The sequence below is a fragment of the Gopherus evgoodei genome, chromosome 3 (assembly GCF_007399415.2).
Source record: "Gopherus evgoodei ecotype Sinaloan lineage chromosome 3, rGopEvg1_v1.p, whole genome shotgun sequence".
Lineage (NCBI taxonomy): Eukaryota > Metazoa > Chordata > Testudines > Testudinidae > Gopherus > Gopherus evgoodei.
In genome coordinates, this window is record NC_044324.1 from 90,438,687 (window position 1) to 90,727,044 (window position 288,358).

Here is a 288,358-nt window from a genome sequence, read left to right on the forward strand (position 1 = left end):
AGGTAATCAATTTTTTTTTTGTCAAGGTCCAGATTTCTTGGTCAAGATATAGTCAAGGTCCAAACTCAAATAATAATGATAATATGTAAATAAAAAGATTTCACAGTCCATTCAAAAGGGTCTGGCAGTCCAGGTTTGGCCCATGGTCCACCTATTGACTACCCCGAACTAGAGTTTGAGCTATGCACATTTTAAACATTAAGTGTGGGGAGCCTCAGTTGTGATTTCCAGTGATATAATATTATAGTGGCCAGCTGTGAGGACTGAGGCCCAATTCTGCAAATTAAAATATACAGTCAAACTGCTGTGCCCACATGGAGTCCTGGTGAAAGTGGGTGCAGCAATCTACCTATGCATTTTAAATTGCAGAATTGGGACCTATTGCAACAACTTTCAGATCCACTTTCCATGGCTTCTCTCTCCATGTTTTTAGATATGAGCTCCAAATTTGTCAGGGAAGAAGACACATGCTTCCTCATTAATTCGTTCTCCTAATACTTGAAAAATAGAGCATCAGAATGATTAGCTCCAACAGCAGCCCTACCTTACATAGATCCGAAACGCTGTGGTCTACTCTTTTCAGGGAAAAACTTACCTATCTAGTAGGATAATATTAAGTCTATTAACCTAAAATTTTAATGATAGAGGCCTTTACAGCACCTTTCTGAACACCTGCCTTTTAGGTGTTGTGAACACAACTTTCAGGTAATTTTTTTTTAAAAGTTTCAGCTATATTTTTGCAGTGTTTCCATTTCTGGACTCAATCCTGAGCTCCCTCTGAAGCCAATAGCACAACATAAACAGGAGGAAGATAGGCTTGGAAGGATTAGATTTTTATTATCAGTACACATTGATTTCACCATACACATACAATCCAACAAAAATATTTCCAACAATAATAGAAATTTACTGCTAGGCAAGATGGGAAAAATGCTGCTTGAGAACTTATTAGATAGCTTGATTTAAGGATGTTTACTTTGTATATTGTGACATATGATGTGGACAATTTGTGTTTTACCAGTTGTAAAGCTTTAACTTTTTGAATCTCTACATCTGTTGTCGTTAAATAATTGTTGTCTGACTCCACCCACATAATTTCTCACAACTGAGAAAATGTAAATAGATAAACATTTTAAAAATGCTTAAAAATAAACATCAATATTATCCCTCAAATTATAAAAAAAATACAAAATCGAATTCAGCCAAGCTTACTTTTGTGCCTGGAAGATTAAAGAGTTGACTTCAGTGGGACTTCTCAATCCTTAGAATGAAGAAGATATTTAAATGTTTTGTGCTGGAATAGGTCTGAAGTGAGTCTATTGTGTTTATTGTTTTGCAGACACAAACTGAATTCAATGGGATGTCTCACATGCTTTAAGTTAAGCACGTGATTAAATGCTTTGCTGGTTCTGGGCCTACGCTTCCTTAACAAAATGTACACTGAAGTAAAGCATCTGGGATCTTGACTGGAAAGCAGTTACCAGGCTCTATATTTGTCACTGTATGGTACAGCTAATCCCTCCATTCTCCACTTCACTCTAAGGATATGTCTATGCTACAGCTGTGCAACAATGCTGCTGTAGCGCTATAGCGTAGACTCTTTCTACAGTGATGGAAAAGGTTTTTCTGTTGATGTAGATAATCCCCGCCTCTCTGAGAGGTGGTTGCTAGGTCTACGGAAGAAGCCTTCTGTTGACCTAGTCATATTTACATGGGGAGTTAGGTCCACTTAATTGCGTTGCTCAGGGCACACCATTTTTCACATTGCTGATCAATATAGCTAGGTCAAGTTATAGGTATAGACCAGGCTTAAAGCAGCTTGGGTGAAATCCTGGCCCCGCAGAAGTCAGTGGTAAAGTTCCCATTGAATTCAGTTGAGCTAGGATTTCCCACAGACAGGGCAGTGCCAATGTACCTCGGATGGATGACCTGTGCGACGTGGCGGTGATGACCCACGCCTTCTGCCTCCTGACGTGCCCGGACCCAACAGTGAGGAGCATTGCACGGGAGTCCGTACGGGGTGTGGTCAGGAAACGCATCGCCAGGGCCCCCTCCAAGCGGGCTGTTGCCACTTACCTCAGCGGCTCCCTGGAGGCTGAGTTTGAGAGAGAAGGGAGAGACCTATCCTCTCTCTGGACCCGCGCCCGCAACACCTCAAGACGCCTGAGTAAGAGGATCGGCTGCTGCTGGAAGTGGTGCGAGGAATGCCGGGAGCTGGGAATACTGGTGCCACGCATAAAGACCCTGGACCACACCATCGTCACCCCGACCGCCAGAGCCATGCTAGAAAGGTCCCTGAAAGACACCATCCGCTACCACTATGCCAAGAACCTCAGGCGGAAGCCTGACCAGGGCAAGGTGTTTGAGGTGTTCAGAAAGTGGGACGCCAGTAACCACTTCCTCCCTGGGGGCAGCTTTACCAGGTTCGCAGACTGGCGGTTCATCCACAGGGCCCGACTCAACTGCGTTCCCCTCAACGGAGCCATCCGCCAGGACAGCCGGGACAAGCGCTGCAGGAAGTGCGGCTAAATGAACGAGACCCTGCTGCACGTCCTGTGTGGATGCAAGCAGCACTCTGTAGCCTGACGGCACCACCACAATGCCATCCAGAACCGACTAGTGAAAGTCATCCCACCTTCCCTGGGGAAGATCACCGTAGACTCCGCCATCCCCGGGACAGACAGCCGACTGCGACCCGACATCGTCGTGACGGATGCAGAAAAGAAGAAGGTCCTCCTGGTAGACATCACGGTGCCTTTCAAAAACCGATCATCTGCCTTCCACGAGGCCCGAGCACATAAGGAGTCGAAGTATGCCTCGCTGGCTGAGACCCTGAGAGCCCAGGGCTATGAAGTCCAGGTACACGCCCTGATCGTGGGAGCCCTGGGCTCATGGGACCCCCGCAACAAGCTGGTTCTGAGAGCATGTGGGGTCGGTCGATGCTACGCCCAGCTCATGAGACAGCTCATGGTGTCCAACGCCATCAGGTGGTCTAGAGACATTTATATCCAACACATCACCGGACACCGCCAATACCAAACTGAGTAATTGAGACAGCTGACCAGGGAAATAACCCACTTCCTTCCCTGAGGGACCAAGGGATGCACCCCACCCATGTACCTATCCGCTCCACCGATATTGACTTGGACCCCTTATTCATTCCATGGGGGGCAAACCCGAGCCCACTTATTCACTGACACTTTAAAAAACCCTTGCACCCCAATCTGGGTATATGCGGGTTATGCGATATGTATGTATCTTTTCATCCTTGCAAATGGTATCTGTAACCCCCCATAACCCAAGCCTAACCCCAGATGTACAGTACCTTCTCTCTCAACCTGTGTATATTTCATTTCAAGCATTTACTTTAATAAAATTTTTAAATCTGACATACTCCCAGCCGCCCCTCTTTTCCTAGAAGTGGCACAAAATTCTAACATTTAATAAAAAAGTACTCCTTTCTGAGAGTGTGAAGTAGTATTCACTAGTTTTTTCTCAAACCTGATTTGTATATTAGGTCATGAAAATTCTTAATTCTAGCAACACCACTTATTTGAGATTTCTACACTACTAAATCAGTGATTATGTAGGCTTACAGTTCCCATGATTATTCATATTTTTCCTTGCATTGTTGTGATCTTTGTCTCACGTATACAAAGTTCAGATATAAGGATAGAGTTGAAGGTTTCTGATCATTGGTTCACATTCATTCCCAGTTGCTTTAAGGATGTTCCTGATCCATTAGGTTTATTTTTCATTGGGCTAATAACAGATGGGATAGAGATGAAGAGAAGAGAACTTCTGAAGTTTCTATTTTTGTCTAATTAAAGTATCTACAAAGATCCAATCATTCATATAAATCAGTATAACTGATGTGAGGAATTGATTTGGGAAATTAGATTAATTAATATATTGGTTGATGAATTCTTACTGGTGATTCTTAATGATTAATGGTTTACTCATTAATTAAAAATGTTCTTCATTATTGGAGAAAGGAGACATTCTAATGCTTTTTGGTAACTTATCTGTGAGGTACTTTTCTAATTGTTCTTGATCTCAAGCAATGACCAAGAAACCTAAATTCTTCCACAGCATGGATCATCCAGGCACAGTTAATGTACCATAATGCTGCCTATTTTAATCCACTCAGATCTATATCACATATTTTCTAGCCATTGACATTTGGGACTGAGTTTACAAATATCCTTCTAAATTTAGTCTCAGTGCAGTACACTGGGATGCATGTGCTGGTGCAATAAACTGCATAAAAAGTGCAAATTGGGTGGAATTAGTGTGGAAAAGGGCAATAGCTAGTACTGATTTACTAACAAAACCATTACTGCTTTCAAATAGTTTATCAGGGCATCACAAAATAGGTAGAGAAGAGAGGAGATCTAGATAAAGATTTTCAAAAGAGACCTGTCATTCTGTGAGCCTTAATTTTTGAGTCCCAAACTGAGACACCTGGTTTTCATAATGCGTTGGGCATTTATTCACTGAAACTCAGGCCCTTATGAGATGTCCCAAGCTCAAAACCTGAAGACTTAAAAATCACATTTGAAAATCTTCTTCTTAGATCCCATCTTCCTGTAGGACAATTTCTCTCATGACTGATGCATATTACAAATACGAGTACATACAAGATGAGTGGGAAAATAACAGAATGGATATAAAATTGCATAATGAGGATATACTTACCTTGTCTATCATGCTTTGAATCAGCCAGCTGAGTAATTAGTCTTTCAAAAGTCTTGTATTTTTTATCTGCCTAAAATGATTCATTCTGAGATCAAATGAAATAAATACAAAAGCAAATTACAATAGGCGTTGTCCCATGCAACAGTCATGCAAAATAAAAAGTACACATTTTTAACGGTAAAAATTTCATGCACTTATAAAAAAGTGTACAAAGGAAAGTCAGATGAATGACATCAAGGGTCTAATTGTTGGTTCCAAACTGCTGCCTTTGCACAGTTCTGGCAACATAAAGCAGCAGTAATGCATTGCTGACAACCATCTGCCCAGGAATTCCCACAGTGTAGGAGGATTCATTAGCTGGCATAGAGCCAGTGCAGCAGCTATATTTTATCCTCCCCCTTCCCAACTGCTGGTGTAGTGGCGTGACCTTGTGCTTTGGCTATTCCCAGCTGCAGGAACAACTCCTTGGCAGCCAAGAGTAAGTTGGAACTCCGTGGTATCAAAGACTTTTGTTAGAGCTAACGGAATCATCATGGACATATGAAAGTGAGGATTAGTATCAACTCATGAGACAAAACCCATCTAGGACAGCGAAGGCATAAGGCTACATAAGAGAAGTAGAGACTCACCACCATGACTCATCTTACCAGGATCATGGAAATCTGATTACTCCATAAAATACCAAGGTTGTCTTGCTATCTCCTTCTCAACAGCCCTGCCTCCAAACTAAAAAGCAGTAATTAGGTGACATCATTATGGTCAAGAGATGGTTTCTTGAGCAAGAACCTAAACATTGCTCATTTAAGGGATACTGACATCCTATATTCCCTTGGAGAAGAATTAGTTATTTCCTCATGATGGGGTCAATAACATAATATTTGATTTAATTTTTTAGAAGGTAGTACCCCTGAGTTCCTCAGATTTATATCCACTAACTGGTTTCTTATAACTCTATTTCTCTTCCTTTACCATTGTCAAATCACTCCATTTCCTGTATCTCTGACATAATTTAGTGAGACATTATATTTTATTTTCTTAGAATATCTTGGATGTTCACTAAATCTTCAGTGCACATGCTTTTTTTCTTTTCTGCATTCTTTTGTCTTCTCTGTCAGTAAAGATAACTTAAAAAGCAAGAGAGACAGCTATGGTAACATAATAAAATATTTCTTTATAGGCTATAGATTTCCCTCCGCTCCCTCTAATACTTCATTTTTTCAGGTCATCTGAAGAGGCCAATATGGAGGGAATATTAGTCACTTCGAACCCAAGTCTTTATAAATTTTTGAAAAGCCATATCAGAAGACTGACTTTTCCTAAAGAAAAAGCCAAAATTATTTAGCATTCAGTATAATTCAAGACAGAGGATTTAGAACTCCACTTGTGTCAACTAAATTCTACTTTTTACTACAGACTAATAAAAGCAAGAAATAAAAAAATAAAATAAAAAAAAAACCAGGTCATATCTCAACATAATACAGTTCTGTTGTTCATATATTCCACTACCAAAGAAACCAAAATTCAAATTATGGAGCAGTATTCATTCTCTGTTCCAGATATAACAGGTTTAATTTATGCAAAAGTTTCATATGTCACTTAAAATGTTAAAGCTTAAAGTTCATTAATTGTTTTTCTCTTTTCTCCTGCAGGGACTTTCAGATGACCATTGTAGTATTTGTGTACTTTACAGGATTCTTAGCTGAAAATAAGTTGTAAAGTGTTAGACGATATTCTAGATAGGCTTTAACATTTAAAAGTGCCAGGGGTAGTGTCAAACCTTAGTCCCAGATTTGGACCTTAGCGTCCAAAATATGGGGGTTAGCATGAAAACCTCCAAGCTTAGTTACCAGCTTGGACCTGGTACTTGCTGCCACCACCCAAAAAATTAGAGTGTTTTGGGGCACTCTGGTCCCCCCAAAACCCTTCCCTGGGGACCCCAAGACCCAAACCCTTGAGTCTCACAACAAAGGGAAATAAATCTTTTCCCTTCCCCCCTCCAGGTGCTCCTGGAGAGATACACAGACACAAGCTCTGTGAATCTAAACAGAGGGAGTCCACCCTCTGTAATTCCAATCCTGGAAACAAAAGCACTTTCCTGTTCACCCAGAGGGAATGCAAAATCAGACTAGGAAATCTAACACACACAGATTTCCCTCTGACTTCTTCCTCCCACCAATTCCTTGGTGAGTACAGACTCAATTTCCCTGAAGTTTTCCAGTAAAGAAAAAACTCCAACAGGTCTCAAAAAGAAAGCTTTATATATATATAAAAAAAATACATACAAATGGTCTCTATGTATTAAGGTGACAAATACAGGGTCAATTGCTTAAAAGAATATTGAATAAACAGCCTTATTAAAAAAGAATACAATTCAAAGCACTCCAGCAACTATAAACATGTAAATACCAAAGAAAAGAAACCACATAATTCACTATTTGATCTCTTTGTCCTTACACTTGGAAACAGAAGATTAGAAAACAGAAATCACTTCTCAAAGCTGAGAGAAAAGCAGGCAGACAGAAAACAAAGACTCAGACACAAACTTCCCTCCACCCAGAGTTGAAAAAATCCGGTTTCCTGATTGGTCCTCTGGTCAGGTGCTTCAGGTGAAAGAGACATTAACCCTTAGCTATCTGTTTATGACAGGCAGTACTTAGCCTCTGTCCAGGTGTAGTTCCAGATACAAGGTGCAGCAACTTGCTGGAGATGTAGGCCTTAAATTTGGCTTGACTTAATTCTTCCTTCTTGGACTTTTCTCAGCTACTAGGTCCCAGACCCACAAAAAGATGTAGGTGCCTAATTTCTACTTTTGAAAATCTCTTCTCAGCTGCCTAACTTTGGAGGCACCTAAAGCCCTTAGCACCTAAATGTTCACTGTGGAAGTCCCTTAGGCGCCTAAATTTCTGCCACTGGGCATGTGCACAATGCATCAGTGTAGCTACTTGAGTGCCTATCTTACACCCAAGCCTGAATGGAATCCTCAAACCAGAAGATAGTCATTGCCCACCTAATGTGTCTGCAGAGGCTGATCTGGTAGGTGTTCTCAAGGCATGCCCAACTCCACACAAAACAGCTAGGGGAGATGGCTTCTCTTACAATCTTTAGCCCACTGGTTAGGGCACTCACCTAGGATGTGGGAGATCTCAGTTCAATCCCTCTCTCTGCCTGATAGAGAGAAGACATTTGGACATGGATTTCCTACCTCCTGGCTGAGCACAATAACCACTAGACTGTGGGGTGTGCTGATGAGTTGTCTCTCTCTATCTTGCCTGTTGCAGCTCTTCCATGTGTATAAATATACAATGGGCGAGTGAGAGAATGACTCTACCGTGCTAGGTTTATCATATCCCTAGAGAAATTAAAGAAATGCATTCCAATAACTTTCTTTTAATGTTCACAAGGCATCCTCTGCAAAGCCAAGTCTTGTCATCCTGTATTATCTGTCCTGACTCTGATACTATTCAATATTTTCACTAATGACCTGGACAATGGACTGTAGAGTACACTTATACAATTTGCAGATGACACCAAGTTGGGTGGGGTTGCAAGCACTTCAGAAGACAGGATTAGAATTCAAATCAACTTCAAGAAATTGGAGAATTGGTCTGAAATTAACAGGATAAGATTCAATAAAGACAAGTGCAAAATATTACAATTAGAAAGGAAAAATCACATGAATGAGTACAAAATGGGGAATAACTGACTAAGTAGTAGTTCTCCAGAAAAGGATCTGGGGGTGATAGTGGATCACAAATTGAATATGAGCCAACAATATGATGCAGTTGCAAAAAAAGCTAATATTCTCAAGTGAATTGACAGGAGTGTCTTACATAAGATATGGGAGGTCATTGTCCTGCTTTACTTGGCACAGTGAGGTCTCAGCTAATACCAATTCTGAGCACCACACTTTAGGAAAGATGTGAACAAACAGAGGAGAGCCCAGAGGAGAGCATCAAAAATGATAAAGGTTTAGAAAAGACAACAAGGGGGGACCTGATAGCTGTCTTCAAATAGGTTAAGGGCTGTTACAAAGAGGACAGGGATCAATCGTTCTCCATGTCCACTGAAGGTAGGACAATAAGTAATAGGTTTAATCTGCAGCAAGAGAGATTTAGATTAGATATTAGGAAAAACTTTCTAACTGTAAAGATAGTTAAGCTCTGGACTAGACTTCCAAGGGAGTTTGTAGAACCCCAATATGGAACATGCTAGAGCATCCCTGAGAAGTGTTTGTCCAGGTTTAGTTGGTGCTGCCACAGCACAGGGGGCTGCACTAGTGGACCTTTCCAGGTCCAGATTCCAGGTAGAGAGACCGGCACTGTTTGGGACAGAGCCACCACTCTGCCCTGTCTTTGTCACCTCAGAGTGACCACTCAGGCTCCAACTCTGGTTCAGAGCAAGGTTCCCTGATGCTGGGGCAAGCCCCAGTATCAGAGATGCCAGCTACATCATCAGTATCAAAACTGGCTTTGTGACCTCAGGCTCAATGTCTGGTGCTATGGTACCCATGTAACCCGTGGGGCTTCACCCAGCCCTCCCAAGTCACCCACTTGGTGTCTGGAGCCTCAGAGAGACCAGCTGCCTCTCTTTCCCACCGTCCTGGTGTACAAAGCCTCAGAGACAAGGATCCTGAAGGTCCATGGGGAAGTAGGGAGCAAGCTACTGGGCCATTGATGGTCACGGAGGACCCTATGGCACCAGCATCTTCCTTGTCATTACCAGATGAGGCCATAATGGGGTTTCCTCCCCCGTTTCCTCAGGATGATGCTAAGGCACACCAGGAACTATTGAAGAGGGTTGCCACCAACCTGAGTCTTCAGGCAGAGGAGTTAGAGGAGCCCTCGGAGACTCTCTTCGATTCCCTCTGCTCCATAGCACCTGCCAGGGTGGCTCTGCCCCTTCATGAAATGGTCTCAAAGATCACCAAGGCCCTGTGGCAAACTCCTCCCTCCTTGCCCCCCATCTTCAAGAGGGCTGAGCGCAAGTACTTTGTGCCATCCAAGGGCCATGAGTTTCTGTACACCCACCCTGCCCCAAATTTCCTAGTGGTAGAGGTGGTTAACTACAGGGAGCGACAGGGTCAACCCAGACCTACCCCTAAGAATAAAGATTCCAAGAGACTAGACTTGTTTGGGCATAACGTTTATTCATCCTCTAGTCTCCAGTTGATGGTAGCCAAGCATCAGGCCATCCTGGGATGCTATGACTAACATGTGGCAAGCCATGGCCAAGTTCGAGGGATCCCTTCCTGAGGCTTCTGGGAAGGAGTTCTGGGTGATCATGGAGGAGGGCAGGAGTGCGGCCAGGGCAACACTCCAGGCATCATTGGATGCAGCAGACACTGCCGCCCAAACCACGGCCTCAGCTGTCGCTTTGCGTAGGACTTCCTGGCTGCTCCTCTCCGGTTTGTCCACGGAAGCTCTGCAGTCAATGCAAGACCTCCCCTTCGATGGGCAAGCCTTGTTCGCAGAACAGACGGACAATAAGCTCCGTGGCCTCAAGGACTCCTGCACGACCCTGAAAATGTTGGGCCTGTATGTTCCCAGCCCTGTCAGCAAATGGTTTAAGCCTCAGCAGCCTCAGGGTCAGGAGAGTCACTCTCGCCAGGAGCCTCCTCATAAGAAACCCAGAGGCTACAAGTGGCGTCCTAGCCACTGGCCTTCATAGGCTTCTCAGTCCAGCTCAACCCACAATAAGCAGGTGGGCAAGCATCCATTTTGAGGGTACCTGGTCTTTTATAAGGACAGCTTCCAAAGGTGGTGTCTACTTTCCATGTGAGCCAGGACATCATCTTTCTTCCGGTTTTCTACCCTAAGCCCCATGAGACTTAGGAAGAGAGGTGCCGCCACGCTTTGGACATAAGAAGGGCCCTAGCTTTCTACATAGATCTGACAAAACCTTTCCATTGACTCAGCTTTTCATTTCTACAGCTGGTAGGATGAACGGCCTCCCAGTGTCCATGCAGCGGATTTCTAACTGGATCACATCTTGCATTCGAACCTGCTATGAGTTAGCAGGAGTCCTTCTGCTGCCGATCGTCAGAGCCCTCTCCACCAGAACACAGGCATCTTCGGCAGCCTTCCTGGCACACTTCCCGATCCAGGACATCCGTTGAGCCATGACGTGGTCCTCCGTGCACACATTCACTGCCCAATATGCCATCACTCAGCAGGCCAGGGATGATGCTGGGTTTGGCCGAGTTGTGTTGCAGTCTACACATCCATGAACTCCTACCCACCTCCAAGGGGTACAGCTTGGGAGTCACCTAATATGGAATGGAAATGAGCAAGCACTCAAAGAAGAAAAGACAGTTACCTTTTTCCATAATTGGTGTTCTTCGAGTGGTGTTGGTCAAGTCCATTCCACAACCCGCCCTCCTACCCCACTATCAGCATTTCCGGCGAGAAGGAACTGAGGGTGGGGGGAGCCAGCGGCCCCCTATATACAGCAGCATGTGTGCGCGACTCCAGGGAGTGCCAAAGCTAGATACTGCTGAGGGAAAAAATTCTGGCACCGGTGCATGTGGCGAGCACACACACCTAAGTTGAATAGACATGAGCAACACATCTCAAAGAACACCAGTTAGGGGAAAAGGTAACTGTCTTTTCAGTATTCACAAACATTCAGTTATCAGTCTCTTTGAGTTGCAGTGTTGGATTGAGTGTGTCAGATTCCTGGCTTGATTGGTAGTTATGAGTACAACAAGGTCTCCTGTCAATACAAGGCTCCCTGTTGCATTAATTGCATCCACCATGATTGCTGCCCTTACCATTTACTGCAGAGACTCCCAGTGTTTCCAGCACAGCTGCAGGTAGCTGGGGCATTGTTATATTTAATTCAGAGGTATAAAAATAGAAATGCAACCATTTGAGTGTCTTCACTTTATTATGCTGCTAATGAATTATATAAAGAGTATATCAAAATAAATATTCTTGAAACTACTTCCTAATGAATCACTTAGACAGTGTTCCTATTCAGTTGCGTCGTTCATTAATCATATTTTTTGCTTCCTTTCTGGAATACAAATGCTTTTTATTAAAGTAATGCAAAGACAGTAAGAAAGACAGACTCATTGTTATGATCTTTCATTCAGCTGTGATTTGATAGAGCTGGGGTTGACAACCTTTCAGAAGTGCTGTGCCGAGTCTTCATTTATTCACTCTGATTTAAGGTTTCGCGTGCCAGTAATACTTTTTCACATTTTTAGAAGGTCTCTTTCTAGAAGTCTATAATATATAACTAAACTATTGTTGTATGTAAAGTAAATAAGGTTTTTAAAATGTTCAAGAAGCTTCATTTAAAATTAAATTAAATTGCAGAGCCCCTCAGACCGGTGGCCAGGACCCAGACAGTGTGAGTGCCACTGAAAATTAGTTCACGTACTGCCTTTGGCACTCGTGCTATAGGTTGCCTACCCCTGTGATAGAGTATCCCTTTCAGCATTTCTGGAGTATATTTGAATGGCTGCAAGTGGCTATGATACAAATGAAAGTTGATGTTACCCTAAGTACAACTAGATGGAAGATATTCTGTTATCCAGTTTCAGATTTATCAGAGCACAGTCATTAAATACTAATATTGTCTGTAGCACTATGATAAATGCACAGCAAGCCATGCCAGCCACAGGCAGTATCACAGGGGATCCTTTTTACTAGATTCTGGTGCAGGTAGGTGAATTATTCCAGAATATTAAACATGTCATGAGTTCTGAGCTTTAAGATATAGCTTTAAAAGTGGTCAGCATCACATTAAAAAAAAATTGCCAGTTTCAGTGGTTACAATTTAGTGATTATGAAGTTCAGTGACTGCCACTGTTACGAGGCATCATCATCTGCAATCTTTCTATAGATGACACCATTTTTTGCAAGTCTCAATGACAATCATTTATTTGCACAATGAGATTCAGAGCATTCTTGGAGAGGCAGCAGAGGTGATGAAAGGCCATAAGCAAGGAGAATGCTATTGGCCAGGATTTTTAAAAGTGGCCAATAATTTTAGGTGCCTCAAGTTTCAGGGGTCCAAACTGAGACACCTTAGAGGGGCCTGATTTTCAGAAAGCGCTGAGCATCAACTCATTTTCTGGCAGCAAGAAAAGCAGTTTGGGGCCTAAGTTAATGCAAGTATTTAAAGTTCAATATTTAAAGTTTCATGGTCCCCGTTGTTTTGTTGATTTTAGAGTGTCCCTCAGATTCAAAGAAAGGATCATCTTCAGAGCAAATGACCATTGTTACCAGGTGGCTCCTAAAACCCTTTTAAATTTTTCAAAAGTTGTTCCTTACCTCCTGAGAAACAAATGAGGAACCATATATTATACAATATGGAATCATTATCCACAGTGCTCGCCCTTAAAAACTTTTGCCATAGAATAATAGGGATGCTTACTTCAATATTTGCAGTACCCCTTATGCTACTGTAGGAAATACAGTTATTTCTTTAGTAATAACCTTATTTAGTGATATAATGCAACTGGTAAGCTTTTAAGAGCGACCACTGAATAACTGATCTAAAGGAGCAGAAAAATTTGATTTCTGGTATTTAGTCATGGTTGTAAAAAGGGTATCGTAATAATGATCAGTGAATCTCAAAAGGTTCAGTGTTTGGGGGGGTCAAGTAATCCAAGGGCTAGATTCTCAGTTGGTATAAATTGGCACAGCTCATTGACCTCAATGGAGGTGCAATGATTTACACCTTGAACACTCTGAAATAAATAATACTGATTAGTTTAGTATATTCCAGTTCGTAAAACCATGTAGAGGATCAGTTTAAAGCAACAGAAAAAGATGAGACGTTATAGGAGAGTAGAGAGATCTGTGACATTCCAGCTATCTTAATGCCACCTCCTTAAAGAGTGTAGAGTTTAGTGAAAGTGGATGCAGTATGGTTTAAAAGAAAAAAAAATGTACACGATAGCACTAGTTTCCACCATGAAGCACAGCACCAATCTCTTTTATATACTTCCTTTATTAAAAAAGTATATTATAATGAATGTTCAGTAAAAACGAATATAAAGAGGCATCCTGTCTGAAGAGTGAGATATGGCAAAAACAATAACAAAAATATCATAATGATTGTTTCATGAGCATTAACATCTATGCCTGTTTTAGCAAACACCTGAAAGAAGATACAAAATTTCCCCCTGAAGTCAATGAGAGTTTTGGATGACAAAAAAATTCACAGAGGGCTTGATCCAAAGACCACTGAAATCAATGGGAGTCTTTTTCCCTTGAACTTTGGCTTTTGCCTAGGGAGTGGGAAGGGCAAGGAATGTTTATAGACAAGGACATTTCTTTCACCTAGAATTGTGGTCCTCTTTCTGAGCCATATCCAACCACCTTCACAGAGGTGCATCTTCTCCTGAACTTAATCAGTAATGCACCTCTATGTGGCCCAATTCAAAGCCCATGAAAATCAATGGACAGACTCCCTTTGACTTTGGATTAGGCCCTACTTGAGAGGAGAATGAAGGTTTCCGTTACCAGTACTAGCACCTGAAAATATATTTGTCTACGAACTTTTCTCCTCATGGTTCACTTCTTATTTTGTAGACAAGGTAGGTGGGGTAATTTGTCTCAACATGCAAAGGAATCCTTTACACACAAGGTTATAACAGTGACTAATCTTCAGTTCATATTTGATTTGTGAATGAATGCTGGCAATTTGCTGGCACTCGCATTCAAGTAAGTACAGAATACAAAAGTTATTCTTTGTTCTAAGCTAGTGAACTTTGTGTTTGGTGTGGGGTTGCAATGGCTGCTATTTTACCTCTGAAATGCCTCTTTGTGGCTTCCCTAGAAATTAGGCATCAGAGTGCACCTCATTTCTGAAAATGTCAGAAGGGATTCTCTCCAGCTTCCAAATGCCCTCTAGTCTACTTCCTCCTGCCACCTAACACTTTCTGCCCCTACTTGGTACTTGGATTCACTAACTTGCTGATTTATACTTCATTTTGCTATTCATTATTGCAAATACCTCTGATGAACAAATGTCTCAGAACAGCATGTACATAAGCAGCTTCTCTAGTACTAATAAAATAGCCAATTAATAATTGGGGTGGGAGGGAAAAATAATCAATAGAATAAACTATAAAGATATTTATATAAAGAATCAGCTGACCAGAATAACAGATTCTTGATGTTCCAGATAACTTAGGTTTGTTGTGATAATTGGGGCTACCAATTTACCCTGTTTGTGAATTCAACTGTAAAAAGTGTGTGTAAGTTCATAAGACATCACAGTAACCTGTAACAGGGATCGGCAACCTTTGTCATGCGGCTTTCCAGGGTAAGCACGAGGCTACCGTGTCTGCAGGTTTGGCTGATCGCAGCCCCCACTGGCCGCGGTTCACCGTCCCAGGTCAATGGGAGCTGCAGGAAGCAGTGTGGGCCAAGGGATGTGCTGGCTGCCGCTCCTGCCGCCCCCATAGGCCTGGGACAGTGAACCACGGCCAGTGGAAGCCATGATAGGCCAAACCTGCGGACGCGGTAGGTAAACAAATCGGCCCGGCCTGCCAGGGTACTTACCCTGGTGGGCTGCGTGCCAAAGGTTGCCAATCCCTGACCTATAACAACAAATGTTGATGGGAAAAGGACTGAAAGGGACACAGTGACTGAATTAGTGCAAGCAAAAAGGCCTGCTGATTTAACTCAAGAGCTGTGGTAAGATCATGCCTGGTAAACAAGAAAAGCATGGAACCAGAAATCAGTGAACTAAAATTGGTGTGTCAGAAATTAAGTCCAATTGGTGGACAAAATAATGAGATGGGCTATTGCATCCATTATTCCCTTTGTGGGCCTTTAAAGAAAGACTCTGGAGAGAAATATGGACTAGGTGAGGGAGCTTCACCATCCTGGCTGCCACCCCCCACCATCTCCTGGGATGCAAGGTCTTCACTGTCCTGATTCTGAGACATGTCGTGACCAGAATGGGCCAGACAGAAGGATCTAGATGACACTGTCACCTCCACTGGCCCCAGCTAAATCATCACCACCTTCGATGAAACAGGATTGGACTTAAACAACAGCAGCAGCAACAAGAGCTTTAGCCCATCTTAACTAACTTAACTGTCCTTTTGGAGAAAGAGAATCTTTGATGTCATCTACAGCTGTCGCAAAGGAGGTTTTCCTTCCAAAAATTCCCTGCAGCTAAATGGAAAGGAACAAGAGATGTTGTTAAAATGCAGGCCTTATTTATTACCTGGCATTTCAAATGCTTTAACTGTTTTTCGTTCCTTCCTTTATCTTTTAAAAAAAAGGTTACAGTGGATTTGTAAAGATGTGTTTACCATGGTTCTAAGCAGGCTGAGGTCTCTGTATACTGAACCCTGACTTTGTTTAACACTGTTTAATTTTGGACACTGCGTCATGTTAACACCTTTGCCCCATTTATTCCATCTTAGTTAATACAACAGGTTATACATACACACACCAATGTTTAGAGAGAGATGAACGATAAACTATACCAAAGATTACTGGGACATCAAGAATATCAGTTATCCTGCCTGGTTCATTCTTTTTGACAAGTTAATTCATGTTAACATTCTCTTTTCCTTTGTTATGGGATTGACAAGGAGATTATCTTTCAGCAGAGCTGATTTCCTCCACACACATTTAGTTGTTTACTTAAGAAAAAAAAAAAGCTGAAATACTACTTTTAGGAACATTTTTCTGAGTTTGCTGCATTGATTTATAGACTCAAAGATGTTTTTTATCGCTAGTCTTTTCTGATATGAACAGCATCATTTATGGCATGCATTTTTGCTAAAACCATTCATAGACAAAATATCAGTGGCCAGATTCCAATGTCAGTTACGTAGATTTACGTAATTGGCCGAACCTGCGGACGCAGCAGGTAAACAAACCGGCCGGCCGCCAGGGTCCGCATACCAAACGTTGCCAATGCCTGCTTTAAAGGGATAAGACAAGTACTCTCTTTTCCATCAGACAGTTGGGCAACAAAAACTTTATGATTAACAGCTGTTGTCAGCTCTGTTAACAATAAATCTTTTATGGATCTGAGTGATTAATGTATTTTAAGCATAATTTATTACCTGTGGTGCCCTGTTCACCTCCCTCATCAAAATTAAAATTTGCTCTTCCTTCACAACATGCTGTAGCTGGAAGTGAATTTGCCCCACATAATTCTAGTCAGATTTTAATATACTTTAAGAGGAAGGTCATCTTGGGTTTTACTTACTCTGTCCTCCACATCCACCCCTCCAAAAACACCAAAACACATCTGTCACATGGAAGAAGAAGTATACTCCATTTCACTACAGTTTCTCTAAGAGAATGTTAACTATTTCTTGCTGGCTCTTTCATTTTGTGTTTTGTAAAACAAAGGCACACGCTGACTTTCATGCTGTTTCAGAGTTTATCAAAAATACCATAGACAATGTAAAAAGAATTCTTTTGACCAATTGGTTAAACATAAGAAATTTCAGCAGAAGCCCTACCTTATAAATAGATTGATCCTTCCTAAATTTACATAAATTGGATGATATTCATTCAGTATATAGCTCTGCTTCTGTGACATGCCGGAGCTGCCCTGTGCCTGCTATACAGGGGAGCTGCCGGAGCTACCCTGTGCCCGCTATCCGGAGGAGCTGCTGGACGTGCCGACCAACCCCTGCCCCGATGAACCCATGCTCCTGGACCCCCAAGAGGCCAACGCCAGGACCGAGGTAGGGCCCAAGGGGTAGTATGGAAGTAGTCTGGGGGCAGCCGACCCCAGTCTGGCTGCAGCACGACCAGAGCCTATGTCAATGTGTTGCGACCAGGATCCCCACTGACTAAGCAGCGGATCGTCAGCCGCTGTTAGGGCCCCGGGCTGGGACGCAGTGGAGTAGGAGGGCCTATGCCTCCCCCTTCCACCCAACTCCTGGGTGGCAGACTCCCCCTCTCCCTGGCCTGAGGAGGCCGGAGCCTATTATTACTGCTCAGCCCTGGCTGAGGGCCTGAGCACCCTCACTCAGCATTTGTTGCCCTGCCCTGACCTAGGGCTGGGGCTTAGAACTGTCGTTATGGCCCAGCCCTACCTGAGGGCCTGAGCCTCCTGCCTCAGTGGCTGTTGCCTGCCCTGACCTAGGGCCGGGCTTATGACTGTTGTTACAGCTCAGCCCTGCCTGAGGGCCTGGGCCCCCTGACTCAGCGGTTGTTGCCTCACCTGAGCCAGGGTCAGATCAACCACATTTTCAGCCAGCTACCACAAGGGCTACCGAGGGAGACCTCTAGGCCGGACTAATTCCCCAGACCCATCGGCGTGTAGTGAGCCGGCGTGGCTCCCCTCTGCCCCGGAGAAGGTCGAGCCCCGGTGAACTCTTGTACACTTGGGCTCATGTTTCCTCTTGGTCAACAGGGGTTTCCAAACAGCATTACTGGTTGTCTGATGAGGGGACCTAACAAAGATGTCAATGGCTGGGAATAGTCTGGGGCAGATATTAGCAAAATATAGATTAAAAATTTAGGAACAGCTCTTCAAGGCACAGTTCTTCAAAGGTATTTAGGTACCCAACTCCTAACAATAGGAGTTAGGCATCTAAATACTTTGAGGATCTGGGTCCAAGTTGATTGCTGAAATTTGGCCAGCTCTAGTCATCCATTTTAGAGGAAAGGCTAGTCAGTCTCTTGCTAGATTCCTGCTAGGACTGCCTACCTTGCAAATTCCTTTTGCTGGTTGGAAGGTACACAATACATTCACCTGATTATGAATTAATTTCTGTCATTTGAAGGGCATGGGAGAAGAAGCGATATACTACAGAGCAAGCTGTTCATCACAGGAAATACACTTGCCCTTTTGATAAGTTTTGGTTGTCTTTCACAGAAAGAGAAAGAGCTACAGTTCTTCCTTCAGGCGGGACAGAAATAAAGGATCTGAGTCAATAGTGTAAATAGGGGTAAATCCACTAAAGTCAATGGAGTAAAACTGACATGGGAGAATAATATGGCCCAAAGAGACAAGAACAGATTATGAAACTTTTGGGTTAACACAGACCACATTTTAATACAGAACTTGTCTCTAGATCAGGTCTACTCCCTATTGGTGACTGCAGAACATCATTATGGAAACTATAGCGATTGCTTACAAGGAAAAGTAGTATTAAGAAAATTTTCGTATAGTAGCTGACTTTTAATGCAGCTGAGCATCTGGAAGTAAGAGAGAGTGAGTGCCGTGAGATCTGCCAGCTCTTCATGGACCACCAAAGGTCCATCAACCAGAGTGTGACAATGTTTGGTCTATAAGAAATGTTTCAGTGTAATGTTCTTTAGCTAGGTACCTACCACCCATGGATTCAGAGTAATTACAGATGGAAAAGAATTGTTAAGTAATTTAGGTCTGGCCTACACTACAGGTAGGTCGACATAAGACAGCTTATGTTGACCTAACTCTGTAAGCGTCTACCCTGCAACATTGCTTCTGCCATGTAAATCACTCATTACACGACATCATACCACCACCTCCATGAGAGGTGCAGTGCTTAGGTCAACGTAGTTAGGCGGATGAAGTGTTCGAGTAGACACTGTTACTTACATCGCCTGTTGGCTGTCAGCTCTGCTCAGGACTCACAGCTGGAGCCTTGCCACTGGAGCCCTGAGCTGGTAGCCTCGTGTGGGGTTCATAGCTCAGGCTGCCAGTCTCCCACCATCCCCACTGCCCCACGTAAGTCAGTGCAAGCGCTCCTAGCAAGGAGGCGCACCACCGGCAGAGGGAGGGTAGTGTGGGCATGAAAAACAGCAGCCATTACTGCAGTGGCTGTACATCAGTCCAATTTAGGTCAACTTAATTTTACAATGTAGACAAGGTCTTAGTCCTCACCTTTCCAGTGAAATATTGTAAAGATGCAAATTGGAAGTCCAAAGGCATAAAGGCATGGCCTGAGAATGCACTGGTATCAATGTTAGCATTGACAGTGCAGTTAATTAAGTTGAGAGAAAAAATTCTAAGGCAGTTAGGCTAATTAGGTGGCAATTACCAAATGGGCCTGTATCAATAATAAGTGCCAGTAGAGCAAAGGATCTGCAAAGGTTCAAGCTATGTCTACACTGTAGACCTTACAGCGGCACAGTATACCACTGCAGCTGAACCACTGTAAGGTGTCCTGTATGGCCGTTCTATGCTGGTGGGAGAGAGCTCTCCTGCCAGCAAAATTAAACCACTCCCAATGAGCAATGGTAGCTATGTTGGTAGAAGCATCTCCTAGAGACATAGTGCTGTCCTCACTGGCACTTTTGTTGGTGAAACTTATGTTGCTCGGAGGTGTGGTTTTTTCACACCCCTCACAGACAAAAGTTATACTGACAAAAGTACTAGTGTAGACATAGCCTTATATACTTGCAGTAACAAATGTTGGCATCAAAAGCTTCTCTCTGAACAAAAAAGAACTGGAAGAACTCAGGAGAATCCTTGATGGAGCCATACATCACCACCACCATAATACTTAGCACTTACATAGCTTTTTATACTCCAAGATCACAAAGCTCTTTACAAAAGAGGGTAAGTTTTATCTGTAATTTACAGTTAGCTTGTTAACTGTTTCCAACTTCTTGGAATAATCCATATTAGAGATTCAAAATGAATCTAAATGCTGGTTTTTTAACTACCCCAGTGACTATACACATATATATTGATCCTATATAAGAGAGAGAAACTGAAGCATTGGGTGGTTACAGTGATGAAAAACTCATCAAGGGTGGAATATAATGTTTAAGGCAAAACTGGAGATACCTTCTGAAATATATATTTACCTAAATGTAGATGGCATCAGTTATCCTTTGCTGTGGCTTAAATTCGGCTCAAAATGCAGCATCAGCAGTAAGAGGGACAGGCAACTTGAATAACTAAGTGAAAATATTTCCTCTGTTTTTACATTGTTTCTCACATTTGAGTTCCCCCCCACACACTCTGAATATTCTTGGCCACCCCTTCAGAGCTCAAAGCTCAGTTCTACTCTGAAAAGTAACTATCAGTGCAAAAGATCTGCTCCCTCTTTGCATTTAGAGATGATTCTGATTAAAGTAGTATAGACCTACCCTTAGCCCCAGCACAGCCAACCACACCCTTAAGAGGGCAGTCTGAATTCTATCCCTTCTTTTGCATCATCAATAGAGCTGGTTTCTAAATTCTAGTTATTATACTGCAGCAAGAAAATTGAAACCTTTGAATGTTTTAATTAACCATGCAAATGTCCTATCAATTTTTAAAAAAACAGGCCAAGCACTCAGCCTCAACATCTTGTGATAATGAGATCCACACTTAATTATGTGTTGTATTAAACTAATTCCCTTTATCTATTTTAAAATTCTTGCCTTTTAACTTCATTGGGTGCCCCCTTCTTGTATTATGAGACAGCACAGATATTAGTACCTGATTTACCTCCTCTAGACCATTCATCGTCACATGCTCCCATCCATCTCTTCCCTCTGAATACAGTATTCCTAATCTTAGCTCTCTCCTCTCATCTGAAAATCTTTTCATTCATCCAATCATCTTTGTTACCAGTCTTTAGAGCTTTCCATTTCTGTTATAGATTTTTTTTGATATTTGATGTACAGAACTGGTGACAGTATTCTGGAGGACCGTTTATTACAGATTTATATAAGGACAAAATATTTTCAGAATTCTCTCTCAATCCTTATATATCCCTACATTTTGTTTGCTTTTTTCACCACCACTATGAATTGAGGAGATGTTTTACTTAGCTGCCCACAAATAACGCTGCGGTCTTTCCACCCTCCGAATGGTGATGGCTAACCGAGAATCCAACATTTCATTCGCTAATACTCAGTTTCATGTGCTACATTGCATAGATTTGCTATATGTTTTGAAGTTTTCTCTAGTCTTGAAGAAACTAGATAATATCCCCTGTATCTTTGTATCTTCTGAAAACTGTCACCTCACTGTTCACTCCTTTTTCAGATAATTAATGACTATATTTAGTACCCAGCATTCTGGAAGTCATCCCACTGTGCTATATTGAAAACTGTCCATTTATTCCTGCTCTTAGCCAGCTGTCTCTTAGCCAGTTTATAATCCATGACAGACCACTTCCTCTCATCACTGCTTAGTTTCCTTAACAGCTTCTTGATATGGACTTTGTCAGAGAGTTTTTGAAAGCTGAGGCATGCTGGTTCAGTGATTCTCCCTTTGTCAACAAAATAGTAGCTAGATCAAAGAATGCTAGTAGATTGGAGAGGCAAAATTTTCCTTTACAGAAGCTAAATAAATTTATCTGCACATATTCATCTAGCTGTTTTAAAATTCCCTCTTTATCAACAAGTTTGTTTGGAATGATAATTAATGAACTAAGGCTCACTGGTCCATGCTTCTCAGGATCTTCTATGGCTTGTATAAAGATCGATATGAAAGAGCAACAGAAGAGCTGTTGCATTATGTAAAAATCTCAAGTAGAGGGTCCTTTAGCCCTATACATTCTGCAGCATCAGAAGGACTCTGCTGAAGTTTCTCTGTTAAGATCTGTCACAGGGTTTACTACTCACTGTTGTAGCACCTCCTTACGGCCATATCTAGGGGTTGGCTCTCAACCAGTCTGACTCTAACTCCTTTGTTTGCACACCACTGGGGGTGTGTCTTTCTATCTCTGGACTCAGTTGCTCCTTCTTTGTGGCTTGGCCCTCTGGACAGATCACTACAATTTTCTCCTTTCCAGGGTATCAAAGTCCCACTAAACAATCTGTTTCTGGCAGTCCTCTGCTCCACTACCTGGACTGTGCCACTTCCCCAGTGGCTGGTAGGGGAACCCAGGCCCACCCACTACTCTGGGTTCCAGCCCAGGGACCCTATGACTAGGAACCATGGTCTAAACAATCTCAGATTCTGTTGCTGTTTCTCAGCCTCCTTCCTACTTTTCCTATCTTCTGGCCCCCTAGGTTGCCACTAAAGCTTCCTCTGCTCCCCACGACTTCTTCACTCCATCTCAGGTTTTTGCAAGAGTCTGTAGTCCAAGGCAGGATCCCAGGGCTTACTCCCTGCTTGGATTCCTCCTTGTCTCTTGCCAACTCCCCTTCTCTCTCAGGAGTGACTTCAAAGATCATCCTACAGCCCCTCTTGTTCTCTACTTCCTGATTTTATACTAGCTCAGCCTGCCCCTGCCCAGCTGGGCTTCATCATCAGAGCTTATCAGGCCTGACCCATCTCCAGGTGCAGCCTGTTGCAGGGTTAACTGGCCATTTTTACATCCTCAGGTCTTGTGAGCGGGTAGACACCCAATCATAAGGTCTGATCCATAGCTCACTGAAGATACCTATTGACTTCATTTAAGGCGATTTTATAGAGACAGTCCTGATATTCAAGGCTTTGTCTTATATAGGCACCTATTACCCCCCATCCGCTGTCCCAGTTTTTCACACTTGCTGTCTGGTCACCCTAACTTCAATAGACTTTGGATCAAGTACACAGCGGGTCAAGTTATCCTGTTTCAACAGTTACCTGTTAATCAGCTTCCAACATCCAAAATTACTGGCTTGCTAGCACAGTACAACATTTTTAGGGCACAGGACTCCATCAGTCAATTTGACTATTAAACCTTATTAGCTATATACACTTTAAATGGGAAAAGGGAAATGTAAAAGGCCAATTAATTCTCTTTGCAGCTACAAAGAATGCGATAATGAAAACTACACAAAGCTTGTAGGAGGAGGATAGCAAAGCAGTCTCTAGAGCTTTTACATTTGAAACAATTATAATGACAAGTAACAGTTGTAGAGGCTAAATCTCTATTAGTTCCAAACTCTATTAGCCCTATATCCTTTAAGCATGCAAAGGAAAAGGTAAAGTTATGTGAAGTGATTTTGCTTGCAGCTCCAATTAATATGATAATGAAGGAGTATACACAGGATGGGAGCGTAAAGTAGTCTGTAGGGATGACCTACACTGATGAAATAATGACAAAAATCCCATAGAAATGCAAGTTAAATCAGATCGTTCCAATTAGAGGAGTTAATCAAGCAGGCCAGGATGACATTCATAGAAGAAAAATGTGAGTGTCTGGTATGGAAAATGTCAGCATGGAATACCAGCTGGACATCTAAAGGGGAGACCCATCAAAACTTGTGAGACTCTGTAGTTGGGAAAGTCTTCCATTAAGATGATGACTGGTAGAGTTAACATCAAAGAGCTGAAAATACAATGCAAGTAAGGATAAGAACAGATGGAAAAACAGGAACTGTCACACTGGTACCAAGCATTCTCAATGAAAGAAATTAATCTCTGTTGTGATGTACAATGTCTGGGCATCACTTACAACTCAGAAATAGGACTCAAGAGGAGCATATTCCTTCATCCACAGTGAGCTGCTGTCCTTGAAGTGATTGCTATTAGCGATACATGGAGTGCTAAGTTGTGGTCTGCAACAGAGCAGAGAGAGAATTGTGCAAAATACAGGTTTCCTTGCATTTGGGGTTGTATAAAAATCCTGCAGACCAAAGCTCCAGATCATGCAAGGTATAGTCAAGGTAAAAACAGCAGGAGAACCAAAGGATGTAAAATGATCAGAGGTAATGTTATTAGTACAACTGAGGAGTAGTAAATGAGGGCTATTTGTGGAGCTAAAAGTAGCTAAAGAAAATGGGATGCAGTTGTCACATTTAATACAAGGAGAAAACTGCACTGCAGAGAGAGCAATGGGATAAGGCTCATGAGACACAATCTCAGCTGAGGGCAGGAAAACACACATGACCTGACAGCATAGATGAAGGAACATGGTTGTAAACAGAGCTTTTGGGAAGGAAAGTCCCTAGAAAGGAGCTATACAAATGGAGACAGAGACTGAATCTTCTGACTTGTTCCAGGGTGCACATTGCAGGGCACTGTGATAAGGACACATCTTTGAAGGTGGCCCATCTTCCTTCCCTTCCTTTCATGCCCTCATTCTTTGAGAAATACCATGGCCAACAAAAAGAAAATTTAACTCTTGACCTGATCAGTGCTGCACAGAATAGCATTTCAGGGTATTTTCTGCAGATATGGTAGTAAGATTCCCCCCCACCCCCACTGACTCTTTGTTTCTGTCATAGTGAAAGAGCTTTTCATGAATGCAAACAGCATTTACAACACATTGCCTGCTAGAAATACAGGAGACATGATCTCACAAAAGGCTTGTACAGACTTCAAAGACTTGAATAATTACATTTGAACATAAGATGTCAGATTTTACTCAGACAACTCTTTTTTGATATCTTCTTGTGGGGTAGGTGCACCTCATCATGGGGTGTTGGATTCTGAGGGTTATCCAAGTGGGTATTTGATAGCCCAGGTGGCCAGGGTCTATGTAGTGGCCCTGCAGCCCAGGGTAGTATGTCCCAATGGCCAGAGTCAGTAAACTGTTCTTCTATGGCAAAGTCAGGGCAGGTGCAAGGATGCGCCCCCCGAGCCCTGTGGCAATTCTCCACCCCCCCTGCCCTAAGGTACTCCCCCCGGCAGCTCCCCATTTCCCTGAGCCCCCCCCCCCCAGCAAGTCCCCCCAGCCCAGGGAGCCATGCAGCAGCTCCCCGCCCCAGCTCAGTTCTGCTCTGCCTCCTCCCCAAGCACGCCATTGCTGCTCCACTTCTCTCACCTCCCAGACTTGAGGTGCCAATCAGCTGTTTGGCACCACAAGCCTGGGAGGGAGAGAAGCAGAGCAGGGCGGCATGCTCAGGGGAGGAGGCGGAGCAGAAGTGAGCTGGGGAGGGTAGTTCCCCTGTGTGCCATCCCCTGCCACTTGCTGCAGGCGACCCTCCCCGCGGCCCCCTGACCCAGCTACCTCCGCCTAAATGCCAACAACGATCGGGGTGGCTGAAGATTCAGCCGCGGCAGTAGGACCCAAAATGCTGCCCCCCAAATGCTAGTGCCCTAGGTGACCACCTAAGTTGCCTAATGGGTTGCACCAGCCCTGGGCAAAGTTCACCTCTTCAGGTGTTAACTGCCTCTGGCGGCAGGACAGCTGAGGTAGGGGGACCTGGGTCCACCCTTCTCCATTGGGTCCTGACGCAGGGCCCTAGGGAACCGGTAATTCTATGATCAGTTTCAGTCACCCATAACTACAGTCCCACTCCCTGGGCTGCTTCCTTCTTTCCAATGCTGGTAGTCTAGTGGCATCTGCTGTCTCTCCTTCATTAGAATCAGCGGTTGGTCTGCTGGAGTCTCAGCCCAGGGAGTTTCTGTAGCCCAGAGCTCCAGTAGCTTCTCAGCAGAAACCTGTAACACGTCTGCTCTCATTGGTGGCCAGCCCGACTGAGCTGAGCTACACTCTTTTATCCTCTGGTTCTAGTTGGAGCATGCCCAGCAGGGATGACGAGGAGTGGCTTCCTCTGCCACCAAATGCAGTTAACCCCTGCTGAACCGGTGTGGGTAGGTAAATCCCATCAGACATTTCATGTCATTTTGCATAGAGGGGAAAACTCAGAAAAACTGACAAACACAGCAATAACTCTGAACAGAAAATAGACTTTAATGGGTATGTTTGCAAACATCAGACTTAAGGGTATTACATATGTGTTTAAATGTTTGCAGTGTTGTTGTAGCTGTGTTGTTCTCAGGATATTAGAGAGATAAGGTGGTCTGGGTAACATCTTTTATTGGCCCAATTTCTGTTGGTGAAAGAGACAAGCTTTTGAGCTTACACAGGGCTCTTCTTCAGGTCTGGGAAAGGTACCCAGAGTGTCACAGATAAATACAAGATGGAACAGATTGTTAAACAAAGAAGTTTTCACATGTTGAAAGACACGTTTGAGGTGAAGTGGACAGCTAACACCTAACCATCATAGAACACAGGAGGGTTAGTGGGTTACAGATTGTTGCAATGTAGCCACAAATCCAGTGTCTTTACTGAGACCATGATTTTTATTGTGTAGCAAAGTTCTGAATTTATGCTCCCAGGCTCATCTTTTGAAGATCTGTACAGGTTTCCTTTGAGGATGAGGGCTGATCAGATATGGAATGACCTTTATGTGAAAGGTATTCACTCATGGGTGATATGCTTTTATCATTTTTCTTCGTGAATTTGTTTGAGAGCACAGTGACTAGTTTAATCCACATAGTTGTATTTGATGCACTGGATTAGATTCACTACATGTTGTGATAGGCATGAGTTGGACCCACAGATCATGAAAGGTATATTGAGGGGCTATTGATCGTTGTAGCAGTGGAGGTATGTCTGCAGGTTTTGCATCTGTTGTTCTGGCAGGCAGCAATGCCATCATGGAAAAAGGAGAGAGATCACTATAGTAATTTGACAAGATACAGGCCTTCAGTTGAGGAAAGACAATTGGGAGCATAGTTCTTAAGGTGAAAATATTGTCCTGGATGCAAAGAACCCCATTTCCATCAACAGCAAAGAGCTATGTCAAGCTATGTGCTCTGGCATTTGTACAGAAAGCAAGTACCCTTCTATGAGCTGGTGCATTAGTCACTATAAAAGCTGGGACAATGACTGAGGTACTAACTATACTAGTTTTATGCCTGCCAGCAGCGAGTGGGTATCTAGACTTGGCAACTGAGGCTGCAATGCCAAAAGCTCTTTTCTTTTGGACTCTACAGTAGGATTGAGAATATACTTTTTTGCCAACTGTATCAACACATCCCAAAGTTTTGAGTTTCATGGAACAAGCACACCTGGCATGTGCACCATACACCACACAACAATTTTCATTATACATGTGTCCTCCAGGCTACTTTCAGTTGTTTTTCCTTCTACCCATGTTTGATTAAATGAGATGCATGCAGGGTCATGTTAGGGTTATGTTAGAAAATCTCAGTTAACCTTCCCAGATGGGTTAGCTGAGACAAAAAACCTCTTGGCCAAAATCTGCTGTCAGTTACACCCCAACAACCCGACTGTAGCCATTAACTGTGGGCATAATTTGGCACTTTGAATTTAAAGCCTCAGATAAATTCTGTCTGAATAATATCCTAGCAGGGGACCTTTTAAATGATTCACTTCTGTGTTTTATGTTTTATCCCAAGCTGTGTTTTATCCCAAGCTCCCAAACCAACAGCAAAGCAACATACAGATACAGAGCATTCTAAGTTATGAGGGTTCAAATCCAATAGTTAACCACCAAAGCTAGTACAATGGTTGGTTTGGGCACTTGGGATCAGCTACAGTTGACTGGCTACAATAGAACAGCTTATATAACAGTAGCCTCTGACAGCTAGGGGACAGCTCTTAGTTTCATGGTCTGCGTTTCTGGTCACAGAGACACAAATCTCTAATTCTATTACCCCTTTATCCCCATCCTTGATCTTATATGCTTATGTTTGGCCAGTGATTACATTTTATGTATGTATATGGCTATGTACTGTTGCAAACAGATGCCTCGTTCAGGTACCAAATGTTCATTTTGTGGATCAAATAGGATTATGCTTCTCTCTTCAGTCAAATTTATGGCACAAGCTCCCTTGAAATGATCTAATCTAACTTGATAAATAAGGCAAAAGTAAATGTATTTTGGTATTAAAAACAAGTTTATTTAAAATGTGGTGGTTTTTTTTTTCTGAATCTCTCTAAATGTGATGTGAACCATGTAACAATGGAATAATTCCCGTGTTCTCTCTCTACCCCAGCCGAGCTGTGACTAGCATGCAAAAGAACAGGCTGCCTAAATCCTAAGGAAAGGAACAAGTATAAAAATTAACAAATACTACCAGAAAAGTCGAATGAACTAGTTTCATCTCAACGGAATTTCTGATTCATTGGTTAGAAACAACTTTGCTAACTTTGAAACAGAAAATTCTTATTCTTACTAAGAAAACCTTCCCCCAATCTATTTTCTTTAGCAAATGCTAGAAGGACTCAGGAAGGCTGGAAAGCTCTACCATGCAGGAAGAATGGGCAGCAGGCCTAGGGCAGCAAACTGTTTAATGGCTGGGTAGTTGTGTGAATGACTGTCATCTGTGAGAGGAGTATGTTTTCCAGTCTGTCCTTGGTTGCCACAGCTCTAGAAGTCAGTTCTGCAGGATAATCACACAGCAAATAAAAACCAATTCTCAAAAGTTGTCTTCAGGTATTTTAAGAGATGGACCAAAACATGAAGTTAAGGTATAGATCTGAACTTCAATGCTCAAGATTTGAGCCTCTTTAATTATTAACCCCCTATTTTAATTCCCCCTAGAAGCAAGCAGGGTGTTTGTCAAGGTTCCTTCCCCACTCTGAACTTTAGGGTACAGATGTGAGGACCTGCATGGACACTTCTAAGCTTAATTACTAGCTTAGATCTGGTACACTGCTACCACCCAGAATTCCGGTGTCTGGAGCATTCTCTGTCCCCCCAAAACTTTCCCCTCCCTGGGTTGCCTTTAGGGACTTCACCAATTACCTAGTGAACACAGATCCAAATCCCTTGGATCTTAAAACAAGGAGAAATTAACCATCCCCCCATCAATCCCTGGTGAGTCCAGATCCAATCCCCTTGGATCTTAAAACAAGGAAAAATCAATCAGATTCTTAAAAAAAAAAGCTTTTAATTAAAGAAAGAAAATTAAAAATCATCTCTGTAAAATCAGGATGGAAAATACATTATAGGGTAATCAGATTCATATAGCCCAGAGGAACCCCCTCTAGCCTTAGGTTCAAAGTTACGGCAAACAGAGGTAAAATCCTCTCAGCAACATAGGAACATTTACAAGTTGAGAAAACAAAAATAAGACTAACATGCCTTGCCTGGCTGTTACTTACAAGTTTGAAACATGAGAGACTCATTCAGAAAGATTTGGAGGGCCTGGATTGACATCTGGTCCCTCTTAGGCCACGGCTACACTGGTGCTTTACAGCGCTGCAACTTTCTCGCTCAGGGGTGTGGAAAAAACACCCCCTTGAGTGCTGCAAGATACAGCGCTGTAAAGCTCAATGTAAACAGTGCTGCAGCGCTGGGAGCACAGCTCCCAGCACTGCAAGCTTATACTCATGAGGAGGTGGAGTACGTGCAGCGCTGGGAGAGCTCTCTCCCACCGCTGGCGCTGCGACTACATTCACACTTCAAAGCTCTGCCGTGGCAGCGCTTCCATGGCAGCACATTGAAGTTTCGAGTGTAGCCAAGCCCTCAGTCCCAAGAGCGAACAACCCCCAAAACAAAGAGCACAAACAAAAGACTTCCCCCCACCAAGATTTGAAAGTATCTTGTCCCCTTATTGGTCCTCTGGTCAGGTGTCAGACAGGTTTACTGAGCTTCTTAACCCTTTACAGGTAAAAGAGACATTAACCCTTAACTATTTGTTTATGACAGTGTTTATACATGTATGAAGTAAAAGACGGTTACTCACCTTTGTAACTGTTGTTCTTCGAGATGTGTTGCTCATATCCATTCCAGTTAGGTGTACGCGCCGCGTGTGCACATTCGTCGGAAAACTTTTACCCTAGCAACTCAGTGGGCCGGCAGGTCGCCCCCTAGAGTGGCGCCACCATGGCGCTCCATATATACTCCTGCCGGCCCACCCGCTCCTCAGTTCCTTCTTGCCGGCTACTCCGACAGTGGAGAAGGAGGGCGGGTGCGGAATGGATATGAGCAACACATCTCGAAGAACAACAGTTACAAAGGTGAGTAACCGTCTTTTCTTCTTCGAGTGATTGCTCATATCCATTCCAGTTAGGTGAATCCCAAGCCTTACAAAGGCGGTGGGGTCGGAGTGAAATGTGGCAGAATAAAACTGCTGAGCCAGAGGCTACAGCCTCTCTTGACTGCTGAACCAGGGCATACTGCGAAGCAAAGGTAAGGACCGAGGACCAATGGAGCTTCGCGACAGATCTCGTGGGTAGAAACACGAGTCAGCAAGGCGGCAGATGAAGCCTGAGCCCTGGTAGAATGCACGGTGATGTGGCTTGGGGAAATATGAGCCAAATCATAACAAGTGGGGATGTCCGCCATCACCCAAGATGAGATCCTCTGAGAGGAAAACAAGCAAGCCCTCCCTTTGGCCCGCTACCGGGGCAGAGCTGGGGCCCCTTAGGAAATGATTCTGTCAGCACAATATAATGCGAGCACTCCACAGATGTCCAAGGAGTGCAACGGTTATGCCCATTGCGTTGAGCTGTGGGTAACATGAAAGGCCAAAACACCTTAGGGAGGAAAGCCGGGTGCGGTCATAACTGCACCCTGTCTTTGCGGAACCTTCGTAAGAGTTCTGATCTCAGAGACCCGTCTGGCCAAGACTAGGTTGAGGTCCCAGGGCGGGGCTGGGCGGCGTACCCGAGGGTGCAAACGCTCCAAGCCCTTGAGGGACCTCGAACCCATAGAGCGTGGGACACTGAACGTCCATCTTAGCCTGCTGGAAGGTAGGGATGGCTGCTGAGAGTATCCTCAGCGATGATACCGCCAGATCCTGCCGCTGAAGGCCAGAGGCAGGCCAAATAGAGGGGATCGAGACCTCAGCAGGAGCAAGATCGAGCGTACTGCAGCTGTAAAGGAAACGCTTCCACCTGGCCTGGTACGTTGACCAGGTGGAAGGCTGCCTGTCACCCCGACTCAGGTACGCAGGAGCCACCGTGAGGCGAAGAGGCTGCAGGTCCGAGTGACGAAGCCTGTCATTGCCCTGAGAGATGAGGTCTGGGCTGACAGGCCGAGCAACGTGGTATGTCAGTGCTGCCTGGACCACTCTGGAGTGATCATGATGATGCGCGCTCTGCCCCTGCGGAGTTTGAGCAGGACCTAACGAACCAGTGGGAACAGTGGGAAGGCATAATGCAGTTGGCCGTTCCACGGCATCAGGAATGCGTCCAAGATCGATTCCGAGGAGAGACCTTGGAAGGAGCAGAACACCTGGCATTTCCTGCTCTCGCGGTGAGCGAACAGGTCTGTGTGAGGAACCACCTCCACTTCCGGAAAGCGGGACGCCTCACATGGGGCAGAGTGATCACTCGTAAGACAGGAAAGACCTGCTGAGTCAAAGAGTTAAGACGTTCCGAACGCCTGGGAGAAAGGACGTCGCCAGCTCCATCGAGTGGGCCATGCAAAAGACCCGGAAATGGATGGCCTCCTGACAAAAAAGGGGGGAGGACTATGTCCCCCCTGAATACTTATGAAGCACCTGGCCATTGTGTTGGCTGTAAACAACGAGATACAACGGCCTCGCAGCTGCCGCTGGAACCCCTGGCATGCCAGGCGGACTACTCTCATTTTTGGGGCATTAATGAGGAATGCCAGCTCCCTAGAAGACCGAAGGCCTTAAGCTCGGAGGTGACCATGAGCACTCGAGCAGAGAGATGATGCGTCCGCCGTCAGGGGCAGTGAGGGCTGGGGCGGATGAAACCGCATCCCTGCCCACACCAAGGAGGGAGTTAGCCACCACTCTAGGGAGCTTAAGGCGTTCGAGGGAACGGTGACTACCATGACCATTGGCTCCCTGTCCAAGCGGTACGCCGAGGTGGGCCGGACTTGGAAAGGACGGAGGCGGAGCTTGGCGTGTTTGGTTACAAACTTGCGGGCAACCATGGACCCAGGAGACTGAGACAAGAACGAGCTGAGGTCGTTGGGAAAGCCTTCAGACCTCAGATGATTGTTGCCATCGCCTAAAATCGCAGTTGCGATAAGCAGGCTCCGGCTAGGTAGGAGACCAGGATAGCCCCTAGGGAGCCCAACCTCTGCGTGGGGACCAGAGTGGATTGCTCTATAATAAACAGCAGGCCTTGACCTGTGAATAAGACCGTGGCGATGCCCACGCGCTGAGTGGTTTGTGTCTCAGAGTCTCCTCGGATAAGCGAATCGTCCAAATACGGAAAAACGCATATCCGACATCAGCGACGGTAGGCGGCGACTATGGCCGTAAACCGGGAGTATTCACCGCTGGCTATAAAACGGAGGCATCTCCCGTGCGGAGGGAAGATGGCATTGCGAAAGTACGCGTCCTTCATATCCAGGGCGGGATAGTAGCCCCCAGGAGGCAAGGATGGAACAATGGTTCCCAGGGATACCATGCAGAACTTCAACCTTATCCCAAACCGGTTGAGTCCATGCAGGACCAGGGAGGTCTGAGACCTGTGTTCGAGTGGGGGACTAGGGCATAACGGGAGTAAAACCCTTTGCCCCTTTTCGTCCGCTGAAGGGGGACAGGGCTGGAGCAATTTAAAGGTGGTACCTATGCTCCATCGTGCGCAGGACCCAGCGATCTAAAAGTAACTGGGGCCATGTCAGGAGAAAGCGGGATCGGGATCCCGTCCTGCGACTAGTACACCGCCCTCCGGCGAACCTTGGAAGGTCCGTCTTTGGTCCCAGTGGTAATTGCGAGGGACCTTGACTTTGGCTTTTTAGGGGGCCTGACGTTTGTCTGCGACCACCTTGGCCTTGCCGTTTTCCAGAGTTCTGCCTCTGGCTAGGCACAGAGTATGGCGGCTGGGGCCATAAAGGCCTGCGTTTGGTCGCTGGCGTATACATGCTGAGACGCATTAGGACCCTATTGTCCAGCAGGCTTCGCAGTCTGGGGCTGTCTCTGCCGCGAAGATGCCTTTACCAACAAAGGGTAAATTCTTTCCCCCGTCCTCCAAGACGGCAGCGAACTCCAGGTGGGAGTTTTGAGGGAGAAACTCCTTCACCCAGGTGCTAATTATTATCGCAGCTAAGCAAGGCTTGTTGCTTTGCTACCCAGAGCTGCAGGGCCCCTGCAGAGTACACCTTGCATTCGCCAAGGCTCTTTCTGCTTCGGGGCTGGCGCCCGCTGGCCATCATATCAGGATCGTGGTCCTGAGCATAAAATCTGCGCATATGGGATGACACGGATGCGTGTCCGGACGGCCATGGAGGTACTAAAAGAAGGCACGGGCCGAGTCTCTGACTCACTCGGACCTTGCCCAACTCGGCACCGGGGACCGGCATCGGGAGGCGTATCGGTACCTGGAACGAGATCCAGACCCGCAACCAGAACGGTGTCGGGAGGTCGACCGAGATCTCGAGGCTCGGAGAAGAGCTACAGGAGTCAAGGTACCTGCCCCGGTGCCAGATGTCGGAACGGTGCCGATAGCGGGTCGGCGAACGGGATACCGACCGGTGCAGCGAGTGTGACCAGTACCGAGGAAAACAGCACCGGGACTGCCAGTGGTGTCCGGCGTGCCGACAGGACTTGGAGTGTCTGCGGGACCGTGATCATGAACGGTGCCGCTCTGCTGTACTGACAGGGGACAGTCCCCTGAAGAGACCGTATTACCCGTACCGGCGGTGCCCGGGTCAGGCAGCACTGACTCTGTCATGGCACTGAGAGCCCTCGCCGTTGGTAACATCTCCGGCGTGAAGGGAACAGCAGGCTCAACCACAGTGCGTACTGGGGAGCTGTCAGGCACCAGATTCGACGGCCCTCGTGGGACCGGGATCCACGGTACCGAGGTCATCAGAGCTTCGGTAGGTGCCGGTGCCGGGCGAATCGAGTTAGATAAGCTGTCTGGCTGCGGTGCCGTCAGCACTGAAGCAGCGGGAGTAATACGCTCAACCACGGCGCGTGCCGGGGAGCCGTCGGGCACCGGATTCGATAGCCCTTGTGGGACTGGAATCGACGGTGCCGATGTTGTCGGTGCCTCAGAGGCTTCGGTGCCGGGCAATCCGACATAGACTAGCCCTCTGGCTGCGGTGCCGTTGGCATGGAAGCAGCCGGAGCAGGAGCTCAACCACGGCGCGTGCCGGGGAGCCGTCAGGCACCGGATTCTACGGCCCTTGCGGGACCGGGATCGACGGTGCCGACGTCATCGGTGCCGCAGCAGGTGTCGGTGCCGGGCGCTCCGACTTAGACTAGCCCTCTGGCTGCGGTGCCGTTGGCACGGAAGCAGCCGGAGCCTTAGCTCGACCACGGCGCGTGCCGGGGAGCCGCCAGGCACCGGATCCTACGGCCCTTGCGGGACCGGGGATCGACGGTGCCGACGTCATCGGTGCCGCAACAGGTGTCGGTGCTGGGCGATCCGACGTAGACGAGCTCTCTGGCTGCGGTGCCGTTGGCACGGAAGCAGCAGGAGCAGTAGCTCAACCACGGCGCGCGCCGGGGAGCCGTCAGGCACCGGATTCTACGGCCCTTGTGGGACCGGAATCGACGGAGCCGACGTCATTGGTGCCGCCGCAGGTGCCGGTGCCGGGCGATCCGACTTAGACGAGCCCTCTGGCTGCGGTGCCGCTGGCACGGAAGCAGCAGGAGCAATACGCTCAACCACGGCGCGTGCCGGGGAGCCGTCAGGCACCGGATTCTACGGCCCTTGTGGGACCGGGATCGATGGTGACGACATCATCGGTGCCGTAGCAGGTGTCGGCGCCGGGCGATCCGACTTAGACGAGCTCTCTGGCTGCGGTGCCGCTGGCACGGAAGCAGCAGGAGCAGTAGCTCAACCACGGCGCGCGCCGGGGAGCCATCAGGCACCGGATTCTACGGCCCTCATGGGACCGGGATCGACGGTGCCGACGTCGTCGGTGCCGGGCGAGCCATCTTAGACGAGCTGTCTAGCTGTGGTGCAGCTGGCACCGAAGCAGCAGGGGCAGTAAGCTCTACCACGGCGCGAGCCGGGGAGCTGCCAGGCACCGGATTCCATGGTTCTGGGGGACTGGAATCGACGGAGCCGAAGTCATCGGTGCCTCTGCAGGTGACGGTGCCGGATAACGCAACTTAGGCGAGCTCTCTGTCTGCGATGCAGGTGGCACGGAAGTAGCGGGAGCAGGGGGCTCAACCACGGCGCGTGCCGGGGAGCCGCCAGGCACCAGCAGGAATCGTAGACTCTCTCGACCTCGGAAGAAGGGAGCGGTGCCGAGTCGACATCGGTGCCGGCGACGGTCGGTGCCGAAAGGCCTTGGTGGTACCGGCGGGGTCCGGTGCCGAGGAGGCGCTTCTGCCCGCCGCTTGAACATCGCTCGGCGCCCAAGGTGGAGGGGTAAGTGAAAGTCCCGCACCTTTTTGTTCTCGGCTTAAAAGCCTTGCAAATGGGGCACTTATCTGTCAAGTGTGACTTCAAACAGGAGTCATGTAGATCTCTCTTCGGCCGCGGCTTCTGGCAAGCCGGGCCCCTTTTAAAACCCGGTGAGCCATGCATGGCTCCGGCACTGGGCTCATGGAAGGGGCTACTTCCTGAACCCCGCTAACTAAACTAACCATGTTAGCAAAGAAACACGTATAACATACAAATATATATATAAAAGTGTTATAACTGCATAATTATATACGAGAAAACGAGTAGCTAGGGAAGTGGAGGTCAGCTAAGCCGCGCTCCACTGTTCCAACGACCGACACGGGCGGTAAGAAGGAACTGAGGAGCGGGTGGGCCGGCAGGAGTATATATGGAGCGCCATGGTGGCGCCACTCTAGGGGGCGACCTGCCGGCCCACTGAGTTGCTAGGGTAAAAGTTTTCCGACGAATGTGCACGCGCGGCGCGTACACCTAACTGGAATGGATATGAGCAATCACTCAAAGAAGAACAATATATTTCCCAGATACCACACTGATTGCAAATGCTTATTTTCTCTTTCTTGTACTAAAGGTAAGGTTCTGCAGACTACCAGGTCAAGCTGGAGAGAGACTTTCTGTTAAATACAATGGACAAGAAAGACACTGATTTACACCAGCTGAGGTTGTGGCTCATATCAGCAGCTACAATTTCATGCCCATTGCATTTTCATGGTTCTAGATTGTTGCCTTCTCTATAGAGAAGAATCCAACCACAACAATATTTTCTGTAGGATATACATTTTTTAAAAAATTGCAAGGCGAATTTCATTTTTCAATATAACACAGAAAAATTATAAATATCAACATTCAATGTGTAAGTTATGTTGGCCACGCTGTAGGCACATCTGGTGCTTTAACATTAACAGCCAATCTGGACTTCATTTCTGATCATATGTAAACTTTAATGCAGTCAATCCCAGAGCAGATTTTTCTCTTTGAGGATGTAGTTCTTTGCCCTATGCCAGTACTTTGTAAGCATTATCACATTTTTGAGGTAACTGCACCTCTGGTCACCCCTGGTCTGCTCGAAAAATGTCCTCTCAGGTCATGCCTCTAGCCATCCCTTTTCTCTCAGAAGGGACATGTGCCCATGCAGCTGTCTGCAGTCGCACTATGATTATCTAAGGAAGGTCTCACTAAAGATCAGTCCCTGCACTTTGTTCTCTCTCCAAAGGCCAGGATCAAGGAATGTCAGCAGTTCTGAGGGACCACACAGCTCTTCCAAAGCAGAGAACATTTATTTAAAGACAAAATTATACAGAGAAAACAAACAATAACATGATCTAAATGTTTCACCAATAGTTCCATTAGTCCTACAGAGACATGGGCAAGTTCCAGTCTTTCCAGCTCTTCTGCAGGTTTGGATCCTTCCTTGGACAAAAAGTCACACTCATTTGTGGAACTGGTCAGTTCAAGCAGGTCCTTTAGACCCGATGTTCTTGTTTTATCTCCCGCCTCTCTCGGAAACCTAGCTTGAAGGAGTATATGCAAACAGTCCCAGGTTTACAGATCCTGGGATTGCAGTAATTACTCCCCACTGTTTATAGTTCCTGGAGGGACTGTGGTAACCCTCCCTCATGGTGCAGAATACAATCCTTTCCCACAAAAACAATACAGATAAACCATAAAATTAATACAATTGTCCCCAAAAGTATTGCACCTGGTTGCACTATCTGTCACAAGAATCAGATTCTGGTAAGAGAATTGTACTATTTAGATTGAAAGAAGCAGGAGACATTCTCTCTTCTTGTCACAACTCCAAGGGATTCTAAATAGTAAATAATTGAACTTTTTATTCAACTTTACCGGGAAGGAAAAAGAAAGCCAGCCCACACCACTGCACTTTGTCATTTGCTGTCAAAATGACAGGTTGCTGCCTCATGCAAGGAAGTAGCCTAAAAACTTAATGAAGCAGAGAAATTCTTCATCTGTTAAGTATTCCCATCAGAATTTCTGAAAAATTGCATCAATTTGTGTTAAACTAAGGCATAAATTGCTAAGTTATTTTATATATACGCTGTTGGTCCATGACTACTGGGTGCCAAAGCTAGCAATATTTCTGGATACTTGCTGCAGTGATGTGACACTTTCGGATTCCCACAGGGCTAGTGTTAGTGTCAGATGTTACAGAAAGTAGCATGGCATCGTTTAAATGCAGTATATCTTGATAAAGCCATTTGTCTGAGGAGATTTTATAGGTTAGGCATAGGCATAGTCCTTCGCAGAGAAAAGAAAGCAGCTTTATGTGTGCATGAGAAAGATCATGTCACTAAATAAAAGAAACAATCACCTCTAATCCTTTTTGCCTTTGTGTTGGAGTGAGAAGATATTTCATTCAGCTCAGTGTGCGGAATTTGTAGCATTGCTGTATTTCCCATTTTATAAGTGTTATAAGTATTTCCCCCATGGTTTCTTTTGGGCGAGATGAGGCTGAATAGGATGTTCATTTTAGGGTCCTTATGACTGTGCACCCTAAAATATTGAAGAGGTTAGATAATACATGTGAATGATAGGGGTTAAACACAGTTCTGAAATTGTTTCTTTTCATTGCTATCCTTTTAATAATTTTGCCTTCGTATATTTGGAAAACAATGCTGAGATATAATGCAGTCCAGTTTCAGATGATATTTTCGCTTCCAAACCACTGACATGGTCTTGTTAAGGTTACGCAGTGATTGCAGAGTTTGGTACTTCAGGCAGCACTGTCTGCAGGCTACAGAATTATAGGATTACAGAATTAAAGGATCCTTTTCTTTGTATGCATGATTTCAAAAAAAGCAAAAAAACAACAGTTCAGCGTGGTAAGGACAAAGCCCTACCACTTCCTTGGGCACAGAAGGCCCAAAAAGCAGTGAAAGTGGTGCATTTGGGATCAGGTGGGATGAGTAGAACACATGCAGGGTGTCCACAGACCCTAGGTGCTTCCAAGCAGTACTTTACATGGCTTCCTGCTACGGGGGGGCCATTGGGTCTGCAGCTATATGGACCTATTAGCTAAACTTCTCAAGGGTGCAGCAACTGTGGAAGTTACAATAACCCTCAAAGCTATAATAGTGGCCTTGTGGTGGCTCTGTTGCCAATAAGTAGCTTCAGAATTGTCCTTACTTTACAGATGAAGAGACTGAAAAAGAGCAAGACCATGAAGCAAGTTCTGTGTCGTTAAGAGGCTTTATACTGCTCACAGCAGTGTAGAGGGGTTATGGAAGAGGGGAGAATCCACCTGGTAAGTTCCCTCTCACCTTTTGGCTGAGCTGAACACAATTTTTAAACTTCAGCGTTACAGTTTACCCTTAACTTTCATGTGGACAGCAAGGAAGAATGGGAAATAGGGCTTTAAGAACTAACTCATTTATCTGACTAGCACTCCTCTGGTATTTGTCTGATTGTGAGTAATTAGCCATAGTTCTACTATGGGACTTCAACCCAATATACCTTCTGTTTCAGATGCAAGAGTAACTCACTCAATATCAATACTCCCCAGAGGTAGACCCATTGTGGGTTGTCAACAAAAACAGGAGACTGGAAAAATATCCAACAGTAACAGAGGCAAAACAAGAACCTCTCTCTCCCAACCACAGAAACCAAGCACCCATCTCCAAAACAACAGGAAAAAGTATTTTGAGGAAAAAGTAGAGAGATGAAGACACTGGGAAGGACTGCTAAGAAAGCAGTGGCCTAGCCTAGCATACTTATGGCATATCTAAATAATAATAATGGTTGGCTGTGTAGTAAGAGGAGGCCCTGAGATATAAATCTTGGTATTAGAGGCCTGGTATGAGGCCTGAACTAAAGTAATGGTCAAGACTTTGCTAACATAAAGCAAAGTTAAGCTGTGAGCCAGAGGCAGGCCCTGCTCACAGAAGCTGGCAAGGAAAGGGCTGATGTTACAAGAAGATACGTAACTAAAAGGTACTGAACACTAGATATCAGAACATTCACATACTTGCACGTTCCACACAGATAACAAGGAACAGACTGACCCATCCCAATGACAGGGGCAAAAGGGTAATATGATGGATAGAGTTGTTTTATAGAAACCAACATGTACAAGGTGAGAGGCGGCACCTTACTACGTTGAGGAGTTGTACCTTGCTACGTAGAAGGGTTGCACCTCAATACGTCAGGAGTGATGTGTAACTTGTTTGTACCTGTGTATAAGAATGCATCCTTGGGGCGGTGTCTTTGTCCGACCGAGGGGGCAGTGGAAAGTCCCGCCACTGACTGAGCCGAGTCCATTGACCGTGGGTATTTGTAGCATGCCCTGAATTAGGCTAAGAAACCTACAGGGAACTACTATTGTGTCCAATATGGCAATAAACCTGGCCGACGTGCCTTCGTACCTTACTAGACTCTGTGGTCATTGGGGGTTCCTTTCGGGTCTGCTGTGTCAGCCATCTTCGAAGAGCTGGGACAGCACACAGAGGGAACACACGCACGCAGCTGAGTGATACCAACATTGGAGAGAGCAGAGCACCACACAGGTGGCATCTGACAACACTTCTGACAACAGGCTGAATGAAGAGACTGTGCGTAAGTATCAGAAGCTGTGTCTATTAAACAATTTCAGAGCAGAAGAGCTTGGTAAGAGATGGGGCAGTTGCTTATCAGGATGGTTTCCAGCTGCAAATAGAAAATCCTACTCAAACAACTCAGAAAGCCCTCTGAAAGCAGAGGTTGTCAAAAAGAGTCCACAATCAGGCTCTTCTGAAGTCAGCAGGTGCACTTGTGCCTAAAAATAAATAAATGAGCTCAAGAAACAGATGTTTTAAAGCTGTGGAGAGCTTTAAAAGCAGAGTCATCCTTGCATAGCTTTCCTGCAGGAAAAACAGAAGCTGGATTCAGTCAAGGGCCATGTTAAAGGAAATCCTGGTGCTGCAGGATAAATTCCAGTTGTCAGTAATACACCTGCTCCAGATCCTACTTGTATTTAGAATTTCTTTCATCTTCTCATACCCACAAGCCAACTCCCGCACTCCCTCAATTTGCTATACCTGTGTATTTGTGTTGTTGGGGAGCAAAGGGCACCTGTAAGTTGATATTTATACTGTGTAATGAAAAATTTAAATTAACTCCATTTAAAAAACAACTTAAAACCACTGAGATGCTATTTTAACTGCTTTATGTCATTTATTTTATCTTCCTGCCTTCAAAAAAACCCAACCCTTTTGACTTTTCTCACACAGAAACCAATTCTATCAATAACACGTTCTCACTGGAAAAGTGTCTAATTTATTATATCTATCCATTAGTTGTGAAGATTGTTAAAAGGACAGAAATGCAGAAAGACACATTTTAACTTAAAAAAAAGATTGAAGTTGCACATGGTTAATAAAAATACAAACAAAGCAATATTTTCAGTCTATGCAAATAAAACTTTACTTTAGTTGTTGCAAAGAACAGATTCCCTTTTTTAAAAGTAGCTTTTTGGTACAGATCAGGTTAACTTCCTCACTGCAGAAGAATTTATTTCATCCTCCAGAATCAGTAGGCACAAGCCAACCAGAAGTGCATATAAAGTTTGCCCATACAGAAATGAGCACTTCCCCTTTAAAAACCAACCAACCTACCCACAGAGGGCCTGAGATCTTGTTTTAGTTTTATGTTGTTAGGGACGACTTGGTTCCAGGTCTACTTAAGCCAAATCATCAACACTCAGGTTTAAATACCATACTATGATGAGAGCGTAACTAGTACCTGACAAATCACAGAGGTTATCTCAATGTCTATGATTACTTCAAGAGAACAGAAGCAGCATCTTTACAATAAGCTGAATCTAAAGCAGCACTTCTAATCCACATATGGGTCCACAAAAGAACATCCACATTTTGTTCTATACTGCTATATGGAGTCTATTCAGTCTACATAGCAAATGAAACTCTCAAATTCAGCCACTTCCAAAAGGCTGCAATACCAGTGTATTTCTAAAGATATGGCACTTCTTCCATATAGAGTTGAGTGATTCACTAAGGGTTAATCTTACTGACCAAGGTTCTCTACAAGGGGCTGGAAAAGGGGAGACTGAAAAATTCTGAGCAGAAGAACATAAAATAACCCCCATTCCCTCCACCGCCCTCCCTCCCCCGAAAAAACCCAACCCAACCCAATCTGAGTGGTGACAGTGGGATATATAAACTTGGAGACACACACACAGATACGCAGGAAGCTTTGGGCAGGAGAGAACAGCATGCTTTTGTACACGGGGGTGTTCTGTTTAACAGTGGGACCTGCCAAAGACAAAGGAAGCCAGCTGCAGGAGAAAGGGTAATGCCATGATTCTTAGAAGCCACATGCAGCAGGCTACACCTGGACTACACAGAGAACTCTGCTCAAGCCCTAAGAACTCCTCAGAGTGTCAAGAAAACTGAGTCAGGGAAAATGCATAACAAGTGTGTTCATTATTTTGTCTAGATTTGTGTATTTCTCATGCTACTTAAGTAAACAGTCTTACTCCTGAGGACATTCTGCACCAAAACATTAAAAGTTCTATGCCAAAAAGAAAAATTCTGTGCACAGTATTTTGAAATTCTGCAAATTTTGTCAAATAAATGTGGAGGCGCCACCATGGCATTGGGGAGCACAGGCCACTGGCTTCACAGAGGTGGGAGATCAGTGTGCAGCAGTACCCCCCCCCCCCCACCCAACACGGACTCAGCAGTGAGGCTGCACCCACGCTGACATAATTCAAGGATAGGGTCTGCCCCAGGAACACCCCAGGGCCCTGTCCCTCCATGCCAGATGCATCAGGTATGTGCAGGCAGGCTCAGCAAGGCAGGATCCAAGAGTGGAGGGGCTTAGTGTGTGGGGGGAATTCAGGTGTGGGTTGAGAGGGGTCTGTGTGAGGCAATCTGGGTGTGGGCGGCTCAGTAAGGGATCCAGGTGCAGGGGCTTGTTGGAGGGTTCTGGGTGCAAAGGTAGTGAGACTTTGCAGAGGGGTCCAGGCGACGGTGGTTGGGGATCAGCAGGGAGGGGTTTGGGAGTGCAGGGATTAGAGCATGGCAGGGGGTTCTGGGTATGGGGAGCTGAGTGAGGGGTAAAGATGCTGGGGGGAGTGGGGCTCAGTGTGGTGAGGATCAAGCTGCAGTTGGCTGGGGTTTGGTAGGGTGGGGATCTGGGTGCAGATGGCTCACTGGGGTGGTTGAGGTACAGGGGCTTGTTGGTGTGGGGGTTCTGGGTGTGTAGGGGGGTGAGGATCGGCTGGAGGATCTGGGTGTTAGGGAGTCTGGATGCATGGGGGTTGGGTGGAAAGGGGAGCAGCTCTCCATACAGTGATCCCTCCCCCTGCAGCTGTGGAGTGACGGGTTGCAGGAAGCGCAATGGGGGTGAGGGGTTGGGCAGAGGAGTTTGCACAGTTTCCTACAGACGGAGACGGGGAGAAATCTGGGGGTGGATCTGACATGGCCCTGGGTGCCATGCAGTGATTTACTTCTCTACTGGCTACCCTTGGCACTTAAAACTGCGGGGGAGGGTCGCATAACTGCTCTTGTGGCTTCCTTTTGCTTCCCCATCAGAAAGTCCTTTTCCGCAGGTAAGCACAGAAATCTGCAAGGGACATAAATTCTGCACATGCATGGTGGTCCAGAATTCCCCCAAGAGTAATGCTATTTTAGAATCCTATGCAAAGTTAATGGGTCTGTTTGCTTTCACCATTGAATGACCATATGGAGCTAAACTGTAAACCCTGAATGCTCACATGGCTGGAGCTCTGGGAGAGTATGTATTTAAGCTACAGATGAGCCTGAGGCGTCAGCACTAGTCTGAAGGGCTGGGCAGTTGGACTGCAGGGTCTCATCTCTCATGAGGGAATGCCAGACAAGAGGACCTTCACCCTGAGTATGCATAAGTACTATACGCCAGTAGTAGTACCTGGATTCTGTTCAGACTCAGGAGGCTTAAAGACCACACAGTATCCAGTGAGGTGGGCCCCAAGCACAACAGCCTGGTGAGTGTCCAGTTTTGGGGGAGCTCTGTCAGGGCTCTGTGTGCAACACTGGTGATAGCTGGTCTGTTGTTCAGAAGTAGTTAAAGATGCAGGGAGCAATGAGACAACATTGTCAAGACTATGTGTGCAACTTGAAAAGAAAAGAGCAAAATTCTAGAGATGATCCAAGTTCTCCAGGTTGAGTTTCTATTATATGTGGAAATAAATTACCTGATACTACGCTGGTGAAGTATTGGACAGCTAAAACAAACTGATTAAATTAAGCAACAGAAGTATGGTGGACTGTAATACATTGTTATGAACAACCTGAAGCGTAAGCTTTTTAACAGCAATATTTGACTTCAAATGACCCAACGTATTTGTACTTCAGCATTTTAATTGAAAAGATTTTGTAATAACCATAACATTCTTAAATAACAGATATTATTCTCCAAGTGTTTGTACAGGAACAGTACTTACATTTAATTACAGGTGAATTGGTTATGTTTATAGGTGCAAAATACATTAAAATTGATTGATATGAAATAAGCTCAACTACCACCAACTCGGGAATCTAAATCTTCACAACAGCAGTGCCAGCAATTCAGCTACCTATTCAAAGGTGCTATTTAAAACATATACCTGAACCTAGTAGAAAAGAAACCCCAGTAAATATTAAAAAGAAGGAAGCTTAAAAGACCAGAACTCCACAGCAAATTGGATCAATAAAATATTAAACTGCAGTTCTTAAATGTAAGTACTACACCAACTGGTTGGTTGTTTTCAAATAGTGTAAAAGCCCTTGATTTCTAATTGAGACAGTAATATGTACGCTACCTATTCAATCCAATCAAGATTTAGGCATCGTGCTATAAAGGCAAACATATCAGACACTTCTTCTATAACTTTAGCTGTTGGTTTTCCTGCTCCATGCCCAGACTTGGTATCAACATGAATGAAAAGTGGGTTGGTTTGTTTACGGCTTCGGCCCACCACGTACTGCAGGGTAGCAATGAATTTCAGTGAGTGCAAAGGGACCACGCGATCATCATGGTCTGCCGTGAGAAGTAACGTGGAGGGATACTGGATTCCGTCCTCTTCTGGTATTTTGATATTATGAAGTGGAGAGTACCTGAAAAGAGGACACAAGGCTATTTAATATTCAAGCCATCAGAGTGGTGTCTGACAGCACTCAGAAAGTCAGTCCCCCATTTGTATGAAATCAATTTTATGTGATGTAGGTAGTGATTCTCTATCACTTGTGTGCTATTAAAGTAGAACAACGACCACTTATCTCTCTATTTGAATATTCTGGCTCTCAGCCCTGTAGAAGCCCTTAGTAATCTCCGTCCATTTTGGAAGTAAACATGCAAACATTTTAGACAGACATCAGACTCATCAGCAACTGCAATAGTACTCGTGAAACAGGGAAACGAAATAGGCTGGAGCATCCACACCACATCCATTCCAGGTGCTTTGCTGCTAGGAATCAGCCAAGTACTGTGCAGAAGCAACTGACCTGTCCATAGGGATGGCTCCTGGCCTTTATGGATCTGGGAATGGTTATCTCCAGGGAACATGAGGTTAAAAGGCTGGGCCCCTCCAATCTTTGGACCCCTTTTCAGCCTCCATTTGCCTTCAGGGGACACTGTGCAGGAAACGGAGGGGAATGTGATGGAGTTTTCCTGCCTCTTTAACCAACCCCTTCGTGGGTAATTCTCTGAGCAAGGGATGGCCTGGCTTCCAATAATTTGTTTCACTCCCAGTGGGCACCATATAGCCCTAAACACTAACATACCATAAACTCTCTCCAGACTCCTTTTATATTAGAAATTAACATCACAGCAATACTAAAACACAGGGGATTATAATATAAGAACATAAGAACAGCCATACTGGATCAGACCTATGGTCCATCTAGCTCAGTATCCTGTCTTCCAACAGTGGCTGGTGCCAGAGGCTTCAGAGGGAGTGAACACAACAGGGCACTTTATTGAGTGATCCCTGTCATCCAGTCACAGCTTCTAACAGTCAGATGTTTAGGGAGAGACACAGCATGGGGTTAACAGACGTTTTGGAGCATGAGCTTTCGTGGGTGAATACCCACTTCCTCAGATGCACGTCTTTATTTCTACCTTTCCTATCTTTCAACCAGCTATTGATCCATGAGAGGACGTTCCCTCTTAGCCCATGACAGCTTACTTTGCTTTAAGAGCCTTCGGTGAGAGACCTTGTCAAAGGCTTTCGTGGTATTCACCCACGAAAGCTCATGCTCCAAAACGTCTGTTAGTCTATAAGGTGCCACAGGATTCTTTGCTGCTTTTACAGATCCAGACTAACACGGCTACCCTCTGATACTTGACAGCATGGGGTTGTGTCCCTGACCATCTTGCCTAACAGCCACTGATGGACCTATTCTCCATGAACTTATCTAATTCTTTTATACTTTTGGCCTTCTCACAACATTCCATGGCAATGAGTTTCACAGGTTGACTGCACATTGTATGAAGTACGTCCTTATGTTTGTTTTAAACCTGCTGCCTACTAATTGGGTGAACTCTTGTGTGTCATGAGAAGGGGTAGACAACACTGCCTTATTTACTTTCTCCACACCATTCATGATTTTATAGACCTCTATCACATCTCCCCTTAGTCATCTCTTTTTCAAACTGAACAGTCCCAGTATTTTTAATTTCTCCTCATAGGAAAGCTGTTCCATATCCATAATAATTTTTGTTGCCGTTCCCTGTACTTTTTCCAATTCTAATAAAACTTTTTTGAGACGAGGCAACCAGAACGGCATTCAGTATTCAAGGTGTGAGCATACCAGGGATTTCTATAGTGGCATTATGATATTTTATGTCTTATCAACTATCCCTTTCCTAATGGTTCCTAACATTGTTAGGACTACCCCTGAACACTGAGCAGATTTTTTCAGAGAACTATTCACAATGACTTCAAGTTCTTTTTCTTATGTAGTAACAGCTAATTTAGACCCCATCATTTTATATGTATAGTTGGGGGAATGTTTTCCAATGTGTATTATTGTGCATTTATCAACATTGAATTTTATTTGTCATTTTGTTGCCTCTGGTGGGTGAGGTAATATCTTTTATTGGTCCAACGTCTGTTGGTGAGAGAGACAAGCTTACGAGCTCTGTGAAAGCTTGTCTCTCTCACCAACAGAAGTTGGTTCAATAAAAGATATTGCCTCACCCACCCCCTCTCTCTAATATCCTGGGACCAACACGGCTACAACTACACATTTTGTTACCTAGTGACTCAGTTTTGTGAGATCACAGTCTGCTTTGGACCTATCTGGCATAATTTTGTATTGTTTGCCAACTATGCCGTGTCATTGCTTACCCCTTTTTACAGATCATTTACAAATATGTCAAACAGCCCTGGTCCTAGTACAGATCCTGTGGGACCCTGTTGTTTACCTCTTTCCACTGTGAAAAATGACACTTTATTTCTACCTTTCCTATCTTTCAACCAGCTATTGATCCATGAGAGGACGTTCCCTCTTAGCCCATGACAGCTTACTTTGCTTTAAGAGCCTTCGGTGAGAGACCTTGTCAAAGGCTTTCTGAAAGTTCAAGGACATTGTCTACGTTTATTGAGCCCCCGCCCCCAAAGAATTCTAATAGATTAGTGAGGCATGATTTTCCTTTACAAAAGCCATGTTGACTTTTCCCCAATATATCAGGTTCATCTATGTGTCTGATCATTCTGTTCTTTACTATAGTTTCAACCAGTTTGCATGATACTGAAGTTAGGCTTACTGGCCTGTAATATGGACCTCCCCTTTGTAACACATACTTTGTTTAGAGAGAAGAAAACTTTTAGAAGAGTTAGCTTCCTTATTTCAAAATGGTATTTTTATTTTTTCCTGTTTTTACTGATAACAAATACAGAGGCCAACTGAGCTCATTTGGTATTTGTGCTTTAATTTTGTTTTAATTTCACATTAGTTAAACAAGCTTCAGATTACTCCTTCAGTAAGTAAGTAAAAGAGGCATACAAGTTATCTGAAATTTCCTTTATTTTTGTCTGGGTTTAGCAACGCCTAACACAGCTTACTAGAAGGAATTTTTTTTCATAGAGTCACAGAACTAGATTTTGTATTGAGAAGTTAAATATTGGACAATAAAGAGCATTATATTTGTTTTAAGGTATTTCTAGGATGCCCATGATGGTAGTTTCTAAGCACAATTACACAAAACTATCAAATATCTTGCTTTTTTTGGTAAGAGATTACCAGTTGTTTGACAGTTGATTAGCCAAAGGGAAGCACTCATTGCTCTGGATATAATATGATGGTACAGCAGATTAAGCTAGTTTGTCTTTCTTAAAAAATACTAACTTTTCAGATTAACATCAGATAAAAAGGTTTCTAAAACACCTGTTTTGATTTTGAGAGGCCTACAATGGACATATGTACAACAGACTACACAGGAACCTTCTTACTATGTGTATTTTGCCCCCCTTGCCCCCGAGCAACTTTAACATTCTCATTCTCCTTCTCTATACTTCAAATTTCATCATATCTGAATTCACAGTATATAAACAAGTTTTATTGCACACAAACATATCTACAGTAGATGCATTTTATGGGAAAAACCCTCTGACAAAATTCAAAATATGAACTTGGCAATTAACAAATTTTATCGTGCACTGTAATACTGTAAAAATGCCTTGCCATTAATATCACCATATGAAAATTTATACTGTCTTGATAAAATGGAAATCAAGGGGCAAATGATTTACATTAGGCCTAACAGATCATTAAGTGTTTTCACTTTGCATTACTTTTCTTTTGAACTCTATGATATTTTAAATAAATGCTTTAGCTCACACATGAGAGTTAGATTGTCTAAGTTACATCTAAAGGGGCTATTATTTCAGTATCTAGACATTACATCTAAAGGGACTATTATTTTAGTATCTAATACCTAGATTTAGTATTAAATCTTACATAGTAGTTTAACATTTGTGAGAAATCCTCATTCTTAGTCTTCACTGTTAAAGAAATGAAAATTCAGCATTAGGAGAGCAAGTATTACAGAAGTACTTTTAAAATTATGTTACATATTGTAACAGACTTGTTATTATCCATTATCAATTTGCAGCACATTAAAAAAAAACAAAAACAAAAATAAAACTGGTCTGTGAAAATACAGAATCTTTTCAGGCTTCTGAGCAAGAAGTTAAAACCTGAATTAGTTTCCTTTTGTGACCCACTCACAATCAATTTACACAAATAAACCCTATCTACATTCAAAATATAACTTAGAAAAGCAATCTGCTCTCCCATATAATTAAAAACACTCTTTGTTTAGCTGTTGGGCTGAGTGCCCTGTTCGGACAGCCTACCAGAAAAAGTAGTCATTACTTAAAAAAGCCAACCTTGCATGGTATGTAACCTTTGAAAATATGTCCCATTAGCTTCACAGAATTTTTCCAAAAAGCAGAAAGGTACAAATACACTTTTTTATAAAAGTGACTTAAAAGTTAATTTTGAACTTTCAGTGTCCAGTATATTTATCAACTTCCTGGACATCACTATCAGTTTCAGCAAGGGATTATATACAAGAAACTCACGGATCCCCACACTGACCTCCACAGCCACACTCACCTCCACAGATCTAGCAACCACCCTGGACACACCAAGAAAGCTGTTATCTACAGCCAGGCACTCAGATACCAGAATTTTCTCTGAAAAGAAAGTCTGGGCTACACATCTTAACACAGCCTTCACTAAACAAGGACACTCCACCAGAGAAGTAGATCCGTTCCCTGACATGACCACCCAAATACCCCAGGAGAACCTGCTTCAATACAGAATCCCGGCCCCTGCCCCACTGACTGCACACCCGTCACCTACCACTCTACACTAGAACCCACATGGGGAAACATCAAACAATTACAATCCACATTTGATGGGGACCAAATACCGAAAGAAATCTTTCACAAATCCCCTCTTCTGGTCTTCAAACACCCCCCTAACCTTGCCCAGCTCATCATCAGAATGAAGCTCCCCAAAGACCAGGACACACCCACTCAAAGCAGCACCGGACCCTGCCAGAACAACAGATGCAAAACCTACAGATTTATCTCCACTACTATGATGATCAACACCCCCCACAACACACCTTTCAAGATCCCTGGGTCCTACACATGTCTATTACAATATGTGGTGTTACCTCACCCAGTGCACTAAATGCACCAATAACAACTATGTGGGTAAAACCAGACAATCACTAAGCTCTGGAATGAACTCATACAGAAAAAATGATGAAAGACAAAAACATCCTATCACCCATGGGTGAACACTTTTCACAAAGCAATCATTCCATATCTGATCTCTCAGTCCTCGTCCTCAAAGGAAATAGGCAAAACACCCTCAAAAAGTCAAGCATGGGAACTTAGCGTATTCCCCTACATTAGAATAAAAAACCCACGGCTAGCGTGGGTCAGCCCACTTGGGCTCACAGTGCCTGGACTCCGGGGTTGAAAAACTACTGCGTAGACATTTGGACTTGGGCAGAAGCCCAAGCTCTAAGATCCTGTGAGGGTGGCGGGTCCCAGAGTTAGGGCTCCAAGCCCGAACATCTACACAGCAATTTTTAGCCCTGCAGCCTGAGCCCAAGTCAGCTGACTCAGGCCAGCCATGGCCATGACATAGGGTTTTTATCCCTGTGTGGACATATTCTTAGGGTAAGTCTACACTGCAATATAAGCCCAAGGTTAGTAGAACATTAGATAGCAGACCTGGGTTTGTTAACCTAAGGCTTGAGCATCTATACTCATTTGAAATACCAAGTTAGAAATTTTTGAACTGTGGCTCCCAACCAGGGACTGCAGTGTCTGCACTGCATTATGTGGGGCCAAGTCCAACCATCCATATCCCAGACTTCCTAGCACTCTCCCAAAATGTGGCTGGCTCTAGCGTTTTGTTCATGGTGCAGTGTGGGAAAACTTGATTGTCCACCAAACTTGATTGTCCAGAGGACATAGAAAGTCAGCCTGTGGGATTGTGGTCTACTTTGGTGGACTCCCAGAACACAAATCCAGTGGGACTACATCTACATTGGAAAGCAACAGGGTTTGAACCCTTGGTCCCAGTTTGACTTACACTCAGACTCTCCACCCTTATGGGGTCTGGGGATCCTAGGTTCAAGCCCTGGGTTAGTGCGATTTGTACACAGGCAGAGGGGGGGTGGTAGGTTTGAGTGCGAGTTCAAACCCTGTGGACATACCCTCAAATTCATAACTTTGCTGGACACTAAAAATCAAGGACTTAACAGACACAGTGGTTTTACGGCTCATTACCACAATTTGTAACACATCCTACTGCTTGCTAACCCTCTGTTGTCGTACAACTAAGTGTTAACTGCCTACTTCATTTTAAGTGATCTCTTATAGCATGTGTGAACTCCTTATGCTTAACAGTCTGTTCCACCTTGTATTTAGTTTGGATACTCTGGGTACTGTCCCCAGATCTGAAGGAGAACTCTGTGAAGCTCAAACGCTTCTCCCTTCCACCAATAGAAGTTGGCCAATAAAACGTATTATCTCACCTACTTTGTCTCTTTCATTTAATAAACTCATTTTGATCCATAGCATTACTCAGTTCACATGGGTGAGGGAGAAATTAATTTGTACAATACTTAGTTATTGTTGACTGCCAACTGCCATTTAAAATAGTCAGATTTCACTCAGTAATTACCAGTCAGCTACAGCACAATATAACATTCACACCAGTCAGTTCATTAAAAACACCAAAAGACACTTACTTGATGAGCCATTTAAATTGTTCTTTATAATCAGAGCAGCCATAATCAGTTGTCCAGGCGTGACCAATGGTGTATTTGTGGAACTTAAGCATGTCCATTACTCCAACTTGAGCAATCACACAACCAAACAGGTCAGGGCGTTGATTAGCACAAGCAGCTTAAAAACAGCAAGACAATTCTATTAACACTGAAGTCTAAAGGAGAATTCAAGGGCAGTAATAAAAGGTACGGTCAACATAAATTTAACTCAATGTTAAATTTTGTAGTGTCAGCTTTTGTAAAACTTAAGGATGGGAATTTTACACATTTGGGAAAAATCCAGTTAAAACAATTGTTTTAAAAAATAAATACCCCCATGCAGTGCTTGAAACACAACCACTGACTAAAAATGCCTGACAATAGCCACTGAAGGGAAGACTTCCACTGGCTTCAACGGGTTTTGGTTTAGGTGCAAAGAATGTCAAGGGAAACTGCCTTAAAAACACATGTGTAAGTGAATTCACTAATTCTCATTGTTCAAACTGAGGCAAATGAACAGTGTAAACAAAGAATGGGGTTTTAAAAACTGTCTAAGGGAGTTAGGTGCCCACACACCACTGAAATAGAGTTGGTCACCTGTAAAGTTGCTCTTTTGTAAATTCCAGCCCAAGAGTGTAATTACTGACAAACAAACTGGATTCAAACAAGAAATTCACTTGAAACAATCAACAGTGTAATCAGTAACATAAGTAAAGATCTTGGTTTGATGAATTACAGCTTGGCACTCTCCAGTGTTCTGATATCACTATCAGGAAAAAGAAACTGAAAGCACACATCTGTGTTTATTGCTCTCCATGGGTGAAACGGCACCATAAAGCTCCTTTATTGCAACATGAACACAGAAGTTCCTTCATTTTTCAGCTATATGCAAGCCAAAGAACTCTGATAAATAATCATTTCTGACTTACACCTGGTCTATACTTGAACTTTAGGCTGATATAGCTATAGCGCTCAGATGTGTGAAAAATCCACATCCCTGAGTGTTGTAGCTATGCCGACCTAACCCCTCATGGAGATGCACCTAGGCCGATGGACAAATGCTTCTGTTGACCTAGCTACTATCACTTGGGGAGGTGGCATTCCCACAGCAGTAGGAAAAAAAACCTTCCCTTGCCTTAGGCTGCACTTGCCTACAGCAGGGGTAGGCAACCTATGGTACACGAGCTGATTTTCAGTGGCACTCACACTGCCCAGGTCCTGGCCACCAGTCCGGGGGGCTCTGCATTTTAATGTAATTTTAAATGAAGCTTCTTAAACATTTAAAAAACCTTATTTACTTTACATACAATAGTTTAATTATATATTATAGATTTACAGAAAGAGACCTTCTAAAAAGGTTAAAGTGTATTACTGGCACACAAAACCTTAAATTTGAGTGACTAAATGAAGACTCGGCACACCACTTCTGAAAGGCTGCCGACCCCTGAACAACAGGGTTATGCTGGCACTGTAGCTATGATGCAATTGTCCCCAGAGTGCAAAGATGGCCTCAGTTGTAATCACAGAGGGAGGAGCTCATTTTTTATAGAATGTTTGCATTTTGTTTCCTTATGCTTCCAATCTGCCTGTTACTATAGGGCATTTTTAAAGAATAACGGCTGCCCCACTTTAAGGAATGCACATGACTAATCACTACAGCTAAAGCACACTGGTTTCTGACACTACAGCTTTCTCGACAGGCTTTTCCCTTTCCGCAAAACCTTAAGAGTGTTTCGCTAACAAATTCCTGAATTGCAAGTACAGATGCCAAAGACCACAAAATCCCGTAACTGTTTATTAAAGCTAGTACAAGAGGTCAAACAGTACAGTACAGGGATCCTCCTTGTCTGAAGAGGTCTTTTTAGTCCACAGCTGTGCTGCCAATTAAGCCTTTGCCTCACACTATGATTCCATCGTGCAGGACAAGGAAATCTTGTTTTGCAGTTGAATGAGCCAGAAGCTAAGGCTTCAGCCTATTCAGAGTCACCTCTTAGTAATTAGACTAAAAGAGAACACACTATTCTGGAGGGACGCCAACAATTTTTTCTTCAGTGAAAGCAAACTGAGGAAATATGGCATTGGGCCCTTGCATCTGAGCTATTAGTAGCACACGATAGCTGTTGTACAAGGACATGAATAGCTATTTTGAAATCCTTTGGGTAACAAGAGAAAAAATTCAGTTCTCCTTTGAAGAAAGAGCACAGGTAAGAATTTTAAAGTAAAGGAGCAACAAAAACATAGCAGTTTGATTCTGCTGAAGGAGAGGAAAAACCCTTCTTGTTCCTTATGCATCAAAGAAATCAAACTGGAGAACTCTGATTATAGGCCTTTAAAGCTCTATTTTGGTAGAATATAGTTTAAATGCTCATTAAGGTTCAGTCAGGCATGAAACAAAGTAATATTTTCATAAGCAGTTAAACCACCAAATTCAAATAAAAACCAGAAAAGGTGGATGGCCAGTTACATGTTAAACTGAGCTCTCAATTAGGAGCTCAATGCACCTGTAAAATGGACTTTTTTGTGCTTGAACTGCAGAGAGATCAATGCCCAACAGCTCTTTGCCATGAATATCCCTTTCTATTTATGCTCTCATTTGCAATACTTTCTTTTTGCTAGAAGATATTGTGTAAGTTGAACGTAAAAGTCTAATTTTACTGTTGCTGAAACCTAAACATTAATTCTGTTAAAAAAAAAAATCTTTAAATCATTGTGTGTTTTTATTTCAGTAGCCTTAGGCTGTCAAACTGCAACATGCTACTTCCAAAGTTATCCTCTCTCTCCCCTGCCCCAACTATTCCTTTGTCATTGTATTCCCATTTAAGGTGAGGGTAAAAAGTCCTTTCCCTTTGTTTCCTCTGATACCGAGGATGAGTGCAGAGTAGGGATTTATTTAGGGACAAATTGGCTATGTGAGAATTTTTTCTTTGAGATGGACTTTCTATATTTAAGATCAAATTGTTCTGAGTAAAGATGAGTTAGAGAATTATACACTAATAAGGTGTACTTATAAACGGTGTGTTAGATTTAGAATCAAAATTTGCCCACTATTTATACTTAATTTTTCTTTTATGTATTTTTGTCAGAGACATTTGTTTTTTGTCATCTTTTCAACTCATTACAAGGAATATAGGGTCAAATGTTGCAGTTATTCATCTGTGCACAAAGTAATTAAATGCAGCCATGATATGTGTGTGTGTACAACAGACCACAGAAAGGCAGAGGAAACTTTGCAGTAATTGTCTCCATGGGCTTGCAGAATGTGGGTTTAGGTGCATGGCTAACTATGAGGATTTGGGGTAAACTATGCAGATCCAGTGGTGAACTGACCCATCTGTGGCTACTACCACGGAGAACTGCTAGTGAATCTGAATGAAGTTTCCCAAATTTATTTTTAATTAAAAAGGTCATTAACAACTAGACTTAAAAAAAAGAAGAAAAAATAAAAAAAGAATATTTGTTTGTGAACATCTCCCCTGGTTTCTCCACTAGCTTAGTTTGTGTTGCACATTCTGTGCAGGGCAGGTTCCAACACACATGAAGAACATGCATTTGACTATGGGCAGCAATTGAACACGTGGCTTTTAACAGTGGGCATTTTCCAAAGGATACAGAATGCCAACGTCCCATGGCACCAGAGACTGAAGTGGAATTGAATTACTTTATCTGTATTAACACAGTGACATGCCACCAATTTTTACACCCAAGGGCTCTTATAAGTTTTTCCCTGTGCTTAGCTTATGAAAAACCATTCGCGTGCTAGCATCCACATAACAGTAAATACATAAATAGTTCTTACCCACTAAGAGACCCCCATTTGAACCTCCATTAGTAGTCAGCTTCTTTGGAGATGTATATCCCTCTTTGATAAGATATTCCGCTGCACACTGGAAGTCATCAAAGCAATTTTGTTTGTTCGCTAAGATACCACCTACCACACAAGGAAAACAAAACAGTTAGTTCTATAAAATGCATTTGACAGCACCTATTCAGAAAGAGGTGTATGCGGAAATGCTTAGGATGAATTCCAGCTTCATGAATATTTTAATAACTGATGCAGCTGAGAAAGACCAAGGAAAACGAAAAACTCTTCCAACACAAAAATTAAAAGATGGTTCTGCCAATGACTCTAATACTCTCAAAAATCTTGAATAATACATATCTATGCTGAGGATCAAACAGGTAATGCTCCTGACTACTGAGATTCCAGCTAAAAGCTTTGCATTGCCAATTTTACACAAAATGACCACACACAGTTCCACTTGAGGTATGTCTTAATGGAACTTAACAGAATTAAGCTCACTTATGATCTTTTAAGAAGATAAAACTTCAAACTTACTGCTGTAAAAAATAAGCTATCACTAATGTTTGCTGGACATCAGATACATAACTGGTAATTTACTAGGTTTCATTATTATTATTTGTTTTCAAATCTGATGGCATACAGCTATGATAGAAATGTGACTTCAGAGTCAGATTTTAATTTAGCATTTCATTACAGCTCAAATTTTGAAAAGCTACTGTCCTCTTATTAATCTACTATAGTGAAGCTACTGTAGTCTTTTTAGACAAAATTTTAAGAAGGCTCATAATAAGGGGAAATAAATGTACAATTTTTTAAAAATTGGGGAACATAGAATTTTGTATGCAAGATATATTCTAATTCTAATATCAAAACCCATATGGGAGGCAGTCTTGCTCTGCAACCTTTTTATATAAAATAAATAATTGCCAAACTATGATATTCACAGAAGGATTCACAACTGACCAAAACTCCAATTTACATTTTCCCATTTAAGAAGCTCATCTGATATGAGGCTATAAATGGCTCCTGATCAAAGGCTGCATAAAGCTTTGCAAATGCATACCACCCCTACCTGACCTGGACGGTCCTGTCTTGGATAATTAAATACTAATTAGGAATTGTAATTAGGTGGGAATTGAGAGTTAAGTGCTGGTACCCTTATACCAAAGGCTATGTTCAATCTTGTAAAGGGATTCTCATGGGCAGACTTTACAGCTGTACAGATCCCTCTGCAGAACTGTGTAACTTCTTAAAATGAAAAACTTCTTAAAAATGCAGAAAACACAATTCATTCAACACAAAGACCACACAAGAGGTGTTCTGGGAACATTGGATACTTTTATATTAATTAACTCCCAAAACTGCAACAGTGGAGGAGAAATAGAAGTTTAAGAGACATCCTGTGCTTTACTCAGAATACTGAATAATTCTGGTCTGGTCTAAGGTCAGGACCCTATTCATGAAGTTAAAGCTACTCAAATAGACATCTGTACTAGCTGTCTCTGAAATTAACAAAGAACAGATACAGACCTAATTATGCAATTGAGATAACAGACTTGAGCTGAAATTAAATTAAATAGGAAATAGAGGGACTAAAGAAGTATTTTCATAGCAAGATAAAACCTCATTAAAAACCAATGGCCAAATTCAAATTACTGAAGGATACTTTGTCTTTAGCAATGACATTATGCATGCCTGAGCATATGCTATTTCTTTTTATGAAACCATTACATCTTTAAGTCAATTACATGGAAATGTCCCGGACAGGTGTTACAGCAGAAAGAGATGAAAGAGCAATACTGATCAAAATCACCTTACCATAGGTTAACAACAGAAATAGTATGCAAATATTGGTACAGTTGGATACATTTGGAAAGGAGATTCGAGATAAAAAGTAGTATTCACAAATATTTGCATTGAATCCAGAAAGTTGATCTTGTTTTGTAAAAATGCTAATAATTTCCTCAGAAAACTTACACAGTGTGTTGTAAAATAAATTTTTACACTATGTTGTAAAATATTTTTAACTGGGATGCAACAAGCAAAACAATCTAACTGCAAAGATCAAATAGTATAAGGGAGCTACAGGTGCAATAAATAAGTTTGACGACAATTCTGACTTTCATAACTATCTGGGTACATAAAAAGAGTGAGAGAAGAAAGGCAGACAATTTTTGGGTATGTCCACTATGCATAGTTAATCTGGGCTCTTATCAGAGTTTTAGCCTCAAGCTTGCTCCCATCCATACAGAAAAGCCTGTGACCTAGGTTTGGAAGTGCTTTAAGCCCATGCTAGCTTATCCAGACGGCAATGTGGGTTAGAACATGGGCTCTCCAAGCTGCTCACTTTGTAGTGAGGACAGGCTCATCACTCAAGTGCCCTCCCACATTCTCCCTTGAAGGGCAGACAAGTTCTCTCACAACTTGACACAATCGACTGGAAAAGAATCCTAGAGCATCCTTGCACAAAGAACCAAGGGATATGACCCCAGGCACACGTGGACAGGTGCACAGACTTTGAGGACATAGTAACACAAGAATGGCTTTGCTATAGGGACACTCACACCCAGATGAGGCTAAACCGAGGAGCCAATAAGATGGGTTAACTGTGCAATGTAGACACAGCCTTTGCCAGTATCACTGCTAAAACCACTATTTGTTCTTGTACTTAGAACGCTTTACCTTTGTGCCAGGTCTCTCCATATTCACCACCTCCTCTGATGTTAGCCACAGCTAGAACACCGCCCAGATGTCTCACAAAAATAAGTCTTGATACACTGAAGGAGAAAAACAGAAAGGTAGATTACTTTGGATTTCCTGCCCCCCAATGTCTACCTCTTCTCCCTCCTCACCCCAATCCTGTGTGTATGTTAGATGCAGGAGAGAGTCTGGCATAATGTATGTGACAACATAAAGGGTTAAATCCTCCCTCTGTTCCAAGCCCGAGTTGCCAAACTTGTCTCAGTAGTGTTCCATGGGGATACTACTATAAGTCTATCTAAAGAAAGCAAAGCTACTCCAATCTTCGTCCTATAGCCCTCCTCAAGGGCAGTGGCCAGCAGATCTATGTAACCATAGATCCACTGGTGATGCCTCTGTTCCTTGACAGTCTCCCAACATTTCCTCCACTGTGTCTAGAGCCATCTGCAACTTCAGAGAAGCAACTTATTTGTTAACAAATGAACAAGAGCTAAAAGTTAAGGCCACCATTTGGCCTGGCTTTGTTTAGGAATTGTAGAAGTCGTTGAATAGGCATTAAATTTGTATTTAATATCATTTGCCTCTGACATTTACAAGGCTATATTTGCAAAAGAGATCATGTTCTTACATCAAATATTTGTACCAGTAGTTATACATTTGAGTTCTTGACAAAACAAAACTGTTTTGTTTACTTACATAGTTCAGTATAAAAGAACTTTCAAATCTAAATTTCAGCAGCTGACCTCACTGGTAATTTTCTGATGTTGGATAAAAGCTAATGTAATACAAAAATATCTCAATATTAAATTACTAAGATATTAGTGTCATTAATATCTTTTAAAAAGAGATTTAATTAAAAGTCACTTAAATCATATTTGACAATCAAAAAGGAAGCAGGAAGGGAAGCACGCCTCCCTTCAATTGAGGCAAAAGCTTAATGTAGCCAGAGCTCTTGGTGGCAAACCAAGATCACCAAGGACAATAGTAAAACATGGGAATTAACCCCAACCAGATTTCCCCCACAGGCAACTCCATACCTATATGAATCAGTCTTATTAACTCACATAAGAAAAAATTGGGTCTTTATGTCTTTAAGCCCTGATGTCACTTATGAGACTCATTCAGATATATTTCTGAAAAGTCATTTCCCATGCACTTGCTGTCAAATGCTTCCTAAAGAAGCACAATTATTCTTGTGAACTCGCCTACCAAGTTGTTTTGTTAATCACAGAAAAGACTATAATGTTACAGTGTGTCCATAAGTCTGTAGTTACAAAAAGAGTAATATTTTCATAGCTCTAAAAACAATTAACACCTGCTGGTGACTTCTCTTGCATAGTACGTACAGGGGTAAACTTTTCAGAGGAAAAAAAAAAAACTTGTAGAAGGGGAATTGAGAAGAGGCTCCTGCAGTTTCATCATCCACCCAAAGGATAAATCCTCCAGAATACGCTTATTATCTACAGCCATCAGCTCACCTAGGGCAATGAGAATTCTCTCTGGTTTCAAAACAAATTTCAAGGCTTAGGTCTCTGTGATGTCCTGGTTAGAGACTAGATTTATATTCCAGACATATACTGTGTAAAGGGTCACAGTGCACTGTTTTGCCAAACTGCAGAGTGACTAATTTCTAGAAGTTGAGATAGTTAATGTCGAATAGCCTGACACTAGACTGCTCCAAGAGATTGTGGTTTTGCAATCAATTTTTGGTGGATTATAGTCACAGAAAGAAGAACTCCCAGATTTTATTGTACTTCTTTTCATTCCTTGTATCCCAAACAAAATCAAAAGGGATGTCTTTATGTCCAAACCTACCTGATTGGTCACTTTGCATGCAAAAGCAACCTATCACAGGATATAGCTGATTGAGCATGGCATCACTAACTCAATATACATTATTCAGAGCTATTTAAAAACTAAAACCAAAAAATGTCTAGGAAGGAGTATGGCAGAAAGAGATCTAGGGGTCATAGTGGACCACAAGCTATATATGAGTCAACAGTGTGGTGCTGTTGCAAAAAAAGCAAACGTGATTCTGGGATGCATTAACAGGTGTGTTGTAAACAAGACACGAGAAGTCATTCTTCCGCTCTACTCTGCGCTGGTTAGGCCTCAACTGGAGTATTGTGTCCAGTTCTGGGCACCGCATTTCAAGAAAGATGTGGAGAAATTGGAGAGGGTCCAGAGAAGAGCAACAAGAATGATTAAAGGTCTTGAGAACATGACCTATGAAGGAAGGCTGAAAGAATTGGGTTTATTTAGTTTGGAAAAGAGAAGACATGATAGCAGTTTTCAGGTATCTAAAAGGGTGTCATCAGGAGGAGGGAGAAAACTTGTTCACCTTAGCCTCTAATGATAGAACAAGAAGCAATGGGCTTAAACTGCAGCAAGGGAGATTTAGGCTGGACATTAGGAAAAAGTTCCTAACTGTCAGGGTAGTTAAACACTGGAATAAATTGCCTAGGGAGGTTGTGGAATCTGCATCTCTGGAGATATTTAAGAGTAGGTTAGATAAATGTCTATCAGGGATGGTCTAGACAGTATTTGGTCCTGCCATGAGGGCAGGGGACTGGACTCGATGACCTCTCGAGGTCCCTTCCAGTCCTAGAGTCTATGAATCTATGAATCTATAAAATGCCAGGGGGCTAAAGAGAGACCGATTGGAAGCTGTCTGTTGAAGGAAGCAAGCCTGCAAGAGTTGAGTGTGTGACTGAAGGGAAGCACAGAGACAGAGATTCTTGGGCACAGTCTGCTAGAGTGACCTGCTGACGTTGGTTTCTCCTGTGATCAGGAAAAAGGAAATTCAGGTAAACCCAGCCTGTTTGTCTGCATGTCAGGACACGACAGGTGGGTAAGACAGACTGTAAACTCTCCTTTGTTATTGTCTGGATAACCCCTACTATAACAGGGCTCTGGTCCTTGACTGATGTTCTTAAGCACTACCACAATGGAAATAATAAATAATCTTGTGAGGTCTTGTGAATTGGATTCTCTGTGAATAATTAAAAGCAATATGATGTGTTTATCAATTTACTCTATAGGAAACACATACTCTGCATAACAAGCTGAAGTCAGTGATATATTCTTAATGGCGGAGGAAAGAGATATTTTCAGGGTGATCATCACCTAACACAATGACCTATTCATCTCCATCATCTATCAATAACTCCCTGTTCGTATACAGTCTGTAAGTGGTTTGGAACATAAAACTGTTTTCTCTGCTTGATATGTGGCTACAGTTGTGGTCAGCAGAGGCATCTAAACTGAATCTCCTCCATCAGTCTGACAAAGTGAATGGCTGGCATTCTCCATGGCCTTTGGAATTCACTACCTCCCCAACTCTGTAACAGCCAGACTTTTTTAATTTTCAGGGTGCACTATAAGGTAACTCCTTTCCGCCTCTGCCCATGAGGACCTAGGTATTGGAAAGGGTTGGCAAGTAGTAATATAAGGTTCTAGTGTGGGACTGTGTGTGGGTTAGTTAATTTCTATTATATTAACATTGTCACTGGGCATTTTATATGATCTGGGGGAACTGATGGATCTATTTAATTAGTGTATTCTTAAAAGATTGTCAAAAATGCCTAGAGCATATTACAGTGCATCACATCCTACTACTACTGGAGACTCTCATTAATAACCAAACTTCCATACAAACGGACTTCACTAAAATAAGACAGGAGATCTACATTACTCACTTCACCTCCTCTCTACCAAGGAAAAAGGACTGTAAGCTGTCTAAACTCCTACCTGCCTCATAGGGTCACAACTGTGGTACTCCCAACCCACCCAGCAATATCGTCAATCTATCTAACTACACACTCAGCCCAGAAGAAAAGTCTGTCCTATCTCAGGGAGTCTCTTTCTGCCCTGCCACCCCCACCAACATGATACAGTTCTGCGGCGATCTGGAAGCCTACTTTCGTCATCTCCGACCCAAAGAATACTTTCAGGACAACACTGAACAGATCACTGATACACAGATACCCTCCCACCAACAGCACAAGAAGAAGAACTCCACATGGACTCCTCCTGAGGGTCGAAATGACAGTCTGGACCTATACATTGAATGCTTCTGCCGACGTGCACAGGCAGAAATTGTGGAAAAACAACATCGCTTACCTCATAACCTGAGTCGTGCAGAACGCAATGCCATCCACAGCCTCAGAAACCACCCTGACATTATCATCAAAGAGGCTGATAAAGGAGGTGCTGTTGTCATCATGAACAGGTCTGACTACCAAAAGGAGGCTGCCAGACAACTCTCCAATACCAAATTCTACAGGCCACTTCCCTCAGATCCCACTGAGGAATACATTAAGAAACTGCACCATCTACTCAGGACACTCCCTACACTAACACCGGAACAAATCAACATACCCTTAGAGCCCCGACCAGGGTTATTCTACCTACTACCCAAGATCCACAAACCCGGAAATCCTGGACGCCCCATCATCTCGGGCATTGGCACTCTCACTAAAGGACTGTCTGGATATGTGGACTCTCTATTCAGACCCTATGCAACCAGCACTCCCAGCTATCTCCGTGACACTACTGATTTCCTGAGGAATCTACAGTGCATTGGTGACCTTCCAGAAAACACCATACTAGCCACCATGGATGTAGAGGCTCTCTAAACAAACATCCCACACACAGATGGATTACAAGCTGTCAGGAACAGTATCCCTGATGATGCCACAGCACAACTGGCTGCTGAGCTCTGTGCCTTTATCCTCACACAACTATTTCAAATTTGATGACAATATATATCTCCAGATCAGTGGCCCCGCTATGGGCACCCGCATGGCCCCACAATATGCCAATATTTTTATGGCCGACCTGGAACAACGCTTCCTCAGCTCTCGTCCACTCACGCCCCTTCTCTATCTACGCTACACTGATGACATCTTCATCATCTGGACCCATGGGAAGGAGTCTCTGGAAAAATTCCACCACGATTTCAACAGCTTCCACCCCACCATCAACCTCAGCCTGGACCAATCTACACAGGAGGTCCACTTCCTAGACACCACGGTGCAAATAAGTGATGGTCACATTAACACCACCCTATACCGAAAATCTACCGACTGCTATGCCTACCTTCATGCCTCCAGCTTCCATCCTGGGCACATCACATGATCCATTGTCTAGTCAAGCACTGAGGTACAATCACATCTGCTCTAAACCCTCAGACAGAGACCAACACCTACAAAATCTCCACCAAGCATTCTCAAAACTACAATACCTGCACAAGGAAAAAAGGAAACAGATCAATAGAGCCAGACGTGTACCCAGAAGCCTCCTACTGCAAGACAAACCCAAGAAAGAAACCAACAGGACTCCACTGGCCATCACATACAGTCCCCAGCTAAAACCCCTCCAACGCATCATCAGGGATCTACAACCCATGCTGGACAATGATCTCACACTTTCACAGGCCTTGGGTGGCAGACCAGTCCTTGCCCACAGACAACCTGCCAACCTGAAACATATTCTCACTAGTAACTGCACACTGCACCATAGTAACTCTAGCTCAGGAACCAATCCATGCAACAAACCTTGATGCCAACTCTGCCCACATATCTACACCAGCGACACCATCACAGGACCTAACTAGATCAGCCACACCATCACCGGTTCATTCACCTGCACGTCCACCAATGTAATATAAGCCATCATATGCCAGCAATGCCCCTCTGCTATGTACATCGGCCAAACTGGACAGTCGCTACGGAAAAGGATAAATGGACACAAATCAGATATTAGGAATGGCAATATACAGAAACCTGTAGAACACTTCAACCTCCCTGGACACACTATAGCAGACCTTAAGGTGGCCATCCTGCAGCAAAAAAACTTCAGGACCAGACTTCAAAGAGAAACTGCTGAGCTTCAGTTCATCTGCAAATTTGACAGCATCAGCTCAGGATTAAACAAAGACTGTGAATGGCTTGCCAACTACAAAACCAGTTTCTCCTCCCTTGGTTTTCACACCTCAACTGCTAGAACAGGGCCTCATCCTCCCTGATTGAACTAACCTCATTATCTCTAGCTTGCTTGCATATATATATACCTGCCCCTGGAAATTTCCACTACATGCATCTGACGAAGTAGGTATTCACCTACGGAAGTTCATGCTCCAAAATGTCTGTTAGTCTATAAGGTACCACAGGATTCTTTGCTGCTTTTACACATCCTACTAGGAACTAATACATCACTGGTCGAACCTTCTTTACATAAATATTTTTTAAAAAAACTATTTACTGTATTTAATTCTGTTTTACACAAACCACCAGAAATTAAAAATGTAGCTTCTGGAAGACAGCTGAAAAGAGCATTCAGATAATTTCATGATACATCGTAAGAGTATGGCCCATTGTTACACAATGTATTTGATACGAAGGACCAGAAAATTATAAATGCTATCTGAAAATATATAGTCACAATAACTATGAAAGAATGAGGGACGGAGGGAGAGAGGCAGGGATAGCTCAGGGGTTTGAACATTGGCCTGCTAAACCCAGGGTCGTGGGTTCAATCCTTGAGGGGGCCACTTAGGGATCTGGGGCAAAAATCAGTACTTAGTCCTGCTAGTGAAGGCAGGGGGCTGGACTCGATGATCTTTCAAGGTCCCTTCCAGTTCTAGGAGATTAATAATTGGAGATATACTAATTATTTCATGAGACTTGCCAATTTTAATGCAATAAATATAGCACGTAGCAAACTGCTGTAGCTCTTAATACTGCATGTAAATTTAACAGGACAGATTAATAATAGATTATTTTTGTGACAAGATGCAAACCTACTGTCTGAAGTATCTTCCTTTATCCTGTACTTGCCATTTATTTATTTTTTCTAAGAAATTGTGTCTAGCAGAATTTGCTTTGTACTGAAGGCTGTAAAATAATCCCACTGTCATATCTTGGCAAGCCTACAAAAAGAGTTCACTTGCTGGTGAAGTAAACATTGCTTCCCTTTTAAAAGATTCTTAATGGGTCAAGCAGGCTGCTGTTTGTGACTCATGAACTACAGAATGGACTGGAAATCTTGTTTTAAACTTACCACCTTTGATCTCTGATGCATTGATTTGCATGAAAATAAACCCTCCTACACACTCCCTTTTATTCTCTGTTCTCCACACGTTGATATTTGTATTACTGAGCAGAAAAAATATGTTCTAAGGTACCAGGTCAGCAAAATGCTTAAACACATACTTTATTTTAAGCCCATAAGCAAGCCTATTGAGTGCAATGAGAAAAACACTGAGGAAGTGAGTCCATACTCTAATGGTTAGGGTGCTAGCGTGGGACACAGGAGATTTGGGGTTTGACTCCCTGTTCTGCCACAGACTTCATGTGTGATCTCGAGCAAGTCACTTGTTTCCCTCTGCAAAATGGGAACAACAGCACTTCCCTGTCTCATAGGGGTGTGGAAAGAATAAATACATTGAAGATTGCAAGGTATGCTTAATAATACTGGGTTCCTAGCTGGGCCTCTTGCTCTCTTTTTTAAAATAAGACAGTTCATGCTAGGTTGAGATTTTCTTTATTAATTCATTTATAACATATTCAAGTGAACAGCATTTCCTGCATGTTTTTAAAGATTCCAGAAATTAGCTAGAGTCTCAGCCAAAAATAGTGTACCAGAATTGTTTAAGGAAGCTATAGACAGTATTAGTGAAGGAGAATTTGTACCGGTAGCTTGTGCTGGCAGTTCTTGCCTTCCTACACAGAGAAGATATTGCCATATTTTATTAAAAGGCTAGTATGTACTTTTATTATGTTACAGTGATCATATTTTATTTTTTGAATGAGAAGGAATGTTCCCATTGGCAAGCTTCTGGGACCATGTGCATCCACTTATGGCCTTAGCATTGGGAAAAGCTTTTTCAGTAGCTGGTACATCATTAGTTTAAAAGGAAGTGAAGAGCAGCAAATGTTTTTAAGAAAAATACAGACTGGACACATCCTGTAATTCCCCCTCCTACCCTGCCCCCCTGATGATGAGCTAATTTGTTCTGTTTACAAAGGCATAAAAGAAAACATAGAACTGCCATACTGAATCAGACCCAAAGTCCATCTAGCTCAGAAACCTGTTTTTAACAGTGGCCAGCACCAGATACTTTAGAGGAAGGTGCTGGAACAGTAGCTGTCAAAAATGTCTTGCTTACCTGTAGCTTGGAGTAATAGATATGTTGAAACCCCCATAGCCATACAAGAAAGCAGGATGAGATCCATCCAATTTAATTCCCTTTTTGTGGACAATAAACATTGGGATCTTGGTACCATCTTTGCTGGGGTAGAAAACCTAGGATAACACAGAGGAAAGATGTTTGAAGTACTGTTAGTGCTGCGAACTATTTGAGAACTCACAAGTAGTTATTTCTATGTTTTTATTTTATATGGATAGAAGTCTGGGAACTGTTGAACTGTAGCCTTTCCCCTGCAATTTAATAGTTTGTTACTGAAAAAAGAGAGGAAGGCCATTACTATCACCATCCATAAGGTTTGTCCCTAACTTGACTGACAGTTTTAAAAAATATGTACCAAAATAAGACCAAACACCTTACTAAGAGTATGATTCTGTTACTTTTACTCACCCTGAATAGTACTTACTCAAATGACTAATGGTCATAGAAAACTTTATGAAAGGAATATACTAAGCTACACAAAGAATAATAAGAAAGAAATTACAAATTAAGATAAAATATATATTTTTAAAATACTAGAACTAGACATTCACACAAGGAGGAAAGCAGGGTAACAGAGATAGGAGAAGGAAGCTTCAGCAGTTCCCCAAAAGATTGAGTAGGCAATTAGAGCTATCAGAAGCTGACAAATAATTCTTTTAAGAATTACATCTCAAAATTCCAGATAATGTTGCTGCACTAGTCACAGGAGAAACTGATAAGCTTATGGTAAAAATTTAGTGATAGCCCACTTAGGACTAGGTCAATACTAGATAACTGGAGATTTCATGATACCATAGGAATATTTAAACAAGGATCATAAAATAAAATAAAATAAAAATCCTGTATGGGATTGATCCTAGATTACTGAAGTCAACTAGAGTTTGGGACCTAAAAGCACAATTTTAACCATGAGAGGCAGACTGCAGCATTTTAAAAATCCATGGTAACATATCTAGGAACATTTATGTTTTATTTATTTTTATCGTGGATATTCTTGGTTTGGCCCATGGCTGTTCCATCATTAGCCACAACAGCATTATTACATTTGTATTAACAGCATTCTTCACCAATCAGAAGAAGTGTCACTTTCACACATCATATTTTAGGCAAGAGAGTGATCTTTGACTGGTGTAAGAGTTTCTTCGTACTAACGCTAAACACTTTTACAGTAATGAAATCACTGAGATGGAAAGAGACTACTGAACATTTTTTAAATGTATAATCTAGTAAGGGGGACACACACGCACAGATTTCAAAAAAAGCATTTACACTTGACCTTAGAACTGGCTGACTTGCAAGGTTAAAAAAAAAATAGGAAACTATTATAACAAATTCAGATTGGTTTGGGAATACAAACCAGAGAGTATTATTAAAGAAGCACAAATGTCTAGACAGTGGTGGGTGAAAGGGCTGAAGTGGTGAAATAGGTGGGAAGTGACAAAATGGCCAGCATGCAGCCCATTGTTTGCTTTGCACTGTACATACCTAACTATGAATAATAGAATGATGTTGTGTAGCCTGGTGGGAAAGAACGCAGCAGAAAATACAGCATAGAGGAACAAAACAAATCTAAAGTAATTTGACTAAGTAAGGCTAATGGACTAAAAATGGCTTATGCTATTCAGTGGAGTAAGAAAGAACAGGAGGATATTAAATAATCGTGGATGCGACAATCTCACAAAATTTTAAATACAGAAGACAAACCAAGAAGAATTCTTAAGATGAATGAATAATGCACTGAAACTAAGGACAAGACATTTAGCAGAAATATAAAAATATAATAGCAATAGAAATAGCAATCTACATCCAGAAATGAAAGCCTCATCTCCAAAGGACTTATCTACACTTACGGTAGTGCAGCAGCACCACTGGAGCACTTAGTAAAAATGTTACCTGTGCTGATGGGAACTTGTCTCACTGGCACTCCACCTCCTCAAGAGGCAGTAGCTTTGTTGACGGGACAGGCCCTCCTTTGACATAGCACTGTTTATGCCACTGGTAAGGTCAGATTTTCCACATCACTGAGTGACGTAGTTATACCGACAAAGTTTGTAGCGTAGACCAGGGCTACGAAAGCTCCTGGGACTACACTGGGTCCAGGACTGAAGCCAGGTGCCCAGAGTCAGTTTATCCAATCCCGTCTGGCTCATTTTATTCCGGGGGTGGGAGTGGGAGAAAGAGGAGCTGAGTCAATCCTGCCTGAACTGCGCAGTCGGGTGGAACTGTATTCTGCTCACAGAGCCAGCCAAGCTCTCCAAGACGACACTCAATAAAGGCTTGATGCAGGAGACACAGACTCTTCCTTTTGCCCCTGGGTTTTCTCAGCCTAACTTTTTCCCTTAAGCCTGCAGGGGCACCAGCTGCTGCAAACACCTCAAAAGGAAGCACAGCTGGGGGGACAATCATCCCTAAAATCTATGCAGCCCCGGGACAGAGCTGGGGATCAGACAAACACATTAAAAAGCTGTTAGTCAGAAACTGGAAATTGTTTGGAATTTCCCTCAGTAAAGCTCTACAGCAGGGAGGCCTCGCTAAGCCGCCAGCTGTTGTGGAGGCAGAAAAATCCTGGAGGGAAATTCAGGAGATGGGGTATTTCACTGCTATCATTGATTGTCACATCCAAATCTTCCCCAAAGCTGCAAACAGGCTGAAATACCATTGTATTGGAGTTTTGGACAAGGATTTTGTGGCTACCACTATCCTGCTAAATCTGGGGGAAAGCTGATCCTTAAACTGATGGTGCTGATTCAACTCATGAGAGCACAGAAATTCCAAGGCAGTGGCTTTGTATTAAGCCATTCACTTCAGTGTGAATGAGTATTACAGCACATACCATATGGTTGCACTTTATTCTGAAATCCACCAAATAGTGTACCTTATTTTATGTTGTTAATGGCAAGCAGAGCCCTGTGTTTTTATTGCAAATGTGAAATAACATGAAATAAAACAAAAAACAATAATTAAAACAACATATGATGAAAAATTCACTCTGCAGCAGCAGCAGCAGCTCCTGCCCCTCCAGGCTGGTCCTGGATCCCTGCTCTGGGCATTGCAACTTCATGCATGGAATTACAGTGCTATTCAAGTCTGGCCTTACCACCCCTCTGTCATGATGATGGGAGGGTGGCCATGCCAAATTTGAACAAGTGGCATTGTGACCTGACACATGGGGTTGCAGTGTCACTCAGGACCTGCCCCCTCCCATCCTGGAGGTCAGGCCCCGACCTGCCGGTGGGGGGGAGTTTGGAAAAATGATATAACAAGAAATTAACAAAATATAAAATGCAAAATTATAAAAAAATAAAAATAATTTCATACGTTTCTAGTAATAAATTGTACCAATCCCTTCCCTCCAGCTCCCCCTAGCTTAGGGATTCAGAGGTTCTAAGCTGCTGTGTATCATAAACATTATGAGCTTTCCCAGCTTCTTCAAACTGGCTTTGAGCATATCTTTGTATCAGTTTGGTTTACTTACCTTTCAGATGTCAACTGTCTCCACAGACTAAGGAATAAGATCAAGCCCTCCACTATAACTTTGTGCTATTCATAATTGACAAGTTCTGAGCAGCTCCACATGTGACATTTTATGAAATCACTTAATGAGCTGAAGGGCAAACAATCATAAATTTCAACTTACGAAGAACACACCTGCCCTAAGCATTGGTCATGGGTAGGGCACGGAGCTGCAGCACACTTGGCAAGTATAGTTGCAGTTGTGGTGTTGGTGTGCTGGTGTTTCTGGGCTCTGTCTGAAAGCTTCTGAGATTGCTGGGGTGAATGGGTGGCTAATATGCTGGGGTGCTGTATGGGAGGTAGGTGGGGTTGTCTAGGGAGTAGCTGGGGGAGTTGACATGGCATTCTGGAGTGGACAATGGGGGCCAGTCTTGAGCACTCTCATCTTCTATCCTCACTAGTTGTGTGGCCTCTGCTGCTGCACCTGCTCTCAACTACTGTGGCAGCCTGCTGCTCCCATCTGTTCTTTCCCTGCTGTATTCCAGTATGGGGAACAGCATGAGGGAAACTCAAATACCTGCCCCATGTGATGTAGAAGAAAGGCAGAACCTCTGGCAAATGCTTGCTGCCTTCCCACAGCTCAGCCACATACACGGGCATTCTGCTAAGATATGGGAATGCATGACAGGGCAACCAAATATGGGAATGTCATGCAAAATTTGTCACATTTGGCAGCCTTGGCTATTGTACTCCCCACGAGGGTAGAAGCTGACCATTGGGTGCCATCCCTGACTTCGGAATTTTCTGACCAAAAAAAAAATCAGGTTAAACTTATTGGAAAAAATGATCATGAGAAGTTGGATGAGCCAGGACATTGGTAACAGGAGACAGAATCTTTTAAGCTTTTGGTGGCTGCTTCAAATCAAGTCTCAGCTTTGAAGAGATCACATGTTGCTTCCATTCAATTGCTGCTCAGTAGACTATCAGGGGTTCTCAGTTTTTCACAGTATGTACCAAATTTTAACAGATTTTCTTGAGGACCACTTCCCTTTCAATTGCATAGACTGTCTCTCCTTCCATTTCTGATTGCATATTATAGTGGCAACTACATACATCGCTGATTTGTAAAAATAATATCAGGTAAGTATTTAATGTATTTCAGCTGTCTTTTAATGAAATTTAGCATCTAGAAACAAGGTGTATCAATACAGAGAACCAGCTGGCTCTCTGAAGATCACCCATAACAGCTCTGACATACAAGCTGAAAATCACTGATCTTTAAGAACTGAGTGTAAGGATGTCTGCTCCCAAGCAGACAAGTATCCATATCACAAAAACTACCTTTCTGAGACTGCCAAAGGATAGTATGAATCTGAACGCTGAACTCCATGCATTCTCTCTCACTCCTGTGGTTTGTCTACGCACTAACATATGCTAAGATAACATAGTTGGGTTTTAATTAACACCTTTTGTTATTTCAGTGCAAGCCTGCCTGTGGACACTCTTACTTAGCATTAAGTCTGTCCTATTTTGATTTAAATAAAAACCAAATTAAGCCAAATTGATGTAAAACATTCTTAATCCGAAACAAGAGCATCCACACAAAGACTTGCACCAAAACAACAAAAGGTGTGAACTAAAACTAATTATTTTGGTGTATTTTAGCTCCCAGAAGTGCCCCACTAGATTAGATTTGAGCCACGTTGGTGTGGTAGTTTGCACTGTTTCCACCTATGCTGTATTTGTTCTATAAATGAATAGAAGATTTAAATCACCAGGAATGCAGTCAGGTTTGTCCTAACAAGCACACAGTGTTTTTAAAAGGATTTTTAATTTCCATTTTATTCATGATGATTCTTGTAATTAATCCACATTTCATTTAAACAGATTTGGATTAAAAAACCTTCTTCTGAGTGCATCACCAGTTAGTAACTGCTTGTCCTAAACCTTTCAGTTAATGACGATTTAACTTAAGAAGTTATTCTTCATGCTGAGCTTTTTAGCATCATTATTTACAGCTTCTATTCTAATTAAAACTAAAAAGAAACAAAACCAAAATGACATTTGTTACACAGCTGCCTGTTTTCAAAGGAAAGTGAGACACCCTCATGTCTATGACACCATACTGAACACTAAACAGGAGTTATTTTTATAGCTATCCGACAAGCCCCAACAGAAATATGATCTTTTCCAACACATGGTATTTAATAAGTATCTTTATCATGAGCACTAGCTGTAAAGTGAAATACAAAGCCTTCATGGCATCTCACTTAACCCCTCCCCACCAATTTTTGTTTCCCGAGGGGCTAAGCAAATACAAGTAATTTCACAAATGAAACAAACAAATAAAGCATACCTCCAGGAACTTTACCTCTGGGGAGTTTACAAAAGTTTTCTTTACTTTACTATTCTAGTTTATATCATATACCATTTTGTGAAATGTAGGGACAAAGCTTTACATCATTTTTGCCCACCTTAAAATGATTTCTAGCTATTGGCATGACCACAGGCGTCACCCATGAAACATGCACCAGCAATCACTAAAAAGTTATAAAGCTATCAAAAGGGTTTTGTTTTTTTTTTGTTCATTTGGGGTGTGTGTGTGTGTATTTTTTTGTTTTGTTAACATGCTTATTTTAAAAACTTCTAGGTGTTAAAGTATTTCAGTGGAGATAAAAGTGCTTGGGCAGAGACCAGTACGAGAGGTTCAGAGAAAACACTTCCTAAAAACTTCATCGATTGACTCCAGTGGAGCTACACCAATTTCTACCAGCTGAGGATCTGGCCCTCCAAATCCTTCCACCAAATGACTGCTGTTGGTAGATCAGTTACTTTCCCTTGACTACAGGCTGCCAGTAATTTCCCTTCCTCCACTCTAAACTTGAGCTTTTCTAACAACTGTCTGAAGACCGGCTTAAGAGGGTTTTTTTTTTTTATCATTATCAACAGTGAAGATTTAATATTTAAATGAAAAGACAACAAAGAAAAACAGCACGTCAAGGTGACACTGCTGTTCAGAATTTAAAAGTGTTTCACTCCAACTATCTTTGTTGAAATAATGATTATTCCCCTGTAGCTCCCCCCAAGATGAATGAACAGGGGGTAGGGAATCAATTCAGGAGACACTGAGATATGTGAAGCTATTTACGCTGCTTTAAATAGATGATTTTCAAATGATTCAATCTCACCTTAAATTTGAGGCTCTCTCTGAAATAACTGTCAGTTTATTCATAGGACCAATAACGGGAAGTGCTTCTATCTGAGAGATTAAGGTAAACTGGAAAGGGCAAGCCCTACAGAGGGAAGAATGTCTAGGGATGGTATTTCATGTCTAATTTTAGACTCTGACAGCTTTTACTGGAGAATGTTTATAAAAGGGTACTACTGGTTTCTGTTTTATCAGAGCTAGGAGAGATCCACTTGTGCTAGTTACGGTGTATTAGTAAAGTATATTAGCAATGGTTAATAATAGAGTGTAAGTCTGTTGCAGCTATAGTATACCAAAAAGGCAAATAAATAAATAACTTCTGAATAAAACACTGACAAGGCTTCAATCAAATCTCCTTACATTATGAGATAAACTCACGTATGGCTAATTTATGGGATGGAGGTAAGACTAAAAACAACCACTCTCAAAATTATAGCCCTGTAGCAAACAGTGCTATAGTGTGGAGAAAGCACTCCTATTATATACACTTTGTGCTGCTCTGGCAGTGTAAAGAAGCCTTCGAGTGGTTGTAGATGCATCTTCTATTGACCTTAAAGACCCTTTATGCAGTTGGAGAAGTGCAAAGCGGTTTTAGTGCAAATGAGAGTCAAGACCCCTAACACTTAAGAAAAGCATAAGAAATAAGCACGAAAGACTTCAAACCAAACACTAAATATTTTAAGAAAGTCTTCTGCGCCATTTCTGAGTTATCCAAGTGTTAAAGAAACTCCAAATATTCATTTTTAAAGAAACCTGCATTCCAGAGATGGCTTTGTTTTAAAACTTAAAATCTTGCATAGTCATCAGCCGCAATGAAAAAGGTGACTTGGCTAAGTCTGTTTTTTGATAATTTTTTCACTCTCCACTCTGGCTTCTCTAGAACTCCCATTATTCACACATCACTTTGTACCTCTTCTTACACTGTCCCTTATAGGGGGACTAGACAGCAAGTGTGAAAAATTGGGAAGGGGTGAGGGGTAATAGGAGCCTCTATAAATTAACTCTCTGTTTGAAGACCACAGAGGTGTACAGTTTGAAATTTGTGGTATAATATTATATCCCAAATTACCATGATCAGGCACCAACAGAACCTTTAATAAAAGCATGCACAGTTTTTAAAAAACCCGAACAAATATATTTGGAGGAATACAGTTATAGAAATTGAACACTTGGAGAAAATTTTCACACCATGGTGGCAACAGCTACGGACCCAAATCTATACTTGGATATTTAAAGAAAAGTGACTTATTTTCAGAGGTGCTGAGCTCAGACAGCTCCCAGTGACTTTAATGGGAAGTGCCAGTACACTAAGAACCTCTGAAAAGCATACCACAAGAGCCTAATTTTAAGTAGCCAAGTTTGAAATTTTGGCTTTCATCTTTTAACACATGGAGTGAAATCCTGGCCCCACTGAAGTCGGTGGTAAAACTCTCATTGACTTCCAAGGAGCCAAAATTTCAGCTCTGGTTTGCAAGTTTTTAAAACCAAGCGTTAACATTGAGAAAACCACTCCACACTCTATTCTAGTCTAGTTCTTATGTGGCCCTCATCACTGCGGTATCATGAATGCCTAAATTCTGGGCTGTGGCTGAGGAGTGCTTAGCACATCACAGGATGTCTCAACTAATATTGGGGCAATTCTGGCAGCAGTCCAGTCCTCAGGATAAATGTGTGTCAGGAGCCGGTGGACCAAGTGGCCATTCTCACAGCCAGAAACGGACAGAGTACATGAGACCTGCTCTCTCTCTCTATTCATACATAAGTACCAGGCGGTAGGAGGAACAGTGGAGGAGAGTTGTTATAGTAGCTCCATGCTATTTGAGATTTCCTGCTATGCAGGAGGAATCCTACAGTGGCCTCTTACACTGGCTTTAAGACAACTTTGTGCTGGCAGATGGATGCAAAGCTGCCCTAACACAGGGCAGGACCTGAGCCAAAGTAACTTGGGCATAGTAAAAAGTTCATATAGGTAAAAGCCTCAAAGACCACCTCTTACAGATAATTGCAAAATCACTACAGAAATAATCAAGAAGCTCTTTAGAAGAGATCATTTTACCACCCACCCATTGGGACTTGAAGCAGTCGCATGCTGATGGAGGCTAAGTGCCAGAAGATAGTCATTTAGAAAAATCCCTTGTTAGTGAGCCCAGCAATCTAGAGCAAATGGCTGCTGGGAAGCAGCTCACTAGGTGGTAGAAGGAATGGGGAGAAAGTGAGAAAAAAAATAAATCAAAGTTCAGAAATCCTGCAGGGAAGGCATAGAAAAAAATTTTTTTGAATCATTCATTTACTTGGTTAAATGAAAGGTTTTGTTCCCTTTGCATAAATATCAAGTGTCAAAGGTATAAGTGGCAAAATACACCAAATCAGTCCCTTTAAAGAGCCACTAGATAAAGGATACTTTTAACAATCTGACAGAAAATTAAACCATTCTATAAAGGTTCTTCTACTGCCCTCATCATGGTGGTATCTGAGACCCTTCCAGTAATGCAACTAACACTTGTCATGTGTGGTTTGTTCTCTATCATTGTTTCCCCAGAGGGAAAATTGTGTGTGCAGTGTAGTGTTTTGTTGTCTTATTTTTGTTTCTGTTATAAATTAAAATGTACCCTCTGCTATGTGTTGATATTAGTGAAGGCAAGGTCAAAGAAGTAAGCCTTGCATTTAGAACAAAAAGGGGCAAGTTATTTGAAGTTTCTAGCCCAAATGGAGATCACTGTGTCTTTCTTACATGATTTCTGTGTGTGTGTGCATGCATATATATATTATATATATACATACACACACACACACAAAGTGTAACACAATATGAGCAAGTTACTATGAACAAACAAAATTGTAATTAACAGCTGGTAGCCCAATTCCCTTAATTAAAACAAGGTCAGGATAGATAAAAATCAATGATTTAAAAAAATGGATTTTTAAAATTTAAATCAGATTTTTTTTTTTATTAAAATGCTTTTTGAGGAAAAAACTATCTAAAGCGCCCACCACTGGCCGCAGTCCACTGTTCCAGGCCAATGGGTGCTGAGGGATGTGCTGACCACTGCTTCCCGCAACCCCCATTGCCCTGGAACGGCGAACCATGGTCAGTGGGAGCTGCGATTGGCCTAACCTGCGGACGCTGCAGGTAAACAAACGGGCCTGTCCTGCCAGCGGATTACCCTGACAGGCTGTGTGCCAAAGATTGCCGATCCCTGGTCTAGAAGATACCATTGGAGATACTTAGTTTTGCAGTTCTCAAACTGTGGATTTGTGTCTCCAGAGATAACATGCTTGTTAACAGCAAAAATGTTCTTAAATAAATAAATAAATATATAGAAAAGGGAAAAAACAGACCTCAACTCTATTGTCCCTCTGCAAATTTGTGTACACAGAGTCAATCACTCACCTCTCTCTAAAAGTGAAAAGTGCAAAGTTTCAAAAAGTTAAATGAATAGAAGATTGTTGGGGGTGGAATAGATCTGGACAAGGAGAAGAAATCTGGAGATAAATGTGAGATGGGAGGGACATATGCTTGCTTTGTTAAAATATTTTATGTCTGCTGTTGAAGAAAAAAATCCAGAATACTTAACGTTGTTGTTTTAGTTAAATAAAATAATTTAAATGTCTATCTGGTGATGTTCTCCTCCTAATACAGCATGGCAAGAAAATCCACCAAATATTAATGATTAACCTGTTTAATTGGATAGTTCACCTCCCAATGACTTCATAAATATCTGCTTCAGTCATCTTTGGTAAATGAAATAACCAATCATTCATTTTCTGATATAGCTGTAAAACTAATCTGAAACGTTTTCAAAATAAATCAGTTTAAAAATGCGTTTACCTTCTAAAAATGAAACCTACATCTATCTCTGAGTTGTGAAGAATACGTATTAAGGTTATAACAACCAACAAGAATGCATTTTTATGTAGAAAACTATGAATACATTGAGTCTTCCTGACTAGTGATTTAAATCAAATCCACCCTGAACAAGGTTTTACTTCAATGAGGCGATTGCTCCAAGAGATTTACTATAATACTATACTGACAGATAAAAAGCCAAAAACACAATCACAATCACCTTCATGTAGAAAATGAGCTCAACTTATAATGATGTAGACAAGAATTCATCTTAGACAACACTGGTAACTCCTTTTTCACCTTCCCTGTCCTCCTCTCAACACTCTCCAAGTGAGGTGATACAGCTAAACAACTGGCAACAGTAATGGATAGCATAATGAATGATGTGACAGGCTCTTTAAAAAATATTGAAACAAAGGAGAGGAGGTGGCTACAAGCCATCTGTAACCAAGCTAAAGACATGTTCCCACAAGACTCTGTACAAACTGGTGGCAAGGCTTGACTGGATTTTACTGCTCCTTTTGGCAAAGTGTACCACAGCCACCACCTTTACACTGTAGTCTTTGTGGCCGCCTCCTGTGTGCTTGGAAGTTGTCTAGAAATTTTTTTGGGTTCGTTATTTAACCAAACACTTACTTTTCTGGTTTTGAAGCAGACACTCAAATCTGGCAAACCCCTATTTCTTCCTTAATAAAGGAAGAGATTACAGGACTTTAATATATACAATATTATTGTTGTTTATTTATAAGGCAGATTGTGGTAGTGGTCATGTCCAGGCTTCACACTTTTAAAAAATCTTGGCAACGGGCACTACCATTTCTAAGTAATAATTATGAGGTTCTTTGTCCTTACCTCTTTATAAGAAATGTGCAGCGATTTGCTATATTTGCCAGTACATGGTTCAAAACCAGTTCCACAGATTTTACCGCAGTGCATGCAAATGCTTATACCAAAGATTTTGCTGATTTAAAAGCCTGTGATGCCCCTTCCATTTGAGGTTTCTCAATCAGGAACAACATTATGTCTTAGACTTGGGTTTGAGTTTAGGTCTGTTTCCCCCAATCTACATAAGCTAAAATGGAAAAACTTAATTATCCCTGCTAATGGGTTAGAGAAATTAAATCCCCCTCCCAAGTAACCCACAGGGTGTTAGATTAGAAAAGGACTAAGGAGCAGGTACTTTGATTTCAACAGCATCTCCTGGTGAGCACCTGCTGTGTTAGAATGTTGCAGAGATGACACTTCATTGTTTATAAATCTGAAAACCTTGGATGAACCTGAAGAAAAGTAACCCAACGAACAGCAGAAAGCAGAAAAGAATACTAAGAATGACTTCCTGTAACACTGCTGTAGCAATATTTAGGGAAAAAATGGCACTGGAGATACTCATAAAATAATACATCCTGGTAGCAATATCAGTTTATGGTCTGATTCACAGAAGGACAACATATTGGGACTTCTGGCTCTTTGATCTGATAATATTAACGTCAAAAAGTACAGTGACCCAGAGCTGTAACACTTCTGGGGCTAGGGGAGAAACAAAAATAAAAAAAGAATGATAAAAAATTTAAAGTATGTCATGATGTTGTGGATATAATGGGTAGTCTACAGTGACCTCTTCGTGGGCCATCTGCAAACAACGTTTCAAAAAAATCCCATCTTTTTCTAATTCCCAAAACTGTTAAATCACCAGAGAAAAAAATGATGGTAACTCAGCAAATTTCTGGGTAGTTTAGCTTCCAGAACTACGAGTTCTAATGGCGTTCAACAAACACTAAAGTGTAGAAGAGAAACCTGGGGAATTTTAAAGTGAAGCATTCCTTGATTTCAGAGGTCCTGGCCTTTTAGGGTATGTGTAGATATGGGGCAGGCAACCTATGCCACGCGAGCTGATTTTCAGTGGCACTCACACTGCCTGGGTCCTGGCCATGGTCCAGGGGGCTCTGCATTTTATTTTAAAATGAAGCTTCTTAAACATTTTAAAAACCTTATTTACTTTACATACAACAATAGTTTAGTTATATATTATAGACTTATAGAAAGAGACCTTCTAAAAAGTGTATTACTGGCAAGTGAAACCTTAAATTAGAGTGAATAAATGAAGACTCGACACAGCACGTCTGAAAGGTTGCCGACCCCTGGTGTAGACTGTACTCAAAACCCTGCAGCTCGCCCATGTGAGCTGACTCAGGCTCCCAGCTCCCAGGCTAAGGGCCTGTTTAAATGCAGTGCAGCTGTGCAGATACTGCCATTAAACAGCCTCTCAGCCCAAGCCCCACAAACCCAAGTCAGCTGACACGGGCCAGCTATGGGTTTTTAATTGCAGTCTAGACATAACCTTACGTTTGAAACTCCTTTATACTTAGAAATCTTCTCACATAAGCAATGACTCTTAATGAGGAATACCACTTTACATCAGTCTTTCCTACTGTCTAGCTAACACTGTTTACCACACACTGTCATCTTTGATGCTAGTTCATACATTAGCTGAAAAACAAACACATATTTTCTCCTATCTGTGAGAACAGAAGTCCAGGACTATGGAGACCTTCTATTTCTTGCTATCATTCATCTTAGCAGTTCAAACACTGCTTGTTATGAATGTTAATGATACTTTCAACAGGCTTCCCCTACCCCATAAATTTCCATGAAAAGCCTCAAGGACAGAACAGAAATAATTAATCTAAGTAAAGATAATATACTCTAAATACCTATGGGTAATGTATTTATATGTTGACAGAATTAAGTCAACTCCTAAATGAAGATGCTAACGAATATATGTTTAATAAGATTGCCCACTGATGAATTTGTTTTGTGTGGAAGACAGCTAACTAACAAGCAAGGAAAAAAATTAAAAACAACAACAAATCAAACCCAAACTCTTGTAACTAGCGATTGAACTGGATTTGGGGGGTGAATGGGAAGAGATAACTGTGCTCTTTGATCATTTTTTGAAACAAACCATTTTTACAAAGGTGCAGACATACTCAGATACTATTTTTTTTAAAAAAAAAGCTGATTTTTTTTTGCTATGGCATGATATAGAAGTGATAAAATCTAATGAGAAGAAAGCCTATTCGCACAAGATTTCCAGCACAGTTTTTCCCCCAAGTCAAGTAATTTGGATTCACTTGAATTTTTGGATGTTTATCCAAATGCAAAGTCCAAACTTTCTGAGGTTCACCTGTTGTGTCTTTTGACCAGTGAATGAGAACATGTAACTCAGTTCTAGTCTTTTCATGAGAAAAGGCTAGCCTGGATAACTTGCTAGTGAATTAAATTGGCTTAACTCATCCTTTGCTGTTGTCATAAATTTGCTAACAAACTACCATTGTACTCATGTTAAACAGTGGTTATTTTGTTTATTGCATCAAGAACTTCAACAGGCTGTTGAGAAAAGGGCTTTGAACACTGTTTCATTTTCATATATGCTACCAAATCCCATCCCCCCAAAACACTGAGGCTCTGAGAGGTTCCTCGAAATATGCCCATTTCCACTTTCAAGACTGTTTTACCACAGTATGAATTAATCATGTTAATTTGTTATACATCATATTATTTCATATGCATCTTTTTCTTAGCTCATATTAGTATAAATAGCTAAGGATTAACCGCAACTACATCTTATGTAATAATATGCAATCATCCCCCCATTAATTCCTTTCCTTTGACTCATATTGCCCATTTGAATGTACAGTTATGGAGTCTCAGTAAACTTCTTGGGGCCTCCATAATTGGGTTTGTATTATTAGCCATACTTGTTATTTTCAGTGCTTCTGTGTTAGGTTTTGGCAACATTGTGATCTGCAACTTCCCAGTAAGGTACCATTGATCAGCCCCCAATTTCCTGCCATCCACCATGATGATGAATTATTACAAAATAATAAATGGCTTGCCCATCAAAAAAAAAAATGTTTCTGGGCTTGAGTAAGTGGGTAAGTAGAACTTTTCCAGGATGACTAAATATAAATAAAGTTTAGTTGCATTTCACAGAAATATTTACAAGTGCACAAGTTATAAACGTCACTAATTATCCTATGGTTTTGACTCATTTACTGTAATCACTGTACAATTACATTATTGCTAAAGCCACCAACTGAATTTCAGGGCTCTTGTACACGTTGGACCCCTACACAATTGTGACTTACTCTTTCATGGCCATCATACATTTTTCCTATTTAGGAGACTATGACTAAGGATATGATTTGATCATGGATGTCACGGATTCTGAGACTAACAGCTCTCTGTGACTTTCAGCCCCGCCTCGCAGCAGGGCACCAGCCCCCGGTGTGATCATATCCTGATTTTGTACATTTTTACCATGACTGCCTCATGAATTTTGCCTAATTTTACTGTGACAAAATCGCATCCATACCTATGATTGATTCAGGCACTGGAATTATTCCAATTTTATCCTCTCTCAGCTGCTGTAGTTATAACTACCTTAAACATCATTTTATCAGCTGCATGTCAGACCCCAATCATTTACTGATTACTACTGAAGTGTGTGTTTAGAGGCCTTTAGAAGGTTTGTAGCTCTGCACCTGAAGCAAATTAATAAACCAAACCAACCACCTTTGAGCAATGTTTGTTCTGAAGGCTCTGGTAGGCTGCTCAAATATCCTGCTATATCAGAAATTCTGTACACTACCATAGTGGTTTAAATTGGGTACAGTACTGTGGAGATGCTTGCTATCCCTTCTGCCCATAATTATTAACAGATGTCCTAGAGTGGGTGATTCAGAGTCAAATATGGCAATGACATCAGCAACAGACAACTGCTAGAATACTGTGTCCAGTTCTGGTGTCCGACTGTTCTAGAAGGATGTTAATAAACTGGAGAGGGTTCAGAGAAGAGCCATGAGAATAATAAAAAGATTAGAAAGCCTGCCTCACAATGACAGACTCAAAGAGCTCAATCTGTTTAGCTTAACAAAGAGAAGGTGACCAGGCTGTAAGTACCAACATGGGGAACAAGTATTTAATGATGGCTGGCTATTCAATCTAGCAGAAAAAGTAACACCACAATCCAATGGCTGGAAGCTGAAGCTAGACAAATTCAGACTGGGAATAAGGTGTACATTTTTAACAGAGAGAGTAATTAACTTTTGGAACAATTTACCAAGGATTGTGGTGGATTCTCGGTCACTGATAAATTTTTAAATCAAGAGCGGATGTTTTTCTAACAGATCTGCTCTAGGAATTATTTTGGGGAAGTTTTATGGCCTGTGCATGACAGAAGGTCAGAGTAGATGATCATAATGGTCCCTTGTGGCCTTGGAATCTATGAACAGCATTTTGATGCTGTCCTGAAGCAGTAAAGAAAGGGGAGAAATCTCAAACTTTTTGGAAGGGTCAGGAAAGAGAACAAGTGTTCCCCTCCTTTCCTCTTCTTCTATTCTCACCAAAACCACCATCTGTTAAAGAGAGAAGACACCTAGACATAGTTTTTATGCATTGGGATAAAACTGCCAGAAATTGAGATATATGAAAGAAATCCAATGTGCAGTGAGAGAAAAAGATTGCGAAAGGAAACGAAAAGTGCTTTCACTGGATTGGCAACCAAAGAAACCCTGAAATACTTATTTCTCCCTTAAAATTCTGGAATACACATTGGTCCCTTCTAACATCAACCAGGTTTAGAAACTGTTTACATTGAGTATTATTCAGCATTCAAGAGAGACTTCCATATAAATTACACAATAAATAGCATATGCCCATTAATGCAGGGAACTCATCATATTATGCAAGCTTGGGAAAAAAAACAAGAAATGTGAGATTCATTGCCAAACACAATTGCTGGTGCTCTCCAAATCAGATGTAATTTCAGAACCATAAGCTTTCTGAGTCTATTGCTGTAAGAGACATAATAGACTTTTCTGTGTATATTACTCTTCACTGATTCTTTGGGGACCTAACATTACTTAATACTATTTAGTAGATTTGTACAAAACCGTTAATGTAGCACTAAAAAAAGTCAATAAACAGCATCAGCCTTCCAAAGAGGCTGGATGGGTCAAGAGATTGGTAATACAGTGCCTTTCCCTTCTACAGCAGTGGTTTGAATTTGGCTCATGTCAATGATAACTGACAGCTGGAGCCATCTAAAGACCTTTTGCCAGCTGTGCAAAATAAGGCTGGAGATCTCAGTCCTACACAGGGATGTCACAAAATTGTTGTAGCAATTTAACACCACTGTTGGTAGGCTCAGAAGAGAAATGAATTGGCAGGGGGACTGACCAGTTCTCACATTCGTAAAAGTAATCCCTTCCTGAACAAATCTGGTATGCAAGCACAGGGAAGTTTTATATTTTGATTTGATTCATTGACCCAAATAAAATACAGAAAAATACAGACAGAAGAAACAGTAACATATTTTGCCAGTTATCATTTATCTCTTTTGTTGCAAGAAATACTGACAGCAGTCCTGACCTTTCAGTCCTTACTTTAGTAAAACTCTCTGATTTCAATGGCAGTACAGAAGGACTGAAGAATCATCATAAGAACGGCTATACTGGGTCATATCAAAGATCCATCTAGCCCAGTATCCTGTCTTCCGACAGTGGCCAACGCCAGGTGCTTCAGAAGGAATGAACTGAACAGGTAAACATCAAGTGATCAGCTCAGGAAAAACTGAAATGTTATTCTGTGTGTTTGTTTTGATGGAACTGCTTATGTGCCTGATCATGCCCCACAGAAGACAATGGGAGCTCTATCATTAACTTCAGTGGGCAAAGGATTGAGCTCTATATTTGTGAAATGTTACTGTTCATCTAAATTATGTAAAGCACATCCAGATACTATTGTGATTGAATGTTAATGTTTTATATTAGAGATAATTGTTTTTATATTGGTACTCAAATGTTATGCTATGCTGATTGTAGAACAGACTTTATAATAATTGGTTAGATTGAATTTTACTTTTAAACACATTTTGAAGACTCATTTTGCTAAATTAATACACAGGGAAGCAGCATAATCTTGTAGTCAAAACAGTGAACTGGAGGTCAGGAGACCACGGCTCAATTCCTAGTTCAGCCACTGATCGCTGTGATGTGTCACACAATTGATCAATGCCTTTGTTTCTCTATCTGTAAAATTAAGTTAATCATACTTCTCTACCTTTGGGAAGTACTTTGGGATCATCAGACAAAAGAATGAAAGTTGGGAGAAAATACCACTGAGAGAAGATGAAATTATTCCCTGTTTTGTGACCAAGGAAATTAAGTCAATTAGTAATGTGTTAATGGTTAAGTACAGGACAGAAAAAAAAAATCAAACTTAGAGATGAGTGTTTATGAGAAGGAAGGAAAAAGTCTTCAGTAATTGCTTTAGAAAGTTGACAAGAAGGAAACTCTTATTTTTGTAATGAAGATGTTTCTCATTTTAATCTGTCTCTATCCATAACCAACTCTTCCTGAGAGCAAAATTGTATTCACCCATTTATTGTAAAACTATTTTTTTTGCCAGTAGTTATGCAGTTGTTTAAGATATTTGAGGATGTAAAAGCAATCCTTTAAACTCTTATTAGAATTGATTTAAGCGCTAGTTCCTAGTATATGATTCACTATGCTAGGATCAATAGTTATGAATTAGAACAGATCAATATTATTTTAGCTCTCTGTTTCGGGAGGTTCTAAGCGAAACAAAGGCCCTTAAATTGGGATCGAATACACTACCTCAATATTCCTCTTCATTAGCACTGGGAATAAAAAGTAAAGAGTAGTGTTAAGCAAAAAGTTTTAAAAGTGAAGGTAAAAAAGGAGAATGTATTTCTCCTGGTCTTAGCTAGACTACTAAGCAGCTCTGTATCACCACCTCTTTGGACTGAAAAAAATGAATATTTATTATAAGACCTTGTGTCTGAAGATTCTCCCGACCCACTCTATAGTCGCCTCATTTCCCTGCATCTTCAACAGAAAGGAAACACTATAATTACGAGGCTGGGATTGGTGAACCCCATAGGCTATGTGGTAGTCCAGGTGACTGGGAGATTAGTATTTTAATACTAGTTTCAGATGTAGGCATGGTGTGGTGCTGTGCAAACTCTCACTTATAGTTGTGTTATGCACACCTCAGTCCTGACCCACAGCATTACCACTATTCCATTTCCTATTGAGCAAACGCTGCCAATCATTTGTTTTCTGACACACACAGAGGTTAGGATGACAGACTACCATAACCACCTTAATTTGGGACCTCAACCTGCATTTGAACTCTAGAGGTGAAAACTAGTGCAATAACCCACTGTGCCATACACCAAACAAGAACAAGGTGATCTACCTACTAGTCCAGATATTTAGAAAGTGCCCACATCAACTAGGATTTCTACTGTTAATTATTCAAAGCATGTTACATGGAGCTGCTCTAACCCTTGACAATTATTACAAGGACATGCAGCTACCTCTCATCTAATTAGGTGTCTGGGATCCAAAGCCCAACAAAAGTGTGAGACCACTAAGCAAAATCCTCCATTTAGTTTTATGGATGCTTTTCTAGAAGTTTCTTTCTAGTTTTACAATTCTTCATATTGAGGGAACCCCTCTTAAAAGGAGATCAGAGTGGCTACATTTTCACTTTTTAAAACACTTCTCTAGAGCTTAAAAAAATACAGGATTCTAAAATTGGAACAATGCATTTTGAGTTGCACTTCTCCATTGAGCTGTAATTAGAGAAAGCGATGGCAGATTAAAGTGGCATTTGCCATATTCCCATGTTAGCAGAGTAAGAAGTTACTACTCATACTGAATTCAGAAGGCATGTAGCCAATAGTGCCAGAGTTGTCAAAATGAATTTGTTAATGTCCTCCAGAACAGGACTGTTTGTTATCTTGGTGCCAACAACACAGTCACTGCCAAACTACAAGAAGAGATCAGAGCTGAACCCTTCTGTGCTCTTCTTGGAATTCTAATGGAAACTGAAGCAACTAAAATAGCAACATTCCTTATGCATGCAACTGGATGAGGGCATGATGCTGCCATACTGTGGCAGGCATTAAATACCTATCAATTTTTACACAAAACAAGGTTGGCTAAATGTTTTATCTTTCTGAACTGGAAGCCAGGAGGAACTAAAAATAGTAAAACTGAAGGAGACAAGAACAACTGACTTGTTTTGCCCTTTCTAATATTAAAATGTATGCCTTTACAATGAGATCGTGAGGAATCAAACACTCCAAGCATCCACAGAACCAATATGGTATAATAATATGGTATAATTCTTCAAAATTCATCATTCTTTACCCAGGCCTTTAAAAGCTCCAGCTTTAAAAGAGCTTTCATGTTAAGGAGAAGGGGGTGGGGGAAGAGGATGGAAAATAGTACAGAGTAATTTATTTACTGAAGAAAGAAAGAGGAGAATGTTCTTTAATTTTGCTTCCTAACATGACACTCATCTGAAGAATGTGCCTTTGTCTGTTATACTGAGGGTGTTACATCTTAGCTGAGATGACAGAGCCATTGAAAGTTCTCTCTAAACACCAGGGAACCATTCATCTGTGCTAAGGAAAAGACAAGAAATAACAATAAGTCCTTCTTCACATCCACTTTAAAAAATTATAACTGAAGATCATATTTTGCTAGGCAGATCTAAAAAGATAAGAACATCCACAGGACACCAACCAAGGTGGCCAGGGGCATAGGCAGGAATACAAATATGACTGCTTTTGGAGGGGCACTTTCTGTGCCCCTGCCACGGCCCCAGGGCCAGAAGAGCTCACTCGGTCTCCCCAACCGTGTCCCTGGAGCTGGAGGAGTTCTGTGCCCACACTCATTACTGGGGCCCCCTTCTGCATACCCCTGAATAAGGGTGTTTTTACAAATTTTAATGAGTAAATTTAATGTTAATAAATTAATGTACTAATAGTAATGGCAAGATCCAGGAATAGTGTTGGCAGGTGTTGTGCACAAGTTACTCCGACAACTCTGCCAATCAATCTCGATTCTGATTCATCTTCTTAGTTTTAAACTTCCCTGACGCACCGACACTGATTATGCCAACCTGTATGGTGTAGATAAATCTCTGTGAAGAACTGGAATGACAGTAAACTCATTCTCATTTGTTAACTACCCATAATTTGAACCCAGGTCTCCTCAGGTAGCACTATGAATTATTTCATTGTTCAGCTACTCAGTTCCTCAGTTCCTGATACAATGTAAAAAATGGCAGCTGCTTTTAAATGAAACGAGGTTATATCATGAATTTCAGAGCTCTTTTACAAGACAGTAGCTAAACAAAGTACAACCCTTGCTAAGCACATATACTCTTTTGCAATCCTGAATTATTTAAAACACATTGGAAGATATTAAAAGAATGGCAAAGGGATCCAAACAACTTGTTTCGTGCTTACAATTTCAACACCTGCAATCTTGCATGCCAGCATAAAAGTAGGTTAATTCAGAGACAGGACAGCAGCCTGTTTATCAATGATTAAGTGTCACCATGAGGTGTAACAAGCAGCACATAAGAACTCAGTTGGCAAGTTCATAAAGATAAAATTCATGACCTTTAGTTCAAGGAGCATTTGAGTTACGATAAATTTTACTTATAAGTTGCTCAGTTAAACAAAATTGTGCCCTCTGGAGCCATGACACTCATGCGCAGGTATAAGGAGCACTGCCAGCCACGCACCCTCTAAGGTCCTTCTTGCTGGACAACTCCGACAGAGAGGCAGGAAAGTGGGTCGTGGAAAGGATTTGAGCAACACATCTTGAAGAACAATAGCTATGGAAGGTTAGTAACCACTTCTTCGAGTGCTTGCTCATGTCCACGTTTGGTGATTCACGAGCAGTACCTCAGGAGGCGGGCTCAGAGTTCATGAACATGCTGACTGCAACACTGCTCTTCCGAATCTGGCGTCGTCTTGAGCCTGTTGGGTGATGGCATAGTGGGATGCAAAGGTATGCACCGATAGCCAAACTGCAGCCCTGCAGATGTCTTGGATGGGCACTTGCACGAGGAACATTGATGAACAGGCCTGAGCTCTCATTGAGTGAGTGGTTAGGATGGCTAGCGGCGGGACATTTGCCTGCTCATAGCAAGCTCAAATACAGGCGGTTATCCAGGACAAGGTACTTTGGGCTGACACTGGGAGCCCTTTAATCCTTTTTGCTATTGTTACAAAGAGTTGTGTGGATTTGCAAAAGGGTTTAGTTCTCTCAATATAGAAGGTGAGAGCACATCTAACATCTAATGAGTGAAGCCACTGCTCTTCAGAGTTCCTGTGAAGCTTCGGAAAGAAGACTGAGAGGAAAATAGCCCGGTGGCTATGGAATTGAGACACCACTTTGACAGGAAGGCTGGGTGGCGGTACAGCTGGACCTTGTACCGTGGTTCTGATGTAAGAACCCTGATTCAGAGACCTTTCTGGCTGAGGCGATGGCCACCAGAAAAGTGATCTTCCAAGAGAGAGACAGTAGCAGGCATGGTGCTAGCGATTTGAATGAAGGACCCATGAGATTGACAAAACCAGGTTTAAATACCATGCAGGGATTGGCTCACAGACCTGAGGGTAGAGTTTCTCCATATCCTTGAGAAATCAGACTGTCATCTCATAGGAGAATACTGACCCATCATTCACTGGGTGGAGGGTTGAGATTGCTGCTAAGTGCACTTTGACAGATGCAAAGGCCAGACCTTGCTGCTTCAGATGGAGCAAGTAGTCTAAGATAGCTTACAGGGAAGAACAAACCAGAGAGAGACCTTGTTGAGATGCCCATATCGAGAAGCATTTCCATTTAGCCAGGCAGGTAGTCCTAGTGCAGTTTCCTACTATCTAGAAAGACCCGATGAACTTGCTCTGACCAGGCCTGCTCCTCCAGGTTCAGCCATCTAACATCAATGCTGTTAGGTGAAGGGAGGCGAGGTCTGGGTGGAGCAGCCAGCTGTGGTCTTGTGAAATCAGGTCTGAATGGAGTGGGAATGGAAGAGGGAATGCTACTGAAAGACCCAGTAGCATGCTAAATCAGCACTGGTGTGGCCACACCGGGGCTATGAGAATAACTCTCGCTTTGTCCCGCTTGATTTTCAGGAGGACCTTGTGAATAAGAGGACCAGGAGAAAAGTGTAGAGCAGAGGTCCTGACCAGGGGAGCAGAAAGGTGTCAGACAGGGAGCCCACAAAGCGAGCAAAACTGATGGCACTTCCTGTTCTGCTTGGTTGTGAACAGGTCTACCTGGGGAGACCTCCACCTTTGAGGAATGAACCTGGCAATTTCCAGGTGAAGGGACCACCTCCGGGTGAAGGGAAAAGGATCTGCTGAGGTGATCTGCCAGTTCATTCTGGGCTCCTGGGAGATTTGTTGCCTCCAGGTGGACGGAGTGTTTCATGCAGAATTTCCACAGACAGATGTCCTCCTGACACAGGTTAGAGGATTGAGCACTTCCCTGCTCGTTGATACAGAACATGGCCGTGGTATTGTCTGTGAGAACTTGCACCACCTTGCCTGAGATCTGAGGGAGGAACACTTGGCAAGCTAAACATACAACCCTGAATTCCCTGACCAATAGGCCCTGAGTCCTGAGACAGTCGAGGTGGGCTCCCCAATCTACATCTGATGCATCTGAGACTAGGAAGACTGATGGCTGAGAGGCAACAAAGGGTACCTCCATCATTACTGATCCCAGGTCCTTCCACCAGTCCAGAGAGGTGAGGACCAGGGTAGGAATAGTGAGCAGAGTCCAAGCAGTGTCTGTTTAGGGAGTAAAATGACAATTGCCACAGATTCAAGGGCCTGAGACGCAGCCTTGCATACCGAGCCACGTAAGTACATGTGGCCATGTGCTTCAGCAGCTTCAGGCAAACTCAGGCAGTCACAATTGGGTGTACCATAACCATGGATATCAGGTCTGACATAGTCTGAAACTGGGCCTCCGGAAGGAAGGCTCTAGCCTCGGTCAAGCTGAGCACTACCCCAATAAATTCTATTCTCTGAACTGGAACAACAGCCAACTTTTCCTCATTTATCAACAGGCCCAATGCCTGGACGGTGTCTAGATCATGCTGATGCTGTTGCACACATAAGTCTCTAATTGACCTTGGATCAGCAAGTCGTTGAGGTACAGGTAGACCTGGACGCCTTGCTGTCTGAGGAAGGGCTCCTACTACCGCCATACACTTCGTGAAAACCCAAGAGGCTGCAGAGAGGCTGAAGGGAAGAGTTATGAAAAGACGGTTACTCACCTTTGTAACTGTTGTTCTTCGAGATGTGTTGCTCACATCCATTCCAGTTAGGTGTGCGCGCCGTGCGTGCACATTCATCGGAAACTTTTTTACCCTAGCAACTCCAGTGGGCCGGCAGGTCGCCCCCTGGAGTGGCGCCGCCATGGCGCCCAATATATATCCCTGCCGGCCCGCCCGCTCCTCAGTTCCTTCTTGCCGGCTACTCCGACAGTGGGGAAGGAGGGCGGGTGTGGAATGGATGTGAGCAACACATCTCGAAGAACAACAGTTACAAAGGTGAGTAACCGTCTTTTCTTCTTCGAGTGATTGCTCACATCCATTCCAGTTAGGTGACTCCCAAGCCATACCTAGGCGGTGGGGTCGGAGTGAGAAGTCGCGGCACGGAGCACTGCAGTTCCGAAGGCCGCATCCTCCCTTGACTGCTGGACCAGGGCGTAGTGGGAAGCAAAGGTGTGGACCGATGACCAGGTCGCTGCCCGACAGATTTCCTGGATGGGCACACGGGCGAGGAAAGCCAGCGACGACGCCTGCGCCCTGGTAGAATGCGCAGTCACACGGCCCGTAGGGACATGGGCCAAGTCATAACAGGTCCTGATACAGGACGTAACCCAAGAGGATACCCTCTGGGAGGAGATAGGAAGCCCTTTCATACGGTCCGCTACCGCCACGAAAAGCTGGGGGGATTTTCGGAAGGGTTTGGTCCTCTCTATGTAGAACGCGAGAGCCCTACGGACATCCAGCGAGTGGAGCTGCTGCTCCCTGCCTGAGGAGTGAGGTTTTGGGAAAAAAACCGGGAGGAAAATCTCTTGGTTGACGTGGAAGGCTGAGACCACCTTGGGCAGAAATGCAGGGTGTGGTCTCAGCTGCACCTTGTCTTTGTGGAAGACCGTATATGGGGGGTCTACCACAAGAGCTCGGAGTTCCGACACCCATCTAGCTGAGGTGATAGCTACTAGAAAGGCAGTCTTCCAAGAGAGGTAGAGCAGGGAGCAAGTAGCTAACGGCTCAAAGGGGGGCCCCATGAGCCGGGACAACACCAGGTTAAGATCCCAGGTCGGAGCAGGGGGACGGACGTTAGGGAATAAACGTTCCAGCCCTTTAAGGAATCTCGACACCGTCGGGTGAGAAAAAACGGAGCGACCGTCCGCACCCGGGTGAAAGGTGGAGATAGCTGCTAGGTGGACTCGCAACGACGATAAGGCCAGACCTTGCCCTTTGAGGGACCAAACATAGTCTAAGATTTCGGTCACCGAAACTTCCATAGGGCGGAGATTTCTCTCTACGCACCAACAGGAGAAGCGTTTCCATTTTGCTGAATATGTGGCTCTTGTGGACGGTTTCCTGCTGCTCAAGAGCACCTCCCTCACAGGCGTGGAGCAGCGCAGCTCGGAACCAGTCAGCCACGCAGGAGCCACGCCGCCAGGTGCAGCGACTGCAGGTCTGGGTGACAGAGGGTCCCGTGGTCCTGGGTAATCAGGTCCGGATGAAGGGGCAGGGGAACTGGGTCGGCTATGGCCAAGTCCAGCAGCATGGTGTACCAGTGCTGCCTGGGCCATGCCGGGGCCACCATGATCACGAGAGCCCTGTCCCTGCGCACCTTCAGGAGGACCTTGTGGACCAGAGGGAACGGGGGAAACGCATAGTACAGGTGGGTCGACCACTGGATGAGGAAGGCATCCGCTATCGACCCCGGCTCCCTGCCCTGAAAGGAGCAGAACGCTTGGCACTTCCTGTTCCCCTTGGACACGAAGAGGTCCACCCGGGGATAACCCCACCTCCGGAAAATGGAGAGAGCGACGTCCGGGCGAAGGGACCACTCGTGTGACAGGAAGGATCTGCTCAATCGATCCGCCAGCGTGTTCCGTACTCCAGGGAGGAAAGAAGCCCTGAGGTGAATGGAGTGGGCTACGCAAAAGTCCCAGAGTCGTATCGCCTCGAGGCACAGGGAGGAGGACCTGGTGCCGCCCTGCTTGTTGATATAGTACATGGTCGTCGTGTTGTCCGTGAACACGGCGACACAACGACCCTGAAGCTGATGACAGAACGCTTGACAAGCAAGGCGGACCGCTCTCAACTCCCGCATGTTGATGTGTAGCCCCACCTCCTCCTGAGACCACAGGCCCTGTGTCCGCAGGGTCCCTAGGTGGGCCCCCCAGCCTAGATCTGAGGCATCCGTCGTCAGGGATACCGAGGGCTGAGAGGGGTGGAAGGGAAGACCCGCACATAATACGGACTGGTCTAGCCACCAGCCGAGAGAATCTAAGACCTTCTGGGGGATTGTGACTAACATGTCTAACGGTTGCCTTGCCGGCCTGTAATGACTGATAAGCCACAGCTGGAGAGGCCTCATGCGGAGCCGAGCGTAATCGGTCACAAAGGTGCAAGCCGCCACGTGGCCTAACAGGGTTAGACATGTCCTCACTGACGTCAATGGGGCTGACCGCAAACGTTGAACGATCGCCGCCATGGTCTGGAACCGTTGCAGAGGCAGCAAGGCCCTGCCCACAGTGGCGTCCAGGACGGCCCCGATAAATTCCACCTTCTGAGTGGGCCTCAGGGTGGACTTGTCTGTGTTTATCAAGAGGCCCAGACTTGCAAACATGCCGGTGATCACGCGGACATGGCTGTTGACTTGCTGTTCCGACGTGCCCCGAATCAACCAATCGTCCAGATAAGGGAACACGTGGACACGGTTGCGTCGAAGATGCGCCACGACAACTGCCATGCATTTTGTAAACACCCTCGGGGCCGTGGACAGGCCAAATGGGAGGACTGCAAATTGATAATGAAGAGCCCCCACCACGAAGCGGAGGAAGCGTCTGTGGCGCGGCCAAATGGCAATGTGGAAATACGCGTCCTGCATGTCGAGGGCGGCGTACCAGTCTCCCGGATCCAGGGATGGAATAATGGTCCCCAGGGATACCATGCGGAACTTCAACTTCAGCAGGTATTTGTTGAGCTCTCGCAGGTCGAGGATAGGCCTGAGGCCCCCCTTGGCCTTGGGGATCAAAAAGTAGCGGGAATAAAACCCCTTGCCTTTCTCGCTTTCCAGAACCGCCTCTATAGCTCCTTTGCTGAGGAGCGACTGCACCTCCTGCCGAAGGAATTGCTCGTGAGAGGGGTCCCTGAAGAGGGACGAGGAAGGAGGGCGGGAAGGAGGAAATGAAACAAACTGCAGGCGGTATCCCGTCTGCACCGTGCTTAAGACCCAGCGGTCCGATGTTATTTGGGACCACGCCGGGAGGAAAAACGAAAGGCGGTTGGAAAACGGGGGGGAAGGATCCATAGGGGAAACTGTTACTGCGCCCTCGGGCGCACCTTCAAAATGAAGGCTTAGGTCCAGGCGGGGGTTTTGAGGAGCCTTGGTTCTGCCCCCCTTGGTTCCCCGAATGCCTGCGCCTTCCGTTCCTGCCGCGGCGCCTGTTAAGGTCCTGCCGCTGGCGGAACTGGGAAAACGGCCTGCGCTGTTGTTGTTGCTGCAACCTGAAGGGTCTACGCTGCGTCACGGGGGTGTGCATCCCGAGGGACCGCATAATGACCCGGTTGTCTTTCAGACTCTTGAGTCTGGGGTCTGTCTTGTCAGAGAACAAGCCCTGGCCTTCGAAAGGAAGGTCCTGTATAGTATGCTGGAGCTCCGGCGGAAGGCCGGAAACCTGCAGCCAGGAGATGCGACGCATCGTAACTCCTGACGCGAGGGTACGGGCAGCCGAGTCCGCAGCGTCCAAGGAGGCTTGCAAGGACGTGCGTGCGACCTTCTTGCCTTCGTCCAAGATGGCCGCAAACTCTTGGCGAGCATCTTGTGGCAGCAGCTCCTTAAATTTGTCCACTGCCACCCAGGAATTAAAGGCATATCTGCTCAGCAGGGCTTGCTGGTTGGAGACCCTCAGCTGCAGCGCCCCAGCCGAATACACCTTACGGCCAAGGAGGTCCATCCGCCTGGCTTCTCTGGATTTGGGGGCTGGAGCCTCCTGGCCATGACGCTCCCTATCGTTCACTGATTGCACCACCAGTGAACACGGAGTCGGGTGTACATGGAGATATTCGTATCCCCTAGAAGGGGCCATGTACTTCCTCTCGACGCCTTTCGCTGTCGGAGGGATGGAGGCCGGAGACTGCCAGATGGTGTTGGCGTTGGCCTGGATGGTCCGTATGAAGGGCAGGGCGACCCTGGTGGGAGCATCAGAAGAGAGGATGGTTACAATTGGATCCTCTATCTCCGAGACCTCCTCTGCCTGCAGACTCAGATTTTGAGCCAATCGCCTGAGGAGGTCTTGGTGCGCCCTGAGATCCAGCGGGGGGGGACTGTTGGAGGAGGTACCCGCCACCGCCTCATCCGGGGAGGAGGATGAGGAGACCCCAGGCACGAGAGTGTCTAACTGAGGGTCTTCCTCAGCCCTCGCCTCTGCCTCAGGAGCCACAGCGGAGTCTTGCTGCTTGGACCCTTCCTCCCCTTCCGGGGAGGGAGGGGGGCGAGACAACGAGGCTTCAGGAGCCCTACGCTCCGCAGTCGCCGGCCTAGCAGGGAGCTGCTGGGGGCCCTGGGCCTGATGGTATGCCCAGGGTGTCCAGAATCCCCACTGTTGTGGGCCTTGGTCCTGCGACGGTGGATCACCGAACAGCGCCGCCTGCCGGTCGGTGCCCAGCGCATACCCGCTGTCCGTTTGGGAGGATATGGACGGCTGTCTAGAGGGCCATGGTGGGGCCGACCCTGGATGGTAAGGGTCTGCGCGGGTCGGCACGGAGGATCGTCTCGGTGCCGGGGACCGGTGCCGGGAGTCATATCGGTGCCGGGATCGGGATCGGGACCGGGTTCTGTCACGGTACCGGGATCCTGATCGGTACCGGGCGCCGCTTCGGTGCCGGGAGGTCGACCGGGACCTACCACCAGCTCGGTGCCGGGAGGTCGACCGAGACCGGGACCTGCCACCAGCTCGGTGCCGGGAGGTCGACCGGTGCGGCGAGTAGCGTCGGGACCTGCTCCTGGAATCGCGGTGCCGGTCTCTGCGACTGGAACCTGACCACGATCGTCTCGATGTCGACCGGTGCCGCGAGTGCGACCGGTACCGCTGAGGGGAGCGGTGCCGGGACTGCGAGCGGCGGCGGGACCTGAAGCGCCCAAGACGTCGGGACCTGGATCGTGAACGAGAGTTTCTGGGCGGTGCCGACATCATGGGCTTGCCTCTGGACACAACCCGCACCGGAGGTACCGGGGGTGGCAGCCGAGTGGGCTCAGTCAGGGCTATGAGGTCCCGAGCCGAGGCGAAGGTCTCCGGTGTGGATGGGACCATTATCTCAACCCCAGATCTCATGGGGGAGCTCGGCGGTACCGGACTCGACGGACCCGCCGGGCCCGGAGTCGACGGTGCCGGCGGCGCCGCGGCCGATGTCGAGGCCGGGCGCTCTAGCCGGGTCTGCCTGGCCGGAGTATTGGACTTCGACGGCCTTGGTTCTGACTCCGGTGCCGGAGAGGGTCGGTGCCGGGGAGTCTTCTCTGTGCCGGTGCGATCCGGTGCCGGCGCCGAGATCACGGCCTGCGAAGCCGTCGGGTCAAGTGCCGCCTCCATGAGGAGAGTCCGGAGCCTTTGATCCCTCTCCTTCTTTGTCCTTGGCTTAAAAGCCTTACAGATGCGGCACTTGTCGGATCTGTGCGATTCCCCGAGGCACTTCAGGCACGCTTCGTGGGGATCGCTGGTAGGCATGGGCTTCTTGCAGGCCGCACACTGTTTGAAGCCCGGCGAAACAGGCATGAGCCTGGCGCCGGGTGCCGGGAAGGGCTAAGCCCCCGGCGAAGAACTACTTAACAACTATTTAACTTAACTATCTACTTAACCAACTAATTAACAACTATAATGGACTAGAGATGAACGATAGATAAACGATAGATAACTAGGAGAGCTAGGGACGTGGAGGACAGCTATGCCGCGCTCCACAGTTCCAACGACCGACACGGCGGTAAGAAGGAACTGAGGAGCGGGCGGGCCGGCAGGGATATATATTGGGCGCCATGGCGGCGCCACTCCAGGGGGCGACCTGCCGGCCCACTGGAGTTGCTAGGGTAAAAAAGTTTCCGACGAACGTGCACGCGCGGCGCGCACACCTAACTGGAATGGATGTGAGCAATCACTCGAAGAAGAACTGGTAATTGCATTGATTCACAATAATTCTGGGAAATCTTCTGTAGTCACAGAAGACAGAAATGTGAAAGTATGCGTCCTTTAAGTCAAGGGTGGCGTACCAGTCCCCTGAAGCCAAGGAGGGAATGATGGAGGCTAGGGAGACCACGCAGAACCTCAGTTCCTTGAGATATCTGTTGAGGCAATGTAGATCCAGAATAGGGCAGAGGTCTCCCTTGGCCTTCAGGATTAGGAAATATCGAGAGTAGAACCCCTTCCCTCTCAAGTCTTGAGGAACCTCCACCACAGTCCCGATGCATAGGAGAGATTGCTCCTCCAGGGCAAGGAGTTGCTCGTGAGAAGGGTCCCTAAAGAGGGACAGGGGTGGGGTATGTGAGGGATGGATGGATAAAAACTGAAGGATACAGACAATTGTCATTGTACTTAGCACCCAATGGCCCCATATTATGCAGGACCATGCCTGGCTGAAATGGGACAGATGGTCCAAAAAATAAAGAGGAGGCAGTGGATCTAAAGTGAGAACTAGTATAGCACCTTTGGGTGTACCTTTAAAAGGCCTGCTTTGGCCCGCCAGAGTATCTATCAGACTCTGGCTAGGAGGTTGAGGTGAATGGGAGCAGCTGATGCCATTTATAACTTCTGCCTTCCCTTTTGTAGGACTCCTGTCGCGGAGAGGGCGCTGAGAAATGAGGTGACTGTTGGGGCCCAAAGTGCTTCCTGGAAGCAGACAGAGCATAGAGGCCCAATGGCCTGAGGGTGGCTCTAGAGTTCTTCAGGCTGTGAAGTCTCCTGTCTTTCTGTTCCAAAAATAGTGAGGAGCCTTCAAAGGGGAGGTCCTGGATGGACTGTTGGACCTCGTGAGGAAGTCCTGAGGACTGGAGCCAAGAACATCACCTCATGGTGACAGCAGAGGCCACTGTCCTTGCTGCTGCGTCGGCTGCATTGAGAGTTACCTGGAGAGAGGTCCTGGCCACATTCTTACCCTCCTCCAAGAGGGCAGAAAATTCCTGCCTCGACTCTTGAAGCAGAGAGTCTTTGAAATTTGAGAGTCTCACAGATTGTAATTGCATCTCCCCAGCAAAGCTTGCTGGTTGGAGATACATAGTTGAAGGCTACCCGGTGAATAAACCTGGTAAGAGAAACAACGAGGAGTCCGATGGCACCTTAAAGACTAACAGATTTATTTGGGCATAAGCTTTTGTGGGTAAAAAACCCACTTCTTCAGATGCATAAATTACAGAAACAGACATAAATATACTGGCACATGGAGAGAAGGGAGTTACCTTACAAGTGGAGAACCAGTGTTGACAAGGCCAATTCAGTTAGGGTGGATGTGATCCACTCCCAATAATTGATGAGGAGAAGGAATATCAAGAGAGGGAAAATTGCTTTTGTAGTGAGCCAGCCACTCCCAGTCCCTATTCAAGTCCAAATTAATGGTGTAAAGTTTGCAAATGAATTGTACTTCTGCAGTTTCTCTTTGAAGTCTGTTTTTGGAGATTTTTTGTTGAAGGATGGTTACCTTTACATCTGTTATGGAATGTCCAGGGAGACTGAAGTTTTCTCCTATTGGCTTTTGTAGGTTATCATTCCTGACATCTGATTTGTGTCCATTTATTCTTTTACATATAGACTGTCCAGTTTGGCCAATGTACATGGCAGAGGGGAATTGCTGGCACATGATGGCATATATCACATTAGTAGATATGCAGGTGAATGAGCCCCTGATGGAGTGGCTGATGTGGTTGGGTCCAATGATGTTATTGCTAGAGTAGATATGGGGACAGAGTAGGCAACAGGGTTTGTTACAGGGATTAGTTCCTGGGGAAGCGTTTCTGCGGTGTGGTGTGGAGTTGCTGGTGAGTATTTGCTTCAGGTTGTGGGGCTGTCTGTAAGTGAGGATTGGCCTGCCACCCAAGGTCTATGAGAATGAGGGATCATTTTCCAGGATAGGTTGTAGATTGTTGATGATGTGCTGGAGAGGTTTTAGCTGGGGCTGTACGTGATGGCCAGTGGTGTTCTGTTATTTTCCTTGTTGGGCCTGTCCAGTAGTAGGTGACTTCTGGATACCCGTCTCACTCTGTGAATCTGTTTCCTCATTTTCCTAGGTCCCTCAGCAAAGGCTCTTAAGCAAAGTAAGCAGTCACAGGACAAGAGGGAAGGTCTTCTCATGGATCAGTAACTTGTTAAAAGATGGGAAACAAAGGGTGGGAACAAATGGCCAGTTTTCACAGTGGAAAGGGGTAAATAGTGGATTCCACTAAGGATCTGTACTGAGACATGTAGTATTCAACATATTAATAAATGATCTGGAAAAGGAGATGAACAGTGACGCTGAAAAGTTTGCAGATGATACTAAATTATTTAAAATTGTTAAGTTCAAAGCTGACTGACAAGAGTTATAAAGGAATCTCACAAAACTTGGTGAATGAGCAATAAAATGGCAGATGAAATTTAATTTTCATAAGTGAAAAGTAACGCACATTAGAAAAAATAATCCCGACTATATATAGAAAACAATGGGATCTAAATTAGCTGTTACCACTCCAGAAAGAGAACTTGGAGACATTGCAGATAGTTCTCTAAAAACATCTGCTCAATTTGTGGCAGCAGTCAAAAAAGCTAACAAAATGTTACAAATGATTAAGAAAAAGAGGTAATAAGACAGAAAAGATAATACTTGTGTATAAATCCATGGTACGCTCACATCTTTAATACTGCATGCAGTTCTGGTCACCCCATCTCAGGAAAGATATATTAGTATGGAAAAAGGACAGAGAAGAGCAACAAAACTGATTAGGGGTATGGAACAGCTTCCACATGAGGAAAGATTAAAAAGAGTTGGACTGGTCAGGTTAAAAAAGAGATAACTAATGTAGGGTGGTGGCGGGAGAGACGATAGAGATCTACAGAATTATGAATGGTATGGGAATGCAAGTAAGGAAATGTTTTTTATCCCTTCACGTAACACAAGAACTAGAATCACCTGATGAAATTAATAGGCAGCAGGTTAAAAAACAAACATAAGGAAGCACTTCTTCACACAACACACAGTCAACCTATGGAACTTATTGGCAGGCGATGTTGTGAAGGCCAAAAGAATAACCAGGTTCAAAAAAAGAACGAGGTAAGTTAATGGAAGATGGATTCATCAATAGCTTTTAGCCAAGATGGTCAGGGATGCAACCCCATACTCTGGGTGTCCCTAAACCTCTGACTGCCAGAAGCTGGGACTGGACAACAGGGGATGGATCACTCGATAATTGCTCTGTTCTGTTCAGTCACTCTGAAGCATCTGGCACTGGCCACAGACAGAGACAGGTTATTGATCTTGATGGACCATTGGTCTAACTTGGAATGGCCATTCTTATTTTGGAGCTTTAGGAATTAGCTTGTCAGAATCCAAATGCTGTACACATCTATTTATGATTTGTAATGTATTAATGCCCAGGATCCCATTGTGCTAGGTGCTGTACAAATAAAAACAAAAAAGTTCCTGATCAAAAGAGTTTACATGGATGACTGTACTAAGTAAAGTGGAAGAACTGCACAGAATATGGAAAGCAATTACATCACTGAGACTGATGCAAAACACTACTATACCTTTAAAATTAACAAAATGAGAAGATGCATGCTTGTGTTTGCCTCTTAGTTACATGGCATGGCACATGCTAAACTTATCCAAAAAAGGCCCATTAGTCCTGCCTCAAAACGCTACAACCTCTGATATTGAAAACTACACAGGAGATGCTTGAAAGTGATCTTACTCTCATTTAAATGCAGCTTTTGTTAGCCTGCTTCGCAAGTGATTAAAAAGGTAGAAAAATTCATGTTTTTGTTATTACCTGAACTGTCTGATAAACCGAAGGATCAAATCCTTTCACAGTCACCTCCCGGAAAACTCTTGGCTCCAGTTCTTCTTTCGTCAGATCACAGTAATAAATAATACCTGAAACAGAGGTCAAATTTGACAATTAAGTGCACAGACATCATTAAAAAGACATTGGATTAAAAAATATGAAAGACTGTAACGATGGCAAAGTTAACCCAGTAGGGTAAAGAAGCAGCCTTGATACATTCTTACACTTAATAACTGACACGCACTTCTTCACTGAAGAATGCAGAGCCTTTCTATATGCAAAGAACAATTACCGCTGCCTATACTAAGCATTTGGGGTTAGAATTCCCACAACCAACTAAATAAAAGGAAAAAAAATTAAGCTGCTTTGCATTTAGTAAGAATGATAAACCCAACAGAATTCAGATAATGGAAAGATTTAGGAGTCTAGTTGGAACCATGGTGGGTTAATACAGATTATACCTATGTAGTTGAACTGAATTTAGTCTAACACTTAGGGCCTGATCCTGAAAACACTTAAACATGAATAATTTTACTCATTTGAGCATGCTCAATGAAAATCAGTGGGATTACTCATATGAGTAAAATTATTCACGTGCTCAAGCACATGACCATGATGAAGCAGCTAGACTTAAACTCATTTTTAAGGGTGTGATTGAGGCAGAGCCGCACTGCCTGAGGGAATGGAGATACTCTTTTCAGGGAAGCAGGCGGTCTTCTGGAACATTCATTGCCCAGTGACAGCATCCCTGCTGAAACGCCCCTTTATGGGGAGCACCTCTCTATCCACTGCACATTTATGGAGTAGGCAGAGCCATGCACCCATTTCCTCTTTACCTAGCCCTTCCTATAGGGAACATGGAGGAAAAGTCACTGTGCACCAGTGTAAGGGCCAGGCAGGATCTGGCTTTTAGACTGTAATTTCCTTTTCTAGGATCCAATCCTGCAAACACTTAACCATGTGTTTAAACTCTCTGCCCCCATTCTGTTCTCTACAATTCCTGAGAAAGATATGTTCTTCCCCAATGGTTTCCCAGGTGGTCAGTTGGTAGGAAAGGATAAGGACAGTCTTGTGATCAAGGAACTGGACTGCAATGCAAGCGATCAGGGTTCAATTCCCAAACTTCCTGTGTGGTCTTGGACAATCACTTTGTCTCTCTGTGCCTTTGTTCCTCAGATGTAAAATTGGGATTATAGTGCTGCTTCTCTCTCACTCTTTGTCTCATCTAGTCATACTGTATGCTCATCAGGACAGAGTCTTAACATACGTCTGTACAGTTCCTATCACAATGGGGCCTCAGATTTGGTTGGGAATCCTAGTGTGATACAAATAAACATAATTTCAACAGCCAGCAGTCAATATCCTTAACATAGGCTTGCAGGACAGAGGATCATTCTGTCAAAATCTGGAAAAAAATTCACGGTCGGTGACAGACCTAGGATAGGGCTTTTTCTGATCAAGTGGAGCACTGCCCTTTCAAATTTAGATAAATTAAGATTAAAAAGGAAAACACAGTGTGAGGGTGATGGAGTGAGAGAACAAGATTTAGATTCTGTTTACTGGATTGTATGGAAGTACCAAAACTTACCACTTTTTTTTCCCTAATGATTTCTCCTCTCTAACAGGTACAATACCATCACCGCTGAGAGAAACACTCAGTGTCAGAGTATAAAGAGCAGAGGCTGAGAGTGCAACTGCAGTAGAGAGCCAGTAAATGGAACAAAAGTAAGGTCAGCCCAAATTGCCCATTTATCTGTATACTGACTTGACAACATTGCCAAAAATAAGATGCACATAGCCAGCTTGCAGATTCCCTTGTGCTCTCAGCACGGTACATTAATACAAAGTGAGTTTGCATCTAACAAACTTTCAGTAACAGATCTCCTTACCTATCAGCAAAGAGGAAAAATACAAGACTTAGTTATATCAGCTGATTAAAGGACAGAAACCTATGATTTAAGTAGCAGTAAGAAAATCTAACTATTTTTTAACACAAGTTGCTCCTCCTACCCTAAACATCATACTGTATTAACATGTAGTAGAAGTAGTAAAAAAAGCAGGGACTTTTTAAACAGCAGGGAGCTCAGAAAAGGAAAAGCAGCAAGAAATCTACCCTCTCCCTTAAATTATATAATTTTCTTACGAAACCCCAAACTAGCCATATTTCTCTCCTAGTCTCTCTGGCTATTACTATGAACAATTTTGTACCTATTCTGAACCCTTTCATTATACATTGGGACAAAAAGGCTGTTTATTTCACAAGGTAACTCCGGCATCTTGCAGAAATAACTGGGCAGATGATTTTGCTTGAAAGAAGCTTACAGGCCTTTTGGGACTTCTGCTTTTATTAGCACTCAGGATGAGCCATCCCATTCTGCACTCATCATTCTTCCCCATCTTATCCAGCAATTATTCAGTTTACTTAGCTAAACCTTTATGCACAGCCTTGTTCTGCAGTCTGTTGAGGTAACTCAAGATTTTACTTGCATGATCTTTCTGGTTGAAGCTGGTGGGGTTTTTCCTTTCTGGCTCCACACTCAATTATCAACATTCACAACACCGCCACTCATGTTAAGAGCATATATTCAGATCAGTTCCAATCTGGATATATAGTCTTCCCTGCCTCTCTTTTTATGCTTGAAACTGAGGGAAAAAAAACAAACTTATTTTAAGAAAATATTTTATGTTTTGTAGATTAATTTTCGTACTCTAGTGTAAAATGAAGGGAGAGTTTGGATGACAAAATAAAAAGGGTATTTTTCAGGGTATGAGGCATGGGGGAAGCCCACTTAGAAAGTAATCCTATTCAAACAAGCCATGCTCCATCCCAGATATTTTGGGGTTTTTTTTAAATGAAAAGATCAGCGCATGACTTCCTCTCAGGCTAATGAACACCACTCCCTCTCAAACAACTGCTTGCACATTTTCTTCTATTGTAGCACATGCATTGTCTGGGTGATAGTTATACTTCATGGTTAAAATCTGGAATATATAGCAAGGACCACGTACAGAAAAAATAGTTTCAGTTTGGAAGCTAAGACCTCCATGATCAGTTTTTAGACAGTAAGTTTGCTTTAGAATGCATCAGTAATTTTCTAGAGACCTTGGTTCTCCCCCTTCCACCTATTTTACTAATCCAGGGATTAACTTCTGCTTGACTTTTGAGTAATCGAGAAAACTCACTAACAAAAGAATGTGTGTGGCTGCATGGTGTGTTTATACCATTCTGTGGACACTGTCAGATTAATTAGTTTCCATAGGGCCTGGTTTACTGAGCACCTATAGCTCCCTTTTCAGTCAATCAGAGTTATGTGTGCTCAATACCTCTGAAAGCCAGGACTCTAGACAGTGACTGGAGGGTCTCTGTAGCACAGTGGAGTGTAGGGCCTGTCACACACAAACTGTTTTTGGAATAAGTTCTGGATGTCCAACTGTAAACTGCTACTAGTGAGAGAGAATCAGAATGTCACTGGGTGCTCCAATGTATTACTTCAACAAGAACTGCAGAGTAGAAACTGGGATAAATGAAAAATGATGAATTTTAACAGTTTCTCCAGATCCAGCTACCTGATATTTTGTTATTCAGAAGAAAGAAGTTTGGGTCAGTAGCACGTCATGGACCACACAAAGCAGATAAATATTGCTTGCTCTTCTATATATGATGGGAAAGCATACCCTTGTTCTAGCATCAAACTGTTCATTTTCTGGGTTGCACTAATGACCTAATTTTCAGAGATGATGAGCACTTTGATGGAAGCTGTGAGTGCTTGATACCTTTTGGGGAAAAAAAACATCAGTCCATAAGCTTTCACTAGAATTTAACTATCGAGCAGGCCCTTTCAGATTTGCTCTTGAAAGAAATACACCTTAACATTTCCCTACATTTAGCACAGATGATCTACGATACCTGTTATAAAATTATTGATGGCTGAATGGGGCAGTCACTATGGAGAAGGTTAGACTTCATAGTTTAGTACCCCACTTCGAGAATAAGCCAAAAGGTATTATCTAGCCCACTTTTCCATGATCGTGCCGTTCTGCTCAAAGCACATTCGTACAGCCTCTAATTGGTGCTATGAAAGCAACACTAATTTCCTTCTTTAGGAGGACAGAATGAGCAAGAAGCTGCAATCTTCCACAGAACTCTTTGTAATATTCAGTCATTTCTGAACCCAGATCTCTAACATATTAACTCACTGTAGATCCAAGAGATCTAAAAGTCTTCTCCATTAATACATTTTAAATGCACAGTCCAAACAACTACACACTGTTTAGGGGAGAGCACCTTTTTCTAGGTCTCTAAAGATCAAACCAAAATTCAGTCTCATTATGTGTACAGTACCTCCTAAATTAAAGATCCATTGGGCAGGTCCCCTGTAAAAGGGGTAACACCCGAGGAAATAAACAACCTTACCTGGAGATAAAAAGGACATAAACTGATAAAATATTTGTGTGTCCTTTTTTCGGCCACTATATCCCACAATGCTGCCGACTTCCAAAGGAAAAGTCTTGAGATGTGTGCCAGTGGCTAGATCATGAAGTTGTAAAACATTCTTCACATCATGCAGGTAACACAATACCAGGAAGTTGGACCTAACACAAGCAACCCATTCTGTAAAAGGGGTACAAGAAAAAAAAAGTAAAGCGAAACAAAATCCCGAAACTACTGTGGGAACAAAATAATTAAATATAACTAACCTTAAAAATTGCTTTAAAAACACACACAACAACTCTTATGGCATATATCTGATTAAAATTCTGTAAGCTTCAAAGTTTCCTTGCAGCTGTGAAAATGAACAGTTCTTCAAAATATCAGCAAATTTACATATAAATATGAAAGAAAAGATGCCAGGAAAGAGCTGTAATATTCATAAGACTTACATTCTCAGAACATATATTCTAACAAATACTTTTTCAAACCCCTTGCAATTAATGTACACAAACTAAAAGATGTTTCTGTATCAGTGTTTATTGGTTCACGTTGCTACTGTATGTCCAGTGTTTCAAAGCTATATTGACAAAATGTACAATGTTTTCTTCATAAAAGGGTAATCCTTCCGTCAAAAATATATCAGGGAAATTATTTATGGAAGAATACGAGACTGAAAAATAAACCAGAGCTTTTGTGCAAACAAAATTTATGAGAATGAAAAGGCGAACAGCCATGTACAGTACATTGCCATTTTTGTATCTTTTAAAGGATTCAGTAGACTATTCTTATGAATAAGAACTACTCCATTGTGATTAAGGATGGCCTAATGGAATCCATGTAGTCCCAAGCTAGTGTTCTGAGAACACTAATGTTATAAAGTTAAGACAAAGATTATGTACTTCTTTTTCAGATGATTAATACTTAATATTGATAAGTACTAAACCTTAAAGTATGAAGAGAAGCTATTTTGAAGTATACAGATTAAAGGACAAGAGCTAATTTTTAGTTAACGCTGTTATTTTGGTATTAGTTAAAATATACCAAGCAATGCTGTTGGAAAAAGAAAAACCTAAGCATTTAGATTTAAATAAACAAATATTCACAAATCTTCACACTTCATATAATCTTAAAATGTATAAGTATAAAATATTACATTGTAGATTGAAAAAAACTATCTCATAGAACTGGAAGGGACCCTGAAAGGTCATTGAGTCCAGCCCCCTGCCCTCACTTGCAAGACCAAGTACTGATTTTGCCCTAGTTCCCTGAGTAGCCCCCTTAAGGACTGAATTCACAATCCTGGGTTTAGCAGGCCAATGCTCAAACCACTGAGCAATCCCGCCCCCCCTCAAACTTTAACTCTACCTCTTCCAATGAGTCTAATCATGAATCAGAAATCCTCTTATAACCAACCAGCATACATCACCTATATTTCCAACCTTTAGTTACAAAGCTTCACAAATCCTCACTGAACTGCAATATGTAACTAACAGACCACACTGCAGTTCATTCACCTCTTATGGGGACATACACGGACTGCTTATATGCGCTGGCTTTCAGATTGTAAATTCTCAGAGGCAAGGACTGTCATTTATCATGGTTGTACAGTGCATATCACGAGTACCAATCTGGTTGAGATCTCTAGATACCATCAGAATATCAAAGTTAATTTCTGAGCAAGCATGTGTGTGTCAGTTTTTTATATCTAATATAAGGCCAGTACATATCTTAGGATTTCCCAGATAGGGAAGATAGCTGGGCAGGAATCAAATTTTCATCCCATGGAAAATTTTGCATTTCTGATTTTGTTCCAATTTAGAATGAAAATTCTTTCAGAAATGCAAAATTTTGCATGGGATTGAAATTTTGAAACATTCAATTTCAGAAGAATCTAAATGGAATTTTCTAAAATTTCGGGGCTGGTAACCGTGTAGAATATTTTGACTTAATTGAATCAGCATTTTCTGACAGAAAACTGGTCTGTTGGAAAATCTTCGACCAGCTCTGTCTGTAAGGTACCTGATTCTACCCTACCATGCCCTATCTTGGGAAGCTTATGAGCTCTTTATGGTGCCAATTTTCCCACATCACATATTATCATGTGGCATTCACCTGGATACTTGGATGCTGTGCCTTGGCTTACAGATTATATGTTGCTTGGTGCACACCATTCTTAGTATGTCCTAAAATGCCTGAGGTTTCCCTCATGCCATAGGCTTTAGATCCCTATTAACCACATAATTTATTAACTTACACATAACGGAAAAATTCAGCTTATAGAAAACAGCTTCACGTTAAGTAATTCTGTCATTTAGGAAAAGGGTTACTTAGCTGGCAACTAACTAAAACATTTTCACTTACTCACAGTTGTTCCTTTACCAAGTCAACTTCCTCAACCAAATTTTGACAAAATGGATACAGAGGTAAAGGATAAGAAAGGAGATGAGGGGAAAATATAAAATAAGTTCTCCTTTCTCTTGTCAGGTGATAAGTGGATAACAATTCTTGTGTTCTTTGGGCCAAAACTGTGGCTTCTTTCCCTGGCAGAAGACAACGTGGTTCATTTGGGTCAGGTTGGAGGGCTGGATCACAGCCAAGGTCCAACTGTTGAACAAAGTTTTCTCTTGGCTCATGGTTGCAAGAAACTGCAAAGATGCCATTAAATGAGCAGACAAAGACTAGAGCTAGGATTGCCTAAGGGTATTGTTACACCCAAGTAACATCATGACCAATAGTTTTTGCTCCTACAGTAGAACCTCAGAGTTAAGAACACCAGAGTTACGAACTGACCAGTCAACCACACGCATCATTTGGAACTTGAAGTACACAATCAGACAGCAACAGAGATGAAAAAAACAAACGCAAATACAATACAATACTGTGTTAAATGTAAAAAAAAAAAAAAAAAAGGAAAGCAGCATTTTTCTTCTGCATATTATAGTTTCAAAGCTGTATTAAGTCACTGTTCAGCTGTAAACTTTTGAAAGAACAGCCATAACTTTTTGTTTTAGAGTTATGAACATTTCATAGTTATGGACAAGCTCCATTCCCAAGGTGTTTGTAACTCTGAGATTCTACTGTATAACTAAAAACAGAAAACGATGAAAATCAATACAGAAACAAAGCAAGCAAAACAAAACCGACTAAAATATGACAAAGACCCATCTTACAGGTTATCCTGGGTTTTAAAACTCTCTATGAGAATTCAGGGTTTCCCCAACAGTCTTTTTAAACCAACCACAGCAAAGCTGAATACAGACTAAAAACATGTTTGCACATCCAATTTTCAGAACAAAAGTTCCAGAATATGTTATGTTCTTCCTCATCATCACAATTTTAGATAAGGATAACAAACTCTCAGAATTGTAGGTCAAAACTAATTTGTCCATAACTGTTTCTTTTCCTTATATAGGTCAGATCTGTCCTTCCACTGTTGTGACACTCTGGCTCCTGCTCACCTTTGAATCCTAATGACTGTACAGAGTCATCACCTTCTCCTCATCCTCTTTCCTGAAGGGCCAATAAAAATTTGACACTAGTTTAAATTTTTATAGTTATGTTATTTTAAACATTACATATGCAACTCAAGTGATTGACCCATTTTCTTCAGATTTTTTGGGGAAAAAATTCTGTTTTTTTAACGTAAACCTGGCAACTTTCAGGCCAAACCCTTTATACTGGAATACTAACTGGTATTTTAATCATGGAGCCATGACCTGGTATGACAAGATACTGTAATAGATAAGTATGGCACTCTTTATAAAATAGTAGTTGCTATATAATCATTGCTATGGTGTGGAATAAATCTTATAAGTGAGGATGGATAATGAAATATAGTTTTACATTTTAATTTCTTACGTCTTATTAGGCATTTCAAGTTATAACATCATACCTAGCTCTAACTAAAATAAGAAATACTACATTATTATGTGGCCTCTTTTCATATGGTTCCTATGTACAATAGGCAGTTTGAATAAAACTGTAGAATCTACAAAATGCCAACGTTCAAAGTGGTTTTAGTTCATTTTATAACTTTGGTTTATTAATAAAAATATTAACAAGAAAAAAGTATAGATGCAATAATGGCAATATTCTACTTCTGGCAACACAAGTAATTGTTAGGCAGTACAAATATGGGATGCAGAAGTGCAATTTGTGTTCCCAGTAGACAAAGTACTTCTATAACTAGAAAATTCTCAAATTTTACATTAAAAATGTTCTGCATCTTAAAGTTGTATTAACCTCAGAACTGGGTATAACCCATAACATGCATGAAAAAATATTTATTTAGGTCTCCTCTTTATGTAAATACTTACTCCCCATCAAAAATATCAAGCGAAAGCTCTCCATTTTAAAATATAATTGTGACAATCACTGATTCCTCACTGATTAGTTGGCTACACAATGTAATTTGATGGATCCTTTCAATACAGGTTAAAATTAATTAAATGTTCACTTCCACTGTACTTCCCTTTTCTTAGAGATCATTTCAATTTTTCAGGGCAAAGGTATCTAGTTTCCACTGATACCTCTTACAAATATTGTGGAGCATGCTTTGAAGGTGGTGATATCGGCTCTTATCCACCCCTTCAGTATACTATGTGGTCATAAATAATCTCCACAAGGTGGAGAAAACAGATAACAAGATGGATGGGAGAGGAGAGGAGAGGGAAAGAGTATTTTCAAAAGTGCCTGAGGAGCACAAGTCCCATGGAAGGCCAAGTGGACTTATACTCGTAAATGTATAGAGCACTTCTGAAAGTCTCCCCCAAAACATAGTTACAGAAAATAAATACTAGTATGGGCTATACAAGCACAGAAAGAGAAAAAAAATTAACCAGACTTAAAAGAACAGTAAAGAGCCTACAATTAAGTGAAGTGCTAAATTATCAAACTAAAATAATGCTGAATTTAAAATAATGCTGAATAATAATAGCCATTTCTCTATATAAAACCATGAACTGAATTTCGCTGTACTCTAATCTCTGTTTTGAGAATTGGAGACACAAGACACTATTGTACTTTGTAGTCAAGCCCACAACCTCATCTCCTCTGCTGACACTGCAAGCACGTATCCAGAATGCTTTAACTGGTTTCTTTCCACCTCAAGGAAACGTCTAGAGTCTAGACTGTATATACAGAAAGTTTCCTTTTTAACCAGTATGTAGCCATCATAATATTCTCTGGCACATATTTATTAACATTCACACAAATGTGTATGTTACCGCTAAAAGAAAAGATGATGCTGGTTATGGTCTTTTTAAACAAACCAATACAAACCACATTTTATAACACTGGTGCAAACGGTCCTAGAACTGAATTTGCTGTTATGATACTGAATGCTGTTTTCCTTAGATGAAATTCTCCCAAAGTGCAAAGTTGTGTCTTCCACTTTGGGGGTGGGAATAGTTACGCAAGGTGAGGGGACTATTAGAAGTGAGCCGTAAGAGTGGCTAAAGAGAGAGCACAGAGGAGCTGTGTTGCAACTCTACATACTGCCTGTACATTGGGGTTTGTGTGGATTTTGTTACAACCAATGTACAAGGGGTTTTCAGCACTGAGCTGTTTTTTTCTAGGCTTTGGAGAGAGGCTTAGAGTAGAATTTTAGTCACGAATCATGCCTGGGAGCTCAGAAATGTGTCAACCATTCCAGTTTAGGAGGGATTGTCAGACCATATTTTTATAAATGTGTGTTAATATTTTCCCCAAAAAACAGTCCCTTTAGGACAATGGATTTCACTGAGGTCAAGGATATGTCCCTGTTCCACTAATAAAAATTTCTCTCCTAATAATTTTAATTTGGTTTTAGGTACAGAATGTTGAATTCCTTCATGTCAAAAACCCATCCTGAAAACTTAAGGTATTGAAATTAGTGCTGACCTTTTATTTTTGCAGTGCTAGACACATCATGTCATGTAATCCAACTGTACAGATGCATATTGACATTCTTATCCTGAATCACTGGTGGAGGAGAAGAGAGAACCAAAATGAAGACAAGATCCCATGTGCAAATATTTCCTAAGAGGAAACATCAAACTCACTTCCTGAGCAAGCACATGTGTCAACCCCATTAATAAGGGATACATTTTGATGGAGTTTCAAAGCTCGAGTTCAAAGACAGCTGCTAGTGTGCAATTTTCCTTTCTTCTGCCATGTGAGTTAGTCCACATTTCAGACCAACAGTCATGTTTGTAGAATTCATAGAAAACAACACTTTCCCCCACTGCAATAAACCTAGAATTATTTGTGTGTAGGAAGACCTGCAAAGACAATATTAACAGTTTACAGAATAAAGCATTACTCACTGTAGATATATATTATAAATGGCCATATCTAACAAACACATAAAAAGGAGGCAAAGGACACCCTAAAATAAGATCCTAACACATTTAAGGTCAGTTGCAACCCATATTGCCATACACGTGTGAGAAAGGAAAAAAGTGCAAAGTTGTTCTGAAGCTGCAAACACTGGGGAACTAAGCCTCTCGAGAAACCCAAGGCTACTCCTTGGTCAATCATGACTGGTGCAGGTTTGCCATGGTATCTCTTGAGAAAAAAGCCATGATGGACCTGTGGTAGCCCTGGTCATGAAAAGTCAGATAAAGATTTCAGTCAAAGATGTGCTTCTGGACTAGAACATCTCCAACTGACTGTGATTCATGGACCGTTTCTTGGTCTGAGCATGCTCTGGTCGTGTGAGCAGCTCAGAGTTGTTGCTAGGAAACTCTGGGGCTAAGCCACACCCCCAGCTACTAAATGGTTTCTACTAGAAGCTCACCAATCTGGTCCTTTGGGTAGCTGCCAATTCCCTGCTCCCTACTAGCCTTCTGTGCAATTCACAGTGTATTTTCTTAAGGTTCTGAACAAAGTTTGTGCAACTGTTCCTCAAGAATATTCATGCATCCATTCACTCCCCCACTTTCAATATGCATGCAAAACTCAACAGCGTAAAAAGTCATGGATATTTTTAAAGACAACATGAAAGTAATGGAATGCATAAGTCTCCTGATAGTTGGAATAAACATATAGTTACTACTCACAGAGATAACAATCCCTTCTCATCAGGATCAACTATTTTGTGATCCTGATTCCGAAGTCTGATTTTGTTCTCTGATCTAGTTTTGCTATAATCTTACTTTTATAGGAATATATTTGATTATAGAGTTTTTAGTTTTCAGATCTCGTCTCTCCATTGCAAAGCATTATATACTTAAAAGCACTGAACAAGCAAGCTCTGCAAGAATGTACAAACTTTTTTACACATTGCATTTAAGTTTTATATTGATTGGGAAATGCCCAGAGGTTTGGAAGGATTCTTTATAGTGAATTTAAATAAAAAATGCAATTAGAAATCTGTGTTATACCAACAGCAAAATAATGACAGAAAGGTTATTTTAATACCAAACTTTGCCATAAAAAAAAGATGCCTACAGGGCAAGGCTTAAAACTGAGAAAAAAAAGTGATAAAATAAATAATATTTTGCACTTGTATATAACCTTCTACATGAGGCAATAAAAGTACTTTAAAGTTTGTACATTCTTGTTGCTATTCTCATTTTGGAGAGGGGAAATTAAGGCACAAAGACGTTAACTGAGTTGCTTAAGGTCACTTAAGTCTGTGACAACCAGGAACATAACTCATCTGAGTCCTAAGTCTTAAATGACTACATGAAAATAGCATCTTTTTACTCAACAGACTCATTCAATATTTCTATTCAGAGTCTGTCAGAGTTACAGGGAAGCTCAGAGGCGGGCAAACTTTTTGGCCCAAAAGCCACATATGGGTATAGAAATTGTATGGTGGGCCATGAATGCTCATGAAATTGGGGTTGGGGTGTGGGAGGGGTTGAGGGCTTTGGCTAGGGGTGTGGGTTCTGGGGTGGGGCTGGGAATGAGGGTTTGGGGTGAAGGAGGGTGCTCTGGGCTGGGATAGAGGCATTCGGTGGGCAGGAGGGGGATCAGGCCTGGGGCAGGGGGTTGTGGTGCAGGGCAGGGTAGCTCACGGCAGCAGGGTAGCTCAGGGGTGCAGGCTCCAGGCAGGATTCCAGAAGCAGCGGCATGTCCACCCTCCAGCTCCTACACGGAGGCGCAGCCAGGTGGCTCAGCTACATGCTGCCCAGTTCCGTAGGTGCTGCCCCTGCAGCTCCCATTGGCCATGGTTCCCAGCCAATGGGAGCTGCAGAGCTGATGCCTGGGCCGGGGGCAGTGTGCAGAACCCCCTGGCTGCCCCTACGCATAGGAACTGTAAGGGAGACATGCCACTGGGAGCCGCGTGGAGCAGCCCCAGACTCTGCTCCCCAGCTGGAGCAGAGCAAGCCCCAGACCCTACTCCCCAATGGGAGCTCGAGGGCTGGATTAAAATGGCTGGCAGGTCAGATCTGGCCCTCAGGCTGTCATAACATTTCTTCCCAGATCTGGACCTTAGCGTCCAAAATATGGGTGTTAGCATGAAAACCTCCAAGCTTAGGTACCAGCTTGGACCTGGTATCACTGCCACCAGCTAAGAATTATATAGTGCCTAGCTCACTGTGGTCTCCCCAAAACCTTCCCTGGGGGACCCCAAGACTCAGATTCCTTGAGTCTCACAACAAAGGGGACTAAACCATTTCCCTTCCCCCTCCTCCCCTCCAGGTGTTCCCTCCCTGGGTTCCTGGAGAGATACACAGAAGCAAGCTCCGTGAATCTAAACAGAGGGATTCCATCCCCCCTGTTTCAAGTCCTTGAAACACAAGCACCGAGAGAGCTAACCTCTCTCCCCCCTCACCCAGAGGGTATGCAAAGTCAGGCTTAGTAAATCTAACACAAAAGAAAGAGATTTTCCCCCTGACTTCTTCCTCCCACCAATTCCCTGGTGAGCTGCAGACTCAATTCCCCACTAAAGAAAAACTCCAACAGGTCTTAAAAAGAAAGCTTTATATAAAAAGAGTGAAAAAGGACATAAGATATAGTCTCTGTATCAAGGTGACAATATACAGGGTCAATTCCTTAAAGGGAAAAAAAGAATAAACAGCCTTATCCAAAAAGAATACAATTCAAAACACTCCAGCAACTACACACATGTAAATACAAAAGAAAACAATATAAACCTATTGTCTTACTATCCTTGTACTTACAACTTGGAAACAGAAGATTAGAAAGCCAGGAGATAGAAAAAATCACTCTCAGAGCCGAGAGGGTCAGACCCAAGACAAAGAACAAAGAACTCACACCCAAAACTTCCCTCCACCCAGATTTGAAAAGTCTTGTTTCCTGATTGGTCCTCTGGTCAGGTAATTGGTTCCCTGTGTTAACCCTTTACAGGTAAAAGAACATTAACCCTTAGCTATCTGTTTATGACACAGGCTGTAGTTTGCCCACCCCTGGACTCGTTGCACCTCTGCCCCCTCTCTAGTTTCCCAGATTGCAGCCCCACAGGTATCAGGCCCCATGACTTTTACCTCTCTTTGAGGTGGAACCATGCAATTCTTCCACTTTTAGACCAGATGCTGGACTACAGTATCCTGCTGGGCAAACAGTCAGCACACAAGTCTGAGTGAACCTGGTCCTTCCCTTCAGGAATCTGCTACCAGTAGATTACAATGACCCAAAACACTCTTCTTAAAACAAAAGTATTGTTTATCTAATGATAGGAGTAAAGCATACTTAAGAGAATAAGGCTTTTTAAAACAGCAAAAGGCCTGTCTTATCCCACTGCTTATCTTGCCCCAGACTCCTAACCTTTGGGGAGATGGGTCTTAGTCTCCCCTAGAATTTGTTTTTGTCTCACTCTTAACCATTTCAGGATGCTTTGAACTTCTCCTTCCCCCGAAGACTGAGTACCTCCAAGGGAGACATGGTTGGCAGGCCTAGCAAGGGGTCAAACCAGGGCACCAATGTGAACAGCTCTTGCACAGTCTCAAGTGTTTGCTGTGAAGGGTATACCAGGAACCCCCTCTGCCTTCCTGGGGGCCTTTGCTGACAGCCCGGCTATTGAATGAATTTGATATATGCATACAATAAACACCACAATACCAGGTCAAGATATAAATTTAGAAATCATTACAGCTAACTTCAAACTCAGAGTCCTATCTACTCACTTTAACGACTGCTCTTTATTCTTGGTACCCCTGCAAAGCCAATATATCTATCTATGACTGAATGAACAGAGGGCTCTATTCTAGTTTGTGCATCACCAAAATAAAGACCTATGTAACTGTTTTTAAAGTAACTGTACCCTCTCTTTTGAGTTGCAACGTATAACTACTTTGGAAGTTTACTAAAATCTGCTTCTTACAGCCTTTGCTTAGGGGCCAGTAATTGAGCCCCAGGTGAGCTACAAAAGGGAGGAATCCTCCTCCGCACATTGCAGAGGGGGAGTGAAGCCAGTCCCCAGCAGTAAAAATCTAGCATAACCTGCTTCACTGGCATATTCCCTCTTCCTATTTGTTCTTACAGCAAATATCATAATGGGGTCATGATCCTGCGCAGGGCCTTTGGGAGCTATCACAATATATTTGAATATATGCACTAAAAAACACTTTTGGAGGTGGCCACACTGGTGGCAAGGGAACATTAAATTCCTTACTCCCTCCATCCCCCAATATAGAAGACACTGAACTGAAGGACATATGGCCTTTAGGGGGAGAGGCAGCGCAGGGCTGGGGTCTTTGGGGAAGGGGTGAGGCCTCAGGGGTTCAGTTACCAGCCATCCTGAGGGAGATGATCTAAACTTCATACTGAATTCACCCTGCTGCTCTTAAACAAGCTCTGTGGTATGTAAGATCTCACATTGTTCTGAGATCTCTTTGATGAATGACCTCTGCACATTTAATACTGCCTTTGTTATCTTTTAAACTTGCACTTTAATATTAATTCATAAATATTTACCAAGGTTTATACTCTCTGAGAATTGAATGTAATACAACACAAATGCTTTCCAGTTGGGGGAGCATGGATGGGAATGCATCTCATGGCAAATGCAGATATCCTGGTGCCCTTACTTAAAAATTTTCATTTTTAAATGGTTGTGATTTGTTTTTTTCCCCCTTCGTTCACTGATTAGAGTTCTAAATTTATCTTTACTTTGTGTGAAATGCCTACTGAGAATTAAGTAAACCTTGACAGTGCTTACTGTTAGGGAGAGACTGACTCAAAATAAGAATGCAAATGAAGAATTCTTTACGCTTTATGCTTTTAAACATCTGTCATATTTACAACCACATATTATCAGAATGCATTTGTTTTTTCAAAGTTTTATTGAACTTGTAATGCAGGACTGGGTTGTCAAACACAAGTTAAAGCCCACGGCCAACTGTACCTGGAGGACTGGGTCAGTAAAGCAAATTAAATTCACTCATTTCTTGGTATGTGTATTTTTTTTTTTTGTTAGTTAGGCCGTTAGCTGCACTACAAATGCAGTATGACATATTACCTTATAGTCTGTGAGAAATTTTTGCCACTGGAGGACACTGGCAGAGTTTCATATTTATTAATCCTGACTCACAAAATCTATTTCCATTATAACGTGGTGGTTGTTTTTATGAAATTCAGACTACGTTCATATCCAGAAAAGGAGAAGATATGGCTAACAAGTAGATCATGGAAACGCAGCAGAATTTTGAGTTACAGATTTCCATATTCCATTCTAAGCAAGAAAAATATTTGTACCTTGGAGCATCAGTTGCTAAAATGTTTGTGAAGTGATTTCCAATACTATTCATTATATCTGGGTACATAATCACTATTATATACAACCAAGCAGATCCCCCACAACCTCTCAAAGCTCATAATCAGAAGCAAGCTCCTCACAGACCAGGAGTCTGAACAAACCAATTCAAAGCAGCACCCTGATAGAACAACAGATGCAAAACTTCATATCTCCACTGCCACCCCACAATACACCTTTCAAGATCCATGGATCCCACACTTGCCTACCACAACATGTGGTGTACTACATCCAGTGCACTAAATGCCCTGATGATAACTATCTGGATGAAACTATGCAATACCTATGCTCTTGAATGAGCTCACACAGGAAAATTAAAAAAAAAAAAAAAAAAAAAGACAAAAACACCCTATCACCTATTACTTTTCACTAAGCAGCCACACTACATCTGACCTATCCACCCTCATCCTCAAAGGAAACCTGCACAACACTCTCCAAAGACAAGCCTGGAGACTTAAATTCATTACTCTTCTAGACACTAAAAATCATAGACTGAACAGAGACACTGGATTTATGGCTCATTACAACAATCTGTAACTCACTAAACTCCTCTTTATGTCCTACGGCTGCAGAGGTGTTAACAGGCCACTCTGCCTTGAATAGTCCCTTACAATATGTGCTTACTACTTATGCTAAACAATCTGCTGTGGCGCTGTGAGTACTTTTCCCAGACCAGAAGAAGAGCTCTGTGTGGCTCTCACCAACAGAAGTTGGACCAATAAAAGATGTTGCCTCACCCACTTTGTCTCTCTAAGCAGCAAATGCTCATTTAACCTTTGAATTCTTATAGTCATAACTTTTGTAGGAGGCGTTTTATTACTATGTCATCTTTGTAACAAATTAAATCAAATTCACTTGACTCTAAGGCTTTCACATCAATAAATTATTAACTGCCTTCTGCTACAATTGTGTCTTTCCAAACAAAATCTTGGAAGGATTAAAGCAATATGACATAACGGCAGGCTGGTCTTTCTTCACTACAATAGCTTGCGCTTTAGGAATGAAGGATTCTAGTTTCATCAGCGGCAATCTAGTGTTATTTTCTTTTATTTAGAGCTATGTCTCAGGATTGTTACAAGCACGTATGGTTCCTTTGGCACAGAGGAATGCAGCCCTTTAATTTATAGGTGCCACCACATTTTATCAAACTGTTTTAGATTATTTCATTTTAGTGTTGGCTTTAATATATATTTAATCCCCATTATCTAATGAAGCCACTTAGCTATCTCTATAAAGCTAAATCGGCTTAAATTCTCAGAGTATTTCTTGGAGCCTCCTACACTCCCAACATGCTAGAAAAACTCCAGGGGGATAGAAAATATTTACTGGAGCTCCGCTCTGGGCATTGTATATTATTGTGTATTGCTGCTCTGCATGTAGGTATAGTGAAATTTTGATTATCCAGGCCACAGTCACCCAAAACTTTCAGTTCACTGCAGGTCGGACATGTCCACTGGTGTTTAGGTTGAAGTGTCTGAGCCATTTTTTAGTTTCTAATGGCCACTACTCTCAGTACTCTGATTTATCTGAACCTTTAGTTATCTAAATTAAGTCCTAGTTCCATTTGAATAGTCAAGGTTGCCAAATATAATCCCTTAAAGATGTTTTTGATGCATTAAAATTATTATATGACTATACACACATACTCAATTTGACTTTGCTTATAGAAAGGAAAAGCTGAAGCAGAAATCTACTGTGAAATAACTCCTCGTGTGCTAAAACTAAAAAAATCAAGGTAGAGCACAGGATTATCATTTCAGAAAAGTAGTAACAAAATGTATTAGTGTCAAGATCCATAGCATTTGGGCACTGTTAGACTTTTAGCTGTATATTTAACTCAAAGCCATGTTTTACATTGCTGTTACCTATGACTTAAATAGAACTTCAGAGATTGATGAACAGTTAACAGATGACCAGAATGGAAGATAATTTGTCACTTCTATCTATTATTTATTACACATATAGCACTGACAACGTACTCCGCCCCGCACAAGTAAAAGGTGAAGGAGTTCCCTGCATCAAAGAGCTTACAATCTAAAATAGAGACCTAGAGGGCTCAATATTTGAGTATGACCAAGCTGTGCTTGCCATCTTTGCAACCCCAAAACCTTAGGACAGCCAAAGGCCCATTTGACTTTGAGCATAACTTGGAAAAGCATAGTCCAGTCATGCTCCATTCCCCCCCGCCCCCGCCCAATAATCCTTGTATCAGGGATAGAGGTAGGAAATGGTAGTGTAGAGCTGGCTAAGGTGGTTCTATGCCAATTAGTGATTCCCCATGTTGGGGGATTTTTCAGTTGTCAATTTAAAGCAGCTTTACAGCCCTTTTGTGGCACATAGAACCCAGGGTATGGCAAGGATGTGGTCCAGAGACTGCGGGATACACTGGGAAAGCCAAAGGAGGGAATCATCCACAGAGTTCTTAGAACATTATTCTCATGAATTCACAGCTTCTGGGTGTCATGGAAGAAGTGATCTAACAGTGTTTTGAAAGAGAAGAGAGCGGAGGCTGTGTTAGCTGGGATACAGCAGTCAGGGCCGGCGCTACCATTTAGGCAGCCTAGGCAATCGCCTAGGGTGCCAGAATAATTGGTGGGCGCCGTTTTGCCGGAGGGGGCGGCAGGCGGCTCCGGTGGAGCTGCCGCAGTGGTGCCTGGGGAGGGTCCGGTGCTCCGCAGCTCCAGTGGAGCTGCCGCAGTCGTGCCTGCAGGCAGGCGACTGCTCGCGCGTCTCCGGTGGACCGCCCGCAGGCATCACCACAGCAGCTCCACCGGAGCCACGGAGCACCGGACCCTCCACAGGCACCACTGCAGCAGCTCCAGCGGAGCCGCGGGACCAGCGCGCAGGGCGGCAAAATTGCCGTCCGCCTAGGGCACTCAAACCCCAGCACCGGTCCTGACAGCAGTCACTTGGTAAGTATACAGGACTCTTATTATTTCATCACCAATGTAAAATGCAATACATAGGAACATTACCACAAAATCAGTGAGGGGATTTGAACAAAAAAACCTGGTAAAAAAAATGTGTAGTTTTCAAACAGTCATTATTATGCTAGTCAGGTATAATTACACAACGTACTGTAGGGAGCATGAAGCACCAAAATGTATTAAACTTTGAAACACTGGAACAAAGATGCATCAGGATAGGATTTTCTACAATATCTACAATTAATTCACCACACATAAATACTAAAAAAATCCCAAAATAAGTGCATTTAAAATAAAAACTCCTGAGTTAGTGTAAAGTTTTGGAATTTATTGTACTGCATCTTTATTTTAATTCAAAATCAGAAGGTCCTGCTTTCACTTTTCCTTAAAAAACAAAAAATTCAAAAAATATCAAATACTCTAGCCATCTCTTTTATGCCATCAAATCTTGCCTTGCCTTTCAGCACTCCCAATTCCTGTCAGCTCAAGAACGACAGATCAAACCTGTGTCTCAAAGTCTGATCCCCTGGCTTATAATGTACTATACCACTGCTAGGCTAGCTCTTACTTTTGTCTGCTTACAGGGCCCCAATTAACATATCTGAGTGCCTGACAAATGTTAAATCAATCTCCACAAAGCCCCATAAAATGGGGATAAAATTAGCCTAATTTTATAGATGGTGAAATGAGGCACAAAGAAACAAGGAATTTGAGCAAGGTCACACAGGAAATCTGCGACAAAGGTAGGAAATGAACCGAGATCTCTCAAGTCTCAGTCTGGTGCCTTAACCAACTCAAAAGAATCCCTACAACTGTAAATAGGAAAAAAAAGGGGTCTAAACGACAAGCCCTTTTCAATAACTAGCAGACTGACTTGGAAAAAAACAGAATAGGACATCTTTCACATGGTTTATATTCTTACCTAGAACATCTCTTTCATGCTCAGGGACAAGCACTTTCCATTTGGATTCATCTGAATCACTGAAGTCAATATTGATTAATCGATAATTTGGAGCATGGAGGTTTGTCTTGAAAGTGAACACTGTTCCCTCATTGGTGACATAGTCATATTCGGCATCAAAGTTGTCTATCAGCTTCACCCATTGAAGAATTCCTAAGAGCAAACAATTCATTCATATTAATTCCTTACTCTTTAAACAAGAAACATTTTATTTTAATACTTAACAATAAAGTTCTTCGGACTGCACAGTAGCTTCTTCCTCCTACAATAATGACTGTATTAGTTATTCCTGCATATAAAATCACAAACAAGCCTTGAGTTGAATACTTAATAAATAGCAGCTGCGAGCTTACCAATTGAGAAATTGAATTCCAACACATTGTTATTTTACAGCATTTGGTACTTACCCAAAGGAAGATCAGACATCAATATTCATTAAAAAGTAATTTTTAAATTTGTGTGGCATGAATCTTTGATTTTCCTAGGAACTTTTGAAAATGCTTCATTGGATAACACGGAGGTCCACCGGAGCCACGCGAGCAGCCGACTATCCGCCTGCAGGCACGACTGCGGCAGCTCCACCGGAGCCACGGAGCACCGGACCCTCCCCAGGCACCACTGCGGCAGCTCCACCGGAGCCGCCTGCCGCCCCCTCCGGCAAAACGACGCCCACCATTTATTCTGGCACCCTAGGCGATTGCCTAGGCTGCCTAAATGGTAGCGCCGGCCCTGCTCTGACCTCCTATTTGCAGAGGCCACAGAACTTCCCCAAAATAACTCCTAGAGCATAACTTTTAGGAAAAAAACCTAAATATTTATCTACTATAGTCAGTGATGGAGAATCCACCACAGCCCTTGGCAAACTGTTCCAATGGTTAATTACTTTCACTGTTAAAATTTTACACCTTATTTACAGTCTGAATTTGTCTAGGTCAACTTCCAGCCACTGGATTGTGTTAGAATTTCTCAGCTAGACCGAAGAACCTATTATTAAATATTTTGTTCTGCATGTAGGTACTTTGCTTTAATTTTTTAAGCAAAATAGATAATCCATTTGGTAAGTTGATATACAATAGGGATCAGCAACCTTTTGCACCCAGCCCGCCAGGGTAAGCACTCTGGCGGGCCGGGCTGGTTTGTTTTCCTGCCACATCTGCAGTTTCGGCCGATCGTGGCTCCCACTGGCCGTGGTTCACCGTTCCACGCCAATAGGGGCGGTGGGAAGGGGCGGTCAGCATATCTCTCGGCCTGCGCAGCTTCCCACAGCCCCCATTGGCCTGGAAGGGTGAACCACAGCCAGTGGGAGCCATGATCGGCTGAACCTGTGGACACAGCAGGAAAACAAATTTACCCTGGCGTGCTGCGTGCCAAAAGTTGCTGATCCCTGATATACAATGTACTGGCTCCATAAAACACTACATCAATTTATTTTTAAATCACTCCCCATTCAGTAATATGAACTGAAACAATGCAAGAAAAGTAGAGATTATAACTGAGCTTTAATTACTGCAAGTAAAACCCCCCAAAACAATCACTAAGAGCTATTCAGTGGCTCAGGCCACTTTAACCCCATTAAATGTTACAAGTTAGTTATCAGAGCCTTCTAATGCAACAGCAAAGCTAACTTTTCTTAACTGCCATTTTGGTTTGAGAAACCTTCCTCCTCTTTACATGAAAGGTGATCTATGCACCAACTAAATCTGACTATATCACAGCAATACAATTTTTTTTAATCGTTTACTTTTAACTTGTATTAAATAATTTATAGTGAAATGAAGGCTGCTTGTGAATTGCATATTGGATCAGACCTGCGTTCTATCCAATTCAGTATTCTGTCTCTGACAGTGGCCAGCACCATGTGGAAAAATCTTGTCTCCAATGTAGTCAATGGGAGTTTTGACATTGACTTCAATGGAGCCCACAGCTTACCCCAGATGCATAAAAGGATGGTGCAGGTATGATGATATGGGATAATCTGTGTTTTATTAAAGTTTTAAGATAATAGTTGGAGCTTGTTTTAAGGCTTGATGCCTGAGATTTAATCACCCCTTCCAAAATGTTTGTTATAATAGTTAATAATAATTCTATTCTTGCTATCCATACAAATGTACATTTTCTCTTTAAATCTTGATAAAATCTTGGCCTCAGTTACATCTTGTAGCAAAGAGTTCCATAATCTAGTTATTACTAGTTTTGAATTTTCCACATTTCAGCTTTATCGAATTGTACATTGTTCTTACCGGTATGAGATGCAGACAACAGGAGCTCCTGATCTACCTTCGCTAGATCATTCATTAGTTCATATACTTTGTCACATTCCCCTTTATTAATTTCCTTTCTAAAATAATCCCAGTCTTTTCTATCTCTTCATATGAACGTTTTCCCATGCCCCTTACCTTTTCCTTGCTCTACTCTGAACCCCCTTCAGTTCTGTAATATCCTTTCTGAGACGAAATTCATGAGGTTAATTTTTCCCTATTCTGTATTGTATTTAATTTTATTTTTAACTGCAGTTGTCAGTCTTTAAAATGTTTTTCACAGTTATAGTATTAGTATAACACAACCCTATAAAAAGGATCAGCCACACTGTGCAAAGAGATGGTATTTTCTGATTACCATTTTGGACTGGGTGACTGCACTCCAATGAGGGAATTGAAATTACTAGTGTAGGGTTATTGTAAATGTGTCCCTCTTTCTCTCCACAGAATCAAATCTCTTCGGACCATGCAGACCAGAGATACTGTGCAATTTGTAGCACAAGACAGGCAGAACATACTACAGTTTTTCAAGTCAGCAATTAGGAACCCTTTCATAGTGAAGTCTGCTTCTTCCTTAACTGAACATCCTCACTTAAATTTAAATATGGAAATTCAAAAATTGTTTCCCTACATTTTACTATATTAAGTTCTCATTAATCAGCAAAGTGCTTAAGCCTATGAATAAGGACCTGTGAGCACAGTTTCACTGCACTACATCAGAGTTTACAACAAAGAGGCTTTACCATGTACCGGTATTATTATTATTATTTTGGGGGCGGGGGGGGTGTCAACATAATTTTTCCCCACCATAATAAAGCATTTTATGTCACGTAAGTACAAAAATCACAAACAAAGCAAAGCAGGAAACATACACTTTTGAATCTTGAGTGGCTCATGGACGTAATGGAGTACAGAATCTTTTGATGTCTATAGATAACAATAACGACTACTTGTACATCAGTGAAGGTCTTGGTTTCATGTGAAACACTCTGTCAGAAGCAGGATATTGAGGTTGACCAAATCATCTGGAAACTTTTTTTTTTTAAACCAGCTATTAAAAATGTCAAATAATGCAAAAATGAATAAAAAATTAAAGTGACATTGAAAAATATCAATAATCTGAGATGCAAATTTAAACGAAGTGGAGAAACTATTATTTTTATAATCCAATAGTGTCTGTTAGAAACTGTCCAACCATACAAGATAACAATTCTAGCCCCAAAGAGTTTGCAGTCTAAGATGACAAAGTACAAAGGGAGAAGGGGGAGAGGGATAACTATATGCAGTCAAAAGGTATTTAAAAAAATTAATGTAGATAAAATGGAGTAAGCAGTTACACATTTACATAGCATCCCTTTGAGAAAGTTGGTCTCAGAAATAACTATTGAAAACTGGCATTTTTGATGTACCAGTAAATCTTTCTAGTTCTCCTATGTGGGGATCAATGAGGACTCAGACATAAAGGCCACTCAAGCATGCATTTAGAGAGAATTATTCTATTGGAGACTGTAACAGGGTGCTGGCTAAGAGAGAAAAGCCAGCCCCGTTAGCCCTGTTCCAGAGGACGAAGGGTATTAGTTGGGTTGGCTGAGGGGCCACACTCTAATTACCAGAGTGGATCCACCTGCAGGCCTGGGTAGCCAGTCTGCGCTATAAAGCTGGCTAAGAAACAGGAAGGAGACAGGAAAGGAGGAGTGTAAGCTCTGGATCCCTGCTGGCCAGGAAGTTAGTAGTCTCCCAGAGTGTTAGTCTCTGTAAACAGGTGGTGGGAACAGATACAAACAATAAAAGGACAGGGGTGCTGCACTTCAGTTGGTCTCTGAGGGTACATCCAGACTACCTGCCGTATCGGCGGGTGTTATAAACAGATAGCTAAGGGTTAACATCTCTTTCACCTGGAAAGAAGTGATCTGAAACACCTAACCAGAGGACCAATCAGGAAACGGGACTTTTTCGGATCTGGGTGGAGGGAAGTTTGTATGTGAGTCCTTTGTTCTGGGGTCTTTTGCCTGTACTCTTTTGGCTATGAGGAGTGAATTTTGCTATTTCCTGCTTTCTAATCTTCTATTTCCAAGTTGTAAGTACCATATAGTAAGGCAGTAAGGTTTTTATTGTTTTTCTTTTTGTATTTACATGTCTATAGTTGCTGGAGTGCTTTGAATTGTATTTTTTTGAATAAGGCTGTTTATTCATATTTCTTTTAAGCAATTGACCCTGTATTTGTCACCTTAATACAGAGAGACCATTTTTATGTATTTTTCTTTCTTTTTATATAAAGCTTTATTTTAAGACCAGTTGGAGTTTTTCTTTAGTGGGGAACTCCAGGGAATTGAGTCTGCAGCTCACCAGGGAATTGGTGGGAGGAAGTAGTCAGGGGGAAATCTGTGTGTGTTAGATTTACTAGCCTGACTTTGCATTCCCTCTGGGTGAAGAGGGAAGTAATTCTGTTTTCCAGGACTGGGAACGGGGAGGGTGGAGTCATTCTGTTTAGATTTACGGAGCTTGCTTCTGTGTCTCTCTCCAGGAAAACCTGGAGGGGGGAAGGGAAAAGGTTTATTTCCCTTTGTTGTGAGACTCAAGTGATTTGGGTCTTGGGGTCCCTAGGGAAGGTTTTTGGGGGGGACCAGAGTGCCCCAAAACACTAATTTTTTGGGCGGTGGCAGCTTTACCAGGTCCAAGGTGGTAATTAAGCTTGGAGGTTTTCATGCTAACCCCCATATTTTGGACGCTAAGGTCCAAATCTGGGACTAGGTTATGATAGCGGGTAGCGATCGATTTATCGGGGATCGATATATCATGTCTCATCTAGACGCGATATATCGATCCCCGAACGCGCTCCCCATCGACTCCGGAACTCCACCGGAGCGAGCGGCGGTAGCGGAGTCGACAGGGGAGCCGTGGATGTCGATCTCGTGCCGTGAGGACGGGAGGTAAATCAGAATAAGATACGGGAATACTGTAGCTGAAGTCGACATCTTACATCGACACCCCCCCCCCCAGTGTAGACCAGGCCTGACTGCATTTGTGGAGGGGCTAGCAGCAGGAACCATTAGAGAGACAAATAGTGATGGAGAAGCAAAGCACTTGACACAGTTTACTGAATCCTTCTCACTGCTAGTCTTTGCATCAGAAAGTATAATGCTGAAGAGCTATATATGCCTGCACATATAAGTGTCTGAACTGAAAAGCTACACTATTACTATCTTCAGATTACTACATTACTGATAAGAACTACAGTTAGATTATTTTCTTCATTTGATTGAAACATCAATAAACCCAACAGAACATGAAATAGTATACCAATAAAAAAAGGTAGAGAAAAAAACCACAACATATATGACAGAAATATTTTAAAGTTTAATAATTTTGTTCTTGTATTGAACCCAAAAGAAAAAAAAAATCACATCTGTGAAGTGTACAAATTCAGGCCTTAGTTCTGCCATGAACTCTGAACAGGCCACAACATGTGTCTATCCAAGGCTCACTGAAAGTTCAGGGCTGTGGATTAAACAGGTGGAAAAACTGATTTGACCAAGATGCAGTTATGATGGAAAGAATGGCTATAGAGGTTCCCCTCCACCCTCACCATGCTTATCTCATAGTAAAGCCATCCACTTTGGGGGAGAGATGATGCATTGGGAGCGAGTCACTATTCATCAGTTTGAGGAGGTTCGATGCAATTCCCATTATACTCCACACTTCGTGAGAAGTCAGTACATCATATATTTTGTAGCAAGTATCTTCTCACATGTGCAAGCTGAAGAGACAGGGTTCATCGATCAGCTAACACTCTCATGGGAACAACACCAGAGGGACAGCAAATTTTATGAACAATGTAAAAAATATCAATCACCTTTTTAAGTACTGTAGCACTCTGTTAACTGGTAAGGATGCAGAGTTTAATCTCAATAAAGTTATGTTCCATTTCAATTGTTGCCACTTATATTTTTCTGTAAGAATGATTGCTTCTCCACAAATCTGGAGTGCTGGGGACAGTCAGACTGTAAACTAGAATGCTTGGCTCAGCAAGACAGAATGAACATTTGCTGGATGGTTACAGCTGAACTTAGTATTGGGTGGTTTCACTAAAGTCTAAACAATTCTGTGTACATAAAATAGGCCAAATTATACTCAAGAATCACATTTAGAAACTTAAGTCTGTACCAAAATTTATTCCATTTTTCAATTCCCAGACTTTAATCCAATTTGATTTTTAAGCTTGGTGAAAGGCACTGGAAGTTATGAATATAAACGCTGAAGTGTTACTTTCAAATCATAAGTGATACGTTCTTGCAGTACTCAAGCAATTAAGATGAATTCATCCATTTATGCAAGTTATTTGTACATTGGGGGCATAAAAGAGTTACTTTCCATTCATGTAATAGGTCTCACCCATTATGCCTCCCTTCTTTATCTAAAGTCCCCATGTTCTTCCAGGAGCAAAAATCCCACCCATTGTCAGGAACTCAGTTGACTCACCTTGGTTGCCTGGCAACTAGCTGGGCCCAGTAAACCCTCACTAAGTGACTGTGGACAGAAGGTCCAATAGATCATCACTTTAGGCTTGTAGCAACTGCAGAACAGTGGTTGTTCAATGTGTTCCATGCTTACAGATGTGTCAGACATGCTTCTTAGACCAAACCATGCCTGCTCCTGCTCCAACCCTAGTCCCTACCTTCCTCTGAACTCCTGGCTCCAACCATTGGCTTGTTCCTTGACCCCTCCTCTGGTTCTGCTCTCTGATTCTTCTCAGACCACTAGGTAAGATTCCTGTTCCAACCACTAGGTTGCACCGCTTATACCTCAGTGTGCAACACCAATGGATGCCTATTATTTCTTTGTTTTTTAAAGACTAAACTTTGTAAGCCACTTCCAGCCATCATCTGAGATCTAGATATTCCTTCTGCATGTACGTCTTGCAGGAAAGCAATAGTTACACTCCAAATAATTTAGAATTTTGTTAGTAGATTAAACATTTTTATATTACAGGAAAACAAATTTAGAATTAACTTGTTCCCACATAAATAGGGAGGTGGAAAGACAGAAATTAAAGGCCACTCATTATCTCTGACATCTAGGCACCTTTTACCTCTAGATTTTCATTTTCTAAAAGTAGCATCATTCTTTGAAGATTCAGTTTACATAACCTTTAATATATTTCTTTAAATGGTGCTTATGTTTAAAAGTTAACACATTTTATATAAATGAGAAAACTCTTTTGTCCTTGGAATGCCAAACCTGAAGATTAGAGAGACAAGGTGGGTGAGGTAATATCTTTTATTGGACCAACTTCTGTTGGTGAAAGAGACAAGCTTTTGAGTTTACACAGAGCTCTTCTTCTGGTATGCGAAACTTACTCAGGGCAAGTCTACATTACAAAATTAAATTGACTTCATTTACATCGACGTACAACCACTGCAGTAATAAAATTGATTTTTCATGGCCACACTGTGCTCCTTCTGTCAATGGGGTGCTACCACTGATTTAACGGACAGTGTGGGCCATTGTGAGCACGGACAGTTCAGAGCCCAGCCGCCTATGGCTGACAGCCTGGAGCCCCAGCTGTCAGCACTAGGTGGCAAGGCTCTGGGATATCAGCCTGAGTGACAGGGCTCCGAGCTGAGGAGGCGTTATTAAATCAGTGCAGTGGGTGACTCACCTTGGCAGGAGCAACACTGTAGAGTTGATGCTTACAGAGTTAGGTCGACGTAAATTGCTCTGCCTCCAACTTCATTCATCCCCCAGTCCGGCTCTGCCTCCAGGCCAAGCTCCGCCCTCACTCTCCCTCCACCCCTCAGCCCAGCTCTGACCTCCACCACAGGTCCACTCCACCCCCAGCCCAGATCCTACTCATCGCTAGTTCCACCCCCAACTCTGCCTTCAGCCCGAGCTCTGTTGCTGAGGAAGCCTTGGCTGTGAAGTAATGGAGGGATGTGTGGACAGATTCCATTACTGGAAGGGGGAGGCGTAACTGAAAAAGTTTGAGCTCCAAGGGTGTAGAGAAGGCCTCAAAGTGTCACAGCTAAATATAAGGCGAAACAAATTGTTTAGCATAAGCAGTTAACACATATTTCAAGGGAAATTCAAGGTGAAGTGGCCCGTTAACACCTCTCCGGTCACAGGAAGTGGGGGAGGTAGGTAGTTAGTGGGTTATAAATTGTTGTAATAAGTCATAAATGCAGCATCTCTATTCAATCCATGATTTTCAGTGTCATAACTTTGCCTGACATTAAAAATCATGGACTGAATAGAGACACTGTACTTATGGCTTATTACAACAATCTACAACCTATTATTAACCTTAGGATTGTCAGCCATCCAAAACTGTCCTGGAGACTCCAGGAATTAAAGAATAATCTTTAATTAACATTATGTCATGTGAGGAAACTTCCAGAAATACATCCAACTAAAATTGGCAACCCTAACAACCCTCCACGGAGGGACAGCCAGAACCCCACTGCTCTGGGAGGCTGTTAGTTTCCCCCGTGACAGCTAAAGTGGTGAAAGCACTCACGGTGCGGATGTGCATTGCTGACAAAAGGAGCTAGCACAGACTTGTAAATCTGATTTAATTACTGTGGTGGTTGTGTGTTGATGTAACTTAAGTCGACTTAATTTTGTAGTGTAGACGGGGTGGCTCCAGGCCCCAGCATGCCAAGCGCGTGCTTGGGGCGGCATGCCGCAGGAGGCGCTATGCCAGGAGGGTGGTAGGCAGCTCTGGTGGACCTCCTGCAGGCATGCCTGCAGAGGATCCGCTGGTCCCGCGGCTCCGGTGGACCTCCCGCAGGCGTACCTGCGAGAGGTCCACCAAAGCCGTGGGTCCAGCAGACCGCGGGACCAGCGGTGGGAGGTCCACCGGAGCCGCCTGCTGCCCTCCCGGCAGCCAACATAGTGCCCCCCGTGGCATGCCACCGTGCTTGGGGCAACAAAATGTCTAGAGCTGCCCCTGAGTGTAGACTTCCCCTGAGCAAGTTTCCCAGACCTGAAGAAGAGCTCTGTGTATGCTCAAAAGCTCATCTCTCTCACCAACAGAAGTTTGTCCAATAAAACATATTGCCTCACCACTTTGTCTCTCTAATATCCTGATGGCTATAACACTGCATACTGAAGATCAGATTTAGCTGGCCAGCCACACCTGACAACCTCTTTCATTCCCTCTAAAACCACAAGCATAGGATACACAAAGCCTTCCATTATAAAAAATAAATTTAATTGTATCATGAGATTTTATCTAGAATTCACCAATGTGATTTCATTTCTCTACCATTCAAATTTTCTCTTGTTCCCGTCTTTAGACTAATCTCATCAGCAGCAACTGCTCCACTGCTTTTCTCTAGCAAATAATCTGCTCACAGTTCCTGTTGGACTTTTATCATCTGTATCCTTTTTCTCCCTCTGATTCTATCTCATGTTGTTCTAGATATACAAGAGAATTGGCTTCCACTGCCTCTTGCAGTGTGTTAAAGAATCCGGATTTTCCCATTGGATAGTGCACTCAGTTTAGCTGGACAGTGCCATTGTGCTTTTCTCTTTCCGATTCTTCATAATAACTGTATTCTTCTATGAGGTTTCCCTACTCCAACATCAAAAAAGTGCATTACATGGCTGTCCTTACAGGTACTGAACCCCTCACTCTGGTCTATCTCAGCATTCTTGTTACAAAAAACTTTACTAAAATATCCCTTCACCCTGGAGCAGTTTTCCTAGGATATGCTCTATCTCAAGGCCAATGTGCTTTTTTTATGGGTGCAAATATTTTAGTAACAAGAAGATTAATGTGAACATATTGTTTCTTTTCCCACTAGTAGCCCAAATCCATCATATCTCTACAAAAACAACAAGGAGTCTGGTGGCACCTTAAAGACTAACAGATTTATTTGGGCATAAGTTTTCGTAGGTAAAAAACCACTTCTTCGGATGCATCTGAACAATTTGATACTGACAAGGAGCTATTTAGTCTTGCTACTAGACTGAAGTTTATACTTATATTATAAAGTATAAATACTCAATCTCATTGGAAATTACATAAATCAAATATGAAAAATTTCTTCAGATTTAAATTTTACTTCATATTGCTAAATCAAACTCCAGGTGAACTTTGGATTTTTTTTTTAAATGTCTTTCCATATTTCTTAAGGTTCAAATTTCTTTTTGCTGCTTGTCACAGAATTTGGATACATTGACCTTGTTTTAATATTTATTACTGAAAGATTTACCTGGAAATAATAAAGTGAAAAAAATTCACCTTTTCTCTATTTAATTATTTTTCTTTTCACCCTTGTCTCACTTTCTTAATGATATCTAGTGATTTTGTACTGCTGCCATCTCTCTGCTATTATGTACCTCATTTTCATTTTGAATGTTTTGATTATTTTTTAGCCTACGTACCCTCTTCTGATTCATCCCTATGAAGTTACTGAATCTAATACTAAGTTTTTACCCAATGTTGATTTTTCTTTGGAAGCAACAAGAGCCTGAATTTCTCTCTCTTTATGCAACAAAAAGCATTAAAACATGAATACATGTTCAAAAGAACAATCAGCACTGACAACATAATAAAATGGAACAATGTCATTTCTAGTGAAAGGACAAAACAAAATCACCACCAGACAAGGAAACATGAACAGCCATGCATAGAAAAACATCACAGGATACAGGAAGGAGTACCAGGTTTGCTAATGCATAAGTGCAAGACTGTTGTGTGTCCAACTTATTCTGATAACCATCAGACATGCTTCCCGGTTTGCAAAGGACAACAGCCAAAGGAAAATGATTAATGGGATATGTTTTCTTCTTCTGCTGGTTCAACATATAAGCAGCCTCCAAAGTGCTGTCAGAATAAGCTTGATAAAATAGCCACTACAAAAAAAATCCCACAATAAGCACACACACATTTGTTTAAAACCAGAGCTTTAGAAATCTACTTGCTAATGGCCAGAGCACTAGGAAACTTTTTCAAGCTACAGCCATTAAGTCTTCAATTTCTGCAAAATGTATACTTTTATTTTAAAAACATAACGCTGTTATGCTTGTGAAGAAAACCTTCCAAATATGAACCCCTAGTATTATCTTTCTGAGTCAACACACAGCTCCAGTGCCTCCACTGTTTAGATTTCCTAAAAAGCAGCAAAGTGAAATTAACAAGATTAGTCAATTTCATGGTTGGTAAACCCTAGGTGTGAAATGGTCAAGAATTTTCACATTTTTATTCCCCTCCTCCCTTCTGAGAACAATGAGCAACAGAGGAGGAAACACAAGGGCAGAAGCTCCCGAAACAGGTTATGGAGATGTGTGCAAGTGAGACTCCTTTGCTTTGCACAGCAGGCCAGGGAAGTGAAAAATAGTCATTACTCCCAAGACTCACTCAGGAAGCTCTGTGGTCCATAGAGGAAGATCCTTGTTTTGTTGAACGGCCATGAGTGGGGGTAGAAGAAGCCGTGTAGCTTCAATTTAATGAAATTCAAATTGCCATTGAGTAGAGTAGGCAAGGTGAAGCCTGTAAGCAGGGTCCAACGGCAGCTTAATTGTAGGAATCTCAGCATACTCCCAGAACTGGTGGGTTGTGGGTAGGCTTCTCCGTGAGACAAATTCTTTATAAGAGAGCATATATGTTAGCGCCCAGTAGGTTTTCGTTTCAACCATAAGATATCAATTAGCAAAATTAAGAGAAATCAGTTTACACACAGCATAAGGTAGAAAAACTGGGTTGGGGTGTGTGTGTGTGTGAGAGAGAGCCACCTACAAATCTTACTACCTTTGACATTTCACACTAAAGCAAAGTTCACGTTATGAAAGACATCTCTTTTCTTTTTCACCATATAAAAATGTTTTCCACTTTAACTAGTGTCCCTATTTTAAAGGGACTCGTAAGAGAGTCGCTCTGAGACACCTCTCTAGCAGGGTTTGGGTTCCCTTCCCATGTCCAGTTACCACTATAGAGTCAGCCCACTTCAGGCCCCAGCCACTTAGTCCTTGCAGTGGGCCCCACCCATGCAGGCCTTCTGACTTTATGGGTGGGAAAAAAATTTTGTTCAAACTCAGAGACCAAGCCGTTGCTGGGGTCAACAAAAAGAAAAGGACAATGGCACCACCTTTCTTCAGGAGTGCCTGTGTAGCAGCTTTACTGGAGTCCTTCCAGCCACCTAGCCAAATCAGTCTCTCACTGGAATCCTTGCAGAGCTAGTGGTGTCTCTCTCTGAGGTGGGGGATTCTTTCTGCTGCTTCAGAAGCTGCTCTCTTCAAGGCTTCCCCTTTGCTGACTGCAGCTTCCTCCTTTTAAAGTCCTCCTCCTTACCACACATGATTGCCAGGAATGGAAGAGCAGAGCTACCTTAGCACACAGAGACCCCCTACCCCTTCCTCGTCCATGTGGGGTTTACACACCCTGTCACTGCCCTAGTCTGGTTTTTATCAAGAAGTTCACGATTGCCCCGTTAAAAGTATTATACATACACAACATGCCAGAAATAAAACAAACACTCTGCGCAGTGTGAAGGTTACAAAAACTGAGCGTGAAAGGCATTTTAACTAACCTGGAAAGTTGACCAGATGCTCCCTTCAGTTTTCCAGTAGCCCAAAACTGGAAACGTTGTGTCATGTAGATTATGATTGCGGGAAAGACAAACCGACAACAGCTATTACAAAATGTCACGCCGCAAATTAATTTAGTTTTCCAGGTATTGACAAAAAGTTACGAATTTTCTTCAGTTAATATTCAAACATTTTGAGGATGCCAGGCTGTCTGTCACGCTATCTTAAAATTAGTGTTCTAGAAATGGGAGAAAAGCTTCTGATCTTAAGTCTTCTGAGACATCTTTTAAATAACCAGCATATGGTTTATGAGTTAAACTAGAGCATACTCTACTCTGCTAGATAGTAACATATCACACATGTGCTTTCCTTTTCAGAGTCAAATTCATTTTCTATCAGAAGTAGGATGAGTTAACTTCAACTAATCCACAGACACTTATACATCAAGAATCAATGAATGTACAAGACACAGCTGCCTTCTCTACAGCAGAACTAATAAATTGTCATGCTTGCCTAGTCTTTAATGACACCCTTATCTCTTCACTTAAAATTTACAGAAAGTGCATGTAACAGAATTCCAAAACTCATACTAAGCACAGTGTACATGAAATGTAGTGAGTAAAGATTACTCATGCAATTATGAAGTGGCAAATAACAGACAGAACACAGTTTAAATAACAGATTAACTTCTGTAAAAGCTAAATCAGAAAAATTGCTCAGATGCTTCTATTACGTTATGTCTAGGTCTCTAGTGCCTAATATAGAGCAGAGCTGATGTGTGTTCCAGAAGATGCTTTCCAGACGTAAACCCAGCATATCTGATTTAACAGTTATATTTTTAGACTTTGATTCAGTTGAGTAGACTACGTCAATATCTCTTGAAGCCGAAAAGTGGCTCACCAAAAATTAAGATACTAAAATACTATAAAAACAAAGAATAAAAACATTGGAGAAATCTTGTCTAGTCTACAACTTCTAATAAATTATTATTCCCATTATTTGCAAAGTAACACTGCTAAGAGAGAGATTGATATTTCAGCCAACCATCACACTGGGGCTACCAGTCTCAGCAGAAAGGGCAGTGATTGCATGGAATCTAATCGCTAGAGACAGTTCATGCAGTTAGAGCAGAGCCATTACTTGGAAAAACATATACTGCTAGGGCCTATGCTACGGCAATCTGGTCATGGAGAGAAAATTTCATTTGCCATTGCTGTCAATCAGCATATTTCACACACAAGATAAATTATAAATTAAAAAGAAATTAACAAAAGATTTCCCCATCAACCTAACAATAGCATGGCAGTGTAAGTGACAGCTCAGGTAATAATACAGACCTATTTCTTCCGTGAAGCCTACAAAAACATTAGCTGGTTAATAGCTGAGTAGAAGGACAGCTGGAAGTCATTTTGTTTATTGCAGACATATACACTGGTAGTTCCAATGTGTGTATATCAACCACTACATTACTCTGCTTTATCCCCTTTCTCCACCTTCTATTACTTATCTTTCAGAAGGTAAGATCTTTGTGACCAGTGCTGTCTTATGTGTGTGCCGAGCAAACCGTTGAGAACTACCCAACTGTAAATAACTAAACCATAATAATAAAATGTTGTGAGAGAAAGGAACAGGGAGAGAAACAGGCAGAGGGACTGAGCACACCTCTTCATTGGAGCATTCGCTCACAGAAACGTAAACACTCTGATAAACCTCAACCCTAATGAAGGATTGAGAGCAGTTTACCAGGATTTGAATTGGTTTGGTTTTCTGTAAGTCATGTAAACTACAAGAGAAATTTTCTGCTCAATAATCTGAGAACTAACATGACTTGAGGTGAGCTTTACAGCACACAATATCCTCACAGGCTTAAAAAGAGTGTCAACAAAATTAAGTATCAGAGGGGTAGCCGTATTAATTTGGATCTGTAAAAGCAGCAAAGAGTCCTATGGCAATCCTCCCTGATTGAACTAACCTCGTTATCTCTAGCCTGCTTCTTGCTTGCATATATATACCTGCCCCTGGAAATTTCCACTACATGCATCCAACGAAGTGGGTATTCACCCACGAAAGCTCATGCTCCAATACGTCTGTTAGTCTATAAGGTGCCACAGGACTCTTGGCTGCTTTAACATAATTAAGGAAACATGACCACCAACAGGTAAAGAAAGGTCTGTGTTAACATATTTAGAAACCATTTAGGGCTAGCAAATAGCAACAGGACAACGCTTATGGAGAGAACTTTTAGACTGTAAGATCTCTGGGGCAAGGACTGTCTTTATATTTGTATCCTGCTCAGTACTCTGCACATTGTCAGCATTTAGTTGCGTGGTGTTTAATAGAGTACTACTTCTACGTCTGTAGAAATGGCATGAATATGAAGCCTCAAGACCTACACCATTAGGAGAGTCAAAACATAGGGCTTAATCCTGCATCAGCTTCAACAGATCTACATGGATGAGTAAGTGTTGTAAAACAGACTCCCAAATGCAGTAGTTTCCAGGAGGAAGGATTCATTTCTACAAATCAATCACGCTACCTGTAACAGATATGGTAATTTCCTGCAATATCCTTGGGAGCCCTTATTGAAATAAGTTTAAGTATCTTTGGGGTTCGCTGTATCGGTTTATGAATTATTGTGAGCTGGGATTGCATGTGGGAATCTTCAAATGATTATACAGAACAATGTGCCAGAAGCGCATGGACTTGTTAAGTGGTTTGCCTGGGGAATCTGAAAGCAAATTCCCCCACTTCCAATTATGCAAAACCACAGCCTTTTCGAGTTACACCCTGAGGAGGGGACCATTGTCTGCTCAGTACCTGTTCCTGCAGCCTCAAGTTCATAGGCCTAACTTGTATATAGTAACTCCTCACTTAACCTTGTAGTTATGTTCTTGAAAAATGCTACTTTAAGCGAAATGATGTTAAGCGAATCCAATTTCCCCATAAGAATATTAATGTAAATAGGGTGGATTAGGCTCCAGGAAAATTTTTTTCGCCATACAGAAAAAAGTGACTTCATTTTTCATTCCTGCCTTTTCCCCTGCTTTCCTAGGCTGGGATTTTGGGAGTGGGAGGTGCTGCTATACTTTGTCCTGAAAAATGGAAGCTAAATAGTAATCAGAAGCTGTATTTGCTTTATTTAGATTCTGAGGAACGCAGAGATTTTTTGACTTTCCAGTTAACACAGAACTTTCAGAAAGTGGGAACACTAGAATAGATCTTTCCCCCCCCCCAATTCCTAGTACATATTTTAAATAAGCAATATCCTATGTTTTAGGCATCTTTTCCATAATTTAAAAATACAGTCACACAAAGGAAATAGTTGAGCTAGCACTTTACCTCATTCTAATAAATAGATATAGCATATTTACTGCATTACATGAAAAAAAGTAAGTTACTTAGATTGCAAACTCAAACACTTCCAAGTTAGGAAATGTCAGATGTACAGATGCCAATGCAACCTCAATTCTGCCCTTTTGTCTAGCCATTCTGTACAATGAATGAGGCATAGTTTTGCAAATAAAACACATTATTGGACCATGTAATTAAAGACTATCCTAATGTATATGTACAAGAGAACAGAATTATGGTTTCATGGGCAACCTAATTATGGCACTTCCTAACTTTCAAGTGCTGGAATGTGTAACCAAAATAACATTTGAATGTACATATTTTATCCCATGTTCTTTTTTTTTCAAATGTGATTTCACAGTATTTTCTTAAAAGGAAAAAAGTAAAAACAAATTCAGTTGTATATAATGATAATCACTGATATTATATCATGTATCATCAGCAGGATTTTAACCCTGAACCTTCGCCACTGCAGCACTTGGGCCATAGGACCAACTATATTCGCAGAAGCAAGAGAAAGTTATCTGGGAGTGGGTGGGGGAGGGAGAGTGGGGGGAAGGTTACTGGCACCATGTACTATATCCAGAGAGCAAAGGGGAGCCCAATTGGCTTTCTTCTTCAGAGCACTCCCAGGAGATGGCTGACTCCTGCCTCCTATGTTGTCCGTAGGACAAGGGGAGCCAGTCCTAGCTCCTTCCCCTTCTCCCACCTCACCACTACAGACGTTCCCAACACCGTATTTTGCAGTGTGGACATGGCTCTTCAGAATATGTAGGTATTCGTTTGGTATGTTGCCAAAATTTTCCTGACAAATCGCTATTTCCATTCTGTCACTTGCTTTCAATAATTTAACTCTGCTAAACCTAAATGGAAAGGCACTTCTGCACCCAGAAGGTTTTGCCCCTGCCAAATTTCAAAAGCCAGCTATAAATAAATGAAAGTTTTCGATCTTCTTAAAAAAAAAAAGTCACTAGAATTGGTTATAATTAAATGATAGCAACTCCCATATTTAGGTGACCTATCCGTTCCCTCATAATATTCCAAAATTATTTGTGCTTGTTTGAGATGTGTTATGCATCAGACACAGGTGGATAAGTGTTGGGAGGGAAGAGGGGGAAAATAGTTCCCTTTACCTGGAAAAGGGAGAACTCGATTGGCAGTTTCATCTCATTGGAAGATCATTCTCATATTTCTGTCAATATCTGATAGGAGCCTTTGTTCTCTTTCAATCTCCTTTAGCAATCAAATAACTAGTTTAGTCAATACCACCTGTCCATTACTCATATCTGTGTTTAAAAATAAATTAGCTAACTCCCCTGACTCCTCCCTGGCTATCTTCACCTTCCAGCAGCAGATTTGTACTACTGGCAGAAGACCTTCTCCCTCCAAACTTCTACAGGGGCAAAGCAAGGTGGCAAGAATAGGTTAGTGGTCCCCCTCCCAATTCCAAAATCTAAAATTGTCCTTAGCTTTACCATCTTGGAAAATCAGAACATACCCATCTTATTCATAATACACAATGTGTAGGCTATTTACACATTTATACAAAATGCTCACTGGCAGTAATGTAGTGCTAAATTTTATAGTGCAGGAGTCTTGCAGAAATTAGCTCAAAATGGTAAACTTGTCATGCGTGAGATGGATTTTGAAGACTATTTTGTGTTTGACATCACCATAAGATACTCACATGACCGTCTCATAAACAAACTAGAGAAATATAGCGTAGACGATCCTACTATGAAGTGTCTAGCCCTGCAGGTGGTGAAGACGCTATGGGAGGGTAGTGGGGCATGGATGTGGAGCAGTCCCTGATCAGAATTAATTTATTTTTACTCTGTTAGAATGTGTTTTTATCCTGTGCCCCTGTGAAACGAGACTAGATTCACAGGGGCACTCTAGCTCCTACACATTTTGACAATCAAAAACCATTGTCAGCCTGGTCTGATCAGCCACTTAATTTGGATTTATGGCGTGGCCCAAAGTGCCTGGAGCATAGCAGTGAATTTTGCCAGGAGGTGTGTAGCATCTGTACTCTACATGCTGCCGTAAATGTAGACATGTTGGGGTTCTCCTGAGACCTCTTCCACTCAGTTCCCAAAGACCTCAGTTTGACTCCAAGCTTGTCCCTCAGGTTCCTCTATTTGGCATACAGCAAAGCTATGCTGAGTTGATCAGACTCAAGCATAGGGCGTACCACACATCCCAAGTTACACAGGAAAACTTATCTGTATATACAATTTTACTAGCACCAATAACACATGCACTCTTCACTATACATTGCATCATACACTTCATGATTGGCTTGGTTACTTTTCAGGAACCAATCTGTGAACAGCCTGTGTTGTTCCAGGTATATCTTGTCCATTGATCCTAATACCAAGATGTTCTTGCTTATCTTAGCTAGCACAGACATCCTGACTCAACACACTGCTTATTAAGTCCCTTTTTACAACCCAACCTTGCAGTCACCTTCCCAATTATGCCCACTAAGAAATGAGGTCTTATTTATGTCAGGTTACAAATGTCCAGCCAGGCCTACAAGACATACCTTATGTCGTGTGAATGGTCAGCACTAATTTAAGCTCTGAGCTCACCTTTGTCTAACATATTGTTAATTGCAGTGCAAGTTACACTGTTACTGTTTTCAGGAGCAGATGATCACAGTAAACACTTTAATAGCTCATTAAGGAGCTTTGTGGAAACCTGTGACTTGTCAGTTGTTGGAAATAAATATTACTGACATCTGTTCATTTTTGACTTTATGATTGAAAGTGACATCTTATTTCCAACCCCTGTAATTAAATTATAATTCAGAGACTATAGTAGTGCCAACAGGCACCAATCAAATTGTGCTAGGCACTGTACAAACACATAAAAGTAGACAGCTCCTACCTAAAGGGTTTACAATCTAAGCAGACAAGAGCTAAAGGAGAGAGGAGGATTATATCCCCATATTATAGATGGGAGAACTGAGACAGAGAGAGCTATTAAATGATATGCCCAAATTAATACAGAAAGTCTGCAGCAGTGCCTGAGAATTAAATCCAGATCTCTTGCCGCTTCTCCCACCCCATCCAGTCCAACAGAGTCTTTTAAACACAAGACCATTCTTCTTCTTTAAAGAGAAAGCGCCTTTCCAAAGAAATAATGAAAAACCTCTCTCCTTATTAATCATTTTTATTTTGTAGCTGTGTGTGGTATTTTCTGTCAGCATTTAAATAAGTGTTTCTAATATGGACGGACTCAAAGTAAGGACACTTGGAATTATTACATTTTTTGTCAGTCACCAAAGCTAGCAAAACAATCATGAAATGACACAGCCAAAGAGGATATCCAATTCAATTTTTTAAACAGTACACCTCTACCCCGATATAACGTGACCCGATATAACACGAATTTAGATATAACGTGGTCAAACAGCACTCGGGGGGGGGGGGGCTGCGCACTCCGGTGGATCAAAGCAAGTTTGAGATAACACGGTTTCACCTAAAACGCGGTAAGATTTTTTGGCTCCCGAGGACAGCGTTATATCGAGGTAGAGGTATATTTTAAATTTCTCAATTTGTGGCAAACCATCCTGGTACCAAAGAAGGCAACAACGGAGCATCACAATTCTTCACGCAAACAAAAAGTGCACCCAAACCTTATTCCATTATAAGATAATCAACTCAGAGACCATAAGCAAACTACGGATAGCACAGTATAGAGTTTGTACTGGCTTTGCCTCCTCCGGCATCCACACACTCTAGTGTGACACAGGGTGATATTCCAACATTTATCCAGGTGTCTGCTTTTCAAACTCTGTCTGCTGTGCCTATAAGGTAGGCATGTGTATACTAGTACATATTGAGAGAGAGACAGAGAACTGCTCATGCGTGTAACTCTTTCCTTCCTTAGCAAATACAGCCTTAATGTACAAATGACATATTATAGCCATTGCTGTTATACTAACACTTCCATTATGAGCCCTGTTTCCAGAGATTCAATTTTGTGACTGTACTTGCCCTCATAGCAAGATAAGTTTCATTTAAATTTCTGAGGCAAGTTCCTCAACCTCTGTTCCAGACCCTTTTCAATAGATAAATAAGACAGAGCAGCTTAAAGAGGCCCGAAAAGTCTACAGTTGGGGGAGGATTCCCCTGGCACTGTGGATGATAGCAGCAAAACTAACACCCAAAGATGCATCACAAGATCGGGTGTGCGGCAAATGCTGGGGTAGGTCCACAACACACACAGTGTTATGGAGATTCCTAGTGGTCCCACAGTCCAGGGAGGCTGCCATGACGCAGACAGGCCCCTAAGACTCTCTCAGTTATGCAAGGAACCTCTGCAGTCTAGGACTGGGAGGGCACAAAGGTAGCTCAGTGCCACATTATCCCCTCCCTTGGGAAGGAAGTTCTGTGCTGGGCCTTTTATTTAGAAATAGTGGAAAGCACCAAAGTGCATTAAACTTACTGGACCTTGTACCCCTTATTGGCAGACATAGCATAAGGTACGGGGCATAGCTGCAAGTTGCCCTTATGGCTTTCAGGGATGGGGGTGGGGGGGAAGGAAAGGAAAGGCAAGATAAAAATTAGAGAGATTTCAATGACTAACATATGAAAATTGACCACCATTAATCACAGCTTGTCTGTGAAATCTTACATAAAAGCTGTTCATATTTATTAATTTCATTCAGGAAAGTTATTAACTTAAGAGTGTCCAATTACTCTGGTAATTGGAGTTTTGTCAGTTCTGAAGATCATCATTGATTAAAGAGGTGCATTGTGAAAATATATCACATTATTTATTGAAGAGGCTAAACAGATCATATTTTCTTTTTTTCTTCCTTTACTGCCCTCTACCATCTGCTGTTTTTCAATTTGAATTGTTCACCTCCTCTAAAATAAAAAACAACAATATTTTGGGATTGACAAAACCAAATCCTAATTAAAAATCCTTAATACAGGTTAAATATAGAGAAAGCTGGGTATTGTGCTCTTTTTCAGCAAAGAGAATATAATTACTGCATTTTTAATTGTTTGAATAAATCAGTCAGGTAGAGAAGGAAATAAATGCTAATAAAAATGTGCAACTCTATACACGGTGCAAAACAGAGTCCTCTATATTGATGAGATCCAATTTGGTTAATACTGATTTAAGACAATCTGCCACAAAAAATTAATAATTATTTCAGAGCTCAGGAAAAGAAAAAACAGCTATTTTCACATTCATTTCCTCTTCATTCCAAGGAACTGTTGATGGCATTTTTGTGCAGCGGCTAAGAGAAATTTCTTTATATGGTATTGTGATGGGCGCACTCATTTTTCACTAGACTGGAAGGGGTTAACCCTACATTGTGGGCTGAGGAAGCCACGCCTCCTTAACTCTACTGAGCACGCTCCAAATATACCAGTATAAAAGCAAGCAGCTCAGGTCAGTAGGGGCTGACTGCCGAAGAGGAAGGATGCATACTGCAGGCTCCAGCCAAGGATCAGCTGAAGCCAGAGGAGCCGGAGATGCCGCAACCCAGGCAGACATCAGGCTACCCACAGAGGCCTTGCAGTGTCCAGAGTTGCCAGGGACAGTGCAGCCTGGGAACCCAGAGACAGCCAAGATGCCCAGACTGCAGCAGTGAGAAACATGGTAAGAAGCAGCCCAGGGGAAACAAATAGTGGCCTGGTTGGTGAACCAGAGTATTGAGTCAGCGTGTTTTGGTTGGACCCCACCCTACTGACTTAGTGACATGCGCTCCTGCCACTACCAGGGCTCTGGGCTGCGGCCTGATGGAGAGGGAGGGCTTGAGCTGCCACTACCCTCCTTTCTGGGTGTGGGGGCCCCCTCCCCCAATGAAGGCCACTGGGCTGTACTTCCCTGCAAATGGGGGTGAATCCATTGACTGGGGTCACTGGGCTGTAATGCCCTGCAAACGGGGGTTAATCCATGGATTGAACGCTAGCCCTTACTGCTCTGCAAACTGATGCAGTTCTAACTGACTTCAGCCACGAGGCTCTACCGTCCTGCTAAGAAGGGCTAACCTATTGACTTTGGCCCCGTGCCCCCTGCCCTGAGGAGTTGATACAGTGACTTTGGTCCCCAGGTCTTGTACAGTGCTAATACATTGACTTTGACCATTAGACCTCATTGACTTGCTAACAGAGGTGAATATATTGACTCCGGTTACAGAGACATAGATGCAGCTGACTTATACCCTGCACTTACAGCCTAGAGGAGATGGAGTGCACTAGCCCCGCACTAGATGGGGTCCCCCCAATCCTGTCACACGTATAAACTGAATAAAAGAACAACTGATTACATCCTTTTTGGGAAGTTCAAATTTTTTCAAGAAGTTACATTCTCCAAGTTGTCATTCATATTTGGCTTATTTAAGGCTCCCGCAGATCTTAGGCTAGGAGCTATCTGGGGAAAAAAGAGACTGAGTTGTTTGTTTGTACAATGCCTTTACAATTAGATCCCTGATGGGGGTCTTGAGGTACTAACACAAGGATCAGCAACCTTTGGCCCTCAGACCACCAGGGTAAGCTCCCTGACGGGTCAAGATGGGTTTTTTACCTGCCACGTCCACAGGTTCGCAATGGGGGGCCTGCCACACCACTTCCCGCAGCCCCCATTGGCCTGGAGCGGCAAACCGTGGCCAGTGGGAGCTGCGATCAGCCGAATCTGCGAACGTGGCAGGTAAACAAACCATCCCAGCCCACCAGCGGATTTCCCTGATGGGCCGTGTGCCAAAGGTTGTCGATCCCTGTACTATCGTACCAGAAATGAAGAAGAATCAGTGCAATCTCTACTTTTACATATTATTCCTAATTTTATTAATTAAGATAGCCTTGGATACTTCACCTACCCAGCCAATCACACTGGAATAGATACTGAATGGTGATATAATAAGCAAGCAGTTACAAAGGAGCTGCAAATGGCATGCTTCACTGTAATAAAATTGTGCATGCAAGAAATTAGCCATTCATATTTTTGAGATACTACTTTGAAGGAAACTAAACTATAACATGATTTGTTATAAACCCTCCAAGAAAATGATTACAATATTTGAAGTATATTAAATATGAAGAAATGAGTTAAACAAACCTGCAATCACAACAGACTAATGTTCTGTAGATAAGGACACTGAATCCATGTCTCATTTGAATTTGTGGTTGTATTTGTTGTTTCTACCCCCAGATTTTCTGCAGGATTTTCCCTTGCAGAGTTGTCTCACAGCTTTAGAAAAAAAAAACAATGCTACAGAGAGAAATTTACCCCTGCCTCAACTTCCACTTAAGCAGCCATGCCTGCTCCACCCAGATGGCAGCATGTCACCTTTTGCCAGGTTTTCTGGTCATTTCAGTTGCCAGCAACAAGGCGGCAAAGGAATATTTTAATCAGAGACGTTTAAGGAACTGAGTGTCAGTCACAGCATCTGTGAATTTTTTGTTTTTATTCACAAAATAAGTATTCTTTTTTACCTCACTGTGGCATCCCAACAAAATCTGTAATGGGAAACTCTTTTCCAAATCATTTCAACTTACAATGAAACAACACAATATATTCCTAAAAAATCAGTGCCTATGGGTTATCTTCTCTGACTCATACATTTTGGAAAGATTTCTCAAGTTAGATCCTAACAAAAGTTAAGCTTTGCCACCTTGTGAAGAGAAGATTTCTCTGTAACTGTGGGGGTTTACATATGACACGTTTTACCAAAGTGTCTGTACAAACTATAATCCATGATTTTGTCACTCAGGCCTCAAATTCTAATATGCAGATTAAACTTCATGATATTTCTTCACAACCATTTGTGAAGAACTCAAGGCATGGAGGCTGCATTTATCATCAAGTCCAAAGAAACACTGATGGTACTACAATTAGCTCTACAAGGCGCTCAGTATACCAAAAGAAAAACAAACCCACTGGTGATGATCATATCTCCTGACTACTGGAACATCTACTGCTGAAACAAAATTGTCACACATGGCACAAGAATGTGAGTATGTTCTGTCATAGGAAAGGGAGGAAAAGCCAGCATAATTGTTCACCATATTAGACACGACTGTGAATAAAAAATTAAGGTAACTTTCATTATATTTAAAACAGATTTTGCAGACATTAATCATAGATTAGAATTGGTTCTTGGTATTTCTGTAGTGTGCCATGAAAGCAAAGACAGAAAATTCTTTATCTCACAGCTTGACATATTGTATTTCAATGCACTTTAGCACTTGATTTCTTTAGTTTCAAATAATTATTCTTTACCACATGGCATAACTTCTAGATTCTCAACTCTAAAAGAAGCAAAGAAAGCAAAGCAAATATTCAAAGAAGAGTTAAGTCTATGTAAACATATTTGCAACTAAGTCTGCAGACTATAAAATATCAAAGTAGTATATACAGGGTTGTAAACAATAAAGTGATCCATAAAACTTGTTTAATATGAATTATTTTGGGAATCATATCTTACTCATACCTTAAAGCTATTTACATAATCTTATATTCACTGCAGGCTGACATCTACCAATACTCCTTTTCAGACCCTTGCTATTCAGTATTCCAACTTGAAGGGTATAGATAAAAAGGTGAAATTCCATCCCCACTGAAGTCAGTGGAAGTTTTGTCATCGACTTCAATGAGGTCAGAATTTCATCCACTGTTCATTCTAAAATTTAGTTTTAGTTACACAAAGAAAAATCCCCAAAGATTATGGAGGTCACTTAAAATAATATTCTCTAACCTTTCTACCCCACAAAAAATCCTCCTAGACTTTTCTGTAACACTTTTGTCTTTGGGGCTGGGAATGCTATTAGAATGAGTTAACATTCCGAATATGAAGTCTAAAGACATTTCTGAAACTTAAGGTTTTATAAACGGATGGGAAGCACAAAGATTGCAAAAGAATTGGAGGATCTGCTGGATCACCAGGGTTTAAAAAGAGAAACTGAAGAAGATAAGAACGTTGCTGAGAAGCTAACTTTTTTTCCTCCCTTCAATCAGTCTTCACTACCAAGCATGTTGAGGAAGATATTTACCTCTGACCTGTTTGTTTTTTTTTTTTCCCCCTCAGAGAATGAGGTGCCAGAAGGATATTCTGGAGCAAGGATAATTTAAAAAGCAATAAGTCAACTAACCCAGATGGTTTACATCCAAGAGTCCTGAAGGAGCTTAAGCATGAAGTGACTGAGATGAGATAATTTTGCATATTTTTATCATTAAAACTGCCACTGATTCAGAGGACAGCAAATGTTGAGTGTGTGTTTTTTTTTTAATATAAAAATTCAAACTTTATTAAAGCAAAGTTACAATAAAGTAAAACATTAACATACTACATTGTAAATTACTTACTTAGGGATCAGGATAATATTCAAAGAAGCAGGCTAGAGATTCTGCTTAGCTGGCTGGGGAGTCCCCCTCCTCTGAATGTTGTATATTTTTAGTATATAGATACTTCAATAAATATAGGCTCGATCCTGCTGGCATTGAAAGTGTAGTTCTATTACTACTCAGAGTGGAAAAGCACTACCTTCAATAAGTGCAGGAACATGCCTTACACTCGTACAATATTAGGATTTTGTTAAGACATGTGCTTGCACTTTAAAGTGTTCAACCCCCTCGGGGATAACAGAACCTGTTAGTCCAAGTCTAACACAACATCAAAACAAGAGAGTCCTTGGTCCTACTGGGGTCAGACTTCAGCCTTCTTCCTTATAGGTGGGCTCCCACTGTCTAACCACAAGCTCCTGGGCTCCAATTAAACAACCATCTGGGTCAGGTCTCCCTTCCTTCCAAGGGCATCTCGCAGGCTGTGGTCTTCTGCCAGTTCCTTCCTCAAGCCTGACTTCTTGCCACATGCTGGAGCAGCCCATCTGTTCTCCCCAGCCTTCAACTGCTGGGCTTTCCTCCTTTGGTCCTATACCCACCCTGCCCTAGTGGGGTAGGGTGAGGCTAACTGAACAGAGCTGACTGGCCCAAGGCATGCTGGCCCTTTAAAGGGGCAGACTGTCCTTCTATAATGACCAATTGCCACCCACCTCTCTATCTAACCTTAATCATCTGCTTAATTGTGTGTACACATCACAGCAGAGGGAGCTTGTGGCGAGGAATTTCAATGAGAAGGCAGCAGTAGTAGCCCTGCTGGTCGGCTCAAGTAGAGCATACTACAGGGCACAAGCAGCAGTGATGAAGTGGAGGGATTGGAGGAGCAATACAATTTGAGACAAGATTGCATAAGAAGGGAAGGAGAAGCAAAGCTATGCAGAATCTTCAAAGAAAGAACAAAAAACGCTAAGGGTATGTCTACACTGGCAGAGTTACAGCGCCACTCAGAGAGCGCTGAAGGGAAACGACAGTGTGAGCGCACAACAGCAAACTGCCTGCTCAATAGCGTGTTCATACTTGCGGCACCTGCAGCGGTATTCAGAGTAGTGCACTCTGGGCAGCTATCGCACAGAACATCTCTTCCTTTTCTGCCGCTAAGAGTTGTGGGGAGTCGGGGTCGCGGGGCATCCTGGCTCCTGTCCCAATGCCCCGTGATGCATTGCTTCGCATCCCAGCAATCCCTGTGCTTTCGTCCACCTTTGGCACCATATTTCAACAGTTTGTGTACTGTGCGCCCAGCCTCTTCGGTCTACAGGAATGGATCCTGAACTGTTGATCAGTACGCTGCTCGCTCAGACTAACCCATCACAAGTGGCAGTAGAGTTATTCCTTAAACTACAAAGGCAAGAGGAGTGCGACATTGATCTTGCCACACGTAGTAGCTACAATACGAGATTGCTTGTGACATTCATGGAGGTGCTAACCATAGTGGAATACCGCTTTTGGGCTCGGGAAACAAGCACTGAGTGGTGGGATCACATCATCATGCACATCTGAGATGATGAACAACGGCTGCAGAACTTTCGGATGAGAAAAGCCACATTCATGGGACTGGGTGATGAGCTCGCCCCAGCCCTGCAGTACAAGGACACGAGAATGAGAGCTGCCCTGCCACTGGAGAAGCGTATGGCAATTGCACTGTGGAAGCTGGCTACTCCAGACTGCTATTGATCAGTCACTAACTAGTTTCGAGTGGGAAACTCGACTGTTAGACTCACATTCATGGAAGCATGCAGGGCCATTAATCACATCCTGCTCCGAAAGACGGTGACTCTGGGCAACGTGCGAGACGTTGTGGATGGCTTTGCACAAATGGGTTTCCCTAACTGTGGAGGGGCAACAGATGGCACACATATTCCAATTCTGGCACCAGACCACCTAGTCACCGAGTACGTTAATCGCAAGGGGTATTTCTCAATGGTTCTCCAGGGGATTGTAGGTGTTACACGGACATTTACGCAGGCTGGTCTGGAAAGGTGTCTGATACATGCATCTTTCGGAACACTGGCCTGTTCAGAAAGCTGCAAGCAGGGATTTTCTTCCCGGACCAGAAGATCACTGTAGGGGAAATCTAAATGCCCATTGTGATCCTGGGATATCCCGCCTGCCCCTTAATGCCATGGCTTATGAAGCCACACACAGGACACCTTGACAGCAGCAAGAAGTGGTTCAACAACAAGCTGAGCAAGTGCAGAATTACTGTTGTGTGCTTTTGGCCATTTAAAAGCCCACTGACACTGCCTATATGGAAAGCTGGACCTGGCCGATGACAATATTCCTATGCTTACAGCTGTGTACTGTACGCTCCAAAATATTTGTGAAGGGAAGGGTGAAAACTTCACCAGGGCTGGACCGCAGAGGCTCAGCACCTCGAGGCTAAATTTGAACAGCCAGAGACCAGGGCTATTAGAGGGGCACAGTGCGGGGCCATAAGTATCAGGGATGCCTTGAGGCAACAACTTTAAGATATGTGCAGCAATGGTCCCCCCTTCCACCCTCCCATGATGACAGAGTGGTGTTGGACAAGAAACAAAGCAGCTCTGCCAAAGTACCTGCAGCAGCGGATTCCCTAGTATCTCCATGAGAGTTTCCTGGAGACTCATTAGGCATATTTCCGTAAAGTGATGGAGTCAATCAACAGCCTATTCCGTCACTCATCAGACTAGGCACGTGGTGGTACGTGCATCATACATACACAAGCCTGTTTTCTGCAACCCTCCTTCCCCCAACAACTTGCTTCAGGGATTCCCAAAATCAAAGCCACTTACCAGGGGCCTCCTCTCCTGTTTGCGCTTCACCAAGCTCCGGCAGCTGTGACTGGCTAGCCTCCTCTGGACAGAAAAGAGCTCCTTGCTGCATGCATCTCTGACCTCTCCCTCTGGGTCCCCTTCCCCCTCCACATCCTCATCCAAGACTTCCTCCTCCTGGCTCGGTCCACTTTCGACTGGCACACAAGCTACCAAAGTATCCACAGTGGCCTTCGCAGAGGAGATGGGGTCTCTACTAAGTATTGCATGCGACTTTTTGTAGAACCGGCAGCTTGTGGGCAAAACACCGGAGTGGCGGTTTGCTTCCCACGCCTTGTAGTAGGCGTTCTGCAGCTCCTTCACTTTGACCCTGCACTGCAATGTGTCCCGGTCATGGCCCCTGTCGTGCATTGTGAAATCTGTCCATAGGTATCATAATTCCTATGGCTTGAGTGCAGCTAGGACTGGACAGCTTCCTCTCCCCAAATGTTGATGACGTCCAGCAGCTCGGCATTACTCCAAGTGGGGGGATTGCCTGGTGTGTAGAGCAGGCCTGGCCACCTGGAAAGATGTGCTGAGACCACTGCACGCATCACCGAGCAAACAAGAAGGGGACTTTCAAAATTCCAAAGTAATTTACAGGATGGGAAAGACGGCTGGTCACGTGAAGGCAGGGCAGTAGAGTTCAAACCGATGACTCCCCAGAGAGGCAAGAACAGGCATTGTGGGACACCTCCCGGAGGCCAATCTCAATGCTGTAATCAACCAGGGTGTCTACACTGACACTGCAGCGCTGTACCCCAGCCTCTCATTGGGGTGGGTTTTTTAAATAGTGCTGCAACTGCGCACTAAGTGGCTTGGCAGTGTGTACACCTCGGGAATTACAATGCAGAAAGCTGCTTTACTGCAAAGAAACTTGCCAGTGTAGACAGGACCTTAGACTTGATAAGGAGAAACAAAAGCCAGCATGGTGATTAAAAGAGTGAGGTGATATGGTCAGAATAAACAGCAAGAGGGATGATCAGGACTCAAATAGTATTCCCAAAGTTGGTACAGAGCTCACTACTGCTTCATATCATGTATTGCAGCACTAATCCATGGAAATAGTAGCATTTTCAAATCCTATCCCTCCCCAGAAATTAACATGAAAGGAATGGAGGTTCCTACAACATCATGGTAATCAGGTTCTTGCAGGTGTAGTGAGAATAGGGCACACTGAGAATGCCCAATTACTGTGACCCCCATTAACAAATTATACTTCTATTCTAGAAGTTCTCATATGAGTTTTTTAAATTGTTATTTTTATATCTTGTAACTTAGTCAAGCAAAGCAGGATTTTATTTATATATATATATATATATATGTTATATTATTGCTAGCACGCAAGCATGTGTTCAACCTGACTTAAGGAAGAGGCTATAAAAGGTTAAACTTCAGTATATACTAGCTTTTACTTCACACTGAGTTATACATGAGGCTAATATTTTGTCATGGATATTTTTAGTAAAAGTCACGGACAGGTCATGGGCAAAAATGAAAAATTCATGGGAAGCCTTGATCTGTCCCTCACTTTTACTAAAAATATATCTGACAAAATGGGGATCTGCTGATCCCCACACCACTTGAAGTGGAGCAGCTGCGCAGGGGCTAGGAGCTGCTTGCAGCAGCTGGGCGGGAGGAGGCAGGGTACCCCTTCCACCTGCAGCTCTGGGGGTCCCACACTGCCCGTGGGGGATGGAAGCTGTGGATGCGCCCGCCTCCCATATCCGCTGGGAACTGCAGGGTACCCCTGTCAGCAGGGGTTGGGAACTGTGGGGTTCCCCGCCAAGGGCTCAGGGACTCCCCCTTCACCTGCAGCAGCTGGGGATTCAGAGATTCCCCTGCCCACAGGTCCTCTGCTGGCAGAGGCTTGGGGATTCCCCCATGGCTGCCAGGAGCTCAGGAGTTCCTCTGCATGCTGGGAGCTTGGGGGTTTCCCTGTCTGTGGGCTCCCTGCCGGCTGGGGCTCAGGGATTCCCCCAGAGGCTCAGAGGGTCCCCCAATCGCAGCCAGGGGCTCAGGGATTCCCCCACTGCCTGCAACAGCTTGGAACTCTGGGGGCTGCCAGAGGTGCTGGGGGTACCCTGCAGCTCCTTGCCCCCGCTGGAGATGGGGGACCTGGCAGCTCCCGACCACTGCAGGCTAATGTCACAGAGGTCACTGAAAGTCACAGATTCCATTACTTCCATGACTAAATCGTGGCCTTAGCTATACATAATACAAATTTCATTAGCCCATGTGGTCTTCTGAGATGCCATAACAGTACTCTCTCTAAGGCTGTGTGTTATATTCATTTGTGGTGGGAGGAATGATGTGGGGGAGAGGAAGAAAGGTGTTTTGCATGTAGAGTCAGTATCCCCGTCTTCAGCTTCTCTAGCTCAAATGACAAACTATATGGTTATCTATTTAGCAGAGTATCTCTGTAGTCTGTCTCCATTACCCCAACACTCATTTTCAGAGTCTTTTACATTGTCTTTATGTTTCTAAAGACCTTTCTGTGCTGCTGCACTTTGTTTTCATTGGGCCTCCTATCCTATAGTTATCACAATTATAAGAGCTCATTAAACAGTTACTAAGCTGTCCAAAACTGTATTATAAGGGCACACTGACAGCAGTTAGAAAGCGTTGCTTGCGGAAAGAGTGTCCACATTTTAAAGGAGTATTCCTCTTGGAAAGGAGCTGTTAAGAATTAACTACACCATTTACCTTAGCATTATTTAAGCACAAGCACATGAAGTATCCAAAGTGAAACAATTCCAGCAGTACTCAGAAAGTTCAAAAATGATTTAATTTTGTTTACCAGCTAAGCTGAACAACATGTGTGTCAATTAAGGGATGTCTCAGGAATCATATAGCATAGTAATGGCAATGACTGAGGAACCAAAACCAAAATCCATCCCATGCTCCACTGCTTCTAAACTGTACCAATTATCACAATATCCCTCTAGTACTCTGTTTAAATGCACAAATACAATTTCCAACATTTGATGTGGCAGCTGTTGCAGATTTTATTCAGTCTGTCTATAAATTTCTATTTCAACACAACAAGAATCCAGCAGAGCAAAGATGTGCCTGTTCTGCTCTGACCAGAGAGCATATTCTGAGGAGATTTCTCTAGCTAATGCTCTGGAAGTATCAAAAACACTGGACAATAAACTACCAACATGGAGATATGAGACTTTACAGCAACACACACACACACCAGGCATAAAAAGCACAGGAAAGGACTGTGCCCTTTTTTTAACCTCAATTGTGTGGCTAGAAAGTAAGATAAATAAGTCCGCTATTACATAAACAATAAATATGTTAATCCAGCTATAATGTATGATAACTATTCCTTAGAACAGCAATGCATATAACTATATTCAAAAGTTCTGATGAAGTAACAATTACTAAAATTACCTTTGGAGATGAAACGATACTACAAAGTAAAATTTTTGACACTATACCTACAGGTCTAAAGAATTAAAATATTTCACTCTTTTACTGATAATGTACAAAGAAAACCTAAGATACTCAAGTCAGGCACTTTTGAAAATGAACGTGATAGTTTGAGTTTAAAAGCACCATAGAATTCTGGCATGGAGAAACATTCCAATTGTTTTTAAACACTGGAAAAAAAGTTAGCAGTCTGTAAAACCAAATCATATGCATGAATGTATGTTTAATGTTTATCATCCTTTTAGACATATACATCAAAAATGGGATGTATACATGATGACTGTCCTTGATGTTAAACACAAGAAGTTGAATGTTAGCTATGTATCTTTTTATAGAGAGGATATGGAAAAAAGAAGGGAAAGATGAAAGAAAGCAAGAAAAAAAAAAAACTTACCCGTTATACCATTTGATTCCTTTTGTAGATCACAGTACCACAGCCTGTTCACTGGATCACATCCCTCTCGTATGGATAAGACAACATACCGACCATCATCAGATACCTTAAGAAAATACAGAAAGTTAGGACAACACATTATTTTGAGAGATACTTCTAAACAGGAAAATCAGTGACATGTACATTTAAGACATTCAAGACAATTATTTAAGAAGGAACACCATTTTCCTGTTGAACTTTACTAGGAAGTAAGACTAGCACATAAAATTCACAATTAAAATATGGTGGTGTTTTTTGTTTGTTTGTTTTTTTACTGAAAGGGAAGGCTGTTTAATATGTGCTATTTGAACAAAAAGTAGATACTTCTGTTGTGTCTTCATTTTCTACTGACAGTATAGGATCAAGTAGCTTTATACCGGTTATACAACATCCAAACTACAGCAGACACGTAATGGAAAAGAAAAAGAATGCTTGTCTAGCCATTACTATCCTTGGTAGTATTCACTCATTTACACTCTCCTCTCTACACCTCACTTTTTCATAGTCATCTGTGCTAATACACCATCAGGGTTAGCTTCCCAAACATAATAAAAATGGGAGGCCAACTACTCATCTTATTAAAAAAATTAAAAGGCAAGTCTGCAGATACTGAGTTCAGTTTCTAGCAGACTTTAAATATTAAAACATGCAACCATATTTTCTAAGTATAAGATCTGCACTTTTCATCAAATATATAATCTTGGACTTTACACAAACATTTTAGTGCTCTTGAAAGGCACTTGTTTGATGGCACTGGAGGCAGATGCTCTTCACAAAGCTACAGAATATATACATCACAGTCAGTGAGGGCTTTCTCATACTGCTCTACCAGCTTGCTTGAAACTCAACCTACAGAGAAAATGAAAACTTTAGACGAGAACAACAAAAAAAAAAAAATAATATGTAGAAAGGCAGCAGAGGGAAGAATGAGGATGAGGACAAATATATTTCTGTTGCTTGGCTGGCTAATGTTCACGTCTGGATGGAAGTGAAAGAGGATTTATATATTTAGTATATATGAATATTAGAAATGCAAGTATGTACACACATTCATGTGTGCGTGCGCGCACATACATACACACACACAAAAGCAGCTACGGATCCTTGAAGAAGTGGGTTTTGAAAATGGACTTAGGAAGGAGATGGCGAAGGCAAGGTAGACATGGTCCACAAGGATTTCTAGGAAGAGTACAAAGAATAAGAGCAGGCAGGGAGGTGATCATGAGTAAAGGTCACAGGGAGAGACTCAGTATGAGCTAAGCAAAGAGAGGATGGTGAGGAAGAATTTAAAGGAGATAAGAGCAGAAAGGAAGACAAGAGCTAGGTATAAAGAATGTAAGAATGGCATGCTGGGTCAGACCAATGGTTCATCTAGCCCAGTAGCCTGTCTTCTGACAGTGGACAGTGCCAGATGCTTCAGAGGGAATAAGGAGAAGATGGCAATTATAAACTGAGCCATATCCTGTTGTTCTTTCTTGAACCAAGTTATACTTTTGGCCTTCACAACATTCTCTGGCAATGAGTTTGACTGTGCATTGCATGAAATAGTACTTCCTTTTGTTTATTTTAAACTTGGTGCCTACTAATTTCATTTGGTGAACTGATTCTTGTGTTATCGAAAGAGGAAAACAACACTTCCCTATTCACTTTCTCCACACCATTCAAGATTTTGGTAAACCCAGGGTTGAGAGTTCAATCCTCAAGGGGCCACTCAAGGATCTGGGGCAAAACCAGTACTTGATCCTGCTAATGAAGGCAAGGGGCTGGACCTGATGACTTTTCAAGGTCCCTTCCAGTTCTATGAGATAGGTATATCTCCATATATTATATTATAGTATAGACCTCTATCATATCCCCCCTTAGTTTCCAAGCTAAACAGTCCCACTCTTTTTAATCTCTCCTAGTATGGAAGTAGTTCCACACACCTTATCATTTCTGTTGCCCTTCTTTGTACCTTTTCCAATATACACATTTTTGAGATGGGGTGACCAGAGCTGCATGTAATATTCAAGACATGGGCAACCCACAGATTTTTATAGTGGCATTACATTTTTTGTCTTACTACCTATCCCTTTGCTAATGGTTCCTAATTTCGTTAGCTTTTTTGACTGCCACTGCACATTGAGTAGATGTTTTCAGATAACTATCCACGATAACTCAAAGATCTCTTTTTTGAGTAGTAACAGCTAATTTAAAACCTATCACTTTGTATGTATAGTTGGGATTTTTTCCAATATGCATTACTGTGCATTTATCAGCAATGAATTTCATCTGCCATTTTGTTGCCCAGTGATCCAGTTTTGTGAGATCCCTCCACAACTCTGCAGTCTGCTTTGTATTTTGAGTAATTTTATATAATCTGCAAACTTTACCACCTCACTGTTCACCCCTTTTTCCAGATCATTTATTAATATGTTGAACAGACTGGTCCCAGTACAGATCCTTGGGCCCTGCAATTTACCTCTCTCCACTGTGAAAATTGTGTATTCCTAACCTTTGTTTCCTATCTCTTATACAGTTACTGAGCCATGAGAGGACCTTCCTTCTTATCCCATGACAGCCTACTTTACTTAAGAGATTTTGGTGAGGGACTGTGCCAAAGGCTTTCTGAAAATCCAAGTACATTATATCCACTTGATCACCCTTATCCTCATGCTTGTTGACTCCCTCAAAGAATTCTAACAGATTCGTGAGGCATGATTTTCCTATATAAAAAGCCACGTTAACTCTTCCCAACATACCATGGTCATCTATGTGTCTGATAATTCTGTTCTTTGCTATAGTTTCAACCAATTTGCCACGTATTGAAGTTAGGTTTACTGGCCTATAATTGTCAGGCCTGCCTCTAAAGCCTTTAAAAAAAAATCAAAAAAAAAATCAGTGTTACATTACCTAACCTCTAGTCACTTGGTACAGAGGCCGATTTAAGAAGGAAAAACTTGAATTGGAATAAGATAATGAACCAGCAAAGATATTTTAAGAAGGGCTGAACATAGTCATAACCTTAGGATAGAGAGATTATCCCTGTTTAAAAAGTTATTGGGGGAAAAAGGTCCATCAATAGCAACCTTCTGCGTTTAGAATTAGCAACATAACCCGTCAGCTGGAAAGAACCTCTGTGAAGTTGATTCTGGATACAGACAGAAGCTGCAGGAGAAACAAGAGGCATGTGCCTCTACGATACCAGCAGGTCTGCTTATTGTGCTGATCCCTCCTCTGGGCATCCCATCCCAAACAGTAAACGAGCATCAGAGGGGTAACCGTGTTAGTCTGTATCCACAAAAAAAAAACAAGGAGTCCAGTGGCACCTTAAAGACTAAAAGATTTATTTGGCTATAAGCTTTCGTGGGTAAAAAACTTACTTCTTCAGATGCATCATATGAACATGTCTCTCCACCTATAAACATGCAGATGTTCTGCTTTAGCAAGTGTACAGCCGCCATCTCAGCCAACACTGGGGATTAAATAGATGACCTCCAGAACTAAAAGGATGACTCTTCAAAGCTTGTGCAAAAAAGGCAGATTCCCAAGATCAAGACAGATCCTCTATGGATTAGTGAGAGACACCATATATACACACCTTTCCCCCAGCTGGTTTACACAAAGCAAAATGTGTGACATATTACTGAAATGTGTACTTGGCAATTCACACAATGTACATATCATCATACAAGTTTCAGTGCAAAACCTGCACTGAAGAGGTCTTTTCACTGTGAGACTCACATTCAGCCATGCCATCCCTTCAGATCAGCAGCAGGGTTTGAATCCCTTGATTTTTAGATTCCTGCTGTTGACTAACAGGAATAATTGCTATTCACTAAGCAGAGCAGAGACTGGAGCCTCTTCCTAGACACACACTTTTCTAGTGGGTTGCACAACTATTTACTAGTCAGCAGCAGATGATGAGTGACCAGGAATCCTAGATTCTATCACTGACTTTGGGAGACGAGTGTGGTTTATAATGGTTACAGACAACACATGATGAACCAAACTGATTGAATCACTCTGAAAGACAGACAGTGTGAGGCAGTGGGTAAGACTGGTGTTTGTCACATTAGAGCAGGGGTTCTCAAACTGGGGGTTGGGATCTCTCAGGGGGGTCACAAGGTTATTACATGGGGGGTCACGAGCTGTCAGCCTCCACCCCAACCCCGCTTTGCCTCCAGCATTTATAATGGTGTTAAATATATTAAAACATGTTTTTAATTTATAAGGGGGGGTTGCACTCAGAGGCCTGCTGTGTGAAAGGGGTCACCGATACAAAAGTTTGAGAACCACTGCATTAGAGACCTGCATTCAGTGCCTGCCATGATGTTGCATAAGCTCTCTGCCAAATGAGAATAATACAATAAAATAAATAATAATAAAAAAAGCAAGTAGAGGGGGAAGAAATGTTCAGCAGCTGTTATCTAACCATCTTCTAGGAGGGGGTTCATGGCCTTAACAATGGTAGAATGAATAGCGTTTGAATTTAAACAGAACTCAGAAGTGAGATTTGGGCTCCTTTACCAGCTCAGGGGACTTTGCTTTAGGCTGTAGGGATAATTAGTGAAGGGTTGTACGTGTATTTTTATCATCTCCGGAAGTGAGTGACATCACTTGCACCATGGCAGATTTGCCCTCATTAAAATCCAACTCATTCAAGTTAACACAAAGTTTTCCAGGATGGCTAAAATGTTATAAGAAACAAAGTTACCCACAGTAGAAATTTTTAAACTCTTATTCTACTAATTCATTTTTCATCAAACCAACATGAAAAAACTCAAGTAGAGCTCAAAGTTTACATTCTCTTGTTTTAGTTTTTGCCATTTCAATGAGATTTACACAAAATAAAGGTTTGAAGCTTCTGTTAAAACTGAACTACATTACAACCTTATGGAACAACAGCTGCATCATAATATCCAGCTGAGGCTTTGTGGTACGCAAATACTCAATTCTTCTCCAACACCTGCTGCTCTAATGGGAAAGCATAACTGAAGCCACCAATAAGTCCTCTTTTCTATGCAGGCTTCTCATAGGTGTCCTGCTTCCTGGTAACTGCTGCTAAAGGCATGGTTACATGTACCAATGTAGTAAGAGAAAAATCTATTTATTAACTTAATCAGTGGGAAGAAAAAAAAAGTATATTTAGTCCTTTGCCTAAAACTTTTGTGGTGGAAAGTAATCAATTTAAAGTTTTCCTGTTTAAGTGAACTGTTGTACATTTTTAGTCTTCCAAAATCCTGGAGTTGGAAGTCACATTAGAAACCGATTGTGATGGTCTACACTATTACGTTTACCATTTTTACAAGCTCATGACAAATTTTGTGCCATCTGCCTTGTGAGGTATCAGTTGAAATGTCAATCTTCTGAATATTACTGTCCTGGTAAGATATGCTTATCGACGTTGTATTTGAAGTTATAAGATTCTAAAATGCATCACTGCTATAACCTGCTCCAAGTTTAAGAAAAGTAGGTCTAAACTAGTTTATCAGAAACAAACATCCAGCCAGGTCTCAATGGACTATTACCTAATTAAACATTCCTTGGAAGGAAGAAGGGTGTGAGGAAGGACTTCACATATTGATAAAGACACAGTAGGCGGAGGTGGGGTGGGGGTGTAAACAGATTGCCTGTTGCCTGAACCCCAGCTAGAGGTAATTCTCAAAGAGGGGAAAGTGGTATGAGAATGAGAGACAGTGGCATCCAAATCACCTCTCCCTCCCCACAGCTCTGCTCAGGTCAGCTACAATGGTCTCAAAAGACAAATAAAGCATCATTGAACTAGGGGAGGGGTGGTCCTGGCTGGAAGGCTTTTCAGACAATATAGACTGCTGTAAACATATAGTAAGACAAAACCTTTTTGCTTTAAGTTCACTTAGCTTGTTAACTTGGGTATTAGCTTGCATTTTACTCTTATTTCTTTTGTAACTGATCCTGACTTTTATGCATCATTACTTGTAATCACTTAAAAATCTTATCTTATTGTTTTATTTTAACAAGTGCACTTGGATTAAAAAGTGCATGGGAAACTCCATTTGAGATAACAAGGCTAGTGCATATCATTTTCCGCTGATATAAAATCCCATCATTTCTATGAGCTTGCATTGTTCGGTAGTGCACTGTACTATGCAGTACAGGACATTTCTGGGGGACAAGACTGGGACTAGGAATCTGCTGATGTTCTTCTGCAGTGTAATATATGAGTGGTTAGCTAGTAGCACTCAACATTGTGCAGTTGGGAGCAAGTTACAGCTGGAGGCTGTATGTTAACTGGCCAGGAGGGGCTGTTCACCAGTAAAGCAGTGTAAAAGACATTCCAGGCTGGAGAACTGAGGAGACACAGCTATCCAGCAGTCCAGATTGTACTATGCGGTATGTTACACTGATGCAGTAAGGGTGTAGCAAAATGTATACAGGAAATATCTGATATCTAAAGCAGTGGTTCTCAAACTCCTCCCTCCCCCTCCCGAGGACCACTTCAAAATTGCTGTTGGTCTCAGCAGACCACTTAATGATCTTTGCAAATATTGTTTGTACAGTTAGCTAACTATTGTAAAGTGCTTTGGATAAAAGCGCTACATATATATAAAAAAAACTGTTCTACAAATAAAAGCACACAACTCATATTTTAATATCAGTAGTCTTACCTTTCTAGTGCAATGGATGTGCCCACTCTCTCCCACTGTGGCAGCTCCCGAGCTGGGGTTGGGAAGAAGGGAGGTCTCTCCCTCGCCACAGCAGCCACAGAGCTGAGGCTGGGAAGGAGGGACGTCTCTCACTGGCAGCCATAGCCCTGGAACTGGGGAAAGTCGCCTCTTTCTCTGGCCACCACAGCCCTGCACATCCCAAATTCCCCCCACCCCCTCTTCTCACTCCACTACCCCCTCCCACCTATCTCCTATTCCCTCCCAAGGCCACCACCTCACCTTACATGTGTGCTTTCTCCAGGGGCCAGGCACCTAAATAGTGGAGCCATGCCTGCGCAGCTACACTAATTAGACAGATGGCCCTTCATTCTCTTGTGTGCAGCCGCCCAGGCACACACCTTAGAGGGAACTATCCGCAGACCACCTGAATGGAGCTTGCGGACCACTGGTGGTCTGCAGACAACAGTTTGAGAACCTCTTTGCTCTGTAGTTATGAAATGTGATTCTTAGTGACAGAAGAGTTTCATGTGGCCCTACTATTCCTTTCTTAGATATAAGGATTGCAAATATTAACAACTGATGCTACACAAGTTTAAGAATACCTAAATCCTACTCTAACAGGTTGCAATACCTTTGGTGATAGAAGGGGAGAGGTACAGCAATAGCTCAGTGGCTTGAGCATTGGCCTGCTAAACCCAGGGTTGTGAGTTCACTCCTTGAGGGGGGCCATTTAGGGATCTGGGGCAAGATCAGTATTTGGTCCTGCTAGTAAAGGCAGGGGGCTGGACTTGATGACCTTTCAGGGTCCCTTCCAGCTCTGTGAGATAGGTAACATGCTTTAATTTTGCATTAACATCAGTACACTGAAACAGACGAATTTACCTGCTGTGAATAAAGACAGCTTGAATTAATTCATCTATTTCAAGTCAAAGTTACATACAGAGATGGAAATCAAACTTAACTGTTGCAGAGAGATGCATGTTTAAGGTGCAACAGACACGTGCACTGCAGTCAGCTGAAACAAAAATTATACATTTGATTACTGTTCATATTTTACATATTTAATTTTTTCTTTAATGAATATAAACTAGTTTGCTTATTATTTTGCTTTAATCTTTTCAGAGAATCATAAAGGTGTTAATATAACTACTGTATATTTAAATTATAATATTTTGACTCAGTAATATTATGCTTTGCAATTCTTCAATCATGAACCAGCGTACTTTTTAAAGTTATATTGTGAGTTAATGCTTAAGAGAAAAACTTGTTTGCACCACTTTTTTTTTTTAAATAGGGTAATTTAGAACCTCTGATAACAGCAGATTTGAGTTTTCCTTCAGCATTTCCCAGGTGGACTAGTGAAGAGCTGATAGCAGTTTACGTTTAATTTGAGACAGGAACTCCCAAAGCATAATGCTGGTGGGATGCCAATTAGGTCTGTCTGCATCATTAATTGTTGTTACATCAGTGAGTTTGGTAACCCAAAGGAATTTAACAGCAACAGGACAAGACACTGTTGGCTGCAGCATACTAAAATGTAAACAAATGTTATACTGGAGAGCTAGACATCCATTTTTCTAAATGCCATTGGCCAATCTGTGCTGTGAACAGATTGGGTGTTGTTTCCAAAAGGGGAAGAAAAAAAATGAAGTCGTATTCTCCCCATCCACATTTGGATTTTCTTCAGGTAGCCATATCTTGTCAAAGAGACCAATTAGTAACACTCACTGATAGCCCACAAAGTTTAAGTTTCACACTAGGATCTGGGTTCAAATCCTATGCTGAAACACAAGTAAATATGGCTGTCACTAACACACGACACTGCACTGTCAATATCTAACTCAACATTTGTGAAGGGCCTGTCAACGGAACCCCTGGGTGAAAGTTAGGCTTAAATTTACGGGAGGGAGGGAGAGAGACTCGAATTAAGGTGGAAAATTCATGAGGGTTAAATGAAATGAGCAATTTCTGTCTGGACTGAGCAGATGTGACTTCCTTTCTTCTGCATTCATAACCACTAGGATAACCATATTCCCCAAAGGGAAAAACGGGACATGTGGGGCTGGTCCAAGACCCCTTCCTCCCCGCACCCCCCATGAGGCTCAGGTTGCTGGAGCCCTGCCTCACCCCACAAGAAGCTGGGGTTGCAGGAATCTTACCTGCCACCCCTGGAAGAGGTTGTTGCTGTTCACTGCAATCCTGCTTGCCACGCCCCTGAGAGCCCTGCCTCTTCCCCCTGCAAGGGGCTGGCATCTCCACTCGCACTCCCACACACATACGCAAATTCCTCTGCACCCCACCTTTGACAAGAGTAGACATTTGTTCTGTTTGCTCTTGCCAATTGATCAAGTTAACGGAGCAAACAGGACATATACCCACTTCTGCCATAAAAGTCAGGACGGCCAGGACAGGGCTTAAAAAAGGGACTGTTCTGGCCAAAACTGGACATATGGTCACCCTAACAATCACTATATTATGGGATTCTTCACTGCTGCAAGACTTCCAGATGACAATGCCAGCCTTCTTCGCTGCTACAGATCTCACAATTATCCATATTTATCTCACTTCCAGGTGGCTTTATTGTAACATGCTCTATTTTGGGCTAGCACTGAAGACCTACTGAGAAGTTTCAGATAGGGCAGAAGCATTCTGCCTGGCTGCTAAGCACAGCAAGCCAACATGAGCTCCACACTGGCTTCCCATTCATTCCTGGGTGGAATCCAAGATGTCCATAGTTATCTATGGAGCCCTGAATTGCACAAGAGCTCTCTTCTAGTCTGTTACCTAGACTGCCTCTCACATGATATCCCATCATGGTAGCTACCACCAGCAAGGAATGGCCTTACATCTCCACAGTGGAACACCTAAGGGCAAACAGCAGACCATTCTTGGTGTAGGGCCAAGCTCTAGAATTCATCTGAATTTGTAGTTTGCTGAAGCCATAGCCCAAGACTGCCAGTATAAAAGGATGTACAAATTTACCACTGTTATGCTGGCACATGGACAATAATTGTTCCAAAACTAAGATTACTCTCTGTGGTCCACATGTTTGTATGCCTAACTATATCTAAACACTCAAATCGTGGTCTCAACAGTCTCATAAATAGCAGCATACATGAACATTTGCCAAGAACTTTTCATATATTGAACTTGTTTATGACAGAATTTAATACTAAAAAACTGCTGGATTGAAAGCCTCTATGGATAAAATGGGTAGAGCACAGGCAGCAGTGCAAACTTCCCCATATTATTCCAGCAGTGTACTTCAATCTTGTTTGCAAGTACCATCAAATCTTTGGCCTCTTTGCCAATATGCCAGATTGTAACTTTTTTAGAGGGGGTGGCGGGGGGGGGGGCAGGGGAAATACACTTCTGAACTAGGAAATGAACAAAGCAATTAGTTAAATGACATTCTAGACAAGCATTCGTCAAAGTTATACAGTACACAACAACATTGAGGCCCAGGAAGTAGACAAAGTTAGTCCGACAAGTTTTGTTTCATTCGGCCCTTCAAAGTACTGGACCCTTTCTGTAACCACTACCTTTTTGATGGCTGAGTTTTTCCATTTTCTAACTTAGGGTTTGGTGGATTTTTGTTTTGTTTTTTTTCTGTTCACATTAACTTTGTTTCTTGGAAATATATTACCTATTTAGGAAGATACATGGGATTACCCATGAAACACACAGATGAATTAATATCTAAGAAGAGGAAAAAAGACCATTTGAACTCAAAACATTCAGTATCAGTCAAATATATTCTCCAGCAGGCTACACATTATTTGGTAGAGAAAAAGATTAGTTCCTTTGTTATATTAGTAATCCGAAGGAGAGGATAGACTTTTATGTAGATAGCAGTTATAGTCTATTATATTCACTGGCAAAAGAATTTAATCAAAAAAACTTTATGTAAGGGCCACAGAGTTCAATCCAGGTGTATAGCTTAGAAAATACTAAGATTTTCATACATAATTTAACGTATTTATACATACACACACACACATATATACACACACACACACAGTGACAAAGTTCCTCCTCTACCTTAGTGGGTCCTGCGCTTGTTGGTGGATATGCTCACCTCAGTGATCTTCCCCTCTTGTGGAACCCACAGTCTGGGTCAGCTCCTCCTGTGTCTGATCAGGAGTTGGGAGGAAATCCAGACCCACCCTCTACTCCGGGTTCCAGCCCAGGGCCCTGTGGATCGCAGCTGTCTATAGTGCCTCCTGTAACAGCTGCATGACAGCTACAACTCCCTGGGCTACTTCCCCATGGCCTCCTCCAAACACCTTCTTCATCCTCACCACAGGACCTTCCTCCTGGTGTCTAATAATGCTTGTCCTCCTCAATCCTCCAGCAGTATACTCTCTCACTCTCAGCTCCTTGCTCCCAGCTCCTCACACACACTCCTTCTCCTCTGGCTCCTACCTGCCTGACTGGAGTGAGCTCCTTTTTAAACCCAGGTGCCCTGATTAGCCTGCCTTGATTGGCTGCAGGTGTTCTAATTAAAGTAGCTATCTCCACTCCCTTCTAGAAAGATCTTAACTGGCCCCAGGTGCCTTGATTAACCTGGAGCAACTGCCATTTGGTTACCAGGGTCCTAGGGATTTGTTTAGCCTGGGGCTAACATACCTGCTTCTCAGTACTTTACTGTAGCCATCTGGCCTTGCCCCATCACAACACACACACACAGAGACTGCAGGATTTTCACAGATTCTAAGACTAGGAGGGACTATTGTGATCTTGCAGTCTGACTTTCTGCATAACACAGGCCATAGAACTTCCCCAAAATAATTACTGATGGGGCTGGAGTATATATATCTTTTAGAAAATCATCCAATTTTGTGTTTTAAATAACCAGTGATTGAGAATTTCATACTTTTTGGCTTTATGTATTTCTCCACAACTATAACATCTATAAAAGTAATTTTAATCTGAAAGGAAAAAAATGTAAAGTAGATTGATAGTGCCCAAGATTTCATCAACAGTACAACCAATGCTTTTAAAATCACTTTGCTAGTCACTGCAGCAACACTCCAGATGATGCATTTTTAACTTTCTCTTTATTATCAGACAAAGGACAGTATTTCGAGTCTGCAATATTGTATCAAGTAACTATGTATTTTACTCCTATACAAGCCAGCAAGCCTATTTACCCTCCTGCATCTTGTCCTGGTGTACTACTGCAAGGGAAAAGTAATCAGTTCAGAAATTATTTTGCCTGACAAGCTATGAAAAAAAAATATTTCAGTGAAGAAAACTTCAGGGATTAGAGAACATATTGGTGTTTGAGAGAAGATAAATTCACTTTGCCTATAACTCCAAACATTTTTAATGCTGTTATAATTCCCACTCTGAAGCCATTAAGAAACCCTGATCATTATTTTTTACAAACTGCTGCTCTTCCTCAAACACTAGTGTTCTTTGCATACCAAAGAGGATAATGGTCATTATCACATAATGCATTCCTAATGAAACAACAAACTCAGCAAAGCACTCAAGTGGAGCCAAGTGGCTGAGTTAAGAACTGTACTCACATAAACCAGGAGGAGGAAGGTTAGACCACCTGGAGAAGGAAGAGTTGGTGGCAACAGAGATCCAGCTGCACCATGCATGGTACCAAAAACCAGGGGCACAGAAACTAGAGTGACATCAACAGCAACAGTGAGCTATTTTCCAGCACTATTACCAAACGAAAGATTGCAGGCATGAAGGAGGATTGCTGCTGAACTGACAAGCAGAAAGGACAAAGCAAAACTACTGTATTTCCCCTTTTAAATGACATCAGTACTGTTTTGCACTACATGCTATATTTTGTGCGACAGTCTAAGACCCATCAGGAGTGAGGTTCTATGGCAATGGTCTAGTACATTCTTGAAACGAATGCTTGGCTAAAATTGGTTAATGTAATTAAATTAATGACCTCATAAGTATTTGTGTTATCCTAGCACCTAGGACCCGCCCGCCCCAGTCATTAGGGTTGCCAGGCAGCAGGTTTTCATCCAGTTAGCAGCTCAGTGGGTAAGGGGCTCAGTGGGTAAGGTAGGCCCCCTGCCTGCCCTGACTCCATGCGACTCTTGGAAGTGGCCAGCATGTCCAGCTACTAGGTGCAGGGGCAGCCACGGGGGCGCTCTGTGCTGCTCCCGCAGGGAACTGGGAACCATGGCCAATGGGAGTTGTGGGGGCAGCCATGGGCAGAGCGCAGAGACACCTGACGCCTCTGCCTAGGAGCCAGACATGCCAGCCGCTTCTCGGAGCCGCCTGAGGTAAGTGCTGCCCAGCCGAAACCTGCACCCAAACTGCCTCCCGCACCCACACCTCCTCCCAGAGCTCTAACCTTGCAAACACTGGCATGTGCATGTGGCACTTTCTTCCTGTTTGCCTTTGAGTACAGTGCAAGTTGTTTAAACCCTTAATAGTTGAGGATGTGGCCTTGACAGCCATCTCTTATTCTATATCCACCTAGGTGGATCTCACTGTTAAAACACCACAGAAACATTGGTGGAGCCCTCCCAGGCTGTGTGTAACTTATTTCCCACCAGCCCACAGAGTTTCCTCACCTACTCCTACCTCAAGTTCAGCTCCACTACTGGTAGCAACAATGGGAAGTCTTAGGAAATAATTGTTCTTCAACTCTACCAGCTGTGTAAGGCTTTACAAAACTTACTGTTTAACTTTGAAAATATGAATCTGGATGCAACAGGGATATATGCTGTAGGAGTTTGTAAAAATACACTGTAATACATGAACATCAGTATTAATTAAGACGAGGGCTGGCTCCAGAGGTTTTGCCGCCCCAAGCAGCCAAAACAAAAAACAAACAAACAAACAAACAAAAAAAAGCCACAATCGCAATCTGCAGCAATTCAGTGGGAGGTCTTTCGCTGCAAGCAGGAGTGAGGGACCCTTCACCGAATTGCTGCCAAAAACTTGAAAGTGTCGCCTCGCTCCAGAGTGGTCGCCCCAAACACCTGCTTGATAAGCTGGTGCCTGCAACCTGCCCTGATTAAGACAACCATTTGTTGTTCTTTTTAAAGATATCCTACAACACTACTCATTTCAGAAATCTTCATTCCACACTGCCCTCTACTGGGAAGTTAGCCAAACTGATTTCCCCCCCTTCCCATCTTAAATTCAATACAAAAATATTCTGGAGTCCTAAAGAGACTTGATGCCATTATATTTATATGTATAGCAGGATTATTTTTAAAACACGCAGACTGGAAATAAACTAAATTGTTTCTATCAATCAATCTTTCAAAGCAATCTTTCAATAATACCATTTGCAGCATCAGCAATTATGTTTAAATCAAACACACATGCAAGCCCCAGAGTTGAATGAGTAATGAGTCAGGAAATTGAGATTTTTCTACTGCATGTTGTCTCTCAAAGGTATTAAACTGACCAAATTTCTTCTACCTTGCTTTCCCCAAGTCAGTGACCTATTTTCATTTTTCTCCTTTGAAAAAAATATACCTAATCAGTTCTATATCTTCCATAGAGAATTTTTAAAGTACAGTGGATTTACTCTGTCATCTCAAGGATTTCCTTTTCACATTTGCAAATAAAAGGGCATTCCCCCATGTGTAAGTCAGCCTTGCAAACTCAGCCTTGGTTACAAGAATCAAAAGGAGTTCTTTCCATCTCAGGTATCACCAGCAGCAAGCAAGGTTCTATAGGCCAGATTAAGGTTTTCAATTACACTTGGTATACTCCAGGGCCTTATTTGAGTTTGCACTGCTATAACTGTATAAAATGGAAGAGAATTCAGCTCTCCCAGCCCTGCAAGGCCAATACGGCTAGGCGCTACATAAACTTTTTGTCACTTAAGGAAGTAGATAAGACTCTGGATATACACAACAAATCTGTTTAATAAAAAGATGTTCAATTGCAGATGGTTATTTCATAGGATATCAGCACCTTAAGAGAAAATAAGCAGTTAAAGATATTTAAAGAGAACAGCAAAGCCAATAAACATTTTAATTAATGACAGATGCTCTGGGTATACAAAGTCTTTTGAATTTTTCCAGTTAACTTTGTATCATCCATATTTCTCACACACACCTTCAAAAGTTTGCCAGACAAGATTCAGTCAAGTCTTACAAACAAGTTCATATAAAGAGAAATTCTGATCTACCTTACCACCGACTACACACAGCAATTTCCCTTTTACCATGAAGGGACATTGGGAAAACACTACAATTAAAGTAACAATAAAACAATTTTATTCAAGATACTAAAACTGATGGGCAAGCTCCACACACTACCTGCTCCACACCGTAAGAGTCCTCATTTTCCCCCCCTCCCCCCACTACATACAGGTGTAAAGTATTTCACAATAGGAGCCCAGGGCACTCCTACAATTTACAACAGTTTAAGCATCTTTGTTAGATTAGTACATAGCTATTTGTCTCGTCAGTAAAATCAAGTAGGCTATGCTCAAATCAAAAAAAATCAAACTCCATTAGGTCCTCTCACTCCCTTCCCGGGATCAGAATTTCAGGTGGATTACTCTTCCTAGATCCCAGGGAAGCACTACTAATTCATTATCCAGAAACTTATCTTCACAGCAGCAAACCCTTTCAACATCTGCAGGCCCTAAGGAATCTGGCAGCTTTCCTATACTCTTCATATTAGTTTTCATGCTGTACAAAGATAAATTGTTGCTACAAAACATTAGAAAGGTGGTTGGCTCATTCAGCATACAAGCACTATACTGTGTGTCAGTATCACATACAAAATGTCACAGAAGGCAAATTTTACTAGAAAAAAGCCCACACCTTTCATTAATGTAAATCTTCCTCAAGCTCCCTGTCTTGGAGGTGGAACCACTGGGTACAGAACTGACACGGACATGGCCTTTAGAGGCCAAAGGTGTGATGGCAACTCTGCGCCTGGCATGGCAGATGCTTTGCCTTTCACCATGAAGATTCTACAATGAGTTTTCCTCACACTTAGCTCCACATTTCTGACATCAAGACATGTTTGCCATGCTTCTTCCACTTGAATAGGAAAAGCCTCTGTTGCAGCCTCTGTTCCCCTCCATTAACTGACAAAAGATCATACAACAGGTTCTTACTATGAGTTTGGAGACAAAATTTCACTCAAGAGAGCACACCATCACCTCTTATATTATTGTCCTAGTTAGCATAAAGAGATCCCCCAGGTTTTGTACATATCAGAACACAGTGCCCAAAAGGAAAATGAATTAGCTTTCACAACAACATGTGTACTCCAACAATGTGCGTCACCAGTGTGAATCAGTGGGTTCATCACTATGAGACATCTGTCACCAACAGACTGAGAGGAATCAGTTTATTTACAAGAGTGAGAAAATAAGGACAGCAGTTTTCAAGTTACATCCCTTTCTTATCAATTTAACTCCACAGGGATATGCTTTTTTTTTTTTTAAACCATCCCCATTAAAAGAGTATCCATATTTGACATTTTAAAAAAAGTTGTGAGTTTACACATGCTTATCAGAGACTCCACTCCTGGGATAAGCAGGACTTTTCCCACTTTCAGCTCTGGGCTGCTGTAGACCCTGCTGGTGCCAAGTCTGGTCACCTAAAGTGAGAGCATGGGAACCTGTCTCCCCAGTGCTCTCAGATGATTTCCCCTACTCCTGACTGGAATGCAGAAGGGATAAAAGCTGGACTAAGGGGTGGGGAATGGAACAATGGGACTGGATGGATAGAGAAGACGAACTTGTTGGGCAAGGAAACTAAGGTTATATCTACACTACAGACGGGATCAAGTATCAGAGGGGTAGCCGTGTTAGTCTGGATCTGTAAAAGCAGCAAAGAGCCCGCTGGCACCTTATAGACTAACAGATGTATTGCAGCATGAGCTTTCGTGGGTGAATACTTTCTAGTTTTTACTATACGACTAATTTTCAGTGACAGATTAAAGTTTATAGCATGGGATCTAGTGAATAACTGCTTCATGGATGGACTGCATGGCCTAAGACAAGGGTTCTCAACCTTTTTCTTTCTGAGGCCCCCAAACATGCTATAAAAATGATATAGTCCACCTGTGCCACAATAACTGGTTTTCTGCATCTAAAAGCCAGGGCCGGTGTTAAGGGGTAGCAAGCAGTGCAGTTGCCCAGTGCCTCATGCCACAGGGAGCACTATGAAGCTAAGTTGCTCAGGTTTTTGCTTCAGCTCCAGGTGGTGGGGCTCAGGGCCTCATGCTTCACCACCATGCAGTGGGAATTCAGCTTTCTGCCCTGAGCCCTGGCAAGTCTAACACTGGCCCTGCTTGGCGGACCCCCTGAAACCTGGTCGCGCCCTCCCCGCCCCCAGGGGCCTCTAGGCTCCTGGCTGAGAAACCACTTGCTTAAGAGGTCTTTGCCATCTCTAGATTTTATGATCCGTAAGTACTCTAATTTAAAAAAAAAAACCCAAAAAAACCCAACAATTCTGCTTCATGGAGGTTTTTCTCCCCAAGGAATTTTACAAATGGGGAATCTAAATCTGGATCACTGCCTTTTTCTTAAATGGATTTTTAAAATTCTTTGATAGAAACTATCTGTCTTCTAATAGTTCCAGCTTTTCTGTTGACAGTGACTTGCAATTAAAAAAATTAACTACTGAAGTTCTGTGAGTTGAATACACCAAACAGGACAAAAGCAGTATTATTCATCATGAAGGAGATAAAAATAAAAATAATAAAAAGATCATAAATAGTAGTAGAGCAGAGTGGTTAAGCATAGTAGCTGGAGTAGATCTGAAAATTCCAAGAGAAAATCAACTATTAAGAAGATCAGTTCTATGATTACCTGAATGATTACGACGATCACCGATTCTGTAAGCCAATTTATATGCAGGGTATGAGTTACTCTGTGGCCAATATGCTGCTATTTTCAACCCACTCAAGCCTGTGGCTCTTTAATAAATTATTATAGGTGAGACTGGAAGTGCAGCCTAATATTAAGATTGCCCAACACATCACACTAAAAGGATGCTTTTAAAACTTTGCCAGAGTTTAACAGTTTGGACTGATTTTCCATGCCGGCCGTCTGTCTCATGCTGAATTGTTTTGGAAAATTTCAGTCAAAACGGTTCAGCCGTTTCAGAAGAGATTAGGGGATGGGGAACAGGGAAGTGTTTTTCTATCCTTTGGAGTAAGAATTTGAAATTTGGCAGAGTTGACCTCTGTGTCAGGGATATGCTTTTTTTTTTTTTTTTAAACCATCCCCATTAAAAGAGTATCCATATTTGACATTTTAAAAAAAGTTGTGAGTTTACACATGCTTATCAGAGACTCCACTCCTGGGATAAGCAGGACTTTTCCCACTTTCAGCTCTGGGCTGCTGTAGGCCCTGCTGGTGCCAAGTCTGGTCACCTAAAGTGAGAGCATGGGAACCTGTCTCCCCAGTGCTCTCAGATGATTTCCCCTACTCCTGACTGGAATGCAGAAGGGATAAAAGCTGGACTAAGGGGTGGGGAATGGAACAATGGGACTGGATGGATAGAGAAGACGAACTTGTTGGGCAAGGAAACTAAGGTTATATCTACACTACAGACGGGATCAAGTATCAGAGGGGTAGCCGTGTTAGTCTGGATCTGTAAAAGCAGCAAAGAGCCCGCTGGCACCTTATAGACTAACAGATGTATTGCAGCATGAGCTTTCGTGGGTGAATACCCACTTTGTCGATGCTCTGAGATCGAGCCAAAGGCGGCTGATTTAGCAGGTCTAGTGAAGACCCGCCAAATAGACAGCTGATCGCTCTCCAGTCGACCCCTGTACTCTACCCCCAACAAGAAGAATAAGGTAAAACAATGGAGAATTTCTCCTGTCGACCCCCCGCAGCATAGACCCTGCGGCAACTTGACCTAAGGTACGTCAACTTCAGCTACATTATTCGCGTAGCTGGAGTTACATATCATAGGTCGACTTACCACGGTAGTGTAGACATAGCCTGAGCCAGGGAGGGAAATGAGGTCGGGGGGGTGGGGAGGGAGAAGGAGAAGAAGAGAGACTGAAAACACATCCATCCATCCAGGGGTAGGAACTACTGGCTAGGCAGTAAGATAGATAAGAAACCTGAGGAGTGAAGCCTCGGACTGGCTAGGTGAGGAGAATGGGAGCTGGAGTGGGGAAGAGACAGGATTGGGACATGCACAAGTCAGAGTCAGGTTTGGGGAGCTAGAAGAAGAATCTGTGCCTACTAGAGCATACTCCCCACCAGAGCACGGAATGGAGCCCAAGAATCCCAAGTCTCATCACTACTCTACAGTTAGCAAATATCTGTGAAATCCACTGGCAGTGTTCCAGCCCTCTTGGGTGCTGGTCCACATAGTGGATGACAACCTACTACTGCTATCAGTTATTCTGTTAGTTCATGTGGCAGAAGTCTGTTTAGTTGGTCTCAAGTTTCCAACCCTGCTGATGATCTATGTGGGTGTCAATATGCTGCCTCATGATGGCATTTGTTTTTCCAGAGTGCCCTAAAAAATTAAAACAAAAACAAAAAAGCCCCCCCTCCACACAACTCAGGAAGTTACACACAGAACTATGTTAAAAGAACATTAGGACTGCAAAGTTAAGCACTCAAAAGTTAACTTTAATTCTGGCAGTTCCTACCTATGAAACCTTACATCAGGCACCTTCTGAATATGCATTACGATTAAGGCTACGATTTAGTCACAGAGGTTGCAGAAGTCAGAATCCGTGACTTCCAGTGACCTCCATGACTTCAGCCTGCAATGGTCGGGAACTGGGGGGGAAACCCCAGCCACCGCAGGCAGCGGGGGACCCCTGCAGCTTCTGGCCCCCACAGGCAGTGGGGGACCCCCACAGCTCCTGGCCCCTGTGCAGCTGCCACGCTTCAGACAGTGTGGGGACCCACAGATCACCATTTTGTCAGGCATATTTTTAGTAAGAAAGAGTCATGGACAAAAAAGAAAAATTCCCGAAGTTGTGACCTGTCCATGATTTTTACTAAAAATATCCATGACAAAATCTTAGCCTTAATTATGACAGTGTCTTTAACTACTTAATCACATGTAATTTTTTCCACAAAAACCCTGCCTCATTCCATGTACCATAGGATGCTGCTCACTAAACGAGCAGCTATTCAATGTTTTGTTTTATCTTTATTATTCAGCGTGTGGCCCTCTGCTTATTTGCTTCACATTATTCAAATCCCACCCTGAAGACAACTATTAATTTCCTTGCAGGCTTTTCTTAAGTACTCATTACTATAGCACCTGAGTGCTGCACAAACATTAATTTATCTACACATGGCAACTATGAGATGAACGGTATTATTATCCCCATTTTATAGATGAGAATTGAGACACTGAGACCAAGGTCAAAAGTATTAACTAATTGTGTACCCAACTTAAGACATCTAGGACCTGATTTCTCAGAGTATTTAACATTATATATCACATATACTTAATATTCAAATAACAGATTTCATTGACTTTACTTGCAGCTGTGAGTGCTTAGCACCTCTGAAAGTCAGACCTCCTGGTCTCATATCAGGCTCCAAACGATGAGGCAGTCACAATTAGTGATCACCCGTAAAAATCGTGACTTACATGAGCTGTCCAGCATCACATAGGAATTCCGTGACAAGGGAAGGATAAAATCCAATTCTCCAGGACAGCATTCACCTGATTTATCCCTGAAACCCTCCCTTCTTTTCCTGAACATATTCTGCCTCATTCGCAATGCACCTTCCAACTTCCACAACAAATGAGCCAGGGGGCCTATAGGCAACAGTCTCTTTCACTACACTACCCTGCTTCATCCCCAGAGCTTGTCCAGACTTTGTGCTGAATGATGCAGGATCCCAAGGAGAAAAAAAAATAGTATGTGATCATGAAATTAAAGTCTGTATCATAATGCTGGTACACAGAACGACCGAATTAAAATTGTATAAGTAGTTTTAATTCTGGCACTTCCTAACTTTTGAGCCTTTGACTTTGCAACCTTAATAATGGTCTCAACATAGATTTTTTTGTTTGTAATAAACATTACAGTTTGGTTTAATCAAAGAGGCTGAACATGCATAAAGATAAACAAAGTGTGCAATTTACCTCAGCTCCACCCATCCATTTTGGCTCATCAGGAAATTCGGCACATAAAACATCTTTTGACTGGTCAGTCCCAAGGACATGGTAAAACAGCTTCTGATGCACATTAGTGGAGGTCTCAGTGCCTGGTATAATTCAGAAGGGAATTATTTCATTTTCAAAAGACAATTTTTATTAACACCATAAACTTTTTGCAAGCTTCTCTGCCTCTGTACACATACTTGTGGTGAAAGGAGTTATTCAAGGATTGGCTGCTGACCCGTATCAGGCTGCATTCTTATTCTCACTACACAAGAAGAGTGTGTATTTGGGGGAGAAGCAGGTATGACAAATATTGCTAATTTCAGGACTCGTTTCACGCTCTATTTTCTGGAAGCCATCAGCAACTGCAAACATTATTCAAGGAGTCCAAAATATCTGAATAGGTTTTGGCATCATGTAACATGAGATGCCATTTATAGTCATCCTTTTTAATAAATATTCAGTAACTAAGTAAGATAAACATTGGTATCGCTAGGATATTATCAGTTAGTGTTCATATAATAATACTTGCTGAAAGTCAAAAAGTGATATTTTAAGGCTTTGCATGAAGCGCTAGATAAAGTTTGAGATAGGAAAGTAGGAATCTATGCCATCAGATTTTGTTTAATCAAATCAAGGTAAAAAAGAATATTGGCCCAATAGTTTTTGGACATGTAACATTTAGGCTACATTTCCTGTTGTTTTTTTTCTCATTAACCATTTGCTTGTTTTAAATGTTCAGGAGTGACAGACAGATGCAGTTTAGTCAGTAATTCAATCCTTACCAAATACTTCTAGATTTACACTACAGCACTGCTATGCGATCTTTTAACTTCTGAATTTAGAGCATTATTTCAATGCAAAAAGGACAATGCCAGGTACCAAATTTGGAAGTTTGTCCAAATTATAGTTCCAGAGCAGTTGAATGTGTAAAAATAAGAGAAAGACTTGTACCAAGTACTTTTTGATAAACATACTGGGAGCAAGATCTTCAAAAACCTCACCGTGGAAAGAAGGATGAATAAATTGTTTACACAAAAAAAGACAAGAAAGGAGAGACAGGAAAAAAAAACACTTATAAAGGAAAATAATGTATACAGACTTAGGCCCTGATCATTCAAAGACTTACACACCTTTACCACGATGATCAGGGAATGCATATGTACATTAAGTCTTTTCAGGAATGGAGAGTGCAGTGTACTGTACTTGTAGAAGTAGCAATCTCAGAGGGGAGAGAGTATCAAGCAGTCAATCAATATTCTACACATTTCTCAACTGCCTAAGGAAATTTCCTGCGGCAACTTGCCATGGATGTGGTTAAACAGTGCTTAAGTAAAACAATTTTCTAACCACTATTACATCCATCTCTTGAAAAAAGGGGTTACTTTTCTCCACTGATTCAAGGCATACTTACCATCACTTTTCCCATCTTGTTTTGGATAGCAGTTGTAGAACATGCCTTTTCCATCATGGGTCCAAGCCATGCAACTGAATTTAACCCTTTCCAGCATATCTGGAAGCTCTTCAGGACCATCCACTTTCATAAACTTGATAGTTACCCAGTCTGAGCCACTGGAACTCAGACCGTAAGCAAAGTATTCACCATCTTCACTGAATGCATAACCTACAGACAAAGCCAAACAAATGCCTGGGTCACTATTTGGCTGCACAACTTTCTACCACTTGCCACAGACAGACAGAAGCATGGCACCAGTTTAAAGTTGAAAAGCATTTAAAAAATAACTTTCACTTTTGAATAAACGTTTAGAGCACACTTTTTTTTGTTTTAAACTACTTTAGTAGGTCGTGGCTCCCTCCGCCAGCAAATAGTAGTAAATGCAATGGCAGCACCAGCGATCTTTGGTTGCTGGCCATCTCTCATCTATTGCACATCTTTAGGTTGGAAGCATCTTACCATCTTCCAACATGAAGCGGTGATGCAAGTTATTTATACACATATGTAGTAACTAGAAGAAGTGCTGTTTAGTTGTTATCCCAAAAGACAGAGAGGTAGGACTCTTAATTTCTACTCCCAGAGCTGCCACCAATGGAACTATTTAGTGTTTCTGTCACTTTCAATTCATTGCTTAGAGTAAACCACAGCTGAAGTGGGAGGCATTGCACTTTACTGGTGGGCTCTGCAGTGTTCAAGTCGCTCCCTTCTAAAAACCTGTCTGTAATTAAATTGGGAAGGGGCACACACATCTTTAAATACTGTTTTTCCAAATGCAACTTTCAAAATTCACACAGTTTGACCCTATAATAAATCTATAGTTTATTAGAGTCCCTCCACACAACTCTGTGTAGCTCAAAAGCTTGTCTCTTTCACCAGCAGAACTTGTTCCAATAAAAAAAAAAGATACTTGAATATTCTGGGTGTAGTATTAGCTAACTACCAGAAAAGGTCAACATAATTAGCAGGATCACCCACCTACTCCCAGAAGATCTCATCAGCACTGGTTGGTAATTTGTTCTGGGGATATGAAGGGATCTTTAGTACAATCAACTCTTCCCAAACACACAGTATTCACTTTTCTGGAGTCCCTGGAGATTCCAGAATTTCACAGCTCACTGACTGAGAGTTTAGCTTAGCATACCATCCTTTTAACATAAAGGAAGACTGGTATGTGACAAATGCTGAGGACACTCTACTAACACCTATCTGAACTATGAGCCTTTTCCTCAATTGCTTGGGGATACTGGGGGAGAGTGGAGAAGGGAGCAGGCTTAAAATTAATGAATTTAAAGGACAAACATCTTCAGAGAAAGCAATTGCCATTCTAGAGATAGTCATTTCAAGTTAGACTCTGCAAAGCAATAGAAAATACAGAGAAATATACTGGAAAAATTGTGCATCACCAGATGGACGGATTATATGACCTAACAGAATTAGCTGGAAAAGACCCGAGATTTATGTAGTTCTATCTGAATCATGAGAGGAAAACAAGATTCTGCAACATCTTTCAGGAGGGCCTTACATGGATGTTGGCCCAGACATTGAGGGACAAATTCAGTCTGGTTATAAACAAGCTCAACTCTACTGAAGAGAATGGATTACACCAGGCCTGAATTTGGCCTGGTGTGTCCCCTAGCAATATAATTACAAATTAAATTAAGCTTTATTCATTTTTTTAAAAAGCCTTCCTTCACCCCTGTGCACACACACACCACCCCTCTACCTACCTTTATAGCTCATGAGGTTATGTCTTCAAATAGGAAAAAAGGTGTTAACTCCCTTGAGGCAAGAACATAAGAGCTGCCATGCTGAGCCAGACTATGGTCAACTTTCAACAGTATCCTGTCTCCCAACAGAGCTTCAAGGGAAGTATACAGAACAGGGCAATTATGGAATGATTCATCAGTCTTCCACTTCCTGCTAGTCAACGGCTGAGCGTGGTTTGGATCATTCACCATTTTGGCTAACAGTCACTGATGGACTTATCCTCCATGAACGTATCTAGGTCTTTTTTGAAACTAGTTATAATTTTGGCCATCATATGTCATGACAATGAGTTCCACAGGTTAGTTGTGCTTTGTGAGAGAAGGACATTTTCGTTTGAATTAAACCTGCTGCCTCTTACTTTAATCAGGTAACGCCTGGTTTTTGTATTGTATGAAAAGGTAAACAGGGTGAACAACAAAGTGTTATTTACTTTTTCCACACGGCTTACAATTTTATAGACCTGTATCATATCCTCCCTTAGTTGTCTCTTTTCTAAGTTGAGCTGTCCTAATCTTTTAGTCCTCCCTCATGTGGAAACTCTCCTTACCAGTGATCATCTTTCTTGCCTTTCACTGAATCTTTTCCAGTTCCACTGCAACCAGAACTGGACACAGTATTCAAGGCATGGGTACTCCATGGATTTCTGTACTGACATTACAATTTTTTGTTCTTAGTTCCTATTCCTTTTCTAATAGTTCCAAACATAGTTAGCCTTTTAGACCGCTGCTATGCATTTAGCTGATGTTTTCAGAGAACTATCCACGGTAACTCCAAGGCCACTTTTTTGAGTGATAACAGCTAATTTAGAATCTAATTATATATGTATAGTTGGGATTATTTTTTCCCCATATGCATTATTTTGCACTTATCTATGTTGAATTACATCTGACATCATTGCCCTGTTACCTAGTTTTGTGAGATCCCTCTGTTATTCCTCACAGCCTGCTTTGGACTTATCTTGAATAATTTTGTATCTGCAAATGTCACCACTTCACTGTTCATGCCCTTTTCTAGATAATTAATGAATACAGTGAACAGTACAGGTCCAACTACAGATCCTTGGAGGACTGCACTCTTTATCCCTCTCCATCGTGAAGACTGGCTATTTATTACTATTCTTTGTCTCCTATCTTGCAACCAGTTATTGATCTACAAAGGGATCTTCACTCTTAAGCTACTTAGGATATGTCTAAGCTGCAATTAAACACCTGCAGCTGGCCCATGTCAGCTGACTTGTGCTCATGCTATGGGGCTATTTAATTGCAGTGTAGTGTTCAGACTCTGTCTCAAGGACCTCATGAGGGGGAAGGGTTCCAGAGCCCAGGCCCAAGCATCTCTACACTGCAATTAAATGGCCCCATAGCCCAAGTCCCAGGAGCCCAAGTCAGCTGACAAAGGCCAGTTGCCGGCCTTTAATTGCAGTGCAGACATGCCCTCAGTTTGCTCAGAGGGACCTTGTCAAAGCCTTATGGAAAATCCAAATACACCAAATCAACTGGAGCACTGTTATCCACACAGAAGTATAGAAACGTAGGACTGGAAGGGACCTCGACAGATCATCTAGTCCAGTCCCCTGCACTGAGGCAGGACTTAGTATTACCAAAACCATCCCTGGCAAGTGTTCTTAAAAACCTCCCACGACAGAGATTCTACACACGCCCTAGGTAATTTGTTCCAGTGCTCAACTACTCTTACACTTACGAAGTTTTAACCTAAATGTCCCTTGCTCCAATTTAAGCTTATTATTTCTTGTCCTGTCCTCAGTGGTTAAGGAAAACTATTTATCACCCTCCAATTTCTAACATTTTACATATTTGAACACTCTTATGTCTCCCCTCAGTCTTTTCCAGAGTAAAACCCAATTTTTTCCTCATAGGTCATGTTTGCAAAACCTTTAATCATTTTTGTTGTTCTCCTCTGGACTTTCTCCAAATTGTCCACATCTTTCCCAAAGTCTGGTGCTCAGAACTGAACACAGTACTCCAGTTGAGGCCTTATCAGTGTTGAGTAGAGAAGAAGAATTATTTCTCATGTCTTGCTTATGACACTCCTGCTAATACAGGGTTTCTCAAACAGGGGTCGGTGCTTCTGCAGGAAAAGCCCCTGGCGGGTCAGGCCGGTGTGTCTACCTGCTTCATCTGCAGGTCCGGACGATCACGGCTCCCACTGGCTGCAGATCGCGGCTCCCGGCCCATGGGAGCTGCTGGAAGTGGCGCGGGCCGAGGGATATACTGGCAGCAGCTTCCAGCAACTCCCATTGGCCCTCTGCTAATACATCCCAGAACAGTATTACATTATTAACTCATATTTAGGTTAGTGATCCACTATAGCCACTAGATCCTTTTCTGCAGTACTCTTTCCTAGGCAGTCATTTCTCATTGTGTACTTATGCAATTGATTGTTCCCTCCTAAGTGGAGTACTTCGCATTTGCACTTATTGATTTGATCCTATTTATTTCAGATCATTTCTCCAGTTTGTCAAGATCATTTTGAATTTTAATCCTGTCCTTCAAAGCTCTTGCAACCCATCCCAGCTTGGTATTGTCCACCAAACTTCATACGTATACTCTTTATAAGGCTAGCCAAATAATTTATGAAGATATTGAATAGAACTAGACTCAGGACAGATTACTGTGGGATCCCACTCAATATGCCCTTACCATTGGTTCACTGTTAAGCTGTAACTTCTCTCTGAGTACCGTTTTCTAACCAGTTGTGCACTCACCTTATAGTAGGTTTCTCTAAGCTATATTGCCATTCTTTGCTTATGAGAGGGTCATGTGAGACAGTATCAAAAGCCTTACTAAACTTGAGAGATGTCACATCTCCCGCTTCTCCCTTATCCACAAAGCTTGTTGAACTGTCAAAGAAAGATACAAGGTTGTATTCTTGTTGGCTCCCTCCAGGAATTCTAATGGATCAATGAGGCATGACTTCCCTTTACAAAAGTACTGGTGCCCAGTACTTAATATGGGCTCACCTGCATGTAATTGCCAGGACTGCCTCTTTTAAAAAGACAGCATTACATTCACTACCTTCCAGTCATCTGGTACAGAGGCTGATTTCAGTGATAGGTTATACACTACTGTTACTAGTTCTGTACTGTTATACTTTAATTCTTTCAGAACTCTTGGGTGAACACCAGCTGGTCCTGGTGACTTACTACAGTTTGCTGATCAGTTTGTTCTAAAATTTTTCTATTGACACATCAAGTTGGACAGTACTTCAGATTTTGTCACTACCAAAGAACAGCTGTAATGTGGGTATATACCCCACATCTTCTACAGTGAAGACCGATGCAAAGAATTCATTTAGCTTCTCTGCAGTGGCCTTGTCTTTGAGTGCTCCCTTAGCACCTCTGTCATCTAGTGGTCTCACTCCTGTTTGGCAGGCTTCCTGCTTCTGAGGGTATGTCTAAACTACAAGATTATTCCGATTTTACATCAACTGGTTTTGTAAAACAGATTGTATGAAGTCAAGTGCTCGTGGCCACACTAAGCACATTAATTCGGCGGTGTGCGTCCATGTACCGAAGCTAGCGTCGATTTCCGAAGCATTGCACTGTGGATAGCTATCCTGTAGCTATCCCATAGTTCCCACAGTCTCCCCCGCCCATTGGAATTCTGGGTTGAGATCCCAATGCAAAAACAGTGTCGCGGGTGATTCTGGGTAAATGTCGTCACTCAATCCTTCCTCCGTGAAAGCAATGGCAGACAATCATTTCGCATCTTTTTTCCCCGGATTGCCCTGGCAGACACCATAGCATGGCAACCATGGAGTCCTTTTTGCCTTTTGTCACTGTCACCGTATGTGTACTTGATGCTGCTGACAGACGTGGTACTGCAGTGCTACACAGCAGCATTCATTTGCCTTTGCAAGGTAGCAGAGACAGTTACCATCCCTATTGCACTGTCTGCCATGCCATTGTAAATTGGCGATGAGATGAGAGTTATCAGTTGCTCTGTACCATCTGCTGCTGTCATGGGTGCTCCTGGCTGGCCTCACTGAGGTCGGCTGGGGGCGCATGGACAAAAATGGGAATGACTCCCCCGGTCATTGCTTTCTTTATGTTTTGTCTAAAAATAGAGTCAGTCCTGCCTAGAATATGGGGTAAGTGTACTAGAGAACCAGAGAGCACAGCCGCTCTGTGTCAGAACCCTGAGATCCCGCAGAAATGATGAGCTGCATGCCATTTTAGGGGGTGCCCCTGCAACAACCCCACACGTTGCTTCCCTCCTCCCCCAACCCTCCTGGGATACCGTGGCAGTGTCCTCCCATTTGTGTGATGAAGTAATAAAGAATACAGGAATAAGAAACACTGACTTTTTAGTGAGATAAAATAAGGGGGAGGAAGCCTTCAGCTGCTATGATAGTCCAGGCAGTACAGAATCTTTTCTTTAGACATGAAGGGGTGGGGGGGACTGATGGAGCTCAGCCTCCGGTTGCTATGATGAAGACGGTTTCCAGCCGTTCTGTACCATCTGCCAGGAATGACCGGGAGTCATTTCCATTTTTACCCAGGCGCCCCCAGCCGAGGCCAGCCAGGAGCACTCACGGGCTGATGGTGACGATGGATAGCAGTCATATTGTACCGTCTGCCACCGGGAAGAGGATGCTAGGGTTCAACACTGCAGCACCCCGTCTACCAGCAGCATGCAGTAGACACAGGGTGACATCGAAAAAAGGTGAGAAACATTTTTTTCCCTTTTCTTTTTGGGGGGAAGGAAAGGGTGTAAATTGACAACATATACCCTGAAACACCTGGGAAAATGTTTTTGACCATTCAGGCATTGGGAACTCAGCCAAGAACGCAAATATTTTTCGGAAACTGCAGGGACTGTGGGATAGCTGGAGTCCTCAGTATCCCCTCCCTCCCTGCATGGGCATCCATTTGATTCTTTGGCTTTCCGTTACGCTTGTCACACAGCACTGTGCTGTGGCCTCTGTTTAGCATAGCCTGGAGATTTTTTGAAATGCTTTGTCATTTCGTCTTCTGTAACGGAGCTGTGATAGAACAGATTTGTCTCCCCATACAGTGATCAGATTCAATATCTCCCGTACGCTCCATGCTGGAGCTCTTTTTGGATTTGGGAGTGCATCGCCACCCATGCTGATCAGAGCTCCACGCTGGGCAAACAGGAAATGAAATTCAAAAGTTCGTGGGGCTTTTCCTGTCTACCTGGCCAGTGCATCCGAGTTCAGATTGCTTTCCAGAGCGTCACAATGGTGCACTGTGGGATACTGCCCAGAGGCCAATACCGTCGATTTGCGGCCACACTAATCCTAATCCGACATGGCAATACCGATTTCAGCACTACTCCTCTTGTCGGGGAGGAGTACAGAAATCGGTTTAAAGAGCCCTTTATATCAATATAAAGGGCCTCGTTGTGTGGACGGGTGCAAGGTTTATTGGTTTAATGCTGCTAAATTCTGTTTAAACGTGTAGTGTAGACCAGGCCTGATGTACTTTAAAAAAAAGTTACTGTTTCGGCATCTTTAGCAAGTTGCTTCTCAAATGCTTTCTTGGCCTCTCAATATTTTTTTTTAAAGTTTAATTGTCAGTGTCTACGTTCCTTCCTATTTTCCTCATTAGGATTTGACTTCCATATTTTAAAGGATGCCTTTTTGCCTCTATCATCCTCCACTGTTTAGCCACAGTGGCATTCTTTTGACCCTCCTACTGTCTTTTTTGATTTGGGGTATACTTTTAGTCTGAGCCTGTTATAGTGTTTTTAAGTTGTCTCCATATTGGCTGCAAGCATTTTACCTTTGTGACTGCTCTGTTTAATTTCCATCTAACTAGCATCCTTATTCTTGTGTAGTTAAATGTTACTGTGGTGGGGGGTTTGATATTTTCACCTCCTACATGGATGTTAAATTTAATTACAGTATGGTCACTATTGCCAAACAGTTCAGCCTACAGAGGCAGCTTGTATGTTTCACATGAGTTAGTAGGTTAAGGTAAGCCCTAAGCTTCCTCACACACACTAACTCAACCTGCTAACTCATGTGAAAACTACATACTGTCTGGTCTTCACTAGGATTCTGCCTCAAGTTAGAGATATTCTTTGCTTGTTCAAGGTAGCTGGGCTGTGCAGGGATGTAGCATGAAGCGGACATGACAGTGCCACAGGTACAGCTTAATTAATATACAAAAATTTAGTAAAAGGTAGATCAGCATCTTTAACTGGACTCTGTACTGGATAGTCAATCAGTGGAGAGGCAAAGCACTATCCTGGAGAACTCCCACTCTGCCTTGCCCAATAATTACCATTTCTGGCATAAAGCTGGACAAATACTTTGAACTGACATTTGAAAGAAATTACACTAGAAAAAGTGCTGAGGCACCTGAGAATTAGAGGTGTCCATCACACAAATGCATATGAAGATTATAAAACAATCCAGAAAGCCAAAAGCCTGTGCTGAGAGAAAGAGGAAAGATTACCCAAGTGACATTAGACAGACATTCTTACATATAATCATAAGGAAATCTTTGAAATAAGGAGAATTCCTCGCACTCATCTTTTTCTCTTTTGCTTTTTTATTTTGAGTAGACAAAACCCCTATCAGACACCGTAACTTTCCCCACAAAAATACTTATGAACATTATGTTTTGATGTAAACAAACAAAAACAAAAAAAACCCCTAACTTTTATAGTTTTGTAGCCTCAAAATAATCCCAACTTCTGTTTTTTTTAAAAACTCCTGCCTCACTGACCTCGTAAAGCCACAGTGCCATCATCAGAAAGCTTATTTGGATCAAGAAATATTTTGGCATCAGCATCCAAGGATTCCTGCACATATAATACTCGCTGGTTCTGCAGTCCAGTATTGTAAAAGTGAAAAAACCTGGAAAACACAAACTGAATGAGCAAAAAAGGAACTCTATTTTTATTTTCCAGCTCAGCTAGAAAAAGGAAAAAAGAAAAAGGAGGAGGAGGCGGTTTGAAAGATTGGTAAGAAGCGATAAAAGACAAACAGAAGCCATACAGTAGTAACATCTTTACAACAGAGTATCCAAATGCTTCTGGAATAAAGGGATGTGGAATTCATCTAAGGCACTTTCTACCAAAAAACAAAAAACCCAAACACACACACACACACACACACACAAAATATACAATAGAGGATGAAGTAACTTCCACACTACAACATGACACTGAACAGTTTGACAATCTTGAAATCTTAGGAAGTTTGGGAAGTTTCATAGGACTGTACCTTAGAAAACCTTTGCACTCAATATTACTATTTCAAAGTTTCCTTCCATCCTGATTCTGTATCTGGCGGCTGATAAGTAAGTTTTAAATAAAAAACTGCATTTGAAACTGTTTCCCTGCATTTCCTTGCTAAGGTCTAGAACAGCAATAAGTGTCAGAAGATAGGTTTCAGAGCAGCCATGTTAGTCTGTATCGGCAAAAAGAACAGGAGTACTTGCGGCACCTTAGAGACGAACAAATTTATTTGAGCATAAGTTTTCATGGGCTATAGCCCACTTCATCAGATGCATAGAGTGGAACATATAGTAAGAAGATATATATACCTACAGAGAACATGAAAAAGTGGAAGTAGCCATACCAATTGTAGGAGGCTAATTAATTAAGATGAGCTATTATCAGCAGGAGAAAAAAAATCTTTTGCAGTGATAATCAAGATGGCGCATTTTAGACAGTTGACAAAAAAGGTGTGAGGACACTTAATGTTAATATGAAACTAGATACCATTAACTTGGGTTTGAATAGAGACCGAGTGGCTGTGTCATTACACACATTGAATCTATTTCCCCATGACAAGAAGGTGTGAGGATACTTAACATGGGGAAACTGATTCAATGCGTGTAATGATCCAGCCACTCTGTTTCTATTCAAACCCAAGTTAATGGTATCTAGTTTCATACTAACATTAAGTGTCCTCACACCTTCTTGTCAACTGTCTAAAAAGCGCCATCTTGATTATCACCACAAAAGATCTTTTTGTTTTTTTTAAAGTTAGTTTCACTTCTGTGTTGCCAGGTATTTTCACTTCCTAGTTTATTAAATTAGTATGACTGGACCACTGTTTCCCAGAATACTTTTTGTGCTCCCTCAGCTTTTTAAAGAGTATTTGCAATAGCCAAGACCAGTTCCAGGCACCAGAGGAGGAAGCACGTGCCGGGGCGGCACATGCTAAGGGGCAGCATTCCGGACAATCTTGGGGCAGCACAGTCCAGACTTTTTTTTTTTTAAACACGCTTTGGCAGTCCAAGCGGCTTTTTTTTTTTTTTTTTGGCTTGAGAGGCAAAAACGGTAGAGCCGGCCCTGGTAATAGCTGCTGTTTCAGAGATGATTAGTTGCAGCTGCTATTTCTTATCTTATAGTCGAAATGTGATTTATGAATTTCTAAATATTATAACCATAAGAAGTTTATAGGCCTTATTTCAAACAAGTAAGATGTACATGAGAAAGCCTTCTTTATATCATGTAATCTCTAGATCTGGATAAATACAATTAAAAGTGGTACAAGCACAATTTTTTGAAGTTAGTCTCTCACATGAGGTTGATCATTACTAATGGATAGTGAATACATATTTCAGATAGGGATGCTATTGGAAGAGCTGCAGCTCCTCTCCCTGGCTTTGTGTAGCAAAACCACTTTCTGAGTAGTCCTCTTTTCCCAATCTCTGAAGCAGCATGGAGGGGGGGAATAGCGGAATTCCCTGCACCTGTGGATAGTTGTGGGAAAGCATCAAAACCTATTGGTTGACTGGAAAAAAACTCAACTGAAAGACAGAAAGGGCTCTTCATGATTTTTACAATTAATAAATGTCCACATGGCACAAAGAGACATTACAAACATGGCTACCACATCCCCTCTTTGCTCTTTTTGCTGGAGAATTGCTGCATGTCTCTGTAGTGACATCATAGGACAAGGTAACCCAAGCTGCAACTCCATTTCTGCAGTTGAGGAAAGCCCAAAAGTCAGCATCCCCCTTTCTACCCTCGTCTAGTTAAAAGGAACAAAAGCTGCAATTTAAATTGGCAAATTGTCAGTAACTAAAATTTTTAAACGAGTACCCTTATAGTCTCATTTTCTTTTTTTAAATCCTTCTTAAACAGTATGACTTTCTGCTCCTCTGCTGATATTTAAGGGTCTTTTGAGCAAAAGAATATCTACAGAAAGATAATGAAAATGACTACATGAAGTCCTGTCAATTGCACAAAGTAAAAATAGCAAAATTTCCTCCAGTCCCTCTGACCTTTCCAGTTTAGTAATCCTAGGTATTACTTCTAACCAGGGCTTAGAATTCAGCTTTATGATCTAAAAAGCACCCAGCAGCTTCTTTACGTACCTTTTTCCTTTCTTGAAGTGGCAACTGTATTTGGGATAGTCATAGAGATCAGTCATTCGTTCTTTGAATAACCCTCTGACAGGACACTGCTCAAGAAAGGGCACCGTAAGCTTATTCTGGGCCTCCACAAAAGCCTGAAGGTAAAAAATAATGCACATGCTGAGTCAAACATACCTGTACGTCCTATAAGAAATACTATCTATCTATCTTCTGACACAAGTCGCACAGAAAGAATTGCTCTATGTATTTGATGTGTAGAGTCACCCATGAAGAGTCTCAACGCCTACCTCCATAATATCATGATAAAGTGATAGAAAATAAAGTATTCAAGATAAAATAGTAGATCTCAATCTAGACTCTCAGATTCACACTTGTGTAATTAAAATTACAACCACCAAAAACTAGATTTCCTCCCATCCCCCAAAAAGAAGCATTTAAGAAAGCTTCTCATATTTGTCCAAGAGGCTTGGGTAAAAATCAGATTATAGTATATATCTAAATAGCGCTAGCTTTACTTGCATCACAAGAAGCATACAGAGCTGCTGTACAGCGCGCCTCCAGTACTCTACAACTACTAAAACTGGAACATTCATAAGGAAAAATAAAGTGTGTTTCATCCCAATAAGGATAGTATTTATACGGCAGTGTATGACTGGCAGACATACATAACACTTTGAGCTGTGTCAATCCATCACATCTCACAAGTGATATAGAATTGGTCTGGACAGTAAACCCAGGAAAGCCCAGGGTAGAAACAGGAATTGGTTTTGTAACTTCTTCCTTCTCAGAATGTACTGAACCAAATCCTCATGACAGCAGGTGAGATTCACACATGTGAAGAGGACTCAAATGGTGCATAAAGGTATATTCTGAGCTAGGTCTCTGTTCTTGAAAGACATATAATCAAGTTCCTGATCACTTATGGACATTAAAATTTCAGTGTCACAAAAGGGTAGCAATGTCAACCCTGGTCTCAAGGCCAAATCCCACTCAATTATCTTTTGCCTACCCAAGTTCCTTCTGCAATTTCAATTAGAAAAGACATTCTTCTATTTCACATCCTAAAATTGTTATGTAGGGTGTCCAGGAGCTGTTAAATAGGTGCTATATTTTATCCCAGAGTTGAGTTCTTTTCAGCAGCAGATGAAATGAGCCCTTTATAGCTTACATAGCAGTCTAAAATTCTTTAGAATTCTTCAGAAAGCAAGGTGCGATACAAACAAAATGGATCCTAGCGGTCCTTGTACCTCGAGTACTCATTTACCTCTTGTGCAATGGAGTAAAAAGTACCATTCAAACCTTGAATATGCGAGAGGAACTCACATAAGCCCCTGGTCTGCTAGTACAGGCACTAACCAAATCTAGCCAAGAGTATTAATTTAGAAACTATAAATGCCCAACAAAAATAAATTTAGGGAAAACAAATTGATTATTTCAATTACGCCATCATGAGAATGTAGATAGCAAACACACTGGCTACTCATTTAATTAAATTAATGTTTGCAAAACACTAAGATTCTCAGATCAAAGGGACAAAGTAAGTGTGAAAATTATTATAAATAGCCACACACTTATTCCATTTGCTATCCTGAATTGTACTGGTATATCACACACAGGTAAACACTTTAGGACTTTTCTTACGCTCTATAGCACGTGTCAAACAGAGTAATACTTATACATTACCTGTTCAGCTCACTGTCAGATCAGACTAGTGGTTCTCAAATTTATTTGATTGCATCCTCCTTCATGTCTGTAGTAGTTCACGCCCACCATCCCTCCCGCCACACAACTATATATGCTGATAAAAGCAGCAGAGGCACTTCACTTGAATCAATTTCGACTTCTGTCTTTTTCATTTGAGTTTGGCTCATTCATGCAACAGAAAAAAACCACGATCCATTCTAATAAGAGTACAAGCAAAACTGTGATTGTGCTGCATGCTTACAATTAATTGCACACATCATGTTGTAGAAAACGGATTAAGGTACAGATGGCAAAGACTTTGTAGAATACTAAGCAAGCTTAGGAGAAATCCATCAAAAACACACAGTGCCATCTGAAGACCTGATATGTCTGGAGTAGCGGTCCCCAACTTTTTCGCGTGGCGAGCGCTGGACAACTAGCCACCGAGGAGCGTGGTCGCCCAACAAGCAGCCGCCGAAAATCAGCGACATTTCGGCAGCAGCGCTTCGGCGGCGACGCTTCCTGGCGTTGCCGCTTCTCAACAGCATTTCAGCGGCTGCTTGTCTGGTGGCCAGTAGGCGGGCGCACACAGATGCCCCAGCGGGTGCCATGGTGCCCACGAGCACCGCATTGGGGACCCCTGGTCTGCAGGAATCAACTTTGCTAGTTATTTGTTGCTGTGGGGTAAAATGTGTGCAGTAAGGTTTTTTCTCCCTAAAGCTTCTCATGCTCCCTGTGATGGTACCTTCCATAAGGCTTTTGGAAATATGCTTAGAATGTGTTTTATGCTACATATGCCATGTAACATATCTCAAAGGTTATGATCTACTGAATGTATTAATCCTATTTGTATGCATGTATCATTTTTGTATTTGAAGTTATGAATGTTAGCTGTGTACCGGCTTGATTTCTAAATAACCTTAGTAGAGCACTTGTCAGTTCCTCGAGAAATGAATGTTGAAATTAAGTACCTAATCAAGAAACACTTAAAGGACAATGGATCTTGGAATGTTCCAATCCACATAAGAAGTCTACTTGAGGATGTTCAAGATAGCATGTAAACAATGGATGCTGCCTGAAAAAACTGAGTCATGCATGGACACGTGAGTTCCCCAGCTGACTCCTAAACTCCATCTTGGAGCTGGACATTGCATAGGAGTGAGGAGGGGGTCTCTACCCACAGGAGAAACTCTATTTAAACCCCTGGGAGACCCCTCCATGTTGTCTGCAGCTGGCTAAAGAGAGAGCATCTCCACCCCCCAGGATACTTGGAAGAAAGTGGAACAAAGGGCAGTGACTGCAAGGGGTGTGAGTGATTATTCAACCCAGGCTAAAAGATTAGTCTGTAAAAGGGAGCATTCTGGAATTGGTGAGGATCTTATCTGTATTCAGTTTGATTAGACATAGATTTGCACATTTTATTTTATTTTGCTTGGTGACTTACTTTGTTCCGTCTGTTACTACTCGGAATCACTTAAATCCTCGTTTCTGTATTTAATAAAATCATTTTTAATTATTAATTAACTCAGAGTATGTATTAATACCTGGGGGAACAAACAACTGTGCATATCTTTCTACCAGTGTTATAGAGGGCGAACAATTTATGCATTTACCCTCTATAAGCTTTATACAGGGTGTCATAACCTAGTCCCAGATTTGGACCTTAGCGTCCAAAATATGGGGGTTAGCATGAAAACCTCCAAGCTTAGTTACCAGCTTGGACCTGGTAAAGCTGCCACCACCCAAAAAATTAGAGTGTTTTGGGGCACTCTGGTCCCCCCAAAAACCTTCCCTGGGGACCCCAAGACCCAAATCCCTTGAGTCTCACAACAAAGGAAAATAAACCTTTTCCCTTCCCCCCTCCAGGTGTTCCTGGAGAGATACACAGAAGCAAGCTCCGTGAATCCAAACAGAGGGATTCCACCCTCTCTGTTTCCAGTCCTGGAAACAGAAGTACTTCCCTCTTCACCCAGAGGGTATGCAAAGTCAGGCTAGTAAATCTAACACACACAGATTTCCTCCTGACTTCTTCCTCCCACCAATTCCCTGGTGAGTACAGACTCAATTCCCTGGAGTTCCCCACTAAAGAAAAACTCCAACAGGTCTTAAAAAGAAAGCTTTATATAAAAAGAAAGAAAAAATACATAAAAATGGTCTCTCTGTATCAAGGTGACAAATACAGGGTCAATTGCTTAAAAGAAATATGAATAAACAGCCTTATTCAAAAAGAATACAATTTAACACATTCCAGCAACTACACACATGTAAATACAAAAAAAAACATAAATCACTATCTGATCTTTTGTACTTACAACTGGGAAACAGAAGATTAGAAAGGCAGGAGATAGAAATCCTCTCATAGCCGAGAGAGCGTACAGGCAGAAGACAAAGAACTCAGACACAAACTTCCCTCCACCCAGATTTGAAAAAGTTTGGTTTCCTGATTGGTTCTCTGGTCAGGTGTTTCAGGTTACTTCTTTCCAGGTGTAAGAGACATTAACCCTTAGCTATCTGTTTATGACACAGGGTAAAATAGATTTAATTGGGTTTAGACCCCATTGGGAGTTGGGCCTCTTGAGAGTTAAAGACAAGCACACTTCTGTGAGCTGCTTTCAGGTAAACCTGCAGCTTTGAGGCAAGTAATTCAGAACCTGGGTCTTTGCTGGAGCAGACGGGGTTGTCTGGCTCAGCTGGGGTCCCACGCTGGCCAGGAAAGCAGGGGTAGAAGTAGTCTTGGCACATCAGGCGGCAGCTCCCAAGAGGGTTTCTGTGATCTAATCCATCACACCCTCAGCCTTTCCTGAGGCTCCAGCCCCCTAATCATTTTTGTTGCCTAAAATGTAGACTTGAAGGGATTATTGGAAGTGTGTAAATTAATTTGTTTTTCCAAAGCTGCAAAGTCTGATCACAAATCTCAATCTAAGTACTTGTTCCAGCACATGCTTTATTGCTGTTGTCACAGCTTCTATATAAATGGACTGGGAAATGGAGTATAACAAAGGAATAAGTATCAGAGGGGTAGCCATGTTAGTCTGTATCCACAAAAACAATGAGGAGTCCAGTGGCACCAGAAAGAGTAACATGGAGCGAAAACTGCAGATACAAGCATATATTATTTATGCCTATATCTGCAATTTTCACTTCATGCATCTGAAGAATTGGGTTTTTTTAAGCCACAAAAGCTTATGCCCAAATAAATCTGTTACTCTTTATGGTGCCACCAGACTCGTCGTTTTAAAAGGAGTAAGTACTATTTCTCCCTGGCCCCACTATTCAGCAATTCTATATGGTTTCCTTTTTTATGGTTATTTCATGTCCTGCATGCACTATCTAAATATGGGGGCTGGAGAGGAAAGGACCTTCCTTCCTTGGACAGGATATTCTTCTGTCCCATTTTGTGGTAGTTATATTACTAGCAGAGTAAATATTGAGGCATTCCACAGCAAGCATAAATCAAAGTTACATGTCTGCTCATATGTCCTGGGGCATTCAGCAGCTAATGCTGAAGCTAGGTCTTTAAAGACAGCCAACCAATAGGAGAAACCTCTTGCAATTCACCTTCAAACATAACACCCACTAGGATAAGCTTAGTATTCAGCTTATTTCCTAAGGATATTGGTCTAAAATTCACAGTATTGCTATAGCAGATGCACGATTACTTTTGCCCCTTTGCCAAGCAGTAGTAGATGTCAGCCCTTGCTGATCAGTTTCATGTCAGAGGTGAAATCAGTGACATGGGCTTAACGTATTACTATTATAATATGTTTACTTATGAAGTGTACATGAGTCCTGGTTCCTTGAACAGAGATGGTCACGAATTGCTCACAGGCAAGTCCCTCTTGCAAACCTCAGATACAGCACCATTGCCTCATCACCAAGCAGCAGCAGCCTCGGAACTGCCTCTCAATGCTCAGAGGATACTGTTCCTTGTTTCTTCTTGAAAACACCATTGACAGTCCACCTTCACCCCCACCCCCTGTTCAGAGTTCCTCCTCTAGGATGAAATGGCCACAATGGGACAGCCTGGGCATCAACCCTCTTCATGCAGCTGCGTTACCAAGGAACCTCAGAAAAGGTTCAACTGCCCAGATAAAGGGCAAGTCATTTAGTATAATCTCCCTGACCCAAAAAGTCATTGGGTAAAAGTTTAATGCATGTTATGAATGGATGTATAAGCACTCGGGATCATCTTAGCACGTCATTACGCTTTTGCTAAATTCAACCACAGCTATGTCTGTGTTCACAAGAACTTAATTCAATATCTGATGCAGATGTCAATATTTTAATCACGACTGCATTTTAAATGGTGACTGCTTTGGTCGCACTGGTGGGAGAGAATATCAGAGTTTTCAGTTTTAGCTTGGAATTTCTTTACTCTTGTGAATTTGAAGTAGGCTCTTCACATAATTTGACCTCAGTATTTTGCAGCCAATCTGCATTAGTAATAATAGCCTGATAGCACCAAGGTGGAGAGTTCAAACGCAGTATCTTTTAAACGGGTATATAACAGTGTAAAAAGAAGACAGAAGATTATCCATGGAGTTGGTTGGATGAAATGTTAGGTGCCTCCCCTCAGTAAGGATAAGCATGCCTGACTCAAGGATAATTTAAAAATCGTATAGAAAAAAGAGAAGGTATTCTAGGATTCAGATCAGTCTAGCTACAAGTGGTAGCATTTCTAAATAACATACAAAGGCACAACAGGATTGGAGAATGCGGTACGGAGGGGGTAAGTACGATTGTTTAAAAACAAACAAAAAACCCAACTGTTTTTAGAAGTCACCTATATATACACATTAGCACAGGGATCAGCAAACTTTCAGAAGTGGTGTGCCGAGTCTTCATTTATTCACTCTAATTTAAGGTTCTGCATGCCAGTAATACATTTTAATGTTTTTAGATGGTCACTTTCTACAAGTCTATAATATATTACTTAAACTATTGTTGCATGTAAAATAAATAAGGTTTTTGAAATGTTTAAGAAGCTTAATTTAAAATTAAATTAAAATGCAGAGCTCCCCAGACCGGTGGCCAGGACCCGGGCAGCAAAAGTGCCACTGAAAATCAGCTCACGTGCCGTCTTTGGCATGCGTGCCATAGGTTGCCTACTCCTGCATTAGCACCTACCTAGATAACAGAGGGTCCATTTGGATAAGAGACTAATTTTGATCTTGTTTGTTTAAAGTTAACATTAGGTTCTTGCCCCACCTTACCCTCAGCTGAAGATTCCCTCTTTCCTTCCTGTTTCTAGGAAGGACACTATGCCACCCCTCCACTGGGGTTGCTCACTCCAGCAAAAGCAGGGGAGGCACCATCAGCTGAAGACAACACTGACTCTGTGGAGACAAATGACAGTCTGCTCCTTCAAAGCAAAGGCAGAAGACATAAAAGAGATCTATGGGGTCAGCTGAATAAGATTTTTATACCCTTCCTCCCCAAGATACCTGGGGGACTGGGAGTGTTGAGAAGCATGCTCAGCCCACAAAGAAATGGAAAGCCTTTGGGCGAAGGGGAGGGATGGGCAAAGGTCTCAATGTGGGAGACCTTAGGGCTGCACTGAAGCCAGCCCCTATTACTCCTTGAAGCACCCTGGGTAGTCCAAACTTCTTACACTCTCAATCCCTGCTTATTTGTTCTGCTGCTGAAAGCATGGCTGTCCCTCCTCTTCCGCCTCACCCCTTTTGATGAGAAGGAAGACAGGAGTATCAAATTCCCTGCTCCCCGTGGGAGAGAGAAAACAGACCCATGTCCTCTTCCCTCTGCTGCAGAGCAAGGGGCCAGTGAGGAAAGTAGGTAGACAACTACAAGAGGCTCTGCAGCAGCAGCTTAGCACTCAGGACCAACATTTCAGCTCTTCCCAGGGTATGTCTACTCTGCAACGTAAGCCCAGGATTAGTGGAAGTCAAGTCGGCTGACCAATGTTAGGTAAACCTGGACCAGAGCAGCCACATTGCATCTTAACCCTACATAAAAAGACTATTCTCACCTGTGCTTGAACCTAGGGCTCTGGTGTTCACACTGTAGGGCAAGATCCAAGTCGAAGTAACCATATTTTGGATTTCCTAGCCACTCTCCCCTCATCCTGAAATGTGGCCACTATGGCCCTAGGACCGTGGTGCACTGTGCAGAAAACTTTACTGCATGTTACCAGGAAGCAAATAGCTTTGCAAAAGGCTTGATCGGTTCGCTCTCCATTGCAAACCCAGAAGGCTCTCCCAACAGTGTGCTTGCGGATCAGTGATCAGAAGCTAATGGTTTAATGCTGACCTGAGCTGCTGCCCTTTGGGTGGGGTGGCTTCCATTTACAACAGAGTGATTGCAGATTGTTGGGATAGAGAGACTAAGGAAGTCCAGCTGACTCCCAGGACCTGAGTCAAGCGAGGCTGTTTACACTGCAAAGCAACAGGGCTCAGACCCTGGGTGCCGACTTAAGCCAAGCTCGGATCCTCCAGCTTTGCAGGGTCCTGGGACCCTGAGCCTGAGCCCTGGGTTACTGCAATTGCAGTGCAGACAGAATTTTTTTTTGAGGGGGGGTGGGGGGAGTGAGGAGGAGGAAGATGTCACGCTGCTACTCAAAGCAAGTAATATAGTTCCTACAGCATCCGATAGTGAAATGGAATACTCTACCATATCCATTTTATTTAATAAATCTATCAGAATTCTCCAAGCCCTCTTGCATTTTAAACTCTCAGCATTACTAACTCCAGTGATGATATATTTCATCGAGGCCTTATCCAAAGCCCAATGGAGTCAACTGAAAGACTACAGTGGACTTTACTGGATGTTGGTTTAGGCCCTAAAACATTTGTGGTAGGAGCATAATACACTGATTTGGTCTTTTTTAGTCATAGTTATTTCTATAAAGTTAACAATTACTACTGATGCTTCTAGTACATTTCCAGCCATTATTCTTCAACGACCTTCTGCTTTATTAAATTTTTTTGTGAATACATATATAATATACTTATAATATACTAGACATAATCTCATCAGCAGGCTGCTATCCTCCAGGATCTGTTAACTTTTAAATCAAGGCACTGATCTCCATTTTCTATTTGACAGTACACACCAGTGCTTTAAATGGTGCAACCCTAAAATTATATTTGTGACAGACATGGCAATTTCCTGAAACATCCTGGACAAACTGTATTGAACAAAAGAATGGCTATACTGGGGCCATCTAGCCCATTATCCTCTCCCTGATAGTAGCCAGTGCCAGATGCTTCAGAGGGGATGAAGAGAACAAGGCAATTTTGAGTGATCCACCCTCTACCATCCAGTCCCAGCTTCTGGCAGTTGGAGGTTTGGGGATGCCCACAGCATGGGGTTGTATCCCTGACCGTCTTGGCTAATAGTCACTGAGGGAGCTATCATCCGCGTATATCTAATTCTTTTCTGAACCAAGTTATACTTTTGGCCTTTACAACATACTCTGCCAACTCTTCCAAAATGTGTGAAAAAGTGTTTGTTTATACCTGCTACCTACTGATTTCATCATATGACCACTAGATATTGTGTTACGTGAAGGGGTAGATAACACTTCCCTCATTTCATCCATATCACTCATGATTTCATAGACTTCTATCTTAAACCCCCTTACCCATCTCTTTTTTAAGATGAACAGTCCCAGTCTTTTTAATCTCTCCTTGTATGGAAGCTGCTCCATACCCTTAATCATTTTTGTTGTCCTTTACTGTAGCTTCTTCAATTCTAATATGTCCTTTTTGAGATGAGGTTACCAGACGGCATGAGTATTCAAGGTGTTGGTATACCATGGATTTACGTAGTGACAATTTGACTTTTTCTGTCTCTATTTCCTATTCCTTTCTTAATGGTTCCTAACATTGTTACCTTTTTTGACTGCCGCTGCACTCTGAGCGGGTGCATTCAGAGAACTATCTACAATGACCACAGATCTTTTTCATGGTAACAGCTAATTTAGACCCCATCATTTTGGATGTATGGTTGGGATTATTTTTTCCAACATGCATTACGGTGCACTAAACACTGAATTCACCTGCTTTGTTGTTGCCCAGTTACCCAGTTGTGAGATCCCTTTGTAATTCTTCACAGTCAGCTTTGGCCCTACCTATATTGAATAATTTAATATCTGTAAATTTTTCCACCATACTGTTCATCCACTTTTCCAGATTATTTATGAATATATTGAACACCACAGCCCTCAGTACAGATGGTTGGGGAAGCACCCTATTTACCCCTCTCAACTGTGAAAGCCAACCATTTATTCCTACCTTTTGTTTCCTATCTTTTAAGCACTTAGTGACCCATGAGAGGACCTTCCCTCTTATCCCCTGACAGCTTACTTTATTTAAGAGCCTTTGGTGAGGGACCTTGTCAAAGTTTTTTGAAAGTTCAAGTACCCTATATCCACTGGATCACCCCTGGTCCACGTTTTTGTTGACTCACTTAAAGAATTCTAAAATACTGATGAAACATGATTTCCCTTTACAAAAACAGTGTTGTCTCTTTCCCAATATATCATTTTCATGTATGTCTCTGATAATTTTGTTCTTTAATATAGTTTCAAACAAACAATTTGCCTGGTACTCAAGTTAGGCTTATTGGCCTGTAATTGCCAGGATTGCCTCCAGAACCTTAATTAAAAATAGGTGTTATATTAGCTACCATCCAGTCATCTGGTAGAGAGGCTGATTTCAGCAATAGGTTATATACCACAATTAGTAGTTCTGCAATTTAATGTTTGAGTTCCTTCAGAACTCTTAGGTGAATACTGTCTGGTGATTTATTACTGTTTAATTTATCAATTTGTTCAAAATCTTCCTCTCTTGACACCTGGGACAGTTCTTCAGATCTACCACTTAAAAAGAATGTATTGGGTGTGCAGATCTCCCGCATATCATCTGCGGTGAAGGCAGTGAAGACTAAGGCAAAGAATTCATTTAGCTTCTCCGCAATGGCTTTTCTTCCCCGAGTGCTCCTTTAGCACCTCTATCAGACAGTGGCCCCACTGACTATTTGGCAGGTTTCCTGCTTCTGATGTACTTAAAAAAAATTGCTGTTAATTCAATAAGGTTTAATTTAATTAGGTAAGGCTTAACTTAATTCAAGTAAAAGTATAAAAATGCAGGCCATGAAAGAATTTGAAGAGCAGCTAGTTAAAGACACAAAAATTAAGCATTTCAGGAGTTCATATTAAAAATGCAAATATTTGTGTATTATTGTGGGACTGTACGTTACATCTCTAGGAGGCAGACATGACTAATGCAAAAGCTGGGAAGCATTATGAGCTTCAAGGGGCTATTTTAGAACCATGGGACACAGAAGAAGGAACTTTGAGGATAAATAAATTTTAGTGGGATACCTAGAGAAATACCCTGGGAGGCGGGAATGCAAATTCCCCACTTCTGGGCCCAACCTATTAAAGCTACATCTTGAGGAAAACACACTGTCTGACAGAGTACCAATTCATGGTTTCTAAGGATAAAAGATCCAAACTATTTAAAAAAAAATTCACAGATTCATGGCGTACTTGTTCTGAGCTAACAGCTACTGTGAACTTGTGACCACACAAAAAAATCCCTGGTGCTGTTTAAAGGACAGTACATGTGCCAAAGCCCTTATATAGATTTTGGATGATCTGGTAAGCTTATTAGCATGCCCGTAGATTTTTTATTATTTTAAAATATTTTCTTGGTAATGCTTTTATCTTAAGAATAAGTGTGCTTACTTAGGAAAAGCTGTGTTGTAACTTAAATCTATAGGTAATTATGCTGTTTACAGCCTCTGAGAAGAAAAGCAAAGCGGGCCTGCTGAAGCAGTTTGACTTGCTGGGAAATTCAGTGTAGGCAGGGAATTGCGCAGTCTGGAATAATCCTGGTCATAAGGGAAAGAAACACATCTTCGCCCAAGACAGGTGACAGCTGGGGAGCTGGCAGCCTGAGAGCATGTGTCCTTGTTGGACCACGGGGGGGAATTAATAGTGCAGTTGCCCTGAACTGTGACAACAGTCACCTTAAAAGAAAAAAAGTTAACAGCCATTTCAGACACTACTTCTGTCCCATCCTCCCCAAGTTCCTATGACTATTTCTTATTTTTAATCAAACAGTTTTCTCGCTCCTAGTGCTGCATGAAAGACCTACTCTAATATGAGAGCCTGACTACTTTTGGACCAATCCTGAAAACACTTATACACATGTGAAACCTTATTCACAAGACTAATCCCAAGATACAGGGCTATCTTGGTTACAAGGGGGGAAGCAAAGAAACTTTACACAAAGAGCTGTCAAATACACAAACTAAAGAAAAGAGAACCTTCTTCCTCTCTTTTGGCTATATTAATTTAGGTGATAGAACATTTTGAAACAGAAACCTGAGTTCGGTAACCTTAGTATTCAGGAATCATCTGTCGATGTGGGGCAATAGTGCTGGAACAAGTTTTATAGTGGGGGTGCTGAAAGCAGAAAGCATTATTTTGTTATTACTACTGCAGCACCCCCAGCACTCCGATGTGGGCTGCACTATAAGTAAGATGTGAACTATCCAAATTGTTTAATATCTTTATCTCTACATTAACAAAGTCACAAGATGTAGTGTCTTAATACCACTGTTTCATTGATATCAAAAAGAGTATTGTTACTGCTGACATCTCCCTGTGTTACAAAGTTACCAATATTTTGCAGGCCTACAAAGAGAAGAGGGTCAAAACATCCGATTCCATAGATAAAAAGTTACCTTTGTCTGTTCGCTGTCAGGGTCTTCCAACCAGCAATACGGGTCACATATTTTACACCCATGGTAATCATGTACCTGAATTTAAGAGAGACACATTTCTTTAACAAAACACAAAAGCAAACTTTGTTTGTTTTGAAATTAGCAGATGATCCACATCAAGATGAAGGCTCTGTGGAACGGAAGAGCTGGAATGTAAAAAGCACCACTCAAATAACCACCCCAGTAATTCCTGGCTCCAAAATGAGCAAGTCAATTTTCTATGGCCAGGAGAATGGTGGCCAAGTCAGTAAAGTCACAATGAAAGGAAAAGTCAGATGATTATCAGGAGTTATACTCACTGCTAGAAGATACATATAAATCCTATACTCTTTTCATATGGGAAACCAAACCAAATAACCATCATTTAGCATCCTCTTCATCGTCTTGCTCAGCAATCTGAAAATACAATTAAGACGGCCACAAGACCAGTGTTTAACTGGAATTGTGACTCTTCGTTTCACTAGTAACCTTTACAGTCACTCAATAATTAAAGTTTCCAAATTATTTAAAAGTAAGTATGTTTGACTGTAGTTATCCTAACAATATTCATGAGGCCAAGGAAAATTATTTAAGTAGTGGCTTGTCTACATGACAAGTTACTGCATGGCAAGCCAGGGTGTGAATCTAGTTCAGATATTTCAGGTTTTATAAATTCACTCAGCTTTAAAAGTAGGAAGTCAAGCTGAACTTTTTGCCAGTATTAACTAAGGCTGCAATTCTGCAACCACTTCTTCTCATCATGAGTGATGTTAAAACCCATACCTAAGTATTACAGGATTAGGGTCTAAAGTACTGCCTTTTGTGGGACAGGATGGGAGGGAAACACCAGCCAGTTTTAACAGAACCTACATGGTTATTTTTAATGAACATCAGTTTCACCATTTGAACACAGAGTGTTTAGTGTTCGAAATATACATTCTGAATGTTGATGTACAGAAAGCAAAGTGAGAGTCTTACAGGTGCATTATCATATAAGAAGATAAACTTTCTGATTTTCTGCATCTTTCAACATTTAGATTAAGGCCTTAATTTTCCAAGAGAGATTAGAGATTCTGGAGGCCTCAATTTTTGGATGCTAAATTTAAGAACCCTCAAAAGGGCCTGATTTTTGGACACACTGAGCACCTACACTATAGGAGTAAGGGCATTTTAAGAAATCTCAAATTGGTAATCCAAAAACCTGCAATACACTAGTCACTTTTGGAAAATTTAAATCTATAGTTTTTTCTACATAAATCATATATGTCAATTTTTTAAAAGTTGCCATAAATTTAAGATTTAGTTTAGCTTTTATTTCTTACACCCAAACAATGACACTACTCTTTGGGGAAAACTCCACAAGCGATTCCTTCCTTTATTTGTCCTATGATTATACTAACACAGGGATTGGCAACCTTTGGCATGCGACCCGGCTTGTTTGCTGTGTCCACAGGTTGGGCACATCTCTCGGCCTGCGCCGCTTCCTGCCGCCCCCATTGACTTGGGACGGCGAACCGCGGCCAATAGGAGCCACGATTGCCAAATCTGCAGACGCGGCAGGTAAACAAACCGGCTCGGCCCGGTAGGGTGCTTACCCTGGCAGGCCGTGTGCCAGAGGTTGCTGATTCCTGTACTAGCACAACACTGTTCCCCTCTATACTCCTGGGAGAATTCTGCACCAAAAAAAATTAAAAATTCTGTGCACAATAATTTAAACTTCCATAAAATTCTACATATTTATCGAAATAACTAGGGCTGTTGATTAATCGCAGTTAACTCACACGATTAACTCAAAAAAGTTAATCATGATAATCGCACTGTTAAACAATAAACTACCAATTGAAATTTATTAAATATTTTGGATGTTTTTCTACATTTTCAAATATATTGACTTCTATTACAACACGGAATACAAAGTGTACAGTGCTCACTTTATTATTTTTATTACAAATATTTGCACTGTAAAAATGATATACAAAAGAAATAGCATTTTTCAGTTCACCTCATACAGGAACTGTAGTGCAATCTCTATCATGAAAATGTAACTTACAAACGCTGATTTTTTTTTCCTGTGTTACATAACTGCACTAAAAAAACAAAAAAAAGTGTAAAACTTTAGAGCCTACAAGTCCACTCAGTCATACTTCTTATTCTGTCAATTGCTAAGACAAACAAGTTTGTTTACATTGATGGGAGATATTGCTGCCTGCTTCTCACTTTCAAGTGACATTGTAAATAAGAACAGGCATTCGCATGGCACTTTTGTAGCCAGTGTTGCAAGGTATTTACAAGCCAGATATGCTAAACATTCGTATTGCCCTTCATGCTTCAGCCACCATTCCAGAGGACACGATTCTATGCTAATGTTTGTTAAAAAAATAATGTATTAATTAGATTTGTGACTGAACACCTTGGGGGAAAACTACATCTCCAGCTCCATGGTTTTACCCGCATTCTGCCATATAGTGCATGTTATAGCAGTCTTGAATGATGACCCACCACATGTTCATTTTAAGAACACTTTCACTGCAGATTTGACAAAACCAAAGAAGGTACTAACGTGAGATTTCTAAAGATGGCTACAGCACTCGACCCAAGGTCTATGAATCTGAAGCCTTGCCCAAAATCTGAGGGACAAGGTGTGGAGAATACTTAGAGAACCCGAACCACCAAAAAAGAAAATCAACTCTCTGCTGGTGGTATCTGACTCAGGCTATGTCTACACTACCGCGGCAAGTTGACCTATGCCATGCATCTCCAGCTACATGAATAACGTAGCTGGATTGACATACCTTATGTTGAGTTACTGCAGGGTTTACACTGCGCGGGGGGGGGGGGTAGAGTACAGGGGTCGACTGGAGAGTGATCTGCTGTCAATCTGGTGGGTCTTCACTAGACCCACTAAATCGACCACTGGTGGATCGATCTCAGAGCGTCGATCCTGGCTGTAACGTAGATATAGCCTCTGATGATGAAAATGAACATGTGTCGGTCTGCACTGCTTTGGATTGTTATCGAGCAGAAACTGTCATCATCATGGACGCATGTCCTCTGGAATGATGGTTGACGATGAAGGACATATGAATCATTAGCACACCTGGCACATAAATATCTTGTGACACCAGCTACAATGGTGCCATGAGAATGCCTGTTCTCACTTTCAGGTGACATCGTAAACAAGAAGCGGGCAGCACTATCTCCTGCAAATTGTAACCGAACTTGTTTGTCTGACAACTGGCGGAATGAAGTAGGACTGAGCGGACTTGTAGGTTCTAAAGTTATACATTATTTTATTTTTGAATTCAGTTATTTTTTGTACATAATTCTACATTTGTAAATTCAACTTTCATGATAAAGAGACTGCACTACAGTACTTGTATGAGGTGAATTGAAAAATACTATTTATTTTGTTTTTTGCAGTGTAAATATTTGTAATAAAAATAAATATAAAGTGAGCAAGGTACACTTTGTATTCTGTGTTGTATTGAAATCAATATATTTGAAAATGTAGAAAACATCCAAAAATATTTAAATAAATGGTATTCTATTATTGTTTAATAGACAGATTAACTACAATTACAATTTTTTTAAATCGCCTGACAACCCTAGAAATAACACAATATAATCACACTCCTGTTGTCAGCCCTAGCAGCACAGGGGAACATTAATCTGCACAATTCTGCATTGTGCAGTGGTACAGAATTCCAGTAGGAGTACATCTTTAGGTCTATAAAACTAATACAAAACATAAGTACCGTTTACTGGACAAAGATTATACTTTTATTTATCAACAGTTTCATTACTGCCTGCTTAGCTGGGAAAAAAATGATGAGGGTTGTGAGAAAACATTTTCAAGATTGGGATGAAGCTCATAAGATTTGCCTTTCACTGACACCTGTGCTACAAACTGCACCACAACATACAATACAGACAGTGACTAGAAACAAAAATAATAAGCACAATTTTATAACATCATGCTAACAAAGCTTCCTGAACGAAAACAAAAACAGGAAAGACCCTTGTCCAGAGCTCAAAGCAAGCACTGCTAACTAGCACGTCAGGCAGGTCACTAAGCCTCTCACTGAAGGGAGGGACTCAGTAGCTGCATCTGTAAAATGGGGCTGTTAATACTCTCCCAACTGACAGGGTGCGGAGGAGACATTCCGGTTTACAAATAATTTGGGGCTCCCCCACTGGCAGGCCCTACCTGAGTGGCCGAAAACACAGCGCGCTTCCCCCCCACCTCACCCCAAGGGAATGCCACTGCCTCAGCCTGAGCCCCGCTGAGTTCCGCTCCGCGGGGCAACAGCAGCAGAGACAGCCCCGGCCCGACCTTGTCAGAACCGGGGCCGGCGGGGGGAAGGGCCCCACGTGCCGGGCAGCTGCTCGGGAGCAACCCCGGGGGGTGCCGCCCGCCCACTGCGGACCAAGGCGGCGGGGAGCGGGAGGAAGGGCAGCGGGGTCGGGGCTGGACTCACCGCAGCCTCGTCGCGATAGGCCTCCGGGTACTGGAAGCTCTGCATGGTGCCGCGCGGGAGCGGCTGCCGCGGCGCTGGCTCTGCAGGCGGAAAGAGGCGTGGAGCCGCGCTCAGCTGGAGCCGGCAGCCAAGACCCGCCCCCCTGACAAGAAGCGGCTGCGCCGGCACCGCTGCGCGCAGCCAAGAGGGCAGGGTGTGCCGGGGAGCCGGCAGCGCAGCGAGCACAGCGCCCTCTGCAGGGAAGAGGCTGCAGCGAACCCCGGCCGCCGGCTCGCTAGAAGGGCTGCGGGGACATTGCCCGCTTGGTGGCGCTGTAGCATCCTGGTGCGGGGCGGGGGGGCAGTGCACAGAGTGAGGCCGGAGGGGAGGGGGTATGAGTCCACCGCAGAGAGCGGGAAGCGAGAACCCTAGTGGCAACGTGCTGCCCAGCTCTCCAGAGTGCCAGCAGGGAGCAGCCCCTGTACAGCAGAGATGCAGGGAGGGGAGGAGAAAAACACTGACCACATCTTTCCCTTCCAGCATGTAGGGGGTTGGAGCTGCACATGCACCAAGCACCTGAGGGCTTGTCTCCACATGAGCTGCTCCTGAAGAGCTCACAAGTGTGGACACCAAACCTGTAACAACCCTGGTTTGTTAATTTGTTTCCAAATTAGGCCTGGTCTACACTACATGTTTAAACCGAATTTAGCAGCATTAAACCAATTTAACCCTGCACCCCTCCACAGAACGAGGCCCTTTAAATCGATATAAAGGGCTCTTTAAATCAGTTTCTGTACTCCTCCCCGACGAGAGGAGTACCGCTGAAATCGGTATTACCATGTCGGATTAGGGTTAGTGTGGCCGCAAATTGACGGTATTGGCCTCTGGGCGGTATCCCACAGTGCACCATTGTGACAGTTCTGGAAAGCAATCTGAACTCGGATGCACTGGCCAGGTAGACAGGAAAAGCCCTGCAAACTTTTGAATTTCATTTCTTGTTTGCCCAGCATGGGTGGCGATGCAGCACGGATTTGGGACTGCACGGGTGGCGATGCAGTCCCAAATCCAAAAAGAGCTCCAGCATGGACCGTACGGGAGATACTGGATCTGATCACTGTATAGGGAGACAAATCTGTTCTATCAGAGCTCCGTTACAGAAGACAAAATGACAAAGCATTTGAAAAAATCTCCAGGCTATGATGGACAGAGGCCACAGCACAGTGCTTTGTGACAAGCGTAACGGAAAGCCAAAGAATCAAATGGACGCTCAAGGAGGAGGGAGGGGGTACTGAGAACTCCAGCTATTCCACAGTCCCCACAGTCTCCAAAAAGCATTTGCATTCTTGGCTGAGCTCCCAATGCCTGAATGGTCAAAAACATTTTTCCGGGTGTTTCAGAGTATATGTCGTCAATTTATACCCTTCCCCCCACCCGAAAGAAAAGGGAAAAAAAATGTTTCTCGCCTTTTTTCAATGTCACCCTATGTCTACTACATGCTGCTGGTAGACGGGGTGCTGCAGCGCTGAACACCAGCATCCCCTTCCTGGTGGCAGATGGTACAATATGACGGTTCTCCATCGTCATCATTAGCCCATGAGCACTCCTGGCTAGCCTCAGTGAGGTTGGCCGGGGGTGCCTGGGTAAAAATGGAAATGAGTCCCGGTCATTCCTGGCAGATGATACAGAACATCTGGTAACCGTCTTCATCATAGCAACTGGAGGAGGAGCTCCATCAGCCCTCCCCACCCCCTTCATGTCTAAAGAAAAGATTCTGTACTGCCTGCACTATCATAGCAGCGGGAGGCTGGGCTCCTCTCCTCTGTCACCCTTTAATGTCCTGCCTGGACTATCATAGCAGCTGGAGGCTTCCTCCCCTTCATTTTATCTCACTAAAAAGTCAGTGTTTCTTATTCCTGCATTCTTTATTACTTCATCACACAAATGGGGGACACTGCCACGATAGCCCAGGAAGGTTGGGGGAGGAGGGAAGCAACGGGTGAGGTTGTTGCAGGGGCACCTCCTAGAATGCCATGCAGCTCATCATTTCTGCGGGATCTCTGGGGCTCTGACACGGAGCGGCTGTGCTCTCTGGTTCTCTAGTATACTTGCCCCATATTCTAGGCAGGATTGACTCTATTTATAGACAAAACATAAAGAAGGAAATGACCCGGGGAGTCATTCCCATTTTTGTCCATGCGCCCCCGGCCAACCTCAGCGAGGCCAGCCAGGAGCACCCATGACAACAGCAGACATTACAAAACGACTGATAACCGTCATCTCATTGCCAATTTACAATGGCATGGCAGACGGTGCAATAGGGATGGTAACTGTCTCTGCTACCTTGCAAAGGCAAATGAATGCTGCTGTGTAGCACTGCAGTACCACTTCTGTCAGCAGCATCCAGTACACATACGGTGACAGTGACAAAAGGCAAAACGGGCTCCATGGTTGCCATGCTATGGTGTCCGCCAGAGCAATCCAGGGAAAAAGGGTGTGAAATGATTGTCTGCCGTTGCTTTCACGAAGGAAGGATTGAGTGACGACATTTACCCAGAATCACCCGTGACACTGTTTTTGCATTGGGATCTCAACCCAGAATTCCAATGAGCGGGGGAGACTGCGGGAACTATGGGATAGCTACAGGATAGCTACCCTCAGTGCAACGCTCCGGAAATCGACGCTAACCTTGGTACATGGACACACACGGCCGAATTAATGTGCTTAGTGTGGCTGCGTGCACTCAACTACAAACCAGTTTATGTAAAATCGGAATAATCCCGTAGTGTAGACATACCCTTAGCTAGAGCCATTTGGAAGTCGATAGAACTAAACCAGAACAAGGCACTGGTATTCCAGAATAGGACAGTCCACATATGGAGCTATGAAAGCTGGCCCCCTTTAAATTCACACCCTACCTTATTTAGGAATAACTTCAATGTGTAGACAAGCCCTCAGTCTGACACACAAGGTGGAGCAATCTAGTAGAAAACCCAACACTGTGACCCTTCCCATTCCCAGCTGCTGGGCATGGCACGAGTGCTGGACTTCTCATCAGGCCACTGTCTTTGACCTTTGCTTATGTGTCTCCCAACACTCTATTTTCTTAAGTAGTAACCAGTTGGTTTAATCCTGCAGTTAGTGGGCGTCTGGTAACATTTTCAAGCCCTGAACTATTAAGACAGTGGGTCTGATTCCCTTCTCAGCCGCCTGAGTCTTACCTTCAATTGTCCCAACCATTTCACCGGAGTGACTTTTGATCTGCATCAGTGTAAGTGGGAGGAGGAGCAGGTCCAAGGTAGAAAGTTGCTTTACAAATCACCATCGGTTGGATTCTCACATCATGGTAGGCAATGTCAAACACAAAGGGTGCTTTGATTTCTGGCCATGGTATTGCTATTGATTGTGAATTACCAGTGTTAGCCCCATGCACAACCAATGTTCTGCTGAGCAGATGTCTAAGTTGTCCAAGGAAACGGAAGTCCAGCTGTAATATAAAATTGTAAAAATCAGCAACGGTTGGAAACTAATAACTGGTACAAGCAGAATTAAGTTAAAAGAATGGTGATAAGTGGCTCCGCTCCTGTCACAGGTTGACAGGACAATGAGCTGAGAGACTCTAGAAGTTGGAGGGAATGTTTATAGTAGAAATCACTTATATGTGTTTTGACTGGTTAATTTTAATGAGATGAGGTTGCCACCTACTCTGGACACTGTTTAACTGGAGGGTGGGAGGCACCAAAAGGGGGCATGGCAACAGGTAGACTGGAGGGAGCAAGCTTTGCCAAGGTGGCTGCTATCACACAAGAGATCCACTTCCTGGACACTACAGTATTAATAAGTGATGGTCACATAAACACCACCCTATACTGGAATCCTACTGATCACTATACTTACCTAAATGCCTCCAGCTTTCATCCAGACCACATCACACGATCCATTGTCTACAGCCAAGCTCGAAGATACAGCCACATTTGCTCCAATCCCTCAGGCACAGACAAACACCTACAGGATCTCTATCAAGTGTTCTTAAAATTACAATACCCACCTGCTGAAGTGAAGAAACAGATTGACAGAGCCAGAAGAATACCCAGAAGTCACCTACTCCAGGCCCAACAATGAAAGTAACAGAATGCCACTAGCTGTCACCTGCAGCTCCCAACTAAAACCTCTCCAGTGCATCATCAAGGATCTACAACCTATCCTGAAGGGCATGCCCTCACTCTCACAGAATATCAGGGTTGGAAGGGACCTCAGAAGGTCATCTACTCTAACCCCCTGCTCAAAGCAGGGCCAATCCCCAGACAGATTTTTGCCCCAGATCCCTAAATGGCCCCTTCAAGGATTGAACTCATAGCTCTAGGTTTGACAAGCTAATGCTCAAACCACTGAGCTATTGCTCCCCCTCAACAGGCCAGTCCTCACTTACAGACAGCCCCCCAACCTGAAGCAAATACTCACCAGAAACCACACAACAAAAACACAAACCCAGGAACCTATCCTTGCAACAAAGCCCGTTGCCAACTCTGTCCACATATGTATTCAAGGGACACCATCATAGGACCTAATCACATCAGCCACACCATCAGAGGCTCATTAACCTGCACATCTTCCAATGTGATACATGCCATCATGTGCCAGCAATGCCCCTCTGCCATGTACATTGGCCAAACCAGACAGTCTCTACACAAAAGAATAAATGAACTCAAATCAGATGTCAAGGATTATAACATTCAAAAACCAGTTGGAGAACACTTCAACCTCCTTGGTCACTCAATTACAGACCTAAAAGTTGCAATTCTTCAACAAAATGGGCCTTCATCATTCTAATCCTGAAAGATATTCTGAACACATTGGGCCACAGAAAGGGAACCAAATGACATCATCACCTCTACCAGCTTTAGCTAAATCTTGAACAACACCTGGATTGCCAGACTTGGGTTCCTTTGGTCATTCTTCTCTTTGTGTGTCGTTTTCCTTCTCCATTTTATTCTTCTCTGTTCTATCTTTCTCATTTTGTCTTCTAATAGCCCTCTTCTGTGTTAGCCACCAAGAAAACTTCACCCTTTGCTATTGTGCTGTGAGCACTTGACCAGAAAGACAACTAAAAGCAATGCCTTCAACACAGGGCTGGCTCCAGGCACCAGCGAAGGAAGCAGGTGCCTGGGACGGGCAATACAAAGGGGCAGCACTCCATCCATTATTGGAGCAGCACATCTGGGTCTGTGGCAGCAATTCAGCGGCAGGTCCTTCACTCCCTCTCTTCCTCTTCGGTGGCACTTCGGCGGAAGCTCAACTAGGTTTTTCTTTATTTTCGTTTTTTTTCTTTGCCGCTTGGGGCGGCAAAAAAGCTGGAGCCAGCCCTGCTTAAACAGTCTATATCAGGGATCAGCAACCTCTGGCACACCGCCCACCAGGGTAAGTACCCTGGCGGGCTGGACGGTTTGTTTACCTGCCACGTCAAGGTTTGGCCTATTACAGCTCCCACTGGTCGCGGTTTGCTGCTCCAGGCCAATGGGGGTTGCGGGAAGTGGCATGGGCCAAGGGATGTGCTGGCTGCTGCTTCCCACAGCCCCCATTGGCCTGGAGTGGCAAACCATGGCCAGTGGGAGCCACGATCAGATGAACCTGTGGATGTTGCAGGTAAACAAACCTCCCCAGGCCGCTAGGGTGCTTACCCTGGCAAGCCATGTGCCAAAGGTAGCCAATCTCTGGCCTATAGTTTGCCAGTTGTCAGAGTCAGGCTGATTAAGAAGATGCACTGAGCCTGTGATTCTATAGTAGTAAGGTTACTTTTAAAAGTCAGCACCAGAGACAGAAGCTAAAACTTCTCTGCTGTTTGGACTTTTTCATGTGTTTGTCTTGTTTTGTCTTAAAGAAAACAGGATCAGAGTTCAGCAATAATGGCAACAATAGTTCTATGCTATCTAAAAGAAGGGTGTGTTCTCTGCTGATTCTCTTCTTCTTGTGGCTCTGCAAATACCAGAGGATTGTGTGTCCTGTGCTTTCAATGCTTATGACAATAGTGCAGAGCAATGCCCAGGTTTCTGTTAGAGATGGTGGACAGTAAGGAGGGCTTTATAGGATTTTTATGAAAATGATGGGACAGATGACATTATAGGACCGAGAAAATTGCCTGCTGTGAAGGTGACCTCTTGTTCTCAGTCACCCTGCGCAACTTGTTTCTTCCCCGCTATGCATTGCCAAAACTTCCCAAAAGACAGTGTGCTGGACAGTGGTGGGTTACACAATAGGATCCCTACCTATGGTGTGCCACACTGTGACTCACACAAGAACTCCTGGGAAGAATGAGCAGTGCCGATGCAAGGAGCCAAGTACGCATGCGCACGGACTATACACTAACTGCAGATGCTTTATGGCACTCACAGCATCAGCCATGATGAGTGCGGCACTGAAGAAATAGAATTGAGGAGGGAATTGCTTGGTTGAATGAAACTTTAGCTGCCATAGTCAGCTGGGCAGTTGCATACAAAAATGGAGAGCTGCTAGGTGTGCTCGCCAAGCTGGGCAATCAGGAAAAGGTATTTCAAAAATCCACAGGGCTTTCTTTAACGGAGAGAGGGGCCTTCTAGTCTCCATGACCCCAGTGTGGCGCTCACAATTGTAATTACAGTGGTCAGTGTTGGACCTTGCAGATCAGCTGCTGGAGGACTGTTAGGGTTGAAATAGGTAACGCAATGTCTACACTAGCTTTGAGTCGACTTCAGTATGTTGATCATGGCTCAACGCCACTGGGGGGCAGGTGGAGGGGTGGCTTTACTGCATCACTGTAACTGGACACTTACATCAATGGGAGATAAATTTAAGTGTAGACACATGTCACAACTAGGTGGACACAAGGTGGCTTACATGGACCTAAGTTTGTAGTGTAGCTCAGGCCTCAGAGTTGTAGCAGTAAACAAGGGTGTTGCCTAGTGGATAGAACACTGGGTTAAGATTTAGGAGATGTGGGTTTTATTCCCTTCTGGGTGACCTTAGACAAATCACTCCATCTCTGTTTCCCCTGGACGATAAGGAAGCTGACTACCTTTGTAAAGTGCTTTGAGATATACTGACAAAATATGATATAGAAGAGCTAGGTATCTGTTGGGCCTGAAATCCCTTTATCAACACATCAGTTCCTGCAAGATAGTTCCTGAATTTTTAAATGGAAGGCAATACTCTATGTTAGTGGGTGAAGGAAGGTTCTTTTCCTTTACTTCAAAAAAGGTTTTTAACCGCTGAAGGTCAAACACTGCATGTGGTTTATACTCTCCACTGCACTCCCATATTAGCACTAGTTTGTTCATTTCAAAAACATATTTTGGTTCATTGTGTTCTTTTAATAATTATATTTCTGACTATCATACAGTCATTAGCTACATTCTTTCAACTTACTCAGCATATCCACACTGACTCACTTCCAGTAGTATAGTGACTCAGTAGGAAATGACCGCATTGCTTCTGTAAAGAAAGATGTGAAAAATAATCCTGTGAAACTCAGTTTTTACCTTCCCTTTTCCCTTTTCCCCACCCGATTTGATCATTATGACTTAATAACTTGAAACTTTTCTCTCCTCAAGCCGGATGTCAACTTTCTACCCTCGCTCCTGCTTTCCTCAACTTTTGTGTTTTTTCCTTATGGCAAAACACAGATCCTGCTCTTCAGATATTTACCAACAGGTGGCAGCAAAACCTCAATCTTTCACATTCTCACAAATATTGTACCAGCTAAATGAAAAGTTTCTTATCTGTATCAGGGTTTGCTGAATGATTTGAAACTCGTCTAATAATATCAGGAAAATGTTGTTTGGGGAAAATATGCTTCTGAAAATACACACTATAGTGAGTAAATTTTTCAAAAATGCCTACATGAGTTATGAGTCCAAATCCCATTGTTTTTCAATGAGACTTAAGCTCCTAAATCATGTTTACCCACTATATACAGTTTAGATTTTATTAGCATTTAAATAATTTATGGATAATTGATAGCTTGCATGGCTGTAGAGATGAAATATAAAATTCATATCTCTATATATGTCTTTAGTATTGTATAATACAACAGCATATTAAATAAATATTATTTGGTACACAACTCCCCAATAATATCAATTGTTTAAAAATTGAAGTAATTGCTAAAATAATGTTTAGTTCTTTTTACTTTAACGTGCTGGTTGTTTAGACTCAGAAACTACTGAAGTTCTTTGAGCAAAATACTTTTCTAAAACTCTCAGAAAGAAATTATCCAGTCAAATGATTCAAACACATTTTTATTTTGTAATACATTAAATTAAAAAGAAATGTTTCTCTTTAAAAAAAGTCCTCATACATAGTAATTGCTACACTGGATCAGACTCATGGTCCATCTAATCTCTGTGTCTGACAGTGGTCAGCACTATATGCTTCCAAAGAAGGTGGGGAAAGCCTCAAAGTAAGCACAAGTAGGATAAACTGTCCCTCAGAAAAATCTGCTCCTAAAGCAGAAGACTGGCTTAACCCTTGAATGATGAGGTTTTATATCTTTTCCAAAACTTGATTTTTAGTATTTAATATAATGAGTTTGGATAGTTTTGTTGTCCCTATAGAAAAAATGTGGAACTTCCGTCACCCTATGAAGTGCTTATGGTTTATCTACACACAGAAGTTGTGCTGGTTTAATTTAAACTGGTTAAAAAACAATTTCATTAAACTGGCTAAAACTTTTTGGCATCTTATATCAATTTAGTTTACACACAGGTACAAGCGAAAGCAATATGAACTAAGTTTAAATTGATATAAAAATAGCCACACAAAAAGTTGTACCAGTTTAACTAAATTGGTTTAGAAACCAATACTTTTAGTTAAAGTGGTGACACTTTTTGTGTAGACAAGGCCTAACCTGTTCCCTTTCTTTTGCAATTAAATATAGAATATTCTTTCAACAATAGTCTAGGGCCTGATCTGGCAAGAAACTTACTACCAGATTTTCATAAGTGGCCTCTAATTTTGGTCCTTCAGTTTTTAACTGCCTAACTCTACTAGACTTGGGCACTGAAAAATACAGGTGCCAAAAACTAGACGCCATTTATGAAAAAGTGGGCCTCAGTGCCTTTGAGGAGATGCTGAACACTCTCAGCTCCCACTGAAAAAATCAGTGTGGTTGAGCACAATCGTTAACCTCCCATAAAAAGCCCAGCACTTTGCTGGACTGGTCCCTCAATATATGTATGCCATTAGATCAATTATACTTCCTGCAGCATTTCTGGAAACTTATCCCACTTTAATACAAAGCAGTACTTTTTTAAACCTCTAAATAGTTTAATTCAGCTATGACATCATGAACAAAATACAAATTTTCTGCTCTTCTAAAGAAAATTATTGCAGAGCGGTTGGAACTGCTTATATTATGTTTCTCTGTAGTGTCTTACACTGCATCTGGGCCTGACAAATAGCCAGCAATGGGAGTCTTTTCATTGACTTAAATGGTGTTTGGATCACACCCCAGCTCAGCAAAAATCACTCTGTAAAAACAAGAATATGTCTGTAAACAATAAATTACTCTTTTCTATAGAAATATATACAGAACAAAAATATTAAAGGGAGTACAGATGTGTGTTTATTTTTACATATGTTTGCTATTATTTTTGCTTTATTCTTTTTGTTGTACACTGCAAAAATACTTTATATACAAATTTCTGTCTTCAAACATCAATATCTACAAAAATAACCTTTTTATTGAATATGATCATACTATGAATAGCTTTTAAATGTGCAGTCCTTGGAAATGTAGATAAGTGTGAATGGGAGGGGAATGTTCTTTTCAATCTTCAAAAGCTAACAATAAACATTTACTTGTTTTGGATGAAATCCAGGAAGTTTTGCCACTGAGTTCAATGGGGCCAGAATTTCAACCCTAATCTTAGCAGACAACATAGAAGTCAACTTTCTTTTCACAAGCTGTGACTTGTTGACAGAGTCTGGAATATACTAAATGTAGGAAAATTGATATATTTTCCTGGGAAAGAAAAACAATTTTCTCTTTTTGCTTTGTCCTGTTTACAAGAGTTCTCAGCATGAAAGATCTTTTTCAGGAAGTCATTGTCTAATTTTATTTGTTGCATATATACACACTTTGCTTGCATTTATCAAACTCTTAGAAATGGATAAATGTCTTCTATTATATACATACATTTTGACAACACCCCATTCTACCACCACATGTTTGGTTTTGCATTATAATTTCATATAATGCCACAGATTTCTGTAGGAAAAGTAGAGACATTTGAGTAAAAAACACCCAAAAAGCCACCCAAGCTCAACTTGTATGAGTATCAACTGAATGTCTCTGAGAAGAGCGTCTTAACATAAAACCCCCCCAAAACCAAACCAAACAACTAAACTAATAAAAAACCCTACCCAACCCCAACCCCAACCCAGCACAGTTCAGAGATTGTTGAATCACTACAGCTGATACGCTACATCAAGCAATGTGCTAGGATTTTGCATGTTAAATTGCTCTACCTGCTTTTTAAAACAATTTATTTTAAATATTATCATTGACATTTCGTAAGGGAGAAAATGATAAGAAGGAAACAAGAATTTCTGTTCCAAAATAAATATTTGAATATGTATATTAAGAAAAACAAGGTGACCACAGAATAAAAATAATGCATTCATAAAGAATTCAAAATTGATTTTTATAGGTTTGGACAATTCCTATAGTGTTTGATTCTCTTCTAAATGAACATAATCTAAACACAATTTGTAATTAAATTAGAAATGTCTAATATTTTTATAATCGAACTTGACATTAATTATATTAATAATTATTAGTTTGTTATTATTTATTATTGCAGTGCCCACAAGTCAGGGCCAGCCTTAGGAAAAATGGTGCCTTGGGCTAACTTGTATTTTGGCATCCCCAGCCCCGGCTGCCTCCCCAGATTCATCCCCATCCCCTCTGTCCCCCATTCCCTCCCCAGATTTCCTACCTCTCTCATGGCCCCCAGGCCCTGCTGCCTTCCAACCAATTGCCCCAAGCTCCCTTCCACAGCCTTGCACTCCAGGCCAGCCTGCTTTTAGCCACCTGACCATGGTGCCTTCGGTGTGGCTAGATAGGAAAGGCTGTATTTTAGAAATGTTATGAAAAAAGAATCTTCACAGTTTAGACATAGCCTTGGTGTAGGCCTCTGAGTTGAAGATGATGTCCAGATTATGGGCCTGAGTGACAGGCCGGATGGTGGTGTTGTACACAGTGTTTAAGAAAGGAGGCAGTGGGGAGTGCTTGGGGTGAAGATTAAAAACTCTGTTTTAGCCACGTGGAGCTTGAGCTGATGGCTAGACATGTACAAGGAGATGATGTGAGAGAGACAGACTGAGATTTTAATTTGAACAGAAGCAGGGGCAACTCCAGGCACCAGCCCAGCTAGTGCGTGCTTGGGGTGGCAAGCTGCAGGGGGTGGCAGGTACGCCGAAGGCATGGGACTGGCAGATCACCCACAGAAACGCTGCTGAATCCATATGACCAGCTGACCGCCCACAGACATGCCACCGAAGGCCGCCTGACTGCCGTGCTTGGACAGAAGGAGATGGCTTGGAACAGAGAGATAGATCTGTGAGTCATTGGTAGTAAGATGGTAGTTGAATTTATGATTGCAGATCAGATTACCCTGAGACTACCCCCAATATAAAGTGTAGAGAGAGACAGGAAAAGGACCAAGAGGGATCTCCCACAGAAAGTTGGAGAGGGCATGGAGACATTATTTTCCTATTCTAAAGTGCCATTCATTGTTAATAAAAGCTCATTAATTTTAAATGGTTAGCATTTAAACTAATTAAATCCCCACATGATTTACTAAATTAGTTACCTCTTATGGATATGAATTTTTTGCTTCTGAAGACACAGTAAACTTTGCTGAAATCCAATGCCACTTATACATTTTTTTAAAGCAGACAATTGGTAGTGTTTCTCTTACTATGGGGCTGTGGAATTTCTCCTGCATAAAAATTGCAGCATGTGTTGGATACTAGAACAGCCCGATTGTTTTTAAATTTTAAAATGTTAATGTTATTTTCACAATTTTTAAATATATTTATTTATTTATTTTTACTATCTTCACAGCTGGTAGAAATAATTTTGGAGGAAAATTTTGCATTTAACAACCAAATTTTATATATGTAATTAGCTTTATTAGGTGATTTTCAACTGGCAGGTGTGACACTGCACTCCATAAAGTAGAAACTCTTTTTGTCATTGATGGAAAGGAATTCCTCAACATTGTCAAAAGAAGAATGACACAGTTCAAGGCTCCTCAGACTAGATTGTGCCCATTTGCAGAAATACCCATGACAGAGTTCAGGAGGAGGAGAACTCCACAAGAGGAATTCCACAGAATTTCACCCAAATCATTGAGGAAGAAAGTGCCACCCTTAAACCCTGAGCATCCCAAAGGGAACGTCAGAAGGCATAGGGCAATCAGTGCCTCTCTACTAGCTTTGAGAATTCAACAACCCTGTTCCCTGACAGCACAGCTCCAGTGGAAACTGATAACAGGATCCATGACAAATATATTACAGTAAATAAAATTACTTTGAAGCAGAATTTGATTCTTCACTCTGAGCCAGTTGTGATTCAGAGCCGTCCATCCTCCTTTCCGTCTGCCCTAAGTTAGGGCTGAACAGGGACACTCCAATTTACACCACTTAAGTAAAGGTCCTTCAGCAGGAAAGTTAACTGGTATCAAAAGTTTCTCTGAGGTATAAAGGAATTTGTTTAGCCTTGAAAACACTAGCACTTTCCATACTATCAGTTAACTATGGCTTAATAAAATGTGTATATGTCTAAAACATCCAAAAGGGCTAGAGGAGCATTTTCAAGATAATCCTATTTAAAGAAATTGTCCTTTGAAGTGGAACAAATAACAGCTGGGTTATTAAAACTGGAAGATTTTTAAAAATCTAATTTTCTTTTTAACCATTTACACGGTTTACCTTTTCCATTTTGTTCAGCTTTGACACTGAAATTAGACTGCTCTGTTTCCGTTTCTGTACTTCTACTGTAATCTTCAGTTTTGATGTCTATACTTTTTGGAAAGGTTTAAAACTAAAAAAAAGATTTATAGAAATAAATTTTGAAAATCAATAATTACATCCTAACAAATTCTTCGTTCTTTCTTTAGTCTGAATTTCAGAGCTAAACTATTTGGGAATTTTCTTATAAGAGACACATTCTGGAGAAATGAATCAGTAGTTAGATTGCTCCCTCCCTCAAAAAGTATTAGGATATAAACTCCCATAATTTCACATACTCCAAAATTTTGGCATCAGATTTGAATGGAGCCTAATCAACTGCCTGAAACAATTGATGCTTCCCAAAGACTATCAGAGCTGGAGGGCAGAGAAAAGGAAATCATGGGCCACCTTCTCAGATGATGTACATCAGCGTAGTTCAGTTGAGGAGCTGATCCTGAGTGTTTGAATTGGTTTTGTATTTGTCAATGTTACTACTTAATCAGAACCTATATTTTTCCATTTTATAATCTGAGAGCACTGATATCAAATTTTCCATCTGTGCAACACTCAATTTCTTTATGACAATCCAGTGCATCATCATTAATACCATGTTAAATGAGATATTGTCATACCAGCAGAAAGACACATAAAAAAGAAACAAGAAGAGAAGATAGTGAAGTATGGAGAACTCCACCACAAAGTTGAATGATTATGAAAAACTAGAACAAAAGCAAGCTCAGTGATTATTGGACCACTCGTTGTGACCCGTGAGGGTGTATGAGCAGCTCAAGAACACATTTGGCATGCCAAACATCGTGATCAGTGACCTCCAAAAGTCGTTGCTCTTAGGCACTGCAAAAATTTTAAGGAGCATGTACAGTTGAGCATCTAAAATGTAGGAATTCTGCTGAGGGTTTAACAAAACTCCTGATTACCCAACTCATAGGAGACAGTTGGTGGTCCAGATTTATTAGTGATTCATAAGGATAAATTTTAGACAGTTTTTTCCCTTTTTATGCTTAAAGATCTTGTATGTACTGAAGGCTATTTTTTTTATTAAATTATCCCCATACTGTAATACTGAGGGATAATAATAATAATAATATCTCATTTTCATATTTAAAGGAAACATGCAAGTACTGTACATTGTGGGCTATATCTCCTCTACTTTTCCAGGGGTATGGTCTTGATTATCTAGCAGGTCTTGTCCATCTTTACTTATTATGATGTTGCTAATGCTGTAGACAGCCTTTCACTGAATTCATTCATTACTTCTCTAAAAATTTTTCATTTTTTCTTATCAAAAACTTCAAAAAATGATAAAATCTTTTAGGGGAATTTTTTCCGGTCACCTGAGTTTTTTGTCCTATTACCAAGTTTCCAAACATCAATTTTCACTGTTTAATTAAATATGCATGCTGAAAGGCAAGAGATGTTCAGAGTTAGGGTACGTTTGCTAACATTATTTGTGCCCTTGCTGTTGTGAATTTCACAATATTTACTAAGGTATAAAGTGTAATAGTTGTTACCACACCAAGCCAGACTTGCAAAATATCTTGATTTGTTTAAAGATAAGCATGTTATCTAAACCTCATTAGCAATAAAGAGATTCTATAAAGAAATGTACCTTTCTCTTGTGTAATGTTACCTGGATTTTCTTTTTCTCTGGTAAGATGACTGCATTGAATTTCATGTACAATACAAAGCTGGCAGCTTCTGGATGATGTTACCACAAACACAACTGTGACTTATGTGAGGAGATACGTTTTCACCAAGCTCCTGATAATTTTATGGAGAGCTGTTTTGAATGAACTGCAATGAAGGTTACTGCATGTTTAGGGCTTCTGCAGAGGATTGGCGGACTGAGTTTGAATTTGGCAAGCTCAGCCAACGCACATCTGGGCACCAAGCAGTCAGGAGAGATAATAGGGTTGGTTTAAGTCTCCACTTTCTGGCAAAGTTTCATAAAGTTCAGTACCCATGCCCTTACTTCCACTTAAGAAAGCAAACTGGTCGTTTAACTTCAGGATAATGCACCTAACAAACTAATTCCTGGAGGATGCTGAAAATAAACAAAGAGAGTCCCCTTCTTCCTGGCAACAGAAAATAACTGGCAATCCCGCTTAAGGGAAAATACACAGAATTGGTCTATTTGTTCCAAGCATATATCAAGATAATATTGCCTTCTTTTGCCGGTAAAGCGCACATCTTCATTGACTGGGTTAAATAACACCTCTCCTCTCAGAGGGCTCAAGCTCTTGTGGAGCTGCCTGACGGGTATGTCAGGCTGTACACTGTGGGCAAGTCATTAAAATGGAACAGATTGCTTCTCCCAGTGTGCCATTCCAACTCTACAGGCCAGTGTTAAGTGGAGTTGAGGCTCTGCCTCTTCTCCCCTCTTTCTGAGTAATTTGGTCCTTTGTGGGAACAAGGATGAGCAGTCCTTGATCAGAAGGACTGCTATTATGATCATTCCTTGTTCTAGGCCATATAAAGGAGGATTCTGTGGCCTCTTATTCCCATGCAACCACACAAGGGACTATCACAGTCTGGCCCTGAATGCATGGATAGTGAACAGACACACATCTATGCAGAGACTACATGCACAGATACCACAGTGATGAAGGTAACAAAATACTCTCCAGTGCTTTTCTCCCCTGAGCCATGGTTTTCCCTCCCACCCACTTGGAACATACCTTCATCTCAAAATTAACTCAAGTGATTGGCACCTGGATCTGAGCACCAGCATTCACCTAGCTTAGGTGTGAGCAACCATACTCAAGTTATTGTGTTGTGTTTCACCCATGTGCAGCACTAGGACTTCTGGGAGCATATCACATGGTTCTTCGTGCTGCAGTAAACTGGGTCACTCTATGATTCTTTCCCAGTGAATTGTGGGATAACTTGTCTGTCTATCTGAGCACTTGGGGCAAATTGTGGGAAGCTAGCCCAGCTAGCCCAGACTGAAAGCACTGCCAAACTTGGGTGAGAAGGTTTTGTGTATGAACAAGTGGGTTAGAGGCAACACCTGGTAAGAGCCTCAGCTAACCCTGCAGGGAAGACATACCCTTGGAAAGATGTGCATTACTTTTACCACTAATCTTGTGGAGTCTTTCAGCTCACTGAAGTGCAAGCACCAAACATCTGTCTATCTGGACGTTTGTACTGCAGCCACTATCAAGGTATCACGTGCCTGACCCCTCCATAGAGATGCAAAGGAAGATCACTCTCAATGCACTCTGTTCTCTTTCCCCACCCAAATGCTCTGCACACCTGGCCCTGCACATTCAGCATTTCCTTCAGATACAGTGTGAAGACCTCATTCTTGGTTTACTTTACCTTCTTATCATGAATTCAGGAGTCAGTGTTATGCAAAGTTAAAATCTGTTGAAAGCAAGGGTATTTGACCCTGACCACAGCCTTTAGCAAACAATTGAGACATTCTATGTGTGGTTAAAACAACTATCTCCTAAATTTGACAGCAAACCCAAGAATCAAACTGAATGTTTTAATTAAGGATATAAATAAGAATCAACACAAACCACTGCCCAAGGGATGAGCCAAAACATTTTAAGGTTCAATGAAAGTTTAATAATGTTTCTAGTTTTTGAATCAGGATCTATCAGGGGCATATTAGGAGTTGGGAACACAACATCGCTTTGAAACTTTGTGTGTGTGTGTGTGAGGGATGGGAACGTTCTCAGTTTGGGTGCCCTTTTTTGTACAGTTTTGCTGTGTGCATGTTTTGTGTTGAGGTAGAATACTATTATCATCTTCACAGAAAGGATAATTCTTACACAATTCCAGGGTGCTTTTGTGGAACTCCAGGGTGCTTTTGTGGAACTCTAATGGTTCAGCACCAATGGTGGGGTGAACCCAGTGTTGTTGATATCTGTATGCCTTAGAACTTCAAGTGCCTGTTACATAATTTGAAAGGAAAAAAGAATGGGCTAAATTTAAGCTTGGTGTTGAAGTCAATGCTGGGCCAGATCCTCAGCACATGAAATCAGAATAGCTCCATTTAAGACAATGGAGTTATACAAATATGTATCAATTTAGGATCTGGACCAATGAGCTATATCAGAGATAAACTTGTTCCAATGCATTTAGTTCTAACAAGACAACATGTCAACCTGAACAGCTCCATTTCTGTTTGCCGCCTATTAAAAGCTGATATGTTTTCAGCTGACCAAAAACTTGTCAAGATTTAATAAATAACTACTTGCTTGACAGATTTTGTCAATAACCTACAAAATATTTTATATTATATGATCCTGCATAAACTAAATGAATTTAGAGCTATATTTTCAGGGTTTAATAATTCCATGTACTATAAATATACATATATAATTGTTTGTGGTTTTATTATTTATAAAATATTCCAAATTCATTTCTCTATGTTAATAGCTACATCTGTCTGGGTATTACTTCATAATAAATCACACTGTATCAGGTCAATTATTGACAATAACTAATTTTTGTTAAAGCTAATATGCATGAAGCCAACACAGTGAATGGAAATTTTTTGAGATCATGGAAGGTGACCGTATCTGTGCAGTTTCCCAAGTGATGTAGAATTATGAAGAGTTCATTTCTTGGGGTTTGTAGATTGACTGTTACTTATTAACTAGTGACCGACTGATAACTCTATGGACAGAGTCCATTTTTTCTATAGAATATAGCCTCATTTGTCCAGTGCATGAGTTTTATGGCCTGCTTCAAAATGTATGTACATCGTGTTGTCTTTGCGAATTACTTCTCATGCAGAAATTATAGAAAGCAAACAAAATCTTTGCCTTTCCAAAGGACAAAACAAATTGTCTGAGGAATGGATTCTCAAGTAATTAAAACGAAGGTTTACATGAGGGCTAAAACTGTTTTCAATAATGGCTCAGGGGAGCTTGATGCTGTGCTACAATTGATAGCAGTTGTTCAAATCTTACTATGAGAAAGAGGATTTAGAGACACAATCCTAGCTACCTAGCTAATCTTAGGGTTTTATCTGACCGACTAACATTGAAGTATCTGAGTGTGAGCTATTTTAAATCAATAGCAATAGTGAAGTCCCTAGAGGACTTCATGTAGTCTCTGCCACTTCTCCCATTATGGGGTCAGAGCTCTTCTTAGAGTAGTTTGTTCATTTGGTTTGGTTTGGTTAGTAGGGGGTTAGTGGTTGAAGGGAGTTATCAGCATTCTGAAGGCCATATGTCCACTACAGACCCTATGCCAGTCTAAGTGTGTCAACGTAACCCCCTACTGTAGATGCAGCATATGCCAACAGAAAGAGTTCTTCTGCTGGCATATTAACACCACCTCCTTGAATGAGGTTAGCTAAGCCAGCATAAGCACACTTTTATTGACCTAACTGCATCTACATTGAGGGTTTTCTCAGCATTTCTGTGTTGGTAGGGATGCGTGATTTTTTCACACTCCTAGCTGACATAGCTATGTCAGCAAAACTTTGCAGTATAGACAAGGAACATTATTCTTATGATGGAAAGACTTTTACAAAGAGGATAAATCCTTCATTTGAAATTTTATACAGAGTTCTCTTACGATAATCTCTAGCTACTGAAGTCAAAAGAACATATGATGTTTCTTGCAAAGGACAAAGAATAACTTCAATATATCTTGGCATCATTTGCTCTCAGTATAGGGTCTACTGTCCAGTACTGTATACGAGCTATAGCTCAGTACGTATGGCTGTTGTACTAGCAAAATTTAACTCCACGGCTTTGTAAAGTACTTTGTGATCCCTACTACTTAAATCTGCTGATGGAAAAATGCATTGCCCATTAACAAGTGCTTAATTTGATTTGTTCACTGGCAGCTTTAACAAATATGTTCACTGAAAAAAACTTAAAATATTTGATTGTATATGCCTTGAGATATAATATAGAGTTCATTATCTCTTTTGTGCCATCTTTCTGTAAATAGCCATTCCATCAAGAAGTGTAAACTGGAACATCTGAAATGATGAACACAGAAAAGTTGATGCTGAAGGGTATATTCTAGAGCTCCTTGACATTTTTTGATGGAACACACAGTTTTCCATTGCCAATGAAGTTTTGTCAAAATCAAAACATTTCAAAGGAATATGTAGATTTCAGATTTTTTTTCAGAACAATGTCTTAATGTATCATTTTGACTTCATCATTTTGTTTCAACTTTAGTGTTTCAATTAATTTAGTTTAGACTTTTATAATATATTAAAATATCAGTGTTATTGTATTACATGTGTATATTCTGTTTAATATTATATGTTATTTTAAATTTTATATTATGTTATAATATTTTGATATTATCAAAATGAAATGCTTCAATGTTTCCAAATCAATTTTTTTAAAAAAATTGCATTCGGTGAGAAATTTCGAAGTTTAGACTTTTCTTTCCAATTCAAAATGAAATAAATTGTCAAAATGTCAGAATTTACTGCAGAATGAAAACTCTGCTTCTTTGACCAACTCTAGTAGTTTTCATAGAATTTATTTTTTAATAGTTTAAAAGTTTTTTGAAAGGTATTTGGAAAATGCTAGCTTTTTTTACTGACATGACGCACTCAACTTCTTGTTTGATCTTGTACAAAGTCTCTTTGGGTATTTTAATTCATTATTCAGTTGAAGCAAAGCAATTATGCATTTATTTCTTTAAAGAAAATTTACTTATTAGAGGAGGCAACATTTTTCTTTTTGTTTTGTTGTTGCTGTTTTGGAGATGTTCATCAGAAAGTTCAGAAAACAAAATGGTGTCCCGACCCTTAATAAATGGGTACTGAGAACTCCAGCCCACTGGGGGTTTGGCATATTCAGTAATGCTTTTCTCCACTGAGTTCCCTTTCAACAATGAATTCTATGCCTGGCTGCTGTTTTGGGAAGTTATTTTTGTATATTTTACAGTGATGTCCCTAAAATAATACAAAAATGATCATTGTATGATATATTTGATGGGAAATAAATACCAGAGTAGTCTTTTTCATATTATTTTACTACAAGTTCATACAGCAGCTCATACTGTCTCCAGCTTCACTATCTTTAGATTGTAACATTAAGTTTTGAGCTGAAATAAGCTTCTACCACCAATGCAAAGGATCTTTCTGAAAAAACAACAACTAAGGCCTGATCCAAAGCCCGTTCAAGCCAATGGGAGTCTTTTCATGGACTTCAATAGACTGATACACATAAGGTGCATCACAGCCACATGTAACAAAGAAATATGTACATTTTGCTTTCAGTTTTCGTAGGGAGGTGTGTCTCCTTTTCTTAATGGCAATTTCAACTGACTTTAATAGGCTTTGAATCAGGTCTATAACTAGTGCCACGGAAACAAAATATTTGGCCAGCTACAGTGTTTGCAAAATTTCTCTCTTTGTCTGGGCTGGCTACTGACTGCACCTGTAAATTCTCCTGTCACTTACCCTACTAACTAGTTCCCCCTCCATTTTATGTTAGATAGTTGAGCGTTGCTTAGATTTGCGAAATATATGCCTATTTAATGAGCTATGACATTTGCTATTAAATCTAAATATTGTACAGTGTGCCTGTATACTACAGTAATTGTGCCACATAAATACTTATGTTAGTAAGGTGCTAAATCCTCAAGTCCTTACTCGCATTGTATTCAGTCACTTACTCAGGCAAAATTTCTATTGGTCTAAATCCTGAGTGGTGCAGATCACCATCAATAAGGGTTTTGCATAAATAAGGATTGAGTAAAAAGTAGGTAAAAATTTCAGGATTTGGTTTAACAAACAGAATGTTTGCCCAGGAGTTCCTCTTGAATAAAATATAAAGTTATTCTGTTTCTGAATTTTTGTTCTTCTCAATGAACAGGCTTAATCCAATGGTAAAGAAATAGACGGATCTTTAGGAGTGAAGATCAATTTTTATTCAAGGATCCTGACTGTTAATTTCTTTTGAGCTATTTGTATGGCTGCACTGTCTCCTCTATGCTGGTACCCCCTTAATACTCCTTTGTTGCCTACCTTTGAAAACATTTAAAACAAACAAGACCCTTTCTCTTCCCATAGACAGTACAAGTAATATTAATGGTTATCTATCTGTGATAAGCAAAGCAGTCTCATTTTACATGACTTGAAAGGGTCATCTGTATTGTCAAGCCCAATTAACTTGTCTTACTCTCACAAAACAAGGGGTAACTAAGAGGCCATTCCTCTCCACATACCTCAGAAAGCAGTTCCGGTATGGCAGGCTGATCAAAGAATACTGAAGTCTTCAAAACAACAAATAGAATGCACACCTTTATTTAGTACACGGGAATGTGCATTGTACTTTCTTGGCATGATACCTGCAGGTATGTATATTCACTGGAAATAATTGCATAAAAGGTTGAACAAGTTCTAACTACCAGTTTTAACTTGTATTTGTCCCATGATTTAAAGGAAGAAAATTCAGTAAAATGTTGGGCAAACTTGGATTTCAGTCAAGTTTCTTTAGTGGCTTACCTAGTTTACAACAAAATTTCTGCAGAGGTCTTGTTCCTACAAAACCTAAATTAGGAATTTTTATCTTGTGGTGTTTGAAGGCCCCAGGACTGAGCTGCTTAAATCAGGACTGTCTCACAAAATTCAGGATGAGTGGTAAGTCTGAGTGAACCCTTTATGTTAAGTTTCCATGCCACTATGTGCTGCAATGCCCCTCAGCTCCCATAATGTGAATAGGGTCAAGCCAGAATAGTATTTGGGCAGGAGATGTCCATGAAACACACAAATGCTGTAGAAAGTGATGTTTATGATCTAGCAAGCAGGAATGTCCCCACTATTCTTATGGCAGTACCATGCTCCTAGGGGGTTACATCATGCAGATGAAATGCAGTTGATCATTTGAGCCATTAAGGATTTCATAACACTTGTCACAACAAAGTTGTTAAATGTGGTGACATGCTCAGATACAAAACTGAAGTATTATATTGTCAACATAAATTTATTCATCCTACAATTAGATATTTTTCATTTCCTGCTTTTAACTATTTGCTGAGTTTCATCACAGAGCGGTGGCATGACAGTAACATTAAGTGATCCCTATGTATGGTTTGTACTTCAGATGTCTTTCTAATGTATTTTGGGATCCTTTGAGAGGAATGTGTTATATAAATGTAAGTTTTTCCTATTAATAATAAAGAATGGGTTGAACTTAGTTTTCTTTTAGCGATAATATGAAAACTTCTATATTCACCAATGATTTTATGCCTATTCCTTTCTATTTTACTTGCTTTCCATAGAAAGCTAGTCAGAAAATATTTCCCCCCTTCTGTGGGAAATTTTAATTTTTCAATAAAAAATTGAAAACCAAATACTTTAAGCCAAAATCAAAGCATTTAAGTTTGGAAGTACCCTAATCTTCTTTTTTAAAAGATAGTGAAAAAGAGAGAGAGAGAGAGAGAATCTTTTTCCAGTGGAAAAAAAGAAAATAAAACGGTCAGAGAAAGGGTCCTCCTACACATTTTCTGTGACTTTTTATTTATTTTAATGTTTTTCTAGGGGGAAAACTGTAAAAAGTAAAAGAATGTCTTTTAAAAAGGTTTAAAATATTTTCTTACTGAAACAATAGAAAAAATGTGGAACATTTCAAATTTTTTCATTTTGAAATGTTTAATCTTTTATTTTTAAGAAATCAAATCCTTCGATGAAACATTTTGATTTTTTTTCCACAATGCCCCTTTTTTCCCCTCATAATTTTGTTTGGATTAATTTTTTTGACCCTCTCTAATCTGCAGAAAAGCACAGTCTGCTTGACTAGCTGAGGTATTTATGAGTGGATTAAATATGACACACAGTGGAAAGTGAGCCTTTTTTTAACTGTTGGGAGAATTAGGTGCAATACAGTGTATGAATGTTTCAGAGGAATACTGAAGATGGGAACACTCTGTCATTGTGAGAGATTGACAGCCGCTGTAACATGAATCTAGTTAAAGGTCAGTGGCCATGCTCTATAGTCTACTCTGTGCCTATCAGTGCCATCTCTTGAAATAACAGTTACTTCCAGGACTCCTTCATCTTCTTCACTCTCTGACCCCGCTTTCCCCCCTCCCCTTCAGGTCTCCATTCCCTCTCTGGCACATATCCTTCAGCAGCACTCTCTTTTCTTTTCTTGCACTTTTCCTGCTGTCATCACACCGACCTCTATGTGTTTTATTGTACTATGTTCCCCTAACCTTGCTCAAAGTTTATCACTGTCTTCCGTGATCATTTACATTCTCCTTTAAAAAAGGGAGGGGAGTTTAATTTAAAAAAATCTAAATAAGGGTGCCAAGAAGAAAAGCTTCAGAGTTCTACGACAAAACTTTCACAGTTGTAGTAATTCAGTTAGAGGGGTATAAATGCAAACATGTGCCTTTAACCAAATAATTTCATTTCTCAGTGTCAGACCCTAGCTTTGTGAATTTCCTGAAGAATCTATTTATGACCCACTCCCTTGAAACTTGGAAGTTGTTCACTTAACAAAAGCTTCCATATTAGTCTGCCAAGATAGTTACCAAAATAGATCTGTCGCATTGTTGTTTTTGAGGATTCATGACCCTTCATTCATCTCTCATACTGGGACTTTTGTTTGAGGCCATTTTGTTGTCACTGTGGCACAGAAAGTTAAGAGGAGTGTTTAAAATAATTAAGTAGCAGAAGCAGCTCTTTACATTTGGAATGCAAATTATTCTTGAATTTCCTATATAGAAATTACAGCATGCAATTTCAGATGGGACTGGGTTTACCCCTTACCTCCAGGTTTAGGAAACACCATTTGTGCCAAGGAATTTGACAAACCTGTAAATCTAACTTCTTTAAAGCATGATAATTTATAAAAGCCAATTGCGGTGTGCCTTTAGGGCCAAAATCCTCGGCAATGTTACTTCCATGCATAGAGCTCTTAGGAGCTGTTAGGGGATGATGATATGAAAACAGGCAGTCCTAGCCAGGACCAAAGCTCTAGCCCAGATCACTGACAGACAGAGGGATGAAAAGGCCTGTGCAGCTCACAGAAAACAGTCTTGCCTGAAAGGTCTAAAACTGAATTGTCATCCACAGAGAGGACAGTCCTGTAAGGTTGAGGATTTAAAATCCCTCTCTCTTGCAGTAACCAAAGCAAAAGAGAATGCCTCTTTCCCTCTCTTTCTCCACTAAGGCCACTACTCTCCTCACAGAGACATAGCGAGGAAGGCTTGAGTCTTAACTCCTTTCTCTTCCCTGCTCTAGAGCAGCATATTGGTAGTGACCAGTCTGTAAAGAGGGAAGAAATCTGTCAATATTTAATCAATAACTCATTTCCTAGAAATGGGTTACATTCTGGGTAGTTTATGATGGCCCAAAGAATATTTCAGACTTGAAATAACAGAACAAGCTAACATGGAAAATATAATAAGGATGAGAAGATTATGTCACAGTTTAAATAGGATGAAGTGGTGTAGAAAATTACACAGATATTGTAATTAAATTCCCCCAGTGTTTGCATAAATTGTTCAACAGAATCTCAAAATAAATTATATTACAAATAAAGAAGACAGTGAAGGCCCTGATCCTAGATTTCTCATATATCCCAGACTTCTACTGAGTCCAAGGAATATGGTATCAGGCCCTAACTTGCATGGTAAGTTAGCTATTATTTGAAAGTTGTTTTTAAAATTGTCACAGTTTGCTGCTAATGGACTTTCAGGCTTTTTGTAACAGTTGTTGGTCGATACAAAGAGCATGTAAGCAGGTACACATAAGCAGGGATCTCATTGTGTAACTCCAAAAATTATTATTAGAGTTCCAAACGTGAAACCCCTGCACACTTCAGTGAGGACAGAGCCCAAGCTACACATAGTCACTAACATGCAGGAAGGTGTTATTTAAAATGAGTTATTTACAGAACTTTTACACTATAAACAAGTGCACTTAGAGACACTTAATATAAAGTATGACTGTCTGCTAAGGATCTGTTCACTTAACATTCATGGAGTCCTGAGTGGTTTGCAAGTCAATTAAACACTGATGAAGCAGAGTTAAATGTTTCCTATTGAGAAATGTCACAACATTCTTTCTGCTTCATTTCGTTGTGTCATTTGATGCACTAAAAAGCATTCAAGTTACACAGCACCACCTTTAATATCATAACACAGTGCAATGTAATGTGTTGAGCCATGTGCAAGCAGGACTCAACTCATCAGAAATGTAAACAATATTCCAGTGCAAATACTTGCTCCCAGGTAAGTGAGGAGATGCCATATTTTTGCTTTAAGGGTAAACTGAAATACAGCAAATATCTTGATAAATGGATTTTCCCTCATGCTTGAAGAGTGCAGACAAATCTAAACAGCAGCACACAGGCTCATGCAATTTAACACCCAGTAGCTGTCCCTTCCTTCATGATTAAAATGTCTGGCAACAAGCATTGGCAGGATCTTCCTAAGGTTAGGTTTCCTCTTGTTTTGTATGAATGGAAATGTTAGCAAACGCTGTTGCTCAAGTCTAGTTAATGGATCACTTCTGCTCTTTAGGAGGCTATCGGAAGCTTGCTGGAGTTTAAAGAATCCTTAAATGATCATGTATAAGCTAATGCTTACCATTTTAAAAACCTCTGCTGATACAGTAAAGCACAGAAATGCTACACACATTACATATCAAGGGACATGAGGTACAAAATGTGCAATTTGTGTCTATTTTAAATTCTTTCTGTGCAAAACTCAGCAGGATATTTTCATTATTACTAGTCATGGCTAAGTGATGCCTTTAAGTACAATTACTGCACTAGGGATAGGGGCCTACCTAATGGTCAGATAGATCACATGTCCTGGCTTTAAATATGAAGTCCCGGGAACTTCTTTTAGAACACCTAAAAGCTCCAGTTTTTCATTTAATCAATCTAAATGCTTGTTGTTGCTTTCTGATAACAGAAAAATGTTTGTTCAAAGCATAGTTGAACAGAAGTTGCTTTGAACAAACAGTCCTGTAGAACAGTGGTTCTTAACCAGGGATCCACGGGCCCCTGGGGTGCTGCAGGCAGGTTTCAGGGATACACCTAGCAGGGCCAGTGCTAGACTTGCTGTGGGCCTGGGCAGAAATCCATAGCTCCATTGCATGGAGCTGAAGCTGAAGCATGAGCCACTTGAGGTAGGGGCTTGCGGTGCGGGGCCTCAGGCAATTGCCCTACTTGCTAATGCCAGCCCTGGCTTTTATATGAAGAAAAGCAGTTGTTGTGGCACAGGTGGGCTGTGGAGTTTTTATAGCAGGTTGTGGGAGCCTCAGAAAAAAGTTGAGAGCCTCTGCTGTAGAATAAGTCATCAATGCGATGAACAGTGTTTGAAGTGCTGAGAAAAGCTGAATGAGTGTATGTAGACACTATCAGAGCTGTTCTATTGCTCCATGTTGAATATTAACAGCACTGGTTTCATGATAACCTAATTCAGAACTTTAAATTGATGGAGAATAAAATTCTTGGTTCTGAGAAATATGCCATGTTAGTGTTGAGTCAGAGGCTGGCAGTAGAAACATCAGCATACACTGAAAAAAGTGTCTTTTGAATAAGTCTTTTGTGACCCTAAAGTGTCCTGGTTTCTACTTGGAAAATAAAGCTTGTAGCTGAAGCATCTGAATAGCGGTAGCTAGCTTGCCTGTCTGGCACAGAGACTTTGAGAAAATGGCGGTGTATCTATGCTGCAAAGAAAAACGTGCAGCTGAGTGTCACTGTCAGAGCCTGAGTCAATTGACTTGGGCTCACAGGGCTCTGGCTGCGGGGATAAAAATAACAGTGTAGAGGTTCAGCCTGAACTCTGAATACTGGAAAGGGGGGAGGGTCTTGGAGCCCAGGCTCCAGCCCAAGCAGAAAAGTTTTCACTGCTATTTTTAGCCCTACAGCCCAAGTCAACTGACCACAGCTCTGAGATTCCGAGCTTTAGGTTTTGTTTTGCAATGTAGACATACCCCAGAACATCATGAGCCCCAGAACTCACTACATTTCCTTTAGAAAGTAATAGCATATTCTCTCCATTCCTGTTGCCAGATGCTGAAGTGAGCACAGCAGATTCAAGGCTGTGGCCACGACCTCAACCTAACTGGCTGTGCCTTTTCTGGGGATAGAACACTATTGGGCAGGCTATGTCACCTTCCCATTGGATCAAGTAGAGCTAGCAGCATTGGGTGCATGGTGCGGAGGAGAAGGGGATTTCCTTTTTCACACTCTTGCCATTGCTCACAGGAAGACTCTCCATTTGATCCTAATTTTTGTGCATGCGTGTGTGTGTGTATATATATTTCTAACTGGCTTTAAAATACTTTCTACATATATAAATATGTAGAAAGTATTTTATCTATCTATCTATCTATCTATCTATCTATCTATCTATCTATCTAAGCATTTAGAAAGCAATAAAATTTGAATAGAGAAAACATTGTTTAAAATGCCCGAATGTTTCAGTTTAATTGCTGGGTTTAGTAATGAAACAGAAGAACAATAGCTAAAAGGAGAAGTACATACAGAAAATCAGAGGTCAGGGTTTCCTGTATTTGTTCTTGTCACTCTGGTGTATGTGAGAGGAGTCATTAAGGTTATGAATCATGACAGTTATTCTTGACAGTAAAATTACGTTTTTGTCAGGAAAATGGCTGATTTTTCAACAAAGTGGAAAATAAAGAACAGTGAGAGTTGGTTATATCATCCAGCAACTGTAATTCAGGAAATGGAAACATTAAATTATCTTAAATATATCTTCATTATTTCCCCCCCCCCTTTCTTTCTTCCTTACATTGACTATCCAATGAGTAGAGTATGAGGGAGAAGGATCAAGTTAAAGCCTCATCTAGGATGCCATTTTGTAAAGGACCCAGTCTGCATACATATAACCACAAGGGCTATTACTGGTGATATAATCTGAGACTGTCATCATCCAGGAGCTGATCCAAAGCCCACCGATATCAATGGGAAATTTTCCACTGATGTCCGTGGGTGTTGGATCAGTCCTCAAAAGCACAATCCCTATAATTTCAGCTAAAGGAATAACTCGCTTAACTTCACAAAAGCAGCAGGCTCTTATTGTCAGTGCAGGCCAGCTACTAGAGAGAAACACTAAGTCAGTACATTAAAATGTTAAAAGATATGACAGAAATAGAGAAGAGAGAGAAACAGAGAAAATCTTGATATTAGAACTTTCACCATTCTAGTTGCTTTCCTTTGTATCAAAGGAGAGCAGCTAGAATTGGGAAAGCATTAATATCAGGATTTCTGAGAAGCCAGTCTTAAATGCTTTTAGAATGAGCAGAACTGAATCAAATCTCCTTGAAGCAAACTGAATTCAAAATGGAACAAAGAAGATGGAGGTGCTGAGCTCTTCCCAAAGACAGAAGCAAGAGAACATTTAAGGGGACACTATCGGGTATTAAGCTCAGCATTTAAGTATTATAAAATCCTAATATTTACAGAATATTTCAGGATCTTTTTTAACAAAGAGTTAATTGAAAAGAGATTTTGCTTGGATTAAAAATAATAAAAGTAAATACACTACAGTGTTGGTAACCAAAGTATGGCAACATTTGTATCCTTGAGCAGAATCACAAAATGAAATTGGTCAGTCTAGACTCATTGTCTAAGTGAAATGCATAAAACAAGCAAATGGCATAAGTGATGAACAGTGCATTTGAATTTTTATAATAGTATAAGTGGGCATTATAAATAGTAACATGGGCAAAAACAGTTCTTTTTAAATTACTTACATTTGTTACCCTGAAGTTTCACTTAAAGCTAACGAAGGGTAGAAAGTTAGGTGGTGTCATGTGTGTGCAATAAATATACATTACAGACTAAACTAACAGGATCAACAATAGAAGGAGAAATTAATATCGTTCTAAAAATGAGCTAGACAAGAGGAAACAATTACTGGGCAGTTATTTGGAGGAAGCAAGCACTGGGCGGTTCAATTGCTAACACAATGAAAGAGAAAGACATAGGTGGTCATTCTGGATCCTTTTCAGTCTGGGTATTCCCAAAATGTCTAGTGTTGCTTCCAGTATTGGAATGATGCCATACACAAATCCTGATGGTTCACTAATGAGCCTCAGCACTTTTCATGATGATGCGATGGAAAATAAGTGGGCTCTTCTAGCTTGTGCATCTGAACACTGGTTGTATTTGATCCTATGTATATACATTGAAATGCATTTGGTCAGAAAAGTAGCTATGTTTTTTATGTTGAGAATGCATGATTGCCTAAATGAACCTAATTTTTTGTATCGGCCTCCAAAACTCATAGCATCATAGAATTGTAGGACTGGAAGGGACCTCGAGACGTCATCTAATCCACTCAAGACACTGCACTCAAGACAGGACTAAGTATTATTTAGAACATTCCTGAGAAGTGTTTGTCTAACCCGCTCTTAAAAATCGTCAACAATGGAGATTCCACAACCTCCCTAGACAATTTATTCCAGTACTTAACCACCCTGACAGTTCGGTAGTTTGTCCAAATGTCCAACCTAAACCTCCCTTGCTGCCATTTAAGCCCATTGTTTCTTGTCCTATCCTCAGAGGTTAAGGAGAAAATGTTTTCTCCCTCCTCTTTGTAACAACCTTTTATGTACTTGAAAACTGTTATATTCCCCTTCATTCTTCTTTTCTGCAGGCTAAACAAACCCAGTGTTTTCAATCTTCTCTCATAGGTCATGTTTTCTATACCTTTAATCATTTTTGTTGTTCTTCTCTGAACTTTCTCCAATTTGTCCACATCTTTCCTAAAACGTGGTGCCCAGAACAGGGCACAATACTCCAGCTGAAGCCTAATCAACGTGGAGTAGAGTGGAGGAATTACTTCTCATGTCTTGCTTATCACACTACTGCTAATACATTCCAGAATGAGGTTTGTTTGTTTTTTTGCAGCAGTGTTACACCGTTGAATCATATTTAGCTTGTGATCTAGCATTATCTTTCTGGGTACTGAAGTTAAGTTGACTAGTCTGTAATTCCACAGGTGGTCCTTTATTCCCCTTTATTATCGATTAGCACTATATTTGCTCTTTTTCTGTCCTCTAAAATCTCTCCCATCTTTCGTGACTTTTTGAAGATATTCATGAATGGCTCAAATATCTCCTCAGTCAGCTTCTTGAGTATTTTAAGATATATTTCATCAGACCTTGGCAACTTGAAGACATATAACTTTTCTAAGTAATTTTTAACTTGTTCTTTCTCTATTTTAGCCTCAGATCCTCTTATTGTCACTGACATTCACTGTGTTAGATATCTGATCACTACTGAAAGAAAAAAATATTTAGCACTTCTACCATTTCCATATTTTCTGTTATTGCTTTTTTTCCCTCACTGAGGAAGTGGCCTACCCTGTCCTTGGTCTTCATCTCACGACATTTGGTGGTGACACAGCTGTGGGTGTATGTAATGGCTTTGAGTGGTTCTTCCCAGTCAGCCTTGGAGGGAGGCCAGTCTGTTTCCTATGACACCTAGCTATCGATAGTCAATTGGCAGGGCATTAGAAAGGTATGGTATCTGTTAATGGTCAAGGGCCCTGGCCCCTTGGAGCTAAGTTGAGTAACCAGCAGTCTATCACCCAACTCCCTCACTTGGGTAGATGGCAAACACAGTCAGGCTCTAGCCCTCTGGACAGGGCAGAGCAATTAGCAGTCTAGCCCAGCTTCCTAGTTTGGGCAGACAGCACACACACACAGGCCTTCCAGCCTCAGGTGGATAGGCTACCCCCAAGGGTGGGTTTGGCAGCAGGGGAGAGCGGGACCCAGGCCCACCCTACTCCACCAGGTCCCAGCCCAGGGCACTAGCAGTGGTGAGTGATCCTGCCACTAGGTCGGCAAAGATCCCACTGCAACATGCTAACTCAACTCCCAGTAACTCAACCAGACTAATGTCTGGTTTCCCTGGGCTACTTCCTACCCCAGTCCAGTAAGGGTACTCACCAGATGGCAGTCCCAGCAGCTCCTCTGGGTATTCGACTGACAGCAATCCCAGCAGTTCCTCCCCACCATCAGTCTCTCCCACCAGTCCGGGCGCTGAACAACTCAGTCCCCGGTCCAGGGTTCAGCAGCAAGGCAGGGGCATCTGCCTCCTTCCTGGCTCTCATCCAACTGAGATGGAGGCGCCACCTCTTATACTTCCTGTCCTGCCTCTCTGCCTCCAGCATGGGTCATGGGGCTGGCCTGACTCTGCCCACTAGGGGGATGGAAAGGGGTTCCTCCCCATCAGCATTGGAATGAGGCCACTCTGCCTCACTATAGTGCACCTGAAGCCATTGCCAATGATGTTGTAGTCATAGAAGTTATGTGAATAGGAGAAGAATAGAGAAGGATGGTCTTTGATAAATGCATTGGAATGGGACTCAGCAGATCAGAATTACATTTCTGGTCCTGCCACAGATTTCCTTTGTATCCCTGGAGAATTCACTTAATCTCTGTGCCTCAGTTTCCCAACTATAAAATGGAGGCTAATACTACTTCCTTTCTTCCATCCTTTGTCCCTCCCCCAAATATCTTGCAATCTAAATACATAAAACAGCCTCATACTATGTGTATGTACTAAGTCTAGCACAGGGAGACCTCATGTTGGGACCTCTACAATAAAGAGACTGGGCAGGCCTCAAAAAAACCACTTCTTGAATTCACAAGCTCTCCTCTTGTCAAGAGTCACTTAAACTAGTGATCTATATAACATTAGTGATTTTAAAAATAATTTATTTTCAAATGCCAGAGAAACAGAAGGAGAGATTGCAGGTGGATCAGGGCTGTCTAGTTCCCTGTTATAGGCAATGGAATATTTTTAAACACTTTTCATCTGCTGAAATCCTCAGATACATTGGGAAATGGAAGAAAACAAAACTACAAGTGGTGAATTGTGAACACATCAGATATTAAAATATAACAATAAGAAAAGAGAGAGTACCACAGACTTTTCTGTCTTCATGAAAGTTTCTGGTATATAAATGCATTTCAACAACTTTTATTTCAAAACAACAAGAATGAGGTGATTTCAAACATCCACTGTGAAGGAATTTCTGAAGGCATTGCACACGGCTCTTCTTCTCAGGTTTTACCAGTTGAGGAATGGTGGCATTTTTCGGTTAGAAAGCTATGGAGAGAAGAAACATGTCATCAGCAAGAAACCATAAGGTTATTCCTTTTCTCTCCAAACATTTTAATTGGATTGGTGAGAGACTGAAAAAACCTTGCCCAATGAGTGTGATTTCTGTTTTAAAATAACATAAAAGGTGTACTGCTTATGAGCCAAGGCAGATGCCAATTAAAATGAACATTAGTAATTATATTTGAAGAAAAAAACAATATATAAAAGTTAAGTGGAAGTAATAAAAGTAGAATATTATCCCATTAGGAGCGCTTCTGCTTCTGCACCCACTGTGCTGTCATTGCAATGCAGCGTGAGGGGCCGGAAAAATCCCTGAAACTTTCAGGAAAAAAACTGGTGTTTTTTTTTCCCTCTGAGGCCTGGTATGGAAAAATTGGAAATTTGGAGGGAAAATTGAACAGAAATATTTATGTGAAATATTTCCTCTCAGAATATACAGTGAAAGAATTTTTAGAGTAATATTTAAACTGATATTACTATGCTACACTTCAGTCCTTAAAAATGCTTTCTAATAACTAATAAGTATTTCAAATGATGTTCATTTATTTCAAAATGTACAATAATAAGCAAGTACAATTCCTATATATTGTAGGTCTATATACTTTATATATCTATGTAACCTTCTGGGGCATCTTAGTACAGCCCCCACCAGTAGAGAGAGCTAGAGAACAGGTGTGTGAGTACAGGGGTCCTTTCTTGTGGATTGCTGGCTGCCTGTTTTGAGTGACTTCTGTCCTGGAAGTGTAGTTTGGTGTGGAGACAATGTGAGCAGGAGGGGAGACGCAGTTGCTATCCTGAAGCTGCTGTCCTCCTGCCTAGCCGTGGTGAGCAGCCTACTCACCCCTTAGCTGTCATCTCACCTTATCAGGCTGGAATGGATCTTGTCTCTGAATCCTTACCCTGAAATCCACAAGAGAAACCAACCGCACCCAGCATGGAGGAGCTCTTATTACTTTTTTCTTCTGCCTCAGCAAAAATGGACATATGGAAGCATTTCCACACTGAAAGTCATTCAGACCCAAAAGGACCTCTATTTTCCAAATAGTACCAAATGAAATCTGCATTTCCAAATGCTACCAGGATGACCAAACACATCGTAAGTATGAAACGTCCTGCAGACATTAATAAATCCTTTCTGAGTGGAAATGAAGGTCAAGAAGAAGAGTATGAAGTAAATGACTCTGACAATGGTTGTACATGCAATAAACATTTTCGATCCAGAGGTTCTTCTGTTTCTGTGACATCACCATCTGGAAGTGTACTCTCAAGTTCAGCTCTTCAATCATCAGGAAAATGGGCATCTCAACCAACTATATCCAAAATACCACCAGCATTTACTTCATTTATAGACAGGATGACATCTGAACATCAATAAAAACTTGACCATACTCTGAAGAGCAATATTCACCTCCAGCACTCCATTACCAGTCACTGAAAATAGTTCTTGGAATACAGCATTTAAACTATTAAGAACATCATACCAGTTACCCAGCAGACGTTCTTCAAGCAAGCCTCTTCTGCAGTATGAATGCACAATGCAAACTGTGCAAGAAAAATATCAATGAATCACTTTGTCTGGCAATACTTACAGATGGTTGAACACATGTATAGAGGGAAGAAATCGTAAACTTTGTAATAACAATACCTTTACCAGTTTAATACAAGAGCATTGAAACAGGAGAGAACAGACATACTGAAGAGTATATTAGTAGTGAAATATGTGAAGTACTAGAGAAGATTGGACATGGGAAAGTGTTTGCTATACTGACTCATAATGCCAGTAATATGAAAGCGGCATGGGTGTCATAGTGGACAAATATCCACATATTACGATAGTAGGATATGCTCCCCATGGCTGAAAGTTGCTTCTTAATGATTTCATGAAATGGGATACACTGGAAAAGATCTATAAAAAAGCAAAAGAAGCAGGGCTTAAATTCTTGCGGAACATCCATTCTCAACCCGTGGCCCGTGGGCCACATGCGGCCCAATTAGCACACAAATGTAGCCCAGAACAGCTGTGTGCTAAAGGCCATAGGTCTGGGCCCTGCTGCCCGGCTGTGCGTCAGGCTGCTGGCTGCCACCTGGCCTGCACAGTGGGCTCAGGGTGCAGGCTACTGGCTGCCACTTGGCCTCATACTCTAGGCTTTGGGCTGTGGGTTCCAGGCTGCCGCCCAGCACCGCACAACAGGGTTGGGCTGCGGACTCTAGACTGTCACATGGGCCCACACGGCAGGGTCAAGCTATGGATACTGGGCTGCTGCCCAGACCCACACAGCAGAATTGGGGCCTGGGCTGGCATCTGCTGCCCAGTCCCATGCAGCAGGGTTGGGCTGCAGACTCTGGACTCTCTGCAGCCGGGTTGGGGTCCGGGGTTGTGGGGTCCAGAATTGGGGCGGGGTCTGGTTGCTGCCTAGCCCTGCACAGTGGGGTTGGGAGTCCCCACGCAGCAGGGACTGGGATTGGGGTCCCTGCCACCTGCCCCATGCCCCGCTCCTCACCCCATGCCCCACTCCTCACCCCACTTTGTGGAGAAGTCTCTGGGTGGAGGGCACTGTGCATAGGGGTTTGTGGGGAGAGTTAGGTGTGGGGGGCATTGTGGTTCTCAACGTGTGGCCCAGGTAACACTTTGTTAAATAGGTTGAGATCCACTGTTATAGAATATTTCCCAGTGCCCCCTCAGACCCTCCTTAGCTCCAATATGCTATGAGAACTCGAGGGGGTTCATTGGAGCTCCGCTCTGGACAGTTCTCTCTGAATTTTAGCCCTGAAAAGTTCTAAAATATGTGAAAAACTATTCATATTGAAGATGCAATATTTAAGAAGAAGTCGGAAGAAAAGCATGACAAGAATAAAATGGTAACACTGAAAATTTCTAGCAAAACAAGATGGGGAAGTGTGGTGATGTCATTTGAAAGTTTATTGAAAAACCAAGTAGATTATCAGGAAACAGTGATATTTAAAGGTATTGAAGTAGTTAGAAGTGTATGATACATTGTAGTTGATCAGGAGGTCTTCTGGGTTCACCTGCAGAACTCTTTGAAGGTTCTACAGCCATTGCTTCTGCAGTCACCGCATCTAAACCAGACAAAGTACTTTTGTCAGACATTCCTCAGCTTATGGGCAAGTGAACTGTTTTTGAGAATCTAAGTGCATCTCCACTCACAAGTCAGGAAGGAGTAAAAGTGAAGGAGTTTATTCAAAGATGGGAAGATTTTTGCTGCAAACCTCTTAGATCTAAGGTTCAGAGGTAGTAATGTTAAGGCTTGTCTTCACTACCATGCTAAATCAGCACTGCTGCCATTGATTTAGCAGGTCTGGTGAAGATGAGCTAAGTATATGGGAGAGCACTCTCCCGTCCACTTCAGTACTCCGCCTCAATGAGAGATAGAAACTATGCTGACAGGGAAGGAGACACTGCTTTAAGTCTATGTAAATTACATCGACTTAAGTTACGTAACTTACCTAATTTAACTAATTGATCGACTTACAGAATTAATGTAGATGAGGCCTTAGGAATGATAAGATTGTTATAGAATTTGACTGGATTACTAAACAAGTCACATACTTAGAACCAAATGTTGAAAAGTGCTTTCAGATGTTGCAGAATACAGAACCTCTTCAGGTATTTGGTCCAAGAGAACAATCTGAGAATTTGCTTTTTCTACAACATAATGGCAAAGCCTTTGTTCAAAACAGCCTTTGACTCCTCTTGCTTCTCATCTGCTTCAGACTCCTCCAGCTTCTGTAGCATGCGAAAGAAACAGCCTCCTCTTCTCAAATGCTGATGAAGTCCAGCAGATCTGCATTGCTTCAAGTGGGGGATTGCCTGGTGCACAGAGCAGGCATAGTCACCTGGAAAGATGTGCTGAGACCACTGCACGCATCACCGAGCAAACAGGAAAGTGACTTTCAAAATTCCCAAGGAATTTAAGGGGGGGTCTCATGGTTGGTCACTTGAGGGCAGGGTAGTAGAGTTCAAACTGATGACCAGAGAGGCGAGAACAGGCATTGTGGGACACCTCCTGAAGGCCAGTTGCAGAGCTGTAATCAACCAGTGGTGTAGCCCCAGAGCAGAAAGCTGTACACCTCTAGTCAGGATGGGGTTTTTTACAGTGCTGCAACTGCTCAGTTTCTGTGCACTAAGTAGTTTGGCAGTGTGTACACCTCTGGAGTTACAGTGCAGAAAGCTGCTTTTCTGTGCAGAAACTTGCCAGTGTAGACAAGGCCTTAGATTGTAAGCTCTTCAGAACAGGGGCAGTCTATTCTTCTATGTTTCTACATTATTCTAGCACAAGTTCCCATTCTCTATTGTCCTGTAGACATGACCACAGTAAACACATTTTGTAGCAATGATAGGCTTTAAAGAGCAATCAGCAATGAGGTGTGCTATAGAGAATATAAATATACTGTACTGCATATTTTTTTACTCTTTATATTTTTTCTTTCCTCCTCCTTGCTCCTTTTTCATTGTTTTGCTGAATTTGTTTGTCTCTCTTCCCACTCTCTGATCCATTTTTTAATCTTACATAGTCTAGCACCTCTCTCCTCTTCTCTGCCACTCTCGCAGCCTCACCAAAGAAGAATGCAAACTGAATAACCATTCAAGTTTGGCTACACTTGCAGCCGTACAGCGCTTTAAAATGCGAGTGTGGTCGAGGCTGCAGGTACTCCACCTCCTCTGTGGGGATTAGCTTACAGTGCTGGGAGCCATGCTCCCAGCGCTGGGGCAGTGTTTACACTGGCGCTTTGCAGCGCTGTAACTTGCTGCGCTCAGGGGGGTGTTTTTTTACACCCCGAGCGAGAAAGTTGCAGCGCTGTAAAGCACCAGTGTAGCCAAGGCCTCAGTTGAACTTTAAAACCCATGAAGGTCAAGTGGGTTTGAAATTAGGCAAAACAATTTCACCCCTCTCTTGCCTCAGTCCCTGACAAACTGCTTGCTACAGCTTTAAGGTTAATGTTCAGAAGGATGTGCTGCCGCATGTTTCACTTTCGTAAGGGAAATTCTGGAATGTGGCTGTGCATCAAAACACTTGTTGAAACATGGTCTGTTAAAAGGACACGCTAAATACTGCACAGTTGTCTCATATACATTATATTTCCACTCCACTCCCTCTGTAGTAAACACAAGAGAATGGCAGGATGTGTCTTGTGGATTGCTTAAGTAATTTTGTTAGGGCAGAGTAGGGTAGATAATGATCCAGCTATGCTGCTTTGCCTGAGCTGAGGATCTGGCCTGAAGGGTCTAAATTAGTTTTGTTCATTGAATTTTCAAGGGGTAAATTTATACTCATTTTCAAGTGTTACTTTTATGGGTGTTATTCCTTAAAGCTGACACAGTAATTTTCTCTGTCTGAATATATATACACATAGATACACATCTATTCATACACACACACACACACACACATACTCATCCACCCACCTGCACAGTCATTTTATTTTCCTTATAAATCACTTCATTTAGGCTTATCAGAGTGACATTTAAAAAACAAAGGCCAAATATTTATCTTATTTATTCTAGTACAATTCAATTTAAATCATTATAACTGAGCGTAGAGTTGGTGCCTTTAGATATGATTTCAGAAGGGCAGCATTTTATTGTGCAAGGCAATATTCCTTCTCCCGCGTTCAGAAAGTGCTGCTGCTGAAAGCATTAACAAGAACCTCTTGTGTTCCTGCTCCAAGGTGAATGAGGAGCATTGACAATGGATTATCTAGTTACAATCTTTCTTATTACCAGTTGGTGTCACTATGCCACTGATACAGAATTGTTCTGCCCTCCATAACAGAAAGTAAACTGAGAGGAGGAGCACAGAGAGTTCAAACAAAGGCAAATAAGTTGTTTGATGTCAAAAGAATATCTGGTATTTATTGTTGATTCTGTTTTCATTTCTGTACAATGGAACACACTCATAGCTATAACAACAGTGGTACTAGGCTATTCATTTCACAGGAAGGCATTCAACTTATTTCTCAAAAGTGAGCTAACAGAGTGAAACTGAAGATGTTAAAATATGAGGGGAAAAAAATTTGCTTGGATTCAATTCAATCTGACCTTTATGGGCATAAATGGAATTCTCCATGTGCTGCAATTAGTGAAAACTGACAGATATTTTGCATTATTTGGTTGAGCTCTGATTTGATTCAAACTGAGAACAGTCTGTTTTTCTAAAGCCCTAAGGGCCTGACCTAAAGCTCACTAAAGTCAATGGAAAGTCCCACCAACTTCAATAGGCTTTGGATCAGGCCCTCAGATCCTGGCAGCCCTGGGAAAATGCAGTAAATGTAAATAGTTAAAGTACTGTATGTTGGATATCAGAAACAGACTTTGTTTTCACTGACATATTAGAAAACAAAGTCATTTAAATTATGAAATTTAGAAGGAATTAAACACTGAAGAGCAAAATAAAAATGTGGGATAAAAAAAGTGACGTCCTGAGAACCATATGCCTAATAAATAATGGCGAATACATACAGTCTTTCCAGAGCCCCATAATGGAAATTTCAAATTCAGAGAAAGACATTTCCAGAAGCCTCCCTCCTAAGGGCTGGTCCACACTACGGGGGAAAATCGATCTTAGATACGCAACTTCAGCTATGTGAATAACGTAGCTGAAGTCGAATATCTAAGATCGGATTACTCACCCATCCTCACCGCGCGGGATCGATATTCGCGGCTCTCCCTGTTGATTCCGCAACTCCGTTGGGGTTGATGGAGTTCCGGAATCGATATAAGCGCGCTCGGGGATCGATATATCGCGTCTAGATGAGACGCGATATATCGATCCCCGAGCAATCGATTTTAACCTGCCAATACGGCGGGTAGTCTGGACATAGCCTAAGTTTGGATAACATTTTATTTTGTAATGCTAAATATCATGGAGCTGTTCCTTACTTATGTGATACAGCAGAGTTTATTTAATGCCCTGAAAAAAGTTACCCGGGTACTTGATGGGGAATGGGATGATTTTGAAGAAACATATTCAGTGCAAAACCCAATGCATTTCAAAGACTCAACAATGGACAAATAGCACACCTAATCTGCATAATGGCTTCATCTAGGGCTTGTCTACAAACAGAAGTTGCACCAATTTAACTAAAGGGCTCCAGTTCAGAGCTCCAATGTTTGAGGTGAAAGGTGGCCATGTTCACATTCACTTTCTCTTATTTAATTTATCATTTACATTAAAATGGTAGTTCAGATTTAGCTGTTTTACTGTTGCAGAATCTCTGGCCATCAGCAATCAACTAAACATGAAACTTAAACCTGCCAAATGAATAAGTTGATTGTTCTGCATCAGACCCTTAATGAGTATATTTGAAAGGAAAATAAAAAATCTGCTCAAATAGTGTAATACTGCATGCCAAATCCAATAATTAGCACAAAACCTTCTGTGAAACACCATGTTAAAAAAATCAATCTGCTCTGCAACAATTTAAGTCAATGTTTCAGCTGAGTTAACCCAAGGTATCTGTAAGGAATAACCCTATTGAAATGAGTGATTTGTTCTACATCGAGGCAATGCATTTAACAGATCTCAGTTGTACTGGAATAGAAAATTGCATATTCTTAAAAACTGCCAGTTACACCCTTGCAGCCTGTGTTACGTATTTAATTTTCAGATGAACCTTCAAACTGTAAATTCACATATCATTTCCCTTCACACTGAAAGCTGAACTTTAAGTTTGTCTCTGTGTTTAAACCTTTCACACTCATTGGTGACTGATCAGATAACCCTAGTACAAAGCACATTTCAAAGAGGTTTTTTCCTTTTACTTAAAGATTGAAGTCTATTTAAGAAATCCCCATTATTCACTAAATTTTTCATATGTCAAAATTAGGGAAGGGAATAAAGAAAATGGCATGAAGTATGTTATTCTTTATTCTCTTCTCTACACCTCAGCTTCCTGCACATCCATCTCCACAACACATAGCACAGTGACAGAAATAATGGTAATGTTTAGCTTAATATCCCAATCAAAAAAAGCCTGAACCTGTCTGTGATTCACTTCACTCACCTCAATGGTTCCAAAGAGGGACATTTCAAAATTCCCTTGAGATCAGCATTTCAATAGAAGCTACTGTTTATTTTACCCCTAAAGAATGATAATGCTACCATACAAAAACACATGCTTTTCAAACTGGGAATGCAAGATGAGGAAAAGGCCCTCCAAGCACTCAGGGAAACAACACCTATTCCTTCACCTAAGGCTGTTTGTTGGAAAGGATTTCCTCTTTTGTTTTTATTCCTCTTAATTCTACTTTTCTTTATATATACCCCTGAGACACTCTCAGCTATTTCATAGCTCAACTTTAAACCTTTCAATTGTTGAATAAGCTTACTCCACCTGAACAACAATTTTCACAGGACTCACCAAAAAAGTGACATGTAGATTAAACTTTACAACTTCACACTGTTTAGTCTGCTGTACCTGGAAACTGCATTCTTCAGACTGTCATAATCTCCAACTACCTATACCAGATATGATGACCCATACTTCCAATTTCCAATCTCCAGAGATGTGTTCACCTTTCTTTCCCAGCAAAGTGATTGGCCTCGTCATCCCTGGCTAAAACATCAGACCTAATTTAACAAAATAAAGTTTCACACTTGGGTTTGCACTAATGTTTACAATTATGGGCAGCAACAAGTGTCAGTGTTTTTGAAGGCCCCCTCCATAGTGGTTATATAGTTGGCTGCTAGATTTTGGCTAAGTTGAACACCTTGGTGGATCAAATCTGGGTTCCATTGAAGTTAGAATTAGGACAACAGAAAATGTGGTAAACTATTTGTTCCATCTGGTTGACCATGATTCTATCAAGGGTGTTGAATGTAGTTTGGGCCTAGGGGCCAGACTGTGTTCAATCATTGTTGAGGAAGGTATTAGGGGAGTTGCGATTGATACACAGTGCCTTTTCTAACATAGATGTATCCATAATGTTGTGAAACTTGGTGCTGTTACACTTGGATCATCTGTTTTTCAGAACAGGATTTCAATGGTCAATTAGTCACTGGATAACGGGGTAAATACCTGCCTAGATGTTGGAGCTCATTGGGATGCGTCATCAGATACAATAACTTTTGGCAGCCATGGCTCCCTTTCCTAATGTTGTGAAAGCTCTAGTTACACTGCTAAACCTCAGAGCAGTTCTAGAATTACATCAGCCTTGATTCCAATAGTTCAAGAAAAAGCTCTGCAATGGGAGGTCAGAAAAAGAGATGTCCCTAATACTTTAAGGATCCAGCCATTCCTTGTTCTAGGATCTGAATTTTAATTCTCTGGCAGAACTATGCCAAATCTAAAATATGTGAAACATTATGGTTGACAGTTGTTTTAAAAAATGTCATGTAGGGAAAAGTTTCAGAGCGGTAGCCGTGTTCATCTGGATCAGCAAAAATAACGAGGCGTCCTTGTAGCATCTTAGAGACTAACAAATTTATTTGGGCATAAGCTTTTGTGGGCAAACCCACTTCATCAGATGCATGGAGTGGAAAATACAGTAGCAGGTATATATATACATAGTACATGAAAAGACGGGTGGTCAGTCTAATGAGACAATTCAGTTAACAGTAGAATACCAAGGGAGATAATAATAAAATAATAAATAAATAATAATAAGAAGAAGAACAACATTTTGGAGTCTGTTCAAAAGCAGTTGACTTAGGCATGTTGACTACCTGTTGACTACCGCTGACTTAGACATTCTTTGAAAGCCTACCAGCCCATGACCAACACAGTCCAACCCTGCTTAGTGTTTGGTATTTGACAAATTCATTCATAGAGCAAGCAGGTTACACCTGAAGACCTGGATTATGAGGCAGGTTGCAGAAAAGGATAATGTGGTTATATAATTTTTGTTTGTGCAGTTTTAATATATAAGTTACCCAAATATATTTATTGAATACAACATGCCAAAATGTATATTTTCTTATATTCAGTTTTTAAAAAATGAGAATGGGTGCTCCTTACTGGGAATGGTAGAAAATTTTTACAAATTAAAGCAGATGATCTTGATGGCTACATTTTGGATGGATGGAAGTAGGCCAAGATGTGTGAAAGGTCAAAGAGGAGGTTGTTGCAATAACTGAGGTGGGAAATAGCCTGGGCCTGCACCAGGATATTCCAATGAAAATGGAGAGGAATAGATGGATTTTGGAAATACTGTACAGGATAAATTGGCTGGACTTTACAGCTGCATCAAAGGCAAGGAGGAGGAGACAAATTAAGGATTCCATCAAGGCTGTGGGCCTGAGGGTATGTCTACATCTAAAATTTTGCAGCGCTTGTTGTTACAGCAGTATTAGTACAGCTGTATAGGGCCAGCGCTGCAGAGTGGCCACACTTACAGCAACCAGCACTGCAAGTGGTGTTAGATGTGGCCATACTGCAGCGCTGTTGGGCGGCTTCAAGGGGGGTTCGGGGAACGCGAGAGCAAACCGGGGAAGGAGACCAGCTTCGCCGCGGTTTGCTCTTGCGTTCCCCGAACAAGCAGGTCTCCTTCCCTGCGGTTTGCAGGGTGGTTCGGGGAACGCGAGAGCAAACCGCGGTGAAGCTGGTCTCCTTCCCCGGTTTGCTCTCGCGTTCCCCGAACCTCCGTGCAAGCAGGTCTCCTTCCCTGCGGTTTGCAGGGTGGTTCGGGGAACGCGAGAGCAAACCGGGGAAGGAGACCAGCTTCGCCGCGGTTTGCTCTCGCGTTCCCCGAACCACCCTGCAAACCGCAGGGAAGGAGACCTGCTTGCTCGGGGTTCGGGGAACGCGAGAGCAAACCGGGAAAGGAGACCAGCTTGATTACCAGAGGCTTCCTCAGGTATGCTGGGATACCTGCTTATTCCACGGAGGTCAAGAAAAGCGCTGGTAAGTGTCTACACTTGATTACCAGCGCTGGATCACCAGCGCTGGATCCTCTACACCCGAGACAAAACGGGAGTATGGCCAGCGCTGCAAACAGGGAGTTGCAGCGCTGGTGATGCCCTGCAGATGTGTACACCTCCTAAGTTGCAGCGCTGTAACCCCCTCACCAGCGCTGCAACTTTGTGATGTAGACAAGCCGTGAGGGGTAGAAAGGATGGCAAAAATGGTTATTTTTACCCTTTCTACCTTTTTTCTGTTTTGCCACTGAAAAAAGGAGGGAAATAACAAAAAGAGGGGGGGAGAGAATGGTGGGGGGTTTTATTGAAAAAAAATCACTAAATTTCCACAAAATAGTATGACCAAAAAACCCAACTTATTTTCCCCAGAATTTTTCACAAAACATACTTAATTTTTTTGACCAGTTCTTCTGGACAATAAATTAAGCATGAGTTTGCAAGGCAGTGTTGGTCCAGCTAAGGCCAACACCGTTATAAGCTGTATACACCGAAACATCACACAAAAATATTCCCTCTTTATATATGCATACGTACCTCATTGCCAGAAAGTTCTTGATACATTGGAATGAGTTCAGAGAACACGGAAAATTGTTATGAGTCTGGATGGATTGATATATGAGAGAAGGCTAAAAAAGTTAAATGTGTATAGTTTAGCTACTAAAGGAGGAAAGCTTTTGATGTTTCACTACAAATATTTCAAAGTGTAATCATTAAGGAGGAAGAATTATTTCAGGTAGTGCAAGGTAAAACTAGAAATAATGGAATGAGATTATAAGGGACAAATTAAGCTGAACATCACAGAAAATTTCCCAACAGTGAGATCTATTAAGCTGTGGAATAGTCTTCCAAGAGAAGTGATGAAAAGCCCATACCTTAGGATATGTAAAATTAGATCTGACCAAACACTAGTAAGTAGGGACAATCCTGCATCATCAGGGAGTTGCGCCATATGACCTAACAGATTTTCTTCCATCTTTTAATTCTTGGAGGTGAGGGGTGCATTTTTGTATTTCATTTCCAATCTCAGTGAGTGACAATGCTGGAACACAGAGCACACAGATGGGCTAGAAATAGGTGAAAACAAAGACAGGAAATGAAATAGGGATCTTTTCTTAAACAGTGGTGTGGCAACCTCAGATAAGCAGGAAGACCAACGGCATTAACAATTACAACATATATTAAGGAATTATAGCTAAGTTATTATGCAAGACCACAGTACATACTTAAAGCTCATCTAAGATCATCTGGTTCTGTTTCAGTCAGTCCCTGCATAGAGGTTAGGCCATGGTGAACCACCAGATCTTATCTGAGTACAAGGAGTGAAAAGAATATCAGCAATAGGAAAAAAATAACAAAAAGGAGTAGTCCTCCAAGAACTGTTCCTTAATGTCATTATTCTCAGTCAGTATATATGAATGCTTAACTATGAGCTACTTTTCATTGCCTTGGGCTGGGCTGGAATTGTTTTGCAGATTCACAAGAGTGCAAGTGCCATGGCTGAGCTCTGGGTGCTAGGTTCTTATTTATAATCAGGTCCCTTTTTGCTCCTCATCTTAGAATAAAGGGGCCTTCAAATGAGTGCATATGTGAATGACCTAGAACAGTGCAAAGGGACCTTACTGTAATTTGTAAATAAAAATCAGGCCCCCTTTGTTTCATCTGTCTGCCATGTCTTCTCTTTTAGGCTATAAACACTTTTGGGCATGAACTGTCATTCACTATATTCTCATACAGTTTTTAGCACAAGGGGGTCCTGATCTGGTTGGCTTCTTGATGCTACTGCAACATACAATTTAAATAAATATTAATTATGTAAAGCTGTTTCATGGGTTGCTCTTAAGATCAGAGGCAACTGCAACAGGTGACATGGAATCTCTACAACTAAGACTGCACAACCTGGAGATTTTACTCAGTAACGACAAGGACCTTATAGAAAAGTCCTGCATAATTTGGGGGCTTGAATGGGATTCTTTCTATTAACTTCAATGGGCTTTGCATCATGCCCAAACTGATGATAACTTTAAAATAGCAAGAATATAATTATCTATTAAATTCAACAGAATGATTAAAAAGAAACTATATCAAAGTTGTCATTCTCTGTTAAATGCTAAATATTTTAAATAATTTCTATTGTTAGCATCCCTACTAAATGCTGCAGACTTCTCCTTCATGGCACACTGTAGTGTCTGGTGGTTAGCGCAAACCACTGGGAACCTGAAGAGTTCTAGACTCTAATCCCACCTAAACCACTGACTCACTGTGTGACTGGCCAAGTCACTTGACCCTCCTTGTGCCTCAGCCCACCAAGCTTGAAATCTGGGTAAGATGTGGAAGTGAAAAAGAAACCAGATGCTGAACTAAATCGATCTGAGTCAATAAATCACAAATGAATGATGAATTTCTCTTTTTGTAGATTAGAGTGCACTTATTTGATGCTCTAGTGAGAAATCACGTGATTATCCCAGAGCAACAAAAATACAGAAAAATCCTGGCTGGTTAATAAAACTCTAGGTAGACACTCTATTTAGATGAATAGCATCCTTGTTTCAATTCTCATGGCAGCTGGTAAACCAAGGTGCTAGTTTTACAGCAAACTCATTCTCCTTTAAACTTTCTGTTTTCACTGTTGCTTCCTATGGCGTCTTGTTAAGCATAATTGTAGTTGATCCTGTGACACCAGGATATAAAGGGAATGCATTCATTTTAGTTCCTTCGTGCTTTGATATATTATTTGTAAAGATCTCCCTCTATTCTTCCTTTGTAGCAGTAGATGTGTCAAACATGCCCTGACTGATTTAGCTTTGTCTGTCTGTCTAGTCAATGAGGACTGGAAAATTTACACTCACACAGAAACACTGAGTTAATAATGATGAGGTGCTGAAAAAGTTTTGGACCACATCCAAAAGTCTGAGTTTCTAAAAACAAGACCCAAAGCAAGAACTACAGGCTCTGATACAGATCTCAGAAAAATACAAAATTCAGATTCACTTTTTTAACTTTAGAAGGGTTTTCTTCTAGATTTCAAAGGAAATGTTATTGTTATACACATGAACCTTCAACAATTTAAGGATATAATCCTGTCATTCTTAATCAGACTTGACTCAGTCATTTCAAAGGCACTTTTGCCTGAGTTATGAATGGCAGGATATGGTGTGAATTTATGATCATGGAGTATGCTGCTGTGTCCTATTTGCACATTTTTTTCAAGTTGAACTTTATGGGCACAATCCTGGCCTCATTAAAGCCAACTGGAGGTTTGCCACTGACTTCAATGGAGCCAGGCTATCATCATCCTGTTTGGTTTGTATTAGAAGAACAAATTGTAATATCTATGAGAATAAGATCTTTAGACGGAGATGTGGAAATAACATAAAAATAATCCCAAACCATTCAACTCATTAATAAACTAAATAATTTCCAATGATCCCATGAGTCAAAGATGTGTGACTTAATAGTGATGTGACAGAAAACCTAGGGGTTGGGAGAAAAAATCATGATATGCAATGACACTGAGTTCTGACAAGGAGATTATTTATAGCTGTTGTGTTAGCCCTGTTATCCTCACAAACACACTTTTTAAAATTAACTGCCTTGATATGAGGTGAAGGATAGGACAGATTAATATAACAGCTTTTCTCCACAGCTAGGCCATTTATAAAGTATGATCTATAAGAAAGCGGATGTCATAAAAAGAGAGATTTGATACCATTGCCATGGTATTAGTTCCCTTGCTACCCTTAAATTCCAGAGACTTAATGGTCCTCAGTGAAATGGTATTTAAACAACCTATTTTGCAAATGATTCTGTGGACATCTCAATCTATTAAACAATTACCAGGAAACTTTAGGTGACCATCACTAAGATCTGTGTTTTCCTGATTATTTAAGCAACGGTCAATGCCCCGAATAATTGTTCAAAATCCAAAATGTATTTAGCCATTCTTGTGCAGATTTTCTTTGGAAAATGATGGTTCAGCTACTTTCAGATTTATCAGCCCATAAACCTAGCCTTGTCATGACAGTCTGCAAACTGGTGCAAGGAAACAATCCTAATATGTGGGCTCCTGAAGGTTATGTAAAAAAACCCACTTGAGTAGAGAACTTTTTGCAGGATTGGAGCCAAATTCAGTGATGACTTATCTTCATGCTTGCTAGTAGTCTGCAAGTAAGACTCCTAGCTTTTTAACAAAATATGCAATTGATCATGGTTTTGTATATGTAGGTATTGTAAAAACAGGGTAAATCTCAAAAGATGTAGCTGCACTGGAAAATTCATAAACATTTTCCTGTACTGGCACAACACAACTAGCAGTATCAACAGCGGGAGTTGTATGTGTATGGATGAGTGTTTGTGTATATGGTTGTTTATGGGACTGCACACATGAGTACGTGTGTATGAGTGCTTAGTGTGTTTGCATGCTATATGTCAACAGTTTTGGCAAGCAAAATGATATTTTCCACGTATTCTCATTTCTCCATTGTGTATACTTTTGTTGGTTTCAGTTTTATGTGTTATACCATCACTCATTTGAAAGGGTAGCTGTGGATCTTAAACTATGGCATTTATGTGTGAGATGTAGTAAATTGCCAAGTTAGATGAAGATTTTCAGAATGGAAAAAAAAAGTTGTTCCTCTAACAAAATCCAATGCTCCATATGCTATCTTACAGGTGTCCCTTTATGTTCTTGAGCTCTTGTGTAGTTAATGGCTCTATTTTTCGCATATGCACTGACAAATATTCTTTACTTGGGCGTATCGTCATGTCTTTCACTAACCACAAATGGAATTGTTACACTGATGCCAGCTATTTGTTCATCATGCTGGTGGGATAAGGCCTCTTCTCCAGCCAGTTCATTGCTCCTATTCAGGACATTTATTTCCTACTAAACTAATTTTCCAAAATGTGATATATTTTTTCCACATGACAAACTATTTTTATTGTCCTACTTCATTTTTACTATCTATAAACCCTATTTAATAGAGTCCAATGCAAAAACAATAACAACAATTCAATATGTCTCAACAAAGGCCTTTGCTTTGTACCATAAATTACCTTTGTCTAAATTCCTTGGTATAGAGACTCTAACACTTGTTTTTACCAGGGCATAATTTCAGTCCTATTCCTTTTTGTAGTTCTATAGCACAGCACTAGTTGGCACTCAACACAAACATTAAAAAACACATCCTTTGTCAGGTGGATTTGGATGTCACTTCTTCTGTGGAGAACTGGGTTCAGTTACATTAATAGGACCATTGGAATGATCTTTCTTAGTTTTATAGCTAAAACTGTTGTAAATACTTCATATAATATTTCTTGATAAATATTTATCACTTCTGTAATGCCTTTCATTTGAGGATCTCAAAACACTATGCAAACATTAATTAATCAACACCACTAGGTGCTGGGTAAATATATACAGCCGCAGTTTTACAGATGGAAAAACTGAAGTGCTCTCTGAGGCAGGGACTGTCTTTTTGTTCTATATTTGTGCTAGGATAATACAAATTACAACAATGACAGATAAATTAAGTAACTTGCTCATGGTCACAGAGTAAACCTGTGGCAGAGGAGCCAGATATGTCAATTTCCAGGCCTTTGCCTTCATTATTAAGGCCCAAGTTTAGCAAAATACTTAAGCATGTGTTTACCTTTAGGCATGTAAGTAGTCCCATTGATTTCAAAGGGACTATTCATAAGCTTAAAGTTACACTAAAGTTACACTTGCAAAATTGAGATCTAAATCAGACAGCCTTTAAAATGTGTTCTGACATGGTTTTATCAACATGTCATTTGTCTGTAGGTTCAGGTAACTGGTTTTGCCAACTGTGGAGAAAACAATTTTAAATAAGTAAGATGAATCTATATTCTTTAAGATTTAGGACAAAGAATTTCACTGCTAATACTGAATCTTCATATCTTAAAATGTAACACCTGGTGCTAAAGAACAATATTCTCTTAAAAGAAGTACCCAGTCTCAGATCAGATAGGAAATCTGCCTTAAAGGCTGACCCTCCCACACCCACTACACTCTCCATCTTTGTATCCACCAATAAATTCCCTTTCATGGTCACAAATATTGAAGCCGTGGTACTGATTTGCTTTCATATCAGTTTTGTTCCAGATTTGTTTATTCTGCCCCCTCCTCGCAACCCATGTTCCTCTGGTAAATCTGATAAACAATGCCTTTTTATTGCTACAGGCAGAAAGTCCAATGCAATACAATGGGAGGCATGACTTGGCTGGGTTGCAAAGTGCAGGTGTTTGGAGTATTGTGGTCATCCAAACCAGATGCGGAGGAGATGAAGCACCTGTTTCCCTTCTTTGCAGTACTGGGGAATACAACACTATGCAGGCTACAGAATGTAGCCTGAAATTAATAGTGCTGCTGCAATTTTTCCTTGAAAAGGGAACAAAGATGTACTACGTACAACTTTTACAAACATTCCTGCAAGCAGACACTCGCGCACACACACTCAGACACCCATGTGGGGCTGGATAAGCTTCTTTCAGTGGAGCAGAAAGGAATCAGAGACTTAGCTGTAACTTCACTTCTCTCTGTATTGTATCATGCAGCAGGACAAGGCTGATAAAGGAACAAGAGGCGATTATTTTTTATATCTTTGTTATCTGTCAGATTTAATCCAGCCTCTTGGATTTATCTACATTTTATTCACATTTCTACAGATTCTACAAATATTTCTTTCAAAGGCAGAAATTCAGTTAATATTTTCTGTTCATGAGATAAGGCTCATTTCGGTTGCCATTGAAGCGAGTGGAAAAACTACCATTGACTTAAATGGGAGCAGGATCCTGTCTATAATATCTAATAACAATGAAATGTACTTGAAGTCCACAGGGAGAAGAGTTAAAATTGTGATCGTTGGGGTCAAATTCTGCTGACCTTCCTCACTCTGATTGTTCCGTTGAGTTAAATGGCATTGTACATGTGGGTAAGGAGAGCAGTAATTGGCTTTTGGTTTGAACACTGTGAGCTGCTAAGTCCAGGTGACTTTCAAATAATAATGAAGTTATTTAGACAATTCTAGCCCAGCACCTACAGAACTTGGTCACAATACTAGTGTGACAGGGCAGCCGGACCTATTCTGGAAGGAAGCCAAGCAGGCAGGTGCTTGGAATAAACTGACCCAGCTGAACAGCAATTAATGATTGGGCCTGATTCCTGTCTGGAAGACATAAAGGAGGGCCCTGCTCCTTGAGGGGCAGGGGGACCAGGAGACAGCTGAGAGTACATTCTTGAAACAGATGACTGGCAAGAAGACAAGCAGACCTGGTGGACCCCTGCCCTGAGGTGGGGAGTTCCAGACCTTTAGGTAGCCAGAGGGCCCCACAATCTCAGCCAAGAACAGGGTATTGCTTTTATTATTGTTCTAGGTTTCCTTTTCTTTTGGAGACTAAACAGAACCCTGAGGGAAGGGGCTATAAATGGAACTGGCTGTGGCTGATCGGTTGTTCCAGTCTAGAGATCAGATCCACCAGTTTACCACTCATCAAGAAAATGAGCGATCTTATTCTATGGACAGTCCTGTTAATTAAAAATGATTGCAGTAGCCATGCTTTTCATGAGGAAATGGTAAACACAGAATAGGATTTTAAAAAATTACTGCTTTTTTAAATTGTAAAAAATATTGACTTTGACATTTTCTAGTCTCTGAAAAAAATATTGAAGGGCTTTTTGGGGTCAACACTAAGTTTTGTAAAAAAAAAAAAAAATTGCCCAAGACTCCAAATTTGGATAAGTTTTATAGAATCATAGAAATGTAGGGCTGGAAGGGACCTCAAGAGGTCATCAAGTTCAGTCCTCCATGCTGAGGCAGGACCAAGTAACATATAGACAATCCTTGACAGGTGTTTGTCTTAAAAACTTTCAACAAGAGGGACACAACTTCCCTTAGAAGCCTATTCCAGAGCTTAACTGCCCTTATAGTTAAAAAGTTTTCTTAATATCTAACCCAAATCTCCCTTGTGCAGCCTGATCTGATTACTTCTTATCCTATTTTCAGCAGGCATCAAGAACAATTGATCACCATCTTCATAACAGGTCTTAACATATTTGAAGACTTTTATCAGATCTCTCTCCAGTCTTCTTGTGTCAAGACTAAACATGCCCAGTTTTTGGACAGCTACAGGAAATAATAATTTTGGGTAAAACTTTCAAAAATAACTATGCTAAGTGCAGCAAAGAGTCCTGTGGCACCTTATAGACTAACAGATGTATTGGAGCATAAGCTTTTGTGGGTGAATACCCACTTCGCCGGATGCATGTGCTCCAATACCTCTGTTAGTCTGTAAGGTGCCACAGGACTCTTTTCTGCTTTTACAGATCCAGACTAACACGGCTACCCCTCTGATACTATGCTAAGTGCCTGAGTCACTTTTGAAAATGGGACTTAGCCTAAATTACTTACAAGTCTATCTTTACATTAGCACTTTTGTCGGCAAAACATATCCCTGGCCAGCATAAGTTTTACTGACAAAAGTGCCGGTATGGACAGTGCTATGTTGGTGGGAGAAGCTCTCCTGATGACATAGTGACCCCTGCTCACTGGGGGTGGTTTAATTATGCTGACCGGAGAACTCTTTCCTGTTGGCATAGAGTGGCTACATGGGAGACCTAACGATGGCACAGCTGCAGTGGTACAGACATGCTGCTGTAAGATGTGTAGTATAGACATAGTCTTAGACACTTTTGAAAATTTTACCCCTTTCCTCCTCGTCTCTTTCTCACTCACAGGCACACAGGTGAAATAGGTAACCAACTGCTCCTGCTGGAAGCAAGGAATGGCCCTGCAGTTCAGTTAAGGGAAGTTTTCACGGCTTAGAGCTGATGCTTATGCATCACAGGAGGTCTCACTGTTGACTCTGGTAGTGCACAGGCCACAGAAACACTGTGGCCCTAATTCAGTACTTTTGTAAGGTGGCACAACTCCATTGAATCATTAGATTTGTGCTCACTTACAACATGACCGAAATTGATCTAGTGAGTTCATCTATCAAATGAGGGACCCAGTTATGGTCTGACACAGTTAAAGCCAATGGGAGTCTTTCTGTTGTCTTTGTCCTGACCTTACAATTCACTCTACATGGATGCCTTTAATGGAAGTTAGATTATTAGGCCAATAAGAGACTAGGGCTGAGATCTTCGATGGTATTTAGATGCCTAACATCCAAAACAATGGGTTTTATGTGCCAAAGTACCTTTGAGGACCTGGACCTAAATCCACTCTGGTGTTTGTCCACCAGTTGATAGTTCACTCTCCAGAACCAACAGATGCTTTTTTTGGCCACACGGTGACATAATGCATTCCATTTATTAAGGGAGCTTCCCTTTAGGAGTTCCTGAGCAGGCCCTCAGTTTGGCTCCTGACTTTGCTGGTATTAATGCACAGCAAAATCAAGTTTGACCTGAGAACAGCAGTTTTCAGCAAATACATTTTAATGGTGTTAATGAACCAGAACTATTGGGGGGGGGGGGAGAGTGGTCAAAAAATGGAAGTGTGCCAACCTGTTTAATGTTTCTGAAATAATCTACAAGGATAAAGAAATATTACATAGACGCCCATTTAAAACTGGAATCTCATTAGAAGAGGAAGAAGGAAAATTCACAAATTGTGACAGAGGGAAGAAAATGGCAAGGGGAAGGGACAGGCATAAGTTGTAGATGTTAAAGTATATACAAGATTGGTTGTCTTTATTGGAGTTTATACTTTCATTGTCTAATTAAACTAGTTGAGCAGGGGGAGATTAAAATGCATGATAAACAGGGCATCTTTTATGTGATACTATTGGAACAGAGTTTACTTATCTGCAGAAATCTTTCTTTTTGTGCTCCTTAATTTGTCCTTGAAGTCCTGTATCTAATCATTAGTTGAGCAACCAGTAATTCTCCCTCAACCCCACCACCCTTTTTTATGATCAACTTTAATCTTTTGACTCAGTGAAAAACATGTTTCCCCTATCATAACTAGTTTAACAAAAATTCTCTTTCAAGTTTAGATTACTCAGATACAATGGCTTTCCTGCAGCTTTGTGCTGGAGAAAGGAATTTACATTAGGGAAAAAAAGAGATTTATGATAGCATTGTATTTCCATTTGAATATGGAGAGTTAATAACATGCATATGGTTTTTTATTATTATTATTTTAAGGTTTAAGCTGTGCCATAGGCAAAAAGGAAACCTGGAAACTGTGGGACGGGCAGGGCTCAATGAATAACTTAATCTGGGTTTCATTCACAAACAGCAGCTCACACACAGGGAAAGGGCTGGTGTGTTTTGCCAAATCGGAACTGGAGTAAGTGCCAGGATTTCCTGATTTGTTTACATTTCTCAAAAAACTTTTTTTTCCCCCGGACTAAGACAGAATTAGACTTCCTTTTCCACTTTTGGCCCTTTCCAAACTATTCTTGTCTGACATATTCTCTCCTTTTCCCTGTATTCTCCTTTGTTTCAGTCTCAGCTGGGCTCCTTTGTTTTGCAAAAACAGAAAGGCAATGAAAGATGTCAGTCTATGATAATAATGATAATGTAGTCAGGTTTGCATGACAGCAACACAATGCTTTGGGCTTTTCCAAAACACTCCACCACTCTTCTTGCAATTGTTCCCAGAGGAGAGAGTGTGATATATCCAGTGCTGTATCCTAAAACGAAGGTGCCATAGTGTTACAGAGTAAAATCAATATGAAAGCAGCTCGCATAAACCTTGTTGATGAGACCTGTCACTGTGTTAATAAGAAATCAGAAAGAACTAATCATGGAACTGAAACACTTTTTCATCAACTGACAGAGCTTTTTTTTAATTTTCCCTATTACTAATTTTTCACTTTCACTAACTTTATTGTACTTTACCCATTGCCTACAGCCCCAGTGCTATAGCTGCAGAAACTTGTTTTGAAGTGCTGTGTTCATTTGTTTCTATCCTTTTGATCATCCCACAGAAAGAAAACAATGTAGTGGTGGATTTAGGCCATTGTTTTTCTAACAACAAGCGAAAGCCAGTCTGCAATCAGTGGTTAATGCAAATGTGCAAAAGGGCTGGGCGGGAGGTGGTGTCTTTAAAGTTGGTAAGAGCCATGAGAGAGAGCCAGAGGGGCTTAGACATTTTACTGATTGGCAGTTGCTTGATTCCCTGTCCCAGTCATTAGACACAGTTATCCTATTACATTATTATTATTATATATTATTGTTTGTAATACAATGGTGCCTAGAGGCTCCAGTCAAGATGGTGGCCCCTTTGTGCACATGCAGTGAGAGGCCATTCCCAGCTTGATGGCCTCACAATCAAAATAGACAAGGCAGATGAAAGGTTGGATGAAGGATATAATATACAAGCAGAGAGGATACAATATACAAGTAGAGTGATCAGCCTCATGGGTAGAAGTGGCCATGTTACTGCCTTTCTGCATTTTAAAAATTCTTTTAGTTTTATTATCATTTTAATATGTTATTGTCCAGCTTTTCAGCTGACATAGCTCCACTGAAGTCAATACAATGATGCTGATTTACACCAGCTGATTAATGGGAATAGACTGTGGGGAATGAAATGAGGGGAAAAGATTAGTTAACAGGAATATGGGAACAGGAAAAGGAAGGGCAATTAGAAGAGCAATTATTCAGGAGTCAAGAAGGAAGGGTAAGGGGAAAAGATAGAGGAAAATGAGGAAGAGAAAGATGAAGAGGATCATGGGAGGGGAAGAGTGAAGCTGTAACTGAGAGAGTGTGAAAAAGGGGGGCAGAAAAAGATTGAAATAAACAGGCCTGTAATGTTGCAATTCCTGCACCATCTTTTTAAAAAATTGCATCCTGAAATATAGAACAGAAAGGACATGAATGGTTGTTTGGGATGTGCCCCTGGAGAGGACTTAACTGAACATGTGTGAAACATATAATAAATGTTTGCTTATGATTCGGTGTAGTATTGCTATCTAAATTTAATGGTTGGGAATTAATACTGTGTTATTTAAGTTTATGTCCATTTGAAACATTTTGAATTTTATTTATTTCAAAATATGTATTTTTCATATTTCAGTGGTGGTATGCTATGTAATTGCCTAAAAGTACCTATTTTTAGCACTTAATCTGATATGAACCAAAAACCATTGTGCCACAGGGGAAAAAGATGAACAGATGTGTGAACTGGAACTGAGGTGATAATAAAATCAAAAATTATTTTGAGAAATGATGGGAAATAGTTCAGGACACTCAGATATTAACTGAATATATTCCAGCTCCTTTCTTGTTAGAAAATCTGCAGAGATATGACAAAGAATCAAATCCTGATAACTTACTTGCAGAAACAAAGCAAATTGATTTGAATGCGATTACTCATGTGAGTAAGGAGAGCAGGAATTGGCCTAATGTTAATGTGCAGCATTTACTAGAAGTTAACACCTACCATTTCTGCTTCATCAGTTGTCTGAGCCTGTAGTTTCATTATTAGGTTTTGATGACACAGTTTTAGATTTTCAGTTACAACTTGCATGATAACGGCCAGTACTTTACATCTGACCAGTTACTGCTGTTTAGCACTATAAAGAAACATTATTTTTCCAAGCGAGGTGTGCGTGTGTGTGTGTGAGGGGGAAGTTGTGTGTCTGTATTACTCTCTTAAATAAAATATGATTCACTACTTGTGTCAGCCAGAGTTTGCTTCCCACTGACAAAACAACAGGAGCGGAGACTTATTTTAAACAAACACTTCTGCTTTTTTGCATTACTGATAACTAATACTGATGAAACCACAAACCTGAATAGCACAGAGGCTTCACCAAAAGTTAGTCATGCGTCATTTGGAATAACTCACTACTTGATGGTAATTGACATTCAGTTTAGACATTCATTTTCCTCTCTGTGGTTCCAAATAAAATTCATGTTCAAAGATGCAATATCTATCTTCCTATCTACGCATTTTATCAGTGTACAAGACTTATCACCATCATATCTAAGCACTGAAAACTTTAGGCCAAGGTTTCACAGAATAATAGCCTAACATTAGAAGGTGAAGCCGACATTTAGGTTCCCGAACAAGTGACCTGATTTTCAAAAGTGCTCAACACTGCTGCCTCTGTTGACTTCAGCTGACATCACTTCCACCAGTAAGTGCAATATCATAACACTGTCACTTTATTAAACTGCATAAAAATGACTTAAAATGGCCCCATCTCACCTCTTTGCATCTGCAAGTGGAGGGGTGCAGAAACCTACAGACCTAGGCTGACAAGTGGAGCTTTCAGACACTTTTTAATTCTTCATCCTAGACCCTCACTGGTGATCTTCAGACCACTCTGTGTAGCCAGGCACACTTTGAACCTGATCTTTGGAATAAATGTGGAGAGCGAAAACATCATTAACCAGGCACGAGTCTGGATGGCCACTTCATGCAAGAAATTGTCAGTACTCTCCTTGTCTCCAGGAACAGGGCCAGCTCCAGCTTTTTTGCCGCCCCAAACGGTGGAAAAAAAAAAAGCAGCTGCGATTGGCGGCACTTTGGCAGCAGCTACCACCACGGCTTCATTCTTCGGCGGCAATTTGGCGGCAGGTCCTTCCCTCCAAGAGGGACTGAGGGACCCGCCGCCAAATTGCTGCTGAAGAGCCAGACGTGCTGCCTCTTTCTGTTGGCTGCCCCAAGCACCTGCTTGCTGAGATGGTGCCTGGAGCTGGCCCTGTCCAGGAAGATCCCAAATGCTCACAGATTTAAAGATTGAAAAAACATATTCCATGACAGTCATAACTGGCCAACAGAATAAGGGGATGCAGAGCTGGTAAGTCTTTCACCATGGCTCCCAGACAGCCTCTTCCTTCTAGTGGCGCACACAGTCCTCCATGGTTCTCAGATAATGTACATCAAATGGAGAGAAAGGGAAACTGAAACTAGAGTACAAGTGGCAGAAAACTCAGGCTGAGGTCAACAGTTGGAAACACAATGAACAAGCTTGTTCCAAGGCCATGTACAGATCTTTTTCTCCTCCTCCATAGCAGACGTGCAGAAGGTGAACTGCTGCTTTCTGCAACACTTTTAGCACTTTCTCAAGGCTGCTGCTCTCAAGTTAAATTAAATTGAGTTGCAATAATTAAGTTCCTTGCAAAAGTTTGGACATTTTATTTTGCATTGCTTTAATTTTCCTGAATTATAGAAAATCCAATCTGATTTACCAATTAAAATGTGCGATTAGGGGAATTTTAGAAGAGAAGTTACAATAAACAATTTCCACAGTGTATGAGCAAAATACTGCTGTCAGATCTGCTGCATATTGTGGATGCTAATTGTCTCCAGTGTTCTGTGTCCCTTACATAAATAGACTCCAAGTAGTGAAGAAAATCATGGCTTTTTTAATATTTTCCATATTGGAAACTTCTGACAACTAAGATATTTTTGTATTAAATAAGCATGGACTTACAGACCATCATACTTTAATGGGATAGTGCAATAATTCTTGAGCAGAGTTGGGGACTCCTGGGTGGGATGCAGCAGTGGTGTGTATATGTGTGCGCATGTGTGTGTGTTTTTTTCAAGTTTTCAGATAGAGATCAGTCCAAACCAAGGCTAGGCATTCAAGAGACTGCTTAAATTTGGAATAGGCCCCACATTTGAAAGCTCAAGCCTATTTTTATTCCCCACATACATTATGGTAGAGGAAATATGTCTCACTCAGAAGAATCCCCAAGTTCCTCAAGGGGACAGGAATATGCCTTCCTGGTACAGCTGTAAGAAACAGAACTATCATTTTTCACTTTACAAAAGTCACCCTTGTCCAACAGTGTTGCCAGCTCTTGTGTGTTCAATTCACAGTCTTACAATATTTGAAGTTTTTCTTAAAGCACCAACTTCTGGAACCAACAGAACCTCAACAGCTCAAAATCTCATCTCTCTCTCTCTCTCAAAAATCAATTTCTACCCTGATGGGGTATGTTTACACTGTGGCTGAGAGTAAGCTTCCCAGTCTGGGTCAATAGACTCCTGCTAGCAGGGCTTGTGCTAACATATTGAACAGTTGTGTGGATGGCGTGTGCAGGAGCCCCACTGTGGATGTTGCCACACTGGCAGAGGCTTGGACTAAGCACCCAAACTCAGACCCACCTGAACCCCCTGGATCTGATCTCAAGTTTCTAGCCCCAGCCTCTGCTGGCGCTGCAATGGCCACACAGCTATTTTTAGGGTGCTAGCATGAGTCTGTCACCCTGGGCCGGGGGACTCGCTTCCAGTCGCTGCATAGACATACCCATGATTGCAGAGAACAGCTTGAAAACAGGAATCAATGCATCCTAAAGGTTCAGAGACCAGAAAGGAAATAAAAATAAACAAAAAATCTGTTATTTTTTTTAACCTCATGATTTGAGGGGTTCCGACTGCTGATTTTTGAATGCTTGGGTTTGACAATACTGCCCAATATATAAAATGTACACACTCTCCAGGACTGTCCTGAGATTTCTGAGAGCTGCTCCCTTTCATGTTCCCTTCCCACCACAGGAAACACAGCATCCAAGTGAATCCAAAAATATGCATAAACTACCCCATTTTGGTACAAAACTGTGTCAGTCTTCAAGGTTTGTTCTTTGTATCCTACTGTGAGCAACAATTTTAAGGCATGTTTCAGGTTCTGTTCTCAGCTGACCTCTTCCCTTCAAAAATAAAATAATCAATTACTTATGCTGGCCAAAAGAAGTTGTTGAGTTAGACATACATGTGGGTGTCAAATTAGTCCCTGAAAGCAGTTAACTACCAAGATAAGCATGTCTCTTCCGAGAGACTATTTTTTCAATTGATTTTACAGTGATGTTAATGATGAACTAATTTATTTCAAGCATTATATCCTTGATCATTAATTTTATCACATTAAAATAAAGATTTGCTCCAAAAATATACTATGGCCCCAAACAAAAATAAGTACCCCATAAAGGGTAAGAAAAGGAATATGGCAGCAAAGAGATGTCATACAATATGTTCTCTGCTTTTTTTGTTGTTGTTAGGAACTACATAAAACCAGATGTGTGCAGGAGAGAAGCATTCCCCGATATAACAATGAGTAATAAAGAGTAACTCACAATCATAGGATGCATGACACAATAATGAATTGTATATTACATGCTTAGAGAACACAATCAAAACTGTCCATTTCTTCCAGTGGAAGTTCACAGGCAGATTTGGGACATAAGGAAAATTCCACTTCAGGTCTTTCATGCAATTTTCCTGTTTTCATGCAGTCATTGTGAATAAGAAAAAGTACAGATGTTAGGATCACTCTCTCTCTCTGCATCTACAGTAATAACTATTTAAAAAACACATTTATTCAACTATCACTGATTTATTTTTAACTTCCTATAGTTATAATTACCTGTGCTTTGATTCCATTAGATCACAAGTAAGCCTGGTACTTATGAGAATATGTGGCTATTCCCTTAAATCTGTAGCCAGAAACCAGATAGGATGGGAATGGGGGAAGATTCTAGGCAGAACCTCTACAGTGAAACAGAAAGAGAGAATTAACTATAGCGGTAATATTGTTCTCCTTATTTTAATACATGACCTTAAATGGTACTAGAAATAATTGCTGTTTCTGTGATTCTTTGCTGTTGTCATATGACGGCATTTGGGATGCTACTTTGCTGCAAATGCTTTCAGATGAAACATAAAACCAACACTCTGACCATCTGTGATCATTAAACATCTCATAGCAGCTTTTGTAAGGAAGGAGTGTTAACCTTTGTGTGCTCAGAAAATGCCAACTAAAGTAATTGCATTTTGCCTGCTTAAACTCTTACTGTGGTCTCTCAGGGTAGGCCTACACTGCAATTAGACACCCAAGTTCCTGGAGCCTAGGCTCTAGGAACTTGTGAGGTGGGAGGGTCTCAAAGCTTAGGCTGCAGCCTGAACCCAAAACTCTACACCACAATTCAATAATCCCACAACACAAGACCGAGTCAGCTGCCACAGGCCAGCCATGAGTTTTTAATTGCAGTGTAGAAATACCCTATGACAACCAGGTCCCAAACAATTTAGGGCTTTACGGGTAATAATTAATATCTTGAATTCAACCTGGAAACTTACTGGCAGTCAGTGCAAATCCCACAGCACTGGTGTAATGTGCTCCTAATATGAAACTCCATTTCAGTGTAGCCCCATTCTGCTCTAGCAACATGTAGCTCCAGGTAAAGCACATTGCAGCAATCCAGTCTTGAGGTGACAAAGGCCTGGAAAACTGTGGCAAGCACATGTGCTGCCTTCCTCCTTTCCCCAGGGGTGCTCAACTCCTGCTCCACCCCAGATCACGCCCCCACTCCAACCTTTCCCCAAAGTTGCTGCTCCACCTCTTCCTGCCCCCACCCCACCTCTTCCCACCCAGTTCCACCCTGTCTCCTGAGCATGCACCATCCCCTCTCCTCTCTCTCCCCCCAGTGCCTCCTGCATGCCAGGGAACACCTGATCAAGGCAGGCAGGAAAGGCTGGGAGGGAAGGAGAGGAGTTGATCAGCAGGGCCACCAGCAGTCAGGAGGTATTGGTATGGGGAGAGGGAGGAGCTGGCTGCTAAGGGGTGCTCCAGCTCTGGAGCACCCACTGAGTCAGCACCTAAAGCAGCAAAAGGTCATACTCTTCTCATCTGCTGCAAAGAAAAGAAAGAGCTTTTAGCCAGGACTGGATATCCAGCAGTAGTCCAGAATCTACTAGTACCCCTCAATTTTGCACCTGTGTTACAAATGGTGGCTACAGTCCTTCAGGGAAGGCTGCAAATATAATCTTTACCAGCTTTTCAGCTTGCATTAGCTCCATACCTAGAGAGATAGCTAGCTGTAATTCAGTCATCCAAGCCACTGGGTTATTTGTTCCACTGTGTCACCATGCCAGATGTATAGAAAAGTAGAGTCAGATGTTATCCCCATAATGAACACATTACAGTCCTTCTCTCCTCTTATTCTCTCAGAGGCCTCAAACTCACATTGAACAGGAAAGGTGATAGATAGCTCCTTGTGGTACCCTGCATGAGAATGACTAAAGGGCAGAGTTACAGTTGCTCAGTTATCCCCTCAGGATCAGGACATGAGCTGCTCAAGACTGATTCCAGCCCCCAGTGCTCTGGTCCACGGATATATCAACAAAACATTGTGACCATTGGTATCAAAGGCAGGGGACCAATTTAAATGAACTTGCATAGACGCTATAGAATCAAAGAATTGTAGAAGATTAGGGTTCGAAGACACCTCAGGAAGTCATCTAGTCCAATCCCCTTCTCAAAGCAGGACCAACACCAACTAAATCATCCCAGCCAGGGCTTTGTCAAGCTGGGCCTTAAAAACCTTTAAGGATGGAGATTCCGCCACCTCCCTAGGTAAGCCACTGCAGTTCTATCATTATCCATTGCTAGGTAAAGATCAAGGACTGAGGCCCTCATTGTAGGTTTTGTCCAATAGGCAGGGTTTTAAGGTAACTCACCAAAATCAAGGAAACTAAGGACTCAGGACACTGCCAGAGCTGCATTTCAAAGCCTTCCCAGTGACCTTTCCCAGCAGTGGAGATCAGAAACAGGCAGATAAGACAGAAAGATTGCCAGTAAAACCAGTTGAAGAGGTTTTTGTTTGTTTGTTTGTTTTAATAGCTTTTCAACTGACATAAAAATTTTCATGGAAAGTTTTCATTCCAGACAAAATTTTCCAGTTTGTTGAGGAAAAGCTGAAAAATTACAATTTACATGCTCTCTCACTTCTCTTCTCATCTCCCACTTTGGTTTCTTGAGCAGAGGTTTCACAATAGCGTCTTTAACAAAAATTGACACCTGCCTCCCTGTAGGTAAAATTGATAATTACCACCAACAATCAATGGCTCAAAGCACCCTGGCACCTCCAGAACTCCAGTGGCAGCCCTGGGCAAGAGTCAGTCCAAGAGGACTCAGCATTCGTACTCTGGACATCCTGTTTTGTTTTTAAGGTCAAAGACAACTCAGGCAGGAAGACAGTGACTTCAATTTAATTTAGATACTTTGCCAAACAGTTGCCTTACTCCTCTCCAGCGATGGCTAGATTTTAGCAATGTTTGATATGACCCCTGTGTGATGTCTTTCAGCCTCACAGAGTTTGAGGAGCCTAATATAAACACATTAGGATTAGAAATGGGCAACATTTTTGGACAAATATTTTGTTTGCCAAAAAATGCAGTTTTGGGTCTGAATTTTGTCTGTTTCTAATGTAGACTATTCCCCTCTGATGAAGCAGCATAGTTCTGCTAACCGATAATATGCTGCAGAAAGATCTCAAGATGCACTTGTTTAAATTCTACCATAAAGCTTAAGAGCGGGATTTCCCTGCCTCTGACAGAGTTCATGCTTTCTTTGGAAAACACACTATGATGACAGATCCCCTAGATATACCATAAATTAGGTAAATCATAGAATCATAGAACTGGAAGGGACCTCAAAAGGTCATCTAGTCCCCTGCATTCATGGCAGGACTAATTATCTAGACCATTTTTGACAAGTGTTTGTCCAACCTGCTCTTAAAAATCTCCAATGATGGAAATTCCACAACCTTCCTAGGCAATTTACTCCAGGGCTTAAACACCCTGATCATTAGGAAGTTTTTCCTAACGTCCAACCTAAACCTCCCTTGCTGCGATTTAAGCCCATTGCTTCTTGGCCTATCCTCAGAGGTTAAGAAGAACAATTTTTCCTCCCTCCTCCTTGTAACAACAGGTTGGTTTGACATGATTTGTTTTTGACAAATCCATGCTGACTGTTACTTATCACCTTATTATCTTTTAGATGTTTGCAAATTGATTGCTTAAATATTTGCTCCATTATCTTTCCGGGTACAGAAGTTGAGCTGATTGGTCTGTAATTTCCTGGGTTATCCTTATTTCCCTTTTTATAGATGGGCACTATATTTGCCCTTTTCCAGTCTTCTGGAATCCCTCTCATCTTCCATGACTTCTCAAAGATAATCCCTAATGGCTCAGATATCTGCTCAGACAGTTCCCTGAGTATTCTAGGCTGCATTTCATCAGGTCCTGGTGACTTTGAAGACATCTAACTTGTCCAAGTAATTTTTAACTTGTTCGTTCCCTATTTTAGCCTCTTCTGTCCGTAGCTCATTTTCACTGGCATTCACTACGTTAGACGTCCAATCACCACCAACCTCGTTGGTGAAAACTGAAACAAAGAAGTCATAATGCACCACTGCCATTTCCACATTTTCTGTTATTATTTTGCCCCCTTCATTGAGTAATGGGCCTACCCTGTCCTTGATCTTCTCTTGCTTCTAATGTAATTGTAGAACGTTTTCTTGTTACCCTTTATGTCTCTGGCTAGTTTGATCTCGTTTCGTGCCTTGGTCTTTCTAATTTTGTCCCTACATACTTGTATTATTTGTTTATATTCATCCTTTGTAATTTGACCTAGTTTCCACATTTTGTAGGACTCTCTTTTGATTTTTAGATCATTGAAGATCCCCTGGTTAAGCCGAGTGGTCTCTTGCCATACTTCCTATCTGTCCTATGCAGTGGGATAGTTTCCTCTTGTGCACTTCATACTATCTCTTTGAAAAACTCCCAACTGTCTTCTATTGCTTTTCCCTTTAGATTTGCTTCTCAGGGGATCTTACCTACCAGCTCCCTGAGGTTGCTAAAGTCTGCCGTCTTGAAATCCATTGTCTTTATTTTGCTGTTCTCCCTTCCACCATTCCTTAGAATCTTGGTGTCATAAACATAAGCTAAGGGTAGCATAAAATCCCTCCTGGGTAGCTGTACTGAATCTTTACCTGTAAGGGGTAAGAAGCTCAAATAGCCTAGTTGGCACCTGACCAAAAGGGCCAATGAGGAAAGAAGATACTTTCAAAGCTGGGGTCGGGGGATAGGGTTTGTTTGTGCTTTCTTTGTTTGTTCCCTTTCCAGATGGAGAGAGAGACCAAGCAGGTAAACCATCTCCTGAAAACATACCTGAAATGATACATCTAAAAGTATAGAAATTGTAAGTAAAGGCAAGGAAATGGATTAGATTATCTTTTGTTTTAGTTTGTGACTTTTCCCTATGCTGAGAGGTAGTTTATTCCTGTTTTTTAGAACTGTGAAGCTAAGTTCTGAGGAGTCCTCTGTGTTTTAAATCTTTTTATAACCCTGTAAAGTTACCTTCCATCCTGATTTTACAGAAGTGCTTCTTTTACTTTTTTCTTTATAATAAAGTTCTTCTTTTAAGAACCTGACTGATTTTAGTGTCCGAAAGATAGAGGGTCTGGTCTGTGCCTATATTAAAGGCAATTGGTTGGTATATTATTCACAAGCCTCCTCAGGAAAGCGGGTGAAGGTTTTTGGGGGATATTGGGAGAAGTAGGGACTCCAACTGGTCCTTTTCCTGAATTTTTGTCTAAATCACTCTGTGGTGGCAGCGATACAATCCAAAGACAAGAAAAGAATTTGTGTCTTGGGGAAGTTTTTAACCTAAGCTGGTAGAAATAAGCTTAGGGGGGTTTTCGTGTGTGTCCCCACATCTGTACCCCAGAGTTCAAGCTGCCAATATTCTAGTCATGTATATTATCCCACCAGGTCTCTGTGATGCCAGCTATGTCATAGTTGTGTTTATTTACTAGCATTTAGAGTTCTTCCTGCTTATTCCCCATACTTCTCCAATTACTATATAGACATCTAAGATACTGATTTGATTTCTGTCTTGTCTCTCCTTTATCCCTGCTATAACAGCCCATGCTCCCCACAAATTCCAAACCTTCTCCCGGGTGTACATGTTTTTGACTTACCTATGGGATTTGGTCACCTGCCTCCTTCAAACCTAGTTTAAAGCCCTCCTCACTAGGTTAGCCAGTCTGTATCCAAATGTGCTCTTCCCCTTCCTCTATAGTGGACACCATCTCTGCTTATCAATCCTTCTTCCTGGAACAGCATACCATGGTCAAGGAAGCCAAAGCCCTCCTGGTGACACCATCTTCGCAGCCAGGCATTCCTCCAGAATGCATCTGTCTCTGCCTGGCCCCCTACCCTTTACCGGAGGGATCGAAGAGAACACCACCTTCGCTCCGAACTCCTTCACCCTTACTGTAGTCACTTCTGATCTGCTGAGGGTCATACCTTGCAGTATCAGTAGTGCCCACATGGATGAATAGCATGGGGTAGTAGTCAGAGGGGCGGATGATCTGTAATGTCTCAGATACAGGCCCCTGACAGGCAGCATGCCTCCTAGGATGCCATGTCAGGGTGACAGAGGGGTGCCTCCATCCCCCTCTGAAGAGAGTCACCAACCACCACTACCCTACATTTCCTCCTGGGAGTGGTGGCTGTGATCCTCCCAGCCTTGGGGGTACATGGCTTACCCTCCTCTACTTTTGGGGGTTATTCCTTATCGCTCCTTGCCAGGGCAACATATCAGTTTTCCATCACCATTGAGGGTGGGTAGGGAGTAGGGGTGGAGCACTGCCTGCTGCCAGGAGTACCCAGCTGCCAGTGTCCTCCTTGTGACAGAGCCATATACTCCTCCCCTGGTGGTGTGACAGCAATCTTCTGTAGCTGGATAGCTTCCTTAGCCTTGGATGTTTCCATGTGAATACTCTCGAGGAATTCCTCATGGGCACAGATGCTCTTCAGCCTAGCCACCTCCTCCTGTAGCTCTCCCACCTGCTTCCTGAGAGATTCTACCAGCAGGCACTGTTCACTCTGGATGGTCCCCCCAGCCTGGCTTTCTGAGAGTGGGAAATGCAGGCTGGGGGGACTATCCATGGGTAAAGGCATCCATGGTTAGGTTCTCTGTCTGGATACAGATGCAGGTGGAGAAGACAAGAGCAGAGTTGGCACTGGCAATGTGGCCCTTCCTAACCATAGCGATTATATTACAACTCCCTCTCAAACTCCCCTGTTTGCAGTCTTCTGTTTGCTAGCTCCTCTTGGTCACTAAGCCTCTGGATTTTAAGGCCTTCTCTCCTAGGTTAGCCCTACCTCCTTGTTAATCATACAGGGGGAGGGTGATCACAAGGCTGAGGGAGGTTAATCAAAGATGATCAAGGATGATCCAGGGAACACAGGCTCAAACAGTCCCCAGACACGCTACCCTAACTGACTCTGTAACTGAAATAACTGAAAATAACTGAAACTGAAATAACCTGAAAGAGAAAGAAAAACACAAACAGCTAAACAAACTCACTCACCCCAAAGTTAGTACTTGCACCTTGTTTGTTCACCAGAGGTATCTCCTTCTACCCCCTCAAGTTCCTCTGTTTGCAGTCCCCTGTTCATTAGCTCAGCTAGAAGAAATGCAGAAGTCAAGTACCTGCATTTTGATACTTAGGCCACGTCCAGACTAGGAATTAAAATCGATTTTAGATACGCAACTTCAGCTACGAGAATAACGTAGCTGAAGTCGAATTTCTAAAATCGAGGTACTCACCAGTCTGGACGGCGCGGCATCGATGTCCGCGGCTCTCCGTGTCGATTCCGGAACTCCGTTCGGATTGATGGAGTTCTGGAATCGATGTAAGCGCGCTCGGGGATCGATACACCGCGTCCAGACTAGACGCGATATATCGATCCCCGAGCAATCGATTTTAACCCGCCGATGCCGCGGGTTAGTCTGGACGAGGGCTAAGAGCCTCACCTTCACTCAAGCCCTTTTATAACAGGTAAAAGGAGCAAAGTAGTGTAAAGGAGCCCTGGAAGCTCCAGCCCCACACAAGGGAGGACTCCCCAGCTGCAGGCACAAGGCCATTTGAAGGCCTGTGCTCTAACTCCGGCACAGGGGAGCATACCAAGGGTGCGGCTGAGGACAGGAGGGGCTTGTTGGTGGCAGTGTTACAGCACACTGCGCTACCATAGGGTAGCTCGGAGAGGCTGCCATAACTTAGACAGGCCCCTGGCCCTCTCCAGCTCTCAGAGCAGCCCTGGACTGGGAGGCCACAAAAATGGCTTAAAGTCACCATAACCTCACTTCCCCCTGGTCTGGATGTTCTCATCTCCCCTTGACTGCAGTATAGCTTTCATGAGAGATAATTTACTTTGTATGGGCCAGAAAGAATAACAGTTCATAGCACAATTACGAAACAATTTGTTAATGGTATTCTTACTATTTCAGAGCTTCTTTTTGATTATCTTGAATTCATAAGTGCATGTGGAGGTGTAATGATTAACAATCAACTTGTTTTTGTTACCAAAATGACTGTAAAGCTATTCTGCCTAGACACTTATAGATAACTGATATAAGATAAACTACTATAGTCAGCCTACTCACTGTCTAGCACCAACAGTGCTTCCTGACATACTTGGCTAGATACCGCTATATGGTTTTATGCACAGGAAAAATACTTACATGTTGTTATACAAATATAACATCTTTAACAATCTATGTGAAGCCTGGGTGAAATCTAGCAAGGTGCAGACTCTGCACAACTAAAATACACCATTTGTTCCCTTATGCCTGGTTGTAATCTAATTTTGTTTTACAGGGGACGGCATCTGTATTGTAGTAGAAACAAATTTTAAAGTAATGCCCTCCTACAGATTTAGGGGGCTGGTACATGTGTGTTACCTTACAGACTTTTTCTTCCAAATGTCAGCCAAAAATAAATGTTTCTAACTCTTGAAACACTCTCATCAAGAAATTGAGGACAGAGCAAAAGGAACTATGCAACTGAAGCCCAGTACTCATATACAATGTGACGTGCTGCAAACATATCAGTGTTTTCCAGAATGAGAGACAAGCTGCTTTCTGTTTTTAATAGCTGGACAAATGTTTATAAACAACTACATTAAAAGCAAAGTAACAATTGCCAACACAAAGCATCAAAAAGTCACAATACCACATAGCTTGGTCATCTTTATGTCTTGGCCCCTAAATCATCCACTGAACAAACACTAGGGGTTCATTAGGGCCTGGTCCAAAGCCCATTGAAATACTCCCATTGACTTGGCGGGCTCTGGATCAAGAGTTAAACAGAAAAGCAATGTCTCTTTAACTTCACTTCATTGCAGTGAGAGACTGCAGCCTGTAGTCTATACCCTAGAAAACTCATGGCCCACTTCTGTGGTTCCTTTGTATGCCACATCTAATGAGAAGCAATCCAAAAGTTTGACTGTCACAACCCCCCTTCTACCTCCCCACCACATACACAAACCCCACTTCTCCTCCCTTCTCTGACTCTTGTTTCTGTGCTTTTCACAATGTCTCTTATAAGTCCCATTTCAAACTGCTCTGGGAAGGCACACCCTGACTCCTACGCAGAGCCTCTGCAAAGTCAGTGGGGCTCCTGCACATAGCTCATTGCAAGACACAAGCCATGAAAGAGGGAGATTTTTGTACAAATGAAATCCCTGTAAGTGGAAGTTTACAACAGCTAAAGTTACATTTTGCTCCTTACAATGCACTGCCTCCATAGGTGACTTTCCTTCCCTTCACTGTTAAGAAATATCTAAGTCCACTTGAGCCCCAGCACAATATCCACTGAAGTCACTGTGAGTCTTTCCACTGACTTCAATAGATGCAGAATCAGGTCCTAAAAAGTAGTTTCTCCTGAATATATGGGTGCATGAATATATATAAACAAAAACAAAAGCTTTGCTTATTGACAGTTACAGTTACAGTTGTGCCCCACTTCCCCTCCCCTCCCCAGTCCACAACCTCAAAAGCATGTAAATAAGAAGTGAAGAGAAGAGTCTCTTTATTCCTTGTCACCTTCACATTGCCTCCAATGCTGCTGCTAACACAGTCACAATCACTTCCTTCTCTGACACACACTGAGAAGCCATGCATACACTGACTTCATCCAGCACACCCTGTCATGCAGAAGCCTTCACATACTCTCTTGTATCAATAGATCAGTACATTGGATTCTCGTGCTGTCCATTCCGTTGGAAAGCTATTGTGGTCCTAGCATTTCTGTTAAGGTTTTGTGGTATCCCACTGGGAGACAATGCTGCAACATGATGCTGTTTTATCTTGAGAAAGATATTAAAGTCATTTTTCTAATGGATATAAAACAACAAACAGCATTGTTTATATCAGTGAGGTAGGTCCTTATTTGTATCCTCTGAATATTTAAATGATTACTCTTGTTATGCTTTTCTTCTTAAATTGTCATCAGAAGTCAAAGGCTGTTATCATTTAGAGAATATGCTCATAGGAAGAATAAAGAAATAATATCCCAGTAATGATTTTGGAGATAAAGATAATAGCATGTGACAGGCTTATGATCACCACACCCATACTCTAAAAGTTGGGGAATAGCTTCTTACAATTAATTGGTATCATGATTTGCATTTGTGATGCTTCCCAGGGTTATGAGCCACCTCACTGCCAACTGCTCTTAATGCGAGGAAGACTTGTCTGCCCGCTGGGGTCAGCGGCCCAACTCCACCAGCCGTGGCCACTATAAGCACTCCCCGCTCAGCCTACACAGACTCTGCTGTCCTTCTGCTGGTTAGCGATACACACACTCCAACCCTCGAGCCCTCTAAGCATCCCTGTGGAGTGTCCAGTCCCTGTTCGCTCACAGTAATTACAGTTACTCTATTCCCCAAGCAGCAGTATACCTCAGCTTACTAGTTGCATCTCAGCATTACTGCTCTGCTTAACTTACAGCACCCGGTATTTGTTTTCACTATAAACAAATCTAAGAAAGAACAGAGATTCAAGTAATAGCAAGTAGGCAGAAGTATTGGAAACAATTGGTTAGAGCTAAAACAAAATCATAATATGCTTTCTGGAGTCTAGACTTAACTAACAAGACACTATCTTGTTTTATCATAAGGATTATCCCACCTGAAAACTTTCTCCCAGCAATTAACAAGCCAGCTGTGGCCTTCAATTCATAAGACAGACAAGCTGGCAACTTGTCTCCTCGGTGCAGGATACTGGGTGTCTCTCTGCATTTTCCTCATATCAAAGAATTTTTCAAGTATCTTAGTCATAAACAGGACACTCTCTTGCTGTGTACTCCTTCCTGTGGATTTTGTGATCTTTTGTTGATTTTGCCATCATGGTTAGCTGGTGGCTCTGGATGCAAATTGACTTACAAGTTGTAAGACACACAATACATTTTGGTCAGCCAGGGAGAGAGAAGCATCTACCATTCCCTGCCTGCACAGAACTTGTTTATCACCTTCAGGTGACCTTACCTCACTTTAGTACCTTACGTACAGTTTTCAATATAGATTCCTAACTTCTCAAATATCATCCACCCATACATCTCACAATGATTAGGATGACCAGTGCATTACTGGCTGTTGGTAGAGAGTTTACATGCCACCCTTTGGTGCACTAACATGTAGACATCATTCCCAGGGGATCTCTGTAAATTCTTGTGCTCTCCTTATGCCTTCTGCCAGTGAGCACCAAGGGTTCTCTGGATCACAGTGTTACTGTAACATCTAGAGGCCCCAACTGACAATGGAGTTATATAGTGGAAGCTGCTGTACAAATCCATAATAAAAGACTGTCTTTGCCCCCAAAAGCTAACAATCTAAACAGGCAAGACAGACAAAAGGCAGAAGAAAGGAAATATTATGGTACCCATTTTACAGCTCCACTGAAAGGTCATATGCCATAGTTAAAGTCACAAGGGATGATTGTGGCAGAGCTGAATCCAGCTGAAAAACTGAAGTAGATTTGGTATTACAAAATCTTGTTGGTCAGATTTGGGTTATAAAACCGCACCAAAAGGAGGAGTGGTTCAGATTTACAATCAGTTTTGTCTGAAACTCCATGTCTTGCATGTTTGGATAAATGCTTTTGTCCAATTTCTCCTACTCAAAGAAATGGGAGCACTGTGGGTCAGTATCCTGTGCAGTGAGACGATCGTAGGCCCTGACACAATTTCTTTTAATAACTTACAGCATTTTTCTTAATAGGTTTGGTCTCTTTGAGGTTGTTCTCCAACTCTGATTCACTGGTTTCCTGTAGATTCACTACACCTTCTCTGGTTTTCCTGTGTACAACATGTTGTTACACACACTTGGTGCTGAGAATTAGCTTAAAATAGTTCTGTGCCATAATTACCAACTTCAGACTTTTGAGTCTATAGGGAGATGTCCATGACAAAACAAAACAACAACAGAGAGGAAAAACTACCAGGTTCTTCCCTATTGGGACAGTCCAGATGTTATTTACAGCATTGTTTATGAAGCATTTTCTTTGCCTTGCTGGCTCTGATCCACACACACTGTCAGTTTTGAACATACACGTCCTGTCACATGTTGACTGTGTGCCCTGACTAGTAAACATGTAGGAATGCAATTTATAAAGACAGGCTAGAGAAGCAATTAATAAAAAATTACAAACAAGAGAAAGGAAATGATGCAGGAAGATGAGCTAAATCTGGTCAGATTACAGGACAAGGTAGCTGCATTACTCGTCATTTGCACTGTAGCCATTAGTAAGTGTCAATATAAGTATGTGCTGTCTAGCACTCATGAAATGTTATCATTATTAGGTAACACTATTGCTCAGATGGACTTGTTACTACAGAATCCCATGGGTGTGCAATCTTTAAATAGTGATGGAGAACTTTATCACATTTGGCATTTATTCACACTATGCAGCAGAAGATTATAAAACTAGTTCTTGTCCTATAAAGTTGAGAAGAAAAAAGTTTCCAGAAATGTTTCATTCAGAATGCTTAAGAAAAGGGTGATATCTGATATTCATTGTGTTTTCTTGTTAAAGCAAAATAATGTCACAACAGATAATTTAACAAGAAGAACCTAAGAAACTCTTAATAGCACAACAACTCTATCTGTTACCTGAACTGAATCTAGTCAATCTTGTAGATTGTAAATGCTTTAGGGCTGGGATTTTGAGTATATTTACATAAGAACATAAGAATGGCCGTACTGGATCAGACCAAAGGTCCATATCCCAGTATCTGCCTACCAACAGTGACCAATGCCAAGTGCCCCAGAGGGAGTGAAGCTAACAGGCAATGATCAAGTGATCTCTCTCCTGCCATCCATCTCCATCCTCTGATGAACAGAGGCTAGGGACACCATTCTTTACCCTTCCTGGCTAATAGCCATTTATGGACTTAGCCACCATGAATTTATCCAGTTCTCTTTTAAACATTGTTATAGTCCCAGCCTTCACAACCTCCTCAGGTAAGGAGTTCTACAAGTTGACTGTGCATTGTGTGAAGAAGAACTTCCTTTTATTTGTTTTAAACCTAATACCTATTAATTTCATTTGGTGACCCCTAGTTCTTGTATTATGGTGTAGAGAGGAGGCCTCACTCCCCGCCGCGCCTAAGAGCGACAAGCCAGAACAGGCGAGGCAGGGGGCAGTGCCACCACCTGTCCCCGCCCCCCAGAATTCAAAAGGCGGGTTAGGAAGTATAAAAGCATGGCCCCGGCGCTCAGTTGGAGGGAGGCTGCATGAGAGGACAGACACTGGTGCCCGAGCTCCCGCAGGGCCCAGCCTGCCCCGTGCTTGGTACCCAGAGGAGCGCTGACCTGACCTGCCCCGTGCTCGGTATGCAGAGGAGCGCTGGTCTGACCTGCCCTGTGCTCGGTACCCGGAGGCGTACTGGCCTGACCCACCCTGTGCTCAGTACCCGGAGGAGCTACCTGAACTTCCCGATGCCCGGCACCCGGAGGAGCTGCCTGAACTTCCCGATGCCCGGCACCCGGAGGAGCTGCCTGAGCTTCCTGACGCCCGGTACACAGAGGAATGGCCTGGACTTCCCAACGCCCGGTATCCTGAGGAGCCCATGGTTCAGGACCCACCGGACAGCGTCGGCGGATGGCAGGTACCCAGTGAGGGGGAGATTGGAAGTGGCCTGGGGGCAGCCGACCAGAGTCAGGCTGCAGATTCACCTGAGCCTATGTCAGTGTGTTTCAGTCAGGATCCCCAGTGGCCGTCAGCGGTGTTAACCACTACTAGGGCCCCAGGCTGGAACGCAGTGGAGTGGGAGGGCCTGCGTCCCCCCTGCCACCCTTCCAAGGGTGGCAGACTCCCCCTCCCCCTGGCCTGAGGAGGCCATTCAGACTGATTGTTGCTCAGCCCTGCAGCAGCAGGTCTGAGCCCCCAACTAACTGTATATTGTTGCTCAGCCCTGCAGCAGAGGGTCTGAGCCACCAACTAACTGTGCATTGTTGCTCAGCCCTGCAGCCGAGGGCCTGAGCCCTGAATTGACGGTATATTGCTGCTCAGCCCTGAGACAACGGGCCTGAGCCTCCAAGGGGCTGTATATTGCTGCTCAGCCCTGAGATAAAGGGCCTGAGCTCCCAACTGACTGTATCCTGTTGCTCTGCCTTGCCGCAAAAGGCCGGAGCCCCCAAGTGACTGTGTACTGTCGCTCAGCCCTGAAGCAAAGGGCAGGACTCAGGCCGACAGACTTTGGTGAGCCGGTGTGGCTCCCCTCCACCCTCAGGGAGGGTTGAGCCCTGGTCCCACCCTTGTACATATGGGAATAAGTAAATAACTTTTCCTTATCCACTTTCTCAACATCACTCATGACCAGTTTTGAAGGATCTTAATCTGTTATGGAATCATATACATAATAATAAACTATAAGACTCTGACTGGTTTCATAGAGTTTGTGTCCAGAAGGAACCATTAGATCATCTAGTCTGACCTCCTGTATATTACAGGCCATTAAATTTCACACAACCACCCTGATATCAAGCCCAGTTACCTGGGTTAGACCAAAACATTTCAGTCCTCAGGAGTCTAAAATGCTGTGTGTTACGAGATGTCAGGATCAAGGGCCTGCAGCTAGCCTGCTTACCAGCGAACTCAACTCTCAAGCAGTCTAACGAGTGCAGCTGGGCTCCAGCTGAGCCTCCTGATTGGCCAACCTCCCAGTTGGATGAAGGGATCAGCAGACCTGTTTTTAAGACAATCAACAGCACTAGTGCACTGGCTACTCAAAGCATTCACCTAGTTCCCTTCCTGCACCAGCCCTTCTTTTGCCTTTCCAAACCCAGGTAACCCAGTTATTAATGGTTCTCAATCCTGCTGGAAAGGTATAACAAGTGGAGCTCTGCAGGAGTCTGTTTTGGGACCGGCTCTGTTCAATATCTTCATCAACGACTTAGATATTGGCATAAAAAGTATGCTTATTAAGTTTGCAGATGACATCGAACTGGGAGGGATTGTAACTGCTTTGGAGGACAGGGTCATAATTCAAAATGATCTGGACAAATTGGAGAAATGGTCTGAGGTAAACAAAATGAAGTTTAATAAAGACAAATGCAAAGTGCTCCACTTAGGAAGGAACAATCAGTTTCACTCATACAGAATGGGAAGAGACTATCTAGAAAGGAGTATGGCAGAAAGGGATCTAGGGGTTATAATGGACCACAAGCTAAATATGAGTCAACAGTGTGGTGCTGTTGCAAAAAAAGCAAACGTGATTCTGGGATGCATTAACAATTGTGTTGTGAGCAAGACACAAGTAGTCATTCTTCTGCTCTACTCTGCACTGGTTAGGTCTCAGCTGGAGTATTGTGTCCAGTTCTTGGCACCGCATTTCAAGAAAGATGTGGAGAAATTGGAGAGGGTCCAGAGAAGAGCAACAAGAATGATTAAAGGTCTTGAGAACATGACCTACGAAGGAAGGCTGAAGAAATTGGGTTTGTTTAGTTTGGAAAAGAGAAGACTGAGAGGGGACATGATAGCAGTTTTCAGGTATCTAAAAGGGTGTCATAAGGAGGAGGAAGAAAACTTGTTCACCTTAGCCTCTAAGGATAGAACAAGAAGCAATGGGCTTAAACTGCAGCAAGGGAGGGTTAGGTTGGACATTAGGAAAAAGTTCCTAACTGTCAGGGTGGTTAAACACTGGAATAAATTGTCAAGAGAGATTGTGGAATCTCCATCTCTGGAGATATTTAAGAGTAGGTTAGATAAATGTCTATCAGGGATGGTCTAGACAGTATTTGGTCCTGCCATGAGGGCAGGGAACTGGACTTGATGACCTCTCGAGGTCCCTTCCAGTCCTAGAGTCTATGAATCTATGACCTTCAGTTCTGGGTTGGTGGCTCTGACTCTGACTCTGTCCTCACTTTAGCACCGGCATCTGACTGTGGTTCTGACCCTCTGCTCTGACCACTAGACCTGAGTGCCCACATCCACACCCAACAATTTGAGCAGCTCACAAAAGGAACCCATCAAGGAAAAAGGGAGCTGGTATTATCCCTGCAGGAAATCCACATCCCATGCTGCAGAGGAAGGCTAAAAACCTCAAGTCCCTGCCAATGTACATCTGTGGGGAAATTCCTTACTGATCCCAAATATTGTGATCAGTATGACCGTGAGCATGTGAGCAAGACACACTAGTTAGGCATTTAGAAAAAGGATTCTGTATACTGCCTCAGAGCACTGCTCCATCACATCCTATGTCTTGTCTCCAGCTGTCTACTTGTCCCTTTTTATATGCAGGGTTATAATTAAATACCATACTTTTTTAGGCCAAAATTTTCAAGCATCCCGTAACTTTAGGTACCTAATTTAAAGTTACCAAAAAAAAAAGTTAGGGACACTTGCTCTCTGTCACACAACATTTTATGCATTCAAACTTTGGTCATAATATTTCACTGCTGCTTCCAAGACAGGTGTATCAGGACTTCTGGTCTTTAGGAGGGGAGCTTGGTTTAGTGGTTAAGACAAAGTTAGAAACAGCATAACCAAACACACAGATCTGGCGTACTCACGTGGAAAGGCAATGTCACTAAGTAGATGAGACTTGGATCTGTCATATTTGAGGACTATAATCTGAAGTGAGCTTGTACAATCTCTCAATTACCTTATTAATATCAGCTATTAGGAGAGATGAGATCAGAATTCATAGTCTCCAGGTCCTAGCCCTGTGCACTTTCCCTTAGCCCAAAGGCCATTTTATGGAGAATCTCTTTATCCCTCCTTCCAGTCTATCTTTACCAGTCCTAGTTTGGAGCTATGAGGACCTTCCACCTTGCAGTATGCCCTTCCTGCCTCTGAATATTCAGTCACTGCTTAGCTACATTTCTGCTTTGTCATCTTAGCCAAACCCTACCTTCCCCTCCTCTGAACCACAGGTCTAAAAGTTTATGTCCGCACAGAGCAGATCTTGGTTTTAAAGGCCTCCTGTGGAAGACTTATGCAGAATAAATTGCATGGAACTTAATTTATCCAGTTTAGGGGATAACAGATTTACTGGACCCAACTGGGATTTGAGCTTGTGGTTCCAGAGAGGTTAACTGTTTACCGTCTGAGGCTTAGAACACAGTTATCCCTTCCAGATACTAATATAAAACATATGTAACGATCATTAAAGGCAATGAGATATCTCTATATGCATCATCAAGAGAATGGACCAGCACATGGTTTATGTAAGCAGTCTGCAATATCTGTTTTAAGGGTTGCAAATCTCATATCATTTCTCGCCTCCATAGACAGTGCAGGCCTATTACATTTCTCTACTGGTATTTAAGGACTTGGAGCCAGATTCTTAAAGTTATTTAGGTGTCTAAAAGTGCACGCAGGTACCTGGTGGGATTTTCAAAACTACCTAAGTAAGTGCCTAGCTCCCCTTGGAAGTTTAAGTGCCGCAGTGTTTTTGAAAATCCCATTAGGCATTTATATGCATCTTTAGGACCTAAATACTTTTAGAAATCTGGCCCTAAATGACGTGTTTATAATTCCTTATTTAAAGCTACAAAATATTCAACTGGGGTGTTAAGATTAGCTTGGAGGAGGGATATGGTTAATCAAATAGATGCCCAGCACTTATAAGGTATTGATAGAAATATTAACAGGAAACTCCATGTTAAGCTTTATTAATTCAACCAAAATATCCTCTTCAGAACACCCTGGGCACCTAATAGAACTAAAGTGACAGGGACAGAAGAACTGCATACGTACTGAGCCAGTAAGAAATGAAATAGAGGCTATGGTATCTGCTATGCAGTGACCCAAAGCAGTGGAGGCTGGTGACAGCTGAAAGTGGGTAGGCAAAAGTGACACATGAATGCATAATTCAGAAGAGCTGCAGGTTAAGCTATATCTAATGCAAAATAGATCAAGCTATAATGTATAATAATAATATAATATAATATAATAAGTATATCCTTAAGGAGTCAAGAGAAGAGTCCATTTACTGTTTGAACATGACTGGAAATCTTCAGGTAAAGTGAATTTTACGAAGTGGCATAATAGAATATATGAACTTGCACATTAGAAATGATCTCATGCTCAAGTTGCCATAGATGCTGGAACTAGGGGTGCTAGAGGTGCTACTGCACCTCCTGGCTTGAGTGGTTTCCGTCATATACAGGGTTTATAGTTTGGTTCAATGGCTTTCAGCACTCCCTACTTCACAAATTGTTCCAGTGCCCCTGCAAGAGGGAAAACCGAAAATGGTGAGGAGAATATGGTCTTTGCTCTTAGCATTATAGAAGTTGTTTAGAAGTCACCTTCTGTTCTCAGCTTCTGCTGCAACCCCTCTGCAAACAGTTGGATTATGCAGGTATAAATGAAAGCAGAATATGCCTAAGGTGGACCTAATGGGCCAAACTCTTCTTCAGTTGTCTAGAATTGACAGTGGCGTTACATCAGTGATGAATGTGACCCTTCTGCCCTAATGTATACCCTTTGCACTATCATTAAAGTCGGTGGAGTCCATTCCGCCTTCACTTACCTGAGTGTAGCTCCCCTTGAAATCAATGAGAAGCTGCACCCAAGTTAATGAGTGCGGGAACTGGACTGTGCCTTGGGTATAAATTAGGTAGAATTTAGCACTCTGGTTGTAATTTAGTGGACACTGAATGTAAAATAGCACTATATGGTGCATACCCCACCCTCCACCCTTTCCGGTCTTGTTTTCTTTTCTTTTCGAAATAGAAATGTTAATATTGGAGGCATGGTTATCAAAATTTTTTATGACATTCTTCAAAAAGTTGCTTTATTTGTATGTTAGTTTTCTTATCCAGATATAGGAATGTGATCATAAATACTTTTATAAGAGAAAATCAGCCAACTAGAAATCCTTCCTTTATTCTAAAGATAATTGTTACATTTGTTGGCTGCTGTTGTTGATTTTTTCCAAACACAGAAGAACAAATTCTGCTCTCAGTTACAGTGGTACACAGGTCAGGGGGTTAAGTTGCTGTAACAGAGCATAATTTGTCCCATGTATCTTTTCTATGGAGAAGTACTCTACTTAGTTGAATGCAACAGCTGATCAGAAACTATTCTGGATTTGGAGATCAAAGTAACATTGTCTTTTATTACTAGCCTTAGAGGAAAGCTATAGGCCAGATACTGCTCTATAACTGAGCCTGCCATTTCATTTAATACAAATTCAAGGAAAAAGGTATTTTCTAGCAATTGGTATTTATAAAACCAACTTCACTAACTCTAATATTTTTTGTACCTACAGGTTGTTATACAAAAAGTACCGACTGAACAGAGGGCTAGATGCTGAGGATGAGGGAGAAGGGGAATAGAAAATTACAATAGGGTTATAGCTCAGCAAGACAGAAAACTGTGTGTGTGATGGTGGAAGTGCTCAATAGCGTGGATGTCTATACACAAATGCAAGAAGTATGGGAAATAAACAGAACTCGAAGTATTAGTTCATAAACTAATTTATAACAACTGGTATAATTGAGACTGGGTGGGATAAATATAATGTCTAGAATATCAGTATAGAGGGGTATATCTTGTTTAGGAAGGCTAGATTGGGTAAAAAAGTGGGGAGGTATTGAATTATAACTCAAAAACATAAACACTTGTTCTGGGGTCCAGAAGGAAGTGAGAGGCAGACCACTTGAAAGTCACTGGGGAAAAAAAGGGGCTATGTCACAATAGGGGTCTCCTATAGTCCATGAAATCAGGATGAAGTGGATGAGACATTTTTAGAACAAATAACAGAAATGTCTAAAACACAAGAGCTGGTAGTAACAGGGCACTTTAACTACCCAAACGTGTTGGAACGGTAATACGGCAAAACACAAAGTGTCCAATAAATTCTTGGAATGTGTTGGGGACAACTTCTTGTTTCAGAAGGTGGCAGAAGTAACCAGAGGGGCTGTGACTGTAGACTTGATTCTGACTATCAGCGATGAATTGGTTGCACATTTGAAGGTTGAAGGCAATTTGGATGAAAGTGATCAAGAAGTAGTAAATTTCATGATTCTAAGGAAAGGAAGGAGTGGGAGTAACAGAATAAGGTCAATGGACTTCAAAAAAGCAGATTTTAAGAAGTCCAGAGAACTGGGAGATAAGGTTCTATGGGAAGACAATCTAAGAGAAAAAGGAGCATAGGATAGTTAGCAGTTTCCAAAGAAAGATTTTAAAGGCATAACAGTCAACTATTTCAGTGTGAAGGAAAGATAGAAAGAATAGTAAGAGGCCGATAGGGCTCAATCAGGAACTCTTTAATGACCTGAAAACCAAAAAAGGAATTCTACAAAAAGTGGAAATATAAACAAATTGCTAATAAGTACAAAAGAAGAGTACAAACATGTAGGGACAAAATCAGGAAGGCTAATGCACAAAATGAGTTACACCTAGCAAGGGACACAAACTGCAATAAGAAGAGGTTCCATAAAAATATTAGGTCCAAGTAAAATGTAGGTCCTCTACTTAGCAGGGAAAGGGAGCTAATAATGGATGATATCAGGAGGGCTGAGGTGTTTAATGCCTATTTTGCTTCAGTCTTCATTAAAAAGATTAATGGTGACCAGATACTTAACACAATTAATATTAACAACAAGGAGGAAGAAACACAAATCAATATAGGGAAAGAACAGATTAAAGAATATTTAGGTAAGTTACACATGTTCAAGTAAGTAGGGCCTGATGAAATTCATTCTAGGATACTTAAGGAACTATCTGAAGCAATCTCAGAACTTTAGCGATTATCTTTTGAGAAGTCAGAGGATGTGTGAGGTCCCAGATGACTGGAGAAGGGCAAACACAGTACCTATATTTTAAAAAGGAGAACAAAGAGGGCTGGGGGAATAATAGACCAGTCAGCATAAGTTTGATACCTGGAAAGATAACAGAACAAATTATTAAACAATCAGAATAACCAGGTAAAAATAAATTGCCAACATGTATTTCTCAAGAACAAATCATGCCAAACCAGCCTAATTTCCTTCTTTGACAGGCTACCAGGCTAGTGGACAGGGGAAGCTGTAGACATGATATAGCTTGATTTTAGTAAGGCTTTTGACACAGTCCCACATGACATCCTTAAAGCAAACTAGAGAAATGTGATCTAGATGAAATTACTAAAGGTGGATATATAAGTGATTGAGAGACTGTATTCAAAGAGTAGTTATCAATGGTTTGCTGTCATACTCGGAGGATGTTTATTGTGGGGGCCTGCAGAGGTCTGCTTAATATTTTCTTAATGACTTGGGTAATGGAGTGGAGACTATGCTTATAAAATTAGCCAAGGACACCAAGCTGGGAAGGGTTGCAAGAAGTTTGAAGGACAGGGTTAGAATTCAAAATGACCTCAACAAATTGGAGAATTGGTTTGAAATCAACAAGATGAAATTCAATAAAGAGAGGTGCAAAACACTACTTAGAGTACATCTCACTGCATGTTTTTTCAGTGGCGTGTAAAGTGCATACCCTCATCTCCCCCCGCCCCCCAGCACAGGTACAGTAGTGTAGCTGGGGAGGCACAATGTTGTTAAGTAGAGTAAAGACATGTCTGAAGGGTTTGGAGATGTACTCAAGCATATACCCTACATGCTTTCTACTTGCCCAAGTCATGCATCCCTGCCTACACTGCTATTTTTAGCAGTTCGGTGTCCTGCTGTCTCCCCATTGCTGGAGTCTTTCCCCTCTGCAGAAAAAGACTTCCCCAGCAAGGAAAGGGGAAAAGGTCTGTCAGCTCCCTGCCAATAGAGCTTTCCCTGCCAAAAGAAAAGATTCCAGCAAGGAAGAAAGGCTCTACCAGCTCCCTGCTACCAGAGGTTTCCCCTTCCATGGGGAAAGGCTCTAGCAATGAGCAGGCAGCAGTGAAAGGCTTTGGCAGCAGGGAGAGACTCTAGCAGAGGGGAAAGCTCTGGCAGGAGGGCAGCAATGGGGAAATGCTCAGCTTGTTCCTGATGCCTTCTCCCTGCCACAGTCTTTCCTTGCTGCAGTGGGAGACCACCCAATACTTTCTCAGCACTTTGGAAAAAACACACTCAAAAAATCTGGAAAATTGGTTACAGTGAAGTACATGCTAAAGCCAATCTCTTATGTACAATTTAAATATATTCTTCTATAAAGTAACATGATGCAAAATAACTGTGTATACTTGTACTAGTGTCTACAATCTACATGGCCACTATTACCAAGGCAGTAAAGCATAAAAGACCAAGCAAAATCTTTCCAAAAAGGGACTCATCTGTCTCATCTTCCTGTTCCACACAATACGTTCTTTTTCCCTAGAAGTTTTACACGTAGCATTCCAAAAACTTACACCAGCTCCTTCAGAGAAGCTGACTTTTGGCCTGGGCCTTTGTACTTGTATCCTATGTTTGGAGTGTACAATTCTGAATACTTTTTCCAAATTTGTTTTGTTTTCGCTAGAATGTTTCATGAGGATCAAATTTTGCATCCCAAGTATGGGCCCCAGAAAGCTGGTGCAGTGGCATTGGGAAGGATTGGTGAATATGAAGGAGATGTGAACATGCTGTGTACCATCAAGGAGGAATATAGCTTCATATGGCTCATTTACCCTAGAGCACAAAAGCATTTTGGGCATGGGATCAATGGCTATGAGGATCTACTGACTGAACACCGGTAACTAAGGGGCTGGTAGCTAAGGTGGCTACCACAACCTTGAAGCTGCAGTAGCAGTGATGGATCAATTCTGCTGGCACTGTGTGGCCTAAGAAAAGATTAACCTTCCATTGACAGCTTCAACACATAGCTCATCATTTGGGATGTGCACAGTGAAAAATATTTAACCCTTAAAGAGAAATAGCTCTGCAAAAAATAGATGACACGGAAAACGCAAATTACTGACCTTAAATTCTACAATGAGGTGGCCAAACTGGGGCTCATGAGCCACATGCGGCCCTTTATCCCACTAAAGTGCAGCTTCTGAAGCTCCTCACGTCCCCCTATTTTCCACCTATCAGATTGGTGGGGGCGGGGGGAGAGCAGCTCAGGACCTCTGCCTTTCAGTGGGGTGATGGGGGAGGGGCTTCTGCCCAGTGGAGAGGAGGGTCTCAGGGCTTCACCTGCCAGGGCTTCAGCAGGAGTGGGGCTGAAGCCCTGAGTCCCATCAGGCACCTTCTGCGGGGCAGAAGCCCAGACCCTGGCTCCCAGCAGACATGCCATGGCTCTTGAATTTCTGAAGATTGTTGTACGTGGCTCAGAGGGCAAGTATGTTTGACCACGTCTGTTCTGTTAGGAAACAGGAACTGATCTTTCTTCTGTTGTCTTTGATGGGAATAGGCTCACATATTTGAAGGGATAAACACTAGAACTAAGAGCACACAAATAAAGGACTACCAGAGTGCAACTGACAAAGACTCAAAGTCAGAACATCCTGGATATTTCCAATAAAGTAACTCTTTAAAAAAAAAGTTGATTTTTAAGCTGATCTCTGGGTTTCATCACTTGAGTGAGAGAAGTAGGTGTGCAAATGACTTTAGTTGAATATGCTCCAGTTCATTCCAACAATTGTGTTCATAGCACATTTTATTTGATTCTCACTAGCTGTAATACCAAAATACCAAATCCTATGCATTTCTAAAAGAGTATCATTTTGGTTAGGGATAGGTGAACCTCAAAAAGTGCAGGGGTTTGATTCAGATAAGGTCCCTGGTCCAAACATCAAATGCTTATCCAAATCTTACTCGAATAAGCCAAATCAGTTAGGCCTAAATGAATTGTAGCCTTAGGGCCAGAAAACAAATGAAAGTTAACAGATGAGTGGCTAAAAGGGGACTATAAATCAATTATTAATACATCTAATATACAAATGTGGATTTTCCTGAGGTCTGGGTTTTCCCTCATTTCCTCTGGGGATTTTTCTACAGCTGGATGCGTGCAATAACTTGGCTTAAAGATGCTTTTTCCTGCACTGGCTTCTATGCTTACAAGCACAAAGGATTCAGGATCAGACAGAGCACTCCACTCTGAAGAACAATGGCCTCCTCCAGGTGTCAATAAATTTGATATATTCACCAGGCCAGATTCACCAGTATGCTCCAAATGCTTTGCATCACTCTGGTAACACAAAGCAGCCATAAACCTGGCTTACCTGTTAGTGGAGTAATGCAAAGCAGCCAGAGCATACCAGCGAATCAGACCCATATAATAACAATAATAATATCACAGATAGCAGTACCTCTGCATTGCTCTATGGACTACATTGAAACATGCTATCTGACACTGAACCTCTATAATTGCAACAAAAGTACTCAATATAGAAAAACATTTCTTTAAGCCAAATTATCCCACTCATCCAGCTGTTGAAAAATCCCCAAAAGAAATGAGGGAAAACTCAGAGCACAGAAAACTCATGCTTTACATTAGAGGTGTATTAATTATGCCTGTTAAATCACATTTATAGCTACATTGTGTTGCCAGATTAGCACAAAGCAGTAGGAGTATGTCAATCTGGGCCAAAAAACCCCGTGCACTCTCTGATCATGGATTCAAGGAAGAGACTCTCATGCTTTTAATGAAGGACAAAAAGCATGCAAAGCTTCCTCATTATCTATGACAGCAATAGGCATTTATTTGTTTAGCAGAATAAAAGAACAATTTTATTAACTCTGTTAGGACACAGCAGTGCAGGTACATGTGTCTATAGTAGGAGGACTAGGGCAGTAATTATTTATTTACTTTATTGATTTATAGTTGCAGCAGCAAGATGCTTATTTGGAAATTTAAAAAATTGTAATTTGGGTAAAACTATCTACCATGAACAGCGTCAAAATCCCCAGCTGCTTTCAAAAATGTTACTAGTCACGTTGTCATTTTGTCAAGTACAAAAACAAACAAATAACAAAGATCAAACAAAAAGCTAAACCAAATAAATATGTCTTCCTAGTGCCCTGAAGCTTGCCAGACTCCAGCCATGGCAGGCTGCCACTGGAGCAAATTCCAGAGGTGGGGGTTCCTAGCTGAGGAAGTTCTGCTGCTGGTCCCAGAATGTTCACCCCTAAAAACTTAAACAAGGAGATGCTCAGCTGGTCCTTGTTGTCCCAGATGGGTCTAAGATAAGAGGTAGCATTTTAGTATATCACACCAGCCAGGATTTTGAAGATTATCATCACCACCATGCATTGCACCCAGATGTGACCAGGAAGCCAATGCAGGTTTGAGCATATTTCTTTATAGTGGATTATCTTGCTCAGAATATAAGAACAGCCATACTGGGTCAAATCAATGGTCCATCTAGCCCAGTATCCTGTCTCCCAACAGTGGCCAATGCCAGGTGCATCAGAGGAAATGAACAGAACAGGTAATCATCAAGTGATCCATCCCCATTGCCCATTCCCAGCATCTGGCAAACAGAGATTAGGGACACTTCAGAGCATGGTTTTGCATCCCTGCCCATCCTGACTAATAGCCACTGAGGGACCTATCCTCCATGAATTTATCTTGTTCTTTTTTTAATCCTGTTATAGTTGGTCTTCACAACATCCTCTGGCAAAGAGTTCCACACGTTGACTGTGTGTTGTGTGAAGAAATACTTCCTTTTGTTTGTTTTAAACCTGCTGCCCATTAATTTCATTTGTTGGCCCCTAGTTCTTGTGCTATGAGTAAATAACACTTCCTTATTTCCTTGTTCCACACAAATCCTAATTTTATAGACCTCTGTCATCTCTTTCTCCCCCTCCCATCTCTTTTTCAAGCTGAAAAGTCCCAGTCTTATTAATCTTTCTTTATAAGGAAGCTATTCCATACCCCTAATCATTTTAGTTGCCCTTCTCTGTACCTTTTCCAATTCCAGTACATCTTTTTTGAGATGGGCTGACACGACCTGCACACAGTATTCAAGGTGTGGGCATACGCTGGATTTATATAGAGACAATATGATATTTTCTGTTTTATTATCTATCTCTTTCTTAATGATTCCCAACATACTGTTCACTTTTTGACTGCCACTGCACATTGAGTGGATGTTTTCAGAGAACTATCCACAGTAACTCCAAGATCTCTCTCTTGAGTGGTAACAGATAATTTAGACCCCATCATTTTATATGTATAGTTGGGATTATGTTTTCCAATGTGCATTATTTTGCATTTATCTACATTGAATTTCATCTACCATTTTGTAGCCCAGTCACCCAGTTTTGTGAGGTCCCTTTGTAACTTTTCGCGGTCTGCTTTGGACTTAACTGTCTTGAATAGTTTTGTATCATCTGCAAATTTTGTCACCTCACTGTTTACCTCTTTTTCCAGATTATTTATGAATATGTTGAATAGGACTGGTCCCGGTACAGTCCCCTGAAGGACACCACTCTTTACCTCTCTCCATTCTGAAAACTGACCATTTATTTTTACCCTTTGTTTCCTATCTTTTAACCAGTTACTGATCTATGAGAAGGTCTTCCCTCTTATCCCACGATAGCTTACTTTACCTAACAGCATTTGGTGAGGGACCTTGTCAAAGGCTTTCTGACAATCTAAGTACAATTTATCCACTGGATTACTCTTGTCCCCATGCTTGTTGACCCCCTCAAAGAATTCTAATAGATTGCTGAGGCATGATTTCCCTTTACAAAAACCATGTAACCATCTTCCCCAACAAATTTTGTTCATCTGTGTGTCTGATAATTCTGTTCAGGAGGCACATAGTTAAATTCTTCAACAGATGTGTCTTCTGTGTAGACTTCAGGGCTAGCACCACTCTACATTCTAAAGGTCCTGGACATATTTATAGTCACAAGCCAAAAGTCAACACAAAACCTATGACCTGGACAGCTATGAACAAATTCCGCTGCTTAGGAAAGGAAGCCCCAGAGATGCCTGATATTGTATAGCAGGTATATTTCTGCAAACTTCTTCAGTTGTGAATTTAGAATTCCTATTTCAAGTGAGAACACTTAGCACTTTACTGGAACAAATTCAACCTGAAGGAGAATGAAACAAAGAAATCAAATCTGTAAATCAAGATAGGCTTTATAACTACAGGTTATTAAACTTGATGCAGGTATTACTGGATGATATGCTATGGCCTGAGTTTTGTTGGTCAGCCACTACTGGTAGAATTCTGACCAGGCCTTCATAAGTTATTTAAATAAATAAATAAATAAATAAATAATCTCACTGTTGACAAAATCAGGAAAATTGTGAGGTCGGAGATGGCAGTGTCATGAAGCAATCCTGTCAAGATCATACTCGTACGTTAGTGTGTTCTTTCTTCTTTTGATCTGTACATACTTACAATTGTGTGTCTTAGTGTGCATGCAGCTTTCTGCTTCACGCGCTATCCATGCTTCACATGACTGAGTTTGCAGGTGACCGTCTTGTGGACTTGGGTCGAGTGGATCTTGAGGA

The 288,358-nt window shown here is 41.9% G+C and overlaps 1 protein-coding gene across 1 annotated transcript; it reads right to left on the reverse strand.

Annotated features, from left to right (window-relative positions):
• Nucleotides 1–43,881: 43,881 nt before the first annotated feature.
• Nucleotides 43,882–202,131, reverse strand: PREP (prolyl endopeptidase). Its single transcript, XM_030556022.1, has 15 exons — nt 202,018–202,131; nt 197,522–197,596; nt 185,126–185,259; nt 182,519–182,649; nt 173,992–174,201; nt 172,560–172,681; nt 151,841–151,946; nt 119,679–119,870; nt 104,108–104,305; nt 99,679–99,782; nt 65,992–66,128; nt 57,804–57,898; nt 55,116–55,247; nt 51,302–51,458; nt 43,882–44,634 (listed from the first exon to the last, which is right to left on the reverse strand). Exons 1-15 carry the CDS (start codon nt 202,060–202,062, stop codon nt 44,340–44,342), a joined length of 2,133 nt encoding a protein of 710 aa, XP_030411882.1. The 5' UTR covers nt 202,063–202,131; the 3' UTR covers nt 43,882–44,339.
• Nucleotides 202,132–288,358: the final 86,227 nt, after the last annotated feature.

Excerpts from the sequence above, each read along its gene's own strand:
- PREP (XM_030556022.1), bottom strand. The coding sequence starts at position 202,062 with ATGCAGAGCTTCCAGTACCCGGAGGCCTATCGCGACGAGGCTGCG. Across the intron at positions 174,202-182,518 it reads TGGCACTGTGGCTTTACGAG|GTTATGCATTCAGTGAAGAT; the intron begins GTCAGTGAGGCA and ends CTTTGTCTGTAG. Across the intron at positions 172,682-173,991 it reads ACAAGATGGGAAAAGTGATG|GCACTGAGACCTCCACTAAT; the intron begins GTAAGTATGCCT and ends GAATTATACCAG.